The sequence below is a fragment of the Lepus europaeus genome, chromosome 3 (assembly GCF_033115175.1).
Source record: "Lepus europaeus isolate LE1 chromosome 3, mLepTim1.pri, whole genome shotgun sequence".
NCBI classification, from domain to species: Eukaryota; Metazoa; Chordata; class Mammalia; order Lagomorpha; family Leporidae; genus Lepus; species Lepus europaeus.
The window spans coordinates 1,254,189-1,540,691 of record NC_084829.1 but is presented as its reverse complement, the minus strand read 5'-3'; the positions used below and the strand labels follow the sequence as shown (position 1 = coordinate 1,540,691).

Genomic DNA, 286,503 nt, shown 5'->3' with positions numbered 1-286,503 from the left:
CTGCCTCAACAGCTCCCTAGGCCACTGAGGACGGTGACTATCAGTCTGCCTCAACAGCTCCCTAGGCCACTGAGGACGGTGACTATCAGTCTGCCTCAACAGCTCCCTAGGCCACTGAGGACGGTGACTATCTCAGTCTGCCTCAACAGCTCCCTAGGCCACTGAGGACGGTGACTATCAGTCTGCCTCAACAGCTCCCTAGGCCACTGAGGATGGTGACTATCTCAGTCTGCCTCAACAGCTCCCTAGGCCACTGAGGATGGTGACTATCTCAGTCTGCCTCAGCAGCTCCCTAGGCCACTGAGGATGGTGACTATCTCAGTCTGCCTCAACAGCTCCCTAGGCCACTGAGGATGGTGACTATCAGTCTGCCTCAACAGCTCCCTAGGCCACTGAGGACGGTGACTATCAGTCTGCCTCAACAGCTCCCTAGGCCACTGAGGACGGTGACTATCAGTCTGCCTCAACAGCTCCCTAGGCCACTGAGGACGGTGACTATCTCAGTCTGCCTCAGCAGCTCCCTAGGCCACTGAGGATGGTGACTATCAGTCTGCCTCAACAGCTCCCTAGGCCACTGAGCATGGTGACTATCTCAGTCTGCCTCAACAGCTCCCTAGGCCACTGAGGATGGTGACTATCAGTCTGCCTCAACAGCTCCCTAGGCCACTGAGGACGGTGACTATCTCAGTCTGCCTCAACAGCTCCCTAGGCCACTGAGGACGGTGACTATCTCAGTCTGCCTGCGCAGTGGAAGCATATTTGCCTCTTGAGAAGAAAGGAAGGGGTGTGGGCGTTTGACACAGCGGTGAGGGGCTACTCGGCATGCCGCCCCGGAGCACCTGGGCTGCAGACCCAGCTCGCTCCCCGCGGCCGGCTCCCTGCCACAGTGCGTCTAGAGAGGCAGCCGCCGCTTGGTTGATTGGGTTCCTGCAGCCCACGAGGGAGACCAGATTGAGGTCTTGGTTCCTGGCTTTGCCCTGGGCCAGCTCTGTCTGCGCAAGCATTTGGGGAGTGAAGCCATAGACGGGAGATTCTACCTCATCTATCTATCATCTAGCCACCTCGCTGGCTGGCCAGCTTTCAAATAAATGACACAACTGTTTTTAAAGAAAAGAAGAGAGGTGGGGGACGGAGAGAGGATGAACCGTGTGGGCATGGATGTACCATCCCAGAGAAAGTGTCCGTGACGCCAAATGTTACACCGTGTGTGACGCTGGCCTGCGAACCACAGCTCTGTGTCAGTGGGAGGAGCTACAGTGATCCCCAGCATCCTGAGGTTGTCCAGGTTCATGTTTGTAGACTGACATTTCTGTCTGTGCAGATCCATCCCTCCAGCTAGCAAATCAGCCTGCTGTCAGGCCCCACTCACACACCTCCCCTGCACGCACACACGCGCACACACACACATGCATGTGTGTTGGCAGGCCTGAGATACTGCAAACAAAATGAATTTAATTGCAACATCTCCACATGTAAGGTAGGGGGACGTGGAGCAGAGGAAAAATGTGTCTCACCACAGCCACCATCAGGAGGGCATACAAGTGCTTGTCCCCCTGAGGCTTACGTACACAAAGCTAGAGGAAAATGCTCGTATCAAATCGATTACCTTTCAAGCCAATAAGGGCAGGTTCGAAAGCTTTCAGAGAGGTGGCGGCTGCACAGCGAAACCTGCAGACCAGTCTGCCTCCAGAGAAAAGGGTGATGGCTGCGTGCCCCAGACAGAAGAAAAGTGGCCCCACAGACAGAGGAGCTGTGCAGCAGGGTGTGAATTACGGTCTAGGTTGCTTGAGAAGCAAACATACTGTTTTTAAGCTGGGTTATTGTCATTGTTATCACTCTCTCTAATCCCCACTTTGTGGTGGGACCCCCAAATCTGCCAAGCATGGTCGTTTGCAGGAACATAACGGGGACTCTGTCACTATTTCTCTTCTATGTCTTGGGTGCTTGTGATAGAGAGACTCCCCCAGGAAGAGTCTAGCCGTGACCCATCAGGGCCATACACACAGCTGGTAGCTAAAGGCCCAGCCTCAGCCTCTCTGCCATGGATCCAAGAGGTAAATGTTCACAGCTTCTCCTATAATCCTTGAACTTGGACATAAATACATCAAATGTTTGGAAGAGATGGTGGTGAGCCATGAGAACACAACCCAGATTTGTTTCTGACACCACCCCAAGCAAAGATCTGAAGGGAGCGCTCACTTCCAAATTCGGGGCTGTCTGACACAGGCTGCCCGGGAACCGTACCGGAGGGTTCAAAACCAAGATGGTTTCGCTCAAACGGCCGAGGCGTCAGCCTGTGAAAACGACATCCATTTTTTTAAATCTCATTTAACTTGCTGCAAATCCAACCCATTAAGTTCCCCTGTAAAGTGAGTTTATGAAGCATATGGAACCTGCTGGCTCCTTGGGATATTGCAAAGATAGATTCTTGGTGCAGAATATTAAGCACTTTTCCCTGTGTCCTATTTCAGATTTATTATTTTCTGCCCTTAAATATTTTTTTTGCAGAGACTCAAAGTTTGAATCAAGCCAAAACCTCCATCTCTCTACTTTATTTCGGGCCACATTGTAAGTAGACACTTGGAAATAAATGTTGAAGCACTTGTTCTCTTTCCACGAATCCAAAACAAAGAACTTAAAATGAACTTTCTGAGACGCTCATCAATTTCAAGATGTACGAAAATTCTACAAACATATGAAAACCTCACTTTTCAACAGCATGTTAACCACATCATCATAAAAAGATAGTTTTTTCTTAAACATCCAGACAGTCTTTCAGATGAAGGCCCTGCAGACAGGAATGCTCCCGTTGCTAATCTGGAGCAAGGTTAGAGCCTGCACACTCCAGCGAGCCCAGATACTCTGGGAATGTGAAGGAAAGAGTAGATTTACTGCGCTTTCTTCAGAATAAAGATTGAACCCATTGCCTTACGTTTATAGTTACTTTACCTCGAAAGGTGTCTGGTGGTGGAGGAAAAAAAAACGTATTAAGTGTATTATTTGAAAATGTAACTAATAAACTATTTGAAATAAGTTTATCCTCTGTTTCCAGACTTTTAAGACAGCTTGTATGGGATTTGGCTGGGAGAGCATGTTACATACTAATGAATGACATATGGGTTGCCAGATTATGGCTCCATATAAGCTAATGGCATCAATGTCCATACCACGGGACGTCAACAAGTTCATAGAAAATTAAATTCAAAGATAGGTTGGTTTGGGGGCACGAATTTTCCAGTCCATGCGTGCTTTTTCATAATGTGCGTTTTCCAGGACCATTTTGAAGACTCCTCACAAATATGATTTCAAAATTCTTTGCACCCAAATAAACGTATCTTTTCACACACACACACACACACACACACACCCCCACACACAAACTTTTTGAAGTCCCTCGTTTGATCCAAGAGAGAAGCTGATTAGGACAACGGGCAAGGCATGGAATCTCTCTGAACTCTCAAGTTACAAAAACAATGCAAAATGAAAGGCTGACTTCCCCCTCAAGGACCTGTGCAGCCTCGAGGCTTGGAGGACTAGCTCCCAGGCAAGCATTGTCCCTGTTTCCCACACACGTGCATGGGGTGCCGGCCCTGCGTGCTCCCTCGGGAGTTCCAGTGGGGGTGAGCGCCAAGTTCCTCAAAGGCACAACCCTTGATAAAATGTGGTTGAATCTGCAGCAGCAGGCACCCTCTGTGTGCACCACAGAGAAACATGTCCACGTGGCGCTCCCCTCTGTGGAGCACAGTTCCTGGGCCTTTGGGTCCTGCTCATCACTGGGCTGGGATCATCCTGTGGAAGCAGGCAGAGGGTGCTCTTTGGTGCCTCTGGCCAAGAAGCAGAGCTGAGACCGCCAATCTTCAGTTGTAAATTCACATTGGTAGAAGCATCCTAACGTTACGGAGTAAATTTTGTACCCAGTGTTAATCTCCACTTGCTATGGTATGCAAAGCTGGCCTGTTTTATCTATTTGGCGTGGAAGTGGGTAATACTACACTTTGCTAACTGCCAAGTATCATAGGACAGTCGCCGCTGCAGCCCAAACAGCTCAGTCCAGCCCCATTCATTCTCCCACACAGATGTCCCCTCACCACCAGACACTGAACTGACACAGATGTCCCCTCACCACCAGACACCAAACTGACACGCACACGAAACAGCACATGCGTATCTAGAGCAGGCCTCACTGGGGGCCATGGCCATTGCAATGTTCCCTTCTCCATTTCCCCAGGAAGCTGTTTCAAGTGTCTTCCCCAGACTGTCTATCAGTCAGACCCCCAGTCCTGATTCTCCTTCCCAACGCTGCAGGACAGAGTGACAGCACAACGTGACAGTGTTCCCTCACCAATACCAACACTGAGGACTCAAAGAAATAACAGCCCGAGAGCTAAGCCGTGAACAAGCCGAACACGACAGAGGACACCCACTGCAGAGCCACGCAGTCCTGCGCCCTGCCCAACTCGTGTTGGCCCCGAACGCGACTGCCAGGTTAACTCCCCTGACAGGGGACAGCCCTGGCCACGCTGGCAGAGACCAGAGTCATGGCCTGATGTCTACCCCATAAAGCTCCTAGGGGCTGAGGTTCCTTCTGCATTGTTTTTCTGTTTTTCCCAAAATGGTGCCTCGTCCATGTGACCCTCTCCCCATGCCCACATCTGAGCAGGAGGAAGTGAGGGGGAGAGGGAGGGAGGGGAGGCGGGGAAAGGATAGCCTCTCCTTTCTCTTTAAGGGCACAGCATGGCGACGTTTGCATCATTTCTGCTCATGGCCCCTTAGCAGGAGCTTAGCCACATGGCCTCACTCACTACAAGTTGAGCCAGCTGTGTGCCAGCTGGAATCCCACTGCCACAGGAGGGGTAGAAATGAGTGTGAGAGCACAAGGCAGAAGATGTGGATGAAAATACTTCTGCCTGCACCTCCACTCAAAACCACACAGCAGCTCTCGACAGCTCCATAAATGTGGCGTGTTACGGACCAACACCCATTTGCACTGTAGGCCATTTGTGACCAGTCTGGACTCAACGGTTCATATTTCATTAACAGTTCAGGCTCTCAATATCCCTGAAACTGTCCACTCTACCACCCTGGCCCACTGTGCATCCTCCCACCTTACGGAATCTGGACAAATTGCCCAACCCCTCCATGTATTTCTCCCTTCCTACTGCTTCCCATTACATTTTTCCCCTCTTCTGACCTCCCTTTGCACTCTTCGCCAGCCCACAATGTTCCCCTCGGTCATTATAGTCGCTCTGTGGATGCCCCTCCTTGCACCCCCAGCCCTTCACGCTCCAGCACCTGCAGAGAGCATCCTGCTTCAGGCACCTGCCACGCTCCATCAATAGGCAGCTTGTAGGCAATGATGAGTGGGAGCTGGAAGGTAACTGCCCCGTCTCTCTCACCTTTAGCTACACGAACATCAGCTTGTGTTCTATGCTATTTCGCAGCATTACCAGCTGCCCATGGTGGCACCTGTGGCTGTAGCTGGCTCTCCTTCTCTTCCTATTTCACTTCTTTCATTCTTCTTTGCACCCATGCTTCCTGGGATCACTCCTATTAAACCAACAGTCATCACACCCTTGTTTCAGTGCCTGCTCCTGGGAGAATCTGTACTAGTCAGGGTTCTCCAGAGAAATAGAACGAGCAGGAGAGAGGGAGAAAGATTCTAAGGTGCTGCTGTATGCTATTATGGGAGTGATGAAGTCCACTGTCTTCCATCTGCAAGCCGGAGACCCAAGGGAGCCAGCGGTGTGGTTCCATTCTGAGTCCAAAGAGTGGAGACCAAGGAGCGTTGATTGAAGGTGGAAGTCCCTGCCCTAGAGCACAGGAACAGCCCTGGCCTGGCTCAAGCAATCAGGTGCCCGTGGCAACTGCTGCCTTTCCCTGCCTCTTGTGTCTGTAGGCCCTCCAGGGAAGGAATGACGCTCACCCATGCTGACATGCAATCTGCTTTACTAACAATGTAAAGGTGGATGTGATTCAGAAACACCCACACAGAAACATCCAGAACAATGTTCGGCCAAGTAGCGGAGCACCCTGGCCCAGTCAAGTTGACGATGCAAAATAATCCATCACAGGATCCGAGCCACACTCTGGACAGCACAACAAGTGCCTCCGACTCGTGTGTCGGATCCCCAGGCCTGGCACACAGTAGGTGCCTAACAGATGCTGGGGATCCGTCAGAACTGCTGTAGCTGTGGTTCTTCCTCCCTTGGGTCCTGAAGCCTGGGTGCTAATGTGTTAGCTCTACACCCAAGTGACTAAGCAGGGAGTAGTGACTGCAAACTTCAGACTCTCGGGTCCAGGCAGGTCGCAGCCTTCCCAGGGACAACACAACGATCACAGAGACTCTCTGTGCTCTAGGAAGCAGCGAGCGGTTTGTTTTGGTTTCATCACCCTCACCTCACTGAGCAGCAGAAGAGTTAGGTTATGCACTGAATCAGTTTTGCACTAAGCTTTGTTTACTGCCTGTTAAAGGAACATGCTAACTCCCCCTTATAAAGCTCGGAGTTTACACGAGGGTTCGTGGTCCACTTTTCCTCCAAGTGTCAGCCATTCGAAATGCGCAGCAAATGGTTCCATTTAGAAAGCGACACAAGTGGATGGAAAGCCATGACAGCCCCGGAATGCAATTCTCTTTCTCCCTCCTTCTCTCCTGTCCCCTGCGCCCACCACTCTTCCCTCCTCCTCCACAGAGAGCAGCGTATAAAAGACGCACGTTCCCAACCCTCAGAGGGAGCAGAAGCTACACGCGGTTTGCATTTGCACCCTATCATCTTTGTTATCTCCCTGGGTCACCTATAAAATGTTTGCGGCTATGTGTGGGCGGATAGGTAGAAATTTTTCAAGCATTTTGAATTCTATAAAACCTACAGGAAACTTTGCCAAATCTATTCCCTTCGTGCTTTTTAAACTCATATACATTTAAAGGGATATTCAATACTTTTGTTTTTGACTTGGATACTCAGGGCCCATTAAAGTGTTGTCTTTTAAAAGCTATTTGCAACGCAAGGAGCCTTGGGAGCCCACTTTACTGTCCGTCTTAAATCTTTTTTCCCCCTCTGGAACAGGAAGTTGCATTTCACCAAGAGTAAACACACTGCGCCCAGAGTGAAGTATGTCTGCGCTCTGAGGATGGCCAAGCGTGCTGTCCCATCGCTGGCAGGCACAAATCTCACAAGACTGAGAACTTGATCACGACGATTAGAGTTAGAAAGCAATGAAGGAAGATCGGCGTCGTGGTTAAGATGCCGCTTGGGACATCCGCGTCCCGTTTCGGGGTCTGAGTCGCGGTTCCACTCTGGCTAATGCGCATCCTGGGAGGCAGAGGACAGAGGACTCAAGTAACTGGATCCCTGCCACCCACGTGGGACACCCAGAGTGAGCTCAGCATTCGCTTGCTCGCTCGCTCGCTCTCTCTTTCTTTCTCTCTTCCCTTTCAAATAAATTAAATAAATAAATAAGCAAATTTTTAAAAATCTTAGACTCCTAAATGCCAGCCAAGAACGGAGTTTTCCTCTGAGCTGAAGTGATTGTAGTTTAGCACACCAGCGATCCACACAGCTTGACACCACCATTTGCCGTCTGATTTCCTCACAAGTCACCCCCCTCCCCGCCACTGCACAGCAGTAAAGGCCTGGAAGAGAAGCTCGGCGGCAGGCAGAGGTGTCCGAGTGAGGACAGGCGCTCCCGGGCCGAGCAAGCACTGGAATTCTTGTGTTCCTCACTGCTTCCTAGGTGCTGCTCAAGATAGGATCTTAAGGAAAATGCCCAAGACTCGGGGTCCGTGTCCCAAGTCTCCAACAGCAAACTATCACCAACTGGGCGACTCCGAATAACAGAACTGGTTCTGGAAGCTCACAGCCAACAGCCACAGCGTCAGCAGAGCCACAGTCCCTCGAGAGCCCCCGTGGAGGAACCCCTCCCAGCCTCTTCAAGCCCCTGGTGCGTCCCAGCAACACCGAGTGCTCTGGGGCTTCCGGGAGCAACACTGCGATCTCTGGTTCTGTCCTCACATCTTCACGTGTGTCTTTGTCTTCTTACAAGGACGTGGCCAGCATGGACTTATGGTCCGTTCTGCTCCCTTATGACTGTATCTGTATTAATTACACCTGCAAGATTACTATTTCTAAATAAAATCACAGGACAAGATTTGGGACAGACATGGACTTGGTGGGGGCAGGACCACTGGGGCCAAACTGCTAACCCTGTAGAGCCCACCTGCTGGCCCCCAAGTGGGCACACGCATACTACATGCACAAAATACCTTAACCCCTCCCAACTTCCCTAGAAGTCATAATTCACTTCAGTGTCAATTCTAAGTCTAAAAAAACTCATCTATATATAATCAACTCAAAAAATCCCAAATGTCATCATCCAAATCAGGTATGGGTGAGACTCTGTGTCTAAGCCACACTGCAGCAACATTCCTGTCCATCTACGGGCCTGTAGAACTGAAACCCATACGCTCTCTTTCCAAATACAACGGTGAGACAAGCACGGGAGAGAATCAGGAATTCCAAAATGGGGGAAATGGAAGGAATAAAGAACCACTTGTCTCAGGCAAGTAGGAAACTCCGCAGACAAATTCATGAGGTTTAAATGCCTGAGACTAATCCGTCCTGGCCCCACTGCGCCCCGAGGGCCCGTGGGTGCTCGGGTTGTGGAAGTCCGCGGGCATCACGTCGTGCCCACTCCACACACAACTGGAGAATGTCTGTCCTGAGTCAGGAAGTGTCTGCTGATGACCACAGACAAGCACACTGGAGTTTTATTTGATATTTTGGAAGAACCTTTATTTCTTCTACCTAGAAAAATAACACAAATGCACCTTAGATAACTTGGAAAAGCAAGAAAGCAAAGCAAAGCAGCATCATTGATAATCCTACTTCAGTCCCAGCCATCCCTAACACCCGACTGCCTTTTCTTTAATAATGCTTTATACTTACACACATACACACACAATCAAAAATTGTGTAGGCATACATAGACACACAGACACAATTCAAAACACCATGACACTTTGCATTTCTGGTTTAAAAATCCTTTTTTTGCTTTCTCCAAATTATCTTTATTTAGCCTAGCACCAACCAGCTCCTGACTCCCAGGGAGGCAATGGCGATAGCTCAAGTAACTGAGTTCCTACCTCCTTCGTGATGGACCTGGATTTGATGTTAAAGACTCACAGAATTAGAGGTAATGACCTAATTGGACCAAGTTTAGAAACAGAGTCCAGAAGGTCCAGCCTTTCTCCCGAGTCGCTGAGCTTCGTGGAGCCATACACAAGTCTAGAAATGAGGACTCCCGATGCGTCGCCTTTCCCAGGATGTGCCTGGAGGAACAGCAGCCACAACACACACTCTAAGGAAGAGGGCTCGTGGTGAAACAAGTTTAGCCAGTGTTGGGCTGCTGGCATACCTCCTAGAGGCTCGCACTAAGTCCCAGCACCTCCCACGCACGTGCTATTCCCCAACCTCGAGCCCCACAGCGTGAGCGTTAGGGGACAGAGCTGGTTTGGGGTGTGCACCAGGGCAAGGGAGGTAGAGATTGCATTTTGCTATGTTGATGGCCAATCCTTCCAGATCGGTTTGGCCAGTCGCGAAGTTTCTGCTCATTTACATTAATGATAGCAACCAGAGACAGAGATCATCCAAAACAGCAGAGTGTGAAACGGTAACAGTGATGGTAGAGCAGCCAGAAGGGACCTGGCAGGAACCCAAATACCCCAGCATCTAAGGCCAGGGCCTCGGGAGTGAGCTCAGTAGATGGGCAACGTGCTTCCACAGCCTGCACAAATATGCGTGGATCCTTTATTCTGGGGACCCAAGCAGAACTGGAAGGACATCATCACGCAGAGCAGAGTCACTCGGTCCCAGCGACTCCCTATCGTCTGGTGCTTACCAGCTAATTCTTTTTTAAAGATTGATTTGTTTTTTTGACAGGAAGAGTTAGAGAAATAGAATCTTCCACCCACTGGTTCACTCCCTAATCGGCTACAACAGCCAGACCGAAGCCAGCAGCCTAGAATTCCATCTGGGTCTTCCTCATGGGTGGCAGGAACCCAAGCACTTGAGCCATCTTCCACTGTCTTCCAAGAGCTTTAGCAGGGAGTGGGATTGGAAGTGAAGCAGCTAGAACTCCAACCAGCGCTCACGTGCGCCAGCATCGCAGGCGGGCGGCGTAGCCTGCGGTGCCACGATGCCACCCCTCTCTGTCTTTCCAAAAGACAAAACTGAGAATGTTAGTGCTGTGCTCAGAAGCTTCGCTGACACTTTGCATCCTAAAGATTAAAGGCCAAACTCGGGTACAGGACTTGAAGCTCTTCCAAATCTGGCCACGCCCACAGCCACAAAGTCTCTGCCACTCCCTCCCTCTCCTTCTCCATTCTGTGTGCTCGCAGTCGCGGCTTCCCAGACATGGTGGGTTGGCTTCTTCTCGCTGCATACCACACCACCACAAACATGATATCTTACAGCCACACAAACGTAGTCCTGTAGTTCAGTGCGTGAGGAGTCTCTCATGTCTCTCATCAAACTAAAACTCAAGGGTTTGGGGCAGGTGTTTGGCACAGCAGTTACATCACTGATTTGACACCTGTTGGAGTGCCTGACTTCCGGCTCCCCTCCTCACTCTGGCCTCCTGCTAATGAACAACACCCTGGGAAGCAGCAGGTGATAGCTCAAGTCCTTGGATCCCTGCCACCCAGGCGAGAGACCCAGAGTGAGTTCCCAGGTCCTGGCTTCAGCCTGGCCTGGCCCTGGCTGTGGGCATCTGGGAAGGGAACCGGCAGACAGGATCTCTCTCTCTCTCTCTCTTCTGCCTCTGTCCATGTTGAAGCAGCCCTGTGATTACATTGTGTCCAACCTGGTAACTCAAGACAATCTCCCTTCCTTAAAGTCAACTGATAAGCAATGTTCCAGGACCCAATTCCCCGGAACACAGACGCAGGTTCCAGGGATTAGGGTTGGCTAGCTCTGGTGGTGAGAGGGGCACTCTATCACCACCACACGTGACAAGAGGACTTCACCCTGTGAAGAGTCTGTGTCCCTGTAAACTGTTGCCTTGCTTCTCTAGTCCGCTACATCACAGAGGGCTCTGTTCTGTCACTCACAAACACATTCTCCCCTGTATCACACACTCCTGAGGCAAGCACCTCCCTTGAATCACATTTGTGCCTCCTGAGATACCAGTCCGGCACTGACACAACAATGATTTTGATGGCTGGTGTTTTCCCTGACTATTGCAAATTCTGTTTCTTACTTTTTTTTTGACAGGCAGAGTTAGTGAGAGAGACAGAGAGACAGAGAGAAAGGTCTTCCTTCCATTGGTTCACCCCCCAAATGGCCACTAAGGCCGGCGCGCCAGGGGCAGGTGCTTCTCTTGGTCTCCCATGGGGTGCAGGGCCCAAGCACCTGGGCCATCCTCCACTGCACTCCCGGGCCACAGCAGAGAGCTGGACTGAAAGAGGAACAACCAGGACAGAATCCGGCTCCCCAACCGGACTAGAACCCGGTGTGCCGGCGCCGCAGGTGGAGGATTAGCCGAGTGAGCCGCGAGCGCCGGCCACAAATTCTGTTTCTTTAACATGGGTGCAAAGCATTCCTTAAGGCGATTAAGTGACGAACACCTTGAATTATCAACACAGATCAAAGAGTGATTCCAATGAGCACTATTTTTAGAAGATCTGTTTATAAAAATCAAGCCAATGATGTTTCCAGTCTCTTAACTTCATTGACTTTATCAAAGTCACTCAACTTTAGCAACAGCTCCATGGTAGGAGTCTGTTTTCATAGTTCTCTAGCAAATCTTTTTTTTTTTTTTTTGACAGGCAGAGTGGACAGTGAGAGAGAGAGAGACAGAGAGAAAGGTCTTCCTTTGCCATTGGTTCACCCTCCAATGGCCGCTGAGGCCAGTGCACCGCACTGATCCGAAGCCAGGAGCCAGGTGCTTCTTCTGGTCTCCCATGGGGTGCAGGGCCCAAGCGCTTGGGCCATCCTCCACTGCCTTCCCGGGCCACAGCAGAGAGCTGGCCTGGAAGAGGGGCAACCGGGAGAGAATCTGGCGCCCCGACCGGGACTAGAACCCGGTGTGCCAGTGCCGCAGGCAGAGGATTAGCCTATTGAGCCGTGGCGCCGGCCTCTCTAGCAAATCTTTTTAAAAGTTATAAGCATGTGTTAAAATTCAAAAACAAAATGATCAGACTTTGAATTCACAAACAGGACACAGCAGGAATCTGTGCAAATGCACTCACTGGGTTAGGAGCGTTTAATGAACTTTTCATTTAATTTGCAAACGTGTGGGTAGAGTTGAGAAACAGCAAGTGGAAAGGTGCAGTTTGTCAGGGCTGAGTTCAGCAGAGGATTCTTACTACTCTTGGACCTGAATGGGAAGTGGAGAGAGAAGTTACTGGAAGCCAGAGCAGGGTATGTGACCAGGCCAGCGACCAGCAAGAAGAGTTGCTCTCCTCCCTGTTGGTACAACTGAGTGGCGCCAAGTAGGCAGAGGAAAAGATAGAACATCATGAGCCAATGAAACAGAAAAGTCAAACAGTGAGGACGACCAAGGAGAACAAGGCTGATTGAGAGACTCAGCGGCCTTCATAAGCCTGCAGCTAGGCTGACGAGAAACAAGAAAGGAGACATCAGCTGGGAGTAAGAGAGATCCTAGATCTACAGATCCCACACACAGTGACAGAGTGAGAAGGGGATATTCTGAACAACCTTATGCTAATAAAACTCTTACAGTTTTAGATGAGTAGACAAGGAAATGTGTTTTCTTGAAAGACGCAAACTAAGACAACATTCATTTCGGAGGTGGCTCCCTGGCTGACTTAACTCCTGGGCTGCAGGAATGTCCCCCAGGCCCTGCAGAAAGCAGGGGAGAAGGCGAGAGGGAATCTGAATGGAAGAGAACTAGTACCTGCACCTAATGCATCCATTCCAACCCTCCCCTCTCCCCAGGGCCACGAGACAGAACGTTCCAGCAACTGAACCTCCCTGGCTCCAAGTAACTCCTGAGGGCAGACTTCAATTAGCCAACCCAGCGGACTCAAGCCAACACGTTCAATTCAAGGTCTTGATTACGTACGCCTGTGACGGTGACTACATGCCAACAGTCCATGTAGTTCATCGCTACTGGCCTAACACCGCTAGAATACACCCCAGCTCCCCAGGCTCCAGCAGACACAAACTGGCAAAATCCTGCAGTTCTTTTGGTAGGCAGCCTATCTCCTCCTAACACGGATGCTGTGTTCCTCCTTCTGGGAAGTGATTCTCTTTTGGGGACTGGCGGAAAGTAGAGTGGGGAGGGAGCTGGCAGTGGAAGAGGCCAGCACCCTTTTGTGAGTCAGTTCCCCAGGACCTTTCTCAAAAGGGCATTTGTGCACTGAAAATGGATGTTTGATGCCAAGGGTTTAGGGGAAGCTGCAGGTTTAATCTTAGCCTCATCTGTGTCTGCCCAAATAGCCAAGGGATCAATGCAGAGAACTAATTGAGGAACTATTTTAAAAGATCTGAGTAAAAATGGAGATAGGCGATAGAGATAGATAAGTGATGGGTAAGTGGCATAGAGAGGATAGGTAACAACACGGGCTGCGTGTTGTGGTCCAGTGGGGTAAGCCACAGCTTGGGCCTCCTCCAATTTCATAGTGCGTGGTGCAAGTCTCAGCTACTCTATACTTCTGATCCAGCTTCCTGTTAATTCTCCAGGGAGGCAGCAAGTGATGGCCCAAGGATTTGGGGTTTTGCCACTCATGTGGGAGACCCAGATGGAGTTCCTGGCTCCTGGCTTCACTCTGGTCTAATCCTGGCTGCCATGGGCATTTGGGGAGTGAACCAGTGGATGAAGATCTCTCTGTCTCGCCCTTTCTGTCTCCCCTCCTTTCTCTGTCACTCTGTCTTTCTAATGTAATTGAATCTTTAAAAAACAGATATCAATAGATGAGATAGATAGATAGCACACGATGGACTCAGGGAAACCTGTTAGAGACAATGAGGGAACCCACTACCACCCTATAACAATACGGAGAGAGTCTCCTAGAATTAGCTGGGGCCCTGACAGAGGGCAAAGCCAAACCATGGGCCCTGGATGGAAGCAGAGGGGTCACAGGCCAAGGTCACTCTTGTGCTGCCTCTGAAAAAGACGTCACTCACAGGGAGCATGTCAGTGACCCTCCGAGGGCCAGGCAGAGGAAGCGTGGAGTGAGCACCTGCAGGCCCAGACAGAAGCCAGCAGCCGTGGAGTCTCTGGAGGTCGCTGGTGCTGCTGGCACTGCAGGCTCCCTCTGACTCCAGCTCACTGTGTCCCGTCAAGGTGGCGTAGTCCTTAGCTCTGCCACAAGAGCACCACGCAGCCACGAGGCCTGGATCCAGTCCGCTGGGAAGGAACGTGCCCTGGCCGTGAACAGAGGCGTGTCTGAGCTCTCCTGCGGCCTGTCTCCTGGAGCCATCGCTGCTGTCAGCAACTGTCAACGCGAGGAACTCGCGCACGTCTGGGAGGCACGCTGAGCACTCCAGGCCCTGTGTGTACCTCACAGGGCCCAGAGCAGCGCACCGCTTCCCTCCCCTGCCCACGCACTTCCCAGCATTACTTCCCTAGCGCTGCAGCAATAGTGACACACGGTACTCAGAACTTCCCTGAGACACCAGGAAGAGAGATCTGCATCACCTAAGACAAAGGATGATTCTCCAGAACGTAAAAAGAACTCCTGGAAACCAATAAGATAAGACACAATGCAAAGGAAAACCAGGCAAAGTTTAGGAACGGGGATTTCACAACAGAGAGCACTCACGTGCAGTTCATAGACTCTCACCCTTACCAGCACTCTGAGTGACGCAATCTACATAATAAGATGCGATTTCACACTCCTCAGCTGAAAAAAAACTTTTTTTAACTTGAAAACAATTAGCATTGGCAAAACCATGAAGTATTAGAAATGCACATACAATGCTCCTAGAAATAAGAAGTATTACTATTGGACAAACGCCTCCACGAAGAACTGGCTGTTAACGTGGTGTTGTCCCGCCTGTTTCAAGGTAAAAGCATTAAGTGGGACAAGGAAGAAAATCACAAGAGTGGTATTGCCATGGGCACATGCATCTCGATTTCTACTCCGCATTCTTGGTCTCACAGAGATGGGAATCGCATCAGAGGCACCCGTAAGGGGCACGAGTGAGAGCAGGTCCCGGGGGAGTGTGGGCTCTCCCACGAAGAGACACCTGCCACAAGTTGTCCACGAGGGGAGAGCCTGGGAGAAGGCCGGGGGGAGCCACAAACAGCAAAGACAAGAAGCCACAGGAAAAGGGGCCGCTCCCACGTGTGTGACAGTCCCCTCTATGGATTGGGGCGGTCCCCTAGTTGAATATACAAATGGGGCAGGGTTTGGGTGTGGGTAGCATGCGTGAGGCATTCTGGGAGTTTCCTGGCACCTCCACAGGGAGTTTAACTTCCGCGTGACCGTCATGGTGTCTTCTCCTTCCTGGTCCAGGATGAGACACAGGTGCATCATGGGAAAGTGGGCATACTGGATTGACAGGTAAGGGGGTGGGGTTACAGTGCAGGGCTGTGCAGCAATCATGAGAAAATCGCCCAGCTTATTTATTCCTACCTAATCTTGCCGCCTATTTCCCCCATATCAACACGATCTGACTTCAAGGTTTACTGTAGGACTACCACAGTCAAGATGACGAGGCCTTGGTGGAAGAATACAAATCAATGGAACATAAATCCATCGCTGATCTTCAGCAAGGGAGCAAACACAACTCAGTGGAGAAAGGACAGTCTCTACTACAAATGGTGCTGGAAAACCAGACATTCACACACACACAAACACAGAAAATGGATTTAGACACAGCTTTTATTCCTTAATAATGAATCATAGACTTAAGTGTAAAACGCAGAACTACAAACCTCCTAGAAGGTGGTGTAACAGGACATCTAGATGGCCTTGGGTTTGGTGATTACTTTTCAGATAGATCACCGACAACACGATCATCAAAGAAGTTGAGTAAGTGGGACTTCATTCCTCAAAGAATGAAAATATAAGTCACAGACTGGGAGAAAATACTTACAAAACACAGACCTGAGAACACAGTGGTATCCCAAATACACAAAGTGTTCTTACAAAACACAGACCTGAGAACACAGTGGTATCCCAAATACACAAAGTGTTCCTAAAGCTTGATGATAAGTGAACAAACAGCCTACGTACAAATGGCTGAAAGATCTGGATACTCTCCAAGCAGACATACAGATGACAAATATGAAAAGAAGTTCCATACACGGAGTCATTGGGACATTGCAAATTAAAATGACAATGAAATATCCCACTACGCATCAACTGGAATTAACATAAGTAGAAGAGTAACATAGAGGTTTAAATCGTTTATCTGTAAAATAAAAATGAATGTGGACTTGCATCAGATGTATCCAAAAATGCATGATTTTGTCAGACAGCCAAGGGGGAGTGAAATTCTGTCTGTAGAAAACAATATGAGGGGCCGGCGCCATGGCGCAGTAGGCTAATCCTCCGCCTGTGGCGCCGGCATCCCATATGGGCGCCGGTTCTAGTCCTGGCTGCTCCTCTTCCAGTCCAACTCTCTGCTATGGCCTGGGAAAGCAGTAGAAGATGGCCCAAGTGCTTGGACCCCTGCACCCACATGGAAGACCTGGAAGAAGCTCCTGGCTCCTGGCTTCAGATCGGCACAGCTCTGACCGTTGCAGCCATCTGGGGAGTGAACCAACAGAAGGAAGACCTTTCTCTCTGTCTCTCCCTCTCACTGTCTGTAACTCTTACCTCTCAAATAAATAAATAAAAAATCTTAAAAAGAAAAAGAAAACAATATGAGCTAAACTGAGAAGCCGACTAACCAATCAAATCACTGGCAAGATAAGAAAAATGCAACAGTCGAAGACCCACCTGAGCGTTGAACCGGGGAAATAAAGTGCTGTATTATGAAGAGCTAACTTGAATTGCCATATTTCCTGTTAAATATGATCAAAACTCCACCCTCAACCATCACCATCAAAAAGACAATATTTTACAAATAGAAATGTCACATCCATTAGACATCACTTCCTCTCCCTCTTTTAGCACAAAATCTGTGTATTTTTGGACGGACTTGGGTCTTAGTCCCTGCTGCACCTCAGGTCACTGGGAGTTCTCAAAATGTCCAGGCAGCAAAATCCGGATCGTGGAGGATTCTGAGCGTGGTTTACCTGGGAGGCTAATTCTCCACGGCTGGAAGATGCACTTCTCCCACTTGAACAAGGCAGCCGCTGCTAGAACACTGACGGCAGCAGTTCTCAAAAAAGCCGCTACGGTTTCCCTGCTCTGTAACAGGAGTGATTGAAAACCATTAGCTTTTTCGTACATTCTCAGACTCTTCACGTACTTTCTCGCACTCCTTAAGAAAAAATTGCTCCCTCAGTTTTGTTTAACTTGCAGGACAAAATTAAAGATACTGCATTGGTCTGTACACAAAAAGAATACAAACGGAAGAGCAAACCTAAGTTCTGAGGAGAACATTTACTCTTTATTTGGTTTTAATTTATAAACAATAACGGTGGAGGCCAACCTTGTGGTGTCAGGTGAAGCCAGCACTTACACCAGCATCCCCTATCAGAGTGCCACTCAAGTCCCAGCTGCTCTACTTCCAACCCAGCTTCCTGTTAATGTGCCTGGAAAAGCAGTGGAAGATGGCCCACGTGCTTGGGCCCCTGCACCCGTTTGAGAGATGCAAATAAAGTTCCTGGCTCCTGGCTGTGGCCTGAACCAGACCTGGCTATTGTGGCCATCTGGGAGGAGAACCAACAGATGGAAGATTCTCTCTAGCTTACCCCCCCCCCATGGTCTCTCCCCCTCTCTCTGTAACTCTGATTTTCAAAATAAATAAATAAAACTTTTTTTAAAAAAAGATGCCAGTTAAGATACCCACATCCCGTATCTGAGTTCTGAGTTCCATGTCTGACGCTGTCTCCTAACTCCAGCCTCCTGCCAGTTCAAGCCCTGCGAAGCAGCAGGTGACTTAGGGGTTTGCTAACCAAGTGAGAGACCCAGATTGAGTGTCCTGCTGGTTTTCCTGGTCTCCAGTCCAGCCTGGACTGTTATGGGCATTTGGGGGTGAACCAGTGGATGGGACGCACCATTCCACCACACCGACAGGATGTTTTCCTTGTAGGTCATGTTGTGATGGAGGTGGCCTGACAAGACATTTCCTTCTGTGACTTATATTTAACCTGTACAGAAGCAAGCCCCTAACTGGGCAGCCTCAGCCAAAATGCCCCTCGGTCTTAAAACCTCTCTTTGCACAATCCAACCAAATGACACGTGGGCAAGGCCTGGGCTGTGCACTCAGGACTTGTGGATAAAAGACCAAGTTGCGCGCTTCCCAGAAGGAACCTCACCAAATCCTCCTGCCCCCCGCCCCGTGCCTCTAGCAGATTCGTTCTTTCCTTCAAAGTTCCTCTTGCTGACGACAGCTTCGACTCTCCTTTTCTCTCCCTTTACGCCACCTCTAAACAGTCCGTCCGCCAAATACACGCAAGCCCTCCCCTCCCCTGGCGCAACCTGCTCAGCCAAACAAGGGCACCTCGGTGACAAGGTCTCCCAAGCAGTGTCCTGAGGAACCTCCTCTCCCAGGGCAAATGGCCTATCAGAGTGCACCTCCAGAAACCTGCTTCCAAGAAAAGACTTGTTTTTCTGCTGAGTACCTATGCAGTTGTATTTGTTTTAAAAGATTTTTTAATAGGAATTATACCATCAGGGGCCAGCACTGTGGTGCAATGGGCTAAGCCATCACTTGTGACACCAGTATCCCATACCAGAGTGTCTGTCTGAGTCCTGGCTGCTCTGTTTCTGGTCCAGCTCCCTGCCACTGTACCTGGAAAACCAGCGGAGGATGGAACAAGTGCCTGGGCTCCTCCCAGCCTTTTTTTTTCTTTAAACAGGCAGAGTGGACAGTGAGAGAGAGAGAGACAGAGAGAAAGGTCTTCCTTTTGCCGTTGGTTCACCCCCCAATGGCTGCGGCCAGCGCACCGCGCTGATCCAAAGGCAGGAGCCAGGTGCTTCTCCTGGTCTCCCATGGGGTGCAGGGCCCAAGCACTTGGGCCATCCTCCACTGCACTCCTGGGCCACAGCAGAGAGCTGGCCTGGAAGAGGGGCAACCGGGACAGAATCCAGTGCCCCGACCGGGACTAGAACCCGGTGTGCCGGCGTCGCAAGGCGGAGGATTAGCCTAGTGAGCCGCAGCGCCAGCCCCTCCCAGCCTTTTATAAGAGACTCAGATGGAGTTCCAGGCTACTGGCTCTGGCCTGGTCCAATCCCAGCTATTTTTGCCATCTGGGGCGTGAATGGGTGGATGGAAGATCTCTCTCTCTCTCTCTCTCTCTCTTCCTTTCTGAATCTACAGTTTTGAAGGTACAAGAATGCACTGAGCCTTTACTTGCACTTACAGATGGAGAAATAAAGCACTGGAATAGGGGAATTGTCTGCTCTCTTACAGCAGTGGACAAATCTCAACTGCGACTTCTCATTAGACTTTCTCCCTACTCAGAGCTCCGCCTCCCTGTAAAGACGAACCCTCCTGCCTGGTCAGGTCCTGAATCTTTATTTTCTCATTCATAAACTGAAGCTGCACCTCATCCTTGAACCTTCTGGTGCATTCTGCGAGAATTGCATCCAGTGAATGTGTGCACACTCGATCTTAGAGCAAATACACCTAATCAACGCAAGGTGTTTCTCTAACAGAGAGCCAAGTGTTGACCTCCGAGGTACGTCCATGACTGATGTCATACATTTCAAAGTAGAATGTAGCCTGATATTGTTCGAACAAACCAGGCATGTAAATTAACTCAGCCATAAAACCTTACAAAAATGAAATGGAGAGGAGCTTTGGCAAGTAATTAAAACACAGAACAGCGCAAGCATTCCAGGCTGTCAGGGCCTCTCGCTGCAGTCCTGAGCATTGTGGTTACGCTGACGAGTGTGGGAAGGGCGAGAGGGACTCCTATGGTTTGGTAGTTTTGTGGGCCTTTTTTTTTTTTGCGGACTTTTATAAGATCCTTCAATGCATCTCTCTTAAACTCTACCAGCAAAGGAAAGAAGAGGAAATTGAAACAGCCCACTGAGGCAAATCCATGAATCCAGTCCCAGCTTCTGCCCTGGCTTCTCCCTGTGCACAGTTGGACCACATAGGAGATTGCAGAGAGTACAGCCGTGAAGTCATTTTTCTTCACAGTGCGACGGACTCTGCCGTGCCAGGAGAATAATGACCTTTTAAAACACAGATGAACACTGGTGAACCGAATGGCATTAACATCATGCCAAGAAACCTGAATTTTCTGTTTCTTTTAAAACATAAAAAAACATTTGAAATATATTTGCCTGGTAGGGGGAGAAGATTGGCATTAAGGTAAACAACTGGCAAATTGTTCATAGCAATGAATTTGTGCAGTGGCCTTTCATTCCAAAACTTCAGAATTTTGAGACTGTTCACCAGATGTTATAAAAAAAGAAAGGCGGGTGGGAGGGACTTTACTAATTTAACTACTAAATTGCTAAAAGGTATACTCTGGTGAGTTCTCTTTTGGCTGAAAATGTCTGTGTCTTGTTAAATGTTTATTGAACAGTGTAATTATATTGCTTTTGCTGTTAAATGATATTGACATTCTTACATAAGAAAGATTTGTATTCAGGCAGCACGAAAGCGAACATCTGGCAGTAACCTACGTGTAACACTGAAACAGACAGACAGAAAGCTTGCCCCGCGCTCTTCTCTCTCCCAGGTTCTCTGGAAGGGACGGGTGTGAGAATGTCCTTACACAGGAGGACTTTGTCACTTCGCATTGACATGTTCAAAGCAAATCCTTAGCAAGCTGGTGGCCGCTGCAAGCTGGGTCAATTTAGCCATGAAACAACTGTTTCTCAAACAGTGAGCCAGCTGCTTGGCTAAGTTCAAATGATTGTGAGAGCAAAAAAGAAAAAAAAAAAACAAATACGTTAATTTAACGGTCATTTGTTATAACACAACCAGAAGCTTAATATTTTCTAAGATAAGTTTTCATTGGGGCCCCCAGGACAGCACATATAAAAAAAATTGATTTTTAGACGATATTGTAGTTTGCTGTGGGTTTTTTCTCTGCACAGAATGTTTGGGTTTTAAGGTCACCTTAATCAGATCTGTTCTGTGAGTGTCCCCCCAACAGAGTGACAGAAGGGAGTGGACAGAGGGCTTGGCTGGTTATGTTCTGGGTCCATTTCTTTCTTCCCTATTCCATTCCCCATTGTATAATGGGGCATGACAGAAACTTGGCTCTCCTGTGCCCTGAGCACTCTTTATTAATTTAAAGGCAAGATTTTGATGTTTGTGGAAAAAAAGAAGTTGCCTATAGGCCTGCGTCGGCCACAAGGGCTCTTCAAGGCAGATTTTTTTGTTTTGTTCTTTTAGGTTTCCCTGTCAAAAAATAGATTTAGACATCAGAGTCGGTCAAATAAAATCAAACGCAAATGTGTAACACCAGCTGTGTCGACACAGCAAAGCAACAGTTGACAGGCGGGTTCCCACATCCGCGCCCAGCTCGGAAGGTCTCTGTTCGTCTTCCATATCCAGAGCGGTTATCAGGAATGTCCCCTCTGGGATCACGCGTTTCCCACACTGCCACGACCTAACACATGCGACCAAAACCTCTCGTCTCTGCCCTTCTGCTCATCCACAAAGCAACTTCTATGGTCTACAAAGGCCTTTGGTAGAAGGGAAGACCAAAACTCTACAGTCCCAGAGCAAACGCTCCATTCGAATTATCTCTGCTATCTGTCCAGATAGCCTTGAATCTCACAGGCCTGGAGAGCTGAAGAGAATGGACAAGGACGTTCACGTTGTAGAAAAGCGTATGAACACAGGTAAAGGTGTTGAAAAACACAGATGGTGAAAATGAGCAGGCTGAATGAGGCGGAGCAGGAGGGTGCTTCCAGTCTTAAAAGTTGTACAGGTGGACAGTGGCCGGCGGAAGAAAAGAACAGTCAAGAGAACAACACATGGAGTGGCTTAAATTAGCCTTGCAATGAAGATTATTCTAAGATGCTTGGCACGGCTGGATCGTAAGTCCTGCATGGGGAGAGATCTAACAAGCAGTATAGCAGCTAGAGAGGCAGAAGTCAGGCCGTCAAGGCCTCTAGCAAGCTGGGGAGTTTGCCCTGAATGCAAGAGGCAGTGGTACTTTTGACAAGGCTGTGATATGATCAGTGCTGTATTTTAGAAAGATCACCACCAGGCTTTCTGGAGGATGGGCTGCAGGGTGGTGATGTGCGCATGAGGAGATAAAGAGACATTCTTAAAAGGCAACACACACCAGCCTCCTTGTGGGGAATACAGCAGTTTCTAAAGCCTGCCTTTGTGGGATGGGCCACTGCCTCCATGAGGGTGATTTTGGAGTTTGGTTTCAGATATGATTAATCAGAGTTGCTCACGAAACATTATCACGGGGCCAGCGCTGTGGTGCAGCGGGTTAACACCCTGGCCTGAAGCACCACACATGGGCGCCGGTTCTAGTCCCAGCTGCTCCTCTTCCGATCCAGCTCTCTGCTATGGCCTGGGAAAGCAGTAGAAGATGGCCCAAGTCCTTGGGCCCCTGCACCTACGTGAGAGACCCGGAAGAAGCTCCTGGCTTCAGATCAGCGTAGCTCCGGCCATTTCGGCCAACTGGGGAGTGAACCGTTGGATGGAAGACCTCTCTCTCTCAGCCTCTCCTCTCTCTGTGTGTAATTCTGACTTTCAAATAAATAAATAAATCTTAAAAAAAAGAAGCATTATCACAGAATTTCCAGTAGATACAAGCATATGGAATTTAGGAAGAAAAGACTAAATGAATACACTGTTTTAAGTTATTTTTCTAATTAAAAATAACACACAGTCATTTTTAAAAAAGTGGTTTTTCACCTGGGCTAGACATATAGCTTCAGTAGTTGTGGCGTAGTAGGTTAAGCCTCTGCCTGCCGTGCCAGCATCCCATATGGACGCCAGTTCATGTCCCGGCTGCTCCACTTCTGATCCACCTCCCTGCTAATGAACCTGAGAAAGCAGGGGAGGAGGGCCCAGGTCCTTAGGTCCATGCACTCACATGGGGACATGGAGGAAGCCCCTGGCTCCTGGCTTCGGATTGGCCCAGCTTCGGCCGTTTGGGGAGTGATCCAGTAGATGGAAGCTCTCTTGCTCTCTCTCCCTTCTCTAAGTCTGTTTCTCAAATAAATAATAAATTTAAAAAAAAAGCAGAACTAAAATGTATGAATGACATAGTATGAGTGCCATGAGCTACGAATGACCTTAAGAAGCTGACTGATCACAAAAAAGACAAACTCAGTGTTAACTGTGCAAGATCTCAATTACATTCCAATGGGAGATAGCAATGAAACCAGGTTAACTCTTCAACGTCCTGGAAATATCTCTGTAGCTAGGTCATCTCACAGGCCTGTTACCCACACGTCAGAGACTCAGTTTCCACAAGACACATAACCTTAAGATCATCTACAATTCACTGTAAACACCTACCCCTCCTGCCGCCCGTTTTTATGTGTAGAATTCTAGGATCGCCGATAATAATTCACCAAATTCAAAGCTTCCTTTGAGCAAAAAATGGAGGCTGTCTTTGGAGAAATGGAATGTTTTGCGGACAAGAATAAAAGTCCAGGCCTACCATTCTCATAAGAAATCGCAAATTTTAGTTTTATGTAATCAGATATCTAAGGTCCTTGAGAACTCCCTCTCTCATCTATGTAGATTATGTGCGCTCCAGGCACTTAACCAAAACAATCCGGTCTTGTCTCTTTTTTAATGAGGAATACTTGCATAAAGTGCACAAATCCAGGTGTACATCCCCACCTGAATTCTCCTGTGTGTACACACCTGAGCAGTCACCACCCAGGTGTGCATCCCCACCTGAATTCTCCTGTGTGTACACACCTGAGCAGTCACCACCCAGGTGTGCATCCCCACCTGAATTCTCCTGTGTGTACACACCTGAGCAGTCACCACCCAGGTGTGCATCCCCACCTGAATTCTCCTGTGTGTACACACCTGAGCAGTCACCACCCAGGTGTGCATCCCCACCTGAATTCTCCTGTGTGTACACACCTGAGCAGTCACCACCCAGGTGTACATCCCCACCTGAATTCTCCTGTGTGTACACACCTGAGCAGTCACCACCCAGGTGTACATCCCCACCTGAATTCTGTGTGTACACACCTGAGCAGTCACCATCCAGGTGTACGTCCCCACCTGAATTCTCCTGTGTGTCAGACCTGAGCAGTCACCACCCAGGTGTACGTCCCCACCTGAATTCTCCTGTGTGTACACACCTGAGCAGTCACCACCCAGGTGTACATCCCCACCTGAATTCTCCTGTGTGTACACACCTGAGCAGTCACCACCCAGGTGTACATCCCCACCTGAATTCTCCTGTGTGTACACACCTGAGCAGTCACCATCCAGGTGTACGTCCCCACCTGAATTCTCCTGTGTGTCAGACCTGAGCAGTCACCACCCAGGTGTACGTCCCCACCTGAATTCTCCTGTGTGTACACACCTGAGCAGTCACCATCCAGGTGTACATCCCCACCTGAATTCTCCTGTGTGTACACACCTGAGCAGTCACCATCCAGGTGTGCATCCCCACCTGAATTCTCCTGTGTGTACACACCTGAGCAGTCACCACCCAGGTGTACGTCCCCACCTGAATTCTCCTGTGTGTACACACCTGAGCAGTCACCATCCAGGTGTACATCCCCACCTGAATTCTCCTGTGTGTACACACCTGAGCAGTCACCATCCAGGTGTACGTACCCACCTGAATTCTCCTGTGTGTCAGACCTGAGCAGTCACCATCCAGGTGTACGTCCCCACCTGAATTCTCCTGTGTGTCAGACCTGAGCAGTCACCATCCAGGTGTACATCCCCACCTGAATTCTCCTGTGTGTACACACCTGAGCAATCACCACCCAGGTGTACATCCCCACCTGAATTCTCCTGTGTGTACACACCTGAGCAGTCACCACCCAGGTGTACATCCCCACCTGAATTCTCCTGTGTGTACACACCTGAGCAGTCACCACCCAGGTGTACATCCCCACCTGAATTCTCCTGTGAGTCAGACCTGAGCAGTCACCATCAACAAGAACATTTTCAACACCCAGACAGGTTTCTCTGATGTGGGTACCCATTTACTGAATCCCACACGGGAACACTCTCCTGACCTCTACGGCCTCTGGTTAGCTTTGCCCGTTCTTGAAATATGAGTGGAATAATACAGCTTTTTTTTTTTTTTGCATCTGACTTCTTTCATTCAATATAGTTTTTGAGATCCATCCATGTTTTTATATGTTTCAGTAGTCCATCCTTTTTTATTGCTGTCTAGTGTTCTATTATGTAAACACGTGTTTGTCATTTTGGGCTGACACCAGGTTTTGGCAATTATAAGTAAAGTTTCTATAAACATTCTGGTACGTGTCTTTTGGTGTAGACATAAGCACTCACTGCCCATAGATACTACAAGAGAATGAGCATGTGTATGTTCAACTTTACGTTTGAACATACTTAAGTTTAAGATGTACTGTAAACCAGTTTCCAAAGTGGCTGAACCAATTTTTATATCCACTAGCAGGAAAGCCAGTCTTGATTTATACATAGCTCATTCAATACTACTATGAACAGAATCTACACTATATTGGAATAGAGTTAGGACCAGGCTATCTTCTCATTCAGTGAGGACCTTAATCCCAGACCTTCTATCAAGCTGCAACCTGAAATACTCATCCTGAGCACACTATCTTAGATACTCAAATAAATATCTTATTGAATATTATAAAAAATCTGAGTAACAGGGCCGGCTCCGTGGCTTAACAGGCTAATCCTCCGCCTTGCGGCGCTGGCACACTGGGTTCTAGTCCCGGTCGGGGCACCGATCCTGTCCCGGTTGCCCCTCTTCCAGGCCAGCTCTCTGCTATGCCCCGGGAGTGCAGTGGAGGATGGCCCAAGTCCTTGGGCCCTGCACCCCATGGGAGACCAGGAGAAGCACCTGGCTCCTGCCATCGGAACAGCGCGATGCGCCGGCCGCAGCGCGCCTACCGCGGCGGCCATTGGAGGGTGAACCAACGGCAAAAAGGAAGACCTTTCTCTCTGTCTCCCTCTACTGTCCACTCTGCCTGTCCAAAAAAAAAAAAAATCTGAGTAACAAATAGTTGTAAGTTTTGAGAACCTCTAATCAATATGACAAAAGATCCTGCAACTCACCCAAAACCAAAGAGTTAGATTTTATTAAAATTTTAAACATATAACTGATCTCAGGTATAGGAAAGAAAAAAGTCTCAATTGTGCTAAGTTAAAAAAGGAATTAAAATTAGAGTAAATGCTGGGCTTGACATCAGATGGTCCACCCACACACCTGAATTTGACAAATGCCTAAGGTACAGGAGTTTATGTTACACACTCACTCAAGAATCCAGAAGCAATTTTTTTTTATTCATATCTACACTTCCAATTCAACTTGTCTTAGGGCAAATTTATTTATCTTGTGGATTTCCAAACTGTGAATTCTCCTAGTCCAATTACCCAGTTAGTCTCAGGACTTGTAAAACTCTCTGTCAAGAGTCATTATTGTAAGCTTTGCAAGCTACATGTATTAAACTCCAAGTATTAAACTCCACTTGTTATAATGTTAAAGCAGCCACAGATAATACGTAAACAGTCAGGGTTGTTTCCCAATAAAACTTTATTTACAAAACAGGTAGCAGGCCAGTCTGCGCGTAGGATGATGGCTTGCTTATGCCTGATAATTAGAGCAGCTGGATCCCTCCAACCTGATTTCCTGTCTACACTGAACCAGTCCTCTAACTCTTGTCTACAATTGTGTTGCAGTCTCTTCCCTTGTCTCATTTGATAGCTACACAATTCATTTTATTTCCACAACTCCTCCATGTTACTGTGTAGACGTCACTTATTTTCAATATTGTATAATACTTCGTTGTCTCAATTTTTGTTTACATGCCTATTCGTTCATTTTATTATGATAAGATACTTGGGCCATTTCAACTTGTGGACCCCAATCTTCCCAATCTCCTGTAAAACATAATATCTACCTGATATGATTTTTCCACAGAGTAAATAAACCAATATATGTAAAATGCTTGAAAAAGTATCTGAAACCTGATAAATCCCACAAAGTATTTGCTATTTCTGCTGTATTACTGTCAAGCCTGGCCACCTACCCCCTGCCACACTGAAACTTTGCTAAATTTGGAGTCAGCTTTCCTTTACCTTTTTATTCGCTAGTCCTACTATATAACCTAAGCGAACGCTTGTTAAGTCAACAAATGAATGAAAAATCAAGGAGAGGAATGAATAACTTCATGATTTGACATATAGATTCTAAATAATTCCAACCAAAATTCCACAGAGCTTCCAGGAATTTAATAAAGTAGTTTTAAAATGTATATGGGTTAACAAAAGACCAAGAGTAACTAAAACACTCCTGAAGAATAAAAAGAGGGCAGGAGAGGAACTGACTCATCAGACATCAAAAAATAAATATTGAAATCAAGAAAATGTGATGTTATCATACAAGAGCATTTCAGAAGGTTCATGGAAAATTTAATTAAAATATATTTGTTTTAATAAAAAAATTTGAAATCCATTAGAAGTTTTTCATAATAAGCATTTTTCATGAACTTTTTGAAGGCCCCCTCATATGCATGAATTTCAAAAGTTTTGCACCAAAATAAGCTTATTTTTAAATTCCGTTCCATGAACTTTTTGAAGTATCCTTGTAGGGATACAAAGCCTGACAAAAAATAACAGAAAAGAAGACCTAAAATGTATCTGTTCATCTGAGGAACTGGGTTAATTGATGGAAGTGGCCTTGCAGATTAGCCAGTGGGTAAACTAGGAGCTAATCAACAAATTGTGCTGGAGCAACTAGTTATCAATATGGGGAGAATGAAACTGAATCCCTACCTCACAACATACACAAAACCAGTTGTAGGTAAATCAAAGAAATTAATATATAAAGCAGCAATAGTGATCAAACACAACATACTAAAAATCAAATGCTTCTATTAAACAAATATCACTATTTGAAGGGAAAATATTTCCATCAACTGGGAGAAATTATTTTTAATACATATAATTAATTCACAACAGAACATATGAAGACATTCTAAAAGCCAAACATAAAAACAAGCAATCGAAATATGGATGACAGCTCAAAACAGATATTTCATAGGGGAGCAGGCGCATACAGCAATACTGTTCGTCTTAGAAATCATGGAAGTATAAGTCAAGAACATCACAAGATGTAAGCTTGAGCACGAATTAAGAAATCTGACTGGGTTCGGCAGTGGTGCAGTGGGTTAAGCCACAGCCTTATGGCTTATATGCCTTATATGGCATCCCATATGAGCCCCAGTTCAAATCCCAGCTGTTCCACTTTGATTCGGGTCCCTACTGATGCATCTGGGAAGGCTGCAGGAGACAGCCCAGGTACTAGGCCCCTGCCACCCACGTAGGAGACCCGGATGGAGTTCCAGGCTCCTGGTTTTGGCCTGGCCCAGCCCTGACCAACACGGTCATTTGGGGTGTAAACCAGTGGATGGAAGTTCGCTCGCTCTCTCTTTCCCTCTCTCCCTCTCTCACTCTGCTTTTAAAATAAATAAAATAAATCTTTTAAAAAAAAAAAAAGCCCCGACTGTATAAAATGTTGGAGAGAAGTTGAATGAATGCTAGTGAAAGTAAGAAATGACAGACATTCTGAAAAACCGTTGGTCACCAGATTAGGAGCCTGTTAACAACAAAAAAATCAAGAGTCTGGATTCCAAGGAAAACATGGACTTCCTTTCTTCCATATAAAAATTTTCCATGAAAACTCATATGCTCTTCTATTTAACATTATTTCTACAGGTTTATTCGCATGTAGAAATAATAATAGATCAATTTTTAATTGTTTAGAACCTGCTCAACTATCCTACGGCTTATCAGATGAATTATAAGTGAGCGCAGTAATTAACACACTGCTGCCCGAGCTCCAGGCTCAGGGTTGGAGCCACTGCGTCAGCCCATTGTTTCATCTCCTGATATGGAACAAGAATGCTCTCTGTCCACTGTTTCGTAAGCTGAGACGCATAAACACGTTATGAGAATTTTAACATGCGGTGGAAAATTTACTGAGACAGCATTTTTTCCCACCAGAAACTTTCCAATGCTCTTTCTAATCTGTTACATCAGGAAACTCAAATAGTTCAGTAGTTCGCTTGGACACTGGCACGAGAAAGAAACACGTGACTTCAGACATTATTTGATCTTGGTGGCACCTACATTCGCTCTACTCTCACGCCCCTTGCCACATTCTACCATGTCTTAAATCTTTTGTTTTTCTTATTATAAAGCAAAGACAAAAGCTTGTTTCGTTTTGTTTTCTTTTGTTTTTCCTGTCATCATGAAATTTTTGGAGTCATGGAGGCTATGAAAGTGCACACCGGTGCTGTGGTGTAGTGGGTAAAGCCAACGCCTGCAACACCGGCATCCCACATGGGCACCAGTTCGTGTCTCAGCTGCTCCACTTCTGATCCAGCTCCCTGCTAATGCACCTTGGAAAGCAGTGGAAGACAGCGGCCCAAGTGCTTGGACCCCTGAACCCAGGTGGGAGATCTGGATGATGTTCCTGGCTCCTGACTTTGGCTTGGCCCAGTCCCAGCCACTGGCAGCCATTTGGGGAGTGAACCAGTAGATGAAAGATTCTCTCTCTCTCTCCCTCTCTCTGTGTAGCACTGTCTTTCAAATAAATAAAAATAATTTTAAAAAAAAAGATAGTACATGCTGAGCAAAAAGAAGTCAAAACCACTAGAAGTTTTTCTTTTCAGAACTAGTTACTGTTGTTAGAGTGTGACTTGAAGATCTATAAGCCATGGCAAACTTGGTGATTATACCTGTGGTACATCACAAATGAAAACAACGGAGACGGTGATTCTAGCACAGCGCGTGACTAAGCTGGGAGCAAGTAGGAGACTTCCTCGGAAGGCAGAAGGTGCTCTCACCCAGAGGAGAAGGCGAGCTCTGGCGCCAGGGTCTGCTCTAAGGTCCTTGCCCAAGCCCTGGAGCCTACATTCTGCAGGGCAAGGGAGCACGCACTGGGAGAGAGAAGACAAAACCAGGACGTGAACCAGCTGGACCACAGAGTGGAAATACACGCTGGGAACAGTGGTTCCAGTGCGGAAGGATTGCAGTGGAGGGGAAATACATGGAGGCTGCAATGGACCTGGTTGGGTGTTGGGGACATGGAGACTCATTATATGTTATTCTTTAAATCATAATGCATTCTTTCCATAAATATTTTTAATTTAATATGAACCAACATTGCCTGTCAAAGTATCAAGAGTAATTTCAATTTTAAAAGTAATCTTTGTTGCCCATAAGAAGCACAGCTAATATGCTACAATTTCTGCATACCCAATGCCATTGCAGAGGACACGCTTTAATGTCATTTTCCTAATCACCCTCTTCCTCTGCCTCATCATCGTTTGGAAAAAAACCAAACACTGAACCATGGCTGGCTGAATTAGCTAGAGCTCAGCTCTGTCACCATACCCTATTCCAGCAGATGACCCTTGACAATCATCAGGCCCAGCTGCGGGCGACTTGCAAGCTCTCAAAAACTCAGCTTCATACACCCCAAAGCAAAGACTGATCAAACAGTTTTAGTTTGGTTTTCCAATCTTTGAAAACAACTCCAAAATGGGAAACGCAAAATGGTTTGGGCCATGGCTCCTTCTAAAATGTGTGTTCGGCCTCCTGACAGGCGACTCTGAAGAGGCCAATATTTATCCAAATGTCAGAGACCTGGGATATGTTTTGAAAGAATCAGTTTTGATTGAAAGTGTACCCAAAGGCTGCTTTCATGGCAAAAAAGAACAGTTTCTGACAGTCCACAAACTAGATATATCAAAATATTAAAGTTAATATTTTCTCCCGTGAGTATTTGGTGAAATCGAATTAGATATTGCAATTTGCAGTTTTCGTTGAGTGTCTCTAATTCAAAAATCGGAAATTGGAAATGCTCCAAAGCCTGAAACCGTCCCGGTAGCGTGCTGTTCAGCCTGGCTGCCGGGCAGCCTATAGCGCTCAGCCCTGGGCACAGTCGTGAGTCCACGTCACTCCCTTCCAGCTGCACGGGGTGAACAGGAACCCCGACTCAGGTGCGGCAGCTTCCTGGTTAGCCCCAGGTACGTCAGGCCCCTTCCTGCCACAGGACCTCTGCATCGCCTTCCCTCTGCCCCACTCTAGTGCCCACATGGCAGATCCATTTGGCTTTTCAACAGTCACTACGAACCTGAAAGAGTAACAGAGAGAGGAGGGACACAGAGGGAGACGGGGACCTTGCACTGCTGGTATGGGAAACAGAGCAGGCAGGACTCGCACTGGTGCCCTGGTATGGATTGGCAGCTGGTGGGAAACAGAGCAGGCAGGACTCGCACCGGTGCCCTGGTATGGATTGGCAGCTGGTGGCTTAGAGACTCTAACCCTTCAGCCACGTCCCTTCCAGACTCTACCCACGCAGGCTCCTGCGCTGGGCTGCCAAATCGGAATTGGAGCGCAGGGCATCCTCACTGGGTCTCCCTCTGTGCCCTTTTGGAATCAAACGCTATAGAAAGGCCAGGAAAGAGCTCCCTCCCCGCAGATTCCTCCGAAACTGCCCCGGGTGTCCCAGCACCAGCATCCCAGACTTCCCAGCTGGCTGCTTCCCGTTTCTCCCCCGTTGGAAACGCTGCAGCCTCCAGCTCTGCCGCTTTCTTCTGCTGAGAGGGCGATGTGCTGGTGTTCCGAGTGGGACGAGTCCAGACCAGAGTGACGCAAGGCAGCAGGGGTCCTGGGCAGGAGGCGCTGGAGCTGCCGTGGCCAGCGGGGCAGTGGGGGCCTGGCACTGAGCCCCACACAGCTCCTCCTGGTGGACAACGCCATCTCCATAAACCTGGCCAACTCTCCCCAAGGAATCGGAGAGTGCACTGTTCAGCATTATCCTTTCTTTCTAAAAATTATTTAATTAATGTTTTAATTTGATTTTTGGAAAGGCAGAGTTACAGGAAGAGAGAGAGAGAGAGAATCTTCCAACTACTGGATCACTGCCAGGAGCTTCTTCTGGGTCTCCCACGTGGGTGCAGGGGCCCATTAGCAGGGAGCTGGATAGGAAGTGGGGAAGCCGGGACTCCTAGTGGAGCGCACATGGATGCTGACATCACAGGCCGTGCCTTAACCCACTGTGCCACAATGCTGGCCCCGTGCTACCCACTCCTCCTCTTCCCTCCCCTCCCCTCCCATCCCCACTCCTCCTCTTCCCTCCCCTCCCCTCCCCTCCCCACTCTTGCTCTCCCCTCCCCACTCCTCCTCTTCCCTCCCCTCCTCTCCTCCCCTCCTCCCCTCTCCCCTCCTTTCCCCTCTTCTCCTCCCCTCCCCTCTCCCCTCCCCTCCTCCCCTCTCCCCTCCTTTCCCCTCTTCTCCTCCCCTCCTCTCCTCCTCTCTTCCCCTCCCCTCCCCTCTTCCCCTCCTCCCCTCTCCCTTCCCCTCCTCCCCTCTCCCCTCCCCTCCTCCCCTCTCTCCTCCCCTCCCCTCCCTTCCTTCCTTTCCTTTTACTGTTTTTCTCTGATATTTTATGTTTTTCATGTTAATGTAATATCAGCACAAAGAACAGATTCAGTGTCATTCATAGATACCATTCTAAGAGTATAACAATACTCCTGTTCTTCCATGGCACCCCATTTTTTTAACTTTTATTTAATAAATATAAATTTCCAAAGTACAACTTTTGGATTATAGCGGCTTTTCCCCCCATAACCTCTCTCCCACCTGCAACCATCCCATCTCCCGCTCCCTCTCCCATCCCATTCTTCATCAAGATTCATTTTCTTTTCTTTTTTCTTTTTTTTTTTTTTTTTTGACAGGCAGAGTGGACAGTGAGAGAGAGACAGAGAGAAAGGTCTTCCTTTGCCGTTGGTTCACCCCCCAATGGCCGCTGCAGCCGGCGCACCGCGCTGATCCGAAGCCAGGAGCCAGGTGCTTCTCCTGGTCTCCCATGGGGTGCAGGGCCCAAGGACTTGGGCCATCCTCCACTGCACTCCCTGGCCACAGCCGAGAACTGGCCTGGAAGGGGGGCAACCGGGACAGAATCCAGTGCCCCGACCAGGACTAGAACCCGGTGTGCCGGCGCCGCAAGGTGGAGGATTAGCCTAGTGAGCCGCGGCGCCGGCCTGAGATTCATTTTCAATTATCTTTATATACAGACGATCAATTTAGTATATACTAAGTAAAGATTTTGACAGTTTGCACCCACATGGCCCACTTTTATGTGCACAAGGACAAAATTTTAGTGCAAACACGCAGCACTGAAGAGCACGGGGCTGCTAGTATGTTTTCCTCCTCCGTGTGCTGCCAATTATTGCAACCTGGGGCTGTGTGTGAACCCACTGAAGTAAAGGACCTGTCTAGATGTAGGGGGTTTCTGGAGGTCAGGTAGGTGTGCGTCTAGGTTGAATAATTGGTATCATTAAATCAATTGAAAGATGTCGTCTCTTCTGCTGTCCCCATGACAGATGACATTACCCATCCCCCACGGTCTTCAGAGCAGCGGGAATGCGCCGCTTGCCTCACAGAGAGGCTTGCTTGCTCATTCCTCGCTACTCGTTACCCTCAGGAAGAACCAAGGTGCTGCCTTTGTGTGCGTGACCTGGGCATTTAGAAGCAGAACTCACATTTGTATATTAACAGCATACAAAATAATGTATAGTTAAATAATGTATAGTTTTGTATTTAAATAACATGTAACTAATACCCAAGATATTGTGAATGTGACATTGTTTTCTAAATGATTTTAGGCTTCAGATTCAGAATTCCAGGGAAGTCTTTTTCCCTGGTGTTCCCACAGGTGAAATAACAGCTGGAACCTACCAGAGGCCTACTCATCAAAGAGTCTGCATGCAGTGGCATAAAACTAACACAGGTGCCCAGCGTGCGGACCGAGCGTAAACAGAAGCACATGTTCTGAAAGCCTCAAGACGACTTGGAAAAGGGGCTCAGCTTTGTCCTGCAGATCGCTGACACCTAACGGAGCACTGCAATCGGTGCCACCTGGGTCCCCTTATCGCGTTTATTATTATTAACCGTTTCCAAAACACTTTGGAGGTTTTAAAGAAAGGGATAGATTGTGATCTCTGCGCTGAGTGTGGTCCTGCCAGGAGGCCGAATGACTCTTTCAAGGTCCCTTTAGTGACATGGTTCGTCTTAACTGATATTTTCCTTTGAAAAAACAGCTATCGCCCAGAAAGGATATTAGGGATTATGTTTGAATGAAAACACTGGGACTCGCTTTCCCATTCACCCCCGCCCCATCCCTTTTTCTTTTATCAGGGAAGAAATCCTTTTGGAATGTGGAACAGAAATGAGTTTGAACTAAATCCAAATAACAACGCTGATCTCTCTGAGCCGCAAGTCAATACAACAGCAAAACCCCGCTCATGTCAAAGTTGGGGGCCGCACTGTAACACACTCAGCCCGCCTGAGACAGATGGGTGGTCCGGAGGATGAGACTCCCCTGTAAAATTGAGGGCACATACACACACACACACATACATACACACATACACACACATACACATGCACACATACACGCATACATACACACACATACACACAATACAAACATACACACAATACGAACATGCACACACACACATACATACACACATACACACACATACACATGCACGCATACACGCATACATACACACACATACACACAATACAAACATACACACAATACGAACATGCACACACATACACACATACATACACACATACACACACATACACATGCACGCATACACGCATACATACACACACATACACACAATACAAACATACACACAATACGAACATGCACACACATACACACATACATACACACATACACACATACATACACACACATACACATACACGCATACATACACACATATACACACAATACAAACATGAACACGCATACACACATACACACATGCACACACATACATACACACATGCATACACACATGTACACATACACATATATACACATACACATACATATACACACAATACACACATGCACACACATATACACACATACACACACACACTTGTAAAACCCCTAGGAGGAGGCCTTGCCAGGAACCTCTGTGCCATCTCCCCAGTGCCGCCAACGCCTCTTTAAAGGTCCTTGTAATTTCCACACTTGCACTCTGGAACACCACGTGTTGGGGGCCCCTGTATGGATTTTGCTGACCTGGTGCTTACTTGATGGGACCTAATCATCCACCAGCTGAGAATCTTCCCCCAGCCACTAAGGTGAGGCGGCTTCTCCTCTGCTCCCCTTCAACACCAAGACTACGGGTGAATTTCACCGTCGGAGCCGCGTGGACTGCCCTCCCTGCACCGTTCCTTCTTCTGGGCTCTTTGCTAACTTCTGACTCTTTGCTAACGCAGCCATTCCACTTATTGAAAAAGAATGTCACGGGAGCCCTCTGCACGGGGAGGTTTATGCACAGCATGTAGAAACCGCGTGTCAGACTACACGCGAGCCAACCCCACTGCATTGAGATTGCATGGCATGCGACTGCAGGCACCCAGGTGACATGGTTTTTTAAAAAGAGGGGAAAACACTTTGAGCGCCGTAGCTGTTATATGAGAGCGCCCCTCCCCCGTGTCTGTACTGTATCCCTGTTCCTAATTTAACACCTGCAAATCGCCATGGAAACTGCATATAAAATGTACATTTCATATTGCAAAGGTAGGAAGTTCAAATTGCACGAGAGTCAGAATTTTATGAGACATTCTTCAGCTCACGCCTTCCCCGCAGACGTGAAAACGTGGCCAATCCATTTTGTATCTTTTGCGTTTTTTCCTGTCTTGGAGTGTTTGGCAGGAGGCAGCCAAGGTGGTCGGGAAGGCCAAGGGCATTGCCCACACCATAAACCACAGGGAGGCGATGGAGCAGGTGGAGCTTGCACTTAATACTTCTCTAATTCACTTTTCTAAATTAATTTCTCACCCTTCAGAATTCCCCATATGCTTCTACTGAACAAATGGGGAAACTGGAATGGCCCCCTCCCTGGTGGCTAAAGGAGTCGGAGGCTTTGAGGTCCCGGTGGGGCCGCGTTCAGGAGGGCGGGGCTGGCTTTGCTCCTCAGCCGCACTGAGCAGGGGCTATGCTGGGACAGCTTTCTCCTTTCCACAGTAGGACTTGTTGATTCACTGAAAACTAGTGCCAACCAGAAAAAAAGTCTTCCCCTGGTGCACTACACACGAGGCCTTCCAAAATGTGTCCGAAATTCATGTTTTCGGCAGGAAACGTAGGGCACACTCAGAGCTCACCCTTGCCAAAGCACATTTCATCCGTCCCGGTGCCTTTGACCTTTTCCACTTTCTTGCCTGATCTCTCTCTCTCTCTCTCTCTCTCTCCCTCTCTCTCCCCTTCTTCTCCCTCTCTCTCTCTCTCTCTCTCCCCTCCCTCCCCTCTCTCTCTCCCCTCCCTCCCCCTCCCCTCTCTCTCTCCCCTCCCTCCCCCTCCCCTCTCTCTCCCCTCCCTCCCCCTCTCTCTCCCTCTCTTTCTCTCTCTGCCTCTCCCTCTCTCTCTCTCTCTCTCCCTCTCTCTCTCTCCCCCCTTCTTCCCCCCTTTCCTCCCTCCCCCTCTCCCCCTCTCTCCCCCTCTCTCTCCCTCTATTTCTCCCCCCCTCCCCCTCCCTCCCCCTCTCTCCCCTCCCTCCCCCTCCCTCCCCCTCTCTCTCCCTCCCCCTCCCTCCCCCCCCCTCCCCTCCATGAGTTTCTCACAGAGTGAGGCTCAGGCTGCTGGAACTCAGACATCACCCAGGACAGCAGCTCCTGCCAGCCTGCTTCCTGACACAGGGAAGCCGTCGCTGCCCAACTCCGGGATGCACTGCCCTCATCTCTATAAATGCAGCAATTGCCCACGATTCAAAGTTGCTACCACGGTGAGAGAGCGTTTCCTTAAGCATATGTGCCAAGTAGGATACGCCGTTTTTCACCCATAGACACAAGGGTTCAGCTTGTCAGCTCCAAAACCTTTGATCTCACTCTAATTCAGCATTCGCTAAATATGTTCAATGCCTCTCTACTATACTAGTTTACAACAAATTGATAAGAAGGGCAGCACATTATTTATATGAATGTGTGAGGAAAGCTAAGTGTCATGAAAATCATTATTGCCATCCTAGAAAGTCTTTACAGGGCATGGCGCTGTGGTGCAGTGGGCTAAGCCTCTGCCTGCAGCACCAGCATCCCACATGGGCGCTGGTTCCTGTCCTGGCTGGTTCCTGTCTCCTCTTCAGATCCAGCTCCCTGCTAATGCACCTGTGACAGCAGCAGAAGATGGTCCAAGTACCCGAACCCCTACATCCTCGTGGGAGGCCAGGAGGAAGCTCCTGGGTCCTGGCTTTGGGTCTGCCCAGCTCTGGCCGTTGCAGCCATTCGGGGAGTGAACCAGCAGATGGAAGACTTTTCTCTCTGTGTCTCTCCCTCTGTCAGTAACTCTGCCTCTTATAAATAAATAAATAAATCTTTTTTTAAAGTCTTTACAGCAAAATTTAACAGTTTTTTTTTTTTTTCCAAATCTATTGCTGAGCTAGAGTTAGGATCTAGACCTGGTTAAAATCCATCTGCGATGCTTGCATTTACTTCATAAGCTTTGTTGATACCAAAGCTTCAGTTTTCTTTCTCTGGTACAGCCCAGGCAATTGACACATGTGTCGTGACATCAACAAGCAGGTGCACATCAAAGACTGGGGATAGGGGTGTGCTACAGTGAGACTCCAAGCAGTTGATTTCTGTGGGACACCCATAAATATGAATTTCTCACGCCTTATTTCTTAATTTTAAAAAGATCATTATTTAAGATAGCAAAACAAGTTCCCCCATGACTTCAAAAGTGACTTAAAAAATAACCAAAGAAGTGCAAACAGAAATTCTGACTAATTTTTATCTCATCCCTATTTTCCTACCACATGACTCTTCCATTCAAATCTCTTCTTCTGGCAATTTATCACCTGTCTGAGAGCTTCCTGCTACCACGCCGCGTGGCTCAACTCCACGCTGTTTAGCAGCTTAGGCTGGTCAGAGGTGTGGCTTACGCTGAGCACCTGGAAGGCCTTAGGTGGTTGAAGCACTGGTTTTCCTCTCCATACTCTGCGATAGCAGAGAGGGAAAGAAGCAACCAACAAAGAGATCGGTGAGGAGTCCCCCTGTCTCCCGCTGCAAAGTGAGCACCCCATTCTGTGCTGAGTTCCCAGCACCTGTGTGTTGCTTAGCTGTGCTGGGTGTTCCAAGGCGAAGACAAACTTAGACATGAAATTAATTTCTTTGTGCCTTTGTTATTGGCAAGCATCTGGACTGGCAAACGGCTTACCCAGGAAAAATCTCCGCAAAATGTAAGCTCCGTGGGACAGAGCTTTATGGTCACTTTATCCCACTACCCCTGAACTGACACTGATCTTCAGCTGTCAATCACGAGGTCTTCCTGGGTAGGTGCTGGGAGGGCCACATTTATGGCAGAATTTCAGGATGAAAAACCCTGTGGATCATAGCTACCTACTTATAAATTATAATTTTCTCTGTGTGGGAGAAAATATTCAAGCCTTAAATAATTCACGTACTTAGAAATGAAAACAGCTTATTTTTTACCCTACTTTCTCGAGTTGCCTAGAGGTGAAAAAATGTTAAACGGATAATATCTTTCAACGCTGAATTGATTTCTCAGCTTAATTTAAGCATAGAAATTATGTGCCAGATGGCATAATCAACATGGTCTGTTGAAAGACTGCAATTTTATTCTTAAAAGAAAAAATAAAATAAGCATTTTTCCACGTGTCCTGCTCAGCAGGAATGGAAGTTTAGCGAGGCCTGCTCCAACAATGCCATCTTTGACGAGGAAAATGACAATAGCCTTGCAAGTGTTCAGGAACAGCTTTGGAGGCAGAAATGCTACTTTGTTTCATTCCGCCCGGCAGGTCACATAAGACCCATGATAAATAACTGGAAAGTAGGAATATGAAAAGAAACGGTCATGAATGTAGTAAAAATTTATCTTTGCACAGTTGGGCACATAAAGATCTTCAGAAATGCATTTCATTTTCAATCACGGAGTAACTGCCTTTCATTCAATATCCTGAGGCGTGAGCTATAAACTCTGACCGTGCCCTGGGCTCTCTGCTCCCAGGGAGGTCATTAAAAGAATCCCTGTCTTGGGGGGAGACCAGAGCTGCCTGTTTTCACAACTCATTCCATTTTTATGTGACACTTCTATTCCCTACACTTCCATAAAGCACTTCGCCAAGGCACTCAGTCATGAGCTAAGAGAGAAGCACAGTGTTTATAAGAGAGAAGAGTCCAAATAGTTAACTGATACAAATATTTGAACACTCTGAGTCCCAAGCAGAGGTGAGAAGAAAAGAGAGGGGAGAGGGGAGATGGGAGAGGGGAGATGGGGGGGGGGGGAGAGAGAGGGAGAGAGAGGGAGGAGGCAGCAGAAAATCCCGGAAGACAAGCACACGTGCAGTAGTGAATGTGTGACCTTGCTTCTAAACACCGGGGAATGCCTTGCCTATGACCGATAATCTGCAGAAAGAAAAGATGGGGATATTTTGGGGGATTTAAAAACAAAAATTTTAAATGAGTATTGAAATACATACTCCAAAAATATGAACAAGTATTCCAATAAAACAGCAACCGTTTGAAACCCAAATGAGAGCAAAACCCGCATGGCTGTGGTAAGTAGTGTTTGCACCTCCCGGTTTAGATCGTCTTCTCTTCTATTTACAATGCCAGTATTTTGAGTCTTAAGTATTTCGCACCTCAAAATGACAGCCTGCTTGGCAGTCTTCTCCTAATGTATATTTGTGACCTCCCCACATGAAACAACATTTCTCCATGATGTTTGAGTTTGTGGATTTGTTGAAGATGGATATACTGAAAACGTCAGATGAGGCTGGCGCCCCGGCTCAACAGGCTAATCCTCCACCTGCGGCACCGGCACACCGGGTTCTAGTCCCGGTTTGGGCGCTAGATTCTATCCCAGTTGCCCCTCTTCCAGGCCAGCTCTCTGCTGTGGCCCGGGAGTGCAGTGGAGGATGGCCCAAGTGCTTGGGCCCTGCACCGGCATGGGAGACCAGGAGAAGCACCTGGCTCCTGGCTTCGGATCAGCGCAGTGTGCTGGCCGCAGCGTGCCGGCCGCGGCGGCCATTGGAGGGTGAACCAACAGCAAAGGAAGACCTTTCTCTCTGTCTCTCTCTCTCTCACTGTCCACTCTGCCTGTCAAAAAAAATTTTTTTAAAAAGAAAGAAAGAAAACAATGTCAGATGAACTTAGGAAGAGCCATATTGCCATGATTACAGTCTTTAAGGCCGGAACAGGCATGGCGGTGCAGCAGGTTAAGCTAAGCTGCTGCCTGTGATGCTGGCATCCCACGTGAGCACAGGTTCAAGTCCTGGCTGCTCTGCTTCAACCCAGCTCCTTGCTAATGCACCTGCAGAAGCAGCAAAAGTGCCGCAGTGCTCAGCCCCTGCCACCCAGGTAGGAGACCAGAACGGAGTTCCAGGCTCCTGGCTTTGGCCTGGCCCAGCCCTGGTCATTGGGGCCATTTGGGGAGTGAACCAATAGATGGAAGATTCTCTCTCTCTCTCTCTCTCTCTCTCTCTCTCTCCGTAGCTCTGCCTTTCAAATAAACAAATAAATCTAAAAAAGCTTATGTGTACACTGTCCATCATTGTTCTTAGGATTAAACATACTTCACTGTAATTTCTTACACTGGATTCACCGGGCAGTCACCTTCTTTGAGTTTTACAGTGTGTCAAACAGGTCACTTTATGAGTTTCAAATGACAACTCATGTAAGTGGGCATATTCATTACTTCCTCTGCACTTGAGGTGTTATAAAAGAAGGGCTACACCACATTTGGGGCCAAGTCTCAGTGTTCTAGGTTTTCCAGACCCCATTTCTATTCTGATACAAAGAGAAAAAACATGGATTGAGAAAATGTATTGTCAAATGGTTTGCCTTTTAATTTTATCTTAAAACAAGACAGCCAGAGATAAACAGTCAAAATAAATGGAACATGGCAGGGCGGGGGGAGAAAGTAGAGTAGCATTTATTTATAAGACAAGGGGAACTGAAAAGCCATACTTGAGTGGATTTGAGCTAGAAGAGGGAGAAAAAGCCAAAGAGGTAAAAAGAAGCTTCCAAAAAGCATAATGTCAAACAGAATCAGCAGAGAAGTTTGGAACTGCTCTCAAGTACAGGACAGACGTCTGGGGAATCCGATGTCCACCTGTTCAGAAGTTACTACCAGCAGTTTCAGCAGAGAGGTGGGGACTGAGCCACGCTGCAGAGGTCTGTGCTGTGGATGTGCACTGAGCGAAACGACGGCGAGTGGAGAGTCTCGCCAGAACTCGCACCTGCTCTCCGTGCAGGGAGACCCACCAGGACTCTGCTGCAGCCCTGTCCTTGTCCCGTGAGCGCTGCGCTGCACCTGAAGCTCTGGACGCGCTGTGCTCTCTACCGTCCACGTTAGTGATGTCGAATATTTGTGTCCCAGTTTCCAATTTCTCCCGCTTTTGCAGAGCCTGAGAAAAGTCTAGTGATGGGGTGGTTTCTTGGAGAAAGAGAGCGAGCAGACAGAGAGAGGGGAAAGGAAGGGAGGCCAGGGGCCAGCTGGGCTGTGGCCAGGGTGGCCGCTGCCGCTGAGCTGCCCTGGCCGCCTCTGGGGCCCCAGGCAGAACGCACTGAGAGAACCATCCCTGGGAGGGCTGGAAGGGGCGGATGTGTGTGCACTGCCTCCTGCCCGGAGCAGCACTGCTTCCTGGGGCTGTCACGCCCTCTCCATGGGGGCGGGCTGCAGCCGACAAGGGGCCTCTGCTCTGGAGAAAAGGCAAGGGGGCAGGCGATGGGAGGCGTGCATGGGGACTGTCCCCAGAGCTCAGGAAGCAGACAGTGTCACCAACAGTCTCCACCTTGGGGGCTCCTAGATCCATGCTCCAAGAAGTGCCACGCCGATCCTGTGCCTTCTCACAGCGCCAGCGCAGAACAAGGAACTCGCACACCTGTTTAGAAGCATCGGTTTAGACGCTGCGCCCGAGGTGGGGGTGGGGCTCTTTAAGGAGACAGACAACCAAACAGATGACCAAAGCCCAGGCTACATGAAGGAGGGAGCCAGGTGGACTCCACTCAGAGTAGGAGAGCAGAGGTGGCCGCTGGGACACAGACCAGTGACCACGGGGACCGACGCTCCATCATTCTCCCACTTGTCCCCACACAGCTCCCACGAAGGTGTGACTACCTCCCTTGAAGATACACAGAGGCAAATACTCCCTTTGTAACGAAGCGTAAGTAGCTCATAACTCACACTCTAAACACTGCCATGGCCCTAACAGCACAAGAGCTCAGGGAGCGGGGACGATATATTCAGTTCCAAACAATCCTGACTGTCTCCACTCCATCCTCTCCCGGTGCCTGTAGGTCCCATTAAATTGACAGGCGCCACATGTTTCACACGGTCTCCACCCTGCCTCCAGCAGAGGCCCTGGCTGAATTCAGTTGAACCTTGCAGCAGTATTAGGCGTGTCATTTTCTTCTTTCTGATGGAACCCCAAATCTAAGCTGTGGGTCTCACCAATTGGTTTCCCAAGCCGAGAACACCAGCACCACCTAGAAGCCAGCTAGATATAAGAATCTTCCCCCTCCCCCAAACTTACAGAAACCCTGGGGGCAGGGCCCAGGAGTCTGCACTCTGTAGAGCCCTGAGCAGATCCTGATGCGAGCTGAAGCTCACACCCACTGCTCCAAACAAACCCTACGGAAGGGTTCAGTCATGCTACAAAGGCGAGGTACAGAAGTCTGACTTAACCCATAGTTTTGATTTCTGCAGCTTCTATTGCCTATGGTCTACTGTGATGCAAACATATTTAATGGAAAATTCCAGAAATAAAAAAAATTCACAAGTTTAAGTTGCGAAGTCTCTGTGTAGCACGATGCACTCTTGGGTCATCCACTTCATCCCACTCAGGACAGACACCATCATTTTGTCCAAGGTAGCCACACTGTACACACCACCCACCTGTCAGTCAGTAGCCAGCTCGTTTATCAGACCACTGTTAGTATCACAATGCATCATCACTTAGTGAGGCCCCCAAGGCACAGGAAGAGTGATATGCAATTCAGATACACCAAAAACAAGCCATAACGTCATCACTTTAAGTGAAAGGCAGACATTCTCAACTTGAGGGAGGGGAAAAAATGATAGACTGATGTTGCTAAGATCTATGGTAAATTATTGTCAATCTCTTACTGTGCCCAACTTACAAATGTATCATACTCATAGAGGAAGTATATATGGAAAAACCATCAGAAGATGCTCCACTGGGGCCGGCATTGTGGCGCAGCAGGTTAAAGCCCTGGCCTGAAGCGCCGGCATCCCATATGGGCGCCAGTTCTAGTCCCAGCAGCTCCTCTTCCAATCCAGCTCTCTGCTATGGCCTGGGAAAGCAGTAGAAGATGGCCCAAGTGCTTGGGCCCCTGCACCCACGTGGGAGACCTGGAAGAAGCTCCTTTGGATCGGCACATCTCCGTCTGTTGCGGCCATCTGGGGAGTGAACCAGTGGATTGAAGACCTCTCTCTCAGTCTCTTCCTCTATCTGTAACTCTTTCAAATAAAAATAAAATAAATCCTTAAAAAATAAGATGCTCCAAAAGTTGGTGGGCAAATTAAATTAAAAGAGGCTTATTTGGAGGCAAAAATTCTTGAAATCCACGAACGCAATTTTTCTAAAATCTGCCTTTTCAAGAACTTTTTGAAGACTCCCTCGTATGCATGGATGTTAAAATTTTTGCATTAAAATAAACAGCTTTCGATTCTGTTTTCCATGAGCGTTTGAACATACTCTTGTAGCATATGTAAGATTTCGTACTAGGCAAGGTGTCAGGCATCCACTGGGGTCTTGGAACATATTTCTTACAGACGGAGGGAGGCGCATACTGCACTGGGCTCTGAGGGCAGGCACGGAACACCCAGGAAAATCAAATCCTCCTCTCCATGATCTCACATCCTAGTGAGGGTGTTTGTGAGGGATATTTATGAGATGGGCACATGTTCTTTTCAATAAAATCGAGAGATTCTAATCTAGGATCCGTGGTGAAACTATCTGAGGCATCAGATGGTAGCAATTTGAGGATCTGGATTTAAAGTATGGAATCTCTGTGGCTCCGAAAATCCCACAGGACAGTGGCTCCAACGCTCATTGTCGGAATCAGTTCTGTGGTTCTGAGCTGACCTGTGGTTTCACAGGAGACACACGCCCAGCTGTACAGGAAACCACAAAGGTCTGGCGACCACAGGCCAAGGCAAGAAGAGCCACAGTGGATTCTGCACACTCAGAGGAACCGCGGGGCAGCACCAAAGGGAGGCCGTGCAGTCCTCGGCTGGGGCTTCCTGAGCGCCTAACGTCAGGGACAGACTGGGAAGAAAGGGAAGGGCGATCTCCTTGCTCTGTTTCCAGAAAGAATGGCTCTGAGTTGCTATCTGTTCGTCCAGCACGGCTGACTGATTACCACACAGCAGAGGGGTTTGTTTCAGGAGATGTTGTTTCATTTTTTTATTTTGATTTCATTTTCCAGTCTCCACAAAAACTGTGTCAAAACTTAGGCTTGAGCACCTGCACCCATGTGGGAGATGTGGATGGAGCTCCTGGCTCCTGGCGTTAGCCTGGCCCAGCCCTGACTGCTGCAGCCAACTGGGGGGTGAACTAACAGACAAAAGAGCTCTTTCTCTGTGTGTCTCTCCCTCTATCTCTGTAACTCTGCTTCACAAATAAATAAATAAATCTGTAAAAATATATTCAACTTTCTTTTTAGCAGACACGCCTCTACAAGAGAAATATTCAAGTAGGAAAAAGCTCCAAGTCTCAGACTTTAGCTTCTGATCATTAAGCCTGCTACCCAGAAGCTAGGTAGCAACGAGTAAGCAATCATTGCTACAAAGAAAAATTGTTTTGAATTTCATTTAACGATTCTCTCCCAGGGCCTCCTTTTCCACCCTGCAGGGGCCTTTGTCAGCTCCCTCTAGTGGTGGTTCTTCAGGCCTGAGAACAACTGGGTATTCAGGTCGCTGCGGGTACAGCTGCTGCTCAAATCCAAAAACCTATCTATTGCTATGTCCCCGCCCAGCCCCCCGGGGGGAACCTTTATATTAATCTTACAGGGAAATATAGTAAAGGGATGTCACTTTGTGGTGAATTTCTAGCGTAATATTTAGTCATTAGTTTTTAAAACTATCCTTTAAAATTATAATGTTAGCACTTACGTGAGTCATTTACACGTCATGTTTGAGGCTCACAGGTGATCACCGATGCCTCCAAGGTTACGTGATTTGTCCGACTGTTCTCTGCTGCTGTTACAGATGGCTTACTGATTTTGCATATTCATATTAAGCGCATTATCTTCCATTTAGAGGACAGGAAAACTTTGTTTCACTTGAAGACTGCAAACCATAGATTGTTTTTAGGACACAGATCCCCTCAACCTCCAAACCACACCTACAAATCCCGTGGTGCCAAGGTGTGCGCCATTCAAGTGAGTGTGCCAGGCTGTATCACACGCTGAAGCCACAGAACCGTCACTGCTGACGCCCAGTGCCTCCTGGAAGAGCCAGGAAGGAACTGGGCACCCTCGGGCCTGATGGCGGTGCCCACATGAAAACAAAGGGCTAGGGGAGCTCAGGCTTCCACAGACCCACCTGCACAGGCCGACAGGCTGCAGCCCAGTGTGGCTCCTGGTGCTTCCACCCTGACAGCCGGTGGCCTCCATTTGCCATGGCCCAGAGTTGAGCCTCCAAGCCCACTTCCCTTGATTTCTCAGCAGCTCTTTTTTTTTTTTAACAAATAAAAATTTATTTTATTTATTTGAAAGGCAGAGCTACAGAGAAGGGGGTGGGGAGGGAGAAGTAGAGACACGGCTGGGGCTGGGCCAGGCCAAAGCCAGGAGCCAGGAGCTTCAACCAGGTTGCTCACGTGGGTGCAGGGGCTCAAGGACTTGGGGCATCTTCCATTGCTTTCCCAGGCCATAGCAGAGAGCTGGATTGGAAGTGGCGCAACTGGGACTTGAACTGGTGCCCATATGGGATGCCGGCGCTGCAGGTCATGGTTCTCCGTTACACCACAGTGCCGGCCCATCTCAGCAGCGCTAACACGCAAAGCACTCTTGCGCCTAGAAAAGGGACTCCATCTTTCTCCATCACTGCTGGCTCCTCTTTCACTTCTCCTTGCTGAGTCTTCCTCCTTGCCCAGCCTCTCACTGATCGTGGTCACTGTCAGGACCCTGGCTTTACAGACCCTCCCCTGGGCTCTCAGAGTCCTGCATTCAGCTTGACATCGAACTTCACACTTCACAGGAGAGTTCCTGTTGCTTTTCTGCAAACCTCACTCCTCCTCCAGCCTTCTGCATCTCAGTCCAGGGCACCAAGTTCAACTGCTGGCTTCCTTCTCTGATGGAGTAATTGCCAACACACACTCACAGGGAGGCAGCCTCTGCCCTGGACCCGTTGTGTGTATGCGTGTGTGTGCGTGGGCTCTGATCTTCTCAGTGCCCTCGTTGAAAGGGGAACTGTTAGCATCTCTTCTACAGAGGAGTGCAGATGGGCTCAGCCACTCGCTCACGTTCAAACAGCCAGCACAAAGCAAGCACAGGAGTTGGGAGAGCAGAGACATCTCCAAGTCTGTGCTGCCGAAGTGTCCCCGGTGATATTTTCGCTTCTGTTTCTCCCGTCTCCTCACATTCACTCCATCAGCAGGACTCGGCTCTACCCATGTGAGTAGACCCCTCAGCTCTGTCTAAATAGAGCTCACAAGCATGGTGTCCACTCTTCCCCACAGGAGCCTCAGAATGATTCTCCCCGATTTGGAGCCTAACGACCCCGTGATCAAAGCTTTATAAACATGAATCGTAGGATGCCACGACCTTCAGTGGCGCTCCATCATTCTCAGAATTCCTTCCAAACTCCCCACTGCACAGCCTACATGGTCTGGCATGGCCTGCTTCCTGCAAACCTCATCACTGGCAACTTCCAGGCCTGGCACTGTGGCATGGCTGGGTAAAACACTGCCTGCGATGCCGGCACCCCATTTCAGAGTGCCAGTTTGCGTCCTGGCTGCTCCACTTCTGATCCTGCTCCCTGCTGATGTGCCTGGGAAAGCAGTGAACGATGGCCCAAGTGCTTAGGCTCCTGCACCCACTTGGGAAACCAGAATGGAGTTCCGGGTTCTACTTTGGCCATTTGGTGAGTAAACCAGTGGACAGAAGATTTCTCTCTCTCTCTCTCTCTCTCTTGCCCTTGCTCTCGCTCTCTCTCTGTCTCTCCCTCTCTCCAGTATTCAGGGAACCTGCCTATTTTAAGGTTTCACACGTTCGGTTTCCCTTCTGTCCTGGTTTCCTAGGAAGGTTTCTTATGCACCCTTAAGGAGCGTGCTCAAGTTACCCACTCACCAGCTCTCCCCCTGCCCTGCCTCCTGCCCATGCAAGGTTGGATGATGCTCTGTGCCTGCCTCCTGCCCATGGTGATTCCCAAATAACAGTGCCCCCGGCAGGTGCATGCTTCCTTTCGTGTGGTGAGAAGGAGCTCGCCATGATAATTGCCATGGCCATTTTACAAGCAGCATAAAGAGAACTCATGCAGAAGATGTGGCCTTTCAGAATGACAACAGGATAAGCAATTAAAAAACTCGACCACAAGAAAGCGCCTTGGCCCAAACCAGAGCACCACGAGGTAACAACAGTACCAGCCGGACTCGGCAACACTCCTGACCGCTGTCTTGTCTTCTTGCAGCCAGGAGCAGCACCCTCCGAAAGGCGCGCAGGGCGTGAGCTGCTCAGGCGTGTAACAGCGCCTTGGGTTTTGGTGGCCATCTCTCGCTGAAGGGCTGGGGGCGTGTGGCTCGGTTTCATAAGCAATCCTGGGTCTGCGTAAACATGCTTGACTGATTAATGATAACAGCTCTTAAAACATCACAGACATTTCCAGCGCCCAGAACTGTTTATTTTTTTTATACTAAATTAAATTCATTTTCCCTCTCATTCCCTCTAAGGGAAACGGTGACAAATTCAAATTCAGAGTGGACTGCTCTATTGAAGGTGGCTGGCTGCCACAGCCCCTAATAGGCCATGGTCTGGTGTGTGTTTCATCTGGAGAGGGTGGTGGGAGGCAGGGAATTGAAGGCCTGGGAAGGAGGAAGAAGGAAACCCTGGGTGAGCACTGAGCACCAAGCTGGTGCCCTGCTCGCGGAAGCAGAGGTAACTATTTTGTATTGATCAAATGCAGCAATGAAAGCACCAATAACGTGTCGTATCGCAACACATGATAAATGCGTATTTGTGATGGCAAAAGAGAGGGGAACTGACAAGGAGCGTCTGCCCGGTGCCAGGCACCATGCGGCCCACTGAGCACATCAGAGAACTGCAGCTGAGAGTGGGTAACTCACCCGAGGCCATGCAGGGCAGAACCAGGGTCTGAGCAGACTCCGCCTCTGAACCCTAAAACCCATTCCCTACATTTCTGGCATCTACTCACACGGTGTCTGCTTGTGAATGTAAATCATTCTGGCCATCTGTATGCTAATAAATTAGTTACCTCTTAAAAGAAAATTATATGAGACACGACTGTCATAACATCCCAGCTGTTAGCATGAGCCTGGTCATTCCCACTAACTGCCCACTGCCCAGTGGAGAGGTCCTCTGAGCTGATCTCCCAACGAAGAGCGGTCCCTGGTCTCTGAGGATCATGGCTCTGGGACTCAGAAACACGCACTACCCTAGGAGTGGAAAGACGTTCAGATTGCTGGGCATATACAATTTGAAAACACGGAGTAGAAATGAACAATGGCTTGTTAAGTCAATTTCAAAGAACAAGGATTCATTACTTTTCACAAATCAAAAAGAATGTATAGTCACAAGCATATTTTTAAAGGCACAATGGTTACAGACAAGGTAGGAAGGTGCTTAGCACAGCCATGAGCTATGGTCTCACAGAAGACATCTCACTCGATCTTCCGCAATGGTTCCTCTACACGTTGGGAAAGCCTGGATGCTGAGCCTGGCGTTTTCCGACATGTTAAAGAGAGGCACGTCAATCTCGCACTTCATAAAGCAAGCACGTTTTCTATGTGTTGATGGGGAATGCCGACACTGTCGACTCGTTCTTTGATGGGATCAGGTGCGTGCTCACTGGTGTCAGCCGCTGTGCTGCATTTCAGACAACAGCTCGGCAGCGCACAGTCCCGCCCCTGCAGCCAGTGTTGAGGGCAGGGCACACAGACACAATGCTAGATTCATGCCCGCCGCCAGCAAAATGCTGCAAGAGACCAGGGTAGGCAGGCACGGGTAGGGGCACTCAGAACCACCTGTTCTCCCCTGAGGAAAACAGAGTAAAATACCTGTCCTGATCACAGAAATAATTGTGTAGTTAACAGTTACATTGTGAGGGGTAAGATTCTGGTCTTCTATGAAAAGTCCTTGGAAAAAGTAATAAAAGCAGAATGAGAAACTTTCTGGAACATTCTAGGCCGTTCTATTTTTTAGCATTTTTTTATTTTAATTTTTATTTTTGTAGGCCTTTCCAACACAATGTGTCTGGTCACAATGAGCTCACCAGACGAGCTCATCAAAGCTCACCAGACGAGCCGTCTCCAACAAGACTCTGTGTCCCTCAAGCTGCCTTACCGTTTTATCACGACGTCACTCCCTAGCCTGTGTCACAGCTATTTTTCTGATTTTTCCTTAGGGACACATGACTGGGGCTGAGGTCACTAAAGAGACAAAGCACACAGTCTTCCACTTTCCGGGACACGGTCTGAGCTGGTTACGCTGTACTGCTGAAACTCCAGTGTCCACTGAAAGCATTTCAAGGTGTGCGTGGCCCTCACTAGCCCTGGGCAGCGGAGCCCCGGCCTTCTTTGCCCAGGCCCAGCCTCTGGGCCCTTCAGAGCAGAGCCAGTGGGCACCTTCCCTCTGTGCGTCTGCTTTTCCATCGTAGTGCAAACCATGAGGACCCCACTGCCCACAGCCACCCAGATTAAGGTCAATCCTACAGAAGGGACAGGGCGGCTGCCCTGGCAGCACTAGGACATGGCAGTTTACAGACAGTGATAGAGAGATCTTCCATCCACCGGTTTATTCCCCAAACGGCCACGACAGCTGGAGTTTGGCTGGTCCAAAGCCAGCAGCCAGGAACTTCTTCAGGGTCTCCCACGAGGCTGCACTTGGGCCATCTTCCCTGCTTTCCCAGGTGCATTAGCAGGGAGCTGGATCGGAAGTGGAGCAGCTGGGACTGGAACATCTGCCCATACGGGACGCCGGCGCTGCAGACAGCAGCCTTACACACTACGCCACAGCGTCGGTCCCAGAAATTCCATTTCCGTTTGGGAGTATGTTCTTTATCTCATTTTCCTAGGCAAAAAAAAAAAAAAAAAAAAAAAAAAAGAACAACAGAAAACAGAAATACAAAACAGAAAACAAAAATAAAGCAAGCCTCTTTCCACTTGTAAGAGTTTCCAAATATATATGCCTTGACATTTAGTAAGTTAGGCAATCTGCAGCCACAGGGAAATGCAGAGCTGTATCCTGCCACCGTGGCCTCCCGGCCTTGGTGCTCCTGCCTGCTCCTCCACACCCGCCAGGGCTGGCTGTCTCTTTCACTGTAAGCTCTTTCAGATAAATAAATGTTTTTAAAAATTCCTGATTTTATTGTGAAAAGGAAATGGCAGCCTTTTTAGCCTAATAAAATAGCTGATTTGCCAAGAAAATGCTCTCAAGTAGGAGATACCAGCTAAGAAGAAATATACGTGAATATATTTGAATATACAGTGAATGCTTCTGTTCTTGTTTACTCTGTCCCTATGAGGAGATAAGCATCTAAAAAATATCATTCTAGGGCCAGCGCTGTGGTGCAGTGGGTGATGTCAGTCCAGTCCTGGCCACTCCCCTTCTGATCCAGCTCCCTGCCAATGCACCCTGGAAACCGTGAATGATGGCTCAAGCACCCGAGTCCCTGAGACCCACGTGAAGTCTGGCTGGGTTCCCGTTCCAGCCTGCAGCCTGACCCAGCCCTGGCTGCTGTAGGCGTTGCTCCTCTTTTGGCTTTCAAACACGATCTTCAGACAAGTGTTTTGAAGGAACACAAAGAAAAAAGTCTTAAACCTCAGTTTTCACCTGCCCAGTAATCTCCATTCTTTTTTTTTTTTAGATTTATTTACTTGAAAGGCAGACATACAGAGAGAGCAGAGGGGAGAGAGAGAGAGAGAGAGAGCGAGAGCGAGAGAGAGAGCATCTGTTGGTTCATTCCCCAAGTGGCTGCAACCGCCTGGGAGGCTGAAGCCAGGACCAGGAGCTTCATCCAGGTCTCCCACATGGGTACAGAGGCCTCTGCTACTTTCCAGGCGCGTTAGCAAGGAGCTGATTGGACACTGGGTCAGCCGGGACTTGACCTGGACTTGATATGGGAAGCAGGCGCTGCAGGTGGAGGTTTAACTTGCTGCACCACAGCGCCGGCCGGGGAGTCCCCATTCCTGCAGCCCCTGCTGACCCAGGAGCCCAGTGGCATGCACTCTGCGGAGGGCAGGTGTGTCCGGCACCTCTCTAGGGTCCGGTAGCAAGCGACAGCCTCCAAGCAGGCAATGACAGGCCCTCAGGCCTGCACTTCACATCAAAGGGTCTTTCTGAGTCCACCAGCTGACCAGAAAGTAGCTGCTCAGGCGGGAATACCCGCGGGCGGGGGGCACTGCGTGCGTGCACTGAGCTCCTCATAGGAAATGCCTCTGGAGCCCGCGAGTGTGACTTCCCCATGGTGCATCCCAGGCCGGGCCGGCCTGGCTCAGGAAGCCGCGGGCTGAGCAGCACGCAGTTTTCCTTGGAGACGGGCCATCTTCACACTGTGCCTGCCTTCCTGTCCCTGCTCCCGGCCGCGACCCGGCCCAGGGCGCCTGGGATGGATCTCCGGCCACTTCCTGCATCCTGCAGGAACACTAATTGAAAATTTGGGTGGCCTTGCTTATTTATTTTCCTGGAATGCAGCGGGTTGTATTTTCATGGCATTTTCTCAGCAGCGCAGCGTTTGGGTTTCAAGCTGCAGCCAGTCGCCGTCAGCACGCAGACACCACCAGCAGGCTGTGCTGGGGTTCCTTCACAGACGTCCCAGCCCGACAGGAGCCATCGGGGACAGACGCCGGTGCCTCTCTCACCAAGCGAAAGAGACAAACTCACCTCCTGGCCGAAAAGGAAAAACACGCACGGATGTGCCCAGATGCTCGGAAAAGTAAAAGATACTCGGAAGGGACCCCTGAAAGTTACCCGGCACAATTCAACAGTGGGCTGCTCGTGCCTGGATCTTCACAGACCGAACTCGCCCTGGTTTTGTCAGATTAACATCTATATATTTAAGGAATCCGCTTGAAAGGGGTTTGCCTCTTTCTACTGCAGTGCTGGGGTTTCACACAATTTACAGAATGCACAAACTGCACGAGCCTTTTCCCCGAGGAATCGGAAGGCTAACAGTGAAATTCTTAATTTTCTCAAGATGCTGTGCCATGTTGTTCTGATCAGCTATCACTGCTGTAAACCGTGCTGCCCAAGATTCAAAGGGGGCTCTAGTTCAGTGGGTTTGTTTGAAAACAAGTTTGGCAAAAATTAATGTGGCTTAAAGAATTTGTACCTTAAGACTGACTTGGATTTCAACCCAGAGGTGTACAATTTTAATTTCTAAACCAGAGGGAATTTTTAACATCCGATACCTCTCGTGTGAAATACATTAAAAGAAAGATTTAGAATGTTTGAAAATGTGTGCATGTTTACCAGACGTAGTGACTGAAGACGCCCACTGCCAGGGGATGTCCGGGCAGTGCCCGCTGGGGAGTGACTACGTGCCCATCTTTCTGGCTGTCCCTGGGACTGGACCTAGGTCATTTTCTTAACTGGAGAGCTACCTTCCCGCGGCTTCTAGACACATTTCTGCCGTGGGGTAACTGATGGGCATGGTAATTATACATTAACTTAGCCCAAAGTGGAAACTGATAAGACCTTCCTGTGGCATGCCTGTGAGCTGAGAGTGAAATCCTGAAAACCACGGATCCTGTTTTAGCTTGGGCAATAAGTTTGACAAATTTTTAAAAACCTCATCTGTACATTTCGATAAAAAAATTAGTGGCATTATATCACTATTCCGAGAAATAAGATTTGTTTTCCATACAGATCTACAGATCTTATTGAAAAATTAAGATATTAAAGAGTGAAAAAAATCTATTTGACCTACGCAAGCATCGTCTTGCTAATAAACACATCTGAGCTGAATCACATGGTTATGGCTTTTCCCACGATATTTACTGTATATTTGAGATTCATTATATATGGTGTGCTGGGCATACAATAAGAGTAACTTTATTTTACTCTTTCTATAAAGATATTTTCAACATATAAAATTGAGATTCAAAACAATTTTTTGAGGCTCACTTGTTTAAAAAGCATATTAATCATAGTAAGAGAAAACATAAAAATAAGTCTGTATATTAAAAATATACCCAGTAATAGAGCTAAGAATGAAAACCTGAACCATATTAGAGTTAAAAAATGCTTAAGCGTGATGCTGGTGCTAAATGTTTAATCCAGTGCAGGACAGAAATACTGCAGTCCTATCATTCTTCTAAGCAGTTTAGGAAGTAAGCTAGAAAACTCACAAAGTTGGAAAATACATAAATATTTTATGTAGCAGGTTTTGAAAGCATTGGCCTTTTAAAAACAGAATGTGAAATGCACATCACACTATCAGTGTCCCTCTCGTTTGGTTCCTCAGTTGCGAGCCTCTGTGTGTGTGTGTGTGTGACTTCCTAGGTGAAATTACACTTCAAGAAAATAGACGACACCTGGGTTTCAGGGCGCTCGGCTGCTTGCGCTTCCCGAGGCTCAGGGTGAGCAGCGTGGGAAAGGCATGTTTGACTACTGGCACAAAGTCTCCTAGAAAACAAAGACTACCCATTGCTAATATTTTTCTACAATCACTTCCACTTTTCTAGGGTTTAATTTTAGCAGGACTGATAGCGTCCCTCCCTGGGTCTCCACTAGCAAAACTAAAATGTTTTGTGGAGATGTATACTTCCCAGATAAACAAGCACACACACAAAATCCCTTCCTTCCTGGGTCTGGCCAAGGGCTGCCATGTCCTTTCAACAGAGATGAGCGACTCCAAAGTCCATTTTATAATCTGTGCAAGACACAACTCACAGCTGAAGTGAGGCATTGCCCAAACAAAATTAACTATTAAAATTTCCAAATGCTTCCTAATAAAGAAAAAAAAAGGAAAAGTCTGGGCTGCAGGGTTTATATTACAGAAGACAGCAGTCCTCTGCGGAATATTCCAGAAGGGGTGAGCAGTATGCAAAACAAAACAAAACAAAACAAAACGAAGCATGAGTGCCTAGCTATGAATTTTCTTCTCCTCTTTGCTTCTCCTTGAAGCTTACTGCCTTAGACAGAAAATTGGGGTACACATACAATGTTGGACAACAGAATTTCTACGTCTGACATCCAACTGTAAACAACTGACAACTCACCTGATTGGAATTAGTTTATCCAAAGCATAAGGCAAAATAAACCGGGGTCCTTGTTTCTTTCTCTTGAGAAAAGTGAAGTCGGTTCCTCTGAGCGCCTTCTTGTGACACAAGCGAAAAGGAGGTGTTGTGACTAAGAGCACGAGGCACCTAACAGGCCTGCAGGCCTCCAGGCCGGCTGGTGCGAGCAGTTCCCGGAGAAGTCAGACACAGTTCTCCAGTTACACCCTCGCGCATGATCTTAAGAGCTGCTGAAAGCAAACTGCCCGTGAGCAGTCGGCCTCTGATGAGCAGTGCAGCCACAGAAGAGAAATGTGTTAATCAGAGGATTTTTTTAGAAAATCAGAAAGCCGCTGTTAGCCTCCTTTTTACATAGGATTCTGCCAAAGACCTCACTTTACAGAACAAAGCGACGTGAGGGAAATAAATATTTACACTGTGACTGCTGAGAAGCAATGCTGCTCTGTGAGGGGGGTTCCACTGAGGCTAAGACACAGTGGAGTCTGAGGATCCAACAGGCCAAACGCTGGCCTGGCTGCTTCCCCTGGCTCTCGGCACCACCCTCGAGATGGGACATCCCCTGGGACCTGCCCCTACCTACACCTCTTCTAGGTAGTTCAGTTTAAGTGTCCACTGTTTTCTTAATAGTGTGTGGAGGGTACACGGGGGAGGGTCTGGATGTATGTGTGGGGATGGACACGTGTGTGGATGTCCATATGCATGTGTCCCTCTGCGGCTATGTGCACTTGCACGTGTGCACATGAGCGCACAAATGTGGCGGTATGTAGGAGTGTAGGGGAACTGGTACCTATGTACATGCATGTGCACGGGTAGGTGGATGTGTGCACAGGGGTGTATGCTTGCCACTGGGCATGCATCCATGTGAGCATGGCTGTGTGGGCACACGTGTGTGGTGGGAGTGCTGAGCAGTGACCACAGTGGCTCCCGCTGACCAGAACACATCCATCCTGCAGGCTCCCTACCAGGCCAGAGCTGCCCATAGACCGGGCAGGAGGCCACTTGAGCAGGGCACAGCTTTCGACAATGTGGGAGACTCGCCTTAATTGGCTACTGCCTTCAGCTGAAGTCAGAGTGAAAGCTAAAAGGATAGTCACAGAAGTTCCTTGTTACTGTTTATGAAGAAAGAACTTCTAATTTTCTCAAGACTGTTTGTTCCCCTCAAAAAAAGGAAGAAAAGAGGATGGGAGGAGGAAGGAACAGAGGGAAGAAGTGACGGGGGACTTGCAGTCCGTGTGTCCACTCAGCTTGCTGTCCACCCATTTTTGTGTGTGGTCAGCTCTCTTTCATGCTGCCAGCGATGTTTTGTTTTGTACCAGCTTTTTTCTCTGTAATATTCAAGTGTGACCTTCAGGAAATAAAAAGGCGCAGGGATAACAATCAGTCCCTAGGAAGATGAGTTCTTCACGCCAAAGGAGTAAGAGGTTGGCATCTGTGGCGACCTTCGCCCGCAGTCTGATGTGCTGGCTCCAGCCTTGTGGAATGTTTCACTGGCCACCACTTGCTGCCTGCTCCCGTGTGGCAGGCAGTCCTCGCTGGCCACTGGACTCTGCATGGTGTTTATCACAGCCTCAGACGAACTGGTGTGTGTCAGCAACCAAAACCGGGTGGTGGGTTTAATACTGACTAGCTTCGGTTTCACACACTTAAGAAGCTGTTGATCTCTGTTTCTCGGCACTTGAAGACTTATTAATCAAGAAAACTATCAATGATATTATTACTACAGATAAGCTAAAAGGATAATAAGTTGGCATAAATTCATGGATCAGAGTAACTAAATTTTTATGTATTTATTTCTGTTTTAGCTGCGTGCTAAGGCTTTGTGGAACAGTATTTCATTCTATGTTATATTTTTACTTCACAAAATGCTTCTATAATGAGAAATATTCTAAGTGAGAGCTCTCACACCTATAAAAGTTAATTTGAAGTTGCTGTTAGCTTCTGTGCTAGGGAAACATGAAATCTCCCTGGATAAAGCAGAAAGTCTAAGAAAGGACTACCTGCATTCTGTAACTCTGTATGAAAAAGGCCAGTATTCTAAATTATCTAATTTCATTAAATGTAAAAATATTTCATATTTCTGGTAACAGAAAACTGTTTTAATATGCAATTATTGGGTTAATTATTGGGTTAATCAGAATGGGTTTTAAAACACAGTTGAGTGATTTGTTACTGTCATTTTTAAGAAATAGCATAACGTGATTTTAATTGTATACTTATTCTCATGTGAAGCTTAGAACAGAGGTCTCAATAATGTGTAGTGGATATGCACGTGCACTGTAAATTTACATATATATTTCCTATATGAATCAGTTAACACTGAAACATTGAAAGATCAATAGTGCACGGTAATTAGCATTTTAAAGTAGTGAGTTTATTCATGTTTGTGTCTAAGGAAGACTAGCTATGAAATAGCCTGTGCCCGGAGCGATTGCCACTCTCAAATACTGCTTACATAATTGTGTTTATACACAGACCTCACCAATAGAACAGTCGTTTATTTGGTTCCACTCAAATTTTCTGTTTAAATATGTTAGAATATGCTTGAAAAGTAAGCAGGATAGATTCTTCAGAGTTTTAGTGACTCTTTTCTTATTTGCTAAAGATTTCCCTTCAACAGATTTTCTCAGGGAATTGATTTGTAGCAGCCCTAGCTATAAAAGTTGACCAAATAAGATGTAGGCACAAAAAACAAAAAAGAATACAAACCAGGATTTTTCATTTATTCTCACTTCCCACCACCCAAACTATGTTTTTCTTATTTTGATTTTAATAATTCTTCTTATTATAATGTCTTTTTCTTAATGGCAGGTTAGCTAATTTATATGATGCAGGATAGAACATATAGGAAAAAAGAACAATGCCTTGAGTATAAGAGGCAGGGACCAATATTTGTTGAGCTTGAATTGCTGCAATGGACACACGGACACAGATCCCTCTGAATTCGTAGCTAGACAATTAGTTTGTGGGGGAAAAAGCTCTCTTTTGTAAGTGTTTTCTAGAATTGCACTGCCTCTAGGATCAGCTAAACACAGATTTCTTAGACATCTTTTAAGGAAAGAATTCTTGTGTTGTTGTGAACCAAAAGGAAAAGCCATGTGAAAATTCTGTGAATACAGATCGACCAACAATGCAGGAGGCTTCCCTCTCTCATGTTGGAAACTGACTCGTCTCATCACATTCTGGGAAATATCCTCAATTCTTTGAGAATTAACTTATCTTTTATTTCTCTTAAAGCAGGCCAAGACCCGTGGGAGCAGTAAGGGCTGATACAGCAAGGCATTTGTCCTTTGGGCAGTATTCTACTTGACATTGGAGTTTCTGGCTTGCAGTTGGATTTACTAGAAAAATTGCTGCCAAATTTAGAGTCAGTAGTTACCAGCATATTTATGTAAAGCCAGAGCTTAGAAAGCTGGATGGTGTTTAATATTTTTTCCCCTGGATATTAATCAACATTGTGCCTTGTCACACCATGGCTAGCCATTTTTCCATTAGGCAGTGGGAGAGAATTGGCACTTCAAAGCAAGCCAGCACTGTAACCAAGCAAAACGTGCCCTATAAATTCTAGTTCAAAACTGATTTTCCCAAAGAATGAAAACTTTCCTCTAAACGTGTTTTAACAAATACATGCTCGCCAACGGGAGGTCACTTAACAGCAGAAACAATTATATTTAAGCATATCCCAAACAAAAAACGACATGGAGGAGCAAACAGCAATCACTACCATTTTCTTTCACAAAATGAAATCTGCAAAAACAGTTTCACATCTATGAAGGGTATATAACTTCCCAGGATGCCATTCTAGCTGTATCATTACAGAGATATTTGCCAGTTGTTTGTAAAGAAAACTTTGTTAAAAATCCTCACCCGTCCACAGAGTCCTGAAAAGCTACTGTTAATCAGACAGAAAGCATACACGTGTGCTTGAATGGCTCATAAACATTTGTGTGTTTAATCTACATCAGGGGATGATTCTGCATCATGATAAATACAAGTAAATTCTGGAAGTCCACCCAGACTCCCACACCCGAGAGTTTAAAAATGTGCCTGAGCTTAGGAGGAATTACTAAATGGAAAAGAAAGAAGTTCAATAAAAATGCAAAACTGAAAATGCAGACCAGGCATTTAATATTCTGTTGTTTCCCTCGTTATTACTTTACTTCACACTAACCCACTGTGGTCTGGCTGGGGACGCAGTCCTTCAGCAAGGACAGTAGGCAAAGCCATTACTTCACAGGGCAGGGCTCTGAGGTGTGGTGACCCAGGACAGAGGAACAGAAGAGGACCAGCAATCATCTTCGAGGTCGGAGAAAGCGACCGCGGTGTTCCTAGTTTAACCTGGACTGCTTTCTAGGTCGTGAGTTTGAGGAATGACGTATCTGGGGAACAGAAAACAATCCCTCTTTTTGAATAGAACGCAGCACAATCTACTACCCCTGGCATAGAGAGTTATTTGGAAAAACTCCACTAACGCTGCCCATATGTCCCGTCTTGCGCAGATGGCCAAAGTCCCCAGAAGAGGAGGCCCTGCAGCTCAGCCAGCACGCACGGCAGGACAGCCGGTTATTGAAAGGGGCAGCCACGGGCGTCGGAGTTTCTCCTAGCCCACCACCCTAATTTAAAGAGGAGGTAACTGGAGCTCTCAAGAGCGCCACAATCAGGGACAATATCATGTGGGTTGTGGGTTTTCAACATAGTTATTTTTTTTAACCAACAGCTCTACAGTCAACTCTTGATTTTCCAGGGGCTGCAGATATTCTGGTTTATTTTTAGTTCAAGTAGTTCAGTGTGAAAATATTTTAGTATTTTTTTCCCACCAAAGGTGAAAAAATAAATGACTACCCACATCAACTGTCCATGCTATGTGTCTTTGTTAGAAGGGATCAGTCAGGAAAAGCAAGGGGTCAAGACACTTGGCTAAAGGGAGGCCTGGAAATCAGTGTTGGCTTTGAATTCTGCATGTAGTCCTTATTCTTTTCTTCCATGGGAGTATAAAGATGACCTCATGGACGTAGCGGTCTGCAATGGCAGAACAGGTACTGGAGATGCACCCAGTGTGAGTAGCCGGCACTGCAACATGCCGGGTGAGCACAGCCAGCATTCTGCACACTGGTGCTTGCCATGGCTTTAAGAAACCATACCCAATGCCATGTGAGCACCAGTTCAAATCCCGGCTGTTCCACTTCTGACTCCGCCCCCTGCTAACGTGCCTGGGAAAGCAGCAGGTGATGTGCTTCAGCCCTCGCACCCATGTAGGAGACCTGGATGGAATCCCAGGCTCCTGGCTTTGTTCTGGCCCAGCCCTGGCTGTTGTGGCCATTTGGGGAGTGAGCCAGCAGATGGAAAATCTCTCTTTCTCTTTCTCTCTCTCTCTCCCTCTTTCTCTGTAACTCTGCCTTTCAAACAAATAAATAAATATATCTTTAAAAAAATTCATGTGACGGGAATACCTCTGAATTCCCAACGAAGAGGAAACCCACCAAGCACAGAGGGTTAGAAACCTGCCCCTAAGGAGTGTAGAGTATGTTAGTGGGTTTATGGGAAATCGGGGTGTTGCTGACTAGAGCAGAGACCCAGATACAAGCTGGGTGCTCTTGAAAATTAAGAATGGGAATGGAGGAGAGGCTGGCAGATCACACGCACGGTGACTCTGCTGGCAAGATTCAAGTCCTGGCTGGGTTAAACCGTCCAGTGTTTCTGCTCCCAGCAGGAGGACGTTCCCGGGTGGCAGAGGCGCAAGGCGGCACACGGCCCTGAGCCTGTGTACAAGGGGCACCAGCACGTCAGTGGTATGGACGGGAGCATGATGTCATTTTCCATGTCTGTTTACGACTGCTGACATTACTCACAAGATGTCAGACTGAAGCACAGGGGACCGTCCGGTGGAAAATTCTAAAAGACAAAACAATCAGCCAACAAACAAAACACTAAGAAAAAAGCCCCCGCCCCCCACTTGTAGCTGGCAATGTAAAATACGTGAAAGTGCTGGCTTCCATTCAGTGATCAGTCCGTCACTAGAACAAGATTCTTCTCCACACACGATTACAGAACGGGGTTATTTCTGCCCTGAGCGACCCAGGCAGGGCTGGGGGGGACAGAAGCCCTTCATTTCCACACTCTGACTCCGACATCTCTCCAGCGGAGTGCCGTTCCTCCATTTCTCCTTCCCCCAGGACCACCTACAGCTGCACCCCACCGCCAGAGACCCTGCGATATAAACACAGGTGTTAAACACGTCTGGATTATTATGTGGGATGGCAGCAAGGGCCTTATGGTTGGATTAACTCTATTGTAACATCATACCCCTTCTGTAGAACCAGCTTGATTTACAATCTTCTTATTAAAATATGCAAATAGCAAGTGACTAGAAGACCACAGAGTTCTGTTTTGCCATAAAAGTGATTGGAGACAGATGATTATTTTGAGGCTTTTTCATACACTGTAAAAAGCTCAGAGGAAAACAAATGTAGGGGGATAAGTCCACAAGAAGGCATTCGTTAGGACACAACAGTGAGACGAAGGTTAAAACAAAATAAACCGGCTTCCTCAACCAATGGGCCCGACCCGGGAACTGCTCAGTTGTAATTAGTGTATCCTTGCAGAATTTCAAATCGCCCTTGTGATCTGAGACATGAAAGACTTCGGTGAAGGATGACAAAGTATCTGCACCACGAATGCACCGTCCAGGTTTACATAGCCAATTGTGCAGATGGTCTTGTGCCTGTAAGTGGTCCTTCAGTGTCCTTTCGAAACAGACATTTCTCCCAACTCTGCTCTGATCGTAATGCATTCTTAAATTTACTTAAGTTTTTCATTCAGTGCAGCACCAACACTGTAAGATGTGAGCGGGCAATACAAAGTCCCCCCGCTCAAACGGCCTCCATCCTAGTGAACAAAAGAGCAAACAGACAGAGATCCGCTGACAGATTCTGTCTGGTCAGCTTAGCGTACCCAGTAACTGCAACACAAGACCCCATGGTACCCACAACAAGGAATACGGCAGCAAGGAGGTGAGGGTCTGTGGACCAGGAGTCGACAGAACAATCATCGGTCTTTGGTGAAAAGGATCACTAAGATGCGGCAAACTGTGGTGGCTCTGGGAGTTAGGTTTCGTGCTAATTATGGTCCAGTACAAACTGATCTGGCAGTTAAGTGTACAAAATACTTGAATTAAGGCAAAGGGAAAACATATTAAAAGACCCTGGAATTGTGTCTCTCATTCTCTCACAGCATTTCCTGAGACTAAATGTTTCCGAAGAGATTTCATGCTTCAAAGTCATTTTTTTTCCTCTCCCTAGGTCAAATGAAATTTGATGCAGAATTGAACGCACACAGCCATACAGCAGTATTTAATTGCCCCAACAGCTCCTACCGCAATTTTTGGTTTAATGGTTTTATTTGCTGCCAACTTCTGTATATACTGCACTAATGTGTGCTAGCTGGCTTCAGAATCAGGACCAGAAATTTAAGAAAAGAGAAAGAAACAGCACCAGTGTTCTTTATATTAACAAAAGGGTCTCTTTCCTCTTGGAGAGTTTTTGTTTCAGGAATACAGTATTATTTGTTATTTTTTTGATCCAGGAAAAATCTGTGAGTTTTCAAGACCCATACATCCTGGCCTAATGGTGGTATCACTTAGCCTGAGAGGCGGCGTGTCATTAAGACCCAAAGGGTTTAGTTTCACTGTGAAGGGGGTGTACCTCACTTACTTCCTTTCCACGTCCATTGCCAAGTCTCTGATTTGCATCTCCTAGCTTGATCCTTGCTCTTTATAATGGATGAACCAGGGGACGGCTGAGTTACTGCCCAGGAAAGCCGTACTTGGACACATTCTTCGACAAAAAGGAGAGAAGAACGAACCCACGCGAAGTCCCCTGACTCAAAGCTTCTGAACAGAACATTGCCTTCTTCCCCATTCCTCCATCTGTTTCCCTAATAAAAGCGCAATGAAGCACATTCAGATATTTGAATCACAAAACTCACAGGTTGTTTTTTGTCTATGATAATGACCGTCTTGGCTGGCTCCCTTCCAGGGTCTAGGGTAAGTACCTGACTTGGGAGTAACAGCAGCAGCGGGGGAGTGGGAAGCCCTTCAGGGTGTTCAGGGGAAGCGTGTCACCGAAGGCAGTGGGAGCACAGCTGTCCCGGGGACAACACCGCGCCGGGGACAGCATGCCTCCAAGCCGCCACCAGAGCGAGCATGCCAGAGTTGCAGCTCCGAGTCCTGGCCTGCCATCGGCTGGGGCTTCTTTCTGGAGGAGTGAACTCCCCAGTGCTTCCAGCTTGCCCTGCTCCTGAAGGTCCTCACGGAGAGCCTCCACGGAAAAGGGACACTTCCACCAGCGAAAGGGACACTCTTAATAACTAAGCCAGGATAACAGACACAGCCAGAATTAATTCAGGCAGAGTGGACAGAAGATCACACCCATGTAGCCGATTCCAGACAATCCACCAAATCCACCTAAAAACCTTGTCACCCTCACCCAGACTCTCAACTCCTCTGCCCAGTAAAACTCCAGCCTTGGCTACAACTAATTCTCTACTAATCCCTACCTAAACCAGAAGCAGCCAACACACACACAAGCAGGATGACTTCTTCCCTTTCAAATGTAGGGCCACTCATCTCAAGGGGACTTCCCATTGTATCTAAGGCAATAACGTCATCTCTGCTCTAGGCTCCCTTATCCTATCCCCACGCTCAGGGATGACTCTGCTGGCTCTTTATTTATTTGTTTGACAGAGTTAGACAGTGAGAGAGAGAGAAATGTCTTCCTTCCATTGGTTCACCCCCTCAAATGGCTGCTACGGCCAGAGCTACACCGATCCGAAGGCAGGAGCTAGGTGCTTCCTCCTGGTCTCCCATGCAGGTGCAGGGGCCCAAGCATTTGGGCCATCCTCCACTGCCCTCACCAGCCACAGCAGAGAGCTGGAGTGGAAGAGGAGCAGCCAGGACTAGAACCGGCGCCCATATGGGATGCTAGTGCCAAAGGCAGAGAATTAACCAAGTGAGCCAGGGCGCCAGCCCCCTCTGCTGGCTCTTTTTAATAATCAAATAGAAGCAGCCAGATGAGTGTTTTCTTGTTTACTCTTCCCCCTGGTACCAACCCACCACCCCGTGATTTCCTGTTCTGCTTCACTCTGCTGGTTCTTGTGCAGGGCTAGCCCACCCCCTGGGCGATGGAGCCTGCCCTCTTTTACCTGCTCAAGCTAGCCCACCCCCTGGGCGATAGAGCCTCCCCTCTTTTACTTGCTCAAGCTAGCCCACCCCCCTGGGCGATGGAGCCTGCCCTCTTTTACCTGCTCAAGCTAGCCCACCCCCCTGGGCGATAGAGCCTGCCCTCTTTTACCTGCTCAAGCTACCCCACCCCCCGGGCGATGGAGCCTGCCCTCTTTTACCTGCTCAAGCTAGCCCACACCCCTGGGCGATGGAGCCTGCCCTCTTTTACCTGATCAAGCTAGCCCACCCCCCGGGCGATGGAGCCTGCCCTCTTTTACCTGATCAAGCTAGCCCACCCCCCGAGCGATAGGGCCTGCCCTCTTTTACCTGCTCAAGCTAGCCCACCCCCCGGGCGATGGGGCCTGCCCTCTTTTACCTGCTCAAGCTAGCCCACCCCCCGGGCGATGGGGCCTGCCCTCTTTTACCTGCTCAAGCTAGCCCACCCCCTGGGCGATGGAGCCTGCCCTCTTTTACCTGCTCAAGCTAGCCCACCCCCTGGGCGATGGAGCCTGCCCTCTTTTACCTGCTCAAGCTAGCCCACCCCCTGGGCGATGGAGCCTGCCCTCTTTTACCTGCTCAAGCTAGCCCACCCCCTGGGCGATGGAGCCTGCCCTCTTTTACCTGCTCAAGCTAGCCCACCCCCTGGGCGATGGAGCCTGCCCTCTTTTACCTGCTCAAGCTAGCCCACCCCCTGGGCGATGGAGCCTGCCCTCTTTTACCTGCTCAAGGAATTGATCCTGCTCCTCTGTTGCGTCTACAGTTTCTGTTTTTAGCACAAATCAGCTCCCATCTTTGAATGAACTTCTGCCTCAACACTATCTTCCCTCCAGGGACAACCCACTCATATCAGCCCCTTCATCACAGAATTCCTCAAAGTGGTTGTCAAATAAAAACCTAAGACATCCAGTCAGATCTCAGTGCCATAGAAAAATGAATAATATTTCAATATGACTATGTTCCGTGGGATTAACTGGGACATATTTACTCTGAAAACATACTAAGACAATGTTTGAGTCTAAGTATACTCCAGGCAACATCTGGAATTTACTAACAATCGCTCATTATTTACTTGAAATTCAACCTTAATTGGACATATTGTATTTTCCTTTGCTATATTGCAAAACTAGGTTGGCTGAATTTACTTTTTTCCCCACTTCACGTAATATTTTATTCTTTGTCCACTCTGAGGAGGCTTCGTACCCTGCACTCTGCTGAACTGCTCTTGTCAAGGATGCCAGTGGCTGTATTTCTGTCAAATTCTATTGTTTTTGAAGTCCTTGTGCCCAGCACCTTTTTAAAAATTCATTTGAGAGGTAGAGCTACAGACGCAGAGTGGAGAAAGAGAGAGGTCTTCCATTGCTGGTTCACTCCCCAGTTGGCCCCAGTGGCCGGAGCTGGGCCGATCCGAAGCCGGGAGCAGGGAGCTTCTTCCAGGCCCAAGCACTTGGGCCATCTTCCACTGCTTTCCGAAGCCATCGCAGAGCTGGACGGGAAGTGGAGCAGCCTGGACTCCAGCCGGGGGATGCAGGCATGCCCACCATGCCACAGCGCCATCCCTCCCAGCGCTTTTTTGACACCAGTGGATCCACTTGTCTTTCCCGAAACTCTCCCAGCTTCCCCGCCTCCCCACCCTCCTGGGCTCCCTTTCCCTGGTCTCTACTCGGCCTCCTCTTTCTGACATCTGTCCTAGGCCTAGTCTCCGCTTCCTTTCCCCAGGCGACCTCAACCCGCGGTATAAATACCATCCTCCAGCTCGTATTTACAAAGATGAGCACGGGCGCCCGCAGTCCGGACGTCTCCCCTGAGCCTTCCCCCCCTCCTCATTGGAAAGTCTGCACTGCAATGCCCGAACGCAGACCCAGGCCCACGCACCGGACCGCTCCCCCTCGCCTTTCCCCGGTCTGGCCCCGAGGTCCACGCCTCGCACAGCCCTCTGTCCCGTCCGACCAGGCCCCCTGGCTGCCCTCTGGCCCCCGCCCCAGACCACTGCAGCTGCCCACGAGGGACACTCCCACCCCGGCCCACCCCCACCGGCGGCCCCAGGCGACGTGGCCGCCCCCTCAGTGCCCCCGGCCCGCACCTCCCGCTCTCCCTGCTCCTGGCCTCCTGGACCTCGGCCACGCCTGGGCCCTGACCCGGCGCGGCGCCTGCCCTGTGGCCGCCCGAGAAGGCCCGGCCCGGTGCAGCCCCTTCGTCCGGTGTGCTGCTTGGACCCGAGGGGCCCTCGAATGGGCGTGCTGTCCAGGCCCGCGGCGGCCTCCCCTCCGACCCCGCGCTGTCCTCGGACCCCGGCGCAGCCCCACCACCTGGAGAGCCACTTGGCTCCCGTCGCCACAGGGGCGCACTGAGTGTGATCCAACGGCCTCTTAGGACGGCACACCCCCTGAGGTCGCAAGCCCCGTCTGGACCCCGGTCAACGACAACGCCCGCTCGGGGCCAGCAGCGCAGGGCGGACCGGCGCCCGAGGACCTCCGCGGCCGCCGCCCTGCCCCGCCCCTCTCGGCCCATCGAGGACTCGGCGCTCCACTAGCTGGCGAATCGACGCTCTCGGCGCTCGCGGTGGGCGGAAGTGAGGCGCCGGCGGTCTGGCGTCCGCGGCCGGGAGGCTCTGGACTCCCGGGCCCGGGTCCCGGTTCTTGCTGGCCGGAGGCGGCGACAGGCGGGCTGGAGGTACGTGTGGGCGGCCGGGGCGTGGACGATCAGGCCGCGCGGGGGTCCGTGCAGGCCGGGCTGCGGCGGGCGGGGGTCCGCGCCGGCCGGGCCCCTCTGGGGCACCTGCCCCGCGCGCAGAGCGCTGACCTCGCTCGGCTGCCGCCGCCGGCCCCGGCGTGGCCTCTGCGTCCGGGTTGAGTCGGGGAGCTTCGAGAGACGTTGCGTGCAGGCGTCGGCCGCTGTGCCCGGCTTGGGGGTGCTGGGCGTTATCCCATTTTACAGACGGGACGCTGGGGTCAGCGCCGGCACGGAGGCCAGTGTGCGTGGGGGCACCAGGCCTGCACGCAGCCTGCTCGGAGCCCGGCCGCGGGTCAGCCGGTAGCCCGGGGTGTAGACTCGTTCCTAACCCCATAGGCGGTTCCTTAAACTCGGGTTTCCGTGGACTCTGTGAGTGAACCTGGGAGAATTATATTTTAAAAAGCGTCGTACGTCAGCCACGCCTTCATGAGGCGTTGGTGCCGTCTGACGTGCCGCGGGTCCGTGTCGAGGGCGTGATCGTGTTCTCGCACAGATGTCAGTACGCGTCGGCCCAGCGCTTCCCAAGGATGAGCTGTGCGCGCAGAGCGGGAGGAGAAGACGATGGGTGCTTGACACCGCGGTGGCCTCCTCTGTCCCCTTCGGGGTGGGGACTGCGGAAGACCTGTGCGGTCACGGTGTCTGGCCTGCACGGCCCCACAGTGCGCTCGGAATTCAGGGACTGTGGAGCAGGGTGCTGTTTACCTTGAGAATTCGGTCTGGCCTGCAAATGATCCAGATATCCAGATGACCCTCGGACAACAGTCCCCCATGGCCCAGAGAGACACGGGACCCGCTGTGTGACTTGGAGCAATCCTGGGACGTTTTAGAGAATGATTGCTTGTCAATCATTTGATTTGCTATAATGACTATCAGTTTGAACTGTTGCCTCTTTTTTTTTTTTTAAAGATTTATTTATTTGGAAGGTTGAGTGACAGAGATCTTTCATCTGCTGGTTCACTCCCCAAATGTCTTAGTGACCCAGCCTCATCCAGGAGCTAGGAGCTCCATCTGGGTCTCGTGCTGTATGGGCGCAGTGGAGCAGCCGGGACTTGAACCAGAGCTCTGATGTGGGGTGCAGCGTCACAGGCAGTAGCTGAACCTGCTGTGCTACAAGGCTGGGCCCTGTGGGCTTTCCTCTGTTGCCCGTGGCATTGCCTGGGCCGCTCCTCAGGCACGTTAGCAGGGAGCTGGGTGGGAGCAGAGCACCAGGACTTAAGTCAGTGCTCTGCTGTGGGTGCTGGCGTCTCATAACCTGGGCCGCCGTGCTGGCCTCGACTATCAGAAAGCTTTCTAAAAGATGCTCATTAACCTGCTAGGTCGCATTCTTGCTTGACCCACACATATTTGAGAGCACACTGTGTGTGAGACCTACAGGAAGTGAAGTGTTTTTTGCCGAGGGTGACTTCCAGGGAGGGACTGTGACGTTTCTAGTGGCAGGCAGCAGCAGGGTTGGGCCACAGGAAACTGCTGGTTACGGAGCTAGTCTGTCAGGCAGCTTTCCACTCCTTGTCCGGCTTGCTGGCCGGGGTTCCTAGTCCGGCACCTCCCACAGAGCAGGTGCTTACATTTGCAGAGTGGATGGGGTTCAGAGTTTTGTGCCAGTGTCTGTCAACAAGAGAGAATTTTGAATTTACTGGAATGAGGGATAACATTGGTCACTTCGGTGGGTGGCATACGGGGATGGGGAACGTTCCCAGGCCCTAGGAAATCTGTTCAGGAACCTCTGGGATGGCTGAAATTGCACGATAGTTATGTCCGCTTTAAAAATATACCGGATTCTGTCCCGGTTGCCCCTCTTCCAGGCCAGCTCTCGGCTGTGGCCAGGGAGTGCAGTGGAGGATGGCCCAAGTGCTTGGGCCCTGCACCCCATGGGAGACCAGGAGAAGAACCTGGCTCCTGCCATCAGATCAGCACGGTGCATCGGCTGCAGCGTGCTGGCCGCGGCGGCCATTGGAGGGTGAACCAACGGCAAAAGGAAGACCTTTCTCAGTCTCTCTCTCTCACTGTCCACTCTACCTGTCAAAAAAATATATATATATGCTTTAGAGTGTGCTTATGGTAACTTAAAAGAATTATTGACACAGACAAACTGGAAGTCATTGTGGAGGAACGAGTCTTGAAGCTGCAGTGTCCCGTGGGCATCCTTGGGGCTCAGTTTGAGAATCAGGGACTCCAAGGTGTTTTGGCAGGGGCGGGGAGGGTCAAGGCAGGCGTCCTCTGGTGCTCAGGCTGCCTCAGGCCCAGTGGGATGCAGCTTCCTTTCTTGGGTATTCAGAGAATGCGTGAAACTTTCCAACTCCGTGAATTCCATACTGCTTACTACTTGTCTTGTCCCTGGGTTGTTCTGGGGCCTGTAGCTATTTTTGGTGTTTACATACTAGTCAACAGACTAAGCTCTTGCTATGCAGGGATTACTTTCCATTATTTTTATATCTCCCAGTCTTAGGATATGCCTAACACATTAAACAGGAAATAGTATTAGCCTGCCTTCAGAGGGGGCATTGTCTTCTCAATAAGCTGACAGCCGGAGGGCTGACACTGTGGCATAGTGGGTAAAAGTCACCATCTGCGGCGTTGGTATCCCATATGGACATTGGTTCAAGTCCTGAATGCTTCACTTCCCATCCAGCTCTCTGCTATGGCCATGAAAACAGTAGATGATGGCCCAAGTGCTTGGGCCCCTGCACCCACATGGGAGACCCAGAAAAAGCTCCTGGCTCCTGGTGTTGAATCGGCCCAGCCCTGGCCATTGTGGCCATTTGGGGAGTGAACCAGTGGGTGGAAGTCTGTTCTCTCTCTCTCTCTACCTTTCTATAATTCACCTTTAATTAAATAAATAAATCTTAAAAAAAAAAAAAAATGCCAAGAACTTAGCTTTGTAGTATTGAGTATAGTACAGCTGGAGTTCAGAGAAGGGAAGGCTGTGTTGGGGTGAGAGGGATCGGGAAGGCTTGGAGGAGGAAGGACCATGATGGGGGAAGGTGTGTGAACACCTGGGCTGCGCACTAGGAGCAGAGGCCAGGGGCTGGTGCGTATGAGTGCCTTGAAGGTCAGACAGGGCAACTTGGGACTGACTTGTTAGGTTTTTTTTTTTTAATTAGGCCAACTCAGATGTTTCTGGAACATTCTTGAACTTAATGCTGTTGGTAGCATTTAGGACTGGGTTGTACCATTCACTTTATTTTTGGTTTTGGGTGTAGCAATTTCTTCTGCCTGACTGTTTTCCACTTAGAGTAGATCTTGGTGCTGGCGATGAAAAGGACACCGGCTGCCTGGACTTGTGGAGCCCGGGCTGTAGTTTGTGGTGTCAGCGGCGCAGTGCGCGGCATTGTGGTGAGCACGCAGCGACAAGTGTGCCGTGTCGAAGGGCGTCCTTGGCTGCCGCCGCTCGTGCTGCTTCTGGCCAGCCTGTCCCTTTGTTTCTTCTCCAGGCTTGGATGAATTTTTAAAGGCCTTGTCCACTTTTTAAATTTTGTGATTTTGAATAGAATGTGATTTCACTTTCATTATTTTACTGACAGATAAAACAAGATATAAAGCCCAGAGTATTTGGCTTTCGTTTGATTTTAATGAAAGCCCCATGTGAGTGACATGATGTATGTCTGTTCAAGTCAGGGTCCCAGCAGGCATCACAGTTCATGCCAGATGGTTCAAATAAGGGAACTTTAAAATAGGCTCTGCTGCAGGGATGTGCAAAAGGTTAGGGAGTGGACAAGCAGTAGTGAGGTGCAAAGAGAAACTAACAACACCTGGAAGGCACAGAGAGAGCAGAGCCCCTGAGAGCCACGGGGAGGGCTGGAGCGTTCCCGGAGGTAGAGGAGCATGGCTGAAACATGCAGGCCTGAAGCTGGGCCGCAGCGGAAGTCCGGGCTGTGAGCCGCCCTGTGTCAGGCCCTCTCGTTCCTCTCACCTCCTCCACACCTGCTCTGTGAGGTCCAGGCTGTGAGCCTCCCTGTGTCAGGCCCTCTCGTTCCTCTCACCATCGCACCTGCTCTGTTACCTCACCGGAAAGTGCCATTGTCTCAGTCCCTCTCGTGCCAGTACTTTCATCGCAGCATTGTCCTGAAGCAGATTCTCAGGCCTCTACCTCTGTAACACCTGGCCTGGGCCGGTGGGACCAGCTGGGTGAAATCACAGGATCTAGATCTGTGCCCTGTAAAACCATGGTCAGCAGTGTCAGCTGGGCCAGCAAGTAACACCCTAGAGTTTTCCTCGTCATCCATTTCAGGAATTTTTTACATTTCTCAGACCTCTCATACATCATGCCATCTGCAAGTCTAGTGAATGATTTGCCTCCTGCTTCAGAAACCAGAGCTGTCAGGATAATCGCATGGCTGATTCTGCCACCGCAAGCTCCTCTCTCCCAGTCACAGTGGAAGAGATCCTATTCACGCTGAGACCGGCCTGCACCGGGCTCTGGGTCCCATCCACTTCTGCCTCTGTCCTTTGTTCTGTCTGGCTAAGGATTCTTCCTTTTGGCCTTTACACATGGTTGGAGACAGCAACACTAAAGCAAAACAGAGAACAGTAGACTCCCGTGATTTCACATTCCCCTTTAAAATTTTTTTCTCCTTCCTTCCCAGCCAAATCTCTTGGAATAGTTGTTTATACTCAGCTAATCCTCACCTATCCCACTGCTATCGGTTTCCTACCCAGCACAGAACTGAAGGTCAAGGACATTCATGACCTCCTGGTCACAAAGCTTGTTCCTCCCATTTCCCCAGTGTGCAGCCTGTGGCATAGCAAATTCTTAATATTTGTTTGGTTGGACTCAACAAATCTGAGGGAATTTCCATTTCACAGTCCTGGTTGGCCTGTAACTAAGTATTTGTCTTAGGTATAGCCGTGCAACACTGTTAACCTTTTGAGGTTTTGGTTGACCATTCTTGAAAATGTCCCAGATCTTCTCAGTGGACTAAGCAAAGGTACAGACACGTTTTATTTGATGACTTAGTCTTGTGCAGGTCGAGTGGCAGGAACCCACTTCAGTATTTTTTTCTCCTGAAAAAATTGCGTTTTCTAAAACAACAAGAATGAATATTTTCCGTATCTAAGTAGAGCTAATGAAGAGGATATGGTGGGGATGTTAAGTACAGTTGGTAATAGATTTTCAAATGAGTGATGCTGTGCTTTTATGTGAAACTTTTTTCTTCCTTCCATTTTGTTTTTGGATGTGGATTTATATTGGCATGCTTGGCTTTTTTTTTTTTTATTTAAAGATTTATTTATTTGAAAGAATTAGAGAGAGAGAGATCTTCCATCTTCTGGTTCAGTCCCCAAATAGCCACAACAACCAGGGCTGAGCCATGACAAAGCTAGGAGCCAGGAGCTTCTTCTGGATCTTCCATGTGGGTGGTACTTGGGCCATCTTCCACTGCTTTTCCCAGGCCATTAGCGGGGAGCTAGATGGGAAGTGGAGCAGCCAGGACATGAACTGACGCCTACATGGGATGCCAGCGATGCATGCTTGGCTTTTGATGATGTCATCAGTGTCCCGTGGCGGAATGAGAGGACTGGCCACCTTTGGACCTGCAGCTTCTGACTGTGCACAGTAGATAGGACCTGTGCCTGGAGGAAGACACTGCTGCTGAGACAAGAGACTTTCTAGTCCTGGGGGATAAAGGAGACTTCACTAATGTCCAATTACAATGGAATCCAGTCTTGTTTCAGAGAAGGCCTGGGTAATCCAGAGTGTATGTAGCAGAGGAGTTCCGTGGGGCTCTGAGAGCCGTGTTGCCAGCTTTTCTGTATCCCATTTTGCTCACCTCGTGCGTGTTCTCTTCCTCTTAAGCCCAAACCTTAAAACATCGTGGTAGGAGACAAGATTCCCCCCACACACCACAAATCCCCCTTCATCTTCCATTCATAAATCAGTATCCAGGGCCATTGATCAGCTCCATTGTTAAGTTACAGATTTCCCCCCAAAAGCATTAAAATATAAATACCTGTGCTTTCGTCTGAAACCATAGAGAGTCTATTTCAATTATGTTTCTATATTGAGGTGAAGAAGGAAAAGAGGCCTAAAGAAAGGGCAGGCCAGCAGTGGTGTGTTGTCTCTCATCTGTCCGGTTCTGTTCCCTTCTGTGACCCTGGTCTCCTTATCAGGCCCTAACCCTGTGCAGTTTGCATCTCTGGGCCCTTTCAGATTTATGCATGATTATGTTTTTGTTAACCATGATGTTGAGATGGAGCAGGAAGAGAAAGATGATTAACTTTGAAATCTCGACTACAGAGTTCGTGACTGTGTCTCTGAGACCTGTCCCGCCTGTATTCTTAGATGGTACAATTTGTGGCAGGGCAGATGTAACTTGACTTCGAGTTTACAGAAAACTGTAGGAAGGAAAACCATCCCCTTGAACCCTCTACTCAGATGTCTGGGAGGTGCCTTTGGGCGCAGCCCGCCGACTGGGGCGAGTCTTTTCTAGGGCAGTTTGGGCAAGACTGAGGGAAGATGACGTGAGTGCGGTGGTGTTGTTCTGTCGCGAGGGCTGCAGAGCCTGGCTGAGTGTAATGGTGCGCTTGACAGTTACTGCAGCCAGACTTTCTGGGGTCCTCTTGTTAGACTCGGCTGTGCACACGGAGGGCGACGTGCGCCTTCTGTGGTTGAGCGGAGCTGGGCTCTGGTTAGACCTGGTGATGTTGACACTGCTGTTGGAATAGCCTGGCGGAGGAGTGCCTGTTTGGGACTGACTTTTTGGGTGATTTGGGGGAAGATATTCACTTTTATGTGGCCTAATCTGTTAGCTTTAACATAATGAGACCTCTTTTGGCCTGTTTAGGGAAGGTTTTCCAATTCTTCAGCGAAATAGAACTTAGTATCTTTCTGATTCCTGGCTTTCTCCCTCTAGTTGAACTGAGCCTTCAGGGCTTGGTTCAGATTTCTATTGAAATCAGTGAAACTCTTTTTTCCTAACAATAAAAGTACTGCCTTTATGATTCTAAAGTTCCTTTTTAGTTATGGTTTCTTTTTTCTGATTTTTTTTCTTAATATTGCTATTAGTTAATTTTTAAAATATATTTTTAAACTGAAGGCCTATAAAAATAAAACAATTTATTGTCTTTTATTTCCATCAGTAAATATTTTTGAGATTAAGATTGTGCCACAATGAAATATGTGAAAATTAAAAATTTTCTGATCCTTGTTATTAGAACACTTTAAATTCATCCCCTCGTGCTCTGTTAAAGAAAAAGAGGCAGAGGAGTTAAAGCGAAGATAAATGTATAAAGAAAATCTGGCATTTAAGTGCATGTTATAAATTATAGGAAAAGGTGGCCTTTTGTCTTTATTTTAGTGAAATGCTTTTTATAATACTAATTTTCTCCTTTTCCCTGTGATGGATAGGAGGTTAATTGATGTTAAATGGATGCTTTGTTAATCCTTCATCAGCTACTAAATTGGTATGGGGGAGTCCAGGTCAAGACTACACAAGGCCATGACCAGCTTGTTTTCTCAGGGAGGTTTATGGATTCCGCCTCCTCCCGGCTTTGCAAACTCATGGGCTCTCTCCATCCAGCTGTACGTGCAGTCACCTGCCTCCCCTCCCCCTTGCTGCCCCTTCCCCCTCATCCTGCCCCCTCCGCCGCCGCCGAGTGACAGCTTGTGGATGTTGCGTGCGAGTGAGCTCAGCTGGCTGTGTGGTCTGAGTGTGTGGTCTCCAGCTCCACCGAGAGGCTGCGAGCAGGGTGGATGAGAGAGCAGTACTGTTTACTTTAATTTATTTCGGATGCCGGAATTGTGCCCAGAGTTTCTCCTAAGCTTGATTCCGTAGCTCCAGCTTCAATCCCTCACAGCTGTGGCGCTGTCTGAACTGCACCGCCGCCTCCCAGGAGGCACTTTCCGTAGCATCTGCCTGTTTGGTCCCTCGTGGTCAGAAATGTTAATGGCACTGCTGAGAGCAGTGCTTATTTTGCTTTCACTATGTCAAGATATATGGCCTTGAAGAAATTTCTTTTGAGATAGGGCTAGAGAAATAAAGCAGGAATTATAAGATAAACGACAAAGTTGATGTATTTTTAGAAACTGAGAAAGCTGTTACCCAAAATTTGGATCACATTAATCCAACTCTGCTCATGTAAAAGAATCTGGAAGTTAGGTGACATCTGTCATGTTTAGCAATTTTAATAAAATTAACCAATTTAAATTGACAGTTGATTCCTGACCTTTTTGGAAGAGCTGCCTTGACTTTGGCATGCCAGTGTGCTGTAGTTATTGTATTTGTCAGCAGTGAACTCTATTTCATGGTAAAGAGTTGACAAGTTGAGACAAAAGAAACTTTGTTTTTATGTAATAGTATACATTTAGGACAGTATGCTTTTCGCTAATTCTTTCATTATAAATAGCTTAGTAATGTTTTCTTGATTTTGTTCCTCTTTCATTCCTGAACATTTTTGTGGAGGTGATCAAATATTTTGTTATTTGAATAAACACATCTAGGCTGTTAATATCACATAGGACTTTGCATTGTTTAACGTCTTCACTTCCTGTCTCCCTGGCGGTCCTGTTGGAGTGGAGTGGGTGTTAGTGATTCCCTGTTAAACACCTTGGGGGTGGCTAGTGTGTGGCCCCCTGTTCTGCTGGTTTTTTGGGTACTCTTCTTAACCCTGAGTTTCAGTATACAAGCTGACGCTGCGACCACAGGAGGGCAGAGCCTTCTCCCACGCCCTGGCACCCCTTTCCTAACCCCGTGGTTTCCCTGTGCCCTCATCTGATCTGGTACTGGAAGACTGCAGACTCAGGAGAGTTGGGCACTTAGTTTTTCATTTAAACGTGTCATCCTGTGTGTCCTTTTGTGTTACTATTTGGGTTCCATACTTGTGGTGCTCTCAGGAATTCTGAAGCACGGTTAGTGTATTCACAGAGCTCTGCAGCCATTACCTCTCTCTAACTCCAGACATTTCCATCTGAGAGAAAACCCAGCCACTAATGTGCTTCGTGTCTGTTGATTTACTTATTCTGAACTTTCCTGTAAGTAGATTCATACATGCACCTTGTGGTCTTTTGTGACGATGAGGACAAAATATGTGCATCGCATTAGCATTACTTTATGACTTTTACCTAAGAAGTAAGAATATACCTGTGTAGAAAAAATTATTGATAGATGATGATTATGTTCAAGTAATTGTAATTACAAATGAATTTGTATGAGAACTCTTTAAAAAGTTTGTGGGAAAAACTATGCCTGGGTTTCAACATTTTTGAACCAAAATAAAAGTATTTTAAAGATTATTTTTTAATTAAAGGCAGAGAAACAGAGAGAGATCTCCCATCTGCTGGTTTACTTCCCAGTGCCTACAACACCCAGGGCTGGGCCAGGCCAAAGTCAGGATCCTGGAACGTGGGCCTTGGTGTGCTCCTGATGAGGGGGATAAGTGTGAGCAGGAAATAGGAGTGGAAACTGAGGAGCTGGCACTGGAGCCAGTCACTTAGATGGGCTGTGAGTGTCCTAGGGGGCGACTTAAGTCCCCATGCCAAACACCTTCCCCTCAAATAGTCTTCTTTTTCAGTTTCATTTTCTCTGTGCGCTTTTTCAGGCATTCTTGTGTTTTGCAGACTTGGGACTATTTAACAGGAACTGTGAAATGCTCTCGGCCTGAATCTGGGAGAAGTGCCCTACGTGTGTCTCTCCTGCAGAGTCAGTATTTAGGTATCTGCTTGGAACCCTTCTTGAGCTTCACCAACACTGATCCGTTGTTGAAAGTTGGAACAGAACTCCAGACACCTAGACCTGCCTGGGCTGGATCCTTCCATTCCGCCCTGAGCTTGTACTGGGCTGAATCCTCTAGGACGGGACAGCGGGTGGGAAAAGGACAGGACTTCTGTTCTGTGGTGACCGCAGTGGGGATTATGTTCAAGAACAGTTGACTCTTGCAAAGGCAGGACAACGAGTATTTGTAGAATCATAGTACTGTGGCAACATTTGTAAACAGCATTTCCAAATACATTTCTATTGAAGATAAGTTCTTTAACTTTTAAGAAAAATGTTAGTATTTATCTGACTTTTCATTTTTAGAGTTGAAAAGTTGAAATCTTTTTGTATTTTCTTAGTATTGTGCCTTTCTCTTTTTCATGTGGACTTGTTGAATCAGAAAATCAAACATAACTATTTTGGCCTTGTTTTTATAGGATGTTTGAAAAATAAGTTTTTATAATACCAAGATTTATGAGGAGGGTAAAATTAATTTGAAACATTAAAATATTTTGAGGGAGAGGCAAGGCACATCACAGATCTAGACCTACAAATGAGAATCTCTGGTTTTGAGGCAGTTCTGTGGGGGTGTGGTGATGGAGCTTCACCTCCTGGGCCTTACAGTTAAAGATCAACCTGCTGTCAGCTGGAGAAGGATTTGTTCCGCTCAGATCTCTGGTTAATTTGTATTCATTTAAATATTTTCTGTGGCATGACCTGTATTGAGGATCCAGGTGCTGGGACAGGTTGAGTGAGCAACCTTTTAGGATGTCATTAACAGACTGTCAGTTTCTAGAATAGTTTTTGGTGGTTCCTGTTGTGCCACAGATTTATCAGTTTCAAAAATGGCAACTGGGCCACAGTACAGAATCAAGACGTGGCACCTGAAACAGAAGAAGTCCAGCTGACATCTCGTGGCTCCTGAGAGCTGGAGCTTTGCGAGGCTGACGGTGTGGTTGAGGGGCTGCAGGCAGAGCCCACGCTGTCATCTTTTTTGTTTGCTTCCTACCTTTAATGTTGGGGTGGGAGATACTGTTATTTGCTATAATCACTTTATTTTAGGGGGAAAAGATGGGGAGAGAGAGAGAGAGAGAGAGAGAGAGAAAACGAGAGAGTGCTCCTATCCACTGGTTCACTCCACAAATGTTCTGAGCCAGGAGTTCGGAATGCAGTGCGAGTCTCCGGTGTGAATAGCAGAAACCCGATGACTTGGACCCGCACCACTGCCTCCCGGAGTCAAGAGCAGGATCCGGAAATGGAACCCAGCACTCCTGTGTGACAGCTAGGCTGAGTTCTGCTCCCACTCTCTCAAGATAACTGACTTGCAGAAGAGGTGAGCGGGTCTGCCCCAGATTCCTATCAGGCAGAACTGCCAAGCAGCAGCGTCTTGTGGTCAGTGTCCCCAAGGAAGCTGTCTATGGCCTGGACCCACATCCAGCAGAGCTGCTCCCCGCAGTGCAGTCTAAGGCCTGTCTGTCTCTGAGTTATGTATACTCTCATTGCTGCAGGAAAAAGCAGTGTAAGCAGTGCATTTAAAAACTCAATTCTCCTGACCCTTCCTTTTCCACAATTGTATCTTGCTGATAATGTTGAATCCCTCTTGCATCTTCCCCAGCTTTTCTCTGTAGTAATGCAAGCTTACACGCTTGGATAAAGGTAGGTTTTGTTCTGTTGTTCTTTTCTTTTTAAATCAGAGCATTGGTTGGATCCTGATGTGCACACATTAGCTGTGTAACAGTTTTTGAGACAATGTGCAAAAATTGAACTTGGGCTAGATACAGAGCCTTGTAGAGATACAAGCTAAAATATTTGTACATGACATGATGTGATGTCTGGGGTTTCTTTAAAGTTCTCCCTCAGAAACTATAAAAGTGTTGAGGAGGAGTGATTCAAACAGGAGACAAAATATTGAGGACAAGTGATGGGACAGTGGGGGTTCCCTCTGATTTTCTTTTGTGTATGCTGAAGATTTCCATAATAGAAATTAAAAAGAAATATCACCAGGAGATTCAGAATAGTGTGTCTCTAGGCCTGGTTCTGAATCCCAGTGTTGCTACTGATTAGCTGTGACTTTGGACGAGCTGTTAAATCTCTGATAATATCATTCTTGTTACTGAAACACCTAGCATTCTAGTATACTTCCTTCTAGGGACTTTGTACATATAATATGTTGGACTGTCTATCTAAATTCATGTCTTTTTTATTGTTTTAAATATTCTCTTGGTCTTTTGTATGTTTCATGTTTCACTGACTGCACAGTATTTCCTTGCCTAGATCGTTACGTTTTACACAACTCATTTTCTAGTTGTTTCTATGTTGTTTCCCTTAGGTTTAAGACATTTCTCCAGTTGTGGGAATCTTCAGGCTTACGACCTGTCCTATGGTTTGCACTGTTTCGGTCACTGTTCACCTTTCAGGCGTGTGCTTCAGGTCGTAGAGAAACAGACCTAGGGGCTGACACGTTTGCCAGGTTCCTGTGGTGGGAGGGTTTGTACCGCGGGGTAGGGAGCCCTGCATGGGTTCGCTGGCCACAGGGGTCATCTTCCCTCCAGTCCACGGAGACCTTCCGCCCTGACAGCTATGATGCACCTTTGCTGTAGGTGCTTCTAGGTTTTCTCTGGTTTAATTAAAATTATATTTGTATTTGACTTTTCAAATAACCAAGAATTTTTTATTGACACTTGAAGTAAATAAGAGAGAATGAAGCTGTGGATTGTTACTGAGCCATTTTTGGGATTGGAGCTAATATGCTAGAAACGAAGAGGCAAGGAGATAAAGCAGTTGTTTGTTTAGGATGGAATTGGTGTGCCCTTCCGTTACCGTGACTGTGTCTGCTGGGCGGTGTTCGGGGTGCCCTTCCGTTACCATGACTGTGTCTGCTGGGCAGTGTTCGGGATTTTCCCCTCTGTTTCGGCGTGTGGTGCTGTGGCTCTGAAGAAGGAGATTCCCTGTTTGGTGCTGAGACCACCGCCAGCCTGGCTCCTGGGAGCTCATGGTTGCTGTACTGTGTCCAGCCCTCTCTGCCCTGCTTCTTAGGTGGATTCCCTAATCTCTCTCCATTCTCTTAACATGTTTTCTTGCTGGAAACAGTGAGGCCATCCCCACCTCGTCTGCGGTGTGGCAGCGTTCTCCATGGTCCACCTAGCCCATAGGCACTTAGAGTTGGTTTTGGGGTTTTATGGTACTTTTTGTATTGGGCATCTTTGGTACCTGTGAAGTCAGTTGTTGTTATTTCTATTTAATCCGAGACAGATGATACAGATTAAAGAGACCTGAATAAATCCTGTGGTGAGCGTGTGATTTTATATCCTCTAACTCCTGCCTGTGTCTTTTCTACCAGTTTTGTGTCTTAAAATAGCATAACAATGGGCTTGTCTGACAGAAGTGTGGTGTATTGACAGCAAATGCTCTTGACCACACATCATTCAGTTTTCCTGGTACTGATGCGAACTGTTGGTGGTGGCCGTAATGCTGGTGAGCAGCTCTCAGCGTGTGCTCACGGTCACTGAAAAGCTGGTCAGGGAGGGAAGCGCCTCTGGGACACTTCTCTGGTGCCCTTCCCTATAAGGACATCATGAGGGGGCCCATGCTGTGTGTAGCGCAAAAAGCCACTACCTGGGCTGGCTGCTCCACTTCTGATCCAGATCCCTGCTGATACACCTGGGAAAGCAGTGTAAGATGGCCCAAGTGCTCAGGCCTCTGCACCCATGTGGGAGACCTTGAAGAAGCTCCTGTCTCCTGACTTTGGATGGGCACAGCTCTGGCCAGTTGGAGCCATTTGGGGAATGAAGGGGTAGATGGAAGATCTCTCTATCTCTCCCCTTCTCTATAACACTGCCAGCCCTTCCCAAAAAAGGGCAGCATGGTGTGTGTATGTGTGTGTGTGTGTGCACGCACAGTATAGCCTCTGGAGCCAGATTGGGTGGGAATCCTGCTCAGCTGGTTGTTAGTTCTGGGGCATTGGAAAAAGTACTTCTTGGGCCATCCTCATACAGGAGTTACGAGGGTTAAAAGTTACTGCCTGCAAAGAACATGGAAAAGAGCTCCCATATTATAAGTGCTCAGTAAATATAGCAGTGCTATTATTGTTAATTGATGTGTACTTTACATGTAAGTACATTATCTGTTGATTAAAGGTTAGTTACAATATGGTATTATTTGTATTGTTTCTTATTCTGTATTGAAAAATCTTAAGTATTAAGGCTAGAGCTGTTAGGTTTTAGGGTTTTGGGGTTCAAAGAAGGCAAGAAAACCAATTAAAGTAGAAAAGACTTTATTTTAGGGGGCAGAAATGGGGGAGAGGTAGAGAGTAGGAGCTGAACCTACCAGAACAGAGGGCAGGGGTTCGAAGCCAGGCAGTCCCTTCTTAAGCTGCTTATTGGGAGACTGCAGAGTGCCACACGGATCCTGATAAGGTGAGATGAGGGAGGATAAGGGAGATGAGAAGCAAGGCTCCCTGGTGACATCAGTGCATCGAAGTAGGGGTTCAGAAAGTCTCAGGTGCAGGGCTTTCCTGAGCAGTCAACATTCCACTAGCCTTTCAATTATCTGCACTCCGTTTCATAAGGCCTGGGGGTTCAGGCCCAGTGACCTAATGGGTTCTATCAGACCTCAGTGGCCTCATATGTTTTAACAAGAGCCCTATTTGTTCCTAAGTACATACCTCAGATGCTAACCTGTGTAGTGTGCATGAAAACCTCAAGCCACTGTATAAGGAGCCCAGGTCCCTGTATAGTACAATGTGGGAAATGGCGGTTGTCAGGGACTCTGTGGAGTTGGAGAGCTTGGAAGCAGTAGGTGGTGTGATGCCATCTCACTTTGAATGGAGAAAACAGTTTTCATGTGCTCTGCAGAGTCAGGGTTCAGCTGTGCTGGCTCCTGCTGTCTGCAGTCACTCACCTGCCTCGGGGAGATGCTGAAATAATGCAGCAACATTGCCGCTGTGGGCAGAGCCCCTACACAGTGCCTAAGAGTTTCTAAATATCCTTTACTTTCTCTGCCTCTCCTCAAGACCTTTTTTTTTTTTTTTTTTTTTTTTTTTTTTTTTTGGTGAAAAGAGGATTGGGATTGACCTTCTCTGTGGCCCAGAAAAGGACGGACAGGGAAAATGCCAGCTGAGCAGGGGACAGTTGCTGTTGGAGAGACAGTGCGTTACAGCTCCCAGCAGGACAGGCATGTTAAGCCACACTGGGCCACACAGGAAGCACTGGGGTGGGTCAGGAGACCCAGGGAACCAGGGAGAAACCTTGGGCCAGAGCCTTTAGTATGATTTTCATAGGAAGGCACAGAATTGGCATGGGCATAGGCGAGCTGGCCAAGTTTAGGATTGGAAGTTTGATAATTTTGGAGGGCTGTAGGCTGTGGGATGCTCCTTCCTTGGGTGAGGAGAGGGTATCTGGGACTTGGAGCCTGATTCAAGAGAGGGGACTCCGGAACAGCTGGTTTGCATATCAAAGGTGTGCTCCCTGGCCAGTGCTCTGCTCTGAGAAGACCCTTAGAGGGTCAGTTCCTCCCTGCTCAGCCAGGCTTCAGGAAGTCAAAACATCATAAAGCAAACAACCAAAAACACCCTGAACGCATGATTAACACAGGAGCCGAGACTTTGTGCCATAACCTCAGGGTTTTGTAGCACAGTGGCGCAAGCATCAGTAGCGCAGTGATTGTCACTGCCAATGAGAAAAGGCAGAACTGTGGCCCAGGAAAGATTATGGGGAACGCAGGTGTGAGCTGGTTGCTTCTGCCTCTTCTATTCCATTTTGCAGGTTTGTTTTCTCTTCACAAGGCACAGACTCATTTTTGTTAGGCTTTGAGACATGTTTGCAGTCACATTTTGTACAAGGTAATTTTTTTCTTTTAACAGGATGTGTGAACCCTTCTGAGGAAACATGGCCAAAATGCTAGCTAGCTACAAGAATAAATAAATGTCACTTCTAAAGCTAAATAAATTATATATTTTTAACAGAATTATTGAGGGAAAGGAAGTAACCATGTCAGCAATCCTTACCACTTATTTGGAACCGCTGTTCTGTAATTATTGTGACTATAAAAAACTCATTCTGATCCTTGAATTACCTATTTAGTTAATAGTGATTCAAATGTTGCTCACTGGATGTGGCTTTGACGTTTTTGCTTAAATTGTAACTCAGAGTTTGTTAGTTCTGTTACTCTTTAAACCTAGCATAGTAACATAAAATTTGATTCAAAGCAATGATAGCTCTTTAGTTTCCCGTTTTTGGATCATGGGGAGCTGCAGGAAGCCATTCTTACCAGCATTTGTAAATCTATTGTTAGGTTACCACACCTGTCTGGAACCTAGAAGGCTAATACAGATCTCAGAATGACAAGCTTTGTTACTGTACAACACCCTGAACTGATTGGAGGTGTTACTGTAGAACCCCTAAACCAGGTCCACTCGCCCAACACGCAGAGAGCCAGTCACTGACATTGAGGTGGTGGAAGACAGTAGAGATTTATTGCAGAGCACAGAGCAAAGAGCCAGGCAGCTATTGCTTCATTCCCATCCCAAGGAGTTAGAGGTGAGGGTCCTTAGAGGTGGGAATCGGGGCTGAGGTGCGTGGTCAGCTCCTGTCCAGGTTCCTGATTGGTCAGAGGAGCTCGTGACCTTCCTTTGGTTGATGATGTGGGCCTTCAGTTGATCTTGGAGAGTGGGAAGTGTGTTACACACACGTGGTGATTACCTTCTGCCCCAGACCTGGGATTCCCCTAAACAGAGCCCTCTGGACAATGCTTAGGCATATAGTATTTAAACTGCAGAAAAATTTAAGGGAAAGAAGAAGTAGAAAGGAGCTGGGGCATGGGGGAGTGGGATGGGGAAGCCCTCACTTAAAGAGTGACAAGGATGAAAATTTCATCAGACTTCTTTCAGAAACAGGCAAATAGTTAAAAGTCCATCAGCATAGAATCCTGTATGCATGAAATTATCCTTGAAAGGTGAAGGAAAAACAAAGTCTTGCTCAGACAAAATCGAGGGAATTAATTGCCCATAGATTGCCTTAAATGTTAAATTCTTTAGAGGGAAGGGAATTGATACAGGTCAGAAAATCAGCCTTGTATCAAGAAAGGCAGAGTGTTAAAGAAGGAATGCAGGAGGAGTTTCCTGGGCTTCCTCCGCCCCGCCTCTGCCCATACCGGCATCGTGACCAGCACTCGGACCCCAGTCCATGCCACATCCTGGAGATGCAGTGTTGACGCAGGAGACTTACAGCCGCCGTCGGTACGTTTAGATCATGGCACAATGAACAGTAAGTTCTCTGGCTCCTAGGAGGGAGGAATCTACTCCTACAATTGGATATGATAAATAAGAAATAAGCATACGATGGACGTATCTTTCCTTCAACTCTGTAGTTGTAATAATTACTTTATTTGTGATTTATACAACAGAACATTTTCTCTTTTTTTTTTTCTTTAAGATTTATTTATTTTTTATTTGAAAAGCAGAGTTACAGAGAGATTTTCTGTCTGCTGGTTCACTTCCCAAATGGCCTCAACAGCTGGAGTTGGATTGGTCTGAAGCCAGGAGCCTGGAGTTTCTTCTGGCTCTCCTATGTGGCTGCAGGGTTCCAAACATTTGGGCCATCTTCTGCTGATTTCCCAGGTGCATTAACAAGGAACTGGATTGGAAGTCAAGCAACTGGGACTTGAACCAGTCAAATGGGATGCTGGCACCACAGGTGGTGGCTTTTCCCACTATGCCACAGAGTAGGCCCCAGAACAGAGCATTTTCTTAAAATATTGTGCTGCCAGGTAAGTTGTGGCATCATTCTGTGACTACTCAGATTAAAAAGATGAATATTTTTAAACAGATTTATTTATTTATTTGAGTGAGAGGGAGAGAGGGAGAAACACAAAGAGAGAGGGAGAGCTTACATCTGTTGGTTCACCCCCCAAAAGGCTTAAATGGCCTAGGCTGGGCCAGACCAGGCCAAAGCCAGGAGCCCCAAACTCTGCTTGTGCCTCCCACATGGGTGGCAGCGTGCTGGAATGATGAAGGTGATCTGGGTTCTTACTCAATCAAAAAATAATTTCCACAGGGACAGCTACTGTGACCAAAGCAAGATTTACTCAAAGTGAGAAACTGACTCCAAGGGATGAGTTGCCCAAGAAGCTTCCAGTGCTGGCCCTTTTTCTACACAGAGTGATTGGCCCCTTTCTGAAAAGCAGCCCTAGATTCAACCAATCAGGGAAGGGGCAAAAAACAGCCAATCAGAAGGCAAGGATAACAACCAATCAGAAGGCAGGGATTGTAATCCTGTCTAGCCTCCTCATGATAAAACTAAATGTGGTTGAGACTCCCCAGATGGCCCCAATGGCTGTGGCTGGGCCAGATCAAAGCCTGGAGCTTCTTCTAGGTCTCCCCTGTGGGTGGCAGGGGCCACTCGGGCCATCTTCTGTTGCTTCCCCAAGCACATTAGCAGGGAGTTGCTTTGGAAGTGAAGCAGATGAGACTTGAACCAGCATCCATATGGGATGCTGGTGCCACAGGTGGTGATTTTACATGCTGTACCACAGTGCCAGCCCCAATTTACTTGTCCTTAAGGAACAAATAGACTAGTTGGAGATTCATTGGCAAGTATTTATTCAACATCTTTGGGTGCCTAGCACCAAGCAAGTATTGAAGAAGTAGCTTTTTCCTTTTGTTTGTTGAATGGTAGAGATAGGCTCAGAGGAGGAGCAACTCATTCAGTTGGAGAGGAGTGATGTTAGACTGGTGGGATGTGAAAGGGAAGTTGAGTGAGATCAAGCAAAAAAAAAAAAAAAAAAAAAAATACTGGGGGCCAGTGCTGTGGCATAGAGAGTAAAGCCGCTGCCTGCAATGTCAGCATTCCATATGGGTGCTGGTTCACGTCCTAGCTGTTCCACTTCCGATCCAGCTCTCTGCTATGGCCTGGGAAAGCAGTGGAAGATGGCCCAGGTCCTTGGGCCCCTGCACCCGTGTGGGAGACCTGGAGGAAACTCTTGGCTTCAGATCAGTGCAGCTCTGGCTGTTGCAGCCAGTTGGGGAGTGAGCCAGCAGATGGAGGACTTTCTCCCCCCCCCCCCCTTCTCTCTCTGTGTGCCTCTTAACTTTCACAGTAAATAAATCTTTAAAAAAATTAGTGGATTCTCCAGTGAAATTATATTATTGTGTGTTAGCCGGCCGCTTCTCCAGACCAGAGTCCAGATGAGTTAAATAAGGAAGTCACTACGAACATGACTTTGAGTACCTGCAACATGGAAAGCATGGCTGCAGGAGAACTGAAGGCCAGTAGGTTTGACATAGAAAGATTGAGTATCTCCTGAGGGCGAGAGCACCGTAAACAATGTGAAAAGCCAGATGACAAACTGGGGCAGTTACGTGATGGACACGGCTAATGGTCTTTCTAGAGATCCAGAAATATAAACCGTAAAAACATGCTAAGAGTATGAAAATGGAATGCACACGGTCAAGTCATTTTACTCCTGACAGATTGCTACAGACAGAACGTTGTGGAACCCGGTGCTGCTGGTGGGAAGGTGTGTCCACAGCCCAGGTTGCTGGTACATACCAGGATTTAAATGTGCATGCTTTACAAGCAATTTCTCTTTGAATTTAATGCAATGAAATCGTTTAGTAAATGTGCAAAAACATCTTGTACAAAAATGCTCACTGGTCTGTTTATAATAGCAAAAAAAAAAAAAAAAAAAAAAGGAAATCACTTACATGTCAATTTTGGCATCATTAAATGATTAGGCATCCACAGGGTAGAAATCAGGCAGCCATGGGCTTGATGTAGATTTGTCTCACTGTCAATGAGAAAACGTGTGTATTACACTTTATTTGTAAAGATGAGGTGGCAAAATATGCCTAGTGTGTTACGGTTTTAGAAGACCCACGTAACTACATCCCTGCGTAGATGTCCGCTCCAAGAGGGCAGTGTAGTTGCAAAACGAGTAAGAGGAGCTGGTTACTGAGCGATGCTTCTGTCTCCGTTTTGCTACAATACCCAGGGGTTTCTGCAGGGTAAGACCTGTTGGGTTTCCAGCCGGAGTGGAACCCGCGACGCCTTTCGCTAGGCAGGGAAGGGAGGTCGAGGCTGGGCAGGCGGAACCCCACCGCGCGCCCTGCGGGGCTGAGGGCAGCCCGGAGGCTTTACAGCGTTGACCGGAGTGCCCTGAGCGCGCGGCCGCCATCGCAGCGCCACGAAGTTTCGCGCCACGATCGCGAGCAGGGCCTTCCTGGAGCTGTTCATGCGCGTGCGCAGCACCTTAGCGCGGCCAGCCGAGGTCCTGGTGCTCCGCGTGTGCCCGGACGGGCTGCACTTGGGCTCCCGGGGCCCCAGGCCGTCCCCGAGCCCAGGCTGTGGTGCGAGGTGAGGCGAGGCGCCTTCTCCCCGTTCCGCGTGGAACGGCGTCTCCGAGGGGCGCCCCGAGACCCGCCGGAGCCGACCTCTGGTCTCCGAGGGGCGCACGCAGACCCGCCCGGAGCCGACCTCGGCGTCCCCGAGGGGCGCCCCGAGACCCGCCCGGAGCCGACCTTGGGTCTCCGAGGGGCGCACGCAGACCCGCCCGGAGCCGACCTCGGCGTCCCCGAGGGGAGCCGACCTCGGGTCTCCGAGGGGCGCACCCAGACTCGCCCGGAGCCGACCTCGGCGTCCCCGAGGGGCGCACCCAGACCCGCCCGGAGCCGACCTCTGCGTCCCCGAGGGGCGCCCCGAGACCCGCCGGAGCCGACCTCGGGTCTCCGAGGGGCGCCCCGAGACCCGCCCGGAGCCGACCTTGGGTCTCCGAGGGGCGCACGCAGACCCGCCCGGAGCCGACCTCGGCGTCCCCGAGGGGAGCCCCGAGACCCGCCGGAGCCGACCTCTGCGTCCCCGAGGGGCGCCCCGAGACCCGCCGGAGCCGACCTCGGGTCTCCGAGGGGCGCACCCAGACTCGCCCGGAGCCGACCTCGGCGTCCCCGAGGGGCGCACCCAGACCCGCCCGGAGCCGACCTCTGCGTCCCCGAGGGGCGCCCCGAGACCCGCCGGAGCCGACCTCGGGTCTCCGAGGGGCGCCCCGAGACCCGCCCGGAGCCGACCTTGGGTCTCCGAGGGGCGCACGCAGACCCGCCCGGAGCCGACCTCGGCGTCCCCGAGGGGCGCCCCGAGACCCGCCGGAGCCGACCTCGGGTCTCCGAGGGGCGCACCCAGACTCGCCCGGAGCCGACCTCGGCGTCCCCGAGGGGCGCACCCAGACCCGCCCGGAGCCGACCTCTGCGTCCCCGAGGGGCGCCCCGAGACCCGCCGGAGCCGACCTCGGGTCTCCGAGGGGCGCACCCAGACTCGCCCGGAGCCGACCTCGGCGTCCCCGAGGGGCGCACCCAGACCCGCCCGGAGCCGACCTCGGGTCTCCGAGGGGCGCACCCAGACCCGCCCGGAGCCGTCCCGGGCTGTGCGGAGCTGCAGCTCGCACGTGGAGCGGGCCGCGCGCACAACCTGCGGTGAGGGTGCTCCGCAGGCGCCTGAGGAGCATCATGGAGAGGATGGGGGTGTGAGCGCGCGGGCTGGCGCAGGCCGGGCTGGAGGGCAGCATGCGCCTGGTGTCCATCCGCAGTCACTTCGAGAATCTCTGGAGCCCCCGGGGCCCTCCCGGCTCGGAGACCCAGACCCGGAGAGCATGGCGCAGGTGCGCGTGGATAACCGGAAGCTTCTGCAGTTTTTCGAGGCCCAGCGAATGAATCCCACGACAGCGGTGTGCTATTCTGAGAGATGCTCTTCTTCATCTTGTTTTGTCACGAAGATCTCTCTCTTGAGTATTTCATTCCAGCCTTATGAAGATCCAGCCCACTTGGTTTTTTGTTTTGAAAACTAGAACCAGACCCTGAGTGACTTAGGTTGAGCTTCTGCACCTCCTGACTTACGCAGTCAGTATTTTGTTGAACTTTTCCTCGTTCGGAAAATTTGTTTGAAAAAAAAAAATCAATGGTGAGATAGTTGGATGGGTTATCTTTTTATTTATTGATAAGGTTTGTCAGATGATTTTCTTATTCATCTTTTATTGGGAAAAAAGAGCACTGTTACAAAATAAAAAATATTTAAATCCTTAAACAATTGTGTCAGTATTTTATTATAAAATGGAACTGTTTAAAATGTGAAATTTATCCCTCTAAAATAACTATGGGCATTTTCTTTTTTGTTTGACAGGCAGAGTGGACAGTGAGAGAGAGAGACAGAGAGAAAGGTCTTCCTTTTGCCGTTGGTTCACCCTCCAATGGCCGCTGCCACGCTGATCCGATGGCAGGAGCCAGGTGCTTCTCCTGGTCTCCCATGCGGGTGCAGGGTCCAAGCACTTGGGCCATCCTCTACTGCACTCCCTGGCCACAGCAGAGAGCTGGCCTGGAAGAGGGGCAACCGGGACAGAATCCGGTGCCCCGACCGGGACTAGAACCTGGTGTGCCGGCGCCGCAAGGCGGAGGATTAGCCTAGTGAGCCGTGGTGCCGGCCAAATGGGCATTTTCTTAGAGACTTTTCTTGATTTAAGGAGCTCGGTTTATCTGAAAGATACAAGGTATTCATTTAGTATTTGTATGCAACACATATTCTTTGTCAAGCTATGTGTGATTTTTCAGGATATATCAGTGTGTGTATGGTTTTAGATTTGTCATCTTCAGTTTAAAGTGGTTGCATTTTGTTTGTCTTTTTTCATATGTACCAAATATAAGGAATTATGAAATGGCTAAATTTATGTGGTCGGAGATGCTGCTTGGATAAATTTTGGCAAGCCAGATTCCTGTACTGTCATCCTGCATCCCCCTACTTTCCAGCCCCCCGTTTTCTGCTACTCTTGTTGACAGAAATAAGCAGGTGATATAAAATGATGAATGGTGGGGTTTTTCAGGGCAGAATATAGTGACCTGGGCCTGAGAGACACAGGCCACAAGACTTAGTGAATCTTGGGAAGTGTTGCAGAGTGGTCAGATTCAGTCACAGTTTGTGTGTTTCATGACAGTAAGCTTTCATTTACCATCACACAGTGAACATGGGTGGGCTTTAGGTAAGTGGGGGAGAATTTCTCCGGCTGGATATTGCTTTAGAAATATCTTCAGGATAACTGAAAAGAAGGCTACGATGGATTTTAAGGAGGACATTTCTGGGAATAAAGAACGCGTAGATACAGAACAAAGGATTTCTTGAGATCACTCCAGATGGGTAAGAAAAACCAGCCCTCTGTGCCAGTTACTCAGGTCAGCACTCGTGTGGTGAGAAAGATGAGAGCTCTGCCCCATCTCGGAGGGTCTCGGTGACTGTGTCTGCTGATGCTTTGCAGCCCTTTTACAGTCCATTTGTTTTCTACCTAGAAAATAATCCTCCTTTTTGAGAAGAAGGAGGAGAGGTTATAAAGTGCAAGTACAGTGGTTACATTTTTAGGTTTTCTTTTTTTTGTTAATTCATATGAGCTCCCATTCTCTGGATTAACTACCCTGACACCTGTGTTGGCTGGGGGACTGGGTTGGGCTGAAGCTAACAGCCCTAAACTCAGTGCAGATCTCCCTGAGGTTGGCAGGCACACAATTATTTGGGCCAGTTCTGCTGTGTCCCATCAGAAGAAGCTAGACTTAGGAACTGGACTTGGTATCCAACCCAAACCCTGTGGGAACCGTGTTTTAGCTATGAAGCTAAATGCTCACCTCTTTAAAGTTGTTTTTTTATCGGCTGTGTAGTAACACAAGCTTTTAGCTTGGCAGGCTTTATTTTTGTATATTCAGTAAATTCCCATGATTATATTTGCATAGTAATGAGTCTTTTCCTATGATATTTGGTGGTAAAACCCTTGTTTACTTATTTTTTTAAGATTTTTTTAAATTTATTTGAAAATTAGAGTTACAGTGGAAAGGGAAGAGACACACTGAAAAATATTCATCTGCTGGTTCACTTCCCAAATGGTCACAATGGCCAGGGCTATGCCAAGCTGAAGCCAGGAGCTAGGAGCTTCATCTGGGTCTACTACATGGGTGGCAGGGGCCCTGACACTTTGGCCATCTTCCATTGCTCTTCCCAGGTCATTAGTGGGGAGCTGGATCTGAGGTGGAGCATCTGGGACACACTGGCTCCCATATGGGGTGCTGGCATCGCAGATGACGGCTTAACCCACTCAGCCACATGCCTGCCCCATATTTTGTTTATTTCCAGATTTCATCTGTGGTGTTGCAGAAACAGCATTGAACCTAGGCAAGCTGCTTGAATTTTCTGGCTCATTAAGATCTTTTCAATTTAAGTAGACTCTGATATAATATTATCACAGGAGGATTTAGTAGTTGTTTTCAAAAGTATTTCCAAAGTAGACTATTAAAATTATAAATATGTAAATGGTAGTGTTTAAGCTCTGTGGAACTACTTTCTAACTTACACATGGAAGTATACGAATATTTTGTTCATGAATATTTTTGTAGTGCTTGTGAGGCTTTGAAAAAGACACATTTTTGTGATACTTAAAAACTTTCTTTGCCTTTATCAGCATTTTTATATACTTTAACTGCAAGGTAAAATGTTAAAAAACTACCTTCATCCAGTGAGGACATGATCTGCAGGTTTTGTTTCTCTGCTGAATACAGAAATGTACAGTTATATTTGTTTGGGGTACCTCTTAGCAACTTTTTTAAAGGTTTTCTAATTAAGTGAGAATTTTTAAGCAAAAAATTTTTTTTACCTATTTTATTCTTTCTCCCAGTGTCTTTCTCTTTGTTTCTTCCTCTTTATGTATTTAATAAAACCCAGAGAAAATGAAAAATATAGTTTTGGAACATAAATATATAGTTTAATCTCTGGTGAATTATTGTTTTATTTTCAAGCAATTCATTAACAGAAGGTATCTGTGAAAAGTTTTTTTAAAAAAGGTTTATTTATTAATTTGAAAATCGGAATTACACAGAGAGAGAAGGAGAGGCAGAGAGAGAGAGAGAGAGAGAGAGAGAGGGAGGTCTTCCATCCGCTGGTTCACTCCCCAGTTGGCCGCAACTGCTGGAGCTGAGCTGATCCAAAGCCAGGAACCAGGAGCTTCTTCCAGGTCTCCAATTCGAGTGCAGGGGCGTAAGGACTTGGGCCATCTTCTATTGCTTTCCCAGGCCATAGCAGAGAGCTAGATCGGAAGTAGAGCAGCCAGGACTTGAACCGGTGCCCATAGGGGATGCTGGCACTGCAGGCAGCGGCTTTACCCGCTATGCTATAGCGCTGGCCGTTGTGGAAAGTTTTATAGCCTAATCTTCATACTCTAATCTTGTAAATGGAAGAATATTTTTTTTAAGTTTTATTTATTTTACTTGAAAGTCACAGTTACACACAGAGAGAAGGAAAGGCAGAGAGAGAGAGAGAGAGAGAGAGAGAGATCGATCTTCCATCTGCTGGTTCACTCCCCAGATGGCCACAATGGCCGGAGCTGTGCCAATCTGAAGCCAGGAGCCAGGAGTCTCCTCCAGGTCTCCCATATGGGTGCAGGGGCCCAAGGGCTTTCCAGGCCATAGCAGAGAACTGGCTCTGAAGTGGAGCAGCTGGCTCTCAAACCGGCACCCATATGGGATGCTGGCACTGCAGGCAGCAGCTTTACCCACTACACCACAGCGCCAGTCCCCAAGAATGTTTTTTAAAACAGAATCTTTTTTTTTGTTTGCTTGTTGAAGATTTATTTATTTATTTGAAAGAGTTCCAGAGAGGCAGAGGCAGAGGCAGAGAGAGAGAGGTCTTCCATCCACTGTTCACTCCCCAGATGGCCACAACTGCAGGAGTTGGGCCTATCTAAAGCCAGGAGTTTCTTCCATGTCTCTGACATGGGCATAGAGGCCCAAGGACTTGATCCACCCCCACTGCTTTACCAGGCCATAGCAGAGAGCTGGAGCAAAAGTGGGGGAGCCGGGACCTGAACCGGTGTGTATATGGAATGTGGGCACTGCAGGCAGTGGCCTCGCCCACTGTGCCACAGCACCAGCCCCTGTTTGTAAATTGATCTGGGACTGGTCTCATGGAAAAGTGAGTTAAGCCACTGCATGTGATGCCAGCTTCCTTTATCAGAACACTGGGTTGAGTGCTGGGAAAGGAGCAGAAGATAGTTCAAGTGTTTGGGCCGCTGTCAACTACATGGGAGACCCAGACGGACTTCTGCCTCCTGGCTTTAGCCTGGCAACCCTGGCCATTACAGCCTTTTGTGTAGTGAACCAGCGGATGGAAGATCTCTCTCTGTCTCTCAATCCCTCTTTTGTCTATTTCACTCTGCCTTTCAAATAAAATTAATACATTTTTAGAGAAGTGGATTTCATTGTATTTGAAATAGAGAGCAACAGAGAGAAAGATGGACAAAGAGTGATCTTCCATTCTCTGGTTCAGTCAACTGTCCTTAAAAACCAGGGCTGGACCAGGCAGAAGCCAGGAGCTCAGAACTCAGTCCAGGTCTTCCACACGGGTGGCAGGGACCTAACTGCTTGAGCCGTCAGCTGTTGCTTCCCAGGGTACACATTAGCAGGGTGCTGGGTTGGGAGCTCAGTAGCCAGGACTCCGTCCAGGCACTCTGCTATGGGATGAGGATGTCACAAGCAGTGACTCAGCTGCTGTGCCAACACCCACCCCTATAATTTATTTCTCTATTTAGGTTATTCATTAACCTGCAGAGATAAGTGGATATTAAAGAAAAATCAGTAGACCACCTAAATGTCTTAAAATTTAGGTCCTTCTACTGATAACATTAAAAGACTTTTATGATAAACATGGGAATTTTAAAATGAACGGCACACTCTTACTATAGTTTTTAGTTTAATTGTGAAATGCAAGGGAGTACGAGTACCAGTTTTACTGTTGGAACCCAGGCTGTAAATTATTCATATGTGTTAAATTTTTGAGCTTGTTCTATCAAGTCTTACTTCACAGATACACTTTTTTTTTTTTTTTTAAAGATTTATTTATTGGGCCCGGTGCTGTGGTGTAGTGGGCTAAGACTCTGCCTGTGGCACTGGCATCCCATTTGGGAACCAGTACATGTTCTGGCTGCTCTTCTTCTGATTCAGCTCTCTGCTATGTCCTGGAAAAGCAGCAGATGATAGCCCAAGTGCTTGGGTTCCTGCATCCACGTGGAAGACCCAGAAGAAGCTCCAGATTCCTGGCTTCAGATCAGCCCAGCTCTGGCCGTTGCGGCCCATTTGGGAAGTGTGCCAATGATTGGAAGATCTTTCTTTGTGTCTCTCCCTCTCTCTGTCTGGAACTTTATCTCTCAAATAAATAGTAATAATAATAAAACTTTTAAAAAAATTTATTTATTTAATGAGAGTTACAGACAGGAGCTGCAGATGGAGGCTTAGCTTACTACGCTACAGTGCTGGCCCATAAATATCCTTTTGTTTATTTAAATAAATCTAGAGGCTGGCACTGTGGTGTAGCAGGTAAAGCTGCCACCTGCAGTGCCAGCATTCCGTATGGGTGCCAGTTCGAGTCCTGGCTGCTCCACTTCGGATCCAGCTCTCTGCTATGGCCTGAGAAAGTGGTAGAAGATTCCCAGGTTCTTTGGGTCCTGTGTGGGAGACTCAGAAGAAGCTCCTGGCTCCTGGCTTTGGATTGGCACAGTTCCTGGCCGTTGCGGCCATCTGGGGAGTGAACCAGTGGATGGAAGACCTGTGTCTCTCTCTCTCTCCATCTCTCTCTCTAGGTCTCTCTCTCTCTGTCTCTCTCTTTCTCTCTCCTGCCTCTGCCTTCCAAATAAATAAATCTTTTAAAAAAATATATCTAGAGTACTGTATAAATGTATTACTGACCTAAAGTGATAAAATTTAAATTAAGAAATTCAAAACCTTTCTAAAGGGTGTTACTGTAATTGTTTGAAGATGCCTTTGACTCATACAGGGAGTGAGGAATTGATTGATTGCTACAAAATGATAGTTCCATGGAAAACCAGATTTCATTCTAACACATAGATAGAGTTACAAGTTTATAAATTATTTTAGCTTGTTCCCTTTGTTTCTTTAGGGAGATACTGCTAAGTGGCAAGAAAATGTTGTGCCTTTTATGTTTCACTAATTGTTGAAAATAAAGCATTGACAAAATAAAATACTACTTTGTATCTGGAAGTGGATGTCTCAGTATAGTTTTTTGGTGTCTCAGTAAATATTTGCTGAATTCTGTATTGGCTTGTTCATATGACAAATTGGTTTTGTTTTTTCAGATTGGTTTATTTATTTGAAAGGCAGAACAGCAGAGAGAGGGAGAGACACAAAGATCTTCTATATTCTGGTTCACTCTTCAAATGGCCACAAGTCAGGTCCCGGCCAGGCCAAAGCCAGGAGCCAGGGAGTCCGACCTGGTCTCCCACATGGGTGTCAGGGGTCCAAATGTTTAGGCCAACGTCGACTGGCTTCCTAGTCACATTAGCAAGGAGCTGGATTGGAAGCTGAACAGCTAGGACTCAAAACTGGCGCTGTGATATGGGATGCCGGTGTCTCAAGTGGTGGCTTGGCACGCTGTACCACAGTGTTGGTTCCGTGAGCACTTTCCCTAGTTCTGAGGTTGAGGGTGCTTTTCTTGCTCTCATAAATCTTCGCTGTCTGTGTTGCTGTCTGCGTGAGCCTCATTCACTTTATTGTGTGAGGTCAAAGAACCTGTCCTCCAGACCCACGAGAGCTCGAGTCATCCACCTGAGGTCCAGGCAGTTGAAAAATACTTGCTACATTAAATGAATGAATCTGGACCTGCATCACGTGATACCTTCAGTGAGCGCACTGCCCATTTGGTGGCTGGCAGGACATAATTATGTAGGTCCGTTCTTAAGCTGAAAGCCCGTGTATAATCACTTACAGCTCATTAACATATGCATGTGTGTATATGTGACATTCTCAGCATTTTGATAGTGTCAACTTTTAGTATTTGCCCATTTGTAGAATTTAGTCCTTTGTATATTAGTGTTGTGCCAGGGCATTGCCTAATAAAGTGACTGATTCTGTGTCTGTAACAGTTTCCTTACGTGAGTAAGAATCGCTGCTCTACTCTGTCACTGTGCCTTCCAGAGATGGGACATGCTGTTAGGAGAGGCTTCTTCACTTTAGTCTTAGCGCTTTCCTCTTTGTCCTAAATGACTAATTAAAGGCTGTGTGTTCTTGTAATTCAGCAAATTGGCTTATGACAGGCAGTCAGGCTTTCTGTTCAATAGTGACCCTATGAAAAATTTTCAGAGACCATTTTATTACATTTGGAAAATCTTTGTGACATAATGACAGCTACAGATGAGAGCTTTTCTGTTTTAAAGATTTATTATTTATTTGAGAGGCAGAATTATAGACAGAGAGAAGGAGAAACAGAGAGAGGTTCGTCTGTCCACTGGTTCACTCCCCAAATGGCCGCAACTGCCAGAGCTGGGCCGATCCAAAGCCAGGAGCCAGGAGCTTTTTCCAGGTCTCCCATATGGGTGCAGGGGCCCAAAGACTTGGGCCATCTTCCACTGCTTTCCCAGGTGCATTAGCAGGGAGCTGGGTGGGAAGTAGAGAAGTGGGGACTCAGGCTGGTGTCCATATGGGATGCTGGCACTGCAGGCTGGGACTTTAACCTGCTGTGCCACAGTGCCAGCCCCTCTTTCTTTCTTTCTTTTTTAATATTTGTTTTATTTGAAAGGCAGGGTTGCAGTGGGGAGAGATATCTTCCATCCGCTGGCTGGTTCTTTCTCCAAGACTGTAATAGGCCAGGCTGCCAGGATTTGCACAGTGATTGTTACCTCTGGATTACATTTTCTTCAGATAGGGGTGCTAGACATTAACTTGATCAAGTCTCTTGGCTCTGTTCTGTGAAATGCTGGTGTGTTCCCTGTTGGGGACCAAGACCACTATTGTAAAGGCTCCCTGACAATCTGGTATTTCTATTTATCGTCATTTCAGTAATATTAATGTCAATGGCACTTGCTTTTTTTAAAAAAATAAATTTTCACACTAATATCTTTTGAAAACGAGGAAAGCAGAATATTTCTACTTAAAATTTGGTTCTTTTTGTGAACTCCATCAGGCTGTTAAAGTAACCCCCTGAGGGCCACGTGTTGACCTGACTTGTGCTGTGGCACTGAGGTCAGGCTTGTCCGTGAGCTGATTCAGGCACCACCCCTGGTGGCCTGGATTTCCACGCCTATTGAAAGCAGCATTCCCCGGGTCGTCGTTGCTCATGGAGGCAGATGATCATCCAGTAGTTCCTGACTGTGTTCTCTCTTCAGTGTCACGTGGCATCTTGTGGCTGTGTCTGTTTATTAAGGCGGTTGTTCTGATTTTGTGCTGAAGTGTATCTTTGCAGTTCCATAAATTTTTATTAGTATGTGTTACAGAACCAGATTTCATGTTTATCAATTTATAATTGTTTTCAAGCACATTCTAGAAATAAGCTCTCTACTGTTTTGTCTACATGATTAAAGAGATAGCAGTGGTGTATCCCATTACTCACTGCTAAAACTTGTATAATTTTACGTAAACTATTAAATCAACCCAGCATATCTATTATTTACTCATTGGCTTATTCGTGTATTTTGCTAATATAAATAGAAATATTTATTTGTATAAATGCAAATGCTGCCCATATATCCAGTTACATACTTTGTTGTAGAATTCATCCAGAATCATACATTGTATTTAGTTGCGATGTCCCATAAAGTGTCCTTTAATGTAGACTGATTTTCAGCCTTTTAAGAAATGTTATTCACCTTGACATTTTCAGAGAATTCAGTTACTGTGCAGTGTCCAGGAATCTGGGTTTGTCTGGGGGCCCTTGCTGAGTGTGTACGGGTTACGCAGCTCGGCAGGAGCCGTGTAGAAGTGGTGTGAGCTCCTCAGCGCACCCTGTTTCCTAAATGTTGTCTAGTGTTGTTTGCATCTTTGTTGCTTTACTGTTTTGTGTTTGTTTCCTCTGATTGTTAGCAGTGTTGAAAGGGGATACTTCTTATGTATTTATCTCTTTCGGCACTTTGGGTAGGTTTTTTTTTTTTATTTTATTTATTTACTTGAAAGAGTTACACAGAGAAGGAGAGGCAGAGAGAGAGAGAGAGAGAGAGAGAAAGAGAGAGAAAGAGAGAGAGAGGTATAGGTAGGTAGGTCTTCCATCCACTGGTTCACTCCCCAGATGGCCACAACGGCTGGAGCTGGGCCAATCTGAAGCCAGGAGCCAGGAGCTTCTTCCGGGTCTCCTACGCGGGTGCAGCAGCCCGAGGCTTGGGCCATCTTCTGTTGCTTTCCCAGGCCATAGCAGAGAGCTGGATCGGAAGTGGAGCAGCTGGGACTTGAACCGGCCGCCATATGGGATGCTGGCACTGCAGGCTGTGGCTTTACCCACTACGCCCAAGCGCTGGCCCCTTGGGTAGGTTTTGTTTCAGATGTGGTGAGCCTCTTCTATGAGGTGCACACACAGTTTGGGTTTCTGTCTTTCTGATCAGCCCATGACTTTCCCGTCCTAAAGCCGCCTTCCAAACTAGCATGTGGTACTCTTCAGATGTCATACATATTTGCTGGCAGGGAGCTTTCTCTGATTTGAAAATGCCTTTGGCATCTTTTCTTTTCATTAGAGACTTTACCTGTGTTCTGTAGCACTATATATATAGGTAAATTTATTTCTATAATTATGTTGGTCTGTGTTCATGTTCACTATTTTGTCAAATATTTTCAATCCTGTTCAACTCAATATATTTTTAATTTAAAAATATATACTTTCAGTTCTAGAATTTCCATTTCATTTCTTTTCTTACAATTTGAATCTTTCTGTTTAGAACACCTATCTGTTCAATTTATTGTGATTTATGTTTCTTTAACAATGTTTTTGTTGTAGACTGAAATTCTTTTTTATCTATTCTGATATCTGGCTCATGTTGGGGTCCATTTTTATTGTCGGCCTTTTCTCTCATAAAGAAAGAAAAAAATCCAGAGTTTTTCCTACTCTCTACTGCCACTTGGCCACTACCTCAGTAAAACACTTCAGCCCCAAGTGTGTGGGTTTTCCCTGCATACCAGCCTGGGCTTCTCCAGCAAGCACCAGCTGGGTGTCTTCATTCAGCTGCCCTCCTGGGGACAGACTCCACACACAGAGAGCTCAGCCCATACAAAGACAGTACCACTCAGATGCCACTCTCTGACCTCAGCTTGTGATCTGCTGGCTGTCAGGCAGCTTCCCTGCCGCCTTGAGTTCGGTTGTTTTGCTAGAGCATCTCACAGATCTCAGGGAGACATTTTATTGGTGCTTACCGGCGTATTGCAGCCAGATGGAAGCCATAGGACGGGGGTGGGGGAAGGGCTGTGGAGTGTCCCGGCTGGCCATTCTCTGAAACCTGCTTCTTTTCACCTCTCTAGGAGCTCTCCTACCCTAATCCCTTTGGGTTTTCACTGGGGCTTTGCTGGCCAGGCAGAGTTGATTAAATCATGGATGCCCTCAGTGCCCTTCCTGCCCTCGACTTTGGTGGTGTGGCTGAACGCAGCCTTGGTATTTCCAGTGACCGGCCTCCATCCTGGAGCTGTCTGAGAGCCCCAGTCACCAGTCATCTAGTCACTGGTCATCTCAGCAGTGGAGACGTCTGTGTCTCCCTCTCTCCAGGATTTTGTTCTTTTTTTAGTTATCCTGTTAGCCCAAAACCCTGTCCTCCAACTCCTTGAGCCATAAGACTGTGGCTTTGTAATTGCATTTCAGCTGCCCTGTGCCAGGTGTGCTGGGGTGTTCTCTCAGAGGAAATTTGAGAATCCAGTATTTGTCTCTACTGAGTGAGTGATTTTGGGTTCTCTGATACAGAGTTGGTCAAAGACCTTGTTCACTTGACAAGCCCCCAAAGCTAGCTGGAGGACTTGCTGTAGAACCTCCAACCCTGGGTCCACTCTCCTGATTCACAGAGAGTCGATCACTGATGTCGGGTGGTGGAAGAAAGTAGGATTTCATTTGTGATGCACAGAGCAAGCAGCCTGGCAGCTCTCTTACTTCCCAGGCTCCCCAAGGACTTCAGGGTAAAGGTTCTTATAGACTAAAGTCGGGGCATAGAGGGGTGTGTTCAGCCCATGTCCACATACTTGCTTGGTCAGGGATGCTCGGGGCCTTCCTCTGCTTAGTCAGCAGTGCTGGGCTCTTCAGGGAATTTTTATGATGGTCAGGTAGGTTTTGGCCCCTCGGGGCTGGATGCCCTGGACCTGGGAGTCCCCTAAACAAACCCCTCTAGATGATGTGGCCTCATCTTGTGTTCCCCATTGCGGAAGATGGTGACCTCGTGTGTCCAGTCACTAGGATCTTGTAAGGACAGCTGTGCCACTCCCTCAGGTCGGCGGGTTAGCTAGTGCGATCAGAAGGCAGGGCCAGGACACAGGGGGCTGGGAGCCTGGGCCTGATGGCATTAGCTCTGTTTAGAGGCTTGGTTCCAGCCTTTCTCGTCCTCCCTAAACTTCCCATCGGAAGAACTTTTATTTTTCATTCTTATTAAAATAGTTTCATTCATATGCCACAAAATTCACCCATCAAAAGCTGAGTAATGAAGTATATTTCTGTATATTCTTGTAGTTGTGCAACCATCACCACAGTGTTAGCGCTTTGACTGCCAGTCACTGCCCTCTTCCTGGGTTCCACATGCTGGCCTATTCCAGGCATCGTGTGTCGGTGAAAGCACACGCTGTGGTCCTTTGTGGCTGCCTTCTCTCACTGAGCGTAGTATTTTCAAGGTTTCACTATTTTGTAGCATATGTCAGTACTTCACAACTTTTAAAATGCCAAATAGTACTCCATTGACTGGATATACCAATTTATTATTTTTTTAAAGATTTATTTATTTGAAAGTCAGAGTTACACAGATAGAGGAGAGGCAGAGAGAGAGAGAGAAAGAGAAAGAGGGAGAGAGAGAGAGAAGTCTTCCATCTGCTGGTTTACTCCCCAGTTGGCCGCAATGGCTGGAGCTGTGCTGATCAGGAGCCAGGAGCCTCCTCCGGGTCTCCCATGTAGGTACAGAGGCCCAAGGACTTGGGCCATCTTCTACTGCTTTCCCAGGCCATAGCAGAGAGCTGGATTGGAAGTGGAGCAGCCGGGTCTCGAACCGTTACCGGTATCGGATGCTGGCACTTCAGGCGGCAGCTTTACTCACTTTGCCACAGCGCTGGCCAATATACCATTTATTTACCCATTTCTTAGTTGGAACACGGAGTTGATTATACTCCTTAGCTGTTATTCATACTTCCTTGAGCCTTCATGTACAAGCTTTTGCATGGACATATGTTTTCATTACTCTTGGGTATATACAAGATTACTTCAAAAAGTTCATAGAAAATAGAATGAAAAAATGTCTATTTTTGGGCAAAAATTTTTTTAAATAGATACATTTGAGGTGTATTTAAAAAGTTGATGAAAAGTATGTTTTTATAACAAAAAATACATGGCTTTCAAAATTTTTTTTGCATCAAAATAAACTTTAATTCCATTTTCCAGGAATTGTTTGAAGTACCCCTGTACTTTCTTAGGAGTATGGCTGGTGGGTCATATAGTAACTCTGTGTGAGCTCTTTTGAGGCACTGACAAACTTTTCCAGAGTGGTTGCTCCTCTTATACTTCCCCCAGCAATGAGCGGGGTTTCATTTTCTGCACATCCTTGCGTTCTTCCTAATGGGTATGATATAGTTTTTCATCATGGTTCTCATTTGCATTTCTCTGATGTATATTTGAAACCTTTTCATGTACTTTTGTATATCTTCTTTGGAAAAACTGTTCATATATTTTTGTCTATGTTTAAATTGGGATATTTGTCTTTATTGTTGAATTATAAGTTCATTGTATATCCTGGATACAAATCTCTTATCAAGATATGTCATGTGCAGATATTTTCCCCATTTTGGATTGTCTTTTTACCTAGGAAGTGGCCTCTGAACTATTGTAACCTTTTTTTTTTTTTTTTTAAGATTTATTTATGTGAAAGGCAGCATTACAGAGAGAGAGAGGGAAAAGACTCAGGAGAGAGAGAGAGAGAGAGAAACACATGTAAGCTGCCTCCATCTGTTGGTTTATTTCCCCAAATGGCCACATTTGGCCAGGCTGGAAGTGGGAAGAGTCTCACTGGGAAGGGGTGTGACACTGCTCTGAAGAGCTGAGGGCACTGGTGGCCTTAGAGCAGTGGCTGTCAGACAACTCTTTTGGAAGGCAGGGGTGATAATGATTAGATCTTACGTTTTGGAGAACTAGCTGGTGTTGATTGGGGGTGCATTGCCATGGAGAGTGAACAGGGGCAGAGAAACCAGTAAGAAGTCTGCTTCTGCATCCAGGGTGGGGAGGTGAAGGTCTTTGCTGGGAAGGTGGCAATGTGAAGGTACTTCAGAAAGTTCATGGAAAAATAGTAACCAGGAGGAAGCACCTGGCTCCTGGCTTCGGATCAGCATGGCGCGCTGGCCGTAGTGGCCACTTGGGGGGTGAACCAATGGAAAAAGGAAGACTTCTCTCTCTCTCTCTCTCTCTCTCTCTTTCTCACTGTCTAACTCTGCCTGTCAAAAAAAAAAAAAAAAGATTATTTTGGTACATTTTTTTTTTTAAATCAATGCACATCTTTCACAGAATTTCTGAAGACCTCTCGTAGAACTGAGAGGAGGAGTTGAGTTTTGATTCAGTGGAAACCATGGGAAAGAGCAGAGCGTGAGACGGCATTCAGGCATCTTACTAGGTTTGTTGACGAGTGAGACTGTCTCTGTGGGCCTTCTTCTTAAAGTATCGTTTGGCTGTTTAGTTTGTATTAAATGAGTTACTCAGGATGAAAGATTAAGTCGGTGGTGATGAAGCCAATTCCACACCTCTCTCCAGAGGCAATCAGGTCGCTACCCCTTTGCTGGAAGCCCACACATGGTCTTTCGGGCACGGCCAGCCCTGACACTGAGTCATCTTGTTGGCCTCGGCTCAGGTGTGGTCCAAGAGGCCTGTTAACAGTGAGTGTGCTCTGATACTTGTAGGGGGAATTCTGAGGACTTAAGTCCCCCTCCCAGAAACCTTGCTCAGTGGTGGGAGGGGTTTGAAGGGGCATTGTAGGGGAGAGGTTCGCTGAGAAATGAGTAGTTAGGCAATTTTTTATAATTATGCAAACATCACAGAGTGTGCCTTTCAGCCTAAGGTGGCTGTGATGTCACTAGATCCATTGTGTGCAGCCTGCATGCAGTCTGTCCTCTCCTTAGCTGGAGTCCATGGCTGAACTTCGTTGTACAGTGTGCCCCAAGATCACTTAGCTTTCTCTTCTGGTGCCCACTTCTAGCGGTGTCAGAGTCTTCATTTAATCTGATATTTCTTTTTTCTTTTTTTTTTTTAATTAAGATTTTGTGATTTTATTTGAGAGGTAAGAGTTACAGACATTGAGTGGGAGAAACAGAGAGAAAGTTCTTCCATCCGCGGGTTTACTCCCTAAATAGCTGCAACGGCTGAAGCTATGGCCGGAGCTGGGCTGATCTGAAGCCAGGAGCCAGGAGCTTCTTCTGGGTCTCCCACATGGGTGCAGGGGCCCAAGGCCTTGGGCCATCTTCCACTGCTTTCCCAGGCCATAGCAGAGAGCTGGATCAGAAGAGGAGCAGCCGGGGCTAGAACCAGCAGCCATATGGGATGCTGAAGCCACAGGCGGAGGATTAACCTGTGCCACAGCGCCAGCCCCCTGAGATTTCTTGATGGTCAATTTTAGACACTAGCTGTCACTCTTCCATTATGACAGATTAAAACTTGATAACTTCAGTTTCCTCTTACTCCCGTTCTCTGCCTCTCAAACGTGTATCTGTCTATTTCAGCCCTGTTACAACTTTGGTTAAACCACTGGCTGGTTCCTGAATTACTAGGATTATACAAATCTTGTTTCTTTTGACTGACTTGGATGTTTCCAAAGCTCTTATTCTTGAGCTGATTCCTTTTCAAGGTAGCCTATTCTTTTTCCTCTCTCTTGATGTCAAATTGGCATAGAACTTCACAGTATCGTAGGATCTTGTTTGTTTTTGCTGCCTGTGGTTTACGATGGCTGACTGACAAAGCTCTGTGAACCAGCGTCTCAACAGCAGGAGCAGATGTTCTCCTGATGCTGACGGCTGGAGGTCTGACAGGGCTGCTTTTCTCTGAGGGCTGTGGACGGAGGATCCCCCAGGCCTGTGTCCGTGGCTGGAGTGGCTTTCGTCTCCCTGTGTCTTTGCAGGGGCTTGCCTATGTTCGTGTTTGTGTCCAGATTCCTTTTATAAGGACACAGTCTATTGGTTTAGGTCCAGCCGTGTTTTACCCGGACTGCCTCTTTAAAGGCCGGGGCCAGGATGTGAAATGTGGCGAGGCAGAGCCAGTGCAACTCTGTGCATCTACACCTGCAGTGTCTGTCTGCTGTCTGTCTTCCATATTTTTTCTCTACCTGTCATCCATAAGGCTTCTGTGTTTCCAAGTGAGCTGTTCACAGCTGGTTTGATTTGGTTTGTGTGCGGGCAGGTTTGCCTGTGACTGTTCTGTCACATGGTGTGTCCCCATTTTGGGGAAGGATGTGTGCATGCCGGAATCTTTGGATCATTTTTTCCTAGGGTTCTTCGCCTGCCCTAGAGATGAATGTTCTGATTGGCTGGACAGGGTGGAGTTGGCTGAGGAGACCTTACTTGCCTGGTGGCCATGCTGGGAGCGCAGGAGCAAAGAGAGGGACCTGAGGAATCCCAAGTTTGCTGGACAGCTTCACACTGACTCCTGCCTCCAGTCTGCCCAGAACCTCTTGCACCCCGGCTGTGCCTGGGGACCCTGAGTCCTGGTGTCTCAGACTAGACACCAAGTTCTCATTGCTTCTGCTCTGAGCTCACTCACCCCCCTTGCCTTCTGGGCAGCTGAACCCTGAACTTGAGGAACTCTGCAGGGTGTGTTACTGAGCGCTCGTTACTTGTTGCTGCCTACTGCGTGCTCGGTACCGTCATCCTCAAGACGCTCCTGTTAGTTTTCAGTTACCTTGTGGCATGAGTTCAGCTGTTAGCTCTGTTTCACAAAGTAGAAGACATAGGTTTAGAACAGAATTAGTCAACGGGAACACCAGTGTTCAAACACAGGTCTCTGATGTTGGAAGAGCTCCCACTGCACACTTGGGATTCAGCAGTGTAGGCATGGAGCTAAATGATGACTGACTCTGGCTGCCGCGGTTGACAATTCTGGGAAGGCTGTTACGCTGATGTGTTTCCTGTCATTCTTTCTAACTGGAGTGTCCTTAGTAACTTACGGTCTGGGTATTGATTGATACGTGACTGCCAAAAAGCCTTCAGAAGTTTGTGTTTAAGAGCCTTTATATTTTGGCACAGAATGTCTACATTTTCATGTTTTTAGTTAATGGCTATCTCAATTGGCATTAATGTTTTCTTTCTCATTTAACAGGTACTGTAACTAGATCACCAGTTTGATCCAGGAGGTACAATGTCTCGCGTGCGACAACCTCCGCTCGTGACAGGCATCTCTCCCAATGAAGGAATACCATGGACAAAGGTCACAATCAGAGGAGAGAACCTGGGCACTGGTCCCACGGACCTGATAGGTAAGGGGTTTAGAGTGCTGAAGGTGATAGGGCTTCTCTGAATGAAAGCTGAAAGGAGGACTTTGTTTTCCGTGACGGTCGCTGCGTCCTGTCTGTGTCGTCCCTCCGTGAGTCCCTCAGCAGGTGTCTGCAGTGGAGATTTGCCGTCCTCTCCTGGTGTCCACACCTTCTACTTCCCCTCCCTGACACAGCCGCTGAGTCAAGTGCTCCGTGCGTGATCCAGGGTCTTGTCTTCTTCGGGCTCTTCAGAGCAGGGCTACAGCCCATCTTCAGGTGGCAAGAGGACTGCTTGGCCCTGTCCTGCTAGCTCCCGTTCCTGCCTTCCCCCGTGAAAACTTGTTTAGAGCAAGCCGAGGTGTAGTTTTCAGGATGAGTTTGGTCTTTTCATCTTTTCTGGCAGAGTGGAAGTTCAGGAGCATGAATGTTAGGACGTCGTGCAGGCGGTTGGCATGGCCTAAGTGTTTTTAGACGCTGGCCTACATGCTGTGTTTCCCCCCTCCCATGACGTGGGTTGCTGCTGGCTTACTTCTTACTTATGTATTTGAACGGCAGAGTGACGCAGACAGGCAGACAGGTACACGCAGGTCCTGTATCTGCTGGTTTGTTCCCCAGATGTCTGCAACAACTGGGGCTGGGCCAGGCCAAAACCAGGAGCCAGGAACTGAGTCCAGGTCCTCCAGGTGGGTGTCAGGGACCCGCGTCGTTCTTCGGATGTAAGCTGTTGCCTCCCTTGGGGTGTGTAAGAGAAAGCTGGCAGCAGGAGCAGAGGTGGGACTCAAACCCAGGCGCTCCGACGGGGAACGTGGGCATCGTAACTGCTGCGCCAAATGTTTGCCCTGTCCTGGTTTTTGGCATAGCTCGTTGCAGATGTTTCTTTACCCAAGTGGAAAAAATCTCCAGAATGCATGGAAATATATAGATGAGAATTGTGTCCAAAATTTTAACTGGCAGTCACTGAGTGCCAAAACATGACAGTTACTAGTCTGTGTGAATTTTAATCTTGCTTTAGCTTCAGGCATTGCTATTCTTATTTGACTAAGTGTGTATTACTTTTGTAAACCTTGCCGGTTCAGCTTTCAACCTGCCCCATATATTGCCAAGAAACCATTTTTTAAAAAAGCAAACTTAGCCTGCTAAATAATTTAAGTGTTTTTAACTCAGATGATATCTACACTAGCCAAGTAAAACACTATAAAAAGTACTTTACTTGGAACTCTACAAGTTACTTTGTAAAAAAATGATGCTATTATGTTTCATGAAGCAGATTTCTTAGCTTTTAGTAACTTAGCAAAAATGCGTGTAAGAAGTGAAGAAAGAGGTATTATAATCTTATTTTCTTTTCCTAACGTTCAAAATGATCTGTTAGAATCTGTGTTTCAATTATGTGCTGATTTTTAATTTTTGGAGTAAAAATACAGGTCCAATTTTAAATCAGAGAAACCTTGAAAATAGGTACTACTGGATGAATGGCCTGCTTGGTCTGTGGGGAGTTTTGTGCTAACTTTGTGGATATCATTCGTGTTTACTTGTGTGAATATGTCCTGAAGGCTTTGTGTGTCTGAAATCTGTTCCCATTTTCAGTTTTAGTCATATGATAATTCCCTAGCAGAGAACTTATATAGGAAGGGAGTTTTTTTTACATGAAGCTACTATTTATATTTTTACATTATGCCTTGATGTTTATTGCTGAGTTATTCTCCTTTCTGAAGTGAGGTAATATTTAAAATCACAAGAACTCTTTGATACTGTAAAATTAAAAATATTAAATTGTGTATTGATCTGTAGTGATATAAAAATATCTACTATCTTTAATTAAGCAGGTTTTAAATTAAAGCATTTCTTGTTCTTTTTTTTTTTTAAGTTTTTTTTTGTTTATTTGAAAGGCAGAGTTTCAGAGAGAGAGAGAGAGAGAGAGATCTTCCATCCTCTGGTTCACTCCCCAAATGGCTGCAACGGCTGGGACTGGGCCAGGCAGAAGCCAGGAGCCGGGAGCTTATTCTGGGTCTCCCATGTGGGTGCAGGGGCCCAAACACTTGGACCATCCTCCACTGCTTTCCCAGGCACATCAGCAGGGAGCTGGGTCAGAAGTAGAAGCAGCCGGGTCTCGAACCTGCGCCCATATAGGATGCCATTGTCACAGGCAGAAACAACCTGCTATGCCACAATGCTGGCCCCTGTCATTCATGTTAAAAATACATAGGCTGATGTATGTATGCATGCATGAAATTACTTGAGCAAGTATGAGTTGTAAAAGTACTTATCTTGGGGGGCTTAAATTTTTGATAACAAAAATTATCAGGAAGGATTTCAAAGACATTCCCATTTCGAAAAAATTTTTGAATTATTAATGTATTTAAAGATGTGTCATTACATAGTAAAGATATGAACAGTAAACTTAGTCCTAAAGGCAATTTAAATGCTAATATTAAAAAAAGCAAAGTTGCATAAATGAATAAGTAATAGATGTTTTAGGGGAGCACCTAACACTGGTGATTTTAAGCACTGTGGTGTTTCACCTGCCAAGGTGCCTGTGTCCATCCTGCAGGCTCTGGGTTTTAGTCCTAACTCTGCTCCCAGTTGCACACTTTGGGAGGTGGAAGTGATGACTTGTAGTTGGGTTCCTGACACCCATGTGACAGACCTAGACTGAGGGTCTGGCTCAGTCCTGGAGACTGTGAGTATTTGGGGAGTGAACAAGGCGGGGGAACGCTCTCTCTTTGCCTGTGTCTGTCGTCCTCTTTCAGATACATAAATAAAGTAGTAATTTTTCTTCCTTTATGATTAGCATAACGTTTTTACTACACAAAATGTCTCTTGAATCCCTCTCTCCATTTTTAAAACCAAATTTGGCATTGGTTGAGGTATTCCTGGTATCTGGATGGAAAAAAAAAATTCCTGCAATTGCCAAACTTGATTGCTAGGCAGTTTACAAAGTTAAATAATTAGAAAAGAAAGTGTGAAGTTTCTGGGTCTGTGCCACACACATTCTGCTTTATTTTTTCCAGAAATATTTATTCCACTGGTCTCTCATTTGCAGAAATGGAAAAATGCTAGCTGGCCAGCGTGGTGGTCGATGAGCTGGTGTTCATTTTCCCTGGAGAGCCTGCCTGTTCACATATGTGTCTTAGCACTTCCCTGCTTGGTTATTGCTTGAAGTTTCATTCATATGGTACTGGAGAGGGCAGTGTCATGGGTGGGGCCTGCCGTGAGTGCCAGTTTACCGGAAGAGCAGCACGTAGTGTGGTGAAGTCTCACTAGGAAAATACCAAGGCAGCATGGGTTTCCATCGGAGGATTCGGTGGGCAGATAGGAGAAATGAGCTAGCAACTGAGGAGTGCCCGAGGACATTTCACGGAATTTATACTTAAAATGTCATTCTGCAATACCGTGTGTGGTTGAACACTTAGAAAAGTATATGCAGGTTATTTTCAGGAAGATGCATGAATACAGGATGTTGTTAGGAAATGGTGTGTGTATATCTATTCATATACATACATATACCACTTATTAACATTCTATAGATATTTTCAGGAATATACATATATTTTTCAGGAAGATGGATAAATACAGAATGTTGTTAGGGAATGGTATATATATACATACATGTATATATGTATGTATATGTTTATACACACACACACACCACACCCCATTACTAACACTCTTTAAATTTCTTTATCAATAACTTACTTTAATCATAGAAGTGTCCCTTCTAAAACTGGAAATATATGTGATCCTCATTGATTAAATAATCTGGAATGCCCTGACATGGGGACCATAGTCAGGTATTTTCCAATTCTACGCATGTTTGACGAAACGTATAGCCTGAAAGGAGTCTTTAATATCAGAGAAAAAACAAGTTAGGAAAAAGATTAATAGAGGCAACAGTGTATTTGCAAATCCTATGGAGTACCTTCAGCAATGAGCGTGGCCACTGAATGGGAAACATTGCTCTTTCTTTGTCGTGCTAGACGCGCTGCAGGCTGTGTCCTTGCTGTTCTCAGCTCCGTTGTGTTTTCAGGCCTCACGATTTGTGGACACAACTGCCTCCTGACGGCCGAGTGGATGTCTGCGAGTAAAATAGTGTGTCGCGTGGGGCAAGCCAAGAACGACAAAGGGGACATTATTGTGACAACTAAATCGGGTGGCAAAGGAACCTCAACAGTGTCTTTCAAGCTGCTGAAACCTGAAAAAATAGGTAAAACCTTCCGTGACTTTCTTTCGTAGAAGAAACTAAACGTGAGCTTGTCTCTTAGCAGGTAGAAGAGTAGAACTCTCATGTCTCGTTAACATCGTGTGTTTGTTTGGATAGGCGTGGGATGTGGTTAACATTGGCGTTACTTTTTCAAAGGCAGTGCACCCTGCTGACAGTCAATGAAATATAAGGATGTCAGTCATAAGTTTTTGGCAAAGTATGTCCTTTAACGTTTCAGTGTACCCATTTTTTTGGTCTTTGTCCTGACTGTAACAACAGCACATTTAAACTGTCACCCCCTGAAGACTGGCAGAGAAACACGTTTCTGATCTGGCCCCGTTAGCAGTGGGTTGTCTCAGTGCCATTCCCTTTGCTTCATTTTCTCTGTCCTTTGAGGCCAGATGCAGAGTTGCTGGCCCAGGTCTGCCTGTGCCCCCCAGCCTGCACTTCCCTCGTACCCCATCGTACTTCCTGTGTTCCTTTTGTGGCCACTACCTCTTGCCACCTTGTGCTGGCAGAGGTTATGAGCTTGCTTTGTGGAGCTGGACTGAACTCTAACCAGTGCTTCTACCACAACCGTCCTCTAATCCAAGGCCTCGTTGCTTCGTGGGCAAAAGTGCAGAATCACATCTCCTGCCTGCTAGCATCACATGGGTCAGAACCTAGCGTACGGGGCTTAGTGCAGCCCCTTACACAGCAGGTTGGCAGTTTTATTATTTAATCGTTGGTCTCCTGTGCCGTCTGTGCATGGCTGTTTTCTGGAGTAGCAGTGATGTCAGCTTGGTCCCGGTGCTGCCACGGTTTAGTAGCTGGTGATTTCTGCACAATGAGGGGATATCATAGTGTAATTGAGCTCAGCTGGTCTTCTCTTCACACGGGAGAGTAAGCGGTAAGTCACTTTGTCACCGTCTTTGTTTTCTGTCTTAGATTGCAGAACCTTCCTGCAACATTATCCTCCACAAATTCCTGCAGCTTTTTGTTTGAGAGGCAGAGTGACAGAGAGACTGGGAGAGACAGAGAGGGAAAGTCCTTCCATTCTCTGGTTCACTCTCCAAGTGGCTGCAAAGGCCAGGTCAGGGCCAGTCCCAAGCTGAAGCCTGGAGTTGCATCTGGGTCTCCCACGTGGGTGGCAGGGGCTCAAGTACCTGGGACATCTGCTGCCGCTTTCCCAGGCACTCTGCAGGCTTTGTAAATGGTGGCTTGATCCTCTGGGACCCCAGAACTTTTTTTAAAATGAAAGCTTAAGGAATTTAACGGAAAACTCAAAGTGTATTATAAACACATGCATTTAAATAGACATTTATACATAGATTCTGGTTTTTCCCCTCTCGTTTAACATCTTAAGAAACTGAAGTGTGAAATTGAAGCAGCAGGTTTTTGTTTTTTTTTTTCCTAGAGGTCTATAAAACAATTCTGATACAATTAAATATCATCTTGTAGCATGATAAAAATTTATGTGAAAGTAAGAATTTTACTGTAAAATATGCAGCCAGAACCTAGTATCTAGCAGGTTCCCTGAGGGTGGACTGTGGGTGCTGGGGGTCAGTGGGCTCTCAGTCACACAGCTGCAGGTTGCCTGGTACTCAGAGAGCCCTCTTCCAGGACGCCTGCCTGCCTGCCTGCTCTAGTGTCGCGCGGGGTCCTTGGGGCAGCTGTGCCCAGCGGTGTGAGGAGGAGCTCAGTCACACAGGCAAGGCGCTGCCTGCAGAGGCTGTGTGGTGGACCTGCTCTGTGCCCAGTCCGCTTTCCCAGACGGCCCCCTCAGTTCCAGCACTCCTGTGCTTGTTGGATGTTTTGTGGATTTACCTAGTGACTCAGCATAATATAGAAACAACATCTGTTTCTATCATATAGGATAGTTCTACATTGACGATAGTAAGAAAAATGAGAAATAGCAAGGAATATATTATTCATCACAACTTCATGAAAATATGTCAGTGTTTATAGAGAAGAAAATGAAAGGCATTTCTTGAGAGTTTCCAGTAACATTTAAAAAAGATTTGGCTTTCATCTGTAGATAGCTTATGGAAGCTAGGAAAAGAACTTAAAAGAATAAATACAAAATCGTTTACATGTATTGATTATTCAGCAGTATCACAGACAAGCTTTTCATTGAACTAATGCTTAATTTGAATGTTTTGTGCCTGGATATTTCCTAGCCTTTGCCAAAAGCTTATGAGGTTTTAGAACATTCTCTTGAATAAAAAAAAAATTATAGGTCATATTTTGCATTTTATATACTAACTTTGCAAATTTTTTTATCAATTTAGTCAGCGATATTTACCAATTGTATAATTACAACGATTGTAATATTTATTATTTGTAAAAAGAACCTTTGTTTTAGCAGAACTTTTTCTCAGCCGCTTAGTTTGTCTTTTGTTTTGAATTGCAGTGAAACCATAAGCCTAGAATGTTATTTTTGTCTTATTTTATAGACGCTTAGTGTTTTTAAATTAAATCATCAGGCACTTAAATGAAAAGTCTGAATGATTGTACCTTCAGCTGCCTTCAGAATAATCTGGATTGTGTGTGTGACATGGCTTGGAGGAGGCCGGTGCGTCTCTTGCTAAGGATGTACCTCCTCTCCTGTAGGCGTCTTGGATCAGTCTGCCGTGTGGGTGGATGAAATGAATTACTACGACCTGCGCACCGACAGGAGTAAAGGCATTCCTCCCCTATCCCTCCGTCCTGCTAATCCACTTGGCATTGACATTGAAAAGTGAGTACCCTTTTCTTTAAGTTTCAGTTGCGGAAAGTTTTCTCTACTTCCTGTAGAGGCAGTTAGCCTCCAGAAGTGTCCCAGGGAGCGCAGCTGAAGGCAGCAACAGCACAGTTGTTGCCAGACAGGAGCCAGGGCTGAAGCACCCTCAGCCTTCTGCCCGTGAATGTCCACAACTGAGCACCCTCAGCCTTCTGCCCGCGAATGTCCACAGCTGAGCACCCTCAGCCTTCTGCCCGCGAATGTCCACAGCCAGTTACAAGTCTGGGCAAAACTTCTTTACCTCTTGAGGGTTTTGAGTTTGAATTTTGTGAGTAAGAAATTCTTGAGATTTTGTTAACTAATACTTTTAGTGATGTGAGCATTGGTATGTTTCTGGAGTTGGCAGGCTTCACTATTTAGACTGTACCTGAAGTCAGAGTAAAATTCAGTCTATCCATTTGCTTGATTTTTCTAGAAATATTTTAGAATAATTAGGTTCAACCTGATCTTTGATTTTGTTTATAATCTCTGCCTATTATACTTACAAAAACCTAGACATATTTTAATTATGAGATTTTGCCAGGTAAGTGATATCTGTAAGATATTTTGTAACTGAGTTTTTTCTTAATCCCTAGTATAGTGCTTTAGTTGCTCTTTTTAAGAAAGATTTATTTATTTATTTTAAAGGCAGAGTTACAGAGGGGCAGAGGCAGAAACAGAGGGGGCGGGGGAGTCTTCCATCTGCTCTTTCACACCCCAAGTAGCCACAAGGGCCAGAGCTGGGTGGATCTGAAGCCAGGACTTCTTCTGGGTCTCCCACGTGGGAACAGGGGCCCAAGGACTTGGACCATCTTCCACTGGTTTCCCAGGCCATAGCAGAGAGCTGGATGGGAAGAGGAGCAGCCAGGACTGGAACCAGCACCCATATGGGATGCCAGCACTGCAGGCTGTGGCTTTATCGACTTAGCCACAGTGCTGGCCCCATGCTTTAGTTACTTACAACTCATCTGATACTCTAACTGCCAATTCAGTGTTGCTTCTTAAACATGCATCAGAGGTGACCAGTTAGTTCTTGTAATGCCTTAATAATTAGAGCTTTCTTTTAGGTTTCCTAGTGATGAAGACAATTCTCCATTAATAGTTCTACATTCAACCTCCCCACCCACTCTTGAAGATGGTTTGTAATTCCAATAGCAGGCTTCAGCCCCTGGCTGAGAGGGAGGCGGCCTGTTTGTCTTGGGAAGGGATCCTGTGTTGAGAAATTCCTGGGGCTTAGCAGCTTTTGTGAGCTCAGACTGCCCCAGGTGGTATCTCTGGAGCGCTCGGGCAGTCTGGGTCCTGCTGGAGCTGCTGCAAGGATTTCGGTAAAGCTCTGGGAAGTCTGGGGAAGAGCGGTGGCGGCTAGGAATCTGTGAGAGCAGTTTGGCGCCTGCCACTTGGCGGCTGATGGAAGCCCTTTAGGGCCTGCTCAAGGCAGCGTAGAGGGGGCCGGCCACCTGTTCTGCCTTAGCCCACCCTCAGACAGAACCAGCAGAGTGAGGGTTCAGTCTGCTGCTTGCTCTCGAGACATTGATCTCCTCAGACACTTTGATATTTTGGCGGACTCCTGTGTGACCCCTGCCTGTGTGTTCTCTCTCCCCCGCTCCTCGTTCTAGCTGTGCCATCCTTGCTGCAGCCCACAGGGGCCTTGGCCTAGACTGTCCCTGACCCCTGACCGCACTGTGACCGGGTCTCGGGATACTCCTATGACGGGGACAGCAACAGCAGCAGGGCTCTCTTAAACTCTCCTCCCGCTTTGAGAGGCGGCGAGTTGGGGCTGGAGCCCGACGCCCTCTGTGTGAGGCCAGGCCCGACAGCATCCAGCAGGGAGACTGAGGCGCTCGTGTCCCTCCCTGTGCCTTGGTGTCCTCCAGCGCAGAACGGAGGACTCAGTGAGTGAACACAGCAGGTGCCCAATAAATTTCAGCGATTACTGTGATCCTTTGCTCTTCATGGATGGACACCACTCATTGTGATCACCGACACTTGGGGAAAGAATCTCTTTTTGGTGGCATAAAATTTCAGAGTAATAATGTTACCGGAGAATGGTAGGGTTCTTGTCTTCGCGCAAGAAAGAATTCAGGCGTGAGACAGAGTAGTGGAAAGTAAAGTAACAGAGTTTATTAGGGAAGGGACATCCGTAAGAACGGATGGGCACCTCTCCAGACAGGACCTGGGAGTGTGCGGTCTCTCAGACTGGGGGAGAGCAAGGTTACATGGTTGAGTGGAGAGATTACACCTGGCCAGGCAGGCGGGCGGCTCAGCAGAGAGGCAGAGGGCTGAGTCCGGTTGAGGGGGTGAGGTGAGGGTGGGGTCGGGGGGTGTTTAAGGAGATGGGGCTTTGTCTTCTCACATCTCCTGAAACAAAGGATTTTATGGCTGTAAATATTAAGAAGCTCCTATCTGAGTTTTCCCCTGAAGGTATCAGACAGGAGGAAGCCTAGCTGGCGCCATCCTGAGTTTAGAGGAAGGGTGAGCAGGACCCCCTGGAGAATTGGGATCCGGAGCAGGGTGTTTGAGATGCAGATACTGGGCTGCACCTGGGAGATTGTGGAAGATTTGTCAGGCAGAAGGGGCGGGACCCCCACCTGGCAGGTTATGGGGTAGAAGGGGCAGGGCAGGATGGAAACACTGGGCTGCCCCTGAGACGTCATCGGGATTGAGATGCAGATGCATGTGCCGGACATAGCTGTCTTCTCTTTAGGCCTTTGTGTCACACACACATAAGCTCATATCTGACTTCCTCCTAACGATAAATGGCAGTAAAATCTTGAAATAGTCTGTGCTCTTATTCAAGAAGCGCTGAAACGGGGACAGCATTAATACATCTCTCCTTCAGGCTGTCACTTAAGTTTCAGTAGTATTTGCTCAGCTGTGGAATAATGGCAAAGGATAACTTTTGAAAAAGGTAGGATACCATGACTCTTAAACACAAAATGAGCAAATATCAGCTTCTGGAAATTCGTTCACTAGTGAGAGAACTGGTAAGATGTGAAGAGCAGCCCTGAGGAAAGTCCGGCGCAGAGCAGCTGCCAGTGGGAATGCTGAGTCCAGAGCTGGCCACGTCCACAGCTGTGTGTTGCCTGCCTTGCGATCTGTGGACAGGAATCCCTCGCGTCACCCCTGGCATCCCACAGCCCCCTTCTCTCTCTGCAGTCGAGGCACAGTAGCCACTGAGAGAGGAACACAGGGATCCCAGGAGAATTGGAGAGTAGCAGGAGGTCCCGCTGGACAAGGAAGCACTCAGGAATCTGTCCATCTAAGAGAGGAAGATGCCAGGAAGCACGGGCCTGAAAGATCAAAGTATAAAACCGAGAGAAGAGGGTGCTTTGGGCCAGAAACATGGTTTTCCGAATTCCTTTTTAGAAAAATTTTGTGTTTAAGATACTATCAAGAAAGTTGCATTTATTTTATTGGATTCTTTGGGCTCAGATTGGGAAATAGTATTTCAGAGACCGATGAGGAAAGGAAGGGCAAATGGTTAAATGTTGGTGTAGGTGTTATTTCCCTGAGCCACTTACTGTTTTGCTAGCATATTTGAGAGAGAGAGAGAGAGTGTGTGTGTGTGTGTGTGCAACCTGCAGCAGTTGGGTCTGGCTAGGGTCAAGGCTGAGAGCCAGGAGCTCAGTGCAGGGACCCCGCCATTCAGCTGCTGCCTCCCAGGGTCTGCAGCAGGAAGCTGGAGTGAGGAGTGGAGCAGGGCCCTCTGCTGTGGGACAGCGCTAGGCCACGTGCCCACCCCCAGCTGGAAGTAAGGGGAAAGTTTTGCATCGAAGTTAGAACCCTCAGTTCTTTCATTTCTGTTCACTGATGCCACTTGGGGGCTTCCTTTGTCATGGAAAGCGGGTTTCTTACAGTGTCAGCACTGGTGTTGAGGTCCAGCCGGTCCAGCACCACATCCCCTGCGGGAGTGCTGGGTGGGGTCCCTGCTACCCTGCTTCCAGTGCAGCTTCCTGCTACTGTGCCTTTAAAGGCAGCGCAGGATGCCCCAGGTATTGGGGTCCCTGCCACCCACTTGGGAGGCCAGGATGTAGTTCCCTCCTCCTGGCTTTGGCCTGGCCCAGCCCTAGCTGTGGTGGTCATTTGAGGGAAGTGAGCCGATGGACAGAAGGTCAGTCTCCCATTTTTCTCTCTCTACCTCTCTCTGCCTGTCCTACCCCCCAACTCCCCACCCCCTGTTGCTTGTTTTTCAAATAAGTAAATCTTTTTTAAAAAGTCTATGGAGAAGGAATATTAGGATTTTTACTATTATTTGCTCATTGAAATGTGTTAATTAAGAAGTTTTGAAGAATTGGAAGCCCTTGTTGTGAGCTATTCAACTGTGGTCCTGATGAATTGCCCGATTAAAGCAGTCAGGCCACCTTGGCTGATACATCAGCTCCCGGAACCTGCAGTTGGGAATGTTTATGGGAAGTCCCTCCAGCTGACCCTCCCTTGTACCAAGTGGAACAGTGCGGGGCCTCCAGTGCGGTGGCCAGTTCATCTGAATATGAAAAAGCAAGTGAGAGTAACACAATCTAGTTTCCTTCTTGCTCTTTGCTGTGAGTCAGAGTTTAATAAATATTTTATTGGTGGACCCAGCACGCATGCTGTCATCTTTCATCCCACAAGTTTAACAACTGGCATTTAAAGGCCGCCGGTGACTGTTAAAGTCCTTCATACTCCTGAGTTTCTAACTGATGTTTTTGCACACATGGTGCCATGATACTTATAAAAATGTTACTAATTGCTCAGAGAAAAATAACCTTGCTTTGAATTGAGACTAGAGTTTTCTTGTAAAAGGTCTGTATTCCTGATTTATTATGTCGATTGTCACAAATGTATATATATGTTGTTTGCATGCCTGTGATTGTAATGAAGACAAACTATTTAAACTGAGAAAGAAGGTAAAAACAGGTTCATACTGAGTGGAAATCTTTACTAGGTTTTTCTAAGTAATATGGGAGAGATGGTACATGTGTGGGAGAAGGGGCAGAAACACAGAGCTTTGCCCTTGGTTGTCTATGATCCCCAGCTTTTTGTGGGTGAATTACTCCCTGCGAATGTACACTGCCTGCAGTGGCCAGTTACTGTGCTACTATATCTGTTTGATTCATGGACAATGCAAACCTGACGTTTTCCTCAGCAGTTTGAATTTCTAACTGAAAGAAGTGGTGACCGGTCTTTTCACTGCCTTTTAAGGAAGGGAGTGTGACAGCAAAATAATTCTTAGCAGGAGTGTGGAAGAGGAGAGTGTTGGACTCTTTTGAAAAATAGATTGTGGGATATGATAGTGCCTAACTTCAGACACGATCAGACAAAAAAGAATCCATCAGAACACACAACATGTGACAGAGCAGTGTAGACAGTGTTGCTGGGACTTCAAGCCTGAAAACAGTGTCACATGCCCAAGAGAGCGGCACAAACCCACTTTGACTGGCTTAACCCCTGCTTCCCTCTGTCTGTGCCACAGACCAAGAGTAAGGGACTGTGAACTACGGCCCGGCCTGCCGGGTGCGGCACGGCTCGGGTGTTCTCACGCCAGGGTTGGTCTCTCACACCGAGCTTCACCACTGCATACCCTTCTCACAGGACAGGTGAAGGCTCCTGTGTCACGGACATGCCTGACGTTTTAGGTCCGGCCCCTCCGGCTGCGTGCCCGGCCCTTGCTCCCGGGCTGGCTCACCATTTCTTCAGAAGGTTGACATCTTAGCCTACACTGCCATCTAATGGAAGTGGGATTTTTGGGGGTGGGTGATGGCAGTTTTGCATGAGTCTCCATGGAGGTGTGTGCTGACTCCCTGCTGGTAGATTGCAAATGAAGGCTTAGTTTGAGTTATCACTTTATCTTGCTTCTATTGACTTGTTGAGCCAGCATTTCCCGGGGTAGGTTAGAGTACAAAATCAGGTTTTTTTTGTTTGTTTGTTTTGTTTTTTTGTACAAACACTTGGGTTTTGACTATCCATTTGATTGTTGATATTATTAATGCCTATTATTAAGATCATTAGTATTTGTTTTCCATTCTAAATCAACTCTTCCTTTCACTGCCCTTGTACATTTTTGTCTTACAGATTTGTCTTGCATTTTCGTTTTACATCTAAGATTCTCTGGTTCTTCGTGTGACAGTAGATCAGCTACTCACACGTAACGTCTTTCAGGCCATTTCCTCATCGGCCATATGGAAATATTTAACACTTGTTGTTATGAGAACCAGTAGAAGGATATTTATGAAAATAGCCTGTATTGTGGATATATATGTGCACAGTACATAAGTACAAAGAAGAAAAGTAACACAAATAGCATTTCTGCGCATTTATTGTGTGCAGAGACGGCTAATTTTTCCTCATTCTCTATTTTAATCCTCAGAGTGTTCCTAAGACGAAGAAAATATGATGCTGTTATCTCATACCCTCCCCAGGGTCCTACAGACAGACTGAGCACACGTTGAGGTGGAGCCCAGCTGCTCTCGCCCACTGCTTGCCGCAGCCACCTCCCAGGGCAGTGCTGAGATGCGTTGTCCTCTGTCCTCTGCGGCGTGGTTGGCTCTTGGGCATTGTCTTTCATTTTCCCCTGCTGCCCCAGATCATCTGTTTCACATTTTTGAGGTGTTTGCATGCAAGATCACAGGATTTGGATGGGTATCTTGGATTGAATCAGTAACAGAAAATGAAAGTTCTTTTGCTGAAATGAGAAGAGAATTTTCTCTTAATGTGCAGGGTCTGCAGAGGATGGGCCAGCACAGGTGAGCCAGTGAGGCAGTCACGTCGCCGAGGTGTGAGGCACTGGCTTTGCTGTTCTGCTTCCCTTCGCACGGCTTCCGCAGTTCTGGTGTGGCAGACAGGATACGGTCCAGAGGCAGGAGGGTGCTGTCTTCCTGGCTCCCCTTGGAGGCATGGAGACCTTTCCTGGAAATGCTGCAGCAAAGCTTCACCAGTCCTCACCGGTCAGGACAGGACTGCCCATTAGAGCGAGGAGGGTGTGCTGGGCGTGCTGGCCTCCTCCTGGGCTCTGCTCAGCAAGGGTGGGAGTGCTGAGCTCTGGGATTCTGCCAGCCCGGGGGCACAGAGTCGCGTCACCAGCCGTCAGCATCTGCTAAAACCGGGGTGTGTGACTCTTGGTCCAGAGATTCGTTGTGTGGTTTCCAGGGTATTATTTGACATCTCTGTTAGAATCTTGCCGTTTTTTCCAAGGTTTATTTATTTGAAAGTCAGAGTTACAGAGACAGAGAAGGAGAAACAGACAGAGATCTTCTATCCACTGGGTCACTGCCCAGATGGCCTCAATGGCCAGGGCTGTGCCAGACCGAAGCCAGGAGCCAGGAGCTTCATCTGGGTCTCCCATGTGGTGCAGGGGCCCAAACAGTTGGGCCATCTTCTGCTTTTCCCAGGCCACCAGCAGGGAGCTGGATGGGAAGTAGGGTAGCTGGGACACGAACTGGCATCGCAGGTGGTGGCTTTTCCTGCTACACCACAATGCCAACCCCGGGATTTTGCCCTCTTGAAGATAATTTCTTATAAGTCTGATTCCTGGACTAGGTCTCAGCTCTTGCTTCTGCTTAAGATAGAATTAAGACTGGTAGGAGAGTTTTAGTGTCTTCAGTCCTAGGGCTGCTTCTGAGGATCTGGGGAATCGGAGATGAGGCTTTGACCAAGAGCTCCCGTGCTTCTCAGACTCTGCGTGGCCGTTGAGCTGCCTGCAGGAGCCACACACGTGTGGGGGATGCGACACGAGTAGGTGTGTCCATGCTTCAGACCTTAGCCACAGCCCCCTGGCAGGAGCGGGTGGCTCCCTTGCCGTTCCTGCTGACAGCAGCACCTCGTTCAGGGTTTGCCAGCCCTGCTGGCGGCATGGTGTGGTGTGCACGTGATTGAAGGGATGAGGGTGCTGAGCCTGTGGACACCTCCCGCTGCACCCCTGGGCTTCTGGTCACTTCTCTTCACCTCCAGAGAACGTGGCGTGGAGGAGAGGGGGGTGGGGAGGGCCACCTCTGGGGCGGGGGGTTTGTCACAGCTGTCCTAGCGCCCTCACCAGGTGTCGGAACCTTGTCTGTATTTGTAAAAACAGCCGTTCAGTAGTCCAGGGCACTACTAGAGCTTCAGGACCAGGGGAGTTGTGGGTTCTGAGGACAGCGCCCCAGCGCCAGCATCTCGACTGGCCAGCACGCGTCCTTTGTCGGTGCCCCGTCCAGCCCTCTGTGTTAAGCCAGATGTGGCTGAGTGGCTTAGCTGGCTGTGTCGTCCCGGCCATTGCCCTGGCGTACGGCGCTGTCCTTTTTGAGTTTCACCTGTGCGTCTTAAGACACGTGTGCTTTTTTCCACTGTCATTTTTGTCATGGGTCCCTAGCCCAGTTTAACTTTTCAGTGTTCTCTGAGTTTGGAGTCGATTCCTGGGAGAGGAGGGTCTCCCGTCACTGAGTGACTCGCAGAGGTTTGTTGGCAGGGGTTTCCTGGATACCAGGTGACTCTGCAGTGCACTGGGCAGTGGAGATTATTTAGCTTCCTGCGTAAGTGAAGGGTGAGGCAGCGTGGAGCCCCAGCGTGCGGAAGCAAGGCTGAGAAAACCGGAGTCTGCCTGCCCCGGGTTCTTCTCCCTCACGTTCGGCTGGCCGTGGCCGTGCTGGTCCTTCCAGCCGCGTGCAGACAAAGCCACACGGTCCCTCATACGGCCAGCCGGAGCGGGATGGGAGAGCTGGGGCTCAGCGCGCTGGGGCTCAACCAAAGCCTCTCTGTTCACTTGTTACGTTCCCCCAGAGCTGTAACTTAGAAGCACGGTGCACCAAGAAGTAAAATGGGAAAACCTTCCGGAGATGACTGGGTTTTCTTGACTCAGTGAAGCCTGAGAACCAGCATGAAGAATCCAAACCAAAACAAACGTCTAAAAAGGCAGAGTGCTCCACCTCACTGTCAGAGAGTGCTGGCTGGTGAAATCATCACAGCGATTCTGACCGGGGACCTTTCAGCTTTTGGAGCTCGCCAGGCACAGGGTCGGCTGGGGCTCGGACTTCACTGAACCGAGGGCTCCCAGTCCTCCCAGCATCTCGTTTCTGCCTCTCCTCTGCTGTCCCCGTTTTCAACAGGACTCTTTCTGCCCTGATTGAAAGGAGAGCCTTTTATTTTATCTTACTGATTGATTTTATGAAGATTTACGTATTTATCTGAAAGGTAGAATTACAGAGAGACAGAGGCAGAGAGGCAGACAGAGAGAAAGGTCTTCTAAACACTGGTTCGCCTGGTTTGGGTCGATCCGAAGCCAGGAGCCAGGAGCTTCCTCCAGGTCTCCCCCGTGGGTGCAGGGGCCCCTGCACTTGGACCATCTTCTGCTGCTTTTCCAGGGGCATCAGAGGGAGCTGGATTGGAACTGAAGTAGCCAGGACTCCCACTGGTGCCTACACCACAGTGCTGGCCCCTCTTCCCATTTTTTAACATTTTATTTTCCTATTTAAAGTTTTTGAGATAACATTTTCACTTACAAAGACTTAGTGCTCCACTAAGTAAATGAGTTCAACAAATAAAAACCAAAGAGGCTGTAGTGCAGCAGAAATATGGGTAAGGGCTATGAACAGTCAGGAAATGAAAAGATGTCTGTGTCACTCAGATGTGGTCAGGGTTAAAGCTTATCAGTTGTTGGTCTTAGCTGGGGCGTGGGAAGCAAAGTGGTGCCTCTGGTAAGCATGCATTGTTTTTGTTGTTTTAAAGATTTATTTATTTATTTGAAAGGCAGAGTTACAGAGAGGCAGGGGCAGAGAGAGAGAGGTCTTCCCTCTGCTGGTTCACTCCTGAAATGGCTGTAACAGCTGGAGCTGCGCTGATCCCAAACCGGGAGCCGGAGCTTTTTCTGGGTCTCCCACATGAGTGCAGGGGCCCAAGGACTAGGGCCATCTTGTACTGCTTTCCCAGGCCACAGCAGAGAGCTGGATCAGAACAGGAGCAGCCCTGGGGACGCCGCTGTGTCACAGCTCCTCACAGCTGGCAGGAGGACAGTTCAGCAGGGAGCAGCAGTGTGCTGATGACGTGCTTTACTCGTGACTGAAGCAGGATACTAAAATATACCTTAATATGACTTAATGTCCAGCACCCATGTGGGATGCCGACACTGCAGGTGGTCGCTTTACCTGCTGCGCCACAGTGCCGGCCTCAGGAGACCTTGGCTTTGGGCTGTGCTGCCTACTTACCGATGGGGCCCGTGTTTGTGCAGGTTGAGCATCCCGAATCTGAGAATCCAAAATCTAAAATGTTCAAAAATCTGAAACTTGTTGAGCACTAACATGACGTCACTGGTGTCACAGTGCAATGTACAAAGTTATATAGTTACCCTCAGACTAGGTGTATCAAGTGTATGTGAAATATAAATGAATCTTGTGTCGAGATTTGGTCCCTCCCCCAAGAATCAGAAGAAACTGAAACCCTTCTGACGCCACACGTTTGGAGATGTGCGCTAGTGGGGCAGCAAGGCTCCCAGAGAAGGGGAAGTAGGAGAGCCATTGGTATTCCCACATCCCTTCTGCGGTAGACGTTTGCCCACCGCTGAATGAATCTAAAAGATACTAGGCTATTAAACAACATCATGTGCTGTGTGCAGCCCACTGGTTAGGCGTGGCTGGTGTATCTGTGTTTGGTTCAGAAAGGACAGCGACCTGGAAGGAACAGTGGGAACAAACGGGCGCGTACAGGAACGCGTGATGGACTTGGGCTGCTAAAGCTGTAGGGTTGAGGAGTAGCGAGACAGACAGGGAGTCCTGAGGGAGAAGCAGGTCTGCTCCTTTAGGTGCTTGGCTCTGGGGTTCGGACGTCACGCAGGACCTGGGCTGCGGGGCCAGCAGCGCACGCTGCGTGGTTGTGAGGCCTGCCGGCAGGGCGGCCATGGTACCTACACTTTTTTTTTTTCTTTTTGACAGGCAGAGTGGACAGTGAGAGAGAGAGACAGGGAGAAAGGTCTTCCTTTTGCCGTTGGTTCACCCTCCAATGGCCGCCGTGGTAGGCGCGCTGCGGCCGGCGCACCACGCTGATCTGATGGCAGGAGCCAGGTGCTAATCCTGGTCTCCCATGGGATGCAGGGCCCAAGGACTTGGGCCATCCTCCACTGCACTCCCTGGCCACAACAGAGAGCTGGCCTGGAAGAGGGGCAACCGGGACAGGATCGGTGCCCCGACTGGGACTAGAACCCAGTGTGCCGGCGCAGCAAGGCGGAGGATTAGCCTAGTGAGTCGCGGCGCCGGCGGTACCTACACTTTTAGACACATCTGGGGTCCCACTGTGCCCTGACCCATGGTAGATACTGAATGTTTGGACAGATAAGACAATAAATTTACTAAAAGTTGATCTTTTTTTTAAAGATGTATTTATCTATTTGAAAGGTTACATAGAAGAGGAAAGGGAGAGAGAGAGAGAGAGAGAGCGAGCGAGAGCGAGAGAGCTCTTCCATCTGCTGGTTCACTCCCCAAATGGCTGCAATGGCCAGGGTGGGGCCAGGTCGAAGCCAGGAGCTCCAACCAGGTCTCCCACATGGGTGCTGGAGCCTAAGGACTTAGGCCATCTTCCACTGCTTTCCCAGGCACATTAGCAGGGAGCTGAATTGGAAGTGGAGCAGCCAGGACTGGAACTGGCGCCCATATGGGATGTTGGTGTCACAGGTGGCAGCTTAGCCCAACACGCCACAACACCAGCCCCTAAAAGTTGATCTTAAAACTGTGGACGAGACAAGGGAGTTGCAGACGATGTATACCGTGTTGTTACCACAAGCTTTTCTTAACTTTATCCTAGATGTGGACGTGTAAATGCGAGTGCTACTTACTTGGGTCTAGCTTTATTAATATTCTTGGGATTTCTTGGGCATTAGTATGTCTTAAAACAGCTCTCATAAAAGTCTTTAATAAAAAGGCATTTTAGCAGAGTGATCTAATGTTTTTAAATTTCACTATGTCCAAATTTTGATTTTTATTCATTAAATGGGGAATCGATTCATATGTTGTTAGGTTTCATAAAAGCATAATCTCAGCCTTATGTTTTAAACCCTCTTTAAATCTTAAATTTTTGATTGATGTAATTTCTGTATTTCAACTAATATCCCATCATAGATGCACAAAGATTGCTTGCTAGGAAGCCAGTCATGGTGTGAGAAGCATCCTGTGTCATACAGCAGTTTGCGTTCAGGTCCTTGGTGATGTCTGTTACTCATTTGTACTCATTAATAGTTGAAATGTATTTTCACCCTTTCCCCCCTCAGGAGTAAATTTCCACAGAAAGACCTAGAAATGCTGTTCCATGGAATGAGTGCCGATTTCACAAGTGAGAATTTTTCCGCTGCCTGGTATCTCATCGAGAACCACTCAACCACCAGGTCAGTGGGTGTTGGGTGGCCGCTGGGGGTCGTGTGGTAACTGGAGTCTCAGGTCTGGCCCCGAGCCCCTGAGTCCTCTGGCGCTGGGGGCCTGTGAGCATCTGAGGGCGTCTGTCGCTGAGTTTGTGAAGTGAGGTTGTCAGGAGGCTCGTACTCCCGATGGTCACGTGATGTTTCCCTTTCATTACCTCGTTAGACTTCTGCACCTCAGCTTGAGACCCAGCCCGCTGTGTGATCTTTCCATACTCAGATAACACCATTTGTTTAAAAGTCAGAGTTACATAGAGGCAGCGGCAGAAAGAGAGAAAATTATCCATCTGCTGGTTCACTCCCCACATGGCCACCAGTTGGGGCTAGGCCAGGCTGCAGGGGCCCAAGGACTTGGGCCAGCTTCCAGTGCTTTCCCAGGTGCATTAGCAGGGAGCTGGATCGGAAGTGGAGCAGCTGGGACTCAAACCAGCACCCATATGGGATGCCAGTACTGCGGGTGACAGCTTTACCAGCTATGTCACAGTGCTGGCCCCAACACCAGAATTTAAATTCTGGTATAAACTGCAGACACACCACCTTCCCTGGCCATAGGGCAGGGAAAGGAGAGGTGGCTTGTCATTCCGTACACAGCCAAGAGGTGGAGGAGCTTGTGTGTCTGAGATGGAGCCTGCTGACCGCGTGTCACCTGCTTACCTGCAGAACAGCCTGTGACTCACTGGTGAGCAGTTCTAGTCAGTAAAACACACGTGGGTGAACGATTGGCTGACGGCTTGAAATTTGCATTCTGGATAGGTTAACTTTTTTCTCCTGAAACTTTTTCTTCATTTAAATAAAAATAGTACTGTGAACCCTTTCTCAGGGCAACAAGCTATGTGAAAAATGCCAAACTTTCCGTCAGATGTTAACACCAAGAGTGGTATTGAGAAATCAGTACCTACTGTCCAGCAGGTGAGGCTAAAATTCATGAACCAGGCTGCGAAATCTGAAGCTGTATAAGTAGTGGGAAGATTTGGAGTCTCAAACGAAGAACTCCTTTTCTCTCCAACGTGTGCTCTTAGACTTCTGTGCTGCAAAGTTTTCCACGTGAGCATTTAGATGTCATTACACAGAAGAGCAAGAGTGGTGTTCTGTCAGACCAACGGCAGCAGGCAGAGAAACACACGCGCGCGCACACACACACACAGTGCCCTGGGGACGCCGCTGTGTCACAGCTCCTCACAGCTGGCAGGAGGACAGTTCAGCAGGGAGCAGCAGTGTGCTGATGACGTGCTTTACTCGTGACTGAAGCAGGGTATTAAAATATACCTTAATATGACTTAGTAGTTGTAGGGGTAGGGGTAGGGGAGAGAGAGAGAGAGAGAATATCCCATTCCAGATGTTTACAGCACTGGGTCTGGGCTAGACCAAGGCCAGGAGCCAGGTACTCGGTCAGTCTCCCACATGGGTGGCAGGGCCCAAACACTGGAGCCACCACCTGCTGCCTCCCGTGGTGTGCATTAGCAGGAGTGGTGTGGGTGTTTTAACTGGTGTCACCACTGTGCCTTAATGCGATTTTGAATTCCCTCAACAGGATGAAAACTACCACGGGAAAATGTAGGAAAAGTTGGTATTTTAATATATAGAATAAATTTGGGCTGATGAGTTTGTAAAGCAAATGTCTACATGAAATTTTCATCATAGCAGATGGTCCTGCTTGTATATTTGGCTATGCTTTTTTGACAGTTGTGTCAGAATTTGTCTGTTTTCCGTGGTGGGCCATCACGTGGTGCTCAGGAATGTATTCAGGGTTTTACAGCCACATTTTGTTTGCTCAAGTGGAAATCAAACTTAGGAAGTATAGAGGCCTACCTTCCTCCCTCCCACCCCGCTTGCCATCCAGAGATAAAATATTGTGGTCTTCTCAGTTATTTAAATTGTGCATAAACCCATAGCTTTTAGGTGGTTTTATGATTAAGAACAGGGGAAAGGTATTAATATAGTGAGACTAACATTCTAATTATCATTATCATCATGATCATCATTGTTATTTTGATTACCCAAAATCCTTCAGTGCCTGTGCAGAGAAGTGCCGCCTTTAATATCTGCCCATCCTCGTGCTGTGGTGTAGTGGGTGAAGCTGCCACCTGTAGTGCTGGCATCCTCTGTGGGCACCGGCTCGAGTCCTGGCTGTGCTGCTTCTGGTCCAGCTCCCTGCTGTGGCCTGGGAAAGCAGTAGAAGATGGCCCCAGTCCTTGGGCCCTTGCACCCACATGGGAGACCTGGAGGAAGCTCCTGGTTCCCGGCTTTGGACTGGCCCAGCTGCAGCCATTGTAGCCATTTGGGGAGCCAGAGGATGGAAGACCTCTCTGTCTGTCCCCCTCTTTCTCTGTAACTCTGCCTTTCAAATAAGTAAAATAAGTGTTTAAAAAAATCTGTCAAAACCCTCTCTGTTACAAGTCGCAAACATCACACGTGGTCCATGAAAATAACTGTGTGTGCATTTACTTCTGACACACTGGCAGTCACCGTCTGAGGGCAGTTGAGCTCTAAATGGGCATAGTACATGAAAGGCTGAGATGGAGGTGAAAATTTGAAAGCTTTTGGTTTTCGTCTGGCTGGATGCTCTGCTAATCCGCCTGCCCGAGCTGCCCACTTAATGGCCTGTCTGACTGCTTTTTGCAGTGACGTTCGGTTTCTCTGTTTCGTTTCAGTTTTGAGCAGCTCAAGATGGCAGTGGCCAACCTGAAGCGGCAGGCCAACAAGAAGAGCGAGGGCAGCCTGGCCTGCGTGAAGGGCGGGCTCAGCACCTTCTTTGAGGCGCAGGACGCCCTCTCAGGTAAGGTGATCCGCCCAGCCATCTGCGGAGCCCCTGCTCCCTCCGGACACCCGACACCACGCTCCCCGCGTGTTTACAGGCTGCCGCGTTCCGTCTGTATTTATAAAAGTGGGGACTAAAATGTGCCATAAATATTTGTTGCGGCCCAGGCTGGAATCTCTTTGAAGGCTCGGTACTTTAAATATTTGTCTCTGCTGCTTTCGTTGACCCATCTTCCATGTGTGAAATGGGAGACTACCTCTCCCACGATGCCCAGGCTGCCGGGCTGATAAGAAATGAGATCACAACGGGTACAGTTCTACAAGTCTTAAAATCCTTGTACAGCCCTCCGTGTCTTACCCATCTGGTCGATTCCATAAATGTGACCGTTTGTGTGTTTGGCCTCCCGCACACAGGGACAGATTGAGCTGACCCCGGTCTGTGCCATCGTCCGTCTAGTGAGGGAAGTTAACGAAGTAGAAGTGTCATGGCTTTACCCATCTCAGTGAAAGTGCGGTTGTTGGATGCCTTTAGTACCCCAAGTCCTGTGAGCTGAGTACGTGGAACTCTGTATCGGGAGGCAGCACCTATTCCATTCAGAAAGACATGCATGTTCCGTTCAGCGCACAGACATCCCGTTACTGTTTTTGAAGCCTCTCCCGCTGTGCCAGCTGTGCTCCGTGCAGCTCCTCCTTTGCAGGGGTGGGGGAGGGGGTAGGCTTTTGGAGGGGTTAAATGTGGAGGCCTAGGAGGGCACAGAGCAAGCAGGTCTCTGCCCTGGAAATCCTCTGTGCCCTGCTTCCCCACGTGGTGCCTGTCTTTGCGCTCGCTTTGCTGTTGCTCAAAGCCAGCACGTGCCAGTGTTAAGCCGCATCAGCAGGGACAACCTGAGCACAGGGGTGTGGGCCCAGCGTTGGGCAGGGTGGTTCCTGCTCGGCCGAGTGGCGGCACAGACGGGTGGTGATGAGGTGACTGCACTTGAGATGTGGCCTTTCCCTCGACCTTTTGAAAAACAGGCTTGTGTCCACATGTACATTTGTATTTGTGGTCTTTGCTCTGTGTGTGGCCTGCCTGGGGCGCACGTCAGGAAGTCTTGTTTGTTGTGCATTTGTGTTGTCTCATTTATTAGATATTTCCCAAGTATGTGGGACACTTGAAGTTTAACAAAGATAATGCTGACCAACAACTAGCCGGCAGGTGACTTCATGGCATATTGCAAATGGCTACAGGAGTAACTTTGAAGCCTGTGGATAAGAGCACATTTATCCAGCTTGCTTGCTTTTTCATGAAAAGGAAATGCATATTATAACAAGTATCAGAATAGCTCAGTGATTAGCAAGAGCTACTTTCGTGGTAGAGAGGATCACAGTAACATTTTCTGTACTTCTTCTGGTCTTTTTTTCTTAGCTTACATTGCACAACTGGTATTATATCGGGTAGAGAGTTGTCTATGTTAGAAACCCATTTTCTTCAGCTAAAACCTCTCCTAGACGATCATACTTATTTACAGTAGCATTTGATTTATTAGTAGCATTTATAATTTTTTCCAAGAATTATCTTAAGTGAAATTTGTCTGTAGTTTTTGAAAATGCTTTGCTGGGCAGGCACTTAGTGTTACTATTATGCAGAATCATATGGCTGTGTTCATGTCTGTGTGTGGACTTGTTCAAAATTTGAACGAGCTGACTGAGTTCTTACATGTCTGGAAATGTCTTTTGCCTTACATGTGAAAGTTGCTCAGGTAATTTGTTTTACTTTTCTGTTAAGAAGATTTTGACATTCTGAAAGCTGGGACTTGGTAAGGGATGCCCCTCAACCTAGATTTCTATACCCCATAAAAATACAGAGTGCAGCACGAAGCACCTGCCCCTTCACCTAGCAAATATACACCATGAAAATACCTTTTAAAAACAAAAGCAAAATAAAGACTTCTTCAGATGTGTAAAATTGGAAAGAGTTCAATCATATGCATGGATTTACACATTTTTTTTGCACTAAAGTAAAATTTTCTTTTAATTCAATTTACTAGGAACTCTTTTTTTTTTTTTTTTTTTTTTAATTTATTTATTTATCTGAAAGCCAGAGACAGAGAGAGAAGGGGGGTGAGGAGAAGTCTTCCATTCACTGGTTCACTCCCCATATGGCCCACAACAGCCTGAGCTGAGCCAATCCAGAGCCAGGAGCCAGGAGCTTCTTCCAGGTCTCCCACACAGGTGCAGGGGCCCAGGGACTTAACAGAGCTGGATCGGAAGTGGAGCAGCCAGGACTCGAACCAGCACCCACGTGGGATGCCAGCATTGCAGGTGGTGGCCTTTCCCACTGTGCCGCATCTCTGGCCCCAGACTTTTTTTTTTTTAAAGATTTATTTATTTGTTTATTTGAAAGAGTGATAGATGGCCGCAGTGGCTGGAGCTGGGCCAGGCTGGAGCCAGGAGCCTGGAGCTCCGTCCAGGTTTCATCCTTCATTGCCTCACAGATGTGTTAGCAAAGCAGTTGTGTAGGACGCTGGTGCTGGCAGGCGGCAGCATAGCTCACTGCACACAGCGCCGGCCCCTGCCGGGAGCCTTTTCCCGTACCCTTGGATAGTCCATCTCCATGTCACTTAGATTTAGCAGTTGTTGATATTTTCCCATAATTTCTTTATTAGTATTTTTGTAGTTGGGTTTGCTGATGTTTTAAAACAAATCTCAAGCTGTATGGCATTTCTCTGCTATGTACCTTAGCACAAGTGCCTCAAATAGGGACGCTTACCTACATAGCCACAATGTGATTATCACAGCTAGCGAAATTAGTAACAATTCTTCAACATCATCTACTTCCCAGTTCATATTTAAATTTCTCCTGTTATCCTCAGATTTTCTTTCTTTCTTTTTTTTTAAGGTTTATTTTATTTTTTTGAAAGGCAGAGTTACAGAGGGAGAAGGAAAGACAGACTTTCCACCTGCCGGTTCACTCCCCAGATGGCCACAATGGCTGGGCCAGGCTGAAGCCAGGAGCCAGGAGCTTCTTCCCAGTCTCCCATGTGGGTGCAGGGACCCAAGCACTTGGGCCATTTTCTGCTGCTTTCCCAGTTGCATTAACGGGGAGCTGGATCATAAGTGGAGCAACCGAGACTCGAACTGGTGCCCACATGGGATGCCAGTGTTGAATGTGGCAGTTTAACATGCTACATCACAATGCCGGCCCCAGATTTTCTTTTTCATAGTTGATCTGTTCAAATTAAGATCAAATAAAGGCCAGGCTTTTCATTTGATTTTTCAGTCTCTTTGCCTGTTTGGAGCTAGAGCAGCTCCCTGCCTCCCCTGGCCTGTCTCATTTCTTCCGTGCCATTGGCCTGTTGAAGACACAGGCCGTGTGTGCTGTAGGATATCCTACCCTTTGGGTTTGACTGGTTTCTTTCCTCCTGCTATCATTTATTTTTCTCTCCATGTACTGCTTGGACTTATCTCATTATCTGGGACTTGTAATATGTTTGGCTGCAGGTAGTACTTTCTGCAAGCTATTTGATCATCTCCCAGAGGCCACTAGTATGTGGTTGTCCCCCTGTAGAGACCCTGCCGTGGGTCTGTGATGTGGGGGAGGGGCTAGTACTGGCAGTTGAGATATACATACATGTATATAATATATAATATATATATCTAAATGTGTGGCCACACACACACACATACTTTTAAATTTTCTGTTTTCTGCACTTTATTTCAGTTCGGTTTCCCCTCGTAGTTCTCTATTTCATCGATATTTTCTTTTTTTTTTTTTAGCATTGCCTTATAACTTTGAAATCACTTAAGATTCATGGTATAAACCCTTTTCATTATCTGTTTATTTGTATCTTCCACTTTATTTTTTAAACATTCATTCTTTAGTGTAGACTTTTTTTGTATTTTAAAACTTGTCATTTTAATTTTTTCTTCCATTAAGTAGTTTATAGAAGGTTTTCAGTTAGTTTCTAGTTTTACAGGATTGTGAACAGACTGTGTTTCTTACTGTACGTCAACTTTCTGTGCTTATGCCACAGATAGAGGAGAGGATGCACTGTTTGATAGTGTGCTGCCAGTGTGTGATCAGTTTTGCTGTTGAAATCTAGGTCATTTATAAACGTGGCAGTCTTGAGTCTGAAAGCTCTTCCTTGTATGCTGAACATGTGTTTAATTTGCAGCCTTCAGTGGCCTGGATTCTTGTGGGTGAGAAGCTGTTTCCAGAATCATGCCCAGCTTTTGTGATGTGCTGGGAGAGCTGGCAGGACGCGCTCACTGGATGATGTGTTGGGTACAGCTGTGGCTTATTTCACAGAGACGGTGGGAATTGTAGCCACCCAGGGAAGAGGTGCGCGGGACAGGAACTGGGAGCTGGTCACCGACTTCCCGGGGACAGTGTCTGGTGTCGGGAAGCCGGCTGAGCCTCTGTGCCCAGGGTCTTTATTGGGGCACCGTCACGCAGTAGGTCAGTAGTCCTTATGGCTGACCTTGGTCGCTGGCTACCCAGGAGGTCAAGCTGATTCCCAGAGATCCCAAGCCCTGGCTGTCAGTCACACTGTTACACTACTGGGTGTGGCCCAGGGCACTTTTGTCAGGCAAGGCTTCCTGGAGTGTAGGGGTTATCTTCCTGGAGCCTGAGGCGATGGCCTGTCCTTTTTGGGAGCAGGATTACATTCTCCACTGCAGAATGACCCAGTGTTACTAATAGTTCCTGCTTTTCCTTTTGTATGCCTTGTTTTGGTTTGTTACCCACAGTATTCGTTGTGACCGGTTTGGATACCTTGTTTCTGGCATGTGACTTGTAAGCAGCATGAGTCAGAATTTTTAGTTCATTTTAGAATAGCACTCAGAGCTTTTACTTTTTAACAGAAGGATTTAAGTCATTTATATTTCAGTCATAGCTGAAATTTTTGTTATTTCTTTTCCTTTTTTCTTGAGTCTATTAATTTTTGTTCTTAATAAAAAAGGGAAACCTCTCTGTTATGTAGACTGTATTGTTTTTAGATTTGAGAGAAATGTTCCAAAATTATGTCCCAGGATGTCTTTTGGCTTTTATTGTGTATGACAACCGTTTAGCACTTCTTTATTTTCCTTGCTTTTTTCTGGTGTTAATTTAATTTGAAGCTACAGACCTAACTTCTTATTTTACCTTTTCCATTTTAGTCATTTTAGATTTATTTTTGTCTTGTACATTTAACTTTGCAACATTTTGCCATAGCTGCTTAAAACTTACTGCATATACCTGTAAATGTAGTTGACTTAAGTGTTTATTGCCTGTCTCTTTATATTTCATCTTTCCTATCTTCGATTTTTTTTTTAAATTTTGAGCAGGAGGGTAAATCTTTTGTGCATTTATGTTTCAAATTCTTGCATGTTTGAAAGTGTCTTTTGTCTCCTTTACACGAACCTCCCCTTGGCTGTGAGAGAACTATTTTCTGAAGAAATTGACCTAGTAACTTTCAATGTTGCAGAGAAAAAAAAAAAATCCTAAACCAATAAACTCTTTAGTATATAGATTGTTTTTTATTCAACCTAAATACTAAACACATGTATTGGTATAGCTTTAGCATAAGAAGAAGGAGAAGCCCTGGACAGCCTGCACTGGACTGTAAGCTCTGTGTTCATTCTCACACTTGACACGCCTTTGCCGTCGATGACTTGTGTCTTCAGTTCTTCCAGCGTTCCGCGTGTTGTGGCAGATGTCACTACAGCTTGTCTCGGGATGGCCTGGCAGGATGCTGCACCCCCCCCCCCCCCGCTGCTACCTGGCGGGGTGCCCGGCACCCCCTGTCTTTGCCAGGGTGTGCCTTAGTTGTGTGGGGAGAGCGTGCCTCTCTCAGTTTCTTCCCACTTCCACGGGGCTGGTCTAGGGAAATTAGTCTCCAAATGGTTAGAAAAGGAGCAGAGTCCATGGCGAGGAGAAAAACGAGGGAGCAGGACGATGGTCCTGAGCAGACGTGCTGTCCTTGGCTAGGGAGCTCCCTGTGCTTCTGCAGCAGCTCCCAGTCCTGCTGGAGTCCTGGTGGAGCGAGGCTGCTCGTGCCCAGTCCTCCTCTGGCGTCTTCAGTCCATGCCGGTCAGGCGTGCAGTCAGTAGCCCTTGCTTATCTTCGGGTTTGTATGCCTGTGTTGAAGTTTTGCACCCCCAAGTATTTGAATTATGACTCGACAAGAATCGTAATGGGCGTGCCCCCCCCCCCCCCCCCCCCCCCAGTGTTAACCTCGCTTGCACAGTACGGGTTGTTCTCATCTGTATCCCACAGAAGCGCTCCCGGCCGCAGACCCCCCTTTCCCATGGCAGCCGCTGTGCCATCCACTTCATGTCCCTTGTGGCCTTTTTTTATTTTTATTTTTTAAGTTTGATTGATTGATTTACAAGGCAGAGTTACAGAGAGAGAGAGAGAGAGAGTTTCTGTCCGCTGGTTCACTCCCCAAATGACCATTATGGCGGAGTCTGGGCCACTGAAGCTGGGACCCTGGAGCTTCCTCCAGGGCCCACGTACTTGGGCCATCTTCCACTGCTTTCCCAGGCACATTAGCAGGGAGCCTGGACAAGCAGCACCCATATGCGGCTCCACCCACTGTGGCCCGTGTCCCTGGCAGTCCTTACGGCCTCTCAGAGCCGCTGCTCACACCGTCGTCCCGAGTGGGCTGCTCTGGAGCCCTCCCGGCAGAGGAGCTGTCCGAGCTCCTCAGGGCCCTCGGCTCCTCTCCTGCGTGGTGACCGTCCCCCACCGGCCCTGGGCTTGTGCTTTAGTGACTGGTCCAGTTGCTTGTTTCTGCAGCCAGGCCCAGCGTGGGCGCTTGCTCTTGCTGAGAACCCTGTGGGCCAGAGCTGCCTGAGTGAATTTTCGTGGTATGCCAAGGAGGCCAGGGCAGAGTGGACGGCACACGCTGCCCACCGCACTGTTCTGTTCCCTGTCTTCTCCCCAGCTTCCTGTGGTGCTGCTGCTCCAGGTGGCTGGGCCAGAACGGAGTTTCTGGCACGTTCTATTCTTAGTGTCTGTTGATACATGAAGGTAGCCAGTGACCTAAATGAGAAGCGTTCCTACAGGTCGGTCTTCTATGTAGTAGTTGCAATTATTTTATTTGCTGTTGTCTTCAGTACAACCAGGGAAGGTAAAGGAATCCCAGATTATGCAACCACAGTGAATATAATTTCTATGTGATTTAGCCACTCTGATAAAAGCTTGGCAGAGTTTGTAAATCTAAATTATTAAGGCATCTGATCCTAACCCTCATTTCCTACTTTAGTAGGTATCATTTTCAGATGTTGGCATAGGAGCCTAAAACCTAGACCATGGCTTGTCTTTGTACAGCCAGGACTTAAGCGTGGCTGAGTTTTTCAAGGGTTGCTTAGAAGAGAGGAAGAATTGGTAGGAGCAGGAGTGTTGGTAACGGTGGTAGTAATAGCAGTGGTAGCAGTAGTTGTGCTAGAGGCCCTATGTGGCCCCCAAACCCTAAAATATTTACTGTCTGGTTCTTCATGGAAATAGTTTGCCAAACTCTGACCCAGTTTGAATATTCCTCTCACACAGACCGCTTAGAGTATGAATGTAACTTTGTGCCTGACACTGGAGCCTCACAGATGTTGCCCATACACACGTGTCATTCCTTCATGCCTCATTTCATAATGGCATTTGTGTAAATGAATGGACAGCTATTGCGCGTGTTTTTATTGAATTTGCAAATCTGACATTCACATGTATTCAAGAGTTAAGCAAAAGGATTGCATAATTTCAGTGACTCCACGGGCGGTCTTGCTGTAGCCTTGGCTTTTCTTTGAAGAGTACTTTAACGCATACCTATTTTGTTCCCGAGACACAAACCCGCGATGTTCAGTGCTTCCCATATCTGAGTTTAATAGATTAGAAACAGTGACAAACCTGTGATCCCGCACCAAGCTGCTCATTGAGTTATTCCACTAAAAATGTTTTCAGAGAAAACACAAGGTCAAGTGAACCAGACGCTGGGTTATTTGGTTTAATTTTCTGGAAAATAGGATTGCCTTTATCAGATCGCAGTGTCTCCCGGCTCTCATGCCTGGCTGACAGCTCTGACAGTGGCTCTGCTGTGGTGGCCATGGGCGGGAGGAAGTTGCTTTGTCAGCAGAAAAGCCTGTAAACTGAGCTGGGGGGACCAGGGTCACCTCCTCCTGACCTGCTGATCACTGATGGGTTATGTCAACGTCAGAAAATGTGGCTGCGTGATTTCTCTTCATGCTGGTTTTGAGTAGGGAAGCAGCACCGTAGAGGCAGGGCCGCCGTGAGGTGGAAGGCACCGCGGTGCACGGGACAAAGCACACACAGCGGCTGCTCTGCCGACAGCACCTCGGGCCCGCAGTTCCTCTGCAGCCAGGGTGGAGAGCGGGCACCACGGCACGTACCGGCAGGCCGTGAGCAGAGGCGCTCACAGAGAGCCTGCAGGCTTTGTCTTTGGCACTTAGGCATGGTCTGCCTTCTTCCCTGGAAGACAGTAGGCTGTTCCAGAATTTCAGGCAGAATTTGAGGTGACTTTGCAAAAATGAAAAGAACAAGATCAACATAAAAAAATTAAACTGAAAAGGAGCAGAGCAATAGCTGTTGTTGGACACTGGGCATGTGATTGTAGTGCATCTGAGTCTTGAATGTTAGAGGATTGTCTGAGTCACGGGAAATACGCTGAATGGAACGGATCTGATAAAAGAAATACGCATCTTTCTGTTCTTTTCCCAGACAGACTGTTCTGTTTATTGCTATCTTTTAAGCCACCGAGGTGGTTGATTCAGGCAGAACCCGCAAGCTCCTTTGGAGAAGCTGGGCTCAGCTGTCTGGACGTTGGGGCAGCCGCGCGTGCCTGGTGCGCTGGCGTGAGGGCCCAGAAGCACCCTGCCTGGGGTTTTGCTGGAGCACTTTGTGTGAAAGACGAGGATTCTGGGTGTGGAGGGACCGGAGGCCGCTTGATTTGCGACTGAGTGTGATTGCAGCGGGCACAAGTGGATTCTCATCCTGCAGGTGTGGACACAGGCGTAGCTAGTGCCGTGCTACCTGGACGCTGTGTTGGGATCGCACTAGTTAAGCTCACAATTTGGGTTTTGCTAAGTCAATTTGTTAGATTTTTTTTTGGAGCTGTAATTTTCCATCTGAAAAACAGAAAGGAAATGAAAATGTACTTGCAATATACATACGTTAGAGGCTTCCCACAGTGTTTGGGTTTTGATTACCTCTCAATTAATGATTGCCTTGATGTTTTTATTATGGCACAGTTCTGAATTTGAATTTATATTCAGCCTTTTTTGTTTTGAAAATTTTCTCAGTTCTTCTCCTAAAGAAGTCCGATTCATCCTGTTTGAAGCCTCTCCTTTTCAGAGGGCAACAGTTTTTAAATATAAATTTTTTAAAAGATTAATTTATTTAAAAGGCAGAGTTACAGAGGAAGGGAGAGGGATTCAAAGAGACAGAGAAAGATTGTCCCTCTGCCGGTTCACTCTCCAAATGGCCGCAATGCCTCGGGCTGCTCTAGTTCAAAGCCAGGAGCTTCATGCAGGTCTCCTACGTAGTTTCAGGAGCCCAAGGACTTGGGCCATCGTCTACTGCTTTTCCCAAGCACATTAGCAGGGAGCTGGATAGGCGGAAGAGCAGCCAGGACTTGAATCTGCATCCATGTGGGATGCCAGTATTGTAGCTGGAGCCTTTACCTGCTGCGCCACAGTGCCAGGCCCCTAAATACAAACTGTTAGGTGATTTCCTAATCATCTTTGTCAGAGGGGGACAGATCTTGCTAGATATTTCTCTGGAGCCTCCAGGGAAGTCATTTATTGTGAATGGAACATGAATAGTATGTGTTTTGCCATGTTCTAGCTCCCAAGGCTGAAACTGAGTTGTTGGGATGGATAGACTCCAAATAGTGCTTTTGTTTTGCAAATGGTGAATCCAGATATCAACATACTGGTCCCTAAGACTCGCTTTTCTTTTCCGTCCAGGGATTCCTGCCACTCAGTCTTGAAGACTGGACAGTTGAGTGTGTGTCCTGTGTGCTGTTTCCGTCCTGTTTGTGAACAGCCCAGCCTGGTGTCTGCTGGGGACTCTGCGCAGTGTTGCATGTTTGTGCTCCGTTTCGGTGGTGGAAACCACAGGACTGTTTTCTAGAGCTGTTTAAAACTGTCATTTTGATATGATATATTCCCACCCATTAAAATGGCCTACATTTTAAACTGGATTTTTTTTTTCCTAGCCATCCATCAAAAACTAGAAGCGGATGGAACGGAAAAAGTTGGAGGATCCATGACGCAGAAACTGGAGAGTGTTCTGAACAGTAAGTTTTGCCCCACTGCCCAGCACTATTTATGGACTTTGTAACGAGCGTTAACAGCATGCTAGGACCTGATTTTATAGAGCAAGGCGGTGAGTTGCGATTTAGCCTTTATTTCTAAATAGTAATGATTTAAATGAGCATAAAGGGAAATGGAAACATTGAGAATGAACGCCCTGCTTCTGTTTGCGTTTTATTTATGAGAAATCAAATCATAATTTGAAAACAAGCCAGTATATTTCTTAAGAAGTACAGTTTGCAGCCATGAAGCAGGCCGGTATATTAATGGCATCATCAGCCAGAGAGAAAACGCCGAGGCCATCGCTGGGATTGTCAGTGACCAGAGAGCCTGCCAAAGGCCACCCTCAGGTTTCTGCTGGTGTGGACGTGTATGACGCCAGCTGCCAGAATGATGGACAGCCTGGGTGTCATCTGTTTGTTTGTTTACATCATGATTCTTTTTTTTCCTCCCTGTGTCTAATTCTGAGACACTCTGTAAACACTATGGGCCTGGGAGCAACTGGTACACGCCAATTTTGAGTCCTGCCCACCACCCAACTCTCAGTCTCAACTACTTATCAGATTAATTAATCTCTATTGAGATATCAGGTGATTAAAAAGTAACTCACCCTCTCTCACATGCACGGTAAGTGTTGGACATGAAACAGTAATGTGGATTTCCTCATGAAGTTGGGTTGAGTGTAGCTGAGAACAGGAAGCCTCACTTGAGATTGTTAGAGTCTGTGACCGCAGGGCTGTGAAACGTAGCTGCTTCTGCCCACGGGGCACATTCTCTGGCTTTATGCAGATACCTGCTCCCAAGCCTGGGGGGTCAGAAAAAGTTAGAAAGAGGAAGCTTTAGCTTGCGGTGGACTTTCCTTGATAGTAGAATTCGAGTACTTGTATTTCATCGTAAATAACAGCACTTCAGTTTTTTCCCCTCTGACTATTATTATTTCTATTATTATCACTTGTCTTGGCCCTGTCTCTGGGAACCAATCACCTATTTTGTTAAGATGAGTGTATTCTGAATTCAACCCAAAAAAATATTCACTGACACTGTTTCTGTGTACACTGTAGCTGGGTATTCCGAGGTCCTGGAATCTTGGAAGGATATTTTCTTTTCTTTTCTTTTTGAGATTTACTTATTCATTTGAAAGTCAGAGTTGCACAGAGAGAGAGAGATCTTCTGTCCTCTGGTTCACTCCCCAGATGGCCACAGCAGCCGGGGCTGGGCCAGGCCAAAGCCAGGAACTCAGTCCAGGTTTCCCCTCTGGGTGGCTGGGGACTCAAGCGGTCGAGCCATCACCTGCTGCCTCCTAGGGTGCACACCAGCAGGTGAGTGGAATAGGACGCAGAGTGAGGATTCAAACCCATGGGATGTGTGTGTCCCAGGCAGCATCTGTCTCCCTCTCCCCTCCCCTCCTCCACTGGGTTTTGAAAGGTGACTTGTAGGAAAAGCTGACATCATTGTATCAGCAGATTTAGAGACTGCTGAGGTCTGTGTGCTGTGTCCAGCCTACCATAAGATGGTAAGGTAATTTCTTTTGTCTTTTAAAGAGTTGTTTGGGAAATCCTCCCTTGGGATTTGCGGTGTGAAAATTGTAGAGGAAGTTATATTCCTTATAACCCTGAACTTTTTTTTAGAAATGTACAATATAAGCTGTCTGTGTAAGTTTGTCCTTTTTGGATAAAGTTGAGCTTAGCACAGATGGTCAACTCTTTATGAGACTCCTTCCTCAGGACTTTTCGGGGTAAAAATTCTCCTCTAAATACATTTCTTTACAACAGTTCCATTTTTCCAGGAGCGCTCTTCATCAGCGTGATGTTGGTGCTTGCTTTCTGAGGTCAAGTGGAACAGCGTTTCTCTCCCGCTGGCTGTGTGGTCCTGTGCGTGGTGGCCTGGGGGACAAGGCCAGGAGGGAGGAGACCTCGCACCTCAAGTGTCTTCTGCCCACCCTGTACTGTCCCAGTGTCCAGGCTGCCAAGTGCCGTGGAACTCGAGGGAAAATTGCAGAGAATTAAAATCAGGAAAAATAGTTGTGGGAATAATATTGAAAATTTAACTTCTTTTTTTTTGGGCAAGGAAAGATTAAGTTAGTATAAACATAACTCAGTTTGCGTATGTTATTACTGTCTTACATATAATTACATGCTAATTTAATATAAAAGTTTCTTTGGTTTTGTTCTTTAAGGAGAGCTTTCCTTCTTTGTCTTAAGTTAGGCATTCTTTCTCGCTTTAAGCTAAGTTTCTGAAGGATAGTATTGACTACAAGAAACTTAACCCATTTTATTCAGAATCCATCAGTGTTGACATCTTTCACTGAGATGTCTTGTTTTCCGTGACGTATTTCTCATGTCTGCCTGTGAACTTAATAATTCCTTCTTGGTTTCAAACCAGGAATGACTATACATTTTCATACCAACCTCACACATCCACCTCTGTGCTTTCTCTGTCCCAGGGCTGTGCAGCGGTGCGAGGATGAGAGTGTAGCTGGTTAGCCCTTCAGAAGCGGCTAGGAAGCTGAAACACTGAATCCAGAGTTTTGATTCAGTTTAATTAACTTTAAGTTGCAGTATCCTGATACGGCTAGTGACCACTGTCTCAGCCAGCAGAGATGTAGATGAGGTAGCATTTGTGGTGATAGTTAGGGTGGTAATGGCTAAAACTTAGGTAGTGCTTACTAAGGGTCAGGTGTTGCTCTGATAGTTTAGATATATCTAGCTCTGTGGAATCTGTGGCATTATCTCCATCTTATTGATGACATCCTTGAAGCCCAGAAGATTAAATAAGTTACATAAGATCATAAGTGGCTGTAATGTACGTCCATGAATCCGGCTCTAAACTGCTGGCGGTCCATGTCGTGTGTGGTTTTTTCCTTTACTTTTATTTGCTTTTCTTTTCTCTCTCTCTCTCTCCCTCCCTCCCTTCTTCCCTCCTTCCCTCCCTCCCTCCCTCTCTTTCTCTCTCTCTCTCTTTCCTTCTTTTTTTTAAAGATTTATTTATCTATTTGAGAGACAAAGTTACAGACAGAGACAGAAAGAGACAGAGAGACATCATCCATCCTCTGGCTCTCTCCCCAGATGGCTGCAGTGGCTGGAGCTGTGTTGATCCAAAGCCACGAGGCAGGAGCCAGGAGCCTCCTCTGGGTCTCCCACGTGGGGTGCAGAGGCCCAAGCGCTGGGGCCATCTTCTTCTCTCCCAGGTGTATTAGCAGGGAGCTGGGTCAGAAGTGGAGCAGCCAGGACGCAAACTGGCGCCCATATGCTGGCACCGCAGGCGGAGCCTTGGCTTTCTACACTGCCGCGCTGGCCCCAAGTGTGGGTTTGATATGCACAAATTTCAGTGACGACAGTTCAGTTAAATAGCACCCACTTTCCAACAGCACGGTTGGGTTCCAGTCAGCACAGTGTGTTCACAGTGACTCCTTGCAATGTAGACTTCCTCGCTGGCTCTTCAGGCCGCAGCTCACCAGGTGCAGACAGGTGTGGGACGTGATGGGCGGGCAGCCTCGTCCCTTGCTTCAGCGACCCAGCACCGTGCATCTTTTCCAGCTCACGCTCAGACTGCCAAGTTTGTGGCTGTGTTGGCCTCCCTGTCTGCTGGTGACAAATACACGTGGCATTTTACATGAGTGGATAAGAGACTGGAATTGGCACACAAAGATGAAACCGTTATGACACTGTACGTGAAATTCAGATCTAAAATAAATGGAGTTACAGGAGAAAGAGCTGACGGTGGACACGTGACTCTGCTGTTGGAGAGTCCGGATGTGCAGTGAGGTGCCCTGCCGGCGTGAGTGAGGGAAGCGTTGGGGAGGAAAAGCGGCAGATGTCTCGAAGGAAGTGAGCCTTGAAGCAGCTCTGAGATGTTTCACACCCTCCCCTGCAGGTGTGAAGAGTGCGCTGTTGGAAGCCAGTTCACACCCCGAGAGGGGCATGAGCATTCACCAAAGAACAGCGAGGATGTCTAGGAAATCTCAGGGCAGAGAGGGAGCGTCAGCTCTGACTGCACAGAGTAACAAATCGCTTTAAGTTTTCGTGCTCTCAGTGTTTCAGTTTGTAGTGAACTAAATAAATATTGGTTTGACTTTTCATTTTCCTGTTCATTTATAACCAAAAGTGAGTTTTTAATATTTCAGGTTTTTTTAAACTTTAGACAAATTTAGCTGAGTTTTTTTTTTTTTTTTTTAAGTGTCTATTTGAGAGTTGGAGAGAGAGAGAGAGAGGCAGAAGAGGGAACCCCCAGCTGCTGGCTCGCTCGATCACTTCCATGCTCCAACTGTGGCTGGGCCGGGGTTGGAGCCAAGAGCTGGACACAGTGTAGGTCTCCCCTGTGGGTGACAGGCCCCCGATTCCTGGAGCCGTCCACCCCGCCTCCCAGCGTCGGCACTGGCTGGAAGCAAGAGTCAGCGGGCAGAGTTGAGGAGCAGCCCCGACAGCCCAGTGTGGGGTACAGGTGTCTTGATTGCTAAGCTGAAGCCGCCCCTCCCCTGCTCCAGCAACAATCTTCAGAAGTCAGCAGAACAACCGAAAATTTCCCATTGATTAAGTTTCTTTGCTGAGTTTCAGCTGGCATAGCCATTGATGTGGTCTCACACGCTGTGCGAAGTGAGGCGTGCCTGTACTGTGCTGTGCCACCTCCGAGTAGAAAAATAACCAGTGTTGACTCAGAGGTGCAGTGGTGGTCCTTGCTCTGTGAACGTTTTAGTGGGCACACGCTGTTGGATTCCAGGGCTGTGAAGGTAAAACCTGCACTCTGCTTCTGCAAGTCCATAGCTTCCTGCAGATTAACACACGTAAGCTGGTGATCGAGTTCCTGCGCACTGACGCTCTGCTGCCAGTCATCCTGGGATGTGTCCAGAGGTGCACAGGGAGCCTCGCCTAAAACTGCAGTGGAGCCGATATCCGGACGGTCATGTGCATCTAGAAAGGGGAGCCAGAAGTGGCTGGACAGGCGGAGGCCGGCAGGAGGGCGACTGAGTGGATTGACGCAGGTGCATCTCTGTGGGGCCAGCACTGTGCGCGTGCGTGTGTGTGTGTGTGTGTGTGGGAGTCTTAGAGAGGAGAGGGACTGTGACCCAGGAAGCAGGGTCCAGGGCAGACTTCCTGGATGGTAGTGTGGACTTTATCCTGAAGACCCAGGGTGAGCTGTGGGAGGAGTTCATATAGGGCATCTGATGAGGCTTTTGGAGAACACGTTCCATCTGCACAGAGAACGGGTTAGGAGGGAGCCACCAGAGGCGAGAAGAGAGACCTCGTGGGAGTGTGTGGCAGTGGTGTGAGGGGCACTTGTTGAGGACTTTCAACCAAAGTAGAGTGGATGACAGGCGAGAAGCCTTGAGATGAGGAAGGCAGTATCTGGTCACTGGTTGGAGGTATAAGGCAAGAAAAAGGAAGTAGCCAGGGACAACTTCTGGGTTCCTGGCCGCCAGTGGAGGAAGAAGGAACAGACCTGAGGCAAGAGGGGAGGAGTAGAGAAGAGGAAAGTGCAGCTGGAGTTCTGGCATGTTGGGCTGGAGACTCCCAAGGTCCTGCCAGCCTGGCCCTTGCTAGCGCTCGCCAGCTCCTTGCTGCATGGAATCCGGCAACTTGAACAGTCCCTGTGTTCCAGTTGCCGCCACCATAAAACGGGACTCAAAACGGATCCTGTCCTGTGGGAACACATGTGAGGTCCAGTGTCTAGCAGCCAGTAGCTGTCAGTTTGCATGTCCAGAGAAAATCTCTCTTAAAGATTTGACGTCAGCTGCCCAGGTGTCTTGATCTGGACGTGGCTGTCACGGGCACAGTCGGGTGGTTGAGTTGGCAGGACTGAAAGATGCAGCCTGAGCACCCTGTGTAAAAAGAAAGAAAAAGTCAAGGCTGTGAAAATATGAGTGAGTGGAAGCTGGGACAAAGGGGCTGACTCCCACCCAGCAGCTGACTGGTCAACATTTCACAGCTGGCACTAAACAAACAAAGCAACCCTAATATTAGCCTTTCCCGGTCTGCAAGGCGGTGGACTGCAGGCCATCAGCCTGACCGGAGGAGACATGGAGGAGCGATGGGGAGGACTGGCCCTCGAGAGCCGTGAGAGCCGGTCTGTGTACCGAACGTCGAGCCCCAGGATTCCAGTGTCAGGCATGGCGTAAGCAAGAGTTAATCACTGGGCTGATGCTGCTGTGTGAGGCCATGACGTCACAGAGAGCCGCCCGCCTTTCGGGATCTGCCGACACTGGCACACAGCTGGCCGCTGGTTAGGTCTCCTGGTGGTCCTGGTTTTGCTGTGAGTTTGAGTATCTGTGCCACCCACCTCATTTCCAGGTGCCCCAGTGTGACATTTTCTAATGTCACTCGACTTGCCTGTCCCTGAGACAACTTGTGACACAGGCTGGGAGTGGTGGGGAGGTCTCCCTCTGTCCTCCCCCACCCCCTCAGTCCCCTCAACGTGGAGAACACCCAAGTGTCAGCACCAAGAGAGAACAATGAGAAAGCGTGAGATCGCCTCGGAACGAACGTGCTGACACAGGACATTGCCGGAAGTATAGCTCGGGCGTCCTGGGTGCCAGGGCTCCCGCGCGGTTGACAGTGGTTTCTCTTCTTTCTTTTTCTTTCATCGTGGCTGATACCATGTCACTGGGCGGGTGTGAACGCCACTGGTTGGTGTGTGATGCTGGAGGGAAGTCTCACCGCTCCGCTTCTGCTCCAGAAGCGTGGTCCTTAGTTCTTGGGACTCCTGTGTGACTGAGCCGGGGACGGTCCCTGTCCAAATGGAGTGGTGTTGAGACTGCCCCGCGGAGCAGAGGCACCGAGCTCAATTCTCGGCTTGCTCAGTCCTGGTGACTGCACATCCGGGAATGTTCTGCAGCCTGTTAGGCCACCACCAGGTGGACCTGTTGGATTTTGTGGGCATTCACACACCTGGCGGCTGCTGCAAAGCTGGGTGTCCTTGGTGTGACAAGGTGGGTGGGCATCCTTCCAGATGACTCTGCAGATGGTGTGCCGAGGGCCCTGTTGGTAGCTTTGGGATCCACACGGAGAGAAGGCCTACGCTTCCGGGAATGGAGAGTCCCTGCCCGCACTTCTGGGAACGAAAAGTCCTTGTCAGGGTCCCCGCGGGTGCCTAAAGGTCAACCAGTGAGGATCAGACCTGCCTCAACCTTTAACCCCCACACCCTGTATCTATAAAAGGAGCCCTCCCAACCTCTGACACAGGACTTCCCTGGCCCCTGCCCTGTTGGGACTGGGAACCTCGCCTGGGAGTGGAATCCCAATAAAAGCCTGTGAATTAATTGATTCATCTGACTGGGAAGACTTGTTACACGCCCGACGTCTTCCACCTGTCTGAGGAACCTGGGAAGAGCGCAGTTTGTTGTCTTGTTTACAGCCCTAGAGAAGAGAAGTGTTGCATACATTTTGAGATCTGCTGGTGAGCTGCTTGCATGAGCCTGGCCTCCACTGCTCTCCTGTATTTTAACCCTGGATGTATTATCCAGTTATCATCACAATAAAATCCACAGCAGAATAATAGCTTAGAGACAGAAGCTGTCTATAAATTAAAGTTTTATAACTTAAATTTCTCACAGATGGCATAAATTGAAATTATCCACATCTAAGTATATGTATTTCTGCAAAACTAAATTATAATTTTATAGTTTATAATTTCTGATTATCTTTTCCTCTATAAAATATTTCTCTTTTATTTGATTATAAATGGATTTTCTCCCTCTGCACATTTCATACATATTACAGGAGTTAAAATTATTAGTCGCTAGTTTTTTTAAAATTAACTTAAAAAATAAAAGATGAGAAAATCTAATTTTGAACTCGTACACATTTTCCCACAGATTCCATCACTACAAAAAAAAAAGTGCTGGGTAATTTAACCTCTAAACCTTTAACTTAAGCAACCTTTTAGAAAGATTCAGTCACATCCATGTGTGTGTTTCGTTTAGGATGCCTCAGTTTATGAAGTTTATACCTTTAGAATGATAAACAAATACTTTAAAATAATTTTCTCTGAAGAAAAAAATGTTTTCACCCTGATCAGATTTCAGATGCTCGGTTAGCCTGCATTCTGTGGTTGATGGCCAGGAAGAGATGTATTGTTTTCTCATCTTGTAATAGAAATTGAGTATTCTACATTAAATAGCATGTGGTGAAAACAGCTATCTTGACAAAACAAAGTTTTTATATCACGCCTTTAAAATTTCAACAGAATTTAAACATTATTTAGCTAAAACAGTCCTGCTACAGAGACGGCTTCTGAGGCCATCGGGCCACCCACGGTGCAGGCCGAGAGCATGGCATGCCACCCAGTGAGACAGAGGCCAGCTTTTCATCTTTGCTTAAAGTATAGTCACTAGACCAGATAACGCAGAGCCTTTTTACAAGCTACAGGCAGCCATCAAACCGCCCGAAAACAGTTTATCCTTTTTCTCCCCCTTCTTTGTGGCTAATTAAAAATAATTCGCAAGTTGCAAAGTTTAAATTGTTTTTGTGCACAGCACATTTTGCTTTAGGTAGAGCACATCTTTCGTTACAGTGATTAATAGAGTTTGAAGTCTAAAGAGAACTTACGGAAAGTCAAGTTCATGTGTAATTTTATAAGAATTAGCTGATTTAAAAAACAGTCAATGGCTCTGTGCTGAAGTTTGTCGTTTCCAATTGCGTGTGTAATTTTCTGTGCCTGCTACACCAAGAGGTAATTCTGCCAAGAAAGGCGACTACTTTTAAAATGTTTTTTTGAGCAGCTTGTCTGAAAACTGTTCGTTGTTTCATTACTCAGTAAGCAGATATTGGACCTGTGGAACGTAGCTGATGTGTGTGCACACACGGGCGTCAGTGTTTCACCTATACAGTCTGCAGTAGCTTACGGCCTGTGATTGCTGTCGCGTGTGGAAGAATGACTGACACAAACGTAGGCTCACCTTGCAGAATTTATTTGGGTCTGGTAAATAGGACTGCTTTTAATTGGATACCATTCTTAGCATATGAAAAGACTTAAGCAGGCAAAATGGAAATTTTATTTTAGCAAACCAAAATGGTCTCCAATATAGCTTAACTTTTAAGGAAGTAAAGTCTGGCTGGGTTTGAAAGTAAAGCTGACAGCAGTCTGAGCGTCCAGTGCTCACGGATGCATTTTCTGTTGAAAAGCAGCTCTCTGCTAAGTTTCTTTTTTCCTCCGTCTAAAACAGGGGCGAGCAACACTGCAGACACGTTGTTTCAGGAAGTCTTAGGCCGAAAGGACAAGGCAGATTCCACCAGAAACGCCCTCAACGTGCTCCAGCGATTTAAGTTCCTCTTCAACCTGCCTCTGAATATTGAAAGGAACATTCAGAAGGTGGGGTGCCCACTTCCGTGGTAGATTCTGTCGGCTCGTTAACATGTTTTAGAAACCTCCACCAGGTGTCTGCATGATGCTGTAGTGACAGTCCCCGAATGTGTCTTTATTTTCTAGGGTGATTACGATGTGGTGATTAACGACTACGAAAAGGCCAAGTCTCTCTTTGGGAAAACGGAGGTGCAAGTTTTCAAGAAATGTAAGATTTGTTTATTGCTTTCCCGTGACAGGGAGGGTGTGGCATGCGTGCCGTGAGGAATGCCGCGTGCACTCAGTTTCGTCTGTGTGCCGTGGTAAAGCAGTCGCTTCGCAGAGGACGTCCTGGCTTCCCTGCCGCAGGCAGTGCTCCTGAGCGGCTCCTCCACGGCCGGGCGATAGGCTGTTCGCTGCTTTGTTAGCCACGATGCTGTCACAGGGCTTTTGTTACTGGGACGAACAGCGATGGGTATTTTAGAGAGATGGAAGCCCATGGTTCAGTCTGTGCTTGCAGGAAGGCCAGGGTAGCTCTGAATTCTAACCTTACTTAAAACCAAACTCAGTACCTTTAGAATTACATCTAATGCCGGACTTACAGAGAACAAGAAGAGCTGCCGTGCCCTGTGGTGAGGCCTTATCCCAGGGCTCTACTGACTTTAAAGAAACGAGGTCTGTGAGGACCCAGAGGTTTTTTTAATGTGAATTTTCCATGCAGTGAAATGCAGAGACCTTACATGTCACAGGCCAGTGAGTTTGACAAATGCGTCTGCGCGTGGAACCCACTCCCCAGTGGGGGTTTGGGGCTCCAGAGAGGCCCCCTGTACTTCTTCTCAGGCTGCCCGGCCCCCTGAAACAGCCCCTGGCCTGTGTTTCCGAAATTTGATTTTTTAGAATTCCCATTCCACGAAGCTTGTCTGTTCTCCTCCTCTTTCATAGACTATGCTGAAGTGGAGACGCGAATCGAGGCTCTGAGAGAGTTGTTGCTGGCTAAGCTGCTGGAGACACCGTCAACTTTGCATGACCAGAAGCGTTACATAAGGTAACCCTTGTGCAAGCATTTGACAAAGCTCTGACATGGGCTCCGTGCTGATGCAGCTGGAACTCTTAAAGCTGCCTTGGATGAAGTTAGGAGATTGAGGCAACGGGGAAGGGAAGAGGAATGAACGTGGGAGCCGTGTGGAGAGCTCACTTTCTACTGTCAGGAGGTCCTGCCAGCCTCCTTGTGGACTTGCCTCTTCCCCTGGCTGGTGGGGCATCTCACCTCACAGACAGCGCAGGCCACGGAGCAAGGGCCCCTGCGTGGCGGAGAGCAGGATCTGTGGCACACCGGCCGCGCTGCAGGAGCTCTGGAGGGCTGGTTTACTGTGGAAGCCACGGAGTGGGGAATGCCGAGCAGAAAAACAAAACAAAGCACTGCTGCTGAGTAGGACAAAGATGGCCGTCACAGCGGAGGAGGGGCAGGCCTGGGAAGGAGGCGCGTTGCCTAACGGGACCAGGTGTCCCTGAGTTCTCAGATCAGGGGTACACTGGAGGGTTTAACAGCACCCGGCGCATCAGCAGTTGCTAATTTTTTGAAAAAAAATTTTTTTTTGACAGGCAGAGTGGACAGTGAGAGAGAGAGAGAGACAGAGAGAAAGGTCTTCCTTTTTGCCGTTGGTTCACCCTCCAATGGCCACTGCGGCCAGCGCATCTCGCTGATCCGAAGCCAGGAGCCAGGTGCTTCTCCTGGTCTCCCATGTGGGTGCAGGGCCCAAGGACTTGGGCCATCCTCCACTGCACTCCCGGGCCACAGCAGAGAGCTGGCCTGGAAGAGGGGCAACCGGGATAGAATCCGGCTCCCCAGCTGGGACTAGAACCCGGTGTGCCGGCGCCGCAAGGCGGAGGATTAGCCTGGTAAGCCACGGCGCCGGCCAGCAGTTGCTAATTTTTACGTCTGTGTGGCTTATCCCAGGGCTTGGGGACAAAGCCTATAAGTGACAAGCTTTCTGTGTCTGTGAGTGTAAAGTATCAACTTTGCTTTCTCCTGGGATATTTTGAGTGTGGCCTTTGCTGTCACTGTGAGCCGTTACTTTTTAAGTGTTGTAACTTCTGTTTAATCAGTGGTTTATTGAGTAGCTGTGGCTGTCAACGGTGCTGGCCTGTGTGCACTTCTGCGTCCAGTGGTGGTTGCCCTGTGAACTCCAGGCACGAGACGTTGTGCAGGGGACGGGTGTGTCGCACCCAGGTTCTGGTGAGGAAAGCTGGTGGGCGTGCCTCCAGCAGCAGAATGTAGGGCGATGGATGGATGGCTACAGAGTATGTGGGGCCTACAGCTCAGCACAGGGCCATTCTGTGTGTCCTGTAACCCAATGGCCACCTTGCGAGGGCACAGGCATCACACCCACCATGCAAGCGCAGGGGCCAAAGGTGCTTTTAAATGGCTCCTTGTACTGCCTTGTCCCCCCGTCTTTCCAAAGGGTGAAGAATAAGAATGTCAATAATACATTACTTATTTTTTTAATCATTGTATTATTTCTGATTCTTTGAGAAGACACTGAGCAACTCTATTACCTTTTTAGTTCAAACTTTTAGTCATCGATAACTAGAAAAATAAAACCAAAAACCAGGTCAAGGAACCTGCATTGTGGCGCAGTGGGTTAAGAAGCCCCTCGGGGCTCCGGAGGCCCTGGTTCAGCCCTGGTTCAGTCCTGGCTTCTCCGCGCTTCCAAGCCGGCTTCCGCTAACGCACACCTGGGAGGCTGCAGGTGGTGGCTTGAGTACCTTGGTCCTGGCCACCCACCTGGGAGACCTGGGTGGAGTTCCTGGCTCCTGGCCGCTGTCTGGCCCAGCCCTGGCTGTTGGCGGGTACTTAGGGGAGTGAGCCAGTGGATGGAAGATGTCTCTCAGTCTCTCCCACCGTCTGTTTATCACTGTGCCTTTCAGATCAGTCATTCATGTGTGCATAAAGAAGCCCTTGAAAAAGCAAGCCACGTAGCCGCTGGGCTTTGCCGTCTGTGGTGCTGGGGGCCGTGGGCAGCAGGCAGGGACTGAGGCAGCCTTACCGGCCTCCATGGGAGCCTCCACCGTCCAAGCTGTCCAGGCTGTAGGTGTGAACGTGAGGTGGCCGGTTTATTGTGTTCCTGTCATTGCAGCCGCCCTGCTCCTGAGTGGAGGCTGCAGCGCCTCTCTGAGCGCTGGTCCCCTCGGGTCCCTGCGAACGGTTAGGGGGTGTGTCAGGATTCGGCTGCAATGGCTTCAGCCTGTGTAGTTTTAAAATCCCGAGTTTGTGTTTGTCGTAATTCACATTTTTTACCTTGTTTATCCCCTCCACAAAGCCTTTTTTTAAAGTGTTCTCGAATACACAGTTCTGAGAGAACCAGCCGTGGTGCATCACAGCCTAAACCCAGCCCCGGGAAAGGCCCTGCAGGCTTCAGGCTGCGGAGTGGGGAGAACGCGCTCAGACTCAGCCACTCTGGCAGCCTGAGGACCTCACCTCCAGGAAGCTCCCTTGCCTGGATGGGTACCCGCTGAAGAGACCTGAGGGAGGCCTCACCAGACCGACGTTAGGAAGTGGCGGAGCCAGGGGCCTGCGGGAGGAGCCCGGGGAAGGACTCCTCTGTGCTCCCCGTCCCATGGCTCACAGCCCCGGGCAGCGGCTTCCCCAGAGCACCACTGTGCTTTCCCGCAGCACCCTAGGGGTGCAGACGGCGCTGGGGGAGCCCGCAGGGCCCTGTGCTCTGGGAGGTGTGCGTGGAGCAGTGGCGGGGCCAGCAGCTGGGAAGGGAGCGCCCTGCGCCGGGCTGCAGGTGCTGTGCTGGGAGCGGAGCTTCCTCTCTGCGTGCCGTGTTCCCCAGCAGGAGTCCCGGCTGGCTGCTCTGTGTGTGAGCTGCCTCCTGTGACCGCCTCGGCACAGAGCTGCAGCCTGAAGTGGCCCTGGTGGCCAGGGCCGCACGGCCCCGGAAACGAGGTCTCCCCGACAGCTGGCGGGGGTCGGGGTCCTCAGCCTTCGGCAGACACTGAGCTGCTGAGGCACTGGGGACTGGAGGGACCGGACGGGCATCAGGCTTAGCCCTGAGGGCCTACGTGTTGGCCAGGGGCCACTGCTTATAGCACTGGTGACTGTTTCCCATTGAACAAGGCATTTATCCTCCGGACAAGACAGCTTTCTGTCCGGGAACAGTTTTGCAACAGTCCCTGCCTTTGGAGTGGACTGCGTTGGATTTCATCTGTTAGACTTAGGTATCTTGTGAAGGAAAAAGACAAGATCTTCAATGGCGTTTGACAGAAAATTTTCAAGTGGGTTTGGGTGTTCATGCACAAAGATGACTTCAAACAGTTCAAGAACTATTTGAAAACTAAGAAAAACACCTGTGTATCCTATAGTTCCTAGAGAAACGTTTTCTCAGTCACAAGGTAGACTTCAGAGGCAGTGTGTGTTGTCACCACATCTCTCGCAGAGAAAATGCCTGGTGTTTAGTTAGCTCCTCATAGGAAACGGTGTCACACTGCCATCTAGTGGCAGGCTTTCATATGAGACAGGAGTTTTTTGAGAAACGCTGAAATTTATAAATGTTCACCCAGTGTGCTCTGCTGGTTCCCACCTGTGTTTAATAAAGTGACTGTGTTTAATAAAGGGGGCACTGGGAGCCAGATGTGCAGAGAGAGACGGGTCCTCACCAAGCGGATAGGATCGCCTTTTACAAAGAGCTAATTTGGAAGAATTACAGGTTCCCCGTTATTTATTAATGTGTGGCAAGAAGCTTTAACCTATCTCCTTGAGAGCTGAGTTCTAGAGACTAATGTTGGCAAGTGCTTTACGAATTCATAACACTTTAGGGTTCTTTTTAATAATGATTTTTGAGATCACCGGTGCTACCGACGGCAGAGCAGTTCTGTTTGTCACCCATGGCTTTGCCTTTGCAGGTACCTGTCCGACCTCCATGCGCCCGGGGACCCAGCCTGGCAGTGCATCGGCGCCCAGCACAGGTGGATCCTTCAGCTCATGCACACCTGCAAGGAGGGCTACGTGAAAGACCTGAAAGGCAAGGCCGGGCCCTTCCTCCCTGTGAGACCACGTGTCCCAAGGCCCCTCCTACTTCCTCACCTGTGGAGTGCCTATGTCCCAAGGCCCCTCCCACTTCCTCCCCTGTGGAGTGCGCATTTCCCAAGGGCATGACGACTTGGTTTTCTTGCTGCCTGTATCGGGTACTTTCTCTTTGTTCTGTGTGGCCACTGGTGAGCATTAGGCCTAAGCGTGGTCACGGACCAAGGAAGGAAGAGCCCCCGCGTGCTGCGAGGACTGAGAGGTTTGTCCCAGACAGCGCTGTGCGGCAGGCTTGCCGCGAGCCCTCGGTAACTCCCCGTCTGTTCCTGTTCATCACACGTGCCGGGGAGAGGGTGGGGAGGCAGGCAGTTACTGGAAGAGGAGGGAAAGACTTTGCACATGTCGCTAACCAATGAAAAGCAGGAGTGCGTGATTGGAAAATGAAGGGTACTGTGGAGGGGGGTGACTGCTGCAGTGTCTCAGAGAGGCTCCACGTGGGCTGAGAGCGTTCAAGGCCAGCTGCAGCCTGTGCAAAGGCCCTGGGGAAGAGGAGTTTAACCAGAGCTGAGCTGCATGTCACGCAGGCCAGCGATCAGCAGACACGGGATGTGTGGAACGTGTCCTGTGCTCCGGGCACTGCAGGTGCCACGCTGCCGTGGGCAGCATCCTGGCCAGTGCCTGGCTCAGCAAGCCTGCAGGGTACTGCATGAGGCAGGCAAGCGCTGGCCGCTAGAACCCTCCGGCGTGAGCTGCTGTGTCAGGCTGGGTGTGCTCTCAGCCCTAGCACGGGTCCAGAGCTTCAGGTCAGGGCAGTGACCTCTCTTTCACTTTTTTTTTTTTTTTTTAATTCACTTATTTATCTGGAAGGCAGAGCAGCAGAGAGAGAGATCGAGATCTTCCATCCCTGGTTCTCTCCCCAAATGGCTGCAGCCTGCAGCCTGGGCCTGGGCCAGACTGCTGCCAGGAGCCAGCAGCTTCATCTGGGTCTCCCCCATCATGTCTCTTGCGAGCTGAGTGTGACCTGTACGGAGCCACTGAAAAGTAGGAGGGAAGAGTGGAAGCCCACCCAAGGGGAGAAGGTGTGCGTCTCCGGCACTGTGGGCAGCCGCAGGCCCCAGCTTCCGAGCGCCCGGAGCTCTGTGTGACCACAGCGGTGGACGCGGAGGCTGGGCAGGGCTTCAGGGGCACCAGATGATGGATGTGGAGGGTCCCAGCTTCGTGCAGGGGGCGTGGGGGCACCTGAGGGTCTGGAGCAGGGAAAGGCGTGAGCAGACTGAGCTGTAGGCCGATGCCAGCTGTGGCTCCTGAGGTGAAGGGGTGAGGAAGACAGGAGCGGTGCGCGGTCAGGAGGCTGGAGCGGCGGGCAGGCACCTACCCAGCTCGGAGATCGTGGCAACAGGAGGAAAGTGCCCCGAGCGGGGAGCTGATGAAGGCTGACGAGGGTGATGGTGGCCTTCAGTTGGGGCACGGGGGATAAGAGGAGCCCTCCTCCCGCCCCCCACTTTGGATGGGTTGGTGGTTGAGTTAGAGGGGGGTGGTTTGTGCGGAGGCTGACGCTCTCACCCAGGAAAATGAGAGGAGAAGAAAGCCAGCCCAGGAGAGGAGTGGTGTCTCAGGGTGTGGTAGAAGAGAAGCAGGGGGGGCGGCCGCAGGGGCCACAGGGCCGCCGCATCACAGCTCAGGAGTGGGAGACGCGGGCTGAGGTCCTGCAGGCTGGGCACCCAGGCTGCCGAGGGTGGCCAGGGCGAGGAAGCGTCAGTGGCCTGAGCCCCTGGATACCCGAGAGAACAGGGAACAGCCCGGCCCGAGGGCCCGGCAGAGAGCTGGCTCTGGCTTATTTGTAGCACAGTGCTCTTGTGACTTAACTGGCCTGGATCGGAGGACTTTGCACTCTGGCTCCGTTCTTTTCCACACATGATAATTTAAGAAAACCCACGTGTTTCTTTATTGATGCTGTTGTTAAAGTTCCTATGAATGTCATTTTTAAGATTTTTAAAAAAATTTTTAGTCAGAGAAAATGACAGGAAATGATGTGCAGTCTAGGCTGCAGGGATTCTTAGGATGCCTCACCCAGGAGGGGGCTTCAGAAAGCTCACGTGAAAACGACATTAAATGATAAGCTTGAGACCTGCGCAGTGGTGCCGCAGGTTAATCCGCTGCCAGGGACACCAGCATCCCACATGGGCACAGGTTCGAGTCCCGGCTGCTTCTCTTCCGATCCAACTCCCCGCTGATGGCCTGGGAAAGCAGCGGAGGATGGCCCAAGTGCATGTGGGAGACCCAGGAGAAGCTCCTGGCTCCTGACTTTGGCCCTCTGGGATAGCAGCCATTTGGGGAGTGAACCAGTGGATGGAAATCTCTCTGTAATATTGCCTTTCAAATGAAATAAATATTTTTTTTAAAAAAAGTTTATTTTGGTTCCACAAATTTTGAAATCCATGCTTTTTTTTTTTTCCGGGCTGTCTCCTTTCATTTGTCTCTCTGTGGCTCCAGCTGGTAATTTTTGAATTTTAGTGTGTAGTCTGTCCCTCACCATTCACTACCTGTCAGAATCCTTGGGGTGTTTTTCTTTAAAAATGTTTATTTTTATTTATTTGAAAGGCAGAGCAAAGAGAGAGATGGGAGACAGGAGTGGGGGTGGGGGAGAGGCAGAGAGAGGGCTGAAGCCAGGAGCCCAGATCTCCGTCCGGGGCTCCCACGTGGGTGGCCGGCTCTCAGCACTTGAGCCACCACTGCTGCCTCCCAGGGTGAGCGTGAGCAGGGAGCTGGGTCGGGAGCGGGAGTGGACTGGGACTGGGCCGCAGGCGCCCACGCAGGGCTTCACCTGCCGGGTGGTCTTCGTGCTCTCAGCGCCTGCCCTGCACCCTCTCCATGCCGGTTACCGGGTGTCAGTCATTGTCGGGGTGCCAGGTGGGGCCTGCACGTGCAGGGCCCGCAGACCCCTTGGAGCCTGCAGCCTTAGGGGAGGGACACAGGACTTGCAGAAACACGTACGTGTGTTTTTATTGTAATTGTGAAGCGGGGCATAGAGGGTGCTGTGACCTCCTGGGACGTGGGGAACCCGTGTCACTGGGGGCAAACACAGGAAGCTCCCTGGCAGAGCTGGTATCTCTTCTGAGGCCAGGTGGGGGCCAGCAGCGACCGGCAGGTGGCAGGAGGTCTGCTGGGGAGACCTGTGTGCGCGTGTGAGAAGCAACAGGAACACGTTTGCTGTGGCTGGATTTGAATTTCTGGGGTGCATGCACACAGCCTCTCTGGGGTTGGGAAGGTTCTAGGGAGTGTTGATATCTTATTTGCACATCCACGGTGCTCCACCAGCGAAGGCCTGGGTTCCTCCTGAGGCTGAAGGGGAACGGCTGTACCTGGCGGGTTCCTTCCCTGCCGTCGGCTCTCGCCGTCTGCAGCCAGCACGGGCCGACCCCTCGCGCTCTCCGAGGCAGCGGAGGCCGTGGGTCTGAGGTGGCCCTGCTCATCCGTGACAAGCCCTACCCAGCATTGCCTTTGGATTAGAGAGCGGAAGCACAAAGCCCTCAGGACTCCCTGAACCTGCGCTGCAGATGTTACTGTGCGACTGCTCCCTAGTCTGATCGCTGCGGGCTGTCTTAGTGTTTCCTTTGACGTGAGTCGGTGAAGACCGCCGCTGTAAGTCAAGCAGGTAACCCTGATGTAATGTGGTCTTGTCGGCTCAGGTCGTAAGCAGTTCTGATGTCATTTTGGAGAACCCCAAACAGATTTAAAAGCAGAAACAGAACAGTCTCCTGTGCCCACGCTAGCGTCAACAGCTGTCAGCTCCCAGCGGGCCTATGGTCTCTGGCCACCCCTGCCCCTTCTCCCTCCCGCCCCCGGCCACATCATTTCACCCACGATTAACTCAGCCGTTTTCTGAGAGTCAGAACGGTGCCTGCTCCTCCTGCAGGACTCCTGCATTCTGAATGCAGGGAAAGTGACTTTGGAGCTTTTCTGTTGTTGCGTCTTCGCTTGGACTGTAAACACTGGAGAAAGCAGGGGTCGTAATGGTTTCAGGAAAGCCACGGGAGAACAAGGCTTCAGAGCTGAGGCCGCCCTGTGGAATAGAGCACGGTTTTAAGTGGATGGAGTGTAAGTATTTCAGGCAGGAAAAGAATTCTTGATGTCTTTTTAAGTAAAGCTGATCTGTACGCATGAATGTAAGAAAGCCTAATTAACATATAAATATTTTTTACAGTCTTTGCAGGGTGGTTTGGGGAAAAATGTTAATTGTATTTAGTCTTGTGGTCTTCAGCGAGAGTCCTGGGGGCAGAGAGGGTGGCGGGTTCATAGCCAACCGCCCTGCACACAAAGCCGCCTCTCCCCAGGAAAGGTTCTTCTGTGGGTAAAGCTTTCGGCAGCAGAGGGGCCTCAGGGTTGTTGTGCCCAGGAGCACCGCTCCAGGCCCCTTGCCGTATTGTGCACCTGCAGCACGCCTGCCCTGGGCTCCCAGACCGCCCTCTCCGGGCCTGGTTCTGCAGCCCGCATGCGAACGTCTGGTTTTTCTAAGGGGAAGAAAGGGTGGGGGAAACCAAAACCAAAGTCCCTGTTTTTAAAAGACCCATCGGGAAGGCTGGCGCGCTGCCGGACACAGGTGCTTGCTGGTGTCGGGATTCCCAGCGGAGTGTCCACGCAGCACGGCGCGGCTCTCCCCTGCTTGGAAGGCAGCCCTCTGTCCCCAGCCGCCGCCACAGCCGATGGAGAAGTGGCACTCGTGTTTTCAGACGGCCTGGAGTGGGTCCCGAGCTAGATCAGCCTCCACTTCCCTGCAGGAAAAGCCCCTGGCCGGCCCGCCTCGGCCTGGCCTCAGACTGGGCGGGCAAAGGTGGCCATCAGGGTGGATCCTGCCTTTTCTGCGAAAGGGAGTTTAACTCTTCAAGCGTCTGCCGGCTCTTTGTGGTAACTGAGGGGAAAGGCACCCGCCGGGCCGTGGGGTGGCCTCCCCTTCTTCAGTGGGTGCTCAGTTAGGACTTGCCGGAGGGACGTCTTGGAGCTGGGGCGAGATAGGGGCCCCGTGGACTGGGAGCCGTAGCTGACACGAGCCACGGATTCCTGACGAGTCAGCGCCCGGCGGCGGCAGACAGGGCTCGGGTTCTCTGGAAACGTGAAAGACAGCTGCTCCTGAGTGGCTTGCTGGTGATCCGTACCCTGATGGCTCTTTTACGAAAGCAAACTGTTAAGAACAGAAGTCATGCTAAATATTTATCCTCTTAATAATTTCACACATCCAGCAGATTGTTAGTTACTTGCTGAAAGAAAAATATTTAGGTTTCTCCAAGGACCTGAAGATATAAAAAGGCCACATTTTCAACTCAAGCTCATAAAATACATGTATAGGTTATATTATGGTTTATCTACAATCTTACAAATTTATATCATATCACTAAACTGTATTTTTTCTTGATATTTAAAAATACAACTGTGGTCTTTATATGTTTTACATGTTTTATATGGTATTGCTTTTAAGTGGTAGGGTTAATAGATACCGCTCTGGTATTACCATGATACGGGATTGTATAGACTTCTCATGTTCTGGATTAATTACCAGAAGATTCATTTAGCTTTCCACAAAATTACAAAAATATTTCCATGGTTAAAAAGACTAGTAAAAGTGTGTTACACATAAATTAACTCTTTTAATAAATTAGAACCCTTACTTTAAAATTATTATAATGAATCAGTGCTAGGAAGGTTATTTTAAGGGGCTTGTTTTCTTGCCATTTCTGCAGTGGTATCTCTCCTGTGAACCTGGAGTGGTAGCGATCAGAGAGGCAGGGCTGCAGCCCTTGAGAGCCAGCTTTATCTCTCGTCTGCAAGCCCTTTTGTGTGGGGCTCGCACACAGAGCCGCACTGCAGGCTGAGGGAGGGGCTTCCTCCCAGGCTGGTTGGGGCAGGTTGCAGTGGCAGGGGCTTCTGTAACGCTGGTTTTAGAAGATGAGGTGCTCAGTGGGATTGTATCCTCCTGCTTTCAGACTGCAGCTCTAAGGGGACCTAAAGGGGAAAGGAAAGGAGGGTACAGTTTATGATTGCATCAGAATTACGTTCCCGCCAGCCAAGCAGGGGGTCTGCTTTTCCTTTCCCTTTGCCCCTTTCTTCCAGAAAGAAAGGGGGAAAAATCCGTATTCCACAAATTAGATTTTAAATGTATTCCGTTGGAAGCTGCCCGCTGTTTTTTGTGAGTTGTGTAATTCATATGAGCAGTCTCCCCTGCCAGAGTGCACAGTGGCTTCTAATCATTTTGAGTCCCGATTCTCGATTTGCTGTTAATCTAATTTGAAGACAGTTTCACCCTCCACGTTGAAATCAAGACTAGTAGTCAGCGCTGGGAATTTGAGTAGGTTTTCTTAAAGTCAGGTCTCCAGGACTTGAAATCGGGTTTCTTTCTGGAAGGGCCCGGCATTCACTTGGTGATCCTGTATGGGCGTGGTCGCAGGGTGCTGGCTGGAGATGCCTCTCCTGCCTCTTCTGTCCTGTGGTGGACTCCGCCCACCTCTCCGTGAGTGGTCCCTCTGGTTCAAATCAGCCAGGCGGTGGACTCCGCCCACCTCTCCCTGAGTGGTCCCTCTGGTTCACATCGGCCAGGTGGTGGACTCCGCCCACCTCTCCGTGAGTGGTCCTCTCGTTCAGATCAGCCAGGCCACGAAGGCTGGGACACGGGCCTTCTCACTTGGTTACCCCGCAGCTGTCTCCCTCCACAGTCCTGGCTCATCTGGAAGAGGGCTCCGTGCAGCTGGGAGCCCGTCCACCCTGAACAGACGAAAATACAGACAGTAAACGGTGGAGCACACGGCCAGGGCCAGCAGTTCTGTGCAACTACAGAATACTGACTGGTAAATATTTTTAACTGTGTGTTGTCACTTTTTTTTTTTTTTTTTAATTTTTGACAGGCAGAGTGGACAGTGAGAGGGAGAGAGAGAAAGGTCTTCCTTTGCCATTGGTTCATCCTCCAATGGCTGCCGCGGCCTGCGCGCTGAGGCCGGCGCACCGCACTGATCCGAAGGCAGGAGCCAGGTGCTTGTCCTGGTCTCCCATGGGGTGCAGGGCCCAAGCACTTGGGCCATCCTCCACTGCACTCCCAGGCCACAGCAGAGAGCTGGACTGGAAGAGGAGCAACTGGGACAGAACCCAGCGCCCCGACTGGGACTAGAACCCGGAGTGCCGGCGCCAGCCGTGTGTGTTGTCACTTTTGTAGCGATTGTTTTATACGTCATGAGCCTGTTTTCCTCTCCTTGAAAGTTCACACAGAACCGCTGAGACGTGTGCAGGGCTGGTGGAAGCCTGAGGGGTTCCTGCTGTGGCTGTCACCTGCCCTGCTGGTTCGGACAGCGCGGTGTCCGCTCGCGGTGCCTCCCCAGAGCTCGTGCCTTTCCTGCCTGGAGCGGGGTGGTGGGTGATGCTGAAGTGATGCCGCCTGGAGCCCTGGCTGCGCACCGGGCGGGGAGGTGCAGGGCGGCCACGCGACTGCGTGAGCCGGTCCGTGCAGGGCGCTGCCCAGGCCAGAGCTCCGGGTGTGGCCGGAGGAGCTCGGAGCTGTTCAGGAGCCCGCCCGAGGTGTTGAGATCCCTGCGTGCGGAAGGCAGGCGGCGCCCCGGGGTGCGCGGGACACCAGTGCGGGGCGACTGTGAGGCGCGGACCGGTGAGGCAGGGCGGGGGCTTGAAGCCCAGGCTGGTTTCTTGTTTTGTGTTTTAAGGATTCATTCTAAACCCTGGGCAGAGCTGACGGAGGGGTTTCCCGGAGAACTCGCAGCTTCGGGGACCCGGCACCTATTTGCTTTTGCAGAAGCCACGCGTGTTAAACCCCTGGTGGTTCCTGGGCTGCACCTCCACCCTCTCGGTGAAGTGACCGGGCTTGTGCCATTAGTGCTTCGGAAAAAGCAGCCTCGGAAACTCCGAAAACGGACGTTTCAGTGTTTTTTCTTACTAAAACAAAAGTTCTGTTCCATGTCTGAGTAGTATTCCAGAAATGACTTTTCCTACCTTCATGTTTGTTGATAATTTGTTAAACGTGTCTGCATACTCACAAAAAGGAAAAAATAATTTCCTTTGAGAATGTCATTACCATGTCATAGAAGCTTTATTTAAATGGAGAAATAAAATACTGACAACAATAATCACGTGTGTGTGTGTGTGTGTAATGTTGTGTTTAAAGGATTTTTTCCAAATATTTGTGGATGAGATATGTTTATTCTTTGTTATGTAGATGAAATTGTAACTCCAGTACTAGGTTGTGTATTTAGATGCAACTATACCCTAAGAATATCCACTTCTACAGTTGTGTGTGTAGGTTCTGCTACCGCATAGAATCTTAGAAATAGGAACGTGCTGATTTCTCACGGTGCAGGTTGTGTCCTGGTTGTAATCTTGTCTCCAGGGCAGTATGCACCTGGAGCATCCTCAGGTGACTTTGACAGATTGCAGGTAGATAACTAATCTTGCAGGCGCTTCTCATTGGAGTACATCTCTGTGGGTTACGGTGCATGGTGGCCTTAAGCCAGCCAGGCTGTTCAGTCTGTGACACTTAGTATAAAGTTCTGGTAAACATTTCCTTTTGAAAAAATTCTCGCTTTTCATATTTTTGTGGTACAGTGTCATTTTCAGTATGTGGAGGCAAAGTCTTGTACGTGTAGATAAGAATGCCATGATCAGCCTCTCCGTGTAGTAACGTTGATCGGATTATGAATTTTCCCCGTTTTGTTCTTGGAGTCAGAATTCACAGCTGATACTGCACATCACGAAGTGTAGAGCCCTGGTCTTCATAGCCCGAGATTGTGAGTGGCTACAGGATTCTGGAGAGTTCTTGCTGGAGTTAACACCTGCCCCAGTTTCAAATCTAGGAGACAGTTTGTTAGTATTGGGTCAAAGAAAGGCGTGCAGGTAACAACCTCCCATTTCACAGAAGGCTTCAAAAAATCCATCTAAGAGAATCCTAGGAGTGGTCCTGTGTAGAGAGAATTTACCGCCGCGAGGACACGGGGCGTCCCAGACTCAGCCCGCAGTTTGGGAAGGACAGGGGCCGGGGTAGACCCGCGGGCCGGAGCGCCGCCGTCCTCGGGCTGGGGCGGTGGCCGGCAGGGCACGCCGAGGCAGAGCCGGGCTGGGCGGCTCGCATCCCTGCGGCACGGCCCCGTGCAGTAGAGCAGCCCGCAGACCCCAGGCGGCCCCTCCTGCATCTCGGAGAAGCTCTTGTCGCTGGAGTCACCCCCGCCATCAGAGCCACTTCGTGTTTGCCGCGGTTTTCTGGGGGAGAAGTATCAATTCCTGTCATTCACGTTCAGGACGGAGTGTCGGGTGTCTGAGGGGTTCTGTTTGACAGAAGTAGGTGACTTGTGACTGCACTTTGATGCTCCGTGTCTAAAACCGTCCCGCCGCGGGCAGGGCTCATCCTCGCGCGGGTGGCGCGCCCCCTGCTGGCCGCTGGCGGAAGTGCGTCCTCCGGGGGCGCCCGGGGCCTGGGCTGCATTTGCGGGGCTGGACCCCCCTTAGGAAATCAGTTCGTGCTGAACTTCCCCTCCCTGGAGCCATAGGAACCAGGTGGTGAGACTTCTCACAGAACGAAAGGGAGCCAGGGAATGCTTTCCCTCTTGATGGACTGAGGGCCTGGACCTTTTTAGACACATGTAACCTGGTAAATTTACATTCTCTTCCTACCCTTTCTAACATGCATTTTGAATAAAGTATAACTTTTTATAGAAAACTTTAATATAAATTTCAAAAGTACAACTTTTGGATTATAGTGGCTTTTCCCCCCACAACCTCCCTCCTACCTGCAAACCATCCCATCTCCCACTTCCTCTCCCATCCCATTCTTCATTAAGATTCATTTTTAATTATATATAGAAGATCAGCTCTATACTAAGTAAAGATCTCAACATTTTGCACCCACACAGACACACAAAGTATAAAGTACTATTTGAAGACTAGCTTTACCGTTAATTCTCATAGTACCACACTTTAAAGACAGATGTCCTACATGGGGAACAGGTGCACAGTGACTCCTGTTGTTGATTCAATATTGACACTCTTGTTTAGACGTCAGTAATCACCCGAGGCTCTTGTCATGAGCTGCCAAGGCTATGGAAGCCTCTTGAGTTCCCCAGCGCCTACCTTATTTAGACAAGGCCATAGTCAAAGTGGAAGTTCTCTCCTCCCTTCAGAGAAAGGTACCTCCTTCTTTGACGGCCCCTTCTTTCCACCGGGATCTCACTCACAGAGATCTTTCATTTAGGTCATGTTTTGCCATAGTGTCTTGGCTTTCCATGCCTGAAATTCTCTCATGGGCTTTTCACCCAGATCTCAGTGCCTTAAGGCTGATTCTGAGGCCAGAGTGCTGTTTAGGACATTTGCCATTCTCTGAGTCTGCTGTGTATCCCGCTTCCCATGTTGGATCATTCTCTCCTTTTTAATTCTATCAGTTAGTATTAGCAGACACTAGTCTTGTTTATGTGATCCCTTTGACACTTAATCCTATTAAATTATAATTTTCCATATATGTTTCTGATGTTATGCTAAGATTTTGGTCCTTTTAAAATATGTCAAAACTCATGTTTTGATAATCATTTCCTGAATTCTACAATTAAAAGTAGTAGTGACTAATAGAAACTTCAAAGGAAAATGTGGAGGAAAATCACTAAAACTTCTGTAAAGTTCTTTAATATAGAAAAAAATAGAAATACTACAAGAATACATGTTTCTTTTTTAAAGATTTATTTTATTTATTTGAAAGAGTTAGGGAGTGAGGTAGAGCCAGAGAGAGAGAGAAAGAGAGAGAGAAGTCTTCCATCCGTTGGTTCACTCCCCAAATGACTGCAGTGGCCAGAGCTGAGCTAATCCAAAGCCCGGAGCCAGGAGTTTCTTCCAGGTCTTCCACGTGGGTGCAGGGGCCCAAGGATTTGGGCCATCTCCCAGTGCTTTCCCAGGCCATAGCAGAGAGCTGGATTGGAAGTGGAGCTGCCGGGTCTCGAACTGGCACCCATATGGAATGCTGGCACTGTAGGCAGCGGCTTAACCCACTACACCACAGCGCCAGATCCTATGTACACATTTTTATTTATTTACATAGAAGGAGAGGCAGGGAAAGACAGAGAGAAGTCCTCCATCTACTGGTTCACTTCCCAGTTGGCCACAACAGCCAGAGCTACGCTCCTCCAAAGCCAGGAGCTTCTTCTAGGTCTCCCACATGGGTGCAGAGGCCCAAGGATTTGGGCCATCTTCTACTGCTTTCCCGGGCCATAGTAGAGAGCTGAATCGGAAGTGGAGCTGCCAGGACTAGAACCGGCGCCCATATGGGATACCGGCGCTGTAGGCCGCAGCTTTAACCCGCTGTGCCACAATGCTGGCCCCAAGAATATATGTTCTTTACTGTTTGATTTTTCCATTATCACACATATTTGTGTTATGTCTAAACACTGGATTATATAACTCTTATCAGAGATGTAGTATTTTCCAAAGTAGAGCTCCTTGGACAATGTTTAGCCCAGTAGCTAGAGCTTAGTAAGTCTTTAAAATATCTTTATTCCACTAGGGGACAGCATTGTGGCATAGTACGCTAAGCCTCTGCCTGCAGCTCCAACATCCTGTGTGGAAGCCAGTTTGAGTCCTGGCTGCTCCACTTCTGATCCAGCTCCTTAGTGGCCTGGTGAAGCAGTGGAAGATGGCCCAAGTCCTTGGGCCCCTTCATCCCTATGGGAGACCTGAGGACGCTCCTGGCTCCTGGCTTTGGATCAGCCCAGCTCCGGCCATTACGGCCATTTGGGGAGTGAACCAGCAGATAGAAGACCTCTCTTTTTCTGTCTCTCCTTCACTCTGTTACTCTGCCTCTCAAATAAAGAAATAAATCTTAAAAAAAAAAAAAAAAGAATCAGGACTCTTAGCAAGTAGTGAAAATTGATTTCTTCTCAGATTTTAAAAAATTTATTTATTTGAAAGAATTGCAGAGAGAGAAGGAGAGGAAGGGAAAGAGAGAGGTCTTCCTTCCATCCGCGTGTTCACTCCCCAGATGGCCGATCCGAAGCCAGGAGCCAGGAGCTTCTTCTGGGGCTCCCACGTGTGTTGCAAGGGCCCAAGGACTTGGGCCGTCTTCCGCTGCTTTCCCAGGCCATCACAGAGAGCTGGATTGGAAATGGAGCAGCTGGGTCTTGAACCGGCGGCCCATGAGGGATGCTGGCACTGCAGGCAGCAGCTTTACCTGCTACGTGCCCTCTCAGATCTTTTGAGCCTTGCTCTTGCTGAACATAGACTCTCTAAGGCTGCATGAGTTCTGCCAGGTAGTTTGTTGCAACTCTGTTTTAAACCAAATCTGTGACAGTGGGAATGACTGCTAAAAGCTCTTTTGAGAAAATATTTTTTATTGTACTCAGTAGAAATGCCTTAGGTAACAGAGTAGACCAGCCGAGGGAGCACCGGCAGCTCATGCGCGCCCCATGTCTTGCAGGGAATCCGGGCCTGCACAGCCCCATGCTGGATGCAGAGAGCGACGGGCGCCCCTCGGCACTGGCCCATCTCACGCAGACAGCGTCGCTCAAGAGAGGAAGCAGCTTTCAGTCCGGGCGTGACGACAGTGAGTACCTCCCTCCACGCCCACAGGGACCTCTAACCTGTGCCCATCTGTTCCCCACGACAGTGACAGTGAGCGCCTCCCTCCACGCCCACAGGGACCTCTAACCTGTGACAGTGAGCGCCTCCCTCCATGCCCACAGGGACCTCTAACCTGTGCCCATCCGTTCCCCATGACAGTAACAGTGAGCGCCTCCCTCCACGCCCACAGGGACCTCTAACCTGTGACAGTGAGCGCCTCCCTCCACGCCCACAGGGACCTCTAACCTGTGCCCATCCGTTCCCCACGACAGTGACAGTGAGCGCCTCCCTCCACGCCCACAGGGACCTCTAACCTGTGACAGTGAGCGCCTCCCTCCGGGCACGCGCGTACCCCATTGAAGTTTGGACCACCCAGGTCTCCAGTGTGGGGTGCTGGCGTCCCAGGCAGTGTCTTACCCACTAGGCCAAATGCCTACCCCGGGCTTCAGCCTCTCTGATTTTTGAAATCCAGTATTCATCCCTGGAGTTTCAGGAACTGCACTTGTCAGCGACGGAAGTGCCTGGATCTGTTCCTGGTGACCGGCTTGCCCCAGCTTCCTGGTCACGGTTCACAGCTCCGTGCCTATGGGCACGTCTGTTACTTTCTCCAGTTTGTGTCCCAGACTCCGTGACCACTCGGCTCTGAGTGCGAGTTCTGTTGTCTTCCCTCCAAGAATGCAGGGCTTCTTTGCTTTTGCAGGCAGCCTGGTCCCTCACAGATCCCTCCGCGGCCTGGTTTAGGCTTGGTTACCGCGCTTCTAGAATAAGCCTTATTCCAGGGGCTCCTCGGCCCCACTCCCAGGAGCCGCCCTCGTACCCTGTGCTGTTCGGAGCTGGGAACTCTCTCTGCTCTCTGGTCTCTGGTGGTCTCGGCCTGGTTTTGTGAAGCGCCACTCCATGTATGCAGAGACCTGTCTTAGGAGGCCGCCTGTGCAGATTTCTGGGACTTTCTCCTGCGTGGCTCCCCCCTTGTCTGTGCTCTTCCCTGTGGTTCCCATCACCGCAGCCTCCTGTTCCCTGGTCTCCCGTCTCTGAACTCAGATGCCACTGAGCTTTGTTTTGTGTTCCTGCTGGGCCTCTGCTTCCAGAAGCTGTCCACAGGCAGCTGGCTGGGGGGGCTGGGCCGCGGCACCCGCGTCCCCTGCCCCAGGCACCCCAGGCCCGTGCTCCGCACTGTCGGGGTCTGAGAAGACTTGATGTATAGAGTTTCTTCCACTTTTCCGATTGTTTATGGCTGGCGGTTACATCCGTTGTTCCTGTGTGGCTGGAAGTGGAAGTCAAATAAATCAAGTTTAATTTCCTCCAAATTATTACTTGAAGTTGGAACGTTAGGAAGGATTGCTTGCAGTAAACCATAGGTATGGATAAAGTTGAGGAATCCGTTCTCAACTTTGTGATCACAGTGACATTGATGAGCCTGCACACGTCCTGCCTGCCTGGAAGACACCGGTGTCCCTGCCGCGTCCGCTCGTGCCTTTCATCTTTCTCAGGAAGTCGCTCCTGACGTCCTCTGTCACTGACATTTCGTGTGGGCTCTAGCTCGGGTATTGTGGATTCAGCAAGAAAACAGCGTCCAGGTTTTCAGTGATAATGATCAGAGTTTGGATGACCGCGATTTAGAAGGAATGGGGGCGGGAGAAGTGCTCTCTTCACATATATTTGTACGTACACAGCATTTGCAAGTAATGAAAAAACAGGTAAAGCACATCACCGTGCATTGTTCTCTGTCACTTGGCAGCAGGCCACGGGGACCCAGCTCTTTCCCCAGCCCATGGTGGCTGAGCACACGCGTGTTCAGTAGGCGCGTGGTTGTCTGGCAGCAGTGTTTCTGAGCTGTGTTAGCACTCCTTAGCAGGTCGCCTCGGCAGACGAAGTGCACCACTTAGCCTGCCGTAAGACAGCTGAGGGAGTCTGGGTGGAGCCCCTGGCACTGGCGCGCTGTGTTTTTGTTTATGGTTGTCTGCATACCCTTCTCATCATAAAGTAAGGTCCCCTAGAATGCCTGCGGACTAATGAGTTTAACAAGAGGAAAGCTCACTCAGATTGTCTACTTTGTGGTTTTTAAAAAATGGTTTCTTTTGACTGAGTGAGAAGGCAGCGTTCCCCCACTGTTTTTCTTAGGGGCTGGGGAGTAGTGTCTGTGATGGACTGCTCATGAGACCCGATGATATCTACACGTACAGAATATACACATGTAGTGTGGAGTGCACGTGTGCCTGGAGTATGTATATGTGGTATGTATGTGTGTGGAGTGTACATATGTATGTGGTGTGCTTCTCTGTGGGGTATACATACACAGAGTACATGCATGTGTAAATTTATGTGTGTGTGGTGTGCATGTGAATATGTTATGTGGAGTATATATGTATATGGTGTATATATGTAGACTATGTGTGGAATATATATGTATATGTGGTGTGCATGTGTATGGAAAGTGTGTATGTATATGTAGAGTATATATGTGGAGTGCATTTGTATGGAGTGTATATTACATGTGGCAGACATGTGTGGCATGCATGTATGTGTAGACCATGCATATGTATGTGGAACATATATGTGTGGATACATGTGTGTATAGTATGCATGAGTATGTATAGTACATATGTATATGTGAAATGCATGTGTGTGAGGTACATGTGTGTATGTGTTGGATGTATGTATGTGAAGTATGTATATGTAGAGTATACATGTATATGTAGAGTATGTCTGGGTAGTCTTTATGTGTATATGGAGTGTGCATGTATAGGCAGAGCACATATGTATATGTGGAATATATGTGTGCATGTGTGGAGTATGTATGCATATGTAGAATGTATATGTATGTGTAGAGTATGTCTGCAGAGTATATATGCATGTGTAGAGCATGCATTATATGTGGAGTGTTGAGTGCATATGTAGCACATATGTGTATATGTAGAGTGTGTGCATGTGTAGAACATACGTGTGTATGTGGAGTGTGAGTGCATATGTAGAGCATATGTGTGTACGTGTAGAGTATGTGTATGTGGAGTGTACATGTATGTGTAGAACATATGTGTGTACGTGTAGAGTATGTGTATGTGGAGTGTACATGTATATGTAGAGCATATGTGTGTACGTGTAGAGTATGTGTGTGTGGAGTGTACATGTATGTGTAGAGCATATGTGTGTACGTGTAGAGTATGTGTATGTGGAGTGTATGTGTATGTGGAGTGTGCATGCAAATGAAGAGCATATGTGTGTACGTGCAGAGTATGTGTGTGTGGAGTGTACATGTATATGTAGAGCATATGTGTGTACGTGTAGAGTATGTGTATGTGGAGTGTACATGTATATGTAGAACATGTGTGTACGTGTAGAGTGTGTGTAGAGTATATGCGTATGTGGAGTGTGCATGCAAATGTAGAGCATATGTGTGTATGTGTAGAGTATGTGTGTGTGGAGTGTACATGTATATGTGGACTGTGCATGCATATTCGAGCATGTGTGTACATGTGGAGTACATGTGTGTGTGCCCATTACAGCGTATGTGTATGTCTGCATGGCGAGGGTTTGGCTGTGTGCTAAGACAGGTGAGACCGTACAGAGCTGACCCAGGCTCGGCGGCAGCGGTGCCTCGTGCAGTACCGGGCACTTCTACTTGGCCTCAGCAGCAAGCTGGTCCCACAACGAATGTTTGGACGAGGACGCGAGTAAACCAAGGTGTTGCACGTACTGCTCTGCCCAGCTTGTGAAACGTTCCTGGCAGGGCACTCTTTTGCTACCATATAAAGCAAGTCTTTGAAAGCTTCCGTTTCTAGGTTTTCTTGTCCTCTTCTTTACGTCCTGGAGCCCACCACACACTTGGCCATGCCTGAGCGGCCTGGGAGTCCAGATGAGGGATCCTTACTGCTCCCCCGGATCTCGGCGATTGTTTAATTCCCATGGAGTTGTTCTCGGCACAAGAAGTCCAAGTCCTTACTCTCCGCTGACTGCAGCACCTGTGAGAGCCGGCCAGCCCGGGAGTCTTCACTCTCTCACTGTGTGGAATCTGTGTTGTGGGAGGAGCTGTTTCTTACCTGATTGTACCCGCGTGTTTCTGCCCGGCTCTGCACCTGACCTTGGCTGTGTAGTGCGTTTGTGAAAGGTCGCGGTTAGCTCTGAGCGTTACTGCCGGCCACGGAACAGCCCCGCTTTGCCTTGTCCTGCTCAGGATGACATTGAGAAGCCAAAGCCCTCTCCCGGTGGCCTGAGCCCGGCCCCGCCGTGTCAGCGGTCCTGCTTCCCAGGGGCCTCTTCCCACCCACGCCACTGAGCTCTGGGGTCTGCAGCCTGACCCAGCAAGCGCTGCCGCCTGGGAAGCCACGCTCCTGCAGCCAACAAGGGCCCCCGTGCTTCCCTGGGCTTTGGGCTCTTTCTAGTCGGGCCAGGGAGGTGGGGGTGGGACGCAACACGATGTCCATGTCGATTGTATTGGTTATTTTTCCTCCAAAGCTGATACATTGATTCAGGGAGGATGAGGGGGTTTGCTCATGTGGGAAATTTGGGCTCTGATGGGTCATGGGCTTATCTGGGAAATGGAGGTGAGGAGAAACTTTTCCAGGCAGAATGAGGAAGGTCGCATCACAGCCGCTGTGCTGAACAGTGGAACCCAGGTACAGGTGTCACCAAGGTTGAGCAGGCAAGCTGTGGGCCAGCGGCCCTTGCAGCAGTATTGTTCCGCACGGCTGCAGTCACTGTGGTTTTCAGGGTCCCTGTGACAGCTCTCACCTGTGAGAGCTCTGCCCACGTGCCTGTCGACTCCATTTGATTAGGGTCTGATGTGTGAGTACTGGCAGCTCCCAGGCTCACGCGTGTCCCTTCTCCACAAGTGCATTTCGGTCACCCTCAATTCGACCGTGCCGTCCCGGTCCAACGCCAGGGACTCTGACCGCCTGTGCCACCGGAGGTTCCGAAGCCGTGGCTGTCAGGCGGTCTCCCTGGACTTGACTCTGGATCCAGTGTGCTCGCTCCGTGGGGCGGGGCCTCCTCTATGGGGGGCGGGGCCTCCTCTGTGGGGGGGCAGGGCATAAGCTCACCTCACAGGGTCACAGACAGGTGCGCTCACTGGACTTTGTTCTCTTCCCCTCAGCGTGGAGGTACAGAACTCCCCACAGGGTGGCATTTGTTGAGAAGCTGACCAAGCTTGTGCTAAGCCAGCTGCCTAACTTCTGGAAGCTCTGGATCTCCTATGTTAATGGCAGCCTCTTCAGTGAGGTGAGTGTGTGCCGTTGGCCATGGGGGGGCTAAGCCACTGTGAATTTCTGGTTTAAGTCAGTGAGGTGAATGTATGCCGTTGGCCGTGGGGGAGCTAAGCCATTGTGAATTTCTAGTTTAAGTTTTGGAGGCTTTTTTTTTTAACTGTACAGTAGGCCGGCGCCACGGCTCACTAGGCTATCCTTCGCCTGCTGCGCCAGCACCCCAGGTTCTAGTCCCGTTTGGGGCACCGGATTCTGTCCCGGTTGCTCCTTTTCCGGTCCAGCTCTCTGCTGTGGCCAGGAAGGGCAGTGGAGGATGGCCCAAGTGCTTGGGCCCTTCACCTGCATGGGAGACCAGGAGGAAGCACCTGGCTCCTGGCTTCAGATCGGCGTAGTGCCGGCCATAGCGGCCATTTGGCGGGTGAACCAACGGAAGGAAGACTTTTCTCTCTGTTTGTCTTTCTCTCACTGTCTAACTCTGCCTGTCCAAAAAAAAAAAAAAAAACTGTACAGTCCAGTGCCTGTAGTAAGTAAAAGAGGAAGCGTGTCTGCCAACAGGTGATTGCAAGGATTAAACGAGATGGTCAGGTAAAGAAAAAGGAAACGTAGATTTGTTGTCTGTGGTTTGGAACCAGAGGATGGGTGCTGTGGCTGCGCAGCAGACCACGGCCACTTGGTCAGCAGGGATACAGTGTTTGCTATTTGCACACAGGTCTGAACTGTTCTAGAATTTGGTGGTTGGAAAGACTCTAGAGGTCATGTGACCCGACCCCTCACTGCCGGCCTGCAGGAGTTTCTCTCTGGAGCCTTCACGTTTTCATGGGCTCCAGTTCACAATACATTAGTCATCATACACTTGGTAGCCCAGAAAGTATGAAAATGACATAATGATTCTGAGTTTTGTGTGTAGTACAAGGAAATTTAGACTCTTTTTTTTTTTTATTAATATAATTTATTTCTTGAAATAGAGACAGAGCTGTCATACTGGTTCCTCACCAAATACCCACAACAGCTGGGGCTGGACCAAGCCAAAATCAGAAGCCGGAAACTCCATCCAGGTCTCCAGTGTGAGTCGTAGGAACCCAAGGACTTGAGTCCCCACCTGCTGCTTCCCAGGGTGCACACTAGCAGGGAGCTGGGATCAGAGCTGGGACTGGAACCCAGTGCTCCTGGGTGGGGTGCAAACGTCCTAAGTGGCTGTCTAGCCACTAGGCTAAATGCCCAGCCCAGGACTGATCCCTTTGTAATCCTTCAGGTGCTCCAGCCCCTGGAATATCCTTGTAGACTCCAGCACCTTTGTCTGTAAGCTGCACCAGGGGTCCTGTGTGGCAGGTTCACCCGGGGAGCTGGGAGAAGCGGGGTCTTCCTGAGGGTTGAGGCCATCCTTGCACAGGCAGTGGATATGGACAAGGACTAAAACCGTTTTTGAATTTTTTTTTTAATTTTAATTTTTTTTTTTATTTTTGACAGGCAGAGTGGACAGTGAGAGAGAGAGACAGAGAGAAAGGTCTTCCTTTTTGACGTTGGTTCACCCTCCAATGGCCACCACGGCCGGCGCACCGCGCCGTTCCGATGGCAGGAGCCAGGTGCTTCTCCTGGTCTCCCATGGGGTGCAGGGCCCAAGCACTTGGGCCATCCTCCACTGCACTCCCGGGCCACAGCAGAGAGCTGGCCTGGAAGAGGGGCAACCGGGACTAGAACCCGGTGTGCCGGCGCCGCAAGGTGGAGGATTAGCCTATTGAGCCGCGGCGCCGGCACGTTTTTGAATTTTTGCTCAAAGATGCGGCTTCTGTGGGTTAAGAGCCTCCGCTCTCCTCCTTGGGGAAGGTGTAAGGTGGCTGGGCACTCCAGGGGATCCTGTGGCCTTGTTTGACCATGAACGCAAATTAATGCTGGGGGAAAGGAAACAGATTGTGCTCTGGATTTTTGTTTTTTCTTTGTATATTTTGATTCTTTGTCTACTTTTTTTTTTTTTTTAAATCTACCAGGTCCTTGTTGATATTTATGTCTGTCTTTATACAGCAGGTTTTCTTTTTTTTTTTTTTTAAAGATTTATTTTCTTGAAAGTCAGAGTTACATAAAGAGAGAAGGAGAGGCAGAGAGAGAGAGAGAGAGAGAGAGAGGTCTTCCATTCGCTGGTTCACTCCCCAAATGGCTGCAACATCCAAAGCCAGGAGCCTGCACCACATGGGTGCAGGGGCCCAAGGACTTGGGCCATCCTCCACTGCTTTCCCAGGCCACAGCAGAGCTGGATCAGAAGTGGAGCAGCCAGGAGTCGAACCAGCGCCCATATGGGATGCTGGCACTACAGGTGGCAGTTTTACCTGCTACGCCATATCGCCAGCCCCTATACAGCAGGTTTTCTAACCTATAACATTTACTTAGTGCAGAAAGAGAGAAACAAGTAATGCAGAAAACGTCTCTGAAGTCTGATTTAGCAGTGCACTTCTTCCTCCCCCCTCCCTTTTATTTTTTTCTGACAGGCAGAGTTAGACAGTGAGAGAGACAGACAGAGAGAAAAGTCTTCCTTCCGTTGGTTCACCCCCCAAATGGCCACTACGGCCGGCGCGCTGCACAGATCCAAAGCCAGGAGCCAGGTGCCTCCCATGTGGTGCAGGGCCCAAGCACTTGGGCCATCCTCCACTGCCCTCCCTGGCCACAGCAGAGAGCTGCCCTGGAAGAGGAGCAACTGGGACAGAATCCGGTGCCCCGACCGGGACTAGAACTCGGGGTGCTGGTGCCGCAGGTAGAGGATTAGCCTAGTGAGCTGCGGCGCCGGCCTCTTCCTTCCCTTAATTCAGCAGGTGTTGATGACTTTATGTGTGACCACTCAGATACCAAAGCAGTAGCTTTTTTTCCTTGCTTCTTGCCATCTTGGTTCGGCAAGAACTCTTAGTGCACAGCCTCGTGCAGAGGAAGTGCCCCTTCCCTACAGGAGACGTGGGTCTGGCTGTCTTCATAGATGCAGGGGTGCTCACCTTGGGCCTCAGAAGTTTGCCCAGTGCTCGCGTACCCGCGTGTCACAGTTGGCCTGTCCCTGTTCCTGTGACGCTCAGTTGCTGAGGTTGTGCAGCTTGCAGTGCGGAGGGCAGTGTCTGGGGTCCTCGCCCTCAGCCACAGCCGACAGCCGCACTGCCCGCACGTCTCTGCTTGGGACCTTGGCCCCATGCCTTTGGACGGTGTGTGTTCCCAGACTGCTTCTTAGAGTGGCAGTATCTTAACAGACACGTCCGGTGAGTGTCACTCACTCACGGTGACCTCAGATGGCTCATTTGTGTGCACCCCCTCCTTCCGTAGTGTTGGCTCCCAATTCCGTGAGCTGATGTAAGTGAAGTGTTTATACCAGTGAGTTTAAGTTCGTGTAACAGTAATCGTAAGTAAGGTTGGTTCTTACAATTTGGAATCAGATTTATTCCACTAATGCAATCTCATCAGCTGACACACGAGTGGGTCTTCAGTGAACAAAACTTAGTAGCATCAGAGCACACCAGGCTGGTGAGTGACCACAGCAGAGCTGAGTGCTGAGGGACGGGAGAGCTCAGCCAGAGAGCTGCTCCCTTAGGCCATATTCTTTCTCCACCCAAACGCTCCTTTCCTCTTGCTTGATTCAGTTCTTACACGGAGCTCACCACACAGAGACAGCGGTTGCCTTATCTTGAATCATTTTATTTACTTATATCTTTACAAATTTTATTTATTTCTTTGAAAAGCAGAATTAGAAGGAGAGAGAGAGAGATACTGTCCATCTGCTGGTTCACTCTCCAAATGGCCACAGTGGCCAGGGCTAGGCCAGGCTGGAGCCAGGAGCCAGGAGCCTAAAGCTTCATGTGGGTCTCCCATGCGGGAGCAGGGTCCCAGGGACTTGGGCCTTCTCCATTGCTTTCCCAGGCCATAGCAGGGAGCTGGATCAGAAGTGGAGCAGCCGGGACTCGAACCAGCGTTGAAATGGGCTGCTGGTATCACAGGCAGGGGACCTGCTGCTCCAGGATGCCAGCCCATCTGGAATCCTTTCACGTCGTTAGAATTACTGAGAGTTTTTGGTCTGAGATATTTAGTGAAAACAAAATGTTTTCCTGCCTTATACTGTATACCTCATTGTGATAAAAATACATGCAATGTTTACAGTTAAAAAATAAATGATTTCAGAATTCATGATCAACATTTCTGTTGACATGAAAAATGATTTTAAGTAGTTGTACTAAGTTGGATATGCCTGTATTTCCATCTGTTTATAAACTTTTTAAAAGTTTGTGGTAGCAGTTATTAATTAGGTATAAATCAGGTGACAGACTTGGGCGTGGTTTCAAACTATTCACCCTCGACTGAGAAGCTAGAAAGACGCAAAGGGCAGTGTGAGGAACGTGGGTGACAGACTGCTGCTGTCAGTCTGTGAGTGAAACTTGGAAACTAATTAAATTAATTGTTAGGAAAATTTGGGGGCTTTTGATAGTTGAGGTTTAATCTCCTATAAGAAAGGCTTATAATATTGTAACACAGTTTTCTTAAAATTTTTTTGCTATAGAACTATTTTTGTTTTATTGATAATCTATCCGTTAAAAGATTTAGATGAAGTTTCCAACAGCTTAAAAAATAGTTCTTCAACATACGTGAATCAAAACAGTGAAATCAGCCGTTGGTCTTACCACAAAGTAGTTTTGGTCTGTGTGTGCAGGAAAGAGTTAAGGTTTTAGTTAACGAAATGGTTAATAGTAGGTTCAGATCTCACCTCCAGATATTTTTTTTAAAGTACAGGGTGTTTTTGAATGAAAATCTAAAGCATCCAAATAACTGTTAAGCACTAGGACTAAGCATTTTTAAAAGTCCTGTAAGTCATAGAAGGTAAGTTCAGATGTCCTGTGTGTTCCAAAACTAGCTTTTCTTTCAAGAACAGGGCAAGTCTGGGGAATCCGTTCAGCTGGAGATGTTCGGCTCCTCATCAGACAGTTCATGGACAGTTGCAAGGGCCATGCTTTAACCTGGTTTCCCCCGAGCTCCCAGCTGCCTTCCGTGAGATTCAGAAAACTGTTGTCCAGTAGATGTCGTCATTCCTTTGTGAGCTGCTGATGTTTTGGCAAAATTCAGCCTTAATTTTGTTGCAAGGCTTTTTTTTTTAAGAAGCGTGAGAACTTTTTTTTTTTTTTTTTATAATTGAAAGACACAGAGTCGGAGACATATAGACAGAGATTTTCCAACCCTGGATTCACTCCCTAAATACTGGCAACAGCTGGGGCTGGGTGAGGCTGAAGTGAGCCTGCACTGACGTGTGGTCTCCCCCGTGGGTGGCACTGACCCAGGTGCTTGAGCCGTGACCTGACGCCTCCCGAGTTTTGTATTAGCAGGAAGCTGGAATTGGAAGTAGACAGAGCTGAGGCTTGGGCCCAGGCGCTGGCATGAGGCAGCCGCCCAAGCAGCATCTCAACGCTGAGCCAAATCCTTGGCCCTGAAATGAAGCTGCTCAATAGAGAGGTCGTTGCGCTTTCCTTTGGTTTAGAAATCTTGAACAGGTGATTGACTGTGGAAACTCTCGCACAGTCCCTGCTGTGTGCAAAGTTCAGATCAGGTACCGTGGAGGAGACCATCAGAGAAGGCATTCACAGATTGGAACTGCACGTCTTGTTACTCCACAGCATCCCAGGGGCCCCCATGGGTGGGTTTCCCACAGAAAGAGACACACACGCACACGCCCACGCACACACACATGGAATGGCCTCGTGGAATTACCAGTGCCAGCACCCTCAAGACCCAGAAAATTCCATGTTTCCACTTGGCGTCTGAGGCGAGAGAAAGCCAGGGTCGTGGGCTGGAGGCCGTCAGGCAGGGGACCCTTTGTTCTGCCCAGGCCTTCAGCCCCCTCCTCAGGGAGGGCGTCCGCTTTCGCTTTCCCAGTGCTGTTCAGTTCATCCCTTCCAGAAACACGTCCCAGACCCAGCTGGGCTGCCGTGGCCCGGAGGTTCCTCAAGGTTTGGCGGTGCTGGATCCCTGAGCCTCGCGTGCCTCCGGACATCCCAGCAGGTGCTGGGTTCCCCTCAGTGTGTGAATTCAGCACCTTCAGTCTTCCCCACCCCCCAGCCTCCATTCACACAGAGCTCTCAGAGCGCTGTCACAGTGAGACCCAGGGCTTCAAGTCTTTGATTTGTATTTTAAAGAAGGCCTTCGGGCAAGCCCAGGGGTATCGGGCAGCCAGCTATCCTAAGAACACTAAAATGAGGTTCTGAAGAACCCTAACCCTAGGTGGGCATTCATTCTGCACACATTCACTGAATACCCTGAAAACCCCCGTGTGCCACATGCGTGCACATCTACATGCATGCACACACGGTGTACACATGAACACTACATACACATACGTACACATACACATATAATACATGCACACAAGCATTTGAAGATACATATATACATAAAACATAAGTAAAACAGGGACCAAGGTACACATGCTGTCTCCCTTCCTGGAGAGACAATAGCAAAGGAGATTTTAAACGTTGCCCTCCATTCTGGTAGCAGCTGCATGACGCAGGGTGCTGAGACAGAGAGCACCAGTAGTGGACTTGCTGTGCAGCTGCGTTTGGGCCGACTGACTGGACACAGGAGAGGAAGCACAGGCCCTGGGAGAGCAGGCCCCAGGTAGGGCAATGGCTTGGAGCCTGGCATGGCTGAAAAGCAGGCAGACCACAGCCTCGGCACACACTGAGCTGGGTGTGGCTGCCAGGACCGGGTGGGGGCCAGTTGGCCAGCCTCACTGCAGCCCAGGTGAAGGGGCAAGACCACTTGGGTTGCTTGTTAGGGGACAAAAGCGGGGAAGCCAGTGAGAGGTGGTCGGGAGAGAGGTTTTGTCAGAGGAGTAGGTGAGAGACTGATGTCTGATGTGTGTTTTGGAGGCGGTGCTGGTGGGTCAGTGAGAGGGTGAAGACCGGGATTCACATGTGGCCCCGACATGGGCTTCTGGGCGAGCAGAGTCGGAAAGACTGAGGAAGACCACAGGGTGGGGGGTGTTCTAGTAGAACAATGGAGTTCTATTTGTAGTGTGTTGAGTTTGAGATTCCTGTGAGTTATTAAGACGGAGCACTGGAGCTGGCGCTGTGGCACAGTGGGTTTACGCCCTGGCCTGAAGCGCCGGCATCCCATGTGGGCGCTGGTTTGAGACTCGGCTGCTCCACTTCCAATCCAGCTCTCTACTGTGGCCTGGGAAAGCAGTGGGAGATGGGCCAAGTCCTTGGGCCCCTGTACCCGTGTGGGAGACCCAGAAGAAGCTGCTGGCTCCTAGCTTTTGATCGGCACAGCTCCGGCCATTGCAGCCAACTGGGGGAATGAACCATCAGATGGAAAACCTCTCTCTCTCTCTGCCTCTCTCTCTGTGTAACTCTGACTTTCAAATAAATAAATAAATCTTTTTTAAAACAAAGATGGAGCATCAGGTTGGCAGTCTGAGAGTCAGAGGTCAAATCAGGGTTTCAGAAGGGACGCCTGTGCTGGAGATACGCACTGGGAAGGCGTTAGACAGGAATGATTTGGAAGCCAGTGGGAATAAGTCAGAGAGAGGAGAGAGAAGGGAACAAGGCGCCCAAGACTAGGAGCTGGCACACCGCAGCAGTCACAGAAAAGGTTTCTCCCCGTGGTGAGCAGGGCAGCCCTTGGCTCAGCCACGCCTGGGTCATGGATCACCTGGGGTGTTCACTGCCCCCAACCACACCGGGCAGAAACAGCAGGGCGGCCAGCGGCCCTGGGGATGCATTTGGTCTTGCCGCTCCCCTGCCGGCTGGGACGCTCCTGCACCTCGCAGTCCTGCCGTCCGTAGGTCTAATCGCACCGTCCACCTGCCCAAAACACTTCTGCTGCTTCTCATTTGTCTTAAAAATACAGGAAAACGAAGAATTTTGAGTGCCACTGACCCATGAACTCAGAAGGTAGCTTTTTGAGAGATTATTGAGGTGAATTTGGGGTTCAGCTTTTTATGTATGCTTTTAGTTCCTTCAAAGCAAAGTGCATTTCTATGAAGAAAAAAATGGCAAGAGCTGCAGTGTTTAATAGAAAATTCAAAAATAAGTCGAAAGTGGAGTTTGCGGAGTGTGTATCTGTTCGCCACTTGTTTTCACATGTTTGGTGTGTGTGTTAGAAACGCTCAGGCAGGCGCCGTGGCTCAATAGGCTAATCCTCCGCCTTGCGGCGCCGGTACCCCGGGTTCTAGTCCCAGTCGGGGCACCGGATTCTGTCCCGGTTGCCCCTCTTCCAGTCCAGCTCTCTGCTGTGGCCCGGGAGTGCAGTGGAGGATGGCCCAAGTGCTTGGGCCCTGCACCTCATGGGAGACCAGGAGAAGCACCTGGCTGCTGCCTTTGGATCAGCGCAATGCGCCGGCTGCAGCATGCTGGCCGCGGCGGCCATTGGAGGGTGAACCAACGGCAAAGGAAGACCTTTCTCTCTGTCTCTCTCTCTCACTGTCCACTCTGCCTGTCAAAAAAAAAAAAAAAAAGAAACGCTCAACAATCCCAGCCATTCTTTACTCATTCACATAGGTAACCTTCATGGTAGAAACCACTCCTGCATTATGCCAAGGAATTGACAGAATTTTCTATGGCATTGCATAATTTTGTTACTGCTTTTTTATTTTGAGCGTTTTCTAAACTTGCTCTTCTAGGGGCATGTTCTATAATACATAGTTGTTAGAAAATTTATTATTGAAAGTTAACTGAGGTTCAGTTCACTATTCTTTTAATCGTTTAACATGATCTTCCCCACATGACTTTAAGGAGAAAGGAATAGCAGAGAGAAATATGAGTTACATCAATAAGCAGATAGAAAATGAATTTAGAAAGCTGTTTTGTATTCTGTCTTCAATTACACTGTAAAATTCCTGCAAGAAGAGCAGTGGTTTATACTTTTTTAAAAACACAGTGACAAAGGGTGGTGCTGTGGCACTGCCTGGGACACCAGTGTCCCACATGGGTGCCAATTTGAGTCCCGGCTGCTCCACCTCCGATCCAGCTCCCTGCTGGTGTACTTGGGGAAGCAGCGGAAGATGGCTCAAGTGCTTGGGCCCCTGCACTTGGGAGACCCAGAAGTGCTGGGCTCTGGGTTCAGCCTGGCCGGGGAGTAAACCAGCAGATGGAAGATTCTCTCTCTCTCTCTCTCTGTAACCCTGCCTTTCAAATAAACTAAAAAGTGAATTTTTTAAAAAAAATGAATGCCAGCTTAATGTTTGCATTCATAAGTGTTTACCAGGGGATTGGAGTAGATGCCCTGGGAGGACTGCGTAAGCTCTGACTTGCTCCTCCTCTCGGCATCTGTGCCAGCTACTGTGGAGCGACGTGGAGGCCACCAGGGGTGTGGTGGCTATTGTTCAGCCATATGGTGAAAACTCACTTACAAAACAGTTTTTAACTTCCGATAATTTAACAGAATTATAACTAAAGATTTAAAAACCTACATGACTTCTTGCTGCGGTAAGACCTTCCAATTAATCATCAAGTCAGAAACGGACTATCCCTTAAGCATTCCTTTCAATCAAGTTATGGTCATAATTCACGCTCTCTTCATACACACCTGCCATTACACCTGCATGTATACCTCCTTATTTTTATGAGTGCTTCTGAAAGACAGCTGATGTGTCTTGTTTTGTCTTTTGTGTTTAAGACTGCTGAGAAACCGGGCCAGATTGAACGATCAAAGAACGTAAGGCAAAGGCAAAGCGACTTTAAGGTAAGGAAAGGTGTTACTGGAGTAGTGCAGGTTCTGCTGCTGTGGCAGAATGCCCACGGCTGGTGCTTTATAAAGACGGAGGCTCATGTAGGTCAAGCTGTGGAGGCTGTGAGTCCACGAGGACCTCAGCTGGGTCGTCGTGTGGCAGGTGGTGTCAGGTGGTGTCAGGGCCAGAGCTTATGTGAGGATGGCGGTCCGCTGGAGGGCCGGTCCCTCTCTGTGTATCAGCCCCCTCGTGAGAACCAGCCGGGGGCACCGCTGGGGGTTTTCCCCTGCCTCTGGACATCGCCACGCTGGGGAACAGGCTCCCAACCCCGAACCCTTGGGGCGCAGGTCGCATCCAGGCCGTGGCAAGAGTGCAGGGTCTTTCTCATCCAAAGCCAGGAGGGGGCTTCGTGGTGAAGGCCTTTGTGACCACGCATGCTCGGTGTCTGGCGCATTCGTGGGCTGGATGACGTGGTAATGCAGTCTCCCTGTTCATCGCTGTCTAGAAGATGATCCAGGAGGTGATGCACTCGCTGGGGAAGCTGATCCGCGGGGCGCTGCTCCCGCTCAGCATCCGAGAGGGGGAGGCCAGGCAGTACGGAGGCTGGGACGTGAAGTCGGAGCTCTCGGGCCAGTGGCTTGCTCACGTCACCCAGACCGTGCGGTGAGTGCGGACGCGTGCTCGGGGACACGGGTAAACAATGCTGCTTTAGTTTCTTCTCTGTCCAGCTGCGCTCTTCACCACTGTGATGAGCGCCCTAGCGCGTGTGCTGTGATTCTGCTGCTCAGCTCGGCGTTACTGACTGTGGTGCTAAGCCTCTGCTGTGGTCTTCCCTGCCCTGTCTTCAACCTCCTGCTGGGGCTCGCGAGCTCCGTGACACAGGGTTGATTCCAGGACTGCGGAACCACGGCAGGCATCGCGCGCTTTGTTGTTTTCTGCCCCCGCAGGCTGACTTACGAGTCCTTGACTGCCCTGGAAATCCCCAACGACATGCTGCAGATCATCCAGGACCTCATCCTGGACCTCCGCGTCCGTTGTGTGACGATCACGCTGCAGCACACGGCACAAGGTGGGTTGAGGGACTGATGGCTCCCCGGGCCGCCTCCTCCCGGCTTCCAGCTCCTGCACTTCAGGAAACCCTCCGGGCAGTGTGCGTGTCGTCATGCATCTTCTAGCCGCTCAGAATTGACCTTCCCTCCTTTTGGAGCCTTTGACGGCGGTTTAGTTGAGATGCAATGTGAACACGGAGATGCATAGCCTTAAAATATTTAAGGATATAAGAGTGGCCTTGGGACAGATCATACATGGAAATGTAGGATGTAAATGTGTATATGTACACATGTATGGAGAGTAGAATGTCAATTTTGAAAATATGTGTATTAAAAATTTAATTTTGGAATATCAACATAAAGGCAGAGGAAGGACTGTTAGCAGTAGTTTTCCAGATAGTACAAATTAGAGATGTTTCTTGTTTGCTTTAAACTTTTAAAAATTTCCAAGATTTTTTCTTCATACAATCATAAAAAAGGAATAAATGTTATTTTTACAAGGAAGTAGCCTTTTGGCTATTAAAACAATAAAGGGCATTCTTTCTTAAAAGATTTACTTATTTATTTGAAATATTTACAAAGGCAGAGAGAGAGAGAAGTCTTCCATCCACTGGTTTATCCCCCAAGTGGCCACAACAGCCAGTGCTGGGCAGATCTGAAGCCAGGAGCCAGGAGTTTCCTCCAGGTCTCCCATGCAGGTGCAGGGGCCCAAGCACTTGGGCCATCCTCTGCTGCTTTCCTAGGCCATGGCAGAGAGCTGGGTCGGAAGCAGAGAGCAGCTGGGAGTCGAACCGGTGTCCATATGGGATGTTGGCACTGCAGGCGCTGGCTTTACCCACTAGGCCACAGTGCCGGCCTCAATCAAGCATTTTTATAAATGGCACAAGCCACTGTCTGCCACCCGAGTTTATAAATAGGAAGGTCTCACCTGCACAGATTTGGTGGCTAAAACACTGGTAAATGGAAGGCGAGAAACTGAACATTACTACCAGTTAACCCATCACTCCTGTTTCTCCCAAGAACCTAGACAGACTGCAGAGCGGAAGCTGAGGCAGTGAGTTCCTGTTGCTAAAGGGGGAATCATGACGTCATTGTTAGGAGTGTTATAGGCTCCAGGTAGAATCCAAACTCTGTACCAGAAACTATAGGAAAAGTATGCTACATGGCTTCATGACTTACGGTGTACATGTGTTATCAAGATACCTGGGCTGGCGCCGTGGCTTAACAGGCTAATCCTCTGCCTTGCGGCGCCGGCACACCGGGTTCTGGTCCCGGTTGGGGCGCCGGATTCTGTCCCGGTTGCCCCTCTTCCAGGCCAGCTCTCTGCTATGGCCCGGGAGTGCAGTGGAGGATGGCCCAAGTGCTTGGGCCCTGCACCCGCATGGGAGACCAGGAGAAGCACCTGGCTCCTGGCTTCGGATCGGCGAGATGTGCCAGCTGCGGCGGCCATTGGAGGGTGAACCAACGGCAAAAAGGAAGACCTTTCTCTCTCTCTCTCTCTCTCTCTCTCTCTCTCTCACTATCCACTCTGCCTGTAAAAAAAAAAAAAAAAAAAAAGATACCTGATAACTAATACATCATTTACTGAGGTTGGAATTCTCCAAATTGGGCTTTGCAGTTAAAAAAAAAAAAAAAGAAAGTATTGTTTACATTAATGTTTTATTAAGAGAATCAAGCAAACAGTAAATGTTTAAATCCTCAAATCTACCAAAATGGTGTTCTATCCCTACTTCTTTGGAGTGTTTGCAAACCTAGGTGAAACTATTGGAACCCACAACCTTTATAGATTTTTATGTGAGGATCAGTGAGATGACAGTGATGAACAATACCTGTGTGCTTGTTTTCCACGTAGAAGTGAAGAGACTGGCCGAGAAGGAAGACTGGATCGTTGATAATGAAGGCCTGACTTCTCTCGTAAGTCGAAATTGTTCTTACTATTAGTCATGAGACAATGTTCTATTCAAAGTGCATGAAGCAATGTATGAATAAGGAGTGTACCTCTAGGTACTGCAGTGTGTACTCTGTTCTGTAGTGTGTACTCTGTACTGTAGTGTGTACTCTGTACTGTGGTGTGTACTCTCTGTACTGTAGTGTGTACTCTGTACTGTGGTGTGTACTCTATACTGTAGTGTGTACTCTGTACTGTGGTGTGTACTCTGTACTGTAGTGTGTACTCTCTGTACTGTAGTGTGTGCTCTGTACTGTAGTGTACTCTCTGTACTGTAGTGTGTACTCTGTACTGTGGTGTGTACTCTGTACTGTAGTGTACACTCTACTGTAGTGTGAACTCTGTACTGTAGTATGTACTCTCTGTACTGTAGTGTGTACTCTGTACTGTGGTATGTACTCTCTGTACCGTAGTGTGCACTCTGTACTGTGGTGTGTACTCTCTGTACTGTAGTGTGTGCTCTGTACTGTATTGTGCACTCTCTGTACTGTAGTGTGTACTCTGTACTACATTGTGTACTCTCTGTACTGTAGTGTGCACTCTGTACTGTAGTGTGCACTCTCTGTACTGTAGTGTGTACTCTGTACTGTAGTGTGTACTTTCTGTACTGCAGTGTGCACTCTGTACTGTAGTGTGTACTCTGTACTGCAGTGTGCACTCTCTGTACTGTAGTGTGTACTCTGTACTGTGGTGTGCACTCTGTACTGCAGTGTGCACTCTGTACTGTGGTGTGTACTCTGTACTGCGGTGTGTACTCTGTACTGTAGTGTGCACTCTCTGTACTGTAGTATGCACTCTGTACTGTAGTGTGCACGCTCTGTACTGTAGTGTGCACTCTGTACTGTAGTGTGTACTCTGTACTGTAGTGTGCACTCTCTGTACTGCCGTGTGCACTCTTTACTCTGCAGTGTGCGCTCTCTGTACTGTGCTACACACACACAACGTAAGCCTTGCAAAGGTCCCCTCTTGGAGTCATTGCTAGTCCGAGCTCATCACAAATCTGTGGGTTTCTTCTAGAGTGGCCTTCCCATCCTGCCATCACTTATGTTTTTGGTGGCATTGCTTCGAAAACGACAGCTGGTGCTGCCCTCTAGGTTGCTCAGTAAGCTGAGTTCTGCGAAGCAGGGCTGGAGGAACGCAGCTGCTGGACCCTAAGCCAAAGCCGTGCAGAGGACGGCACCACCACAGTGCTCTGGGACGTGCCTGGGTGAGGCAGGTGCTGTTCATTGTGGAGCCATCATTTTCTCAGCGGCCACTTCAGGCTTGCAAAACACCTGTGCAGACAGATGTGCTGGCACGGCGTCTCACACCGCCTGCGGCTCCCTTGCATACCAACCGGCGGGGCTGTGGGTGAGAGTGGATGTTTAGCTGCTGAAGCAGACCCTGGGCTCGTGAAGCAAGGGCTTCTTTGGCCTCTCATGCTGGCCCAGAGCCTGTGGTCACCCATGGCCTTGCTCCTGGCAGGAAGGGCCCAGCACCCTCCCAGAGCTACATCCGGCCACTGTCCTCACCTGCAGTTGGCCGGAGCGCACTCACAGCATCTTTCGCCCGGAGCAGACCGGCACACAGCGGCCTTCTCAGCTGTGCGCAAGGCTGCCCTCAGCAGTTTCCATCTTTACAAGAGAAAGGGAGAGGTTGAGTTCTGGGGGTGGGAGGCTGAGGTGGGGGCAGCTCCCCGTTTCTGCCTGGGGTAAGGAAACTGGACCACAGTGGCTTGCAGCTGCCCAGATTTGCACACCAGTGGAGAGCCAGGCTGTTGGGAGCACCGACCGCACCTGCTGTTTCTCCTTCAGTCTCTGTACTTCCCGTCGGCCATTTCCCCTTGGCAGCTGGGAGAGCTGGGGTTCATCCTCCTCCTTCCAAGTTCAAGGTCCTATCTTCAGTTCTATTTTTTAAAAAGATTTATTTATTTATTTGAGGGACAGAGTTACAGAGAAAGAGAGAGAAAGAAAGAGAGGAGGGGGAGAAAGAGAGAGAGAGAGAGATCTTCCATCCACTCCCCAGATGGCCACAATGGCCAGAGTTGAGTCAACCCAAAGCCAGGAGCCAGGAGCTTCAATCCAGGTCTCCCACAAGGGTACAGGGTCCCAAGCACTGGGTGTTCTTCCACTGCTTTCTCAGGCCATTAGCAGGGAGATGAATTGGAAGAGGAGCAGATAGGACTTGAACCAGTGTCCCTATGGGATGCCAGCACTGCAGGCAGTGGCTTAGCTTACCATGCCACAGCACTGACCTTGGTTGACGTAAATTTGTACCATTGTGCCTTCTACTCTGGTTTAGAAAAGCAACCCTCTAAGTTTTTGCACATAAAATCATACTTGAAATGAGTTAGGTAAGTTTATTATTTGCAATAATTAGATTGCAATTCTATTTTAAAGGACGCAACTGTTATTTTTATATATAAATATTTATATATATTATTTATATATATTATATGTATATATATAAACGGTTAATTCACCGGATTTGTGCTCCTTGTCACGATTATTTGTATTTAAGTGCAGACTGTGCTGTAACTCTCCCCCACTAAATCTTTAGAAGAAGGTGTGGGCTAGACGTGCAGCATCCTGCAGAGCTGCGTGAGCTGCGCACAGACACGAGGACGTGAGCCATCTCTGTTGCCTGTATTGAGAACTTGTCCAAGGAGTAACGTTAAATTAAGTAAATTAGAGCTAACGCAATTTCTCTTTAGTGTTTTTTTTCCCTCTTAATGCGGCTACTGGAAAATCTAAAATCCCTTCTGCAGCTGTGTTTGTGGCTCACATCTGATTTTCTTGGGCAGCACGAAGGTAGAGGAAGTATGGATTCAGCTTAGAATCCGAACGTGGTTCAGTCCTCCTCAGAGTGGGGAACAGGCCACACGAGCCGCCTACCTCCAGCGTGGTAATATATAAAGGAGGGGCCGTGCGCAGATGGTGTTGCAGGTTAGGGTTAAATAACGAGGCAGTGGGCTAAGGCACCTGGAAGAGCTCCGGGCAGACATCACGGGCTTGTATTTGTTAACGTGAAACTCGTAATGACGGGGCCACTATGCCAGAAGCCTCGAGCTTACGTCATCATCCCTCACTAGGTTTTCAAAGCGCTCTCTGACAAGGGGGTCTTCACAAAGTTCATTGAAAGTAGGTATTGTGGAAGAAACTGTACCTGGGTTTCCAGATGGTTTGCATGAAAATGATTCTGCTTTTCCACAAACTTGAAGTACCCTCGTGAACTCCATCTTGGGGGTCACAGCAAGCTTGAAGGGCAGGCCGGGGAGGGATCGTCGTAGCACCATCCACGAGTAACTTCTCCGGATGCGGTAGTGTGGCCCGCCGAGGCATCCAGCCACCCCGATTCCGGGTCCTGTACAAAGGGGAAATGTGGATCCGTCCAGGTCCTGAGCTGTATTTAAAAAGCTGATATAGATTCAGGAACTGCTAGCCACAAAACAGGTGTCGGCTTCCAGGTGCTTCTTCAGGTTGGTGCCTCCTGGGTACCTGGTCATCCCTGCCAGCTGCCACGTCCCAGGATCACTTGCCTAATTGTAGAGTATCAGTCCTTCTGACAGTGCTCCAAAAGGGTTTCTACAGAATCCCGTCTGGGGTTTGCTTTTAAAGTTTATGCTAGTGCAGGTGTAAGCACATGATAACTAATTGTGTGTTGGATTTCTCTCTCTGTCTCTCTCTCACACACACACACGCACACACGTCTCACTGAAGCATGTGCAGGGAACAAAGAACTAAGCTGCTCTGCACCTTGTGAGCGAAAGTCCCCCAGGAAGTAGCATCTCTGCAGTCAGCCAGGCCATCTTGTGAGACATCCGTGGAGACACACGCCAGTGCGATGGACTGATAAGCTGAGGAAGTGTTCTAGCCAGCCAGCACCAAGCACCCTCAGTAGAGCAGGTGAATCAGCGCTCAGAGCACAAGCTTAGGTTCCAGCTTTGAGTATTTGACCCCAGTGTGTGCAGAATTCTGAGGCTTTGAGCGATGGCTGAGCCTACCACACACAACTGACTTATGTCTTCTTAACGTCTGCCTAGCATCAGCTTGGATTTGTTTGAGAGAAAAATCCTATTCTCTTTCCCCATGACTGGGATAGGAAGATGTTCCTTCTCAGGTTCAAGAAATGGGCGCCAGGCTTCGCCTCACTGTGGCTGAAGGATTGTCTTCAGTCAGAACCCAACTTCAGCGCCCTACAACAGCCCGTTTGAAAGTACCGTTTTCCTCTGCTTTTTCTCAGTTTGGATAATTCTGAGAATTTTCTGCCTTTCAGAATGGGATGACTGGTGATAACTTCTTACAGTCAGCTAAACCGGGTGATTCACTGCTGAGACACAGAAATAGTAATATTTTCTATCCTCTTAGAAAAAGCAATGTTCAGACTATCATTTACTAGCAGTTTAATGAAACCCGTCAGTGAACTGTCTAATATTCTCTATGCATGCGCTGTATCAATGAGTGTATAAAAACAAATGAGAGGGGCCGGCGCCGTGGCTCACTTGGTTAATCCTTCACCTGCGGCGCCGGCATCCCATATGGGTTCCGGTTTCTAGTCCCGGTTGCTCCTCTTCCAGGCCAGCTGTCTGCTGTGGCCCGGGAAGGCAGTGGAGGATGACCCAAGTGCTTGGGCCCTGCACCCGCATGGGAGACCAGGAAGAAGCACCTGGCTCCTGGCTTCGGATCGGTGCAGCACCGGCCTTAGCGGCCATTTGAGGGGTGAACCAACGGAAGGAAGGCCTTTCTCTTTGTCTCTGTCTATAACTCTACCTGTCAAAAAAAAAAAAAAAAAAAGAGAAAGTCCTGTTCAAATTTTAACATAAAAAGTGCAAATAACTACACATGAACAACAATATTTAGCTGCCAGTGGTTGCACTTTGGTTTAATTCTCAATATTGTGTTTGTATTATTGCTTTAATGTCTTAAATTCCCCCAGATAGGTCGAATTGAAAGCATCGCTCCTCTAACAAACATTTTAACTGTGCGTCTGATATTCCATCCTGGATAGCCTTTCTTTTTCGTCTGGTACTTCTGCTTTTCACTGTTCTTTGGGGAGCCCTCTGGTGGTTTCGAGTACAGAAGCTACAGGACATTACAGCCCGGGCACTGTCAGTGCCCATTGTGTCCGGCTTCCTTTTTGTCTGAAAACAAGCTTCTCTTTTTCCATATGCATCTAGCTGTCACTTTGTTTCTTCTGTTTAGCGTTTTCTCCAGTCCCCTTTTAAAACTGGTTTGTGCACTGACGAGTGGTTCTCAGCCCAGGTGTCTGGCACAGAGCTGGTGGGTTGGACGTTGGCTCTTCTCTGGCCACGTCCACAGCCCCAGTGCCCCTCACACACCGTGCTCGTGCCCAGAGGTGTGGCGTGCTGCAGTTTCTTGCCCACCTTGGGGACGCTGTGTGTGCTGTCCTCAGCCACAGACTGCCCACTGTCCTTCCCTGTGCTGTGTTGTGGCCCTGTTCCTCTTCGGGAGTCAGTGCCAGGCCCTGCTGTCTTTTTGAAAGCACATACACTTCCAGCACCATTTTCTCAGTGTGCTGCTTGCTTTCTTCATGATGCTTATTCTAGCTTGCAATTGCCATGATTTCTACACCTTTTTTTTTTAAGCCATTTAAGGAAAACGACTCTGTGGAGGAGATGAAGTTGGGAGGGTAATGTTTTGTCAGATTTCCATGCCTTTTGCCCATGCCCCGTATCTCTGTCCTCATACCTCTGTCTCTCTATGATAACTGATAGGTCACCTGCTTGGCTAGTTGTCCTCAAGGCTGCTGTGTAACAATTTGGCCCTGGGCTACTTTGGTCTGTGCTGGTGTAAGCAACCTGGGACAGGGATGGAGGTGGGGAGCGTGTGTGTGGCTTGGCGCAATTGCCTGTGAGTGGACGTGGACACGTACGCGGCTGCCTGTGGGTGCACGTGGACACGTACGTGGCTGCCTGTGGATGGACATGGACACGTACGCAGCTGCCTGTGGGTGCACGTGGACATGTATTTGGCTGCCTGTGGATGGACGTGGACATGAACGCGGCTGCCTGTGGGTGGACGTGGACATGTATGTGGCTGCCTGTGGGTGGACGTGGACACGTACGTGGCTGCCTGTGGATGGACATGGACACGTACGTGGCTGCCTGTGGATGGACGTGGACATGAACGCGGCTGCCTGTGGGTGGACGTGGACACGTACGTGGCTGCCTGTGGGTGGACGTGGACACGTACGTGGCTGCCTATGGATGGACATGGACACGTACGTGGCTGCCTGTGGATGGACGTGGACATGAACGCGGCTGCCTGTGGGTGGACGTGGACACGTATGTGGCTGCCTGTGGGTGGACGTGGACACGTACGTGGCTGCCTATGGATGGACATGGACACGTACGTGGCTGCCTGTGGATGGACGTGGACATGAACGCGGCTGCCTGTGGGTGGACGTGGACACGTACGTGGCTGCCTGTGGATGGACGTGGACATGAACGCGGCTGCCTGTGGGTGCACATGGACATGAACGCGGCTGCCTGTGGGTGCACGTGGACACGAACGCGGCTGCCTGTGGGTGCACGTGGACAGGAACGCGGCTGCCTGTGGGTGCACGTGGACAGGAACGCAGCTGCCTGTGCGTGCACGTGGACACGAACGCGGCTGCCTGTGGGTGCACGTGGACAGGAACGCGGCTGCCTGTGGGTGGACGTGGACCACGTGCTCATGGACACGAACACGGCTGGACACAAAACAGCCTCCTGTGGGTGGATGTGGACACATATATGGCTGTTGGTGGGTGTTGCTGCGTGTGGCTGTGTGTGTACGTAGGTGTCTCTCTCTCTGTGGACACAAAAGCGGTATCTCCTGTGGCCCCACCACACTGGGGGCGAGTTCCCTGGGTGTTTCTCACCGCCACTGTGAGCCAAGGAGATGTTCACAAGGGACTCCGAGTTCCCTGAGCTGTCGGAATCCGGATCTGCTCGTCCTGCCCTAAGCCCCGGGCATACAGGCGGCCGTAGGGGTGCCTCCTACCTGGAGGACACGTGCAGGGGGAACTCTAGTTTGCTCACTCTCGTCCCCATCACCTGGAGCAAATCTTCCAGCACACTCAGGAGCCAGGATGTGTGGATCCGTTCAAGCTTATCTTTTTTTTTAAAGGTTAATTTATTTATTTTTATTTATTTGACAGGTAGAGTTATAGCCAGAGAGACAGAGAAAGGTCTTCCTTCCGTTGTTTCACTCCCCAAATGGCCACTACGGCCGGTGTCGCGCCAATCCAAAGCCAGGAGCCAGGTGTTTCTCCTGGTCTCCCATGGGGTGCAGGGCCCAAGCACTTGGGCCATCCTCCACTGCCTTCCCGGGCCACAGCAGAGAGCTGGCCTGGAAGAGGGGCATCCAGGACTAGAACCTGGCGCCCACATGGGATGCCGGCGCCACAGGCGGAAGATTAACCAAGTGAGCCACAACGCCGGCTCCTCAAGCTTATCTTGAAATGCTGTTGGTTATGTATTCTTCCAAGTTTCAATTTCTGAGCTAATGAACACAGAAAACGAGTGCACTTATTTGAAGGTGGTGTACCTCCTCTGGGTCATTACCATTGAGCAGTTTAGTGGGACAGTACTGGAGATGTGGGAGTGTATTTGCTCCTTACCATCTCATTTGTCTCCCAGAAGAGTAGAATTTCCAGGGAAATTTTTAGTGACACCCGACTTCTGTTCCAGTCAAATTAGCTGCAGCATCTCAAGTCACCCATTTGAAAATATCAGGTGCAAAACGTAGACCAATCTAAAACCTGTGACCAGGAGACTGCTTGTCAGAGTATCTGTGTGTCTGTCCTTCCCTAAGTCTGGAAGTGCTGGTGTTTGGCTGCATCCAGCTCTGGTGACTATGTCTTGGTAACCGGTACTTGTCTGAATCTGAGATGGGCTTTCTTTCCCCTTCAGCCGTGTCAGTTCGAGCAGTGCATCGCGCACTCCCTGCAGTCCCTGAACGACGTCCTGGAGTGCAGGCCTGGAGAAGCCAGCGTGAGTTCTGTCCAGTCCAGCCCTGTGTCCCGGGGAGTCACGACTGTACATTTCTGAGTTGTAACCCAGGGGGGCTTTTTCCTCTTACTGCTTCTTTGCTTCATGTGGTTCGGAAGTATGCTGATTGCTGGTTCCAAGACAGACTGATGCAAATTCAAACGTGAGTGCAGGTGCCGTAGGGGGAGACCTGGTGGTGATAACAGGCTGTGTACCAAACGCCTAGCTGACCCGGCTGTTGTCAGTCTGCCCAGAGCACCACTGTCTTCTCACGCTGGAGTCGGCGCGGGCAGGAAGAGCTCCTGGAGGCCAGCTCTTCCGATTAAGGCTGCTCCCACTGAAGCAGTTTTCTGGATTTCAGCTCTCGACATCTAACTCTGGAAAGAAGTTCCGTCTACTTAGAAAGGCCAAGCATTTAATCCAGGTTGTCTTCCTCGTAGGTCTTTCAGCAGCCGAAAACTCAGGAGGAGGTCTGCCAGCTGAGCATCAACATCATGCAGGTAGGGTGTGAAAGCAGGAACGCTGGAGCCGGGAGCAGTGCGCCTGGCTGGTCAGCCCCTCCTGTTTGTAGTGCCTCTGGCTGTGCCCACTGTCCCTTCTCAGTAATTCAGGGTGAGTCATGTAACAGGGTATGAGGTTCTTCAAAAATTTCTGGAAAAATGGAGTGAAAAGATAAGTTTATTTTGGTGCAAAAATTCTGAAATGTATGCACAGTTTCTTATACTACACATTTTCCTTGAATGTTTTGAAGACCCTTCGTAAAGCGTGTCGTGGGATTGATTCCACTTGGGTTAGTAATACTGGATATTTCATTGGTGCTGTGCTGCGCTTTTTTGGGTTCTTGTGGCATTTATATCTACTCCATTACAGCACAGAGTAAACTATATGAGCGGTGCTTACATTATAGCTGGAGGGTAAAGTTTTTTGTTTGGGACCATTGCTTTCTGGGCACTTAGCAAAGTTGAGCCTGTTAGTGAGGAATGAAAGAAAGGTAAAAGGTATTTCTCCAAAAATTATTCATTAACTTAATAACTGATAAAAACACTTATAAACTCATACAACCTACCACCACACTGCTTAGGAGAAATTTGTGTAAAATTATTTTTAATGTCAAAATAGATTAATATCTGAGTTCATGTGGCTTACACCGGTTCTTCTTCACTCAGGTTTTTATATACTGTCTGGAACAGTTGAGCACCAAGCCTGATGCTGATATAGATACTACACAGTAAGTGGCAATGTAATTATCTTGCCGATACAGTTAGGAGAACTAAACTTAGATTCAAGTTATGTGTTTAATCTCAGAAGCAGAATCTGCAGAAGCAAGACAGTTCCTACTAAGGCATAATTCGATATGTGTGATCTTTCCATAAGTTACCTCGTGAATTCAGCTTAGCCTTGCTAGACGTGTCTCAGGCCGTTTGAACCGTGACTGCTCGTGTCCGGAGGACAGGCTTTGTGAATACCAACAGAAATTTCCAGGTGGTAGCTCGGAGCTGGTGGCCTGTACAGTTCTGGCCTTGGGGGTTTGCACCAGTGCTCTTGCTAGAGACTGAGCACAGGAGGGGGGTGAGGCCTGGGGCCTGCCGGGTTGTTGGAGCTCCAGAGGGCACGTCTTCACTCTGGGGTTTATAAATTCATGTGATAATTCTGTCCTCATGCTGGTTGTTAGGATACAGTGACAAAATGCTGGTTTTTATTTTTAGGAAACCTAGTTTTCTCAAATGACATCAGCATATGTAACTTCTCTGCATTTATTTTCTGACATTGATAATTTTGAAATAAATGCGTCTCACATCTTTAATTGGCAAATCGAGAGATGGTGTTAGGCCGGTTGTTCAGGTGCTGCTTGGTGTACCTGCATCCCATACCGGAGTAACTGGTTTTGGGTTCTGGCTCTGCTCGGATTATAGCTTCCTGCTGTCAGGTATCCTGGGAGGCAGCAGGCAATGGTTAAGTGGTTGGGTCTCTGCCACCACATGGGAAATGAGAATTAAGTTCCTGGCTCCTGACTCTGGTCTGGCCTAGGCCTGGCCATTGCAGGCATTCGGAGAGTGGATCAGTGGATGGTTAGCATGTTCCCTCCCTGTCTCCCTTTCTCGCTTTCCCTCTCCCTCTCCCTCTCCAATAAATAAAAATAAAGAGAATAATCTCTAATTGGCAATTTGACAAATGTTTCCATGTTTGTGAATGTTCTGCTATTGGTTTGCTTTTTAGCATATAAAACTATCACCTCTAGAGGCTTACTAGCTTTTTAATTCTTCTGGGTTTTGATTTGATTTTGTATGTTTTGCTCATTGTTCAACTGTTAATCAGACCTCTTCCCTTAGTTTTCTTACAATTTCTGTTTCAAACCTCCTTCAGTCTCATATATAGTGCGATGTGTTCTGAACGTCATTTTCTGTTCCGTTCATTCAAATATGTTTTATATAAGCTAATGCAATTTTAAGCATCATGGATTGGTTTATATTAGTGTTTATCATATTAGAATCCTTTTTTTACCTCTCTATTTTGAAATCTGTCACATTTTTATCATTTAACATGAGTTAGGTTTAAAGGGAAATAAGCTGACTTGTTTTTTTTTCCATGATTCTTTTATTTATTTATTTATTTTATTATTATTTTTTTTTGACAGGCAGAGTGGACAGTAGAGGGAGACAGAGAGAAAGGTCTTCCTTTTTGCCGTTGGTTCACCCTCCAATGGCCGCCGCGGTAGGCGCGCTGCAGCCGGTGCACTGCGCTGATCCGAAGCCAGGAGCCAGGTGTTTCTCCTGGTCTCCCATGGGGTGCAGGGCCCAAGCACTTGGGCCATCCTCCACTGCCTTCCCGAGCCACAGCAGAGAGCTGGCCTGGAAGAGGGGCAACCGGGACAGGATCGAGCACCCTGACCGGGACTAGAACCTGGTGTGCCGGCGCTGCAAGGCGGAGGATTAGCCTACTGAGCCGCAGCGCCGGCTTCATGATTCTTTTATACCTACAAATTAATCTCTGAATCTGTGCTCAACCCAAAATTTTGTGTTTCTCTTACTTGTGGGTTATCAACTAATTTCCTAGCTCAGCTCATCTGCAGTTAAATTTACTATGAGGTGAGCTTGGAAACCCACCCGCAGATTCTGATAGGCAAGAACACGTTGCGCATATACTTAGGGTAATGCCACGCCCCCTGATCATTTGTTTTTAGATTTAATTAGGACAGCATTGGGAAGACTCAAAAGCAGACTTCATATGACTTAAGTTACTAGATAGTCCATGGTGCCGCCTTTTATTTTTTTTTAATGTTAGCAAAAGCTGTGTGATTTTTCACTAAACATTTTAATGTCAGATATGCATATAGTTCATTGCTTTTTTAAATTTTAGTGTTTTTTTTTATTTTAGTGCTTTCATTGTAACTTTCCTTCCTTGCTTCTGTATTTAGTCTTTCTGTTGATGTTTCGTCCCCTGATTTGTTTGGAAGTATCCATGAAGATTTCAGTTTGACTTCGGTAAGTAATGATCAATAAAAAATAAAACATGTCGTTTTAAACTGCAGAGTGACTGTTTGCTGAATCGGTCTAGATTGCGTTGTCGCTGCATCCTTGCCGGAGCGTGTAGTACTGACCTCGGCTGTGTGCTTCGGAGCTGTGCTACGCTGCACGGCAAGTTCAGTAGAGAACGATTTGTAAGCATTCAGCGTTTGAAACCCGCTACCTGGAGTTGCAGCGGAACTAGCTCCATACAGTGTCTGCCTTCGTGCTCAGAAGTCACCTTGGTTTGCCTGGCAGGAGGCAAAGGACAAGGGTACAAATTCCCTCTACAACCAAAGGAGCTCTGACAGCACTTCATTTGAATGCACAAAAACAAACTTCCAGATATATATGTGTGTATACACACACATACACACACATATACACACACATACATACATATGTGTAGTTCCTGTTTACACTTCTGTTAATGCGTGTGTGTGTGTAGGGAGGGTTCACCCACACACACATACATATGGCATTGCGTACGTAAATTCAGCTGCTGATACCCGGACTCCAGCTATCTTAAAGAAAATAACCCCTTCTGGTTTGTGGTGTGTATGTGTGTGTGAGTGTTTCTAGATTTATAAATAATGAATTCCTAAATAAGGGGTTTGGGATATTAGAAGGAAAAGTATAGCTTAGGCAAAGTAATTTTTAAAAATCATTCTAGTTTTAATTATCCATATGACTATGTAGAGAATGGTTCCATTTACTGAAAAAAAGAATTCAAGAAGAAAGTATCTTCTAAGGAAAAATGTAAAATTCAGCTTGGTAGCAGACTGTCGAATGGCCCCTTTAGGTAGAGCTGTCTAGTGAGTGATTAGTGCTGCGTGCTTTGTCTGCATTCCAAGAGGGAAACCCAGATGCAGATACGTGACTCAGCAGTACGCCTGCAGTAGAAGGCCCGTGATAGCTGAGAGCACTGAGGGAAATGCCTGCTGTCCTGTCCAGACGAACTCGTGCCAGGACAGAACTCCTGGACAAAAGCAGTGACCGGGAGTGTTCCCGCAGGGACCGCCCCAAACTGTCCCAATGTGAGACTGCGGGGATCTCAGACAGGGAAGGCCTGGATGCAGGTGCTCAGCCCAGAGCGTGCGTTAGGGAGCCTTGCACACAGACGATGGCACTGTTCCTCCTGGAAGGACAGCGTGATGTCCCTCCGTGACGGGGCCCTGGAGTTTATGGTGCCTGTGGTTAGCAGTGTGGTTCATCTGGCCACGTTTCTGCAGCCTCAGCTTTGTCAGTGCCTGGAGTGCTTAGCGTGGGTTCAGACCCTCAGAAGAGCATGCGGCTGGCCTGGGCCCCGAGTGTCAGGCCCAGGATGGAAGCCGGGGCACTGAAGGTCCCTGCACTAGGAGAGTAGGAGAGGACCCCAGGCATTGAAGTCGTACCTGGAGTGCCAGTGAGTAAGTGGAGTTTACGTACAGGTCTGAGGGATTTGTACCAGCACGGGCTGATTCCTCGTGTTTGGCGATGCGGTTGATCTCGCCATGTTTTCCGAGCAAACAGCCTCGACATTTCCTGAAAAGGAATGGTCAGAGATAGAAGGACATCCAGGGAGAGCAGTGTTCCCAAGACATGCAAAGGAACTGTAAGGAAAAGGTTGCCGACGGGGATCAGGTTTCTGCCCGCAAACTGTTCATTTGTTCCTGTGTTTCCCCTGTTGAGTGATGGCTGATGAGATCTGCCCGATCTTCTCAGATGGTCCAGGACGTCTTAGAGCCTTGTTGTGTCCTCCTGAAGGAGGCGGTTCTGGGAAGCGTGATCTAGACGTGGAGTCAGACAGCCTGGTTCCACGCTGCTGTGCTCCATAGCTAAACTCCAGCACTCACCGAGGGTTCCAGGCCCTGGGTTGTGAACAAAATTGTGATGGTGACGCCTGTGTCCCAGAGATGCCATGAGGAACAGCACGACCATGTTCATAGGCAATTGTTAGCTCCTTTTTTTTTCTTAAAAAAAAAAAAAGAGATTTATTTATATGAAAGCCAGAGTTACAGAGAGAAAAAGAGAGAGAGAGCTCTTCCATCCTCTAGTTTACTACTGAGTTGGCTGCAATGGCCAGGGCTGGACCAGGCCAAAGCCAGGAGCCAGGAGCTTCATCTGGGTCCCCCATGTGGGTGCAGGGGCCAAACACTTGGGCCATCTTCTGCTGGTTTTCCCAGGCCATTAACAGGAAGCTGGATCAGAAGTAGAGCAGCCGGGACATGAACCAGCACCCATATGGGATGCCAGCACTGCAGACAGTTGTTATATCCACTGTGCCACAACACCACCCTTGTTAACAAGCTTTTGATGAGTTTTCTAAGTTTGAGAATTTGATTATGTTGTTTAGTTGTTCTTCCCACTTTCATTTTACCTGACTGGTTAGAACTGAGGAAAAAACACACTAAGAGTAAGACTATTTGTGCATATTACAACAGGAGAAGTAAGCGAATGTTTAAAGGGCTGGGTTTCCTCCTCTTTACGGCTGACTAGTGTTCTACTGGGTAACTGTGCCTCGAATGCTCAGAGGGTTTCCGTTTCTTAGCTGTTGTGAACAGAGCTGCAGTAGACAAGGGACTGTACGTGCCTCTTCCGCTGACTGACATTGCAAGCAGCAGTGGGGCCACTGGACCCTGTGCTGGTTCTGTGGACAGCTTTTGGAGGAGCATCCGTCCTGCTGTCCACATGGCTGTACGGCTTTACGTCCCCACCAGCAATGTGCAGGCTGTTCTCTGCACAGCCCCTCCAGCACCTGGGTCTTGTCTTTGCTAACAGCCAGCCTGCTGGATGGGCTGGTTTCCTTCTGTGCTTTCAGTTTGCAATTTTCCTGCTGACCTAGTGATGGTGAGCCTTTCTGAAGGTGCCCATGGGCCCAAGGTTTGTCTTCCTTTGAAAAGTGGCTATTTCTGCTTACTGCCTGTCTTTTAATTGTATTATTTTGTATTTCTGCTGTTGAGTTGTTTATTCTGGTTATTAACCCCTTTTCAGATGTATAGCTTTCAAGTAATTGATCACATTCTATAGGTTGACTCTTCACTCTGTTGATTGTTTCCTGTGCTTTTGGGGTCCGATCCAAAAAAATCCTTGCTAGTTCCATTGTACCGATGCATTTCCCCGCTGTTTTCTTCCAGAAGTTTCATGTCTTACCGGAACTTGATGCCTTTTGAGGTGATTGTATACACGCTGAGAGACGGGGAAGTGCCACGCTGCTGCGTGCCGAGAGCAGGTTTTCCTGGCACCAGTCAGTGACAAGACCGTCCTTTCTGCAGCTGGTGTTTTCAGCAGCTTTGTCAAAGAGCAGTTGAGTGTCCTGTTCCCTTGGTTTATGTGTCTGCTTTTACGCTGACACCGTGCTCTTTTAATCACACTAGCTTTTTAGTATATAAAGTCAGACAGTATAATCCCCCCACATTGGTCTTTGTACAACAGATTGCTTTGCCTACTTGGAGTGTTTTGTAGTTCCATACAGATTTTAGTAGTGTTTTCTTTCCAGTTCTGTGAAAAGTGTCATTGGTATTTTGATAGGGATTGCATGGAATCTGTGTATCACTTCGGATAGTGTAGACATTTTAATGATATTGATTCTTTCAGTCCACGAACATAGGATACCTCTTCTTTGTGTCCTCATCAGTTTCTTTCGTCAGTGTTTTATAGTTTTAATTTTAGAGACCTCTCTGATTAAATTTATTCCTAGGTCATCCAGGGTTGTGACACGGTGGGTTAAGCTGCTGCCTGTGATGCTAGCATCCCATATCAGAGTGCCGGTTTGAGTCCCTGCTTCTCTGTTTTCACTTCGGCTCCCTGCTAATGAACAGACCATGACCCAGGTTCTTGGACCCCTGCCACTCATGAGGCAGAGCAGGGTAGAGCTCCTGGCTCCTGGCTTCAACCTGGCCCAGAGCTGGCTGCTGTGGGCTTCTGGGGAGTGAACCGGTAGATGAAAAATCTCTCTATCTCTGTCATCTGCGCACACGTGTGTGTGTGTGCGTCTATCTTTGCCTGTGTTCCATGGCTTTCAAATAAAATGAGTCTTTTAAAAGAGTTACTACCTTGTGTAGCTTTGGCAGGTGGGATTGCGTTCTGGATTCCTTTGGCAGATAATTCGCTATTCTGTGTCACAGTGCCACTGGGTTTTGTGTGGACTTTGTGTCTTACAGCGCTGCTGAATCCATGTATTAGTTCTGATACCTTTTCCATTGTTGTTGCCATGTTGGTGTATAAGATCATGTCCTCTGCAAACAGTAACAGTTTGACTTCCCCCTTTCTTTTGCCAGCCTAATCACTCTGGCTGGAAACATAGGAAACATTTTAAATAAGAAACCTGGGAGGTTTTTGGAAATGGTGTTGAGCTGAATGGAGCTATTGGGAGAAGTAAAATGTGCGTGGCAAGCAGTTCAGAGGCTCCTGCTGGGGTCCGGCCCCTCCCTCCGAGCATGCCCCTTGCTTCCAGGTTTGCTGTCTGCAGCTGCTCGGTTGTAAGTTCCTGTGATTACAGGCAGGAAGGGTAAACAAAGTGTGGGTGAGCGCTTTTCCTGGAAAGTGGCTTTTGCCTTAGCTTCAGCCAAGGATTCCAGTCCGGGCCCCAGATGAGTCACAGTGGTTCCAGAGAATGCCCTCACACCTGCAGGCGCCCAGGGCCGTGCGCCTCGGTGAACCGCAGCCGCAGCAAGGAGGGCCGTTCCTGGAATTTCAGGTGCAAACGTAGTTCCTCTGAACTGCACTCAACGCTGGAGTCAGGATTTCTGTAAGAAATCCCTTCAGCAGATGGAACCCTGGAGAATGGAGAGGCAGGTGGCCTCTGCCCCTCCCCTTTGGCTGACTCAGGCCACTGGCTGAGGAGGAATGCACTGGCCCGATGACCCTCACTTGCCTTTAGGAAGAGGCTGTTTCTTCTCTTTGTCCTGCGTGCACAAAAAAGTCTTAAAGGCGTAAGTTTTCTTGAAGAAGCCCCATCGTAGAGATGCAAGTCTAGATAATTCTCTTCCAAGTTATAAAAAACGTATAGACTGTTTTCTAATAGTTCCTATATTTCGGGGTCAGCATTGTGGTGTAGCAGGTAAAGCTGCCTCCTGCAACACTAGCATCCCATGTCGACACTGGTTTGAATCCTGGCTTCTCCACTTCCATCCAAGCCAGCTCCTGGCTAACGCGTCTGGGATAGCAGCAGCAGATGACCCAAATGCCTGGGCCCCTGCCCCCCATGTGGGAGATCCAGAAGAAGCTCCTGGCTCCTGGCTCCTGGCTCCTGGCTCCTGGCTCGGGCTGGCCCAGCCCTGGCCATTGCTGCTATTTGAACCGTCTACCAGCACATGGAAGATCTGTCTCTCTCTGATTCTTCCTCTCTTTGTGCAACTCTAATTTTCAATAAACCTTTAAAAAATTAATTCCTATATTTTTACGTAATGAACTATTTAAAGTAATAAGCTTGTATATATGAATATTGCTCTTTAGAGTGTGAATAAGAAGCGGTTAGTAGAATGGTAGAGTTACATTTTGTCTCTCCATTGGTGCTGGGAAAGCAGCAGCTAAGAATTAGCAAAACCCTGGATACTGGTGTTTAGGGTTGTGAGATTATGATCAAACTTAATGAGTGATGCGTGTCCCCTGTTGTACTCACAGCTGGTTACTATGGTTACTATGAGTGAGTTTCTAAAGCTGTGTTCTGCTCCTAGGAGCAGCGACTTTTGATCGTCCTGAGCAACTGCTGCTGTCTGGAACGCCGCACCTTCCTAAACATAGCGGAGCACTTTGAGAAGCACGACTTCCAGGGAGTGGAGAGAATCACCCAGGTACGTGGGCCCCGCTGACGCACAGCTTGGCTTCCCAGCACTCAGTTCCTTGGCTCCTCCCCTGTGCGTGCCCCTCCCGTGGCCCTCCTCAGCAGCCGCACTCTCCCCAGCTGTCTTGAATTGTGAGTGCAGTACTGTCTCCCTTTTTCTAGTGGGAAACTTTCTCCAGGTCAGAGCTTGTTGGCTCTCTGTGTAAGCTGCTCAAAGGGGAAGGAAGGACATGAAAGAGAAGTGCCAGTCACCAATCTTCGCTCCCTTTAAGTTAAAGCTTTCAGGTACAACCGACAGCAAAGCTGCCGAGCCTGTAGAGAAAGTCTTCCTGCCGACCCGCACCTGCCCTTGCTCTCTTCCTCTGCGTGTGACCACGGCACTCGGCTGCGCCTCTTGAACACGTGCACACCCGCACACAGACGTGCCCGCTCCCCACACCTGCAGGACGCCTAGCGTCGCATCTCGAAACACACTGCCCTCCCCATTGCTGGCTGCAGGAAGGAGGGGCGGGAGGGCTGGGGAGTTGTGTACAGATCAGCGGGGGTTGTGCCGTGAACGTGCTACCCCTTGTTTATGTTTCCTTCAAGTAAGCAGAAAAGGAAAAAATGAAGTAACCTTGTTATTAAACGGTGGTTGGTTCCTGGGCAAAGGGTTATCAGATTTCTAGGTAAAATTACACTGGAGCCATGTTTGAATGTCAGTACAGTGTTCTCAATGCAAAGAATAAGAAAGATAATGATCTTGTGAATCTCATAGTCAGAGTCACTCTTGGTGGACTGAATACTTTTTACACGTGAAGATTCTAGTTCATAAAGTTCAACTGGAATTTTTTCTGTTTTCAAAGAATGAAAATGTCAGAGTGGGCGGCTCTGTCTTGTTTTCCTGCCTTTTCGTAAAGATTAATCACCCTGATGAGAAGTGTTGTGACTTAAGGCTTTGGGCCCTAATGTCTAGTTTATTTCCAGAAATTTTTGTGTTGAGCATCGCAGGTGCCATCCTGCAGTGAAAATGTGCTGTTTGTGGACCACGGACCAAACAGCCTTTATTGGAGAGATTTTATTTCTCATGTGGAAAGCGTTCTCTCTTAGGTTTTCTGTGAAATAAAAAGTAAGAACTAGCTTTGCTCCCGTTTATATCATCAAGAACTAGAGTGAAATCTGTGTAAAAAGAGTTTTATTTCTTAATATCCTTAGTGGTTTTTTCCAGGTCATTTTGAAACAAGGTAAAATGAGGATCCAGGGTAGGCTCCTTGCCATCCAGAATTTGGGTTTCTTTGCTCTTGACCATCTTGAATATCTTGAAGTCATTCAGCTGTGTTTGAGATGAACCTGTCGGCAGTGAGAGTCACAGTGTGACACCCGTGCTGGTCGTGTTCCCTACGCGTGAGCCCGTCCATTGCATGATGTGACTAAGTGAAATGTCTCCCTGCACCCGAGGAGGAAGGCTGCTGACGGCCTCACGTTCACAGCTCCCTTTCCAAACGGCAGGAGACTCTGGAGGCCCTCGCGGCCCTGAGGTCACGATGCACGGCTCGGCCCCTTGGAGACGGCGGTCCTCTGGAGGACTTCACGCAGCCTGGGTGGGCACAGGTCCTTCCTCTCCTCCGGGCTTGGCCAAGGGGTCTTCCACGCATATTTCCTCCTGCTTTTTACCCTTACTTCTGCCAGTGGAAGCAGGAGTACGACCAAGTCTTACATCCCCTTACCGTTACTCATCTTCCGAAGTAGAGCTGAGTTGATCTTTTTTTTTTTTTTTTTGAAAGATTTATTTATTTATTTGAAAAAGCTACACAGGGAGAGAGTCAGAAAGGGAGAGAGGGAGAGAGAGGTCTTCCATCCGCTGGTTCACTCCCCAATTGGCCACAACGGCTGGAGCTGCGCCAATCCAAAGCCAGGAGCCAGGGGCCTCCTCTGGGTCCCCCATGTGGGTGCAGGGGCCCAAGGACTTGGGCCATCTTCTACTGCTTTCCCAAGCCATAGCAGAGAGCTGGATTGGAAGAGGAGCAGCCGGGACTAGAACCAGTGTCCATTTGGAATGCCGGTGCCTCAGGCCAGTGCTTTAACACACAGCCCCCACAGCACGTCCCCTCCCCCGTGAGTTTATCTTAATGCAAGGACGATATACCATGTGTACTGTGTGTTTTAGCAGTTTACTAAAATTTAATGGTCAGTGACATTTAAGGCTAGAATGTTTTCATGTATATTCACACAGTCTTTTTTGATACAGATAACCCTGAGAAGTAATTGAGGGTGGTGGTAGCCACATTCTCTTCATAGGGTAGTATGCTCAAAAAGATTAAGGACTTGAGCTGGGCCAGAGAAAGACCGGACTCAAAATTAAGTTTTCTCACTGCAGATCCAGATTGCTTTCTGTTCCATCCTGTATCTTAAAAGAACGAACTTTTTTTAATGAAAATGAACTGAGAACTTGAAGTGGTTGACATGTAGAACAGTGGTGCGTGGATGTCCACTTCCCGTAGGAGGTTCCTCCTGTGTCGCGAGCCCTGTTAGGAGCTTTCAGTGGACTTCCTGCCTTTGGGCGCACGTGGCCAGTGCTACAGGCAAGGGCCCTGCCACAGGCACGCGTTTCACTCTGTCATTGTGTTTAGCTTTTTCTCAAGTCTTAGAGATGTTTTTTCCAGTCATGCTTCTCCTACCCCCGTTTATAAAAGCAGGTCTCCACTATTTTTTAAAAAGATTTAATTTACTTGAAAGACGCAGAGGCAGAGAGAGAGAGGTCTTCCATCCGCTGGTTCACTCCCCAGATGGCCACAACAGCTGGAGCTGTGCCGATCCGAAGCCAGGAGCCAGGAGTTTCCAGGTCTTCCACGTAGGTGCAGGGGCCTAAGGACTTGGGCTATCACCTGCTTTCCCAGGTCATAGCAGAGAGCTGGATTGGAAGTGGAGCAGCTGGGACTTTAACTGGCTCCCAAATAGGATGCTGGCACTGCAGGCAGTGGCTTTACCTGCTACGCCACAGAGCCGGTCCCTCCACTGTTACTTTGAAAAGGGAAAAATGCAGAGAAGTCAAAAACAAATTGAAATCATCTATAATGTACCAACCAAAAATAAACCTTTTCTTTTGATTTTTTTTTTATTTGAAAGTAACACAGAGAGAGGGAGAGACAGAGAGAGAGACAGAGAGAAAGAGAGGGAAATTCTTCCATCTGCTGGTTCACTCCCCAGATGGCTGCAATAGCCAGGACTGGGCCAGGTTGAAGCCAGGAGCCTGGAGCTTCTTCCAGGTCGCCCACGTGGATGCAGGGGCCCAAGGCTTTGGGCCATCCTCTGCTGTTTTCCCAGGCACATTATCTGGGAGCTGGATAGGAAGTGGAACAGCTGGGACCCATGTGGGATACCAGCATCTCAGGCTTTGACTTTTACCCACCACGCCAGAATGCCAGCCCCCAAGATTAAACTATTTTATTTAGTACAGGATCTTTCAAAAAGTTTACAGAAAATTGGAACTAAAAGAATCTGTACATCTTCCATGAACTTTTTAAAAATTGTTATTTATTTTATTTATTTGAATAGGGGGAGAGAAAGAGATCTTGCATATATCTTTCTGGTATAGTCCAGACCAAAGCTAGGAGCTGGAAACTCCATCTGGGTCTCCCATGTGGGTGGCTGGGCCCCAAGTATTTGAGCCACCGTCTGCTGCCTCTCAGGGTGCCCTCTGGTAGGAAGCTGGAATTGAGAACAGAGCCAAAGCTTGGACCCAGGCTCTCCAGTGCAGGAGGCAGGTGACCCGAGCTGCATGTTGACTGCTACACCAAGTATCTGTCCCTTCGTAAACTTTCTGAAGTACCTTTGTATTGACAGTAACTTTATTATGAGTACTTTTCTATTTTTATTAAATATTTTTTGTAAAATATGAGTATGAGCTTTAGGGCCATATATTTTTTAATGTGTATATACTGTGTTTTGTAACCTCTTCCCTGCCAGCAGCCTGAAGATTATTTTCAGTCTGTTGTTACTGAAAGGTGCAGGTAGCCTGGTTGCAGGCCTTGTAGGCCCCAGGACCCTGGGTGATTGTGTTTCAGGACTCCATCTTATTGCATTCTTTTTTTTTTTTTTTAAGATTTTATTTGTTTATTTGAGAGGCAGAGTTACAGACAGAGGGAGAGACAGAGAGGGGTCTTCCATCCGCTGGTTCACTCCTCAAATGGCCGCAATGGCTAGAACTGGGCCAATCTGAAGCCAGGAGCCAAGAGCTTCTTCCAGATCTCCCATGCAGGTGCAGGGGCCCAAGGACTTGGGCCATCTTCTACTGCTTTCCCAGGCCATAGCAGGGAGCTGGATCAGAAGAGGAGCAGCCAGGACACAAACCAGCACTTATATGGGATGCCAGTGCCATAGGCAGAGGCTTGGCCCACTGTGCCACAGCAGCCCCTCTTGCATTCTTACCGTAGTTTCCAATTACAGTTTTTAACTTGATAGAGAAAAGCACTCTTCCATTGTATTTTAGTTTGTGTGCCTTTCCCTATTAGGAGGTTAGCGCTTTTTCATCTGTTTATTGGTTGTTAATATTCTGGCTCATTTTGCAGGAACTGGGAGAGTTAAGGAAGCACAGACTGCATTTCATGTGTACCAACCAAATCTTGCACACATCGGGCTCCTCCGACCTTTGAGTGGGACAAGCAAGAGCAGTGTGGGTCATAGACTGCCGTGTGGTAAAATGTCGTTTTTAAAGAATAAACACGTAAGGCAGATTTTGTGTAGGTACAGGTTTTGCCTAACCTGGGAGTGGAGGCACTAAACAGGCTGCCATTAAATTCTTGATTGCAGGTTTGTTTTTTTTTTAAGATTTTATTTATTTATTTGACAGAGTTACAGACAGTGAGAGAGAGAGACAAAGAGAAATGTCTTCCTTCCGTTGGTTCACTCCCCAAGTGGCCGCAATGGCTTTAGCTGTGCCGATCTGAAGCCAGGAGCCAGGTGCTTCCTCCTGGTCTCGCATGCGGGTGCAGGGCCCAAGCACTTGGGCCATCTTCTGCCACTCTCCCAGGCCACAGCAGAGAGCTGGACTGGAAGAGGAGCAACCGGGACTAGAACCGGCGCCTATATGGGATGCCAGCGCCACAGGCATAGGATGAACCTAGTGCGCCACGGCGCCGGCCCCTGCAGTTTTATTTTAAGCCCCTGCATGTCTTTCAAAAACTCCAGCATGGGAGGTGTGGAGAGGGCAGCTGCTTTTCTCGTCTTTCCAGGGAAGGTCCTTGACATAAAGACTCAATTTTAAAGATTTTGTTTACACATTTATTTTTAGCTTAATTGAATATAATTCCTAATTTTCAAGTTTGCAAACCACTTGAATCCATAGATTTGATGAGTACAGCTCCGTTTCCCTACTGCTACACTATCTGTATGTATTTTTGTTTCATCATTTGTCCATAGGTGTAAATTAGCTGCATTTTGTGTAGAGGCCCTTTTTAGATAATAAATCACTCATAAGTGAACCCATTTTGGGATTTAGGATTTTACAGACATCGTAAGTTGATCAGACATGTCCTGCTTACGAAGTACTAAGCTTCAGTTTTGACCCTGTTGATCTCCCCGAGTTCCTAGCAGATGGGAGAAGGGGAAAGAAGCGTGGGCGTGCGAAGAGGTTTCCAAGGAAGGGCTGAGGCACTGTTCCTCCCCCAGCACAGGCCGTGTTCAGAAAGACCTGCGGGCAGCAGGACAGGAAGGAAGGGTGCGCACTCAGAACGCTGTCCAGGATGACAGGGCAGGTTGTGCATCTGGGTAGCTGGGGAGATACAGGAGCAGGCAGCGAACACGGCAGCCCCTGGCTGGGTCGAGCGCGAGCTTCCGAAATCCAAAGCCTGGGAGGTCAATCTAGTCTCCGTGAACAGTGGTCCGTCACCATCCACCCAGCGTCTGTTCCCTGCGTGTGTGTGTGCTTGTTCCTCTCCACACTGGTGACCTCATCTGTCTCCGAAGCTGCTTCTGTCTCTAATGCTCTTGGTTACCACCCCCCTCCCCCCAGAGCCCACAGCAGTCAGGTGTAGGCCAGGTCAAAACCAGGAGCCGGAAGCTCAGTTTAGGTCTGCCACGTGGACGGCAGGAACCCAGCTACTAGGGCCGTTCCCTGCTGCCTCCTGGGATGCTGGGATGAGAGTGCAGCCGGGCTCAGGCCAGCCCTCTCCTGTGGGACGCAGGGGTCCCACCCAGCAGCCTAACCACTGCGCCAGATTTCTGGCTCATTTTACTTAGCGGAATTTCTCCTAGTTGCATCCAAGCTGTCATGAATGACAGTTTCCTTCATTTTGAAGTCTGAGGTAGTCTGCTGTGCAGTACGTACTTTCATGGTCTCAGATGCAAAGTGGATCAGACCCCTTCTTTCTCCCTTGGTGCTTTGTCCATACCTTAGATGGCATTTAACTATTGGATTCTGCTTGCTTTCATATAGGTATACTTGTTTTCTAGATTGTCAATTCTGTTATGTATTTTGTATGACCTTATATCCCTATGAGAAAAGAGATTTAATGAAATGAACATGCATGTCTTCATGACCAAAGTAAAGAGGTAGAGTGACCCCAGGGCCTTTTACACACCCCTGGTACCCCTGAACAACTTCAGTATTCTCCATAGAGAGAATAACTTGGGAAGTTTTTTGTTTTTTTTTTTTTTTTTAAGTTTTAATTATTTACTTAAAAGGCACAGTTAGAGAGAGGGAGGCAGACAGAGAGATCCTCCATCTGCTGATTGACTCCCCAGAAGGCCACAACGGCTGGTACTAGGCCAGGCCGAAGCTAGGAACTTCATCCAGATCTCCCACGTGGGGAACAGGGGCCCAAGCACCTGGGCCATCTTCTGCTGCTTTCCCAGGTGCATTAGCAGGGAGCTGGATTGGAAGTGGAGCAGCTGGGACTCCAACCGACAGCCATATGGGATGCTGGTATTGCAGGGGGTGGCTTAACCTGCTGGCCCATTCCTGGTGAATTTTGTGATTTCTGAATGATACATTGTTTTCTTTAAAAAGTTCTGATATTTTCCTTTGATATTTGTTTGAAAGACAGAGAGAACAAAAAAAAGTGTGAGCTTCCATTCTCTGGTTCATTCCCCCAATGCAGAGCAACCAGGAACCCCATCCAGGTCTCCCACATGGGTGCAAGGACCCAGCTCCTTAACCATCCGCACGCGTCCCAGGGTGTACGTTTGCAGACAGCTAGAGCTGGGAGCGGAGCTGGTGCTCGGACGTGAGATGGGGTGTCCCAGGCATCTTCACTGTTGCGCCTGGGGTGTTCTTTATTTTATTCTTTATTCTTGATTTTACATAGAAGAAGAGGAATCATAGGGCTTTTTCCTATGACTTTGTTTTTCCACTCAGTATTACTATTGAGTTTTATCCATTTTGCTATGTGTGGGCTATGCTACTTTGTAAAATGAATAGATAATGTTTCCCACTTTTCTTCTACAGAGTTTGTATTGGATTGGAATTATTTGGTCTTTGAATATTTAGACATACTATCTTGGTATGACCTTTTAGGCCTGATAATTTTCTTTTCTTTTTTTCTTTTTCTTTCTTTTTTTTTTTTTTTGACAGGCAGAGTTAGTGAGAGAGAGAGACAGAGAGAAAGGTCTTCCTTTTCCATTGGTTCACCCCCCAAATGGCTGCTACGGCCAGCGCGCTGCACCTATCTGAAGCCAGGAGCCAGGTGCTTCCTCCTGGTCTCCCATGCAGGTGCAGGGCCCAATGACTTGGGCCATCCTCCACTGCCTTCCCGGGCCACAGCAGAGAGCTAGAGTGGAAGAGGAGCAACCGGGACAGAATCCAGTGCCCCAACCGGGACTAGAACCCAGGGTGCCTGCGCCGCAGGCGGAAGATTAGCCAAGTGAGCCGTGGCGCCGGCTGGCCTGATAATTTTCTAATGAAATTGTGCTCTTTTTTTTTTGAAAAGATTATTTATTTATTTGAAAGTCAGTGTTGGGGCTGGCGCTGTGTTGCAGCAGGTTAAAGCCCCAGCCTGAAGTGCCGGCATCCCATATGGGCGCTGGTTCTAGTCCCAGCTGCTCCACTTCTGATCCAGCTCTCTGCTATGGTCTGGGAAAGCAGTAGAAGATGGCCCAAGTCCTTGGGCCCCTGCACCCACTTGGGAGACCTGGAAGAAGCTCCTGGCTCCTGGCTTCGGATTGACGCAGCTCTGGCAGTTGTGGCCATCTGGGGAGCGAACCAGCAGGTGGAAGACCTCTCTCTCTGTCTCTGCCTCTCTCTATAACTCTGTCTTTCAAATAAATGAAATAAATCTTTAATAAAAAAAATAATGAAAGTGTTACAGAGAGACGGAGAGAGAGAGAGATCTTCCTTTTGCTGGTTCACTCCTCAAATGGTTGCAACACCTGGAACTGAGCCAGACCAAAGCCAAAGGCAGGAACTCCACCCTAGTCTCTCATGTGGACGGCAGGGGCCCAAGCACCTGGGCCATCTTCCGCTGCTTTCCCAGGTGCATTAGCAGGGAGCTGGATGGGAAGTGGAGCCATCAAGACGTGAACCAGCATGTGGTTCAGTGGAATGCCTGTGTCTCAGGTGGCGATTTAACCTGCTGTGCCACAGCACCAGTCCCATGAAATGATTTTTAATGACTGGTTCAACTCCTTATATGGTTATCCAGTAATTATTCAGATTTTCTGTTTCTTCCTATCAGCTACAGTCATCTGTTTCAGGCTACTTTAAAAAGCTGAAAGAATAAAATGAAATGAAAAAGTTTAAAATTAAGAGAAATTCTAGTGCAAAAATTTTTGAAATCTACACAGTTTTTTTCTGATGGCATTTGTCATGATCTTCTGAAGACTCATATTTTTCTAGGAGATGGTCCATGTTTAAATTATCTAATTTATTAGCATAAAATTATTTCACGATAGGCTCGTAGCTCTGTCTCAGCCCCCTGTGGGGCCGCGGCCCGTTTCTGTACTGACTGTTGCTGTGCTGGGTCTTTTCACGGAGCTGGCTCGGGGTTCGGGGCTCCTCCTCCTATCCTTGCTTCCTCTCACTGTCGTCTGGGCCCTGGTCTGGGTCACGCAGTTTGTTGATTCTGCACCTTTGGGCCCTTATAATCAGAACTTGTGAAACTGATGTTTGGGCTCAGTTGCTTTTTTAAAATTTTTGAATTTTAACCGTGTTTTTATCTTTGCCACACAGGTTATGCAGAGATCTGACTTTAAGTTTTCAAGTTAGGGGAGCAAAGAAGCAGAGGAAGCTGTCTTCTCCTCAGCAGACTAGTGATGAAAGCGCCCCGCCATGCTCAGGGCAGACACTTGCACTGTAGGCGATGCTGGTCGGCTTTCCAGACGCCCAGCCTTGCCCGAGCAGGCCTGTGCGCAGGTTTGGGAACCACCGCACCTGGGTGTCTGCCAGGCGCAGGGTTGCTCAGTCTTCTGCGTTCATGCCTGTTTGGTTTTGCCTTTGCTCTCTCGGTTACTGAGAGAAGCGTAGTGAACGTCTTTCCTCGGCTACTCTTAGGATTCTGATACTCTGTAGCTTCACGGTGCGCCTCTTGATGTTTTGTTTTTTGGTTTGTGGTTGTCACTTTCGACTTTTTCACCATCTCTGATAATTGTCTTTTATCAATTCTGGAAACTTCTCAGTCATTATGTCTTCGATTATTTATTCTTTTTTTTAATTTTTTTTTTTTTTTTTGACAGGCAGAGTGGACAGTGAGAGAGAGAGAGACAGAGAGAAAGGTCTTCCTTTTTCCGTTGGTTCACCCTCCAATGGCCACTGCTGCTGGCACACTGTGCTGATCAGGAGCCAGGTGCTTCTCCTGGTCTCCAATGCGAGTGCAGGGCCTAAGCACTTGGGCCATCCTCCACTGCACTCCCGGGCCACAGCAGAGAGCTGGCCTGGAAGAGGGGCAACCGGGACAGAATCCAGCGCCCTGACCGGGACTAGAACCCGGTGTGCCGGCGCCGCAGGCAGAGGATTAGCCTAGTGAGCCGCGGTACCGCCCGATCATTTCTTCTTCCCAGGTTACTTTTTCTCCCCCTCAGGGCCTCCTTTTGGACACATTAGCCCTTCTCACTCTCTTCTCTTGGGCTCTTAAATTTATTGCGCACTTTTTTCCTCTTTATTTCTCCACACTGTTTAGGGATGCTCTCTAACGCAGCCTCTCCTCGTGCGTCGTTTCTTCAGTTGTGGCTACTCCTTCTGAGTCGGTTTATCTTCCTCCCCAGAGACTCCTTTCTTGGTTTTTGTCACTGAGGGAAAGTGATGGACGTCCTCTGGGGTGGTGGCCAAGGTGGAGGAGACAGCAGCAGTGGCGTGCTCCCCCAGCCTCTCCGGTCTCTCTGTAGAGGGGACTCGGCGCTCCCCCAGCCTCTCCGGTCTCTCTGTAGAGGGGACTCAGTACAGACAGGCAGTAGTCAAGGGTGAGATTCTCCTAAGGACAACAGAGGAGCAGACAGAAGAAGCCTAATAAGTGGAATGAAGCATTTAGCTTGATTGTAAAAAAAAAAAAAATTCACAGAAAAGGAAGGTATAGCAGCCAGCGCTGTGGTGCCGCAGGTTAAAGCCTTAGCCTGTGGCATCAGCGTCCCTATGGGCACCGATTCAAATCCCAGCTGCACCACTTCTGATCCGGCTACCTACCAATGTGCCTGGGAAAGCAGTGGAAAATGGCCCAAGTTCCTGGGCCCCTGCACCCACATGGGAGACCCAGAAGAAGCTCCTGACTTCTGGCTTTTGATAGGCCCAGTTCCAGCCATTTCAGCCATTTCGGGAGTGAACCAGCAGATGGAAGACCTGTCTCTTTTTATCTCCCTCTCTATCTGTAGCTCTGCCTCTCAAATAAATACATAAATTTTTTTTAAAAAAAGAAAGAGCTAAAAAAAGTAATTTGGCTGAAACTATTTATCCAAATTCAGTTGAGTAGATGTTCTGATGATAATTTGATGAGCCTATTTCTATACAAGTGTAATAGTTCTTTATTGAAATGGAAATGTTTCTTTCTTTATCAAAGCATACTTTTTTTAAAAAAAGTTTTTACTTATTTATTTGAGAGACAGAGTTATAGACAAAGAGAGGAAGAGAGAGAAGGAGACAGAGGTCTTCCATCTGCTGGTTCACTCCCCAAATGGTCGAAATGCCTGGAGCCGGGCAGATCCGAAACCAGGAGTCAGGAGTTTCTTCTGGGTCTTCCAAGTGGGTGCAGGGGCCAAGCACTTGAGTCATCTTCCACAGCTTTCCCAGGCCATCGCTGAGAGCTGGATCGGAAGAGGAACACTGGGATATGAACCAGCGCCCATCACTTAGCCTACTATGCCCCAGCACCAGCCCCCAAAACATACTTTTTAGAAAGCATTTTCAGCAATTTTATTTTTAAATTTTTTTCCTTAAGAACTCTTGTCTTTTTTCTTTTCAATTTGGTAAGCAGAAAGGATACAGAGACAAAGAATAGCTAGGGTTGGGCCAAAGCAAAATCAGGAGCCTAGAACTCAATCTGGTTCTCCCACAAGAGCTGCAGAGAGCCAAGTCAGTACTTTAGCCATCACCTGCTCCCTCCCAGCGTGCACTGCAGCTGGAAGCCAGAATCCAAAGTGGAGACAGGACTTGAACCCTGGTGTTCTGGTACGAGATGTAGGCATCCCTGGTAGGGTCTTAACCACAGCACCCCAGGCTCTTCTGCCCCCGAGTTTTTAAAGAGTCAGTTTGAAAAATTTGCAGTGGAATCATTAAGACATTCAGGATAACGGTTTGTGTTTCGGCCATCGTGAGTGAGTTGAAGGCAGTCCTGTGGAAGGCTGAAGTGTCTCCTGCGGGGCTGCCTGTCACGAACCCTGGGGAGCACACAGAGCGCGGAGTGCCGTCCCTGTGTTACTAGCGCGGGGCATGTTTGCCCTGCCTGCTTTCTCCTACCGCGCTGTACACCTGTAGGTCATTACCTGCGGCCAGGTGCTTCCACACGCTCTCCCCGTGTCTGCTTCTGAACATGTGATGACTGAGTTACCACTGGCATCCGATTATCATTAGAGACAGCCAGCCTCATGGTGCCTCGGCGTAGCTGTCCCGTGCCGCCTGTCTGAGCTCTCTCTCCTCTCCCTCTCTGCTTAACAGTGGCGCTCCTTGAGTGTGCTGATACACAGGATTTCCTCTCTTCCTCCCAGTTAGACTGGGGTTTCCCTAGTTTCGGGGTGCTTTCTTCACGCAGCAGGCAGTGATCTGGTGGCGGGTGGGCCTCGTCCTTGCCTTGGAGCCGGGAGTGGAGCAGGCTCGGTTAACCTCTGCTGGTGGTTAGCCGCCCCGTGACTGGGGCATTAGTGGGAAGAGGGCAGTGGAGGTCAGATCGCTGTGAACTGTCTTTGCAGATTCTCAGAAGGAAGCGTAGGAGGTGTGTGCTGTTGACCCCAGTGAGTTCTGCCTCGTCGGCCGTTCACAGTGCCACCTGCTCTTCTGGTTGCGTCGCCTGGTACCTGTTTGCTCACACACATGCATTTTCCACCTTTCTCATGCCATCTTTCTTCTTTATTTATGTAAGATGTATTTGAAAGGCAGAGCAGCAGAGAAGGAGGGAGGCCACACTCCACCCCGTTTCCACGTTCCCGGGACTCACGTACTAGAGCCATCATCTGCCGCTTCCCGGCTGTGTTACCAGGGAGCTGGATCAGAAGCTGAGTAGCCTGGACTCAGCCACCTCTCTGATAGGGATACAAGCATCCCATGCAGTGGCTTAACCCATTGCACCACAACGCCCGCTCCTTTTCCCCCTTTTTAAAAAACTGAAGTGTAGGTGCCGGCACTGTGGCACAGCAGGTTAATGCCCTGACTTGAATTGCTGGCATCTCATATGGGCGCCAGTTCAAGACCTGGCTGCTCTACTTCCAATCCAGCTCTCTGCTGTGGCCTGGGAAAGCAGTAGAAGATGGCCCAAGTCCTTGGGCCCCTGCACCCGCATGGGAGACCAGGAAGAAGCACCTGGCTCCTGGCTTCAGATCGGTGGAGCTCTGGCTGTTGTGGCCGATACAGGAGTGAACCATCGGATTGAAGACCTCTCTCTCTCTCTCTCTCTCTCTCTCTCTCTCTGCCTCTCCTCTCTCTGTGTAACTCTGACTTTCAAAATAAAATAAATAAATCTTTAAAAAAAAAAACTGAGGTGTAATTTACATGCAGCAAAATGCCCAGATCTTTATGGGTTAGTAACTTTTTGCATGTGTGTGCTGTGAGAGTTCCTGAAGCAGTCTTGTAGTCGCCTATCTTGGGTGTGTGCTTGAGGTGGGACTGTAGCCCTGGGACAGTGCTCACACCGACACACAGGTTGTTGCTGGTTTGGGACAGTGTTCACTCTGACACACAGGTTGTTGCTGGTCCTGGGACAGTGTTCACACTGACACACAGGTCGTTGCTGGTCCTGGGACGGTGTTTACACTGACACACAGGTTGCTGCTGGTCCTGGGATGGTGCTCACACTGACACACAGGTTGTTGCTGGTCCTGGGACGGTGTTCACACTGACACACAGGTTGTTGCTGGTCCTGGGACGGTGTTCACACTGACACACAGGTTGTTGCTGGTCGTGGGACAGTGTTCACACTGACACACAGGTTGTTGCTGGTCCTGGGATGGTGCTCACACTGACACACAGGTTGTTGCTGGTCCTGGGACGGTGCTCACACTGACACACAGGTTGTTGCTGGTCCTGGGACGGTGTTCACACTGACACACAGGTTGTTGCTGGTCCTGGGACGGTGTTCACACTGACACACAGGTTGTTGCTGGTCCTGGGACGGTGTTCACACTGACACACAGGTTGTTGCTGGTCGTGGGACAGTGTTCACACTGACACACAGGTTGTTGCTGTTCCTGGGACGGTGCTCACACTGACACACAGGTTGTTGCTGGTCCTGGGACGGTGTTCACACTGACACACAGGTTGTTGCTGGTCCTGGGACGGTGTTCACTCTGACACACAGGTTGTTGCTGGTCCTGGGATGGTGCTCACACCTACACACTGGTTGTTGCTGGTTTGGGACGGTGTTCACTCTGACACACAGGTTGTTGCTGGTCCTGGGACGGTGTTCACTCTGACACACAGGTTGTTGCTGGTCCTGGGATGGTGCTCACACTGACACACAGGTTGTTGCTGGTCCTGGGATGGTGCTCACACTGACACACAGGTTGTTGCTGGTCCTGGGATGGTGCTCACACTGACACACAGGTTGTTGCTGGTCCTGGGACAGTGTTCACTCTGACACACAGGTTGTTGCTGGTCCTGGGATGGTGTTCACACTGACACACAGGTTGTTGCTGGTCCTGGGACGGTGTTCACACTGACACACAGGTTGTTGCTGGTCCTGGGACGGTGTTCACACTGACACACAGGTTGTTGCTGGTCCTGGGACAGTGTTCACTCTGACACACAGGTTGTTGCTGGTCCTGGGATGGTGTTCACACTGACACACAGGTTGTTGCTGGTCCTGGGACGGTGTTCACACTGACACACAGGTTGTTGCTGGTCGTGGGATAGTGTTCACTCTGACACACAGGTTGTTGCTGGTCCTGGGATGGTGCTCACACACTGATGAGCAGGTTGTTTTCTTTTTTTCTTTTTTAGGTTGTTTTCTTAATGCCTATTCAACTCTAGCTCAATTTTTAATTGATCTGTTCAGCTTTCCATTAGTGACTTTGACAATTCTGCATAAAAGTCCACATATGTGTGTATGTATATGTGTGCAGGTGCCCAAGTGCTTGGGCCACCATCTCCTGTCTCCCAGGCACATTGGCAGTGGGCAGTCGGATTGTATTCCAGGCACTCTGATATGGCATGCACACATATACATTGTTAGTAGAAATTTTTAGTGTTGATGAGATCCAGTCTATCAAATTTTTAATATATATATTTTCATCTCATCAGGATCTTTACTTGTCCTAATGTCCTGGATATTTTCTCAGAGGTTTTATGTTTCAGTTTATGACCTTTATTAAGCTTTTCTATATTAAATGAGATGGGATCAAAGTTCATATTATTTTCCATATAAATATCTCATCGTTCCAATACAGCATATTGAAACATCTTTTCGCTCATTGAATTTCGTTGATACCTTTGCCAAAAAAGAAATAAGATCATCTGTGAGTGGCTCTGTGTCTGGTCCGTTGAACTGGCCCTGGTAATGCTGTGGTTACCTCGTGTTGTTTATGGTAGCTTTATAGTAATCTTAGGAAGGTGGATTGAGTTTCCCAACTGCATTCTTCTCAGGATGTGTTGGCTATCCCAGGTCCTTTCCATTTCTATTTGAATTTTAAAATTAACTCATGAATTTTCGCCAAAAGAGGCCTTTTAAGAGTTCACTGCATTTGCAGATCGACAATATTGATTCTTCCTATTTGTTTGCGTAGGTCATCTTGAATTTCTTTTACCAGTGTTTTATAGTTCTCCATTAGAGATCTTACTCTTAAAAAATTCCTTCCTGGAGATTTTATTTATTTATGCAAATATAAACAATTATTGTAATTTTTTGTATTTAGTATATAGACTAAATATACTACATAGTATATATAGACTATATAATTGACTTTCTTTAATGAAAGAGGGAGGAGAGGCAAAGACAGAGAGAGAGGTCTTCCACCCGCTAGTTCACTCCCCCATCGGCCACAACCGCCGGAGCTGCGCCGATCCGAAGCCAGGAGCCAGGAGCTTCTTCCAGGTCTCCTATGTGGGTGCAGGGGCCGAAGCAGTTGGGCCATCTTGTACTGCTTTCCCAGGCCATAGCAGAGAGCTAAATTGGAAGTGGAGCAGCTGGGTCTCGAACCAGCGCTCACATGGGATGCCGGCACTTCAGGCCAGGGCGTTAACCTGCTGCGCCACAGCACTGACCCCATGATTGACTTTCGTTGTAAACTTGGTGTGCTGCCTTGCTAACTGCATTTATTAATTTGTTTGCAATTTTTAAATATGTAATAATGTCTTCTGTGAATAAAGGCAGTTTCACTTTATACATTTGTGCCTGTTTACATAGATGCCTTTTACGTAGGAGTGACTTCCTACTCCTAGTTTACTGAGGATTTTTATCATGAAAATAATTCAATAAAGCAAATACTCTTTCTTCATTTATTATACCACTTCTGTGCAATATATCTTATTTATCGGTTCAGTTTGTTATAGTTTATTAAGATTTTTATGTGTGTGTTCATGAGGGCTGTTGGTGAGTAATTTTTTTTGCAAACTTCTTGCAAGTGTGGGTTTTTTTTTTTTTTTTTTTTTTTTTTTTTTTTTTTTTTTTTTTATGTCTGTGCTATTGTAGTCTCGTTAAACAGATGGCTGCAATGGCTGGGCTGGGGCAGACTGAAGCCAGGAGCCAGCACCTCCATCAGGGTCAAGGGCAGCCACTTGGGTGCAGGTGCCCAAGTGCTTGGGCCACCATCTCCTGTCTCCCAGGCACATTGGCAGTGGGCAGGACTGGAAGAGCGGTGGGGCTGTATTCCAGGCACTCTGATACGGCATGCAGGTGTCCCACACGATGGCTTTGCCACTGTGCCGCAGCGCATGCCCTGGCCTCCTTCAGATGTGAGTGCAGTTACTTCTCCCCGTCAGCTCATGGAAGGTCCGGTCTGCTGGTGGAGAGATGCTTGCATCCCTAGGCCAGTGGTGGAGAAGCAGACCTGCCACTGGTCCACTGCAGGGGCTCCTGGGTCCATGTGCCCTCTGCTGCCCAGGCTTCCCAGGACCTGAACCACCGCCTGCACCTTCCCAGCCTCTTGGCTAATGCCAGTGGGGCCCCTCCCACTCCTGGGGTCTGTCACTCTGTGGTCCTACCCCCGGACTGTCTAATAGGAGTCTTGGGTCTCTTGTTCGACCCACCAGAAGGAGAGCCCTGGGCCTGGTCTCTCCGTGGCACGATGACAGACCTAACACCTCCTCGGCACTTGGCCAGTCACGAGCCTCTGCCGCCTGTCCTGGGCATTCTTGTCAAAGTGGGGAGCGCTACGTTTGAGTCGTAGGGTGTCAGGAAAGGTGTATTTTCTATTAATACTTTTCAAGTGAAGTAATTAATATGTGCAAACACAGTTGTGTTATTTTGAGTGACTTCATTCTTGTTACTATTACAACTTAGCATTTATAGTGACTGTTTTCTCTGCTTCCAGAAGTGAGAGTCTGATAGAATAGTCTCAATATGCCCCCTGTAGGCCACATGTAAGGATTATTTCTCATCCTGTAAATGTCCTGCAGCTGTGGCCTTTATTGTTGAAAATAGATTCAATAGGCCGGTGCCGCGGCTCACTTGGCTAACCCTTCGCCTGCAGTGCCAGCACCCCAGGTTCTAGTCCAGGTCAGGGCGCTGGATTCTGTCCCGGTTGCCCCTCTTCCAGGCCAGCTCTCTGCTGTGGCCAGGGAGTGCAGTGGAGGATGGCCCAAGTGCTTGGGCCCTGCACCCGCATGGGAGACCAGGAGGAAGCACCTGGCTCCTGGCTTTGGATCAGCGCAGTGTGCCGGCCGTAGCGGCCATTTGGGGGGTGAACCAACGGAAGGAAGACCTTTCTCTCTGTCTCTCTCTCTCTCTCACTGTCTAACTCTGCTTGTCAAAAAAAATAGATTCAATAAAAATTGTGTTTTTTACAGGAAAGATAGTAAGTGCTTTTAAAATATGTTGAAGTTTTATGATTTAGTTTTTTTCTTCCTTCTCAGGTAGGGAGCTCATATTCTTCATTATGTGTTTCCAGGTTAGCATGGCCTCGTTAAAAGAACTAGACCAGAGACTCTTTGAAAATTACATTGAGCTGAAAGCGGACCCCATCGTGGGCTCCCTGGAGCCTGGCATCTATGCAGGCTACTTTGACTGGAAGGACTGCCTGCCTCCCACAGGTGAGTGGTGACGTCCCGGCTCTGATCAACACACGCACCATGGCAGATGCACACATGCCTCTACCAGCGAATGTCCGTTTACAGTGCTTTCTTTTGTTTGACGTTTTTCTCATAAGTTGGAGAAAGGTGGGAGATTAGGTTGACTTTAACTTTTTACTAGCTTATATCCATTTTTTGATAGTTTGGAATTTAGTACCCATCATTATTAAAACTGAGTGGTTTAAAGTTCAAAAGAATTACCTATTCTGCCTCGCGGTAATTGGTCATTTCAGTCCTGTGAAACTCCTTTTGTGCACAGATAGAGTAGAGTGACGATGTGTGAACGTCGTCAGCGTGGATCTAAGGCGTGTGGTCTCTTGCGTGTGAGACCTACTTGTTACTGTGAAGGGGTGCAGGATGGAAGGACAGTGAGCAGGAGTGAGGTGACTGGAGTGGCCATTTCACACACGTATTTTTAAGTAACTGTTGCCTTCTGAACCAGTTAAACTGTTTGTTTCTGGTATGGAATATTACAGATATAAAACCAAGCTTCCTGGTGACATTGTTTATGGAAATGGTCTCATGTAGAAGTGGGCACACTCACACTGGGTTTGGGGTCTTTGGATGGGTGTGTAGATGCGGCAGTGGGTTGTTGACGTATTTGCTGGATCTTCACTCGTTCAGCCAGTCTGGTAAATCACTCTCACTTCTGTCGTGTAGTCCTTCTGTTAGATGCTGTTAAATTGCTTACTCCTGTTGTTTTTATTGTGTCGTATTTACATATAGGGATGCCAAAACCAGAACCATTAGATTCATAATAATTTGTGTGCCCAGAGTTTTTTAATTCTCTGACATCACGGTGGTTGTGGTCCTCTAAGACCCCACTCCTCCCGTTGGCCATGACTGACCTTTCTCCCGTAGACTCCGTTACTTTTCTACGTGCATACTTCGCTCAACCTGGATTGCATTTTATTTTCCAAGTGTTATCTTTTTAAAGTATAAATCAGATCCTTTCAGCATCTTGCTTAAAATTCTTGGACCCACTGTGTGGTGTGGGCCTCTGTCCTGACCCCTGGCACCCTACCCTCTGCCTCTCCCCAGCTGGCCTCCACCTCTGCTGCTTTGAAAAGCTCGGACTTCTAAAATATAAACTGGACCCTATCAACCCCCGGCGTCCAGTTCTTCGGGATGACCCTGACTCCCTCCACAACGGGCTCAGGCGGTGCTCGGGCTGTGCTTGCTTGGCTCACCTCCTTCCAGGCAGCAGGCGGGAATGCCAGTCCCTGCTCACCTTCGCTCACCCTCGCTTCCCTCCGTCACCCTGCCTGCTCTGGGAAGCCCTCCCTGACCACTGCCTGTGCCCCAGGTCAGGTTGGCATACCTCCACCCTGTGGTTCTGGAACATTCCTCTGTGCCTGCAGGCACTGCCATGATCTGTTTCCTTGCCGGACAACCGAGGGGCAGGGGCTGGAACTGTCACGCCTTTCCTGGCCCGCAGAAGATACCCCGTGCGTGTTGGCGCAGCCAGTGGAGGCTGATGTGCAGTTTTGCGAAGGTGCAGGTTACTCCTCAGTTGGTCTTGCACGTGTTTGCTCGGTGGTTTGGCAGTGACTTTTCTCAAAGATCGTGCAGTGTTCTGTTGTCATTCACTTTTGAATAAGTAGTAGACAATGCATGTGTATATTCAGATTTGTTGAATTAACTGAATTGAGAGAAGTATTTTAGCTCTCCTTTCCTTCTGTAGGAGCTGAGTGCGCTCCTTCAATTCAGAGCTATTGCATTGCAATGAAAAGGCAGCAGTCAAGTGTATCTAACACACCAGCAGTTCTACGTGGTATCTCCATGCGCAAAGGAATACTTTGCTCACTGACAGTTTAAGTTAGTGGAGCATGGTGAAATTCCTATCTTCCTCAATGATTAGCAAGACATTAGCTGTTGGCACTCACAAGTTTTCTTGTATTATTGGACAGATATGCCAAGTTATTAAAATATGTGTGGTGTCTCTGTGAGAATAAGAACCCTCTGCCACCACGGCTCCCATCACTGTAACAAATTGGAACTGGCCGCTGAGTTTCGGTCTCCACCAATGGTGGCTCACCTCTGTCTTCCTGAAGGCTCTCGTACCCAGAGGCAGGATCTGCTGCCACTGGCGCAGAGGGCGGCTTTGTCTGCTCTGCCGCGTCACAGCAGGGCTTGCTCAGCGTGCTCTGGGAGCAGGGCTGGCACGCAGGTCTTCCCTCTCATCAGCTTGCCTCTTGGAGACATCCACGATGCCCTGCACTCCAGGAAGGGCATGGTGAGGTCACAGTGACGTGGCCGCTAGTAAGTGGCTGTGGACCCTGTGACAGGGCAACAGGGCAGTGCTAGGCTAATGGTAGGGGATCCTGGCTTCCACTGCATTCAGTTAAATTCAGAATTCAGAATTTCCGAGTCTCGATTGTAATATATTTATTTAAGGCATTCGAACTCTTTTCTCTGTTATCTTCGTGTGTTTTCAGATGTGACACTAAGCGATTACAAGCCACCGTTGTGAATTGGGACTCGAGGGCTAAAAAGGATCACAACACAGACCTTAACAGCAGTTTGTAGCCTCCTGTAATTATTTTATACAAAATCAAAATCCTGCCGACTGGATGACGGTGGGTGGTCTAGCCTTTTTAAATTCAGCTCAGATTTTCTTTTTAAGATAAATTTCCTGTCATAAGCAGTAGCTTATGGCACCGTGATACCAGCAATTTATTTACGCTTTCTTAGATTCTAAAACACTTAAGAGTTTTTAGTGTTTCTTTCGCTTTTGTTAACTGTATTTAGTTCTGTTCTTGGTGTAGTTTTTGCTTCATGATCACTAACCAGACCTCAGCCTTGTGTAGTCATATAGGGATTTTTAGTTGGTCCAAAGTTGACTTAAATTGAGACCTCATGTAAAGTGAACAACCAAAATACTTTGACTATTAATCTTCCAAAATAATTTCAATTAACGTCTTTAGTATTATCTTTAGAATTTTCATCTCACTAAACTGAATTTTGCAAATCGGGTGACTGATTACTTATTGCTATAGTGAACAATAAATTTAGTTTCCGATTCTGTATGTAGTGATTAAAAAAAAATCCAGTTGATTAATTTCATGATTCAAGAACAGATATCCGTTAAAGCCATAGCTGTGTTTTTTTAACCTAACAGTTGGATATTTAAATTGTTGTCACCTCTATTTGTGTATATTTCAGTAAAGATTATTCTGGTTAGTTCTGAGTCACATAACGGACTGTTCTTAAGATTTTTTTTTAATAAACTTTTTATTTCAGAATAGTTTGTAATTTAGAAAACAAAAACTGTGAAATTATACAAAAAGTTTTCATGTACTCCACACCCAGTTCCCTCTAATGTTAGCATCTCATATTAATGTTTGTCCCAGCTAATGACCCACACAGTTTCCCCGATTTTTTTAAAGCCAAATTCCCTCAACCCCCCGTAGCTCTCTCAGCCACAAAGAATTGACATTCCATGTTCAGATTGAGGTTTTTTCCTTTGGAACTCCCACGTATGAAGGAAGACATGCAGTGTTTTTCTTTCTGTGTCTGGCTCGTTTCACATAACATCATGTCTTCCAGTTCCAGGCAGTTAGCTGCAAGTGACAAGATTCCATTCTCTTCCATGGCTGAGTAGTATTCCGTTGTGTGTGTGTGTGTGTGTATGTATCTAAAATCACGTTTTCTCTGCCCGTCCGTCTGAGGATGGACAGCTTGGTTGGTTCCATTCTTGGCTGTTGTGAGCAATTCTGCAGTGAACACACTGGAGTAGGTATCTCTTTAAGACAGCGGTTTTTTGTCTTTTAGGCATACACCCACTAGTGCAATTGTCAGATCGTATGACAGTCTAGTTCTTAAAAAATCTCTATCCTGTGCTCCATAGTGGCTGCACTATTACAATCCTGTCAGTAGAACACAAGAGCTCCCCTTACCCCACTTCTGCCCACATTCCATGCTGTCTTTTGGATGATGCCATCCTGGCAGAGTATGGTAATAGCTCTTTGTAGATGTGACTTGCATTTCCCCAATGGCTGGTGATATTGAGATTTTTTTTTTCATCCATCTGTTGGCCGTTCTTATTTCTTCTTTGGAGAACTGTTCAGGTCCTCTGCCCATGTCTTAACTGAAAGGGTTGTTTTTTGTTATTTTTGAGTTTTTAAGTTCTAAAATATTCTGGATATTAGTCCACTGTCAGATAAGTACCTGGCACATATTTTCTCCCATTCTGTCAGATGTCTCTTTACTTTCTTGAGTATTTTCTTTGCTGTACAGAAGCTTCTGAGTTCAATATAGTCCCATTGCTTTTGCATTGTCTGTGCTTTTGGGGTCCTGTCCAAGGAATCATTGCCTACACCAGTGTCTGGAATGTTTCTCCTGTTTTCTTCCAGCAGTTGCGTAGTCTCGGGTCTTACATTTAGGTCTTTGATCCATCTGGAGTTGACTTTTATATGTGATGTGAGGTAGGGATCTAGTTTCATTCTTCTACATGTACACATCAGGATGCCCCAGCAGCATTCATGGAGAAGGCTGCCCTTGCTCCGATGTATGTTCCCTGCACCTTGGTCAGAAGTCAGTGGGCTGTAGGCATGTGAATTAACGTCTGTGCCCTTCTGTACTGTGGTCTTTGTGTTGGTTTTTATGCTAGCGCCAAGATGTTTTAATGACTACAGCTATGTAGTGTGCTTTTTTTTTTTTTTTTTTTTTTTTTTGGCAGGCAGAGTGGACAGTGAGAGAGAGACAGAGAGAAAGGTCTTCCTTTACCGTTGGTTCACCCTCCAATGGCCACGCAGCCGGCACACCGCATTGATCCAAAGCCAGGAGCCAGGTGCCTCTCCTGGTCTCCCATGTGGGTGCAGGGCCCAAGGACTTGGGCCATCCTCCACTGCACTCCTGGGCCAAGCAGAGAGCTGGACTGGAAGAGGGGCAACCAGGACAGAATCCGGCGCCCTGACCAGAACTAGAACCTGGTGTGCCGGCGCCGCAGGGGAGGATTAGCCTATTGAGCCGTGGCGCCGGCCTGTAGTGTGCTTTGAAATCAGACATTGTAATGCCCCCTAGCTTGGTTTTTATTTTGGGGGAAGGGGTGGCTCAGGTTTGTGTTGGTTATTCTGGGTCTTTTGTGGTTCTATATGAAGTTTAGGATTTTGTTTTGTAATTATGTAAGTAATGTTGGTATTTTGTTAGGGTTTACATTTAATTTGTAGATTAATTTTAATGGTATTAATTCTCCCAGTCCATGAATAGGGAATATCTTTTCCAATTTTGTATGTCCTTGAAATCAGAGAAGGAAAAAAAATGAAGGGCTTCTGCACCAAAAGGCTGTTAGAACTTGAAAACCAGTTCAGTAAAGCACAGGATACAAAGTCAGCGTAGCAAAAAACAGTAGCATTTTTATGCATCAATGATGATCTTGCTGAAAGAGAAATCAAGAAAGAAATCCCATTCACAGTAGTTAAAAAAAATTTAAATATTGCCTTCACCGCGGCTCAATAGGCTAATCATCCGCCTGCAGCACCGGCACCCCGGGTTCTAGTCCGGGTCGGGGTGCCGGATTCTGTCCCCGTTGCTGCTCTTCCAGTCCAGCTCTCTGCTGTGGCCCAGGAGTGCAGTGGAGGATGGCCCAAGTGCTTGGGCCCTGCTACCCACGTGGGAGACCAGGAGAAGCATCTGGCTCCTGGCTTCGGATCAGCGTGGTGCACCAGCCGCAGCAGCCATTGGGGGGTGAACCAACAGAAAAAAAGAAGACCTTTCTCTCTGTCTCTCTCTCTCTCGCTGTCCACTCTGCCTGTCAAAAAAATTAAATATTTAGGAATAAATTTAACTAAGGAAATAAAAGATCTTTGTTTTGAAAATCATAAAACATTGATGAAAAAGTTATCAAGGACACAATAAAAATGGTCTTCAGGGTCTGGTTACTCTGTTATCCATGACTATTAAGAGCTCTATTTGTACCTTATAAATTGTAGCTGAGTTAATAATATTGTTGATCTTATTTACAAATTCAGCATAGAAGTTCACACCTTTAAAACATGCTAACTTAGAAAAATATCCTTCTTCAAGCTTTCTCCTAAATCTTGGTTTTAACTATTTTTCTTTTCTTACCCAAAAGCCAATTAAGTTTAATCTGTACACGTTCCTTAAGGTATTTAGTAAATGAATTTCAAGTTGACAATTTTTATAAAATACAGAGTTTTTGGTATTTAATTCAGATGCTTACGTATTATTGTAGCAATTGGAATTACAACAGGAAGGGGGAAGACATCTATATAATTCTCAACTTAAATATGTTCAGTACCTTCCTGAGAATAATTCCACAGTTGCTTGCTTATGTATGTGCGTAAGCATGTCCGTCAGTGATGTCAGCCCGCAGGCACTGCCGCCCAGTCTGGTGAGTGAGCAAGAACTGTCAGCTGTCCAACGTGCAGGCAGCGTGCTGGGCAGCCCGGTCAAACCAGGTGAAGAGAAGACAATGCATACCTGATGCTGGAGGCAAAGGCAAACACGCAGCTCTTCCTAACCTGTGTTTGTTTTATGTAAGAGAACTGTAGTTTTCAGGTCTCTGCCTTTCAGAATCTATCTTGCAGATATTTTTGCTATACTCGGTAAGAAACATTGCAGAGTTAGGTTATCTCCAGTTTCTTATAACTCAAATAATTAAAAGTTCAGACCCAGTTTAGAAGTTCTAGAGAATAAGAAAGGTCCTAGAAGAATAAAGGAAAAAGTTTTATTTTTACTTGATTTTTCAAAAATTGAAAAACATGGAAGTTTGATGTTGCACTCTAAGAAAATGGATCATTAAGATATTTGTGGGCCTTTATAAAATAGTTAGCGATACATTATATGTAGGCATGCATCATGTTATGCTATATATATATATATATATATATTAATGCATAGCATGCTAATATAAACAGTAGATGTATAAATAATTTATATATGCAGGTATATATTATTATATACATTATATGTAGGCATGCATATATACTGTGTTATGTATTAATATTTAACATGCTAATATAAACAGTAGGTGCATGTATGAATTGATGTGCACATGCGTGCATTGTTATATACATTTTATGTAGGTGTGCACATATAATTTATATATTAACATATAGCATGCTAATATAAACAGTAGATGCATGTATGTGTCTATATGTGCATGTATGTATTATTATATAAACACTTTACAAATCTGTTACTGTATATGCATAGTAATGTCGTTAGCATTTATTGCCTGTATATCATTTGCTGGGAAGAGGGCTTTACCTTAGATTGCCTGACTTAATCTTCAGAACAGGACCTGAAGAAGTAGTATCGTCCTCCTGACTTCATGGAGGAAGCATGAAGAGGGTTAGTGATTTGCCCAAGGTCATCTGGCTGGGACATAGTGGAGCTGGGGATCAGAATTCAAGTCCAGGCAACCCCTACTCTAGGCACCTTGTTGTAATGCTGGACACAGAGCTAGTGACCTCTACTAAGCATCTATTAAGGAAGAAGGCCGATACTGTGATAGAAAAATAGGCAAAAGTCATGAAATTCACAAAAAAATTAAAAAGTCAGTGAACATGAAAAAGATACTTAAGTTCATGATTCCTCAATGCGAAGTAAAATGGCATTCAGATATCATTTTATAAAATACTCTCCAGGTTCACAAATACTGAACACCTGCTTTTTTGAAAAGGTGCAGAGAAGCCAACTATCCCCACGTCGTCCTAGAAGTGTAAATGTGACACACATAGATATGTTTGCATGTAAATGCGTGGATATTCAGAATTTCTTGTACATATAAAAATTTCATGGAAAATGGAATTGAAAGATAAATTGCTTTTGGTGCAAACATTTTTGAATCCATGCATGCTTCTTGTGTATTAGGTGCTTCAAGAAGGGCGTGGGAAAACAATTCAAAGGCAGTGTGCATTTTCCACAAACTTTTTGAAGCACCCTCATATATGTGTGTCATTTACTTAGAAATTCTAACAATTTATCTTAAGGAAAGTATCAGACAAATAAGTAAAGAAATCAAAGCCATATTTGTGCAATGGAGTACTACTGCATTAAGACCAAGTAGGGCTTATTTTAGGCAAGTCTGTTCAGTGCAACATTTGAAAATCAATATTTCAGCAGCCTAAGCGAAGACATGTAATCATCTCGGTGGATGTAAAGAACACTTAACAAAAATGCAACAACATTCATGATTTAAAAAAAGCCTTCAGCCTATTGGAAATAGAAGAATACCTTCAGAATCTGGTAAAAGGTTCTACAAAGATTCTGTAGCTCATAGCATACTCTGATGAAGTATGGAATGTTCTCCTCCAGGATCAGAAAAGCGGCAAAGATGCCTTCGCTACCGCTGTCCCTCAGTGTTGTACTGCAGATCCTCACTCTTGTAACACCGCAAGAAAATGAAGCAAGACTGGGACAAAAAAAGAGAAAGTTTTTATTTTAAGAAATGAAATAAAATTGTAAGGAGTGTACCAAAATTATCGTAAGTGGAATTAAGATCCTAGGTTACAGAATCAAGATACATAGGAGGGGCTGGTGCAGTGAGTTAAGCTGCTGCTTGCGATGCCAGCATACCATACGGACAACCAGTTTGAGTCCTGGCTGCTCCACTTCCCATTCAGCTCCCTGCTAATGCACCTGGGAGGACAGTGGAAGATGGGTGAGGTCCTTGAGGCCTTACCATTTACATGGGAGACTAGGATGGAGCTGCTGGCTCCTGATATCAGCCTGGCCAGCCCCGGCTGTTGCAGTCATTTGGGGGCTGAACCAGCAAATGGAAGCTCTCTCTGCCTTTCAAATAAGTAAATAAACCTTAAAACTTTTTATAGCCAAAAAATGGAAAATTAATAAATTTCATTTTAAATAGCATCAAAATATAAAAAAACATTAAAGGTAAGCAAACAAAGAAAACACAGGTGAAGACCTCTTCCGAAAGCTGGAAATCACTGTTGACTCAGCGCCTCAGCAGCCAGGTTTCCAACAGGCGTTTTGGGGGCTTTTTTTTGGGGGGGTGGAAACTACAGGGCTATTCTAAAGTTTATTTGGGAAAGTGAAGGACCTTGAATACCACCAACCAATCTTGACGAAGAACTGGAAAGCTGGCCTACTTACATGTCTTGATTCAAAGACTTCTTAAGCCACCATAATAAAGATAACGTAGTATTAGCACAAGGAACAGAATGGACCCATTCCTATGGAGAGTTAATTTTTGACAAAAGGAGCAGGACATGTGCATGGTGAAAGGGAGTCTCCTCAACAGGTGGTAGCGACAAGAGGACAAATGTGTGAGCCAGCCTTCCAGAGAACACCAGGTAGCCAGCAGCAAGGGGAGGTCTGTGAGGTGTGCAGCATCCTTCGTCCCTAGAGAAGAGCAAGTAAGCCACGGTGAGGTCCCTCCTCAGTCTCACTGAAGTTGCTGCGTCTAAAGAGACAGTGGACACCACATGTTGGCAAAGGTTGTGGAGCAGTGGAGACGCTCACATGGTGCGCTGAGCCTGTGGCGTGGCACAGCTGCCTTGGGAGCAGTCCCTGATGAGTTAGACGTACATCTCCTGGATGAGCCACTACGCCTAGGCATTCTCCGCTCCACCAAAAACAGAAGTGCACAAGTGGACGTACACAGTGTGGCCCTCATAGCTTTATTCATAGTAGCCAAAAACTGGAACCAGCCTAAACACCCATCAGGAAGAGGATGTATCCAACTGTGTGTTCCAACAGTATCCGTAGGGGGTACTTCAGAAAGTTCAAGCAAGCGCAATTAAAAGATACGTTTATTCTGGTAGAAGATATCCTGAAGGGCGAGTGTTCGGCACAGTGGTCAGGCTCCCACTTGGGACAGCTGCCTCCCATGTCAGAGTGCCCGGGTCAAGTCTCGGCTGCTCCACTCCTGTTCCAGCTTTCGGCCTGAGCGCACCCTGGGAGGCAGCGGGTAACAGCTGCTTGGGTCTCTGTCGTCTACATGGACACCCAGGTTGAGTGCTGAGCTCCTGGCTTCAGCTTGGCTCATCCCTGGTAGTTGTAGACATTTGGGGAGTGAGCCAGCAAATGGAAGATATTTCCCTGTCTTCAATAGACATAGAAACACACATAAATAAAGTTTGAAATACATGTGTGGTTTTTAATTTTTTTCTATTTTAAATTTAAACTTTTTTTTAAAGATTTTTTATTTATGTATTTGACAGGTAGAGTCACAGAGAGAGAGAGAGAGAGAGAGAAAGGTCCTCCATCAGAAGGTTCACCCCCCAAAATGGCCGCAACGGCCAGAGCTATGCCGATCCGAAGCCAGGATCCAGGTGCCTCCTCCCAGCCCCCCACACAGGTGCAAAGGACAAACACTTGGGCTATCCTCCACTGCCTTCCCGGGCCACAGCAGAGAGCTGGACCAGAAGAGAAGCAACCAGGACTAGAACCCGGTGCCCATATGGGATGCCGGCGCCACAGGTGGAGGATTAGCCTACTACACCATGGCGCTGGCCCCTTAAATTTAAACTTTTATGTGAGGGGCCCAGCTCTGTGGTGTAGTGGGTAGAGCCACTGCCTACAGCCCTGGCATCCCATATGGGCTCTGGTTCAAGTCCCAGCTGTTCCACTTCTGATCCAACTCCCTGCTAATGCACCTCAAAAAGCAGCAGAACATGACCCAAGTCCCTGGGCCCCTGGGCCCACATGGGAACCTAAGCAGTCAGGTGTCTGACTCCTAGCTTCACCCTGGCCCAGCCCCAGCCATTGCGGCCTTGGGGAGTGAACAAGTGAGTAGAAGATCTCTCTCTCTCCCTCTCTCTCTCTCCCTCTCTTTCTCTCTTTCTCTGCCTCTGCCTATCCTTCTCTGTAACTCTGCCTTCCAAATAAAAATGTCATTTTTTTAAATTAAACTTTTATTTAATGAATATAAATTTCCAAAGTACAGCTTATGGGTTACAATGGCTTCCCCCTCCCAAAACTTCCCTCCCACCCACAACCCTCCCCCTTCCCGCTCCCTCTCCCCTTCCAATCACATCATGATTCATTTTCAATTCTCTTTATATACAGAAGATCAGTTTAGTATATATTAGGTAACGATTTCAACAGTTTGCCCCCATATAGAACACAAAGTGAAAAAAAATACAGTTGGAGTACTAGTTATAGCATTAAATAAGAGTGTACAGCACATTAAAGACAGAGATCCTACATAATATTTTTTTAAAAAAATTAATTAATTTTCTATGCCATTTCCAATTTAACACCAGGGTTTTTTTTTTTTTTTTCATTTCCAATTATCTTTATATACAGAAGATCGATTCAGTATATAATTAGTAAAGATCTCATCAGTTTGTACCCACACAGAAACACAAAGTGTAAATATACTGTTTCAGTACTAGTCATAGCATCACTGCACATTAGACAACACATTAAGGACAGATCCCACATGGGATGTAAGTACACAGTGACTCCTGGTGCTGACTTAACAATTTGACACTCCTGTTCATGGCGTCAGTAATCTCCCTAGGCTCTAGTCATGAGTTGCCAGGGCTATGGAAGCCTTTAGAGTTCACTGACTTTGATCTTAATCCGATAGGGTCATAGTCAAAGTGGAAGTTCTCTCCTCCCTTCAGAGAAAGGTACCTCCTTCTTTGATGGCCCCGTTCTTTCCACTGGGATCTCACTCACAGAGATCTTTCATAAAAAATTTGAGAAACAGAGACTGAGACCTTCCGTCTGCTGGCTCACTCCCCCACATGCCCACAACTGCCAAGACTGAGCCAAGCTGACGCCAGGAGCTCGGAACCCAACCCAGGTCTCCTGCGTGAGTGGCAAGAACCCAGCTCCTCAGTCAGCACCTGCTGCCTTCAGGTGTGCATTGGCAGGAGGCTGGATGGGACCCGGAGCAGGCACTCGATCTGGGACGCTGGTGTCCCGGCAGCAGCCAAGGACAGTGCCAAGCGCCTGCCCGTTTCTTTTTAATAATATGTATTTTCGGCTGGCGCTGTGGCTCACTAGGCTAATCCTCTGCCTGCGGGCTCCGGCACACAGGGTTCTAGTCCCGGTTGGGGCACCGGTTCTGTCCCAGGTTGCTCCTCTTCCAGTCTAGCTCTCTTCTGTGGCCAGGGAGTGCAGTGGAGGATGGCCCAAGTGCTTGGGCCCTGCACCCGCATGGGAGACTAGGAGGAAGCACCTGGCTCTTGGCTTCGGATCGGCGCTGCGCCAGCCGTAGCAGCCATTTGTGGGGTGAACCAATGGAAGGAAGACCTTTCTCTCTGTCTCTCTCTCACTGTCTAATTCTGCCTGTCAAAAAAAAAGTATTTTCACAAACTTTTTGAAGATCCTTTGTATGCATGGGTTTCAGAATTTTTTACACCAGAATAAGCTTATTTTTTAAATCCATTTTCCAAAAGCTTTTTGAAATATCCTGGTACCGTGGTGCACTACTCTTGTTGCTGATACCTAGTGATGTGGATGGAGCCCAAAAATGCCATGGAGGGACTGGCTGAGAGGAGGCAGGAGAGAGCTAAGGGGTGATGGGTGTAGGGACGAGAGGAGGGAGGAGGCCTAGGTCAGGGAGCGCTCCCACGTGAACTCTGCAGCTCCAGGTGGCCTGCAGGGCTCCTGTGGGTGTCTGTCCTGTGGCTGCTCAGAGGAGCCCTGGAACTGAAGGCGCAGCTTGGAACTGTGGCGCCACTCCTGTGTGTGTGGATCCTCACATCTGAATGTAAGACCAGGCCACGTGAGAACGCGCTCATCAGAACAGACCGAGGGCAAATACCAGTGTTGAAAGAAGGTAGGTCCACATCTCTGCAGGGTGCAGACTTCTACAGTCAGATAGGCCAGTTACAGTGCGAGCCTTCAAGCTGGGGTCAGAGGGACGGGCTTCGTGGCACAGTGGTTAATCACTCCCTGCTTGGATACCTGCATTCCGTGTCTGATTGCGGTGTGAGTCCCAGTTACTCTGCTCCCAATGCAGCTTCCTGCTAACGCATCCTAGGAGGTGGCAGACGAAGGCTCCAAGTGCTTGGGCCTCTGCCACCACAGGGGAAGACCTGGATGGAGTTCCCATCCCATGGCTTCAGCCTGGCCCAGCTCCGGCTATGGTGGGCATCTGGGAAGAGAATCAGCAGATGGGAGATTGACCTCTCTTTCTCTCTCTCTCTCTCTCTCTTTCTCTGCCTTTGAAGTAGATGTGGATAGATTGGACAATTGATTGATTGACTGATCGCTTTCTGTGACTACAGTGTTCACATCAGTGCTCACATACCTTGCTCTGAGGCCCCCTTGCCCGATCCGAGTGAACCTCCAAAGAATTGCACACCCCAAGATCTGCGCCTTCTAGCTGGGGATGGTCTAGCCTGGCATCCGATGGGAATGCCTTGAAGAACAAGGAGCATTTGGTAAATATCCCCAAGTGAAGACGGGGTGCATTCCAGGACCCCAGAGCTGTCCCAGAAACCCGTGCTTTAAGGGAAGCGACTACTGTGCGATGTAAGAGGCGTAGGTAGGGTCTGATGGTTCTCCTAGGGGCCCGGCAGAGGTGACCTTGTGTGGAGAGAGGAGGGACAAAGTGAGATTTCACTTAGGAGAAAATGCGAGTTTATAGCAACACATTTAAAATAGCAGGATGTGTTTGCAACTTGGGAAACTGTCAGGTCAGCATTTCTCCATTTCATTCACTGCTGTGCTAACTGCACTTCACCAGAAGAAATAATTGAATTTAAAATTAAGCATGGAGAGACGCTTTCCAGAGTAGAGGCTGAGTTTTCTATATGGTGGGAAATTAAAGGGGAAACATCAATTATTTCCGTTCAGTTAGCTCAGCGTACATCGCTGCTCAATTATGGACATTAGAGGCGTCGCTGGGCTGTTGTGACTCTGAGAAATCAAACCAGCGCTTTAGAATGGCTTTCCCTCGACCCCTAATGCCTGAGACGTGCCCGGCTGGGCTCGCTTGTCAGGCACAGGACGGCTGCCCTGGTTGCGCGGGTGGGAGCCACGCGGGCTCCCTCGTGCTGACAGAGACTGGCAGCCGCTCCCAGGCACTGGAACGTCCTCGTGAATGCCCAAATACTGATAAGAAATTTTTCTGTCCACTGAACATAGATTTTTATGCTTTTACTCTTCTGTCTGTAAAAAATAAATTCATAGGCAACGCTCTTCTCTGTTAATGTTTGACTTAATTAAATGTCAAGCACTCTTTCTTTTAGCTACTTTTTAATTGTGGTTAAAACATTTAGATAAACTTTTACTGCAGTGATAACACTGTTTTTAGGCTACAAATTCAAGGAAAAACAGATAGTTTTTCATTCTGTGTAGCACATTCCTTAAATTTAGGAAAGTGCATTTCATTAACATCAGCAATGTCACCAACAGAATTTTATTTCATTTCATTATTTTTAAAAACATTACAAGAAATACTTTTAAATTTTTAAAATTACTTTTATTTGTTTGGAAGGCAGAGATACACAGAGAGACAGAGATCTTCTGTCTGCTGGTTCATTCCCCAGATGTCTGCAACAGCCAGGGCTGGGCCGGGCCAAAGCCAGGAACCGGAACTCCATCCACGTCTCCCAGATGGGCAGCAGAGGCCCAAGTACCTGCCCCCTCCCAGGTGCACAAGAGCAGGAAGTTGGAATGGAGACCAGAGCTGGGGCCGGAGCGGGCACTCCCACGTGGGACCACGCTGTTCTGAGCAGTGCCTACCCACTCCACCAACAGTCTTTGAAAGACCGACCTGGGCTTCACAGACTCGCTGAAGGAAGACTCACGGCCCCATTGGAACTTAGTCCAGGTTGAGTTCCCAGGACCGGTCTAAGCGGTTGCAGTACTTGCTGCCTGGTCCGTTTGTGCTGCTGTCACACCAGCCGCACACTGGGTAATTTATGAAGAACAGAAATGTGTCTCCTCACCATTCCGGAGACAGAAGCCCCAGACCGAGGTGCCGGCAGGCTCGGCAACCCGTGAGGGCTGCTGCCAGCTGGGGCGGAGCCTCGGGGCTGTGTTCTCCGGAGTGATGGAATTCCGTGCCTTCCTGCGCGGGGAGGCGGAAGGGCAGGCAAAGCCAGCACCGCGCCGTGTGAGCCTCTGGGCAGAGCCCTCAGACTCCCCCGCCTCCTAGGGGCCCCTCTCCAGACCTCCACGACGGGGACTGAGTTTGAGCACGAACTTTGGAAGGGCCACATTCAGTCCACAGCCTCCTTGCGGGGCACCATGGTTGGTGTGTCCAGTATTGCGGTGGAATGAGAACACGCTCAGATCTCTGGGGTGGACGCCAGTGCGTGACCACCAAGCCTGTTCTCTGCCCTGGTCTCAGACCAGTTGGAGGGAGACAGAGGCGAATGATCGGATGGGAGGGCCTCCAGCCTAGACCCTGAGGCAGGCCTCGCGGGGCAGGGCTGACGCTGCAGAACAGACTGCTGACCCAGGGCGAGAGCAGAGGAGCAGAGTTTAATAAAACACTGGGGAAAATCCTACTCGGGGAACCCAGAGAAGTGAGAAACCAATCTGCTTCTTCACATTTCTTTTCTTTAAAAAAGACTTTATTTTTGTTTATTCAAAAAGCAGAGATACCCAGAGAGAGGGGGAGACAGAAAGGGGGGGGGGGTAGTGAAAGTGCTAACTTCCATCTGCTGGTTCACTCCCCAGATGGCTGCAACTGCCAAGTCTGTGCCAGGCAGAAGTCGGGAGCCTGGAGTTCCTCCAGGTATCCCACGTGTTGCAGGGGCCCAAGTACTCAGGCCATCTTCTGCTTCCCCAGGTGCGCGAGCAGGGTGCTGGATCAGAAGTGGAGAAGCCGGGGCTCAGACTGGCGCCCATATGGGATGCCAGCATTACAGGCGGCAGCTTCATCCACTGTGCCACAGCGCCAGTCCCCAAACCAGCATATTTCAAGTCGTGACTCCATTTCCAGGGTGGATGGAGGGATAAAGGCCTTTTCCTTTCCAAATAACGTTAATATAAGCTGATATTACAATTAGTGGTATACTACATTGCCATGTTAATTCCAATTAATGATATAAGTATAATTAACAATTAATATAGTATGTGCATCCGGCAAGAGGTAGCTAGCTCTGGGTATCCAAGCAAAATATAGAAACTGATAGCAACAAATAAAACTATAGTGTCCCATTAATGCTCAAGAAAAGCTGGGGGTGAGCCTCTGGTGCGGCAGGCAAGTCACTCGGGACTGCTCAGCTTCCTGCTGACGGCAGGTGGTGGCTCGAGTACTCGGGTCTCTGTCACCTCCCAGGGCCCTCAGTTCCTGCAGTCTCCAGCGTGGGTGTGGCCTAGTTCAGCCTCTGCTATTGCAGGGTGTTTAGGGAGTGAGCCAGTGGATGGGAGATTCTCCCTCCCTCTCTGCCTTTCAAATAAAAGGAAAATAATTTTAGAAGAGCTGGATTATTTCGGCATCAGTTGCTGTTAGTGGTAGTTACAGCAGTCAGCTGCAGAGACAGTCCATGAAGCTGCACCTGGACTCGCACTGGTTTTCTCTCCACGGCCAGCTCTTGGTGTCTGGTGATGGAGCCCAGCACCAGCACCGCCGGGTTTCCTGCCCGTCTTTTCCCCCTGCTGCTCTCCCTGCAGTGTGTGCCGTCCGTCCTGCCAGCACCGTGGGAAGAGCTGCCCGCACCTGCTTCCAGACCCCGCCCTGCACTCCCTCATAGGCTTGTCCCAACCCTCTCGTGTTTCTCTGGTCCCTGGACTTCTTCTTTGTAGCCTTTTGCTCATCAGCATTGAAAGTCACTCAGAGCTCCTTGAAAACACCCTCGCCTCAGCCCGCTTCTCAGGAGAGTTGCCTGTGCCTTGCTGAATTGCTGTCCCAGCATCAGTCAGCCGCCAGCACGGGCCCTGTGGCCTGTTCCTGGGACATGCTCCCCTCCTGGCCTGGCCCCTGGCGCTCAGTGCCTTCCTGGGGTGCTGGTATGTCCCCGAGTCCTTGGCCTGTTGATCAAGTCCCAGGCCGTGGCATCTCCTGGCCGCTGCACACCCTCGCTGGGCTGCCTTCACCCACATCCCATACTCTTATTCCCCAAAAGCCACCCCTCTCCTCCCGGCCTTCAGGCAGCGTCTCCCCTTTGTGTTGCTAGCCTGGGCGCTGCTGCCTCTGTCCTCCCAGCCCAGCTCTCTGTCTGCACTGCCCGACACTCGTGGCCGGGAGGCCATCAGAGGCTATAGACAGCGTTGCTAAAGAACGCGATCCATCAGGCACCGGGACTTCTTCCCTCGTCTGATCTCTCCCTCTGCATCTCTCCCCGCTCAGATTCAGGTCCTGCCTCTCCTTAGAATCCTTCCGTGGTCCCCCTGAGTCCCAAGGGGGAGAAGGTGGCTGTAATACTGCTCAGAGCTGACCCGCACTGCTCACCTGGCCTGGTCTCCAGCCCCGGCCACCTTGCACTGTAGTCAGTCATCCACGGTGCGCCGTGGTGGTCCTGGCACGTGGCATTCCCCTCCCACACTGCCTGCTGCCCTGCCTTTCCCTGCCACCCACCGTCAGCCCACGGGAGCCTGGCGCTCTGAGCCGTGCTCACGGTGTGGGCTGTGTGCCGCCAGCTGGCTGTCGGGCTGCACTGTGCACACTCCCCACATTGGTGCTCCTCCGTATCCACTCCTTCCGAGGTAACTGGCTCGGAGGAAGCATTTGGAAAAAGACTTATTCAGTAATTACTTGCTTGGTTAATGAGAGACACCTTGGTGAGGATCACTCTTAAGGAAGATAAAAATTAAAATATCAGCTTACAGTACAGTGTTTTTTGTTTTTTGTTTTTTTTTTTACTATATGTTTATTTTAGAGCTAGCGGGGTGCGGGGGGGCAAGCAAGCCAGCTCCCATCCGCTGATTCACTCCTGTACGACCACAACAGCCAGGGCTGGGCCAGGCCCAGGCTGGAACCAGGAACTCGGTTCAGGTCTCCCACAATGGTGACAGGAACTCAGATGGTTGGCCCAGCACCACGCCTCCCAGCGTCTGCATGAGCCCGAAGCTGGGACGCAAACCCAAGCACTCTGGTGTAGGACGTGGGCGTCTTAGCCTGTGTCTCCACTACGAGGCTGAACGCTGAGATGGAGACTCTCAGCAGAGCGCCAGATGGCCGAGTGAGCAGTTTCTCACCCAGTAGTTGTCAGGGAAGGTGACCTTGGGTCACTAGGTAGGGGAAAGGTTACCAAAAACAACACATGGGGTACCCATTTGGAGAAAACTGGTTATTGTAGAAACACATACAATACCAGAGGCCTCCGAAACAGGGTTGCACCTTTCCAAATTCATTCTGAAGACCATCTGGACCTCCCAGAAGTCTAAGGGCACCATTAGGAGATGGTGGGGGCTTTTCTCAGCGGCCTGCTCTCTTCTCTGCGGGTGGAGTGTGTTGGCACTGGTGACGTGGGTGTTCCCCTCGCTCCCGCCGTGCCGCCTGGGTCCCGTGTGTTCCTGTCGCTGAGCGGCTCGGCCCCTCGTGCTGCCTGCTCTTGGTCGGCAAAGCTGCCACGTGCGTGGTCTCCATCTTTGAAGGGAGACGTCTAATCTGTAAGGAAATGCGTGGTTAATTCCTGGGGTCGTTCTTAATTTCACTAAAATGTGTCATGAGGTAGATTTTGATGGTCTTGTATTTCATAAAGAAGGTCAATCCTAGTTGGTCATCCTGTTTTTAAAAAAATTATAGCTTCATTATTCAAGTTCATTTTCTTCCCCCAGCATTTTTTCTGTTTTTTAAACAGTTTAGTAGTGCTGTAAAACCGTTTGTGCAGTCTTTGGACATTTGGTTATAATTTTTTTATCTGCCAAGGATTTTTCAATAAAGCTAAATTTTGGCTCTAATGGTCTTAAATGTGAAATTTATTAACCTTGAGGTGACCTGTGGCCTACATATTTTCTTCATTGCATATCTTATCTGCTGAAATATTTATTATGTATTAAATTGATAGCTGTAAACTATGCTGTTTGGGTAACTGAACGTGCCATTGTGCAAAAACAGTCTAAGTCATTTAAGAAAGCTTTTTATTAAGGAAATTTTCAGACATCTACCAAAATAGAACAGCATAGCAAGTCCCCGTTGACCTGTTTGCCAGCTTCAGCGGTTGTCAGCTCGTGACCACGCTTGTTCTGTCTGTACCCCGTTTCTCCCCCCTGTACCCCGTTTCTCCCAGTGCCCCCAGAATCTCTCAGGCTGTTCTGAAGTAAATCCAGCTGCTGGATCCTTCCATCCACACCCTCACCTTTTCTCCAAGATGCGTAACCGTCAAACCCTTGTAACTGAGCAGTAATTCCTTCATTCCCTCAGATAGCCAGTCTGAGTTCACATTCTCATGGAAACGTTATAGAAGGTTTGTTCCCATCAGGATTTAATCCAGGTCAGTGTGTTGTGCTTTTGGTTGGTAAGTCTCTTACAGTTTTTCTAAATTCTGTGATCCCGGTTCAGCTCGTGTGTCCAATAAATCCGGTTCTCAGTTCTGTAGGTTTCCTCACATTCTGGATTTTTCCCATTGCTTCCTGGTGGTGTCATTGAGCAGGCCTCTCTGTGCCTGCTGTTTCCTGTAAGTGTGTGGCTGATAAATAGCTTTACCAGTTTTAGGACTGATTTTGTTTCATGTTATTTGCTTCTACCAGTCAGTATGTAGTGCTCGGTTATCTCTGTGATACTAAGATTGGAAATTGGACTCCGTTGTTATCAGCGTGGCCCGCCCGTTAGAAGTTGTCCGCAGACATTTCATCTAACAGATTTAGCACCGTTACTGATTTTTCCCGTAATCTGTTTCTTACCATGGGTTGGAAAATAATGAATTTCAGCTGGAACACTAAATTAAAAAATGTTTTTTCCCCAGCCCTGGTTACTCGGGAGTGCAGTTCCTCCAGGAAGAGCAGAAGCGATGCTCGATTGCTGGTGCGGTCGTTTCCAGAATGAACTGGTTCTCTAGCTTTTGCAAAGGTCGTGAATGAAGGTTCTTTTTAATTCTTAAAAAATAACCCCTGGTGTGAAAGTAGTGCATGAGCTTGAATTCGCCGTAGCATTTGCAGCCACGTCACTGATGGCACTGTGCGCCCCTTGGGCAGGGCCCCGGGGTCTCTTGGCACCTGCTCCGCCTGCTGCAGGTGCGGCCTCCCCGCGCACTGCCCCGTGTCCTGTGCTCTCTGTGGCTTCCTCATGCTGATGGGAAGGAGCGAGAGCGTATCAGACGCAAAGATCTTCCTCGCTCTGCACTCTTACTCTTTCACACTGAGTGTCAGCCTCCCCCCACCACGTACCCCCACGCATTTGGTCATCTCACTCCCGTTGACTCTCGTCCGGAAGTGCGTTCTACCTTGCAAGCCGTGTTAGCCGCAGTCACATCCATCCAGTGTCTCCCCCCTTCCAGGGTCCCACTGCTTCTGCCCGGGAACCCCACGGCAGCCAGCCCCGCTCCTGCCACACAGATGGGGCCACCGCTGCGCTCTGCAGGGTCTGCCGGTTAGCAAGGCTTTGGGACAGGCGTGCTCTGGCATGGTCCTGCACCTGTGTTATGACACTTCGGCTTCTGTGGAAAGTGTTGGGGATTTTTTTTCCTCTCACTTTACCTGATTTTGTTTGTCTAATTCTAGATCTGAGAGGCTCTTTCCAGAATTCACTGACAGGCTTTCCAGCGTGAGCAAACACCGAGCTAACAGGCGGCAGACCCTTGGGTGTGCACCGCCACCCTGGCCTTCTTGGCTCCACCCCAGTCTGATTGTTTCCTTCTGGCCTTGGCTGCACCGAGGTCAGTGTGAGCACTGAGATCTGTAAGTGTTCGTCTGCAGCAGCTCGCTCTGAGGACTCGCCAGGGCGCCCTGGGCCTGCCCGGAAGAGCTGGGAAGCCTCAGGCGCCCCACACTTGAGGCCCGGGGTCCCAGCTCGGGCAGCCCAGCCGCTCGCCCCTGTTTGCCTGGGGGCCCGTGCAGTGATGTAACTGGCCAAGCTCAACGGCCATTGTGTCTTCATAGCCTGGGAGTTGCCTTGCCATCCTGGTGCCGGTGAAGGGCCGGCCGTGCTCGCACCCCTCGGTGGTTTGGATGCCTCCATGCCCTGGTTAGAGATGAGAGCGAGTGAAGTGCGGGTGGGGTGTCCCGGTCTCTCTCCTGCACACTGTTCCCGATCGTTACTTTGAACTGGAAGATGGTGGCGAGTGTGCGGCCCCGTTATTGGTGACGTGCGTCACGGTCGAAAGCTGGGGTTCAGATGGTTCGCAGATGTTACGCTTGTCTCTCCTACAAAATTCTAACTCCCCATCAAAGGGCCTTCATGTTTTAGTCCCTGGCCAACAGGATCTGTAGGATTCAAGTAACAACGGTGAAACTCAGCACCAACAAGCTGACTGAAGCAAACCCTCCCGGCGGCTTTGCGCTCAGGAGAGCCCCTGGCGCGGGGCGTGGGGTCTCCGTGACCGACGTGGCCGTGCCTGCTGAGCCGGGCAGCTCTGCGTGCACAGACGCTCTGGTGAGAGAGACAAGAAGCCCCAGCTGTTCTACTCCCAGCGCTCACGTCCCTAACCTGCCTTCCTAGTCATGAGCCAGTGTGTGTGTTTCTTAATTTCTTTGTGTTTCTGGGGGGTGATGAACTCGGGACGGTGGAAATTAATTCCTAGAGCTAAGGTGGACACTGTGTGTCATGTGTCTGTCCTTCCTGCCGTTAACGACCATGCGTCTGTTTATAGCATGGGACTCGGTAGAGCCAGATAGGTTAGTTTCATCAAAAACACCATTTGAATGCTTCTCTTGTGGACAGAACTGAAAGAGAAAGGCTTTGAGCACTGGTAACTTAGGGGTAAGCCTCACTGCTCGTCATTCTCCAGCTTTTCGTGTGCACGGGTCTGGTCCTTGGCTCCTCTCGCTTCCTCTTCACAAACCTGCAGGACCCCTGCATCCTTGCTGGGACCCCACCTCTTCCGCTCCCCCTGCGTCAGCCTCCTCCTCTCCTGGACACCGTGTGCAGCTGGTGTCCTGGTTCTCTGTCCCTGAGTCCGTCCCCAGGCAGAGCTTCCCAGAGGAGCCGTCTTCCTCCCCCAGGAGAGCCTGCAGCACAGCGCAGCTCAGAACCACGCTCGGGGGCACGGGACAGGCAGGCGGGCGTGTGCACTGCAGTAGGAGATGAACACCTGGGAGAGCGCAGGAAGACCACTAAGCCACCTCCCCTCTGAGCTCACGAACGCCCTCCCCTCTACGTCTCTCCCAGCACCAGGACGGGGCCCCAGGGAGAAAGGCACTTAGTGGAGGACGGGCTGGCTTCAGCCTTCCCGCCGCCACCCTTGGTGAGCGGCAGGAGCCGATCAGATGCGTCGTTGTCAGCATGCAGGTGGAACGCTTTCTGAGTATTTTTAAAATAACAATCTTTTGACCGTTTCCTAAGAGTCCACATAGAAGAGAGACTCGCAGTCCTGGGAGGAATGAGACTGAACACACTCCCGCCTTGTCGTTGAGGCTGAGGCCGGGTGACCTGTTCTAAGGTCCTGGAGCAGCATCTGGTGGAAAACCCAGGACTCGGCCTTCTGCCTCCTCACCGCTGTCCAGAAATACGTTTATTAAACAATGACCAAGCTAATAATGTGCTAGACTCGACACCATATAAACAGCACAAACATTGTCAGTGGCTGGGTTTTAAGTGTTTGGAACAAGATACAGCCAAGGAGTATGGGAGCAAATTAAAGACAATGTTAGTAAAATCCTTTTATTACACAGACTATTTACTTGGAATATGGAGTCTTTTGGGGATCAATTTGCTTCAATTTGGTGGTAATATCTCATACTAGTAATCAAGATTTTTGAGTGACAACCAAAGTAAATTCATAAATATGACTTGAAGCATCCATTTTTCTTTCTTGGAATTGCTGCCATTTCTGGCTGTCAGTGCTGTGACAGCCTGTGATTAGAACGCATGCAGCAAGCTTGTGAGGTGAAGGGCGTTAATGGTGGGGTTTTATGAAATCATAGAAAGCCACCTCCACTGACTTTTAAATATGATGGTAGGAAAGAAGTGAATATTCTTGTACCCTACGGTTGGGTGGTATTAATGAAAAGAAAATTGCTATATATTCTTGGGGATTTTTTCTTCTTCTTTTAAAACAATTTTTAAAAATTTGGGAGGCGGGGGGAGGGGGAAGGAGAGAGGGTGCGAGAGAGCGCGCGCGAGAGCTCCTGTCTATTAATTTACTACCCCAGATATCTGAAGCAGTCAGGGCTTGAACTCCATCCAGGGCTCCCATGAGGGTGGCAGGGACTGGAGGCCTAGGCCATCGCTGCCGTCTTCTAGCAGGAAGCTGGAGCCGGGAGCAGAGGGGGTGTCCAGCCTCAGCACCCCTCTGTGAGACACGGGCATCTTAAGGCTGGACCGAAAGCCTAACTACTCTTCTTTTTTATTTTCCTTGTTTTTTGGTTTGTGCTATGGCTCCTGTTTATACTCTGCTAAGGAAGCAAAGTGCAGAAATTTTTTTTCTTTTTCAAGCTAGAGCTGGGCTACTTGTGGACCCGGGAGCACGCAGACCAGTGCAGCCCTGCGGCAGTCCCCACGGGCAGACAGGCCAGCACTTGAAAGATCCCTGGGCTTGCTTGCCGTGACCCAGTCCCATTCCACTCTGCTCGTGAGAAAAACGAGCGTTCATTCCCACCAAGAGGCGTGACCAGCTGGATCCACATCAGCTCCGTTTGGAATAGCTGGAAATTGGGAGCGACCGTCCATGAGCAGGAGGATGAGTGAGTGCCTCACGAGATGGTCACGGCGTACAGTTCTGTGCCGTAGCGAAGACAGTCACGCTCCCCACGTGCAGCAGCCCACACCGTTCTCACAGGTGGGAGTGTTGGGAGGAAGCAGCCAGCCACGAAAGCGAGCGTCCCACTCACCTCCGGTGATCCTGAGCCGGCACGGCCAGCCTCTGAGGACCGAGGCCAGGATAGTGATCACCCTTTGGACAAGGAAGCAGCACAGCGGGTCTGCTGGGATGCTGGAAATAGAAATTCTGTGTCACAAAAGTGAAACCGAGTCAGGTTGTGTATGTAAGGTGCGGGCACTGTACCTTATGTAATTCTGCTTGGTTTTAAGAGAGATGGGAAACAGCATCAGTCAACCTGAAAATTTTGACAGTGGGTTGGTAACCGGAGCCCATTACGCACCTCTTGCGGATACTCTTCCAAACCGCTGGGTCATTGTTTCTTAGCTACAGAAGCCCCTAGAGCCAGTGTCCAAATACAGTGAACTTAAAGATGGACCCTCAGTCATTTCAACTTCAGTTCTGACCCACTTTTTATACTGCTGACCAGCAAGCTGACTATAAATAATTGTGGATTATTATCTCGTCCTCTCTGCTCCCTGGGGAAGGATTTGGGTGCTGTACCCACGGAAGCCTGGCCCGGCCCTGTGGACCGTGCCATGAGCTAACCAGCTCCTGCTGCTTCCCACTCTCCCCCACTCGGGTGGTCGGGAAGAATATGGAAGGAGCAGCTCTTTGAGGCTGGATCCCTGCGTGGCCACAGGAATCAGGCCCGTGTGACCTGCCTGGACGCAGCCGTGAGCAGCAAGTACACTGGCTGTTGCGTTAAGTGCTGAGATCGTTGGGTGGTTTTTAAGCTGTAACATATCTTAGCTGAACCACACGAGTAATTTTCTGTTTCCTCTTCATTTCTTCCTTTTCTGATATTTTTCTTAATTTTTGTACAGAGTTTTGTAAATTTTTATTTCATATATATTTTGGCGTATACAGAATACATTAACATTGTGGTGCATGTATTTATAAATTAGAAGTGACATCTTTATGTCACTAGAATCTTTCTGACACACACACACACACACACACATCAGGAGGCTCAGTCACTCTTTTACCTCTGATTTGAGCAATCAGAAACTTCCAAGACAGCTTTCCTGGACTGTGCATCCTGACAGCACAGTGCCTTGGTCATTGTGGAAGCCCCCACTCCAGGGAGCCCCTTTACAAGTGACTGGAGTCCGGTGCTCTGAGGATCCTGTGGGCCTGGGCGTTTGCTCAGCCAACGGCCTGCTTTCAGGTGCCTGTGGGGCTGCAGCCGCGATCCCGGCGCGCATGGCTGTAGGAACGGTGGGTCAGGGAACAGCATGGGTCATCACGGCTGCAGGGCTGGCCTTTTGAGGTTTTAAGTTTGTGCTGTTGAAAATGAAATACTAGGTCTGGTGCTATGGCATAGCGGGTAAAGCGCCACCTGCAGTGCCAGCATCCCATATGGGTGCCGGTTCGAGTCCCAGCTGCGCTACTTCCCATCCAGCTCTGCTATGGCCTGGGAAAGCAGTAGAAGATGGCCCAAGTCCTTGGGCCCCTGCACCCACGTGGGAGACCCAGAAAAATCTCCTGGCTTCGGATCTGTACAGCTCCAGCCATTGTGGCCATCTGGAGAGTGAACCAGCAGATGGAAGACCTCTCTCTCTCTCTGTAACTCTGCCTTTCAAATTAATAAATAAATCTTGAAAAAAAGGAAATGAAATATGAAATACTAACTTCGGTTTCTCTTAACCTGACAGATTTATTAAGGTATTTTCATTTGTTCTGTTTTAAAATAGCAGTATTTTATAGTTTAATTGTTACTTTTACAAGCATTATTGCATTTTGTCTTCCCTGTAATCCTTTTAGGGTAAGATACTGTTTTCCTTGTGTGGCAAATTTTTAAAATTTTGAGACTCAGGAAAGGCAATGACTTGCTGAAGGTACTAGAACTAAGCGCAGTGTTTCTGACTCCACGTTTTAACTATCATCCTCACCAGGAGATGTGTGTAGGGTATGGGAAATAGGTCAGGCCATAGGAGTAACCACAGGTGTCAGTTTGTGCATCCTAACATTTTGTAAAGATCTGAATTTAGGAAGCACTTTGGGCTTTCCTTTGTCCAAGGCGTCCAGCCAAGAACTGAGAGGGCCAGAGCTGCCGCCTGCCTGAAGTCCTGGCAATACAGCCCCAAAATCCACCCCCACAAGGGGCATGCGTGTGTGTGTGTGTGTGTGTGTGCGGCGCACACATGTGCCCCATTAACAAACAAGGGCTTATGATAGTTTCCAAGCCTGGCAGAGTTCTGATTGGATGATGGCGAATACCAGCAAGAGTCAGGTGGATGGTTGCATTTATTTTTGCATAACGAATCTGCCCCAAAGTTACACCAGCAGCAAATGTTGTAGAGTGACCAAAGCAAGCGTTGATACTTATGGAAGAGCAGCCCAGTAATGATTAATAAAATCCTCGAGAGCAACAATAAACAACTTCTAGAATTCAGGTATTTGAGTGAAGATTTTCTTACTAAGAAGTCAGAGGAACCAAGCCTGAGAATGGAATGGGGCCTCGCTCCTGCCCCTCGCCCGACTGGTCTTGCAGCCCCTGAGCCCGGGCATCCCAGTGTTGGCAGTCCTCAGAACAAAGTCCGAGGCTGGCATCACCGTCTGGAAGGGCAGGCACCCAGGAAGCAGCGTGGGAAAGGGCCCAGCTGTGCACAGGGCTCTCCTCCCTTCCTCCCGGCCTCCTCCGCAGGGTTCCCCGTGCCGGCAGGGCTGCGCTGGAACATCAGACAGATGTGCGGCTTGCACAAAGTGACATTTCTGAAAGATGTCTGTTTCTACCTACGTGTCTCTGTGAATGAGACTTTAAACCCTTGGTTAGCTACGGACTTTCCATATTTTCTCTGCCTTCAATTTTGTTACAATGCATTTTTTTTTTAAATTTCCTGTGGTTTAATGACTTAAACTTATGCTCTTAATAATTGGATTTCCTGTCATAAACTGTAGATGGGACTGTGTATTGAGGATAGAGACGATCGATGCCTTATTACCTCTTCCTGTGTTCCATGGTGATGAGTCCAGCAGTGCAGTGCGGTGACTGCTCCGTGACAGGAGCAGAACCACGCAGCGCTTCCCAGAGTCTGCAGAGCTCTGGCAGTGGGAGGGGAGCTTCCCGGTTTCCACTCACGGACTCACAGAGGCCACACAGCCAGGTGACAGTCCAGATTCGGCCTGAGCCATGCTTCTCACAAATACTTTAATTTCATTGAAATCATTATTGTTACTTAAGAAAAAAGACTTACTGGGATTTTGAAAATTGAGCAGTTACCCCCAAACCCACCTATGAAATACTCTGCCCGGGACTGGCCGTTCACGATGTATAACAAATGCTCGTTTGCATGTGTAGAATGGATCTTGTTTTCTTGTCACTTGCACTTTTCTACAATAAAAAAAAATGTCTTATTTGCCAAAAGACTAACCTGATAATAAGTATAATTTTGTCAGTCTTTGTTAAATTAACTTGCTACCTTTAAGCCCAAAATTTAGTCCATCAAGCTTATGAATGATGAAACTGACATTTTACACTAACTGCGTGAAGTGTCCCAAACTGTTGTATGTCGGGATAATTCATGGTCTGTTTTATACTTCATTCTTCAACTTCTTGTTTTTAAAGATTTGTTTTTTATTTGAAGGTCTGAGTTATAGAGAGAGAAGGAGAGACAGATAGAGATCTTCCATCTTCTGGTTCACTCAGATGACCACAAAATCCATTACTGGGCCAGGCTAAAGTCAGGAGCCAGAAACGCTATCTAGGTCTCCCACAAGGGTGGTAGTTGCCCAAGCACTTGGGCCATCCACTGCTGCTTTTCCTAGGCCATTAACAGGGAGCTTGCTTGGAAGTGGAGCAGCCAGGACACAAACCAGCACCCATTTGGGATACTGCTGTTGGAGGCAGTGGCTCTACCTGCTACACTACAGCTGTGGCCTGCATACTTTAACTTTTGAAATGAGAAAAATGAGAAGGGCAGTTGTTTCTCTTGCCTATAATTTGAGTCTTGAAAGCTGTTTGTGAAAGTTACAAATGCTGAACTCTTAAAAATAAAAATTGTTATCGAGGGAAAAAAACAACATGAAATCATTTCACTTATTTCCACTGCTGGTGATGTTTCTGTTAGCTAAAGGAGTGTTCCTATTCACACTGATCTTATTGATCAGTGGGAGAGTATATTGATTACATTAAAAAGGAAGGCGGGGGGAGGATCCTGGGATAGAAAACAGAAAGCTGTAGCGGCCAGAGCAGTTCTCGGGCCCTGCACCTGGAGGGCAGGCACCCTTCCTCAGGGTTCGGCTTAGAAGTTTGCTGCCTAGGAGGAGGCACTCAGCAACCTGAGAGCAAGTGTGCTAAGCCGTGAAGGCCTCTGTCCCAGCAGCTGCTGATCGTGCCGCAGGAGAGGCAGGCTTTTCTGTGTGGTCGACGCGGACAGACTTCCCGGGTGCCTTTGCTTAATGGGCAGTAACTTTGCTAGGCCTGCAGAGGCTAATTGAAGAGCTAATCACTTGACAAAACAACACCCCAAGTTCTTTCATGTATTCTTTCAGTTTGACAATAAAAAAAGTACATTGTGGGATATTTATAGTATTTTTGATCTATTTTTATCAGCAGACTAGGAGTAATAACTGATTTAGGGCACCGGGGTTAAAAACAGGAAATGTGGTTTATAAAGGAGGTAGTAGTAACTCCAGAGTTTCCAGAGCCCGGCTGCTCTGTGTTGACTGCGAGTGTCATCTTTCAAAACAACACGAGGCAGAGTCCCTTGCGTTTAAAAGAGCCGTCTGTCCAAGTGTGACAGGAAGTGCTTCATGGAAAGGTTTGCATTCTTGGTATAGGCACGGATGGAATCGTGGTTGTTTTCTGTAACTGCACGGTGCCCTCCCTCCTCGACTCCTTTACACGTTTCATACAGTCAGAGTAGTAGGAGTCTTGTGTAACTTCTAGTAAGTTTCCTTTGACCTTTCTGTTTTGCTTAAAGTGTTGTTTTAATGAAAAGTTTTCTCAGGGAGGTTTTAAGAATGTTTGAAGCAGACTAGTAAATAGTGGAGGAGAAGCCTACCTGGAGGAGAAGCGTCTATTAGGGATACTATTACTTGTTGCAATCAGGGAATCCATGTTAAAACAGAAGGCATGGAGAAATAAGAGTGTCATTTTGAATGGCCTTTTGAGTGACAACCTGACAGAGTCCATCAAAAGTGAAAACCTGCCGACTCATCAATTGCACTTTCAGAAAGATTCCTTACAGAAATTATTCTGTCAGGACACAGGAACCTGTGTTCCTTGCAGAATTACAGTATCGAACACAGAAAGGTAACATCACTGTGCAACAGTCAGAGCTGGTTAGATGGGTCGTGACACACCCATGTTGGAGAATACCAGGCAGCTGCTGAGAATTTAAGGCAGGGTTGTCGTCTTAGAAGGATGGTCTGCTTAGAAGATGGGCCAGAGACCTTAACAGACACCTCAGCGAAGAGTACGGACACTCAGCATCAGACCTCACTAGGGATTTGTAACTGAAAACAGCCGTGAGGTACGAGAACACTCCTCTTAGCATGACCAAACCCAGAACACTGACAACACCAAGTGCTGCCAAGGGTGTTGAGCAACAGCAGCGTGGTTCACTGCGGGTGGGACTGCAGAACGGTCCGGCCGCTTGGGAAGACACGTGCGCAGACTCAGAAACGAAACGTGCCCTGACCGTAACATCCTGCAGCGGCGCTGTTTGACGTCCACCCAAAGGAGGTGAAAACTTGGACCTCTACGAAAACCTGCTCACAGCTGTCCCTAGCAGCCTTATTCATAGTTGGCAAGACTCCGGTAGGTGGTGTGAGCAGACAATAAAGTAGTACACTAAGCAGAGTCGAGCGCTCAGACCGCGAGAAGACTTGGAGGAAAGAAGCCAACAATGAAAAGCCTACGTGTTGGACAGTTGCAGCGACGTGGCGTGCGGGAGAGGGAAGGGAGCAGTGGCTGCTGGGAGCTAGCAGGGCGGGAAGGGTGAGGTAGAAGAGGGACACAGAGGGTTGTTCCTCAGGATACTGTGACGGCAGATACATGCCGTCACAACTTTGGCCGAATTTATAGAAGACACAACACCATGAGTGAACCCTCACGTCGACTGTGTCGCTGTAGGTGTGTCAGCTGTACAGACAGATCACGGCGGCGCGAGAGCTGACCCTGGGGGAGGCTCTGCTTGGGAGGGCCCGGGAGACAGAGCTCTGCAGCCGCTGGGCAGCCTTCTGTCTCCTCTTTCTGCGAATCGAAAACGTCTTTAAAAAATAAAGTGCATTAAAAAAGAGCTAGATTATGGGAAGGAATAACCAAGTGTGAAGGGGATGTGTAGTAGCCTCTCATTTCTTCAGGAAAGAAATGTATTACTAGGGACAAAGTCTGGAGGAATGTGCACCTCATTGTCAAAAGCTGTGATTCCTGGGGTGATGGGTGGAGGAGGGGCTTTTATGGATTATTATGTGAGCTTCCACTAAGTCGTTTTCGGGTTTATTTATTTATTTATTTATTTTTGTGATGACATTTGCTTTATCCAATTTTCAAAATACAAAAAGTTAAGAACAAAGATTTCATCAGTCCAGAATATTGGATATTCAGTTCTTTATTTTTTAAAAAATGATTTATTTATTTACGTGAGAGGCAAAGTTACAGGCAGAAAGAGAGGTCGTCCATCAGCTGGTTCCCTCCTCAAATGGCTGCAATGGCCAGAACTGGGCCGATCCGAAGCCAGGAGCCAGGAGCTTCTTCCAGGACTCCTAGGTGGTGTTTTTGTTTGTTTGTTTTGTTTTGTTTTTGTTTTTTGTAGCTGTTGTGAATGGGATTGATCTTAGAAGTTCTTTCTCAACCATGGCATTGTCTGTGTATACAAAGGCTGTTGGTTTTTATGCATTGATTTTAGTCCTGCCACTTTACCAAAGTCTTCTACGAACTCCAGTAGTCTCTTCGTGGAGTTCTTTGGATCCCCTAGATATAGAATCATGTCATCTGCAAACAGGGATAGTTTGACTTCCTCCTCCTCAATGTGAATCCCTTTGATTTCTTTTTCTTGCCTAATGGCTCTGGCTAAAATTTCCAGGACTATATTGAGTAGCAGTGGTGAGAGTGTGTATCCTTGTCTGGTTCTGGATCTCAGTGGGAATGCTCCCAACTTCTCCCCATTCAATATGACGCTGCCCATGGGTTTGTCATAAATTGCCTTAATTGTGTTGAGGAATGTTCCTTCTATACCCGATTTGCTTAGAGTTTTCATCGTGAAAGGGTGTTGTATTTTATCAAATGCTTTCTCTGCATCTACTGAGATAATCATATGGTTTTTGTTCTTCGATTTGTTAATATGATGTATGGGTGCAGGGGCCCAAGGACTTGTGGGCCATCTTCCCCTGCTTTCCCAGGTGCATTAGCAGAGAGCTGGATCAGAAGTGGAGCAGCTGGGACTCTTAACTGGTGCCCATATGGGATGCTGGCACTGCAGGTGGAGGCTTAACCTACTACACCACAGCGCTGGCCCCAAGATACTCAGTTCTTTAATGAAGACATTTCTCTCGAGTGGTCTACCTAGCAAATTTGTCTAAATTATTAATAATAAGAATCAAGTCTATCTGTATAGCACTGTGTAACTTACAAAGCGTCTCCGCTCCCCACATGTTAAAGAAAACCCGGAGCTCACATGAATGAACTGATTCGTCAGTGAAGATTTAACCCCAGGGCATTCCAATCCCAGCTGCATGTTTGGCGGTGGAAGCTACTGACTGCTAAGCACTGCTCCGTGAGACTGGCACATGAGGAGCGCGACTTCTCAGCAGGCGCTGTCTCCCTCCTCAGCACAGAAGCCCACCGGCTGCCTGCGTGGTTTCACCATTGGCCAGAACAGTTTGACCCTGGTTCCCTTCCTCAGTCTACCTTTTTGTTTTTGTTTTTGTTTTTTGTAGCTGTTGTGAAAGGGATTGATCTTAGAAGTTCTTTCTCAGCCATGGCATTGTCTATGTATACAAAGGCTGTTGGTTTTTATGTATTGATTTTAATCCTGCCACTTTACCAAAGTCTTCTACGAATTCCAGTAGTTCAGACAGAGTACTGATGTACTTCTGTATATTCCAGTAGTACAGATGAGAAGGCATCTGTCTCCCCTGTGCCTGACGGGCACTGGCTTTATTAAATCTGAGTGCGTGTCTACTCGAATACAAGGCGTGCCAAAGAGGAAGCGGCTCTGTGTGTGTGTGTGTGTGTGTGCGTGCGCGCATGCGTGGGAACGGCTGTGTGCCCAGAACTTGCAGTCATGTCTGGCATGTGACATGGGTGCCCAGCACATACTCTTAATAGTGAGCCTGTTCCCGAATCAGGCACCCTCCATACTTAAGAGGAGAAACCGACAAATACACCAGGAAAGAGGCTGCTGTTTTCGTTTTGACTGTGACCGTGAGCTCTCCGTGGCTGGAGAAGGGTGAGGCCGCGCTGGCTGACCGGGAGGAAGCCCACCTTGCGGGCTGCAGCCTGCCAGTCCTCGCTCAGAGTCGCCGCGGCCGCGTCCTCTCCAGGGGGAATTTCCACGCTCAGTGGCAGTCAAGGCCAACGCTGCGTGGGTGGGGACACTTGTCAGCTATCATGACACATTCTAATTTCATATTCAGAGAGTAGACACACATATTGCAAGTGTTTAGAAGCTGTTTCTCATTCCCTCGCTTAAATCACATGGAAAGTTGTGGGGGATTATCTAAGAATAACTTTTCAAAAACAATCCTACCACATCGTAGTAACGCGCTGCTCATTTGTGAGCTCCAAGGAGCCAGTGGGTCTGCCCTGTTTTCTCTGCGGACCCTGTGCACACCAAGAGTGTCTGGGCCACACGCTTGCCATTTCATGGCCCTGCCTGGGGAGCCCAAGCTGAGGCCCAGGACTCCGACACACCCACCGAGGGAGAGTTCTCCGTGTTCTCACCCATCCGGGCGTCCTCCCGAGCGTCTGGGCAGGGAGAGCCTTCACAGATACCCGGCGGGTTACGGCTGGAAGGACACCCTCGGCAAATCGCTCGGCAGAGAGAGCGTGTTTGGAAAGCGAGCAGCTCGGCCGCAGCATCACTGTTGTCTATCTTTATTCGAATGTTCACCTCAGAAGGCCTGTCGTCCTCCTCCTGAGCCCTCCAGAAGTCAGAGAGGCACGCTTTCCCCGGAACGTCTGCCCCTGTGACCTCCAGCATCTCCCCGGTGTCTGGCTGCGGCCATCATAGACTCCTACACGTGTTTAAGTTTTTCTCTTAAGTGTTCACTCACTTGTTCACTTAGTAATTTATTTAGATGATCGGGTCCTAAAAACTTAGTAGTCACTGAGACAGACGTGGTCTTTACCTTTTCTATTCCTTCTTGAATATTTTGTGAATACTTGCTCTGTGCCAGCCACTGTGACGCGTGTTAAGGATACAGAGGAGAGTGAGAGCTGACGGCTATGTTTGTGGAGTTCCTGGTCCAGTAGGGGAGGTCGATATCAATCAGTGGTCACACTGTGGGAGAGAGGGACATAGCTCCCCCAGAGGATGTAAGAGGTAATCCATGAGCAGCATCTAGAAATTCCAGGGCTGGAGGGTGGCAGCAGGAACCAGTCCGAGCACCTCCCCTTTCTTCAGTGCCCACTGTCTAGCGGGTGCACCCTTAGCCTCTTAAAAGCATTTCGTTTGTGGGGCCTGCACTAGTAGTGTAGTGCCTGTTCATGTTCCGGCTACTCCATCGGGATCCCGCATGTGTGTGCCAGTGCTGCTTCACTTCCAGTCCAACTCTCTGCTATGGCCTGGGAAAGCAGCAGACAATGGCCCAAGTCCCTGGCCCCTTGCAGCCTCCTGGGAGACCCAGAAGAAGCTCCTGGCTCCTGGCTTTTGCCTGGCCCAGACCTGACAGTTGTGGCCAGTGAACCAGCAGATGGAAAATTCTCTTTCCTCCCTCCCTCCCTTTCTGTCTCTCTCTCTTTCTGTCTCTCTGTCTCCCTCTATCTCTGCACCTCTGCCTTTCAAATAAAATAAATATATCTTCTTAAGAAAATCTTTCATTTAATAAAAGTTACTCAGTTTTACAAAGAGAAACTACAAAGAGCAGTTCCAAAACTTGTCCCGAGATGACCAATGAATGAGTGGCATGAGCTTTTAAGGTCCAGCCTAATTCAGCCTGTGTCCACTGCATCTCTCCCTTCAGGAGCAAGGTCTTCCCTAACTGTCGGGCATAGGTGATGTTCAGCCGTGCTCATCACAACCAGTGCGTGAGGTACGGCAAGAGCTCCATGGAAATCCTTGCTCCCAGGGAGCTTCATGTGAAACCACCAAGAGAGAGCGCCAGGAGAGGCAGGCCTTCCCCCACCGAGAGAGAGCGCCAGGAGAGGCAGGCCTTCCCCCACCGAGAGAGAGCGCCAGGAGAGGCAGGCCTTCCCCCACCGAGTGAGGGCGCCAGGAGAGACAGGCCTTTCCCCACCGAGAGAGAGCACAGGAGAGACAGGCCTTCCCCCACCGAGTGAGGGCGCCAGGAGAGACAGGCCTTCCCCCACCGAGAGAGAGCACAGGAGAGGCAGGCCTTCCCCCACCGAGAGAGAGCGCAGGAGAGACAGGCCTTCCCCCACCGAGTGAGGGCGCCAGGAGAGACAGGCCTTCCCCCACCGAGTGAGAGCGCCAGGAGAGGCAGGCCTTCCCCACCGAGAGAGAGCACAGGAGACAGGCCTTCCCCCACCGAGTGAGGGCGCCAGGAGAGGCAGGCCTTCCCCCACCAAGTGAGGGCACAGGAGAGACAGGCCTTCCCCCACCGAGTGAGGGCGCCAGGAGAGGCAGGCCTTCCCCCACCGAGAGAGAGCACAGGAGAGACAGGCCTTCCCCCACCGAGTGAGGGCGCCAGGAGAGACAGGCCTTCCCCCACCGAGAGAGAGCACAGGAGAGACAGGCCTTTCCCCCACCGAGAGAGAGCGCAGGAGAGACAGGCCTTCCCCCACCGAGAGAGAGCGCAGGAGAGACAGGCCTTCCCCCACCGAGTGAGGGCGCCAGGAGAGACAGGCCTTTCCCCCACCGAGAGAGAGCGCAGGAGAGACAGGCCTTCCCCCACCGAGTGAGAGCGCCAGGAGAGACAGGTCTTTCCCCCACCGAGAGAGAGGCAGGAGAGACAGGCCTTCCCCCACCGAGAGAGAGCGCAGGAGAGACAGGCCTTCCCCCACCGAGAGAGAGCGCAGGAGAGACAGGCCTTTCCCCCACCGAGTGAGGGCGCAGGAGAGGCAGGCCTTCCCCCACCGAGTGAGGGCGCAGGAGAGACAGGCCTTCCCCCACCGAGTGAGGGCGCCAGGAGAGGCAGGCCTTCCCCCACCGAGTGAGGGCGCAGGAGACAGGCCTTCCCCCACCGAGTGAGGGCGCAGGAGAGACAGGTCTCTTCCCCCACCGAGTGAGGGCGCCAGGAGAGGCAGGCCTTCCCCCACCGAGTGAGGGCACAGGAGAGACAGGCCTTCCCCCACCGAGAGAGAGCGCAGGAGAGACAGGCCTTTCCCCCACCGAGAGAGAGCGCCAGGAGAGGCAGGCCTTCCCCCACCGAGTGAGGGCGCAGGAGAGACAGGCCTTCCCCCACCGAGTGAGGGCGCCAGGAGAGGCAGGCCTTCCCCCACCGAGTGAGGGCGCAGGAGAGACAGGCCTTCCCCCACCGAGAGAGAGCGCAGGAGAGACAGGCCTTTCCCCCACCGAGAGAGAGCGCCAGGAGAGGCAGGCCTTCCCCCACCGAGTGAGGGCGCAGGAGAGACAGGCCTTCCCCCACCGAGTGAGGGCGCCAGGAGAGGCAGGCCTTCCCCCACCGAGTGAGGGCGCAGGAGAGACAGGCCTTCCCCCACCGAGTGAGGGCGCAGGAGAGACAGGCCTTCCCCCACCGAGTGAGGGCGCCAGGAGAGGCAGGCCTTCCCCCACCGAGTGAGGGCGCAGGAGAGACAGGCCTTCCCCCACCGAGTGAGGGCGCAGGAGAGACAGGCCTTCCCCCACCGAGTGAGGGCGCAGGAGAGACAGGCCTTCCCCCACCGAGTGAGGGCGCCAGGAGAGGCAGGCCTTCCCCCACCGAGTGAGGGCGCAGGAGAGACAGGCCTTCCCCCACCGAGAGAGAGCGCCAGGAGAGACAGGCCTTCCCCCACCGAGTGAGGGCGCAGGAGAGACAGGCCTTCCCCCACCGAGTGAGGGCGCAGGAGAGACAGGCCTTCCCCCACCGAGTGAGGGCGCAGGAGAGACAGGCCTTCCCCCACCGAGTGAGGGCGCAGGAGAGACAGGCCTTCCCCCACCGAGTGAGGGCGCAGGAGAGACAGGCCTTCCCCCACCGAGTGAGGGCGCAGGAGAGACAGGCCTTCCCCCACCGAGTGAGGGCTCCAGGAGAGGCAGGCCTTCCCCCACCGAGTGAGGGCGCCAGGAGAGACAGGCCTTCCCCCACCGAGTGAGGGCACAGGAGAGACAGGCCTTCCCCCACCGAGTGAGGGCGCCAGGAGAGACAGGCCTTCCCCCACCGAGTGAGGGCGCAGGAGAGGCAGGCCTTCCCCCACCGAGTGAGGGCGCCAGGAGAGACAGGCCTTCCCCCACCGAGTGAGGGCGCAGGAGAGGCAGGCCTTCCCCCACCGAGTGAGGGCGCCAGGAGAGACAGGCCTTTCCCCCACCGAGAGAGAGCGCAGGAGAGACAGGCCTTCCCCCACCGAGAGAGAGCGCAGGAGAGACAGGCCTTCCCCCACCGAGTGAGGGCGCAGGAGAGACAGGCCTTCCCCCACCGAGTGAGGGCGCAGGAGAGACAGGTCTCTTCCCCCACCGAGAGAGAGCGCCAGGAGAGGCAGGCCTTCCCCCCACCGAGAGAGAGCGCAGGAGAGACAGGCCTTCCCCCACCGAGTGAGGGCGCCAGGAGAGGCAGGTCTCCCCCAGTACTGCACACGGCAGTCAGACTGGATGTGGCCCCTGCACTGGCTGCTTGCTGTTGTCATCTTGTGACATTCAAGTCCAACTGTTAAGCAATTCCCATGCCCCTCAAAGGAACGTCACCTACAAACCAGGATCTGCCGCAGCTCGATGACAGCCCTGACACAGCCATGGCGTTGGAACTCACGAGGAAATCCACGTGCCTTTTCCAGTCACCACAACTTGTGCTGAATGCGCTGTGCCTGCACTGAGTTGACAGCAGGCTCCTTCCCACTGCACTCTGGGCTCCCTAAGGGCTGGGGGGCGGGGGGGGGGGGGCTTCATATCCCACCACCTGGTGGTGTCTAGCACATGATCGATTCACAGTAAATGTTTGAAGAATGAGGGGAAAAATACATTTTCCTAACACCTTTGTTAGCAAAACAGATATAATAATCTCTGCATTATTATAATAATCTCTACCCTGAGAGGCGTCACAGGGTAGGCAGTTGCCTGAAAGGTCGTGTATAATTAGTATTTCGGTAAGCCAGAATTCAAATCCCAGCTCTTCCTTTTGTCACCTGATTGAACTTGAACACAACTATCAACCATTAATGTGGATAATATTAAAATTAGGATAAAGTGCAGTGGGAAGAGAACCGACTTCTACCACCAAAATTAACCACACGTGGTCCCTTTGTCATGGTCACAGTTGCTTGGAAAACGGTGCCAGGCGTGGGCATTTGCCTCAGCAGTTGCAATGCCCACATCCCACTGGAGGCCTGGATTCATGTCCTTGCTCTGCTTTCCGTCCAGCTTCCTGTTCAGCCTGGCTGGCGCTCCTGGCTCCTGGCTCCTGGCTCCGCCTGGCCAGTCCTCAGTGCTGTGGCCGTCTGGGGAGTACGTCAGCAGATGGAAGATCCGTCTCTCTCTCTCGTTCACTAGCTCTGCCTTCCAAATAAAGAAATACGAAAATAGCGCCATAACCCAAAGTTAGATTCTGGTCCAGGGGCCCTTGAAACTTAATCCCTGCTTCACCCTGCTGCTCCCTGCAGGGCCTCGGCCTCGGGACGGCACATGTAGGGCCAGGTCTCCTCTGACAGCTCAGGGGCCTCTGGGGTGTTATCCTCCCCGTGTCCTGCTTTCATCGCACACAGACACACACACACCCCGAAAGGCCGCGAGACACACCCAGCCTCATGTTCCGACGCTGCTCTGGTCTTGGTCAACTCTTATTATTTAGATCTGGAGCATCCACAGTCCTCCCTCAGTGTCCAAGAACAAACACACCACAGCCTGCAGATGCTGGAGTCCAGGGCTGGGGAACCTTTTTTCTTTTATATAAAACTTGCAGGCCCTACAAAATTATCAGCTTAAAAATTAGCCTGCCGTAGAGTTACTGAATTTCAGGTCCCTTGAGAGGCATCAACTGATTTGACAGGCCTTATAGGGCCATGCATACAGGGGTCTTCAAAAACATCATGGGAAATGCCTATGAAAAACCTATGTGCAGATCTCCACTTTTCTTTTTGCACCAGAGCGAACTTCTCAGTTCAGTGGACAGGGTGTCCATGAACTTTCTGAAGTGCCCCGTGCAGGTGTGTGCCATGTGTACATGGGCACGTGGTTGGGAGCCCTGAGCCAGAGCTGCACGTCTCTGTGCCTTGCACACACGCCTGGAGGGCTGCTCAGGAGTGAGAGCAGGGCAGGGCCCCCCGTGCTCCGCCTGCAGCAGGGGCAGACCACGGGGCCCTCTGTGTGGCTTTCCTCTGACAGGAAGACAGCTTCTCTGGTCCCCCAGCCAGTTTATTTCACTTTCACTTGCAGTAGGCCCCGTGCGCGCCTCTGCTCTCTGATCAGACGTCGTACTGTGCAGTCAGGAAGAGTCCATTAACTTCTGCATTTTATGTAATCACTCTGCACCCAGCTTTCTTGGCTTTTCATCAGCAAAATGGAGTTACTTCGTTTCCCAAAGAAACGTCGATGCAGCCGGTCCCTCGGAAGAGCAGCAGTGCACACACTGGACGCCATGGCGTGTGACAGAATCAACAGCTGGCGGTCATGTATTTGGAATCTGTCAGGGCGGATTTTAGTTCTTTTGATTTCTCCTTCAACTTTCCTAACTCATCAGCAGCACAGATGACATTCTGGGAGATTATTTTTTTTTTTAAGATTTTATTTATTTATTTGAGAGGTAGAGTTACAGTCAGAGAGAGGGAGAGACAGAAAGAGAGGTCTTCCGTCTGCTGGTTCGCTCCCCAAATGGCTGCAACGGCTGGAGCTGGGCCCATCCAAAGCCAGGAGCTTCTTCCGGGTCTCCCACGTGGGTGCAGGGGCCCAAGGACTTGGGTCATCTTCTGCTTTCCCAGGCCACAGCAGAGAGCTGGATTAGAAGTGGAGCAGCCGGGACTAGAACCGGCATCCATGTGGGATGCCGGCACTGCGGGCGGAGGCTTAGCCCACTATGCCACAGCACAGTCCCTGGGAGATTATTCTTCATGTTTACAGTTAGTCATGATTCTGCAACATGGAGTCTTCCCTGTTCTGTTGGGAAGGGATTCTTGGTGTGTGCAGTTATTTCTAGAAGGCATTCTGAAGTATCCAGTTCAAATGAATGTGTTCTGGACTTACAATAAAGCAACATTTTTCTTTTGCTTTTTGGCTCTCACGAAGTCATAGTCATGAAAGGTCTCGTGAGCGCTGTGAGTCCTGGGCCTTTGTATGCGCGGTCTCCTTTAACCCGCACTGCGCCCCTACAAGATAGGTGCAGTTTTTATACCCACTAGAGGAAGGGGATACTGACAGGGCTGTGGTCTTCCTGCCCAGAATCACACAGCTGGTAGGTATGAGATGGATGTGAGCCACAGCAGTGACTTAAGACCTTGCGCTCTTAAATCTGGTGTTCGGTAAAGAAGGCTTCATTAACCCTGAAAATCAGGAGCTTCCTTTGTCTGATCGCTAACTTGCTTTGCAGTCAGATTCAGCGAGGTTTGTGCAAAGCGTCTCCTGGAAACAGTTCCTTAAGATCGAGAGTGGTCTGACTTTCCCCTCGACGTGAGACGCTGTGGCAGACGTTCAGTGTAGGTTCTGTGGGCTTCGTTGGCCGTCCTGCCCCTGTCCCCTGCATTTTGTCTGTCGTCCCCGTAGTGGAGACATCGAGGGCTCCTGAAGTGGTTGTGAAGCCGGCGGATCAAGAGGGCACCAAGAGTGACGGAAGTGAGAAACCACGGAAGGCTCCAACCCTGTCTCCCCCACCGCCACTTTTTCTTGTCTTTCTTTTTCTTTTTTTTTTTTTTTGACTGGTATGAAAATCGTCCTTTCACCGTTTGGTTCTCAAAAGGAAATAGAGACTCTGTGTCTCCTTCAGAAAATCGCAAAGGCAGCAGCCGCGTGCGCAGCGATGCCGGCGGGAGGAGGGGGCTTGTGTCTCCACTCACTGTCTCCTTTCCCGCCCCATCTTGCTTTCAGGTGTCAGAAACTATTTAAAAGAAGCACTGGTGAACATAATTGCTGTGCACGCAGAGGTAAGCTGTCATTAGATGTTCCCGATACATATGGATAATGAAAAAGCAGAGAAGGAAATTTCACGGTTTTCATGGTGGTCTTTTTTCCCCTTCAGAATATATCTTAGGACACATAAATACAGCTCAACTTTCTGCCATGCGTTTGTTTAACCGTCTTCTTCTCTAATAAGTAAATCTGGGGTCAGTATTATGGCGTAGCAGATAAAGCTGCTGCCTACAACCCGGGCATCCCATATAGGCATGGGTTGGAGTCTTGGCTGCCCCACTTCTGTTCCAGCTCTCTGCTATGGCCTGGGAGAGCAGCAGAAGATGGCCCGAGTGCTTGGGCCCCTGCACCCACGTGGGAGACCCAGAAGAAGCTCCTGGCTCAGTCCTAGCCATGGCAGCCACTTGGAGAGTGAACCAGTGGATGGAAGATTCTCTCTCTCTCCCTCTCTCCCTCTCTCCCTCTCCCCCTCTCCCTCTCTCCCTCCCTCTCCCCCTCTCCCTCTCTCCCTCTCTCCCTCTCTCCCTCTCTTGCTCTCTCCCTCTCTCCCTCTCTCCCTCTCTCCCTCTCCCTCTCCCTCTCTCCCTCTCTCCCTCTCTCTCTCCCTCTCTCTCTCTCGCTCTCTCCCTCTCTCTCTCCCTCTCTCTCTCTCGCTCTCTCCCTCTCTCTCTCTCTCGCTCTCTCCCTCTCTCCCTCTCTCCTTCTCTCCTTCTCTCCACCTCTCCCTCTTTCCCTCTCTCTTTCTCTCTCTCTGTCTCCTCCCCAACTCTGAATTTCAAATAAATAAAATCTTTAAAAAATAAACAAATCTGTGAATATTTGAAAGGATGTTTTTCCAGGGTGGGTGTTCAGTGCTGAGGTTAAGATGCGGCCTGGGGGCCAGCGTCCCGTGTCAGAGTGCTGGGTTCGGGGCCCCGCCCTGTTTCTAGTCCTGCTTCCTGCTGACGTGTAGTGTGATGGCTCAAGTCGTTGGGCCCCTGCCACCCATGTGGAGGCTTGGGTTGAATTCCCAGCTCAGGCATTTCAGAGTCATCTAGTGGACGAGAAGTCTTTCTCTCTATCAAATAAAACGAACAAATATTTCTTAAAAGATGCTGCTGCCTGGTTTCCTGAGTTGACTTTAACTTTGAAGCAGCTAGATCATAAAGGAAAATATATTACAGTTGTACTTTACTGGTAAATGGGAGCATATCAGTGACTCTGTCAAGCTTAAGTTTTTCTATGATTTAAATCAGGCCACATTTTATCACACTGACCTGTTTGTACTGAGTCATGTTTTCAGTGTGATTTTGTGGAAAATGGAAAAATGCTGTTTCTGTTGTGTTAGCTTCCTGTAAGAATTAGAACGTCAAGTTGTCCCTCCCTGGCAGTAGTGCTGCGCACGTGAGGGAGTTGTCAGCGCCGGTGCTGGTGCCTGGGAGGGGCTTGTGTGCACGTCCAGGACCATGGCCCTGAGGCTGCTAAGAAGCGTGAGGGCTCTCAGCCCCCTCGCAGCTGCCCAGGGATTCAAGTAGACTTCCACTGATGGTATTACTATTTACTACGTGCTATGTGATCTTAAAACTGCCCCTGATTCTCCTGGATCCTCAAGCTGTGTTTGGGTTGATCCGAAGATGGAATTCTAGTGGTTCAGTCTGAACACGGGAAAACCTACGAAGAAAATATGATTTACTTTCATTTAGAAAACTCCAGATAACAATGACTCTGGATGTGAAAGCGTCAAACGCTGAAGCTTGCAAATAATGTTGCGTGTCAAATAAAAGGGAGTGTGTTTTAAACTGGAGACTTTATTGTGCAGAACAGAGTCTTGCACCCAGGATGGAGGGCACTTGCGCTTAAGGAGGGTCTGTTTTTTTTTTGTTTGTTTTTTAAAGATAAGGTACTCTTTGTAAAAAAATATTTCTTGATTTGTTTGAAAGAGTTACAGAGAGAGAGAGGGAGAGAGAGACAGAGAAGTCTTCCATCCACTGCTTCACTCCCCAGATGGCCACAGTGGCCAGGGAGCCAAGAGCTTCATAAGGGTTTTTCACATGAGTGCAGGAACACAAATGCTTGGGCCGTCTTGCGCTGCTTTTTCCAGGCCATTAGCAGGGAGCTGGCTAGGAAGAGGAGCAACCAGGACATGAACCAGTGCCCTTGTGAGTTGCCAGCATTGCAAGCCAGGTGGTGGCTTTACCCACTACAACACCACTGGCTCTGGCCCTGATAGTCTAAGGCAAGTCTGAATCCTTGCTTTTTTAACTATTATAAAACATTAAGCAGATATTTATGTATTTATTTATTTATTTCACAGAAGCACAGAAAGATGCAGAAAGAGCACACACTCCCGAATTCCTACAGCAGCTGGGGCCAGGCCAGGCCAAAGCCAAGAGTCAGAGCTTAGTCTGGGTCTCCCATGTGGGTATCAGGAATTCAACTACTTGAGCTGATGCCAGCACCATTGGTGGGGCAGGCATCCTGTATGGCTGCCGGTTCATCTCCTGTCTGCTCCACTTCCCATCCAGCTCCCTGCTGCTAATGGCCTAATAAATAGCAGAAGATGGCCCAGGTCCTTGGGCCCTGCACCCACATGGGAGAGCCAGGGAAGCTCCTGGCTCCTGGCTTCGGATCGGCCCATCTCCGTCCATGGTAGCCATTTGGGGAGTGAACCAGCGGATGAAAGACTCTCTCTAACTCTGCCACTCAGATAAATAATAAATATTAAGTGTAAATATTAGAGATACAGGATATAAAGATAAAGGAATTTTTCTATCCTCCTCCCTCTATAACTCTGCCACTCGAACAAATAAATCTTAAAAAAAAAAAAAAAACTTGGTCCATTATCGGACACCTCTGTGGGTCTGTACAGCAGGAAGCTGGAACTGGGAGCTGAGCCAGAATTCCAGCCCCGGCGTGGGCTTTCCACCTGGCGTCTCCGCCACCAAGGCAGAGTGCCTGCCCACCAGGGTGTTTTTATTTCAATGATATCTTTTGTAAAAGTCATATCTCTTTCTTGTGCATGGAAGCCAATTTTTAGTTTGTCAACAGCCACCAATGCCTTCCAAAGTTGTATTTACCAATGTTGCTCTTTTAAAGACATTTTTATTTGCATTAATCAGTGAATACAATTCAAGTATAAACCTGTACCTTCCTTTGGTTCACCACTTGGACAGCTCAGAAGACCTGTGGGCTTTTTCTCTTCTGTGTGTGATTTTATTTCGAGCAGATTCGGGTCGGGAACAGCCCCACAGTGCGTCATTGCTTCTTGTTTGGGACTCTCCATCAGGTGTTCACCATCTCCACAGAGCTGGTGCCCCGGGTGCTGTCCAGGGTGGTGGAGGCCGTGTCCGAGGAGCTGAGTCGGCTGATGCAGTGCGTCTCCTCCTTCAGCAGGAATGGAGCTTTGCAGGTACTGTCACCCGCCCCTCGCTGGACGTCACCAGTCCTAGCCAGACGGGAGCTAGTAACTGGCGGCGTCCATCGTGTTTCTTGTGTATCCAACCTGGGATTCATTGTCTGCAAGTTCCAGTCTTTGCAGTAGAACAAGACTTTAAAGACATTTGTGAAGTTGACAGATTCCTTCCGTTGATGACTTCCTAGTTATTTAAATTACACAAGTACAACAAATATAACCCCCGCCGACCGACTTGTTTTTGGTATGCACGGAAGCCAACTGGTGGGAGACCAAGTGTGCAGGCAGATGGCAGGGTGCCCCTGCCTCTGAGCCTCCTGTGCACTGGGCGCACTGGGAGTGGGCTTCCTAGAGCAGTGACAGCTCCCCCTCCAGGGATGGCCAGCCCTCCAGGGATAGCGCTGTGCACTGGAATAACAGCTACAGCTAATAAGTACCTGTGGGTACGCGATGGACTGGTGGGCGATTCTCAAAGAACTGGCACTCGGGTAGGTTCCCCACTTTGTGTGGATGTTGGTCTGAAGCCAGGCCTGGGCTGCATGGAGCTCCAATGTGAAACCCACTGCCTTCTGGCTCCAGTAGGCTTTAGGACAGCCAACACTACAGGCACGTGAGGGAGGTGTCCCAGAAGGGAGAGAGGAAACACCACACAGTCCTCGTGTGCACTGCCTCGTCTCTGGTTGTCCCCTGAAATACACGTGCAAGGCAGACTGCACAGCACCCAGCACAGCCACGACTGGAAGAACCGAGGTAAGAATCGAACTGCCCAGAAGCCACGGATTTTGTCTGAGTCCAGATCAGGTAACAGCTCACCATAAACAGAAGAAAACTCGGCTCTCCTCAGAGGCACGCTCCAGACTCCAGAGCGTCCACAACACAGCATTCACCACGTCCACAGACAAGCTTAGCTGAAGCTGAGGTGTGCACACAAACAGGAACGCAGGACCCACCTTGGACGGGAAGGACTAGGTCTTAAGAGGGCCCAGTTGTTGGAATTAGCAGACGGGGTTTTAAAGCAGCTGAGTTCAGTGATGTCAAGTAGAATGAGATGTTCATAGTGAATCAGTAGGTGGGAAGTTTGAGCAGAAGGTAGGAACTCCAACAAAGGAATTAAATGGAAATTCTAGAATGGAAAGATACAGTATATGAATGTCTAATAGGGAGGGCAAAAAATGTCTAATAGGGAGGGCAAAGGGAAAAGTCAGTTAACTTGTAGACCAATAGACATTATCTGGTATAGAGAACAGAGAGAGGATTAACTGGAGAAAACATATATAGATTGCCGGGGACTCCTGGGACAATGCATGCATGTAATTGCATGTCGGAAACAGTAAGCCTGGCCTATTAGTACAGGCCAGAGAAGTGAAAGCTAACACTGCAGTAGTATGCCATCACACCCCCGAGATCAAGCAGGTTGAAAGATAGGACCCACTGTGGAGGACGTGGAGCTCTCTCACATTGTTGGCAATATAAAACTGAAACTTTAGGGAAAGCTCGTGTAGTTTGAAAACTGAACCTACGTGTGTCCAATAACCCAATCATCCTAATCCTCATCATGGCTGCAACGGAAAACCTCTGTCCTTTGCTGGCGCCGGCACCCCGGGTTCTAGTCCTGGTCAGGGCGCCGGTTCTGTCCCGGTTGCTTCTCTTCCAGTCCAGCTCTCTGCTGTGGCCCGGGAGTACAGTGGAGGATGGCCCAAGTGCTTGGGCCATGCACCCGCACGAGAGACCAGGAGGAAGCAGCTGGCTCCTGGCTTTGGATCGGCGCAGTGCTCCGGCCGTAGCAGCCATTTGGAGGGTGAATCAACGGAAGGAAGACCTTTCTCTCTGTCTCTCTCTCACTGTCTAACTCTGCCTGTCAAAGAACAACAACAGCAACAAAAAACTTCTGTCCTTGAAAAGACCAAGTGTAAGAATGCTCATGGCATTCCCACGTGTAAGAGCCTAAAGCTGGGAACTGCCCCCATGTCCATTCATGAAATAAACAGTCCTGTGTTTACACAGGCAAATACTGTTCAGCAGTCAAGAGGACAAGCCGATGACATGGCATGGATGGCTCTCAGGATGGCTGAGTGAAGGGAGCCGCACACAAACACACGCATGCTGTGTGGGTGTCATGAGCGTGACAACATAACTCGTCTGTGGTGGAAAAACGCGAAGCCGTGATTTCCTGTGGGTGACTGAGATTGATGGGGGAGGGGCTCCAGGGAGCGGCACAGGACGCGGTTCTGTACCTTGATTCAGGTTTCCGTGACACAGGTGCACGTGTTGGGCAGAGTCCATCAGGTGGTACCCTTGAGTTCTGTGCATTTTGTAATACATAGATTCTAACTCAAAACAAAGCAGACATTTTGTAGTACATGGATTCTAACTCAAAGCAAAGCAGAAGGACTGGCATACTCTGGTCACTGCTATGCATGCTGAAGTATGTCAGAACAGCAGGACACAGATTGATGGATCAGTGTGTGATAAGGTAAATAAATGCTAGGGGTAGAACCTATGGTATTTGCTATAACATTCTTCCAAAGTCTATACATTTGGAATTTTCACAATAAAACATTGGGAGGAAAGAATGAAGAAGACATGATCCTTGAGGCAGGAAGACTAGAAAACCTGAATAGACCTACAACCAAGAGGGGTATTGCATCAGTATTAAAGAGCCTCCCTCCAAAGAAAGCCCAGGCCTGGATGGCTTCACTGCTGAGTTTTACCAAACTGATTCCAGTTCTCCTTAAACTATTCAAAACTGCTAAAAGAGAGGAACCCTTACAAACTTATTCTATGAGGCCAGCGATACCTTAATTCCAAAACCAGAAAAAGATACACCAAGAGCAACACAGATATCTTTAAACAAATATCCATGATGAACATAGATGCAAAAATCCTCAACAAAATACTAGCAAATCCCAACAACACATCAAAAAGATCATCTAACCAGACCAAGTGGAACTTACCCAAGTGATGAAGGAATGGTTCAGTATCAAAAGCAATAAACAAAATACATCACACCAGCAAAATGAAAGATAAAAACTATATGATTATCTCAGTAGATGCAGAGAAAGCACTTGATTAAATACAACATTCTTTCATGATTAAAAATGGATATAGAAGGAACATACATCAACACAGTTAAGGCAATATATGACAGACCCATAGCCAGCATCATATTGAATAGGCAAAAGCTGGAAGCATTTCCACTAAGATCCAAAACCAGACAAGGATGTCTGCTCTCACCACTATTATTCAATATAGTTCTGAAAGTTTTGGGCAGAGCCATTAGGCAAGAAAAAGATAACAGAGGGATACAAAGTGGAAAGTAGGAAGTTAAATTAAGCCTGTTTGCAGATGGCATGCACATTTACACCGGGGAACCAAAAGACCCCACTAAGAGAGTGTTAGAACTCATAAGAGAATTCAGCAAAGTTACATGGTGTAAAATGAATACACAAAAATCAATAATTTTTTAAGATTTATTTATTTATTTGAAAGTGACAGAGAGAGAGAAATCTTCCATCTACTGGTTGACTCCTCAGATGGCCACAGCACCAAAGCCAGGAGCCAGGAGCTTCCTCTGGGTCTCCCACATGGGTGGCAGGAGCCCGAGCACTTGGGCCATCTTCTGCTGCTTTTCCCAGGCCATGAGCAGAGAGCTGGATCAGAAGTGGAGCAGCCGGGGCTTGAACTGGTGTCCAGATGGGATGCTAATGTCACAGGTTTGGGCCTTATCCCTACACCACAGTGCTGGCCCCCAGTAGATTTTTATACACCAATGATGTGCTGGCTGAGTAAGAATTTATAAAAATCAGTCCTATTCATAATAGGTACAAAAAAATTTGGGGTAAATTTAACCAAAGATTTGAATTCCTACAGTGAAAATTATAAAACTTTAATAAAATAAATAGATGAAAACACACAAAAAAACATTGAAAATCTTCCATGTTCATGGATTGGAAGAATTTATCATCAAAATGTCCATGCTGCCCAAAGCAATTTACAGATTCAGTGTGATCCCAATCAAAATTCAAAGACATTTTCACAGAACTAGAAAAAAAAAAAAACCCTAGGATTGATATGGAAAGAAAAAAGACCCAGAATAACTGAAGCAATCTTAAACAGTAAAAAAAAAAAAAAAAAAAAAAAAAAAAAAAAAAAAAAAAACAAAACAGAGCCAGAAGCATCACAATACCAGATTTCAAGACATACTACATGGCAGTTATAATCAAAACTGCCTAGTACTGGCACAAAAACAGACATGTAGAGCAGTGGAACATAATAGAGACCCCAGAAATTAACTCACACATTTACAACCAACTGATCTTTGACAAATGAGCTAAAAGCATTCCCTGGAGAAAGAACAGTCTCTTTATCAATTGCTATTGTAGAAATTGGATTTCCAAATGCAGAAGTTTGAAATAAGACCCCTGCCTTTCACCTGCTGCAAAAATCAACTCATAGTGGATCAAGGATCTAAACGAAGTCCTGAAGCCATCGAATTACCAGAGGAAATGTAGGGGAATGCTGGAATACATTAGCCCAGGCAAAGACTTCTTTGATGAGACCCCAGAAGCGCAGGCAATAAAAGCAAAAGTAGACAAATGGGATCACCCCTGCTAAGAAGCTTCTGCACAGCAAAGGAAACACTCAACAGAGTGAAGAGGCAACTGACAGAATGGGAGAAAATATTTGGAAATGATGTGTCTGATAAATTATTATCCAGAGTATATAAAAATTGAAAAACTCAGCAACAAGAAAGCAAACAACCAGTTTAAAAATAGGCAAAGAACATGAACAGACATTTTTCAAAGGATGAAATATAAATGGCCAATAGATAAATAAGTGCTCAGGATCACTAGCCATCAGGGAAATGCAAATAAAAAACACAGTGAGATATCACCTAACTCCAGTTAGAATGGCTGTTATCCAAAAATAAAAAAAAATGCTGGTGAGGTTAGGGAGAAAAAAGTGCCCTAGTACACTGTTGGTAGGACTGCAAATTGGTACAACCATTATGGGAAACAGTATAGAGATCCCTCAGAAAACTAAAAATAGATCTACCATGACCCAGCTCCCACTCTAATAACATAGCCAAAGGAAATAAAATTGGTATATGGAAGAAATACCTGTACTGCCATGTCTATAACAGCTCAAGTCATAGTAGCTAAGATGTGAAATCAACCTAGATGTCTATCAACTTATAATTAGATAAAGAAAACACAGATGGAATATATACACAATGGAATATTACGTAGACATAAAAAAGAATGAAGTCTTGACATTTACAATAAAATGGATGCAACTGGAGATCATTGTGCTAAGTAAAATAAGCCAGTGCACAGAAGACAAATATCTTATGTTTTCTCTTCTTTCTGGAAGTTAATATATAGAAAGACCATAAAAATTGTGTGGATGCCGTACCATTTGGTACTTAACGATAGATACTGTTTCAGTGAGTCATGCCGTGAAGATGACAATGTACTTTCTTTCCCTGTGTAGAAAGCAGAGAGGGAGGACTAGGGAGAGCTCTCGGGGCAGCAACTTGAGTGTTGGTTATGAGTGTGCCCAGCAGACAAAGCATCCATTTATCTCTACCCTTTTGTGCATTTCTTGGTATATGTATACAATTTTTATTTCTTTAAAATGTTAAAAAAAAAACCAAAGAGACCATGTGAATTTGGTTAGGGGAAAATCTGTTACAAAAATTCAGTATGTTAAGTGAAATAAGCCAAGCAAAGGAAGACACGTGTCACATTCTCTCATTCACGTTAGGAGTCTAGAAAACAGAAGACCACCTAGGAGTTGTGTGTAACGGCATTCCCAGAGGCTGGGGAGGCAGTCACAGGCACTGGCTCTTGCTAGATAGGAGTGAGGAATCCAGGGGTTCTGCTGCACAGCACAGCCACTATGGATGATGCACTTTCTCTACTTAACAATAAAAAACCCAGAAGATGGGATTTTGGATGATTTCACCATAAAGAAATGTTAAGTGTTTGAGGAGGTAGATGTATTTACCCTAATTGTACATTATACAATGTGTACATGGATCACAAGATCACACAGTAGCCCATAAATTTGTACAATTTTATATGCTTGTTCAGAAAACTTAAAAACTTTTAAACCTTTTTCAAGAAAATCTTAAATTAAGTGCCAAAGTTAAAATGATAATGTAATAAACCCTCATGTGTCAAACACACACACACACACACTCAAAAACCTAACACCTGCTGTCTTTTTATGTGCCACCAATCTTCTGTAGAACATTGACAGGTTAGACCTTTGGCATTACAGTTTGCGTTGAAGCACGCGATATCACAGATCTGTCACGGGAGGTCCGTGCTGTAACGTGTGTGATGCCACAGAGAGTTTGCGGCCTCGGCCCTCACTGCTCGTGGAATTAGATAATCAGAGATGTTCCCCGTAATCCGTTGCCTGATGGCTCAGTCCCTCTCGGAGCTGGCAGGGAGAGGGTGAGGAGAGACAACAGAAGTGGCCAGAGAGCTCCTGAGTCCCCAGCTGCCCACACCACCACGCTAGGGCCCCCGGCACCTGGTCCCTCCTGGGGACTTGGCAGGCATCCGCTTGTTTGATAAAGTCTGGTCAAATGAAGAGCCCAGCCTTCTCTCTCTTTTGAGAATAGTTGTGGGTGCTTCCTTTGTGGGTGCAGATCACTAATCCTGTAGTCACTTCACGTCAAGTGCCAATCTCCAGAACCTTCCGGAGAGCCAGTTTAGCAACTTTAGCTGACCCTCTAGTGTGACATTTTCCTAGATTACGGCTATATGTGTTTTATAGTAATTCATAGGTTAGTTAAAACTTTCTGTTCCAGATCTTGCCGTCAATGGCCATTTGGGGAGTGAACCAGCAGATGGAAGATTCTCTCTCTGTCTCTCTCTCTGTAGTTCCACCTTTCAAATAAATAAAGTAATTCTTTTTTAAAAAAAAAAAAATCCTGTCATTTTGATTGAATAAAATTTCTACTTTATTTCTACATTGATAAAATCTATCTCCTAAAATATTCACCTAAAAGTTCTACCTTAAATTTCCTCTTTGATATTGCCCTAAGTCTGTTTTCACCTATGCTGGAGTATGAACAATAGAGGCCAACTGTCACCCGTGTGCTTTCCGCTCACAAACTGTCTTCGGGGCTCCTAAAGCCCTGAAAAATGAAACCAAACCCTTGCTTTTGGGACAGAAGTCGCTGAGTGTTCTGTGCCTGGTGGAAGTCAGCATGGTCTAGGTTGCTCGTGGGATTGTAGCTCAGTGTGATGTAAAAAGCCGCGGCTGTGTGCCCGTTTTCTGTTTCACGCACTCCTCGCGGGTCTGGGCTGTGCCTGTTTCAGATGCTCCCCCGAGCAGCACCCCCCGCCCCAGGCACCTGCCGCGAAGAACAAAGTACAAGATTTGGGTCCCCGCAGACTCTTGTAGACCTCCAGGGGGAGTGATCAGGGCATGAAGAAGGGAAGGCTGTAGGTAGCTTTCTTAGAAGCTTGACACAGACGTGCACCCTGCAGCCTGCCTCCAGTAAGGAGAGCAGCATCCAGTGCAGGCCCCCGTGTGCACAGTCATCACCTCGTGACTCCGCTGAACTTCAGAACGCCTCATCACCCCGAGGGTGCCACTCCACCTTCCTGCCCCAGACAGGCACCTGTCACCTCCCTCTCTCCACGCCTCGTGGATTCTGGAAATTTCACGTGAATAAAGTCGGCCAAGCACAGCCTTCTGTCACTGGCTTCTTTGATTTGGCTTACAGTTCTGGGTTCCTCCGTGTTGTATAGTCTGCGCCAGTGCTTCGACTTTTCTTCTGAATAAATAATGTCCCATGTGCAGACTGCATTGTCTCTGTCCATTCGTCAGTTGATGGACATTTGCTTGGCTAATAGAATGCTTCTGTGGACATCCAGGCACCTGTTTTCTGTGTAGACTGGTGTTTCTATTTCTCTTAGGTATATACCTAGGCGTGGGCTCGGCAGTCGTGTGATAACTCTGTTTAATCTTCTGGGGAACTGCCAGCTGTGTTCAGAGGGCGCTGTACCATCTTACATTCGCACCTGTAATCAGGCTTTCCATTCCTCCACGTGTCCCCAGCACTGGCCACTGGCCATCTGATGACTGTAGCTGTCCTCGTGGCTAGCAGGTGTGTCTCAGGCTGTAAGTGCTCACGTCCTGTGTAGCACGGTAGGGTTTCATTTGGATGAACTCCAGTTTATTTTGTTCCTTGACCTGGTGGCAGCATTTCTAAGAGTTGCTGAGCTTAAGGTGCCAGGTTTACTTGTGCTTTCTTCTAGGAGTTTTATTGCTTTATGTTTGAGTCTGTGAGTCATTTTTGAGTTCAGGTGAATATCCAGTTATTTTTAGAGTGATTTATTGATTTATTTATTTGAAAGGCAGAGTGACAGGGAAAGAAGGATACACACAGAAGTCTTCCATCCACTGGTTCACTCTGTAAATGCCCAGTGCCCACCTGGGGCTGGGCCTGCATGAAGCCAGGAACCTGGAACTCCATCCAGGTCTCCCAGTGGGTGTCCGCAGACCAAGCACCCAGGCCGCTGTCTGCTGCTTTCCCAGGCACATCCAGCAGGGAGCTGGATCGGAAGCCGCAGGGACTCAAACCCAGACTCCAATATGGGATGCGAGCATTGCGAGCTGGGGCTTAACCCGCCACACCACGACACCCTCCCGCTGCGCCATGACACCCTCCTGCTGCGCCATGACACCCTCCCTCTGTGCCATGACACCCTCCTGCTGCGCCATGACACCCTCCCGCTGCGCCACGACACCCTCCCGCTGCGCCATGACACCATCCCGCTGCACCATGACACCATCCCGCTGTGCCACGACACCCTCCCGCTGTGCCATGACACCCTCCCGCTGTGCCACGACACCCTCCCGCTGTGCCATGACACCCTCCCGCTGCGCCACGACACCGTCCCGCTGTGCCATGACACCCACCCGCCGCGCCACGACACCCTCCCGCTGCGCCATGACACCCTCCTGCTATGCCACGACACCCTCCCGCTGTGCCACGACACCCTCCCGCTGCACCACGACACCGTCCCGCTGTGCCACGACACCCACCTGCTCAGCGCCACGACACCATCCTGCTCAGCACCACGACACCCACCCACTGCGCCACGACACCCACCCGCTCAGCACCACGACACCCTCCTGCTGTGCCACGACACCCTCCTGCTGTGCCACGACACCCACCCGCTCAGCGCCACGACACCCTCCTGCTGTGCCACGACACCCACCCGCTCAGCGCCACGACACCATCCCGCTCAGCACCACGACACCCACCCACTTCGCCACGACACCCACCCGCTCAGTGCCACAACACCCTTCCGCTGCGCCATGACACCCACCCACTGCGCCGCAACACCCTCCCACTCAGCACCACGACACCCTCCCACTGCGCCACGACACCCTGCCGCTCAGCACCACGACACCCACCGCTCAGCACCACTTGTTGGAGAATTGTTCTCTCCCCCACTGAGTGGCCCTGGCATTCTTGCTGGAAAGCAGCCGCTCACCAACGTAGGGGTTATCTCCGAACTCTGAATTCTGTCCTGTTCTCGGGGTCTAGCTTTATGCCAATGCCAGATTGTCTTGACTGCTGTGGCTTTGCAGTAATTTTGAAATCAAGGCATGCTCCCTCCAGATGTGTTCTTTACAAGATGGTGTTAGCATTCTGGGTTCTCTCTATTTCTTGTCAATTCAATTAGAGAAAAAGAAAGCAGCTGCTTTTAATAGCGAGTGAACTGAGTGCAGAACTTAATTTGGCTTTTGGGATTCCAGCTGCATGCCTCCAAGGGCCTGGGTGCCAGCCAGTGGGCCAAGCCACCACCCTCCCTGCGTGAGGAAGCGACCACTCCGGGACAGGGTTTCCTGGAGTCCTGTGTCTCACACCCAGACCACGGGGAAGCTTCCTCCGGAGGCCATAACTGCCGCCCGCCGGCTCCCTGCCTCCACGGTGTCAGCAAGAGGAAGCCTTGCTCGTAGGCAGCTTCCTTGGCTTGTTCTAGACGCTGCTGCTGACTTCGAGTGGGGGTGCAGCCAGCGGGGCGCTGTTCCCCTCGGAACGTGGTTATATTGGATATTTGACGTGTTTTCCTACGATCACTTTGTTCTCTTCTCGCCTTCAGGCAAGACTTGAAATCTGCGCTTTGCGGGACACCGTGGCCATTTACCTGACGTCCGAAAGCAGGTAGGAAGCCGCGTGCTGTTGTTCCGAGTGCCCTGGGAATAAAGGTTGTGTGGCCCGTGCGCCGTGTCCGTCATAAACATAGCCAGCCACAGCACGTGCTCCTGGGTCTGTGATGTGATCAGATGTATACTCGCTCGGGTTTTTAGCTAAGAAGTATAAATTACGGGGACCGCGTGTGTAGGTCTGTGCACTGGGAGACTGGCTGTGAGCATCCGTCTCAGAAGTAACACAGCAGAGCTCTGTGTGCTGCTTCACACAGAGAGAGAATGACCTTAGTCTGCTCTTCAAGACTTGTAAATACCAGCACAAGAGGAAGCCTTGTGGTTTCTCTGCTACATTTTGTAGTGGAAATTTGATGATAATTTTTAGCTGTTTTGAATGAAAGTCAGGATTTCCTACCATTGAAATATCAGTAGGTAAAGTGAAACAGAAGTACTGTTTGCCTACACAAAATTGTTTACCACGCTGTCAGTACTACCTAGGAAATACCGGGTTCCATCCTCAACGTGCCCGTGAGGCCGAGGGGTGTGCACACGGAGCGTTCAAGAGCAGTGTGCACTGCACGTGTGCGCTGGTTCCCAGAGTTTCATAACAGCCCGTGCCACCGTCGCGACAGCAAAGACCTCACCCTGAGGTTAGCGTCTCACCCTGCTCGCCGTGGCTTACCACCCGCCGTTTCTGGATGCCCCCCACGTGCGTCATCTCACTGCCCCTCTCCCTGAGCCTGGGTGTCTGTGGGGGCCAGCGGGGGCACCCAGTCCACGTGGGCCGTTGCTCAGTGCCCAGCTGTTTCCTCCCCGCACCTTGACCTTCGCTGGTGGCCCAGTGTCCTCAGGTGTAAGAAGGATGTTGAGACCCAGGAGGCAGGGTTCTGGGGGATTCCACGGGAGAACGTGATGTCATCTCATCTGGTGTCAGTGTGTCGTCTGCACCGTGGTGATCGTCGGTGTCGGTCACGTTTTCTTTTGACACACAGAAGGGCCTCGTCCCAACCAGACGGCGGTGACTCCCCTGCACCTAGGAGAGAGGAGAGCCAGGGTCACACCGGGCAGGGAGCTGAGCGTGGCGTGCCAGCAAGCGCCTCTGCCCGCAGCCCTGCCTGCCTCGCCGGGAGCAGCTGAGGCCCCCAGCACCAGCCCTGGGCTCCGCGGGGCTGCTCAGCCGCTGCTGCTGTGACCTTGTCCCAGTTGGTGCCACACTGCTGAGAAGCCAGCGCCGGTGGACGGCAGAGTGTGTGCTCGCAGTACGTCAAGGGCCACCTTGCAGTCAGGACTGCGGATCACATGTCTTTCTGCGCCTCATCGGTTGGTTATAAAAGAAGATGAGAGGTTAAGAAGTATTCCTTAGTGAACAGAACAAGTTACTGCCGAACGAGCTCCCCCAGGAAGCTTTTCACTTGGTTCCATCGTTTCTGATACTTTGTACTTGTAAGCATGAAACATACCGGATGGGAGGGTTTTCATTCCTCTAACCTTCTTCATCTACAGAAATGATGTTGAATATCTTAGGTGTGTATATCTCTCTCTCTCCATTACCTGCAGATTTTAAGCACAATAGCTCAGTATTGCAAAGACCATGTTCAGTTACTGTGAGATACGACCCCATTCACGTGGTCGCTCCCAGAGCACCCGTCTGCTCACTGGCCCGCCCGCCCCAGGGTCACTTGTCTGTGGTTCTGTTCTGCTCTGTGCCCCTCTCCCCGCACATGGCGTCGGCGGCACCTCTGGTCGAGGCAGGCTTCATTTCCTCGTGGAGTTTCTCGGCCCCACGCCACACCCTCCCTCCTACTGTTCCTCCATCTGTCGCTTTTTCTCCCATGTGTCCCGCAGCTCCGCACACGGGCACCGTGCTGCCCAGCTGTCGCCGGGGCCTTCCCCGTGCCCCTGGGGGCCGTGAAGCGTGCCAGCCCCCGTGGTGGTGTTTGTGTTCCAGGTCCAGTTTCAAACAAGCTCTGGAAGCCCTGCCGCAGCTGTCGAGCGGAGCGGATAAGAAGTGAGTTCCCGTGGCTGTTCCCAGAGCCCGTGCGCGTGCGGAGCGAGGGGCTGGGGCCCGGCCGTGGCCGTGGGCGTGCGTCCCGTCTCCCAAAGGACGGAGCGAAGGGCACCTTTCTTATGTGGGTTAGGGCAGTCCACAGATGCGCTCTCGTTTTAAAGGGTCACAGAAAGCCCATTTTCCCTCCTTCAGTAAACTAGAGGAAGAGTTGTGACAGACAATGCGGGTTGGGAAAAATGTTGCGTGGATTTCAAGATATTTTTGCACCAAAGTAAATTGACATTTTTTTTAAGATTTATTTATTTATTTGAAAGTCAGAGTTAGAGAAAGAGAGGCAGACAGACCCATCTTCCATCTGCTAGTTCTCTACCCAAATGGCCGCAACAGCCAGGGCTGGGCCAGGCTGAAGCCAGGAGCCAGGAGCTTCGTCAGCCTCTATCTGGATCACTTCCAAACCCAGTTCACTTCTTTAAAGGAAATTTGATTTTTAAAAAAGTAAACTATAAAAATCCCCCCCCCCCTTTTTAACTATGTGCAGTATGGCACAGAGGGCTGGTCCTCGGCCCGAGGGCAAGAACGGACTCTGAAGTGGTCCAGGTCACAGCTGGGATTTGGGTTTACTGCTGGGGTTGTGTGAGAAGCTGACACAGTTACAGCTGAACCCGGCTCCTGGTGGTTTCATCGGAGCCAGCTGAGCGGGGAGCCCGCTCCCGGCGTGTGCTGTAGGCACATCGGGTCAGGTGGGGAGAATCTGCAGGGTGCCCAGTGGGAGTAGAACGAAGCCTGCTCTGCCCACCACTCTCCAATATTTGCCAAAGACAAAAATGCAAAGTCACCGGAACAGAAGACCGCCCGCGGTTGTCCAGGAGATGGCAGCCTGGGAGAGTCGGGCACGGTGGGACTGCCGTCCTGACTGTGCGGTGGTCCACTTCTGCATGGGTTTGCCAGCACTCAGCGTGGTCAGCCTAGGACACAGGGCAGGCAGGTGTCTCCTTCCGGGGCTAACAGCGCTGTGTGTGATGTGTTCCGTCTGCTCGCTTCTCTGACGGACTGGTTTCCGCCACTGAGCTGAGAATCCATAGGGAGTGAGTTTTTCAGCTGCTTTCTAAGAACAGCAGGCAGCACTGGGCAGCTAGCTCCCTCCTGGGCCGCGCGGCCACCTCCCGCCAGGCGGTAAACCCTGTCTCCTCCCTGCAGGTTCCTGGAGGAGCTTCTGAACAAGTTCAAGAGCAGCATGCACTTGCAGCTCACCTGCTTCCAAGCTGCTTCTGCGGCCACGGTGAAAACATGAGCTCCTGCGAGGAAGAGCAGCGCAGAGACGCCGGGTGATAAAACCATCGCCCTCCTGAGTGCCCTGAAGCCCGGGGTCTGCAGTCTCCCTCCCTCCCCCACCCGCCCTCCCTCCCTCTCTCTCTCTCTCTCCTGTCCCCCAGCCTGCTAGCCTAGAAATATATTTCAGCCCAAATGACCTTGAGATGCCCAAGCAACATCTGGCCGTTTTCGTCACATGGATCGCCGTGGGGCTGCTAGAATGGCTTTGAAAGCAGGCGCACTGCTCCTAGCTCAGGTTGGCCTGGTGCGGCCACGCAGGAGCAGCGCCTCCTTTGGGAGGCTTCCAAGAGGCCCGAGGTGGGCACTGCAGCCTTCCCCAGTGGCCCGCCTACTAGACTTTGAGCCTGAGCTGCCTGCCAGTCCCATGGAGAGACCGGTGAGAAGACACGGGAAAGTGCTATTTAGACAAGCCACGCCTAGCTGCACTGAAATCTTACTTCCCACCAATGGCCCTGCATCCCCGCATTCAAGTGTCTGGTGTTGTTTTGTGGCTTTTATTTTAACAGATTCATTTAGTTATTTAAAAGGCAGAGTTATAAGACAGAGGGAAGGGCCGAGAGACCTTCCACCTGCTGGCTCACCCCCCCAATGGCTGCGACGGCCTGGAGCCTGGAACACCATCAGGGTCTCCCACGTGGGTGGCAGGGGTCCAAGCACTTGGCCCATGCTTTCCTAGGAGCATTAGCAGGGAGCTGGATTGGAAGTGGGAGCAGCCGGGACTCGAACCCACGCTCATGGGATGCCAGAGTCGCAGGTGTGGCTTAACCTGCTGTGCCACAGCGCTGGCCCCAGAGCGGGTTTTTAGGATAATTTGTGGGATCCATTTAAAAATGTTTTCATTGGGGAGATTAGTTTTGGTCCAGTTGCCCATGGACTCACCTTGCATTTCGCCAATTTTACGCCTCACAGCGCTAAGCTCTCAGCGCCTCGTCCGCGCGGCCCGGGCCGCTCGCCTTCTCTCTCAGATGTGTCCGCTCACACGCGGTGCTGGTCTGAGGGCCTGCGTGTGGCCTGCCACGTGGTGTTGCCGGCTGCTGCGTCCCACCCAGACTCCAGTGTCCCCTGCAGAACCAGCCGGCCACCTGCCGCCCGCCGCCCACTGCGCGCTCCCTGCCCCCTGCTGCCCTCCGGAGCCGCATGGCTGCAGCCGGGGCCTGCTCAGGTGCACCCATTTTCTGACGATTCCAGAGGCCCTGGACCACCAGGCGGTGTTCACTGCTGCTGGGTCCCAGGCAGGGGTTCAGGTCACTGCGACTTCTCCCAGGGTAGGGTCCCCAACCTGCCCCTCCCAGGCCCCGAGCGCCGTCTCCAGTCTCCCTGCGGAGCCGGCACACCAACTGATGGTGGTTAGAGAAGCCCCTTCCTTATGTGTGTGGTGCACTGGCAATGCTTATTTCCTCCCATGGCCATAAGGCTCTTAATTCAATGCCGTTGTTAATTGCAGTAATTAAAAATTCAAAATTAATTTCAGTCATTAAAAATACTAGTAACTTTGGAGCTTGGTATAGTCACATACAGTGTCTGTTTTTGAAACAAATTAATGTTGTGCCTGCTCATCTCATACATGGGGTAAAAAGGCACCTCTTTTACAATGTGCTGGATAAAGCTGTTCAGAAGTCGAGTGTTGCCCGTTGTGTCTAACCTGACCGTAAACTAAATGAACAAAACTGATCCCGACAGCAGGTGTAATCTTAAATACCTGGAGCAGTGCTTCCAGCCAATACAGCATCTGTTGTTCACTGTAAATCCCAAGTTCCTTGGCATTTTTTCCCATAACTAACATTTTCGTTGGCTGTGTAGCTTTTTCTGTGAGTCTGGCTTTAACAGTCAAAATAAACACTTAAGTCAAACCACTGTCCAATCTATCTGTCAGGTGTCCCGCTAGTTGTTTGTAGCTTACACTGAACTCCCGCAGCCTTGACAGCGCCCTCCCGGCCTGGGTCACCCCTGTGCCCAGTGAGCAGGCCAGCTGACTGGTGACTGCCTTCGGACTGGAAGGCTGCCGGGTGCTGGGACCCCTGCCGCCACGCCCAGCTGTCTGCCTCCCATCACACGCTCGCCCTCCCAGCTGCACGTGCCCCCTGCCATCCTGCCCCGAGGGATGCAGTTCACGGAAAGCACGCAGGGCCCAGAACGAGGGTAAAACCCCATAACCAAATGGGGAGTTCAGAGTCACCTCTTCCACCGAGTCAGGGGGACTTCTTGGAAGAAGGGGATTTCGAGAGCTACTTGAATCACAGAAGATGAATTTAGTGGTTTCCAGGAGATGGAGGAATGCGACATACGTTAAAGAAGGCTGAGAGAGACCGGGACTGGGAACCTGTCTGGCAGAGAGGCAGCCGGGACAGAGTGAAGGGGCCGGCGTCTGAGTTGCCACAGCCATGCCTGTGTGGGTCCACACTGCTGCCGGTGAGCTGGCCGGGCTGGCCCCACTTGAAACGCGAAAGGACCAGTAGGAATCGGCCGGTTTTACTAAGACTTTCTGTATCAGTGTACCATGAAAGTACTGTGTTCTAGAAATGATGTGAGTGTTGCAAAACAAGCTCGCTGCCACGGGCATAGCTCCCTGACTTGTGCTCCTGGCCCTGGGGTCCTTGCACACATTTTTCTTAAAGGGAATGAACAGAAAACGGTGCGTTTAGTTCTGGAGCGGGGACAAGGTGCTGGTGTGTTTCTGTTTTGATCACGTGCTGTGTGGTTTCTGCAGAGCTGTAAATGTCAACCAGCTTGCTTGGATCAGGTCAAGGTCAGGTTTGTAAAATAAGTTGCAATCAGATACATCTCATTTAACACGTCCAGGACAGTCACACGTAGCTGTAGACCACAACCTGCCAACGTTCTCACCTTGCGCGTTCCTGTGTCAGGACTCCGTATGGGCTTCTGAGCCATGGAAGTAGATCCTGAGTGTGCGACCCAGACCTGAGAGCAGCCATCACGATGATCTTCGCCACCGCTGCACGGGTGACGTGGGTGCCGTCCTGCACGCTGGGTGCTGACCTCGTCTCCTAGCTCTGTTCACTCACACGTTTTTCCAGAGTCCCGTCAGGCATCACTAGGAAGCCTTCCTGTACCTGGCCAGGTTGTCAGTGCCTCACAGCGGCCGTCTCACGAACAGGACCTGTATCTTTGAAAGCCAATCAGAAGTCAGAACGCCCTCCTCCTGGCCCTGGACGAGGTGAGGCCCGAGGCCGGCGTGTGTCTCCCTCAGGCATCCCACCGTGGTCACTGTTGATATCGGTACCTCTTCACATTTTATCTTTGACGTGTGTGGCCCAGTGGTCTGCAGACCCTCTGGCCAGGCACACATTCCTGAGAACCAAGATGGCTGCCTGAACTCTAGGCGGCAAGGAAGGCCCCGGGGGACTTCATCCTGGAGCGGGGATGGACGGAGACGAGAAACGAAGGAAGAGTGGAGTCCTGGAGTCCTGGAGTCCTGGCCACAGAAGTCGAGGGGAGGACAAGGTAAGTCAGAAGGAAGAGTGGGCTCACATGGTGAGACGTGCGAAGCTGTGCACCCGGTAGTGGCATTGCTGGGTCGTGCGGCCCAAAGACATGAGCACGTCATACAAAGAGAGCCCTGCACCACCATGTTGGCCAGCACTGTGCACAACAGCCAAGCGTCCCTCAGCAGATGAAGACTGGAGAAAGTGTGGTATACGTGTCTCCGCACACACACGCACACACACACACACGCACTATGGAACATTACCCAGCCACAGGAAAGAATGAAATTCTACCATCTGCATCAAAACAGTTACAACTGGGGGACGTCATGTTGAATGAAATGAGCTAAAATTACCAAAAACGAATCCAAAACAAACCAGAAAGGAAAGACATGCCTGTGCATGTCAGTATTGCTGCAAATGTTGTTTTGTCCAACTGTTTTCTGTCTTTGTCAAGCAAATTGTTAAGAACGATGTAGCCACCACCTGCAACACCGGCATCCCGTACGGTTGAGTCCCGGCTGCTCCACTTCCCGTCCAGCTCCCTGCTGATGCACCTGGGAAAGCAGCACGGGATGGCCCGAGTCCTCCCACCCACCCGGAAGACCTCATGGAATTCTAGGCTCCTGGCGCCGGCCTGGCCCAGCCCTGGCTGTGGGGAGTGAACCAGCGTATGGAGGATCTCTCTCTCTCTCTCTCTCTCTCTCTCTCTCTCGCTCTGCCTTCCAAATAAGTGAATAAATCATATTGTAAAATGATATCCTACTGTAGTTCTAGTCATGTGATTATTGTACAATGTACTACACATGAGTGACACTGACATCTCCATCCGAGTGCTGTGCCGTGTATAGCCCTTGCCTGTATTTCTGCTGAACTGTGGTCTTCTTACTTACTGAACTCCTCCTTTAAGCCTTCGATTGTAATGTAAATTAAAAATATGTTATCTCAAAAATAAAAATGAAAAGCATCGCCCAAAATAGCAGAAAACAAAATTGTTAAAGCCCAGGCAGGGTGGGGTGGGGTGGGGTCAGGGGCAGCTGATGACAGAGAAATGGTCGCTAAACGCGGCGTTTGGAAAGGCATCCCGGAGCAGGTCCGAGAGAGAAGCAAGGAGTCCGAGAAGCCCGCCTCCCGCGGCCTGATTCTCCTAACTCGCAGTGGGGAGGCGTCCGTCTCCAGGTCAGAAGTGGGCGCCTCCTTCCGGGCCCTCCCTCGGCTTCCTCCTCCCGACACCCCGCTTCTGTGTCTGCCGGAACGCTGGCGGGCATCCATGTCCATCCCTCTCATTTGTCCACGTGCTGGACTGCGTGGGCGAGCCAGGCCTCCCCCATGCTGCAGCCGAGGCCGCATCCTGCTGTGTTCTCTGAACCTGCCTCCCTGCAGCCTTGCCTGGGCCGCCCCGCCTAGCAGCTGATACCAGGAAGTCCTCAGGTGTTGGTTGTGAAAGTTGTGGATGGGATTGTGGTAGCAAAGGTATGGGCTCATCTGTTTTATTATTGTTGTTGTTGTTGTTTTATTTCTTGCATGCACGCAGAACTGGCGGTGAAACTGGATGGTTTCTGTGTCCCCCGTCCTTGGCCTGGCCCTGCAGGCACCCACTGCAGCTCCTGTCGCTGCTCTGGGAGTGCTGTCTCGTGCGCAGGTGCACAGCAGCTCGCTGACTGCGGGACACCGGTCCTCCTGCAGTACAAGACGAGAATTCCACCCCCTGCGACAGCTCCTCCCGCACACGTGTTTCCCTAACCCGCCCTGCTGGCGTGTTCCTTCTGCCTAGGTCGGTGTCCGATCGTCAGGCCTGTGTGTTTGCCAGTAGCAGACCGTGACACTTGCCTACCACACTTCCTTGAATTTTCTGTGTGTTCTGTGTCACCTTCACTCATCCCAAAACATCTTCCCTCGAAGTTGTGCGAGTCTTCTTACAATGGATTTAAACACATGGACCCCCATCAAGCTTTTCCAGAACAAGTTCTACACAGCTCCCCAGCCCGCCCACAGCAGCAGGGCGGGGCCTGGCTGAAGCCAGAAGCCAGGAGCTCAGTCTGGGTCTCCCGTGTGGGTGGCAGGAACTCGAGTACCTGAGTTGTCAGCGCTGTCAGTCGCTGGAAGCTGGAGCACAGAGCAGAGTCGGGACTCAAACGTGCGCGCCCCACGCAGCCGTCGACTGCTGCACCCAACACCTGGCCTCCCATGCCCCTCGTGCATATACTGCACACACAGCGTCTGTGTGCACTGTCATTTTTGTAGAGCTAAGATTAATGTGCGGTTTCCAGCTATCATCTGTGAGAGTTCACATTAGCCTTTCGTTTGTTGATCGTGATACCAAAGTGTTTACATGTGCATGGTCTTCGGATTTGTCATAAACTCAAATTGTTTCCTGCAGCATTTAAAAGCTGTAAGGAGTGTTGGTGGAGGGAGACCCTGGGCCCTGTGTTCTGAGGAACCCCTTCGCATGCTCTGTGCAACAGGTACCAGATCGGGCCAGCTTTGCAGGACATACCTCTCACTCCATAATTAGAAACAAGGCCTAGGGCACGCCGACGAGGGACTCTTCTCAAAAGGAACGTGTGGACGTGGGGTCTACTTAACAGTTTATAGAAAGTACAAGGGATCGAGAAACACAACAGTCAGCAACATCATATCTCAGGAAACTAAAGCAAACAGCTGTTTAAAAAAAAGCCAGGAAAACATAAAAAAGCAAAAGAAGAAAGGCTGGAGGGAATCCTGGATGATAAAGTAAACACTAGAGATTCATCAGCCAGCTGCATTGCATGGCTGCCATTTTGTAAAAGCTGGAAAATACTAACTAATGATGTATAAACTTGATATTAAGGAGTAGTTGATGTGGGAGTGCCTCAGAGAGTCTGTGAACAGAGGAGTCCAGGGTGAGCGCCGTGACGCAGCGGGCTACACCACTGTCTGGGACGCCTGCATCCCGTCCATGTACTGGTCCCGGTCTCGGCTGCTTCCCTTCCTGTCCAGCTCGCCGCCAGTGCTCCTGGGAAGCAGCAAATGATGGCTCAAGAACTTGAGTTCCTGCCGCCCAAGTGCAAGACCAGGATCGAGTTCCTGGCTCCTGGCTTCAGCTTAGCCCAGTACCTGCTGTTAACAACCATTGGGGAGTGAACCAGTGGATGCAAGACTGATCTCTCTCTCTCTCTCTTGCTTTCTCTTTCCCTTTCAAATAAATAAATAAATCTTTTCAAAAATGGAATTAAACATGTTTATTTTGGTGCAAACATTTCTTTGAAACCTGTTTATTTTTTATAATGCACATTTTCCATGAGCTTTCTGGATATCCCCTCTGTGTTTGACTGGATTTCGAGTGTTTTTGCGCCAGAGTAAACTTACCTCTGAATCCCATTACCCACGAGCTTTGAAGTTCCCTCCTATGTTATGTGTGGGACGTGGTTGTGTAGCTCTTTATAAATGACCCAACGTGCCGTGTAGGGGAGCACCATCAAGCTGCACTCACCAAGACTGTGGTATTGCCAAGAGAATGAACAAAGAAACCAGTAGGACACAGTGGCCTGGAAACAGCCTCACATGGATATGTCCAAGTGCTCTGACAAAGGAGAAAGACCAACGGGGAAGGGTAGACTTTCCAACAAATGGTTCTGGGGCAGCTGGACACCCACAGGCAAAAAAAAAAAGTGTCTAGAACTCAGATTTTTCACTACGCACTAAAATGAACTCAAAGTGTAAGGTTAAAAAAAAAAAAAACTATAAAAAATTCCTAAAAGGTAACACAGGAGAAAATCTGGAAGACTAATTTTGGTGCTGCCTTCTACAGTGCAATACTTACTCAAACCTTGGACGCCACGAAGTTCCAGTAGGCGACTGGATACATGAGCTGTGGTTCATCCAAGCAATGGGACGGCATCCAGCGCTGGAAGGTTCCGTGGCAGGCCTTGAGAAGACGGGGAGGGGCCTGGACTTCTACGTGCAGGTCGTCAGTCTGAAAAGGCCGCGTGGCAAGTGGTTCCAGCTGTAGGACGTTCTGGAAAAGACAAAGCTATGGAGACAGTAAAAGTGAGCTTCAAGGGCTAAAAGGGAAGGAGGGAGGGAGAGGGAGAGATTTTTAGGGCCGTGAAACTATTCCATACGACACCACCGTGTGGATGCATGTCCCCGCCCACTGGACATAGACGTCCGAGTGAGCCTGTGGGCTCAGGGTGGGGGACAGTGGTGTCCGAGGGGAGGCCCTGTGGTTGTAACCCATGTGCCATATGGTGGGACACTGAAGCAGGGAGCCTGGGAGGTGCGGAGCGGGAGGGAATGCCCCCATGTCCCGCTCTCTGCAGGTAACCTAAAACTGCTCTAAAAGTACGGGGCTGGGGGTTTCCGCACAGTGGCTGAGATGTTGGTTGGGACTCCCACATCCATGCTGGACTGCCTGGGTTTGAGTCCTAGTTCCACTTCTTCTATTTTTTTTTTTAAGATTTATTTATCTGAAAGGCAAGGCAGAGTTACAGAGGCAGAGAGAGAGGTCTTCCTCCACTGGTTCACTCTCTAAATGGCCACAGTGGCCGAAGCTGGGCCGATTGAAGCCAGGAGCCAGGTGCTTCTCCAGGTCTCCCATGCGGGTGCAGGGGCCCAAGGACTTGGGCCATCCTCCACTGCTTTCCCAGGCCACAGCAGAGAGCTGGTTCGGAAGTGGAGCAGCTGGGACTTGAACCAGCACCCACATGGGATGCTGGCACCACAGGCAGCAGCTTTACCTGCTACTAGCCACAGCGCTGCCCCCATTCCACTTCTGACTCCAGCTTTCTGCTAATACATATCTTGCCAGGCAACAGCGACAGCTCAGGTGGTTGGGTACCTGCCCCTCGTGGGGCGGGGGGGGGGGGGGCTGAATTAAATCCCAACTCCCGGCTTCAGTCTGGCCCCACCCCATGCCTCTGTGGGCATTTGAGGAGTGAATGAGCAGAGGAGAGTTCTCCCCACTCTCCCCACCCCTCCCCACCCCTCCCCCTCCCTCCCTCTCTGAGCATGTGTGTGTCCTATGTCGTCGTCCTGTCATTCTTTACAGAGGACAGGACAAGGTGTCTCTGATTTGCCCTACAAAGGTCTGGGGCGAGAGAATGGAGCAGGGCACAGGTAAGCTGGCCCCGAGCTGGCGTTTGTCCAGGATGGGTTGTAGGTGTATCGCGCCTCGTTATACTGTCATCTCCGAAATGTCCCACAGTGAAAGCATTGTGAAGGAGACGCAAAGGCTGGCCCTAGGCAGCCGGACACACAGCAAAGTGCAGTAAACCGAGCACGTGCAGGCAGCTGGGTGGCGCAGCAGGCACCTGCGGGGGCCGAGGGCGTGGGAAGCGGCGGCTGTGCCGGCCCGCACATCCTGTGGAACAGCAGAGGTGGGCTGGGTGCTCGCTCAGTGCACTTACGAGAAAACAAAGCTGTCTCGTCTTAGCCCAGATAAGCTGGGCAGTGGCTGCTGCTGTGAGAACAGGCCGTGTCCCGAGGGAGAAGCATCCACTCCCGGCCGCGTCACAGCTGGCAGAGTATACAAGTAAAACCGGGGAAGAGGGGCTCCCTTTCAACGAGGCGCCTTCACACGGGGCAGATGGATGCTTGCCTTCCACTCGGGACGTTAGGGACGTCGCTGTTTGAAAGGATCCCATCGCCCTCCCGAAAGCTCAGTGCTTCCGACCAGGGCTTCTCTGGGTCCGAGCCCGCTTGGTGGACACGGAGGTGACAGCCCTAAGCTCTGGCTGGGTTCCTGGAGCAGCCGGCGGAGGGGACTGAGGAGTGACAGGGCAGCCCGAGTCCACACACCCAGCACGCAGGTCTGAGCCGCTGCCTGCCCCGCGCCGTGGCTGGCACAGGGCTGAGGGCGCAGGGCCACGGATCAGAGGTGCCCTCACTCCGCCCCATGCCACTGCAGCTGCTGCAGAGGGGAGGAAAGAAAAGAACCAGAGAAAAGAGCCCAAATTCCGCTTGCGTCGTGGACCCCGACAGCACCTGCGTGAAGGAGGTGAGGGCTGTTCAGACTCAAGCTGTCACTCAACAAACCGAGTTTGCAGCGCAAGCCAGGCGATCGCCTGCCCAATCAATCAAACAAACAAACAAAGGCAGGGTCCAGTTGATCCACAGCTTGCTGTCTGTTTATGGTCAAGGACAAGACCAAAGTCACCTGACTATGAAGGACAGAAGATCCACTGAGGCCACCCCAACACGATCTGGGTGTGGAATGAGCAGACGGGATTTTAACGCACCTCTGGTAGCCAGCCACAAAACCATAAAGTACGTTAGCAAGGGGCCGGTGCTGCGCACAGCAGGGAAAGCTGCCACCTGTGGTGCTGGCCTCCCATAGGAGCGCCGGTTCAAGTCCCGGCTGCTCCACTTCTGATCCAGCTCCCTGCTAAAGTGCCTGGGAAAGCAGCAGACAACAGTCCAAGTCCTTGGGCCCCTGCACCCACGTGGGAGACCCGGAGGAAGCTCCTGGCTTCAGATCAGTCCAGCTCCGGCTGTTGTAGCCATTTGGGAAGTGAACCGGCAGATGGAAGACCTCTATCTGCCTGTCTCTTCCTCTCTCCTGCTCCCTTGCTCTCTCTGTAACTCTGCCTTTCACATAAATAAATAAATCTTTTAAAAAACATGTTACTGGGGCCAGCGCTATGGCGTAGGGGGGTAAAGCCGCTGCCTGCAGTGCTGGCATCCTATATGGGCACTGGTTCAAGTTCCAGCTGCTCCTCTTCTGATCCAGTTCTCTGCTATGGCCTGGGAAAGCAGTGGAGGATGGCCCAAGTCCTTGGGCCCCTGCACCCACATGGGAGACCAGGAGAAGCTCCTGGCTCCTGGCTCCTGGCTGCAGATCAGCACAGCTCCAGCTGTTGCAGCCATCTGGGGAGTGAACCAGTGGATGGAAGAGCTCTCTCTCTCTGTCTCTGCCTCTTTGTAACTCTGCCTTTGAAATAAAGAGATCTTTGAGACACACACACACACACACACAACACCAACAAATTAAGAAATCTCAGCAACAGAAGGAAAAAAAATGAAAAAGCTTAGAACTGAACAATATGGATTCTGAAGTAGAAGGTTGACCAGATGACTCACGTAGCAGAGCAACAGTGACTGAGGAGAGAATGAGCGAACTTGAAGATGGGTTGATGGATGGTTTATGTCGCAAAAAGGTGGACACGTGCTTCCCCACTGGAGGGACGTGTTGGGTGTAATCAGGTCATCTGACCCATGTGTAATTCGAGTCCTAGAAGGAGAGCAAAGAGAATACCAGGTAGAAAAAAGCGTAGAGGGGCCGGTGCTGTGGCACAGCAGGTTAACGCCCTGGCCTGAAGCGCTGGCATCCCATAAGGGCGCTGGTTTGAGACCAGCTGCTCCACTTCCGATCCAGCTCTCTGCTGTGGCCTGGGAAGACAGTAGAGGATGGCCCAAGTGCTTGGGTCCCTGCACCCATGTGGGAGACCTGGTAAAGCTCCTGGCTCCTCAGATTGGTGCAGCTCCAGCCATTGTGGCCATTTGGGGAGTGAACCAATGAATGGAAGACCTCCCTCTCTCTCTCTCTGCCTCTCGCTGTGTAACTCGGAAAAAAAAAAAAAAAAAGGAAAACAATGTTGAGGTGTAAAGGCTGGCAGTTTCCCAGATGTAACCGAAAGGCACCAATGTGTAGAATCAAGATGCTCAATGCACAGCTAGAAGGACGAAGCCAAAGGGCCGCACTGAGGTGCAGTGCAAGCAGCCAGTGCCAAAGACAGTGAGTCCAGGCAGCAGCAGAGCGCCGTGTGCACACGGGGAGCAGCATCCGAATTCACCTCTGATTGCACATCAGAACTCAGGAGGCCACACTGAAGTAGGCAGCTTGGAAGGGACGGAAGAAAAGCTGAACAACCAGATTCTGTATCAAGTGGGGATATTGTTCCAGCAAATCGAAGACATTTCCAGCTGAAGGGACGCTGCCAGCAGACCTGCCCTGTAGGAACTGTTAAAGGCAATAATGTGCGCTGGAAGGAGATGGCATCTTTTGGAACCTCAGATCCTCAGAAAGCAGCGGAGAGCATGAGAAATGATAAGTGGCTAGGTACATACACAATTTTTATTTTATTGTTCTCTGTCAAAAAATTGATACGTAACTGTTTAAAATGAACATTACATCATTGTCATGTGGGTCTGTATGGGAAAATGGATCTACCTGGATTCAAGAGTCCTACCCTGGAGCTGGGGCTGGGGCGTAGTGGGTCGCAGCCATCTGGGGAGTGAACCAGCTGATGGAAGACCTCTGTCTCTCTCTGCCTCTGCCTCTTTCTAACTCTGCCTTTCAAATAATTTTTTTTAAAAGGGCCCCACCTTTTACATGAAGTAGTAATATACTAACCACAAATGGGCTGTAAAACTTAAGGATATACTATAGTCCCCAGAACAACCAGTAAAACACTAGTGTGGAAAAGTGTAGCTTTTAAAATAAGGCACCAGCAAAGTTACCATTTTTAAAACATGTAATTTTTAAAGGCATGAAAGGAAGAAAACAGAACAAGTAGAAAAACAATAGAATAATCCATCCAAACACAACCGTAGCAATCATTTGATTAAACATTTCAACTGAAAATCGATGATTGTCAGCATAGATAAAAAACATGACTCAACTGAGCCAAGGCACAGATAGGTTGAGCAAAAAATACCACACAAGCAACACATGTGAAGGCTGGAGAGGCTGTTAGCATAAGGTGACCCAGAGTGGACACGGGACAAGTCGAGAGAGAAGGACTCTGTGGAATTATAAAATGGTCACCAGGACAGATGTCCACACACACGTCCGGCACGTGAGGCACACACAGGAGGTTCAGACACGGGCCGAGAAAGCAGCAGTTCCACCGTTGTCACCTCGGCAAGTTTATGTTCCTCTCAGCAACTGAAAACTCAAAACTAAACAAAGATCTGCACGGTGGCTGACAGCGGAGTCACGTTCTGTACATGATGTGACGGGGCTTCGGGAAGTTTATGGAGAAGTAGAATCAAAAAATGAGTTAACTGGGGTACACAAAATCTTTTTGAAACCCATGGATGTTTTTCTCACAATCCACGTTTTCCAAGAACTTTTCGGCACCCACTCGTACATTCTCTGATGCAGACCATATGCTGTACCACAAAGAAATC

The 286,503-nt window shown here is 48.9% G+C and overlaps 1 protein-coding gene across 4 annotated transcripts; it reads left to right on the top strand.

The window, feature by feature from the left end:
• Positions 1-66,502: 66,502 nt before the first annotated feature.
• On the top strand, positions 66,503-278,369 carry EXOC2 (exocyst complex component 2). 4 transcript variants are annotated; one of them, XM_062183810.1, is made up of 28 exons: positions 66,503-66,602; positions 104,647-104,803; positions 108,825-109,001; positions 111,591-111,717; positions 123,941-124,054; positions 126,736-126,860; positions 137,026-137,106; positions 146,280-146,425; positions 146,543-146,624; positions 147,338-147,440; positions 151,304-151,422; positions 163,861-163,986; positions 169,093-169,217; positions 178,826-178,891; positions 179,383-179,540; positions 179,825-179,946; positions 181,779-181,840; positions 189,769-189,849; positions 190,287-190,346; positions 191,013-191,074; positions 193,262-193,328; positions 199,007-199,123; positions 216,763-216,904; positions 256,992-257,047; positions 260,299-260,421; positions 270,564-270,625; positions 272,558-272,617; positions 273,815-278,369. In XM_062183810.1, exons 2-28 carry the CDS (start codon positions 104,686-104,688, stop codon positions 273,906-273,908), a joined length of 2,775 nt encoding a protein of 924 aa, XP_062039794.1. In that variant the 5' UTR covers positions 66,503-66,602; positions 104,647-104,685; the 3' UTR covers positions 273,909-278,369. The 4 variants fall into 4 exon arrangements, with proteins under 4 accessions (XP_062039794.1, XP_062039808.1, XP_062039801.1 ...); XM_062183824.1 differs by lacking the exons at positions 256,992-257,047; positions 260,299-260,421; positions 270,564-270,625; positions 272,558-272,617; positions 273,815-278,369 and adding an exon at positions 236,695-236,789; XM_062183817.1 differs by lacking the exons at positions 256,992-257,047; positions 260,299-260,421; positions 270,564-270,625; positions 272,558-272,617; positions 273,815-278,369 and adding an exon at positions 231,385-231,584.
• Positions 278,370-286,503: the final 8,134 nt, after the last annotated feature.

What these genes read in the sequence shown, in the direction of transcription:
- EXOC2 (XM_062183810.1), top strand. Translation starts at nt 104,686, where the DNA reads ATGTCTCGCGTGCGACAACCTCCGCTCGTGACAGGCATCTCTCCCAAT. An exon ending in TACCTGACGTCCGAAAGCAG is followed by an intron (nt 270,626 to 272,557) that starts GTAGGAAGCCGC and finishes TTTGTGTTCCAG; the next exon opens with GTCCAGTTTCAAACAAGCTC. An exon ending in TCGAGCGGAGCGGATAAGAA is followed by an intron (nt 272,618 to 273,814) that starts GTGAGTTCCCGT and finishes TCCTCCCTGCAG; the next exon opens with GTTCCTGGAGGAGCTTCTGA.